This window comes from Hemitrygon akajei, chromosome 8, assembly GCF_048418815.1.
Source record: "Hemitrygon akajei chromosome 8, sHemAka1.3, whole genome shotgun sequence".
Taxonomy (NCBI): domain Eukaryota; kingdom Metazoa; phylum Chordata; class Chondrichthyes; order Myliobatiformes; family Dasyatidae; genus Hemitrygon; species Hemitrygon akajei.
The window spans coordinates 48,946,467-49,198,709 of NC_133131.1; the positions used below are offsets into that span (position 1 = coordinate 48,946,467).

General features: G+C 41.0%; 4 protein-coding genes across 8 annotated transcripts; 2 read left to right on the forward strand and 2 right to left on the reverse strand.

Moving 5' to 3' along the window:
* Window positions 1–14,696: 14,696 nt before the first annotated feature.
* mdh2 (malate dehydrogenase 2, NAD (mitochondrial)) lies at window positions 14,697–36,409 on the reverse strand. The gene is made up of 9 exons (XM_073053807.1): window positions 36,252–36,409; window positions 29,223–29,391; window positions 26,481–26,564; window positions 24,092–24,201; window positions 22,803–22,928; window positions 20,228–20,305; window positions 17,772–17,871; window positions 16,283–16,434; window positions 14,697–15,087 (listed from the first exon to the last, which is right to left on the reverse strand). The coding sequence occupies exons 1-9, from the start codon at window positions 36,321–36,323 to the stop codon at window positions 14,956–14,958; spliced, it is 1,023 nt and encodes a 340-aa protein (XP_072909908.1). The 5' UTR covers window positions 36,324–36,409; the 3' UTR covers window positions 14,697–14,955.
* A 267-nt stretch (window positions 36,410–36,676) lies between these two features.
* On the forward strand, window positions 36,677–70,680 carry styxl1 (serine/threonine/tyrosine interacting-like 1). 4 transcript variants are annotated; one of them, XM_073053808.1, is made up of 8 exons: window positions 36,677–36,827; window positions 46,883–46,944; window positions 49,701–49,800; window positions 62,643–62,776; window positions 66,053–66,198; window positions 67,545–67,639; window positions 68,935–69,044; window positions 70,203–70,680. In XM_073053808.1, exons 1-8 carry the CDS (start codon window positions 36,725–36,727, stop codon window positions 70,332–70,334), a joined length of 882 nt encoding a protein of 293 aa, XP_072909909.1. In that variant the 5' UTR covers window positions 36,677–36,724; the 3' UTR covers window positions 70,335–70,680. The 4 variants fall into 4 exon arrangements, with proteins under 4 accessions (XP_072909909.1, XP_072909912.1, XP_072909911.1 ...); XM_073053809.1 differs by lacking the exon at window positions 36,677–36,827 and adding an exon at window positions 48,127–48,204 and having other exon boundaries at window positions 46,923–46,944; XM_073053811.1 differs by lacking the exons at window positions 68,935–69,044; window positions 70,203–70,680 and adding an exon at window positions 68,560–68,753.
* A 61,485-nt stretch (window positions 70,681–132,165) lies between these two features.
* rffl (ring finger and FYVE-like domain containing E3 ubiquitin protein ligase) lies at window positions 132,166–180,551 on the reverse strand. Of its 2 annotated transcripts, XM_073053814.1 has the most exons (8): window positions 180,332–180,551; window positions 167,577–167,618; window positions 153,286–153,473; window positions 140,769–141,179; window positions 140,511–140,573; window positions 138,949–139,159; window positions 138,836–138,859; window positions 132,166–137,171 (listed from the first exon to the last, which is right to left on the reverse strand). In XM_073053814.1, exons 3-8 carry the CDS (start codon window positions 153,460–153,462, stop codon window positions 136,990–136,992), a joined length of 1,068 nt encoding a protein of 355 aa, XP_072909915.1. In that variant the 5' UTR covers window positions 153,463–153,473; window positions 167,577–167,618; window positions 180,332–180,551; the 3' UTR covers window positions 132,166–136,989. The 2 variants fall into 2 exon arrangements, with proteins under 2 accessions (XP_072909915.1, XP_072909916.1); XM_073053815.1 differs by lacking the exon at window positions 167,577–167,618.
* A 63-nt stretch (window positions 180,552–180,614) lies between these two features.
* Window positions 180,615–241,361, forward strand: rfc2 (replication factor C (activator 1) 2). Its single transcript, XM_073053812.1, has 12 exons — window positions 180,615–180,746; window positions 180,841–181,030; window positions 198,303–198,372; window positions 208,430–208,471; window positions 209,976–210,082; window positions 211,933–212,034; window positions 213,347–213,447; window positions 225,224–225,381; window positions 230,709–230,774; window positions 232,995–233,075; window positions 235,456–235,569; window positions 241,068–241,361. The coding sequence occupies exons 2-12, from the start codon at window positions 180,891–180,893 to the stop codon at window positions 241,176–241,178; spliced, it is 1,092 nt and encodes a 363-aa protein (XP_072909913.1). The 5' UTR covers window positions 180,615–180,746; window positions 180,841–180,890; the 3' UTR covers window positions 241,179–241,361.
* Window positions 241,362–252,243: the final 10,882 nt, after the last annotated feature.

The window sequence follows — 252,243 nt, forward strand, 5'->3', positions numbered from 1 at the left end:
CACTTACATTTCACAGGACATTATATTCTTTTACTCATGTTATATATCTCAAACTACTGTGTTCTTTAAATTCCTCATTATTCATAGGGTGTAAAAATCATTGCCTAGGCCTGGTTTTACTTTCATCACAAATTGTCCCTGAACTTATTCTGCAATTAAGAATCACATTGTTGAGTCTGTTATCATTTAAAAACCCAATTGAAATAAACATGTTTATTTTCTCTGGAAGTCTTCAATGGACCCATTGTATTTTAAAATGATAGTCTGGTAGTTTCACTATTCCCCTTTCTGATAATAGCTTTTTATTCGTGTAATTCATTTACTTACTTGAATTTACTTAGCCATCTTGTTGGCATTTGAACTCCAATCACTGGATCAGTGAACCAAGTCTAAAGAAATCATTTTGCAGCCTTGCTCAGAAGCAAACTAAATATTTTTGATTTGAAAACTCTTTAGCCAAACTACACAGTTTATTGATACAAAGGTCCATCTTCATAAATGAACAGGTGAACGTTACAAAAGTATGTCACAGGAACTTTATTGCTTAGTTCACTGTGTGGATGTGGATTTTGTTGGAAAAGTTGGGGTTTAAGACCAATGTCTTCGTAGCCCATTAATAGGTTGTGGTGAACCATCCAGAATGAAAAACAGGACTACTGGGAGAACTCGCCATGTCAAGCAGCACCTTGTAGGCAAAATAATGTAGATCAATGTTTCAAGTTGAGACCCTGTATTGAGTTTGAGAGGGAAGAGGAGAAATTGCAAGTGCATAGTAATTCAAGGGAGGGGTATGGGCAGTTGATGGAACCAGATGGGGAAGTGTGAGGGGAGGAGAGGGATGGAAAATGAGAGAACAGGTGGATGAGTAAGTGTGTGTGGGAGGACACCACTGATTGGCAGATAACATTGGGTACACCAAGGAGAGGTGGAGTTCAGTGATAGAGTTTTCTTGGTGTTTACCTTTCACCTCACCAGACTGTCCATCAAATCATCCCTTGCAATTACTGCCAGGTCCGCTGCAATTCCACCACAGGACATACTTCCCCCTCTCCCATACTTTCTGCTTTCTACAGTGATCACTGTTTGTGGCTTCATTCCTACCTGCCTTTCCCCTGCCATCGTAAGAGATATAACGCCTGTCCTGGAACCTCATTCCTCACCAGCAACGCAACACCTAAACAGCCTTCCAGGTGAGGCAGAGGTTCACCTGCACCTCTTCCAACTTGGTAGCTGCATTTGGTGCTCACAATGTGGCTTTCTCTACATTTGAGAAACCGAGCACAGTCTGGGTGATCCTTTTGCACAGCAGTGGCACTCTGTCCCCCACAAGCATCTTAAGCTTCTGTTACGTACCCATGACACGTGACAGTGGTGTACTTGTCACGTGACTGGTGTTGAAGCTATACTGGACTTGAGGTAATGGTCTTGTGATGGTGGAGTGACGTCATTTTCCCGCCAGTAGAGGTCATGTGACAGGTTTTTTTTACAGGGTATAAAAGGAGGACCCCTCCCTGTGAGGAGGGGCAGTTCGTGCATTTTGAACTTTTGCAATACTACTTTGAAGAACTGTTTTTGCAACATCGCTTTAAGAACTGTTTAAGCTTCATTGCTTTAAGAACTATTTAAGCTGCCGCACAGCAGCGAATTTCCGGTTACGTTAGTGATTTGTTTACTTTTGTGGGGTTTGTTTTCAGTGTTTAATAAATGTGTTATTGATTATAAAAACCCCTGCCTATCTCATATATTTATTGTTGCTTGAATCCATAACATAAATATGGGGGCTGCATCCGGATTGGATCATTTGAGTTTAAATGCTTGTTAACTTTTGAATCGGTGTTTTGGAAAAGGGGAATACGCAATTCTTTTGTTTGATTGGCTTGTGAGTGGTATTCGGCAACAATGAATATTGATGAGTTTCTGGCTTCGCCAGACGCGGAGTTGTTAGTGAAGGCGAAAAAAACTGAGGTGTCTGAGATAGCTAGTAGATTGCAACTTAAAGGTATTTTGAAGTCTACATCAAAGGCTCTAATACAGAGAAAAATCGCGTCACACTATGTAGATTCGGGTGATCTTGATGAATCGATTTTAGAGTCGTTTCCAATAAGTAATCTGGAGATGCAGTTGCAAATCAAACAGATGAAGTTGGAACAAAGTAAAGCAGAATTGGAGCGTTGTAGGTTAGAAGCTGATCAGAAAAAAAGGGATTTTGAATATGCAATGATGGAATTAAGGTCTGGGAATCAGTCTCCTGGTTCTAGAAAACCATTTGTTGCTAGTCAAGAAATTAAATTGGTCCCTCCATTTAGTGAAACAGAAGTGGAAAGATATTTCCAACATTTTGAAATGATTGCTCAGATTTCAGAGTGGCCAAAAGATAAATGGTCAGTGTTGTTACAGAGTGTAATTAAAGGCAAAGCACAACAAGTTTATACAGCTTTAACTGCTGCGCAAGCACTTGATTATGATATTGTGAAAAAGCATATTTTAAAAGCATACGAATTGGTCCCAGAAGCATATAGAGAAAGATTCAGAAGTTTGAAGAAGTCTGTGGAAAAAACTTATGTGGAATATGCCTATGATAAAGCTGTGTGTTTTGAGAGATGGGTTTCTTCTAAAAATGTAAATGAGGACTATGATACATTGAAAGAGCTGATTTTAATGGAGGAATTTAAAAGAAGCATCCCTGTTGAAGTAAGGACCTACTTAAATGAGAGGGATACTGATACATTGCAAGACTGTGTTAGATTTGCTGATGAGTATGTTTTAATCCATAAGAATAAATTTCCTCAGGGCAGAATTTTTAAGAGGAAAAATAACACGGAGACTCAAGGTAAATCAGAAGTTAATGAGAAAGGTAAGGAGGAAGGAAAACCTGTGAAGGAAAGACAGTTTGGTCTTATTTGTAACTATTGTAAGAAACCTGGCCATGTAATAGCTAACTGTTTCAGATTGAAAAAGAAAGAGAAGGAAGCAGTTCCAGATGCTTGTGTGCAACGTACTGAAGCACCTGTAAAATTATAGGGTTCGATAAACACAAATGAGGTTTTGTTAAGAGTCTGACCAAGTTAGAAAGAGATATGATCATTTTATAACTGAAGGGTTTGTATCCTTGAAAGAAGGATCTACTCTGGTGCCAATAAAAATCCTTAGGGATACTGGAGCTTCTCAATCACTGATGTTAGACGGTGTATTGAAGTTTAATGAAGAGTCTGACACTGGTGAGGTAAATTACATAAGAGGTGTTCGGAGTGATTTTATGCCTGTATATTTGCATAAAGTGAATTTAAAGTCAGGGTTAGTTACAGGATTTGTTAAAGTAGGATTACAGCATAGCTTACCTGTGAAGGATATTTCTTTATTGTTAGGTAATGACTTGGCAGGTGGACAAGCTTTTCCTGAAGTGCTTTTGACAATGGAGTCAGAGGAACCAGAGATGAATTCTAACACAGATTTTTCCTGTTTTGTGACTAGAGCTATGGCTAAAAAGATTGATGTGTGGAATGAGGTTGTTACTCATGACTGTTCAACTCAGGATTCGAGTTTTGAGGATGTGTCAGAGACTTTCTTACCTTCGTTGTTTGAACAAGATTCTTGGAGTAAGTCTGACTATGAAGATTTATCTCTGTCTCAGAAGGAGATGATAGCAGAGCAGAATAGAGACCCTGAGATTATAAAATTAAGAGAACAAGCTCTACTAGATAGTGAAATTGAGAAGGTGCCAGTAGGATATTATTTGGAAAAAGGAGTGTTGATGAGGAAGTGGATTAGTAAGGAAATACACACTAATTTGTTGGACTATGTTTTGAAATTTAAGGATAGGTTACATAAAGCTTGTAGCTTAGCCAAGGAAAATTTAAAATTGGCTCAGGAGAAAATGAAAACTTGGTATGATAAAGAAGCTAGGATGAGGATGTTTAAGGCTGGAGATAAGGTGTTGGTTCTTTTCCAGTGCAAATGAATCCTTTACAAGCTAGATTTCATGGTCCTTATGAAATTGTCTAAAATCAATGATGTGGATTATGTGATAAAAACTCCAGATCGTAGAAGGTCAACACAACTTTGCCATATAAATATGATAAAACCATATTTTGAGAAACAATCTGATACTGTGACTGTTGTGGTTAGTGAGAATGAGTTTGATTTAACTAGGAATATGATAGATGATTCATCTGAATTTCATTCTAAATCCAACATTGTTTCTGTTAGGTTACTAAATTCAACCATTCTGGAAAATATTGATGAGAAATTAGCACATTTACAGCTAGAGCAGAAACAGTAGATGAAGGAATTAATTTTTAAATATAAGGATTTGTTTCCAGATGTTCCGAGAAGGACTACTATAGATTCACATGATGTAGATGTTGGAGATGCCATACCTATCAAACAACACCCATATAGGATGAACATAGAAAAATGTGAACTTGCTGAGAAAGAAATTAAATATATGTTAGAGAATAATATTATTAGACATTCTAACTCGAATTGGAGTTCACCATGTGTTATGGTGCCAAAACCAGATGGTAGTATTAGGTTTTGTACGGACTATAGGAAGGTGAATGCTGTAACGAAAACAGATGCATATCCAATTCCTAGAGTAGATGATTGTGTAGATAAAGTTGGAAAAGCAAAGTTCCTTACAAAGATTGATTTATTGAAAGGGTATTGGTGTGTTCCATTAACGGACAGAGGTAGAGAGATTTCTGCATTTGTAACTCCATCTGGGCTATATGAATATGATGTTCTTCCATTTGGGATGAAGAATGCCCCAGGTACTTTCCAGAGGATGATTAACTCTGTGATTCAGGGATTGAAAGATACTGATGTTTATATTGATGATTTAGTGACAGGAAATGATACTTGGGAAGCACACATTATTGCGGTGGAGAAATTGTTTGAAAGGCTTTCAAAAGCTAACTTGACTATTAATTTAGCTAAGAGTGAATTTGGACATACCACTGTGACTTACCTTGGTTATGTTGTGGGTCAAGGTAAGGTAGCTCCTGTTCAGGCAAAAGTTCGGGCAATTTTAGAGATTCCCACTCCAACGGGGAAAAAAACTCTCAGAAGATTCTTGAGAATGGTAGGATATTATCAAAAATTTTGTAAGAATTTTGCTAATGTTGCACTTCTATTAACTAACCTTTTGCAGAAGCATGTGAAGTTTGTGTGGACAGTGCCTTCTCAAGAAGCATTTGAAAAATTGAAAACAATGATATGTCAACAACCTGTGCTCAAGGCACCTGATTTTGAAAAACCTTTTTCATTAGCTGTAGAAGCTAGTGATGAGGCTGCAGGAGCAGTATTAATGCAAAGGAATGAGGGTGATGAGGTTGATCATCCAGTAGCTTACTTTTCTAAGAAATTTAATAAGCATCAAAGAAACTATTCAACAATAGAGAAGGAATTGTTATCTCTTGTTTTAGCTTTAGAATATTTTGAGGTATATGTTGGTACAACTCAAAAACCACATATTGTTTATACTGATCATAATCCGTTAGTGTTTCTGAGTAAGATGAAAAACAAAAACAGAGGATTATTAAATTGGAGTTTGATGTTACAAGAGTACAATATTGTGATAACTCATATTAAAGGTAAAGATAATGTGGTTGCTGATTGTCTATCTCGATGTTGAATGTACAATGTAATTTTTTTATGGAGTGTTTTTTTTTACAATTGTACCACTCCTACTGTATTGTGAGTTGCAAGATGTTATATGATGATACTGTATTGTATATTATGTATGTTATAAAATTTATACATTTGTTTTTCTTGTAAATAATTGTTAAAATTTTTGTTCTTGTCAGACCAAAAATGTTTTTTTGGAGGGAGGTGTTACGTACCCGTGACACATGACAGTGGTGTACTTGTCACGTGACTGGTGTTGAAGCTATACTGGACTTGAGGTAATGGTCTTGTGATGGTGGAGTGACATCATTTTCCCGCCAGTAGAGGTCATGTGACAGGTTTTTTTTTGTTTTTTTTTAAAACAGGGTATAAAAGGAGGACCCCCTCCTGTGAGGAGGGGCAGTTCGTGGCTGGATTTGCCAAGTTGACTTCATGCCACTGCGTGATTTAATGTTATGACGCAGTTTAGTTGAAAGACGAAGTTTTATCTAATGCCTAAAGTTTAAAAGGTCATTGCCAGCAGTTTCTGTATAATACTGCTAGCTGAGAATCAGTGGAGAGTGAAGATCGGAGTTCGGGAGTTAAAAGATGGAGAAGAATCGATTTCAACGGGGAAACAGGTTTGACCTTGTTTGATCCTTATTCGGAAGGAATTTGTTGACTGTTCTTGTGTTAATCCCTGTAAAATAGCAGAAAGGATTGGGAACAGTTCTGTAAAGGAAAGGTCAGTGCCTTTAAGCCATTTCATTTGTCCATCCCCGTAAATTCTTCATGGGAAAAGTTCAATTTGGGAACCGAAGCAACACGACGTGAAAGAGAATTTAAATCATCTTAAATTAAAAGTCTCTCCCTTAAATGGACTGTAAGCATTTTGAACTTTTGCAATACTACTTGGAAGAACTGTTTTTGCGACATCGCTTTAAGAACTGTTTAAGCTTCATTGCTTTAAGCTGCTGCACAGCAGCGAATTTCCGGTTACGTTAGTGATTTGTTTACTTTTGGGGGGGGGTTTGTCTTTCAGTGTTTAATAAACGTGTTATTGGTTATAAAAACCCCTGCCTAACTCATATATTTATTGTTGCTTGAATCCGTAACACTTCAAATTAACTTTCCTTCCCATTCACATACAGACCTGTTTGCCCTCAACCTTCTCCATTGCAATGAAGAAGCCAAATGTAAATTGAAAGAACAATATCTCATTCTGCTTGGATAACTTACAACACAGTGGTATAAAGACTGAACTTTCCAACTTCAGGCTCAGCCAACCTCTCCTCCCACATACTCACCTGTCTGTCTAGCTTTCTTCTTTTGTTCACTTTCCCTATCCTCTCCCTTGCACTGCCCATCTTTCTTCTTCCCCCTCAGTCCTGATGCAGGGTCTCAACCCAAAATGTTGACCTACACATATTGCCACCACAGATGCTGGCTGACCTATTGAGTTCTTCCACTGTTCTGATATTTGTTCCAGAATCCAGCATCTGCAGTCTCTCTTGTCTTAAATCTTCATTGCCACCTTTGTGTTGTAGGGATTCCCAGTTTGCTGTCAGTCAGAAGTTCCAAAAGTATAAACCAACAATGAAAGAACAGCACCATATTTCTAAGACAGCTTGGTGTGTTTCTTGGAGTGGAACATGCAAGTGATAGTAGACTCAAGATCCAGCTGGCCATGTCCTCGTCAAGGTGCTGGAGTTTAGATGCTTGGGACCAACAGTTGAAGAATTCCTGAGGAAATTGTTCCAGCTATCATAGTACATAGAACATTACAGCACAGACCTTCAACCCATGTCTATGCTGAACACAATGCTAAGTGTATTTTGCCTCCACATAGAATCATAAAGTTGCATAGCATGTAAACAGATATGTTGACCCAAATCATCCATGCCAACTATGATGTCTATCTACACAAATCCCATTTTCCTGCATTTGACCCAGGTCCCTTTATTCCTTTCCTATCCATGACTCATCCAAATGCTTTTTTAAACTCTGCAATTGCACCTGTCTCTATCATGTCCTTTGAAAATTCATTTCATATACCTCTCACCCTCTGCATGACAAATTCTCTTCAAATCACATTTAAGTTTTCTCTTTCACTTTTAACCCATGATCCCTAGCTTTACATTCCCGTCCTTGTAAAAGGGCTGTGACCATCTTTCCTATCTATAACCCTCATAACTTTATAAACTTCTACAAGTTTACCCCCTCAGCCCGTCTGATCTCTCTTTGTAAATATGGCTGTCCATTCCAGGCCACATCCTGGTAAATCTCTTCTGCAGGCTTTCTAGCAATATTCCAACCTTTCTTGTGTACATGAACTGTGCACAAGCGTAGCCAAACTAGTAAAGCAGAACTGATTAATTTGCTTGAAAGCATCCAGTTAACAAACTCAACCAGTTGAAACAAAGATTCCTCCCTCTGTTTAATATAAGATCAACAGATAGCAAGGACATTGACACATTTAACTTATCAGATCTGTATTAGGTTAGCAAACCCAATTGAATCTACCTCTACTGCCTGTGTATACATTCACATGTCCTTCTACAAGCCTTCAAAATGCCACTATTGTGTCTGAGTTTGTGCTCACGTGCTGACAGAAAGATGTCTCTGATATTTGTGTGATTATTGGACTGTGCTTTATATTAGTCTCCTTCAGTTGTTTTGGTGTTTTCTTTCTTGTGGCCAATTGGCAGGTGGGTGATCTGTTAATTTTTTGTGTGTGAATGTGTTGTGGGCTTTGATGCTATCAGCGCTGTTCTTTCCTGCAAGTGAGGGGGTCACGGATTATTATTATCACTTCTTTCCTGTGGGGGAGAGGGCGGGATTTCATGTTATTGTAACTGTTTTTCCCTGCGGAAATGGGTGGGGCATTTGGTGCTATTGTAGCTGGTTTTTTTCTGTGGAGGGGGGGATTTTGGGGTTTGTGAGTTTTGTTTTTTTCTCTTTTTCATGCCAAAGGTTGGGAAAGAGTTGATGTCCTCTTTCAACAACTGCCATGTTCTTTCTGTATTTCATGGCTGGAGTTTCTGGGAGCAATTTTGAAGATGCAAGATAGATACATCCTACAGAAGTAGTTTTCTAAAGGAAGGATCAGGCAACTGTAACTGATGAGGAAAGTCAAAGCAACATAAAAGCAACTGAGCGGGCATACAATATAGCAAAAATCAGTGGGAAGATAGAGGACTGGGAAACTTAAAAACACAAGAAAACTAAGAAGAGCCACAAGGGGAGAAAAGACAAAGGTAAGCTAGCCAATAATATAAGAGGATACCAAATGTTTTTTGAAATATACCATGTAAAGAGTAAAAGAGAGGCAAGAGCAGATATCAGACCAATGGGGTCAAAGAAATGACAAACTTAAGTATTGAGTCAATATTCACTAAGCAAAATACCAACGGTATACCAGAAAATTGAAGGGGGCAGAAGTGAGTATAGTTCCTATTACTAAGGAGAAGGTGCTTGAGAGGCTGAGTTTTGAAGGTAGACAAGTCACCTAGACTTATTATTCACCAGGGTTCTAAAAGAGGGAGCTGAAGAGACTGTGGAAGCATTAGTAGTGATCTTTCAAAAAATCACTAGATTCTGAAAAGGTTCCAAAGGACTGGGAAATTGCAAATTTCACTCACTCTTTAGAAGAGAGGGAGGTAAAAGAATGGAAGCTAGTTAGCCTGACTTCAATGGTTGATAAGATGCTGGAGTCAATTATTGAAGAAGTTTCAGGGTATATAGGCGAAAGTCATGTCTTAAGGGAAAAGTCTTGCCTGAGGAATTCTTTGAGAAAATAACAAGCAGGATAGACAGAGGAATTCTAAGATAAATGGAGGGGCAGGTATTGTTGAGGAAACGGAGTCTGCAGAAGGACTAAACTTGCAGGTCAAGTCTGTGGTAAGAAGGCAAATGCAATGTTAGCATTCATTTTGAGAGGACTACAGTATAAAAGCAAGGAGATGTAATGCTGAGGCTTTATAAGGCAATGGTCTGAATGCACTTGGAATATTGTGAGCAGTTTTGGACCCTTTATCTGAGAAGGAATTGCTGAGGGTTCAGAGGTTCACGAGAATGATCCTGGGATTGAAAGGGTTCACGTATGGAAGCATTTGATGGCTCTGGGCTGTACTCACTTGGTGGTGGGGAAGAATCTCACTGAAACCTACCAAATATTGGATAGCCTAGATAGTGTGGAGAGGATGGGTTCCTATAATGACGGAGCCTAGGACCGAATGACACAGCCTCAGAAAAGGAGGACATCCCTTTAAAACAGTTAAGGATGGATTTCTTTAACCAGAGAGTGGTTAATCTGTGAAATTCTTTGCTATAGACAGTTGTGGAGGCCACATCATTGGGTATATTTAAAGAGGTCAATAGATCCTCTGTAAGAAAGGGCAGCAGTTTATGGGGAGAAGACAGGAGAATGGAGTCAAGAGGAATATAATGGAACAGACTCAATGTGCCAAATGACTCAATTCTATTCTTATTTTATGGTACAATTTCCTCTTATATTTAATCTCTCAAAGTACATTACCTCATACTTCAGATTCTGATTTAATAATCACATGTACATCCAAGTGAAATGTGTTGTTTGCATTAACAACCAACATACATAATGATGTGCTGGGGGCAGTCCATAAATATTGCCACCTTGCCTTATTAAACCACATTTGTCCTACGCTGTATTGCATTGCATCTTTTTGACAATTGCTGTGTACATCAGAGGTCTCAACACTGATCCTTTCAGAAAAGAACATCACTGGTCAAAGCTTGCAGGCAGAATTACACCTTTCTAGCACTACCTTCAATCTTCTATGTAGTCAATTCTGAATTTACAATACTAAGTTATTGTAAATCCTGTGCATCTTAATCTGAATCAGTATACCATGAGAGATCTTGCCTATATGGCACTTCCCAACATCCGCAATACTATCCTCAATAATCATCAACTCAAAAAAAAAACTTGCCCCAGTCCTCCAAGACCTTGTTTGTCACTAGTGAGGGAACAAAGATCTTCAAAGTGCCAGTAATCTTTTGCCTCATTCAATAACTTAGACATATTCTAACAGACTCAAGAGACTCAGTACTACATCATTGTTTAAATTATCCCAGCACACTAGCCTGCCCCACTAAACTCCCTGTCCTGCTCCTTGGTGAATACCTTACCTGCATCTTTTGACTCCAAGCATAAATTTCCTTATTCTTGACTGGTCCTACCCTCCCCTAGTTATCTCCTTATTTTTCATTCAACAACAAATGCTTTGGGATTTTATTTAATCCTACCTGCCAAGGTCATTTCATGGCCCTTTTAGTCCCTCTTGAATTCCTGCTTGAATTCTTTCCTGCTAATCTCTTGCTTGAAGATGAAGTTTCATGGAGGTGTAGATCAAATGGGATACTTTATACTGCTAGACTTGAGCATTTTAATTTTAATTTTTTTATTTTAAATTTTAATTTTTAAGATTTATTCACAACTGGACAACTATTATAGTAACAGGGTTAAGACAAGCAAAACAAGTATATGGCTGGCAATCCAGGTTTGAATTTAGTTGCAATGGGTTTACAAACATCTGCTGACAGAACAAAAACATGCCAATTAGTTCAGTTCATTTTTGCAAGACTTATCTTTTCCTTTCACTTGTGTTTCAGGAAGCTCTATAAAAAAAAGACGACGTCTATGACATGTGCATTAACTCCATACAATAAGAATTTGGACCTCTTAGATAAACACAGTTTTCCTGAATTCTTTGTGCATTGGTGACCATCTTATTTATGACCCCATGCTTTGCCATTACTCAAACAGAAATATTTCTTATGAACTTAGTCATTTCCCCCAAGGTGATAGGCCAATAGTGGATTCCAGTTAATTGGGACACATCAGGGTCAGTACATTTTACCCCAATTAAGCAGTTGTCCCAATTAGCTTAAGTTTCCTAGAAATAGTTAAAGGTATAAAATGATCTATTCAATATACCTAATTGATTTGTATGTTTTATCTTATTCATCATTATTATTCTCTGCTAGATTATGTATTGCATTGAACTGCTGCTGCTAAGATAACAAATTTCACGTCACATGCTGGTGATAATAAACCTGATTCTGAACTAGTTTCATTTTCACTCCCAGCCATTTCTGGCATCTCAAAGCCTGAATGCTTGAACTTAGTGAACAAATCAGTTCCAAATTGTCTTACCACTCATTTCTTACCAACGATCAGTTACAAAACAAAAATTCACTACTTTTTGAACACCAATGTATGCAACTGATGTTATTTAAAAACCATTTGCTGTAAATGTGGTGTAATGTTGAATGGCCACACAAGTACACATGACTGACACTAGTTAGAAACTGCCTGCTGTCCCAATTAAGTGGCATAGTGCCCCCAAATAAAAACATAGAATCCCGGCTATTTTCTTGATTGGTTTTTGTTCTAAGAGTTGTCTGAAATAAGCAGCTGTCCTGATTAACTGATGGTCCAATTAACCAGAATCCACTATTATATTTAGAGACATTCCTGACAGACAGTAGCAGAATTGCTGGGTTGCCGCCATACAAGCTACCATGCTGTGCAATGTTCAAGGTGACAGGCAGAAAGTCTAAAGGCAGCAACGTTTTCCACCACCCATACAGAATACTAGGTACCAGGGATCCTAGCAGATTGTTAAAACAGATTTAACATTTAAGAGGCATTTTCCCCCATTTGCTCAAATCCCTTCTAATATAACTCAGACTTGTCAAAGGTAGCCTTTCTCTTAGCAAGAAAGCTAGCTCTTATCTTGGGCTTTGTTAGCCTGCATCAGTTATGCTTCGACATTCCACTTGTGTTTGTTTATTTTTCCTGGCCTTATATTTTGTCTAATTTTTCAGAACTGTTAGCTATTGTCACCAAGCTAGCTTTCAAATTTTGAAATTGCCATCAGGCAAATGGTAATGGCACTTGCAAACTGTGGTTCTGATTCCAATTACCAATTCCCACTGTAGAAAATCTGAATAACTATTCTCAACTTCAGTTCGGTATATCATTAAATTACTCGCCCTCAGGAGGAGGATCCTGATTGTATTACAAACAATCAGGATCAAAGATTTCAAATTATCGAAGGATATCTGCCCTGGACAGTAAAGGCAAATTTGATAAATAGTTACATAAAAGATTACAGCACAAGAACCCTATGGATCTATTATTATAGGTATTTTTATCAACCAATCAAAATATAAAATGGGTTATCTTCACAGCATGCAGCTCAGAGCACCTCACCAGAGCAGGGGCTCCCAACATCTTCCATGAAAGGATTGCATTGCACATTTTTGCTGGCAAGATGACATTTGGACAAAGTAAATTGTAAGGTGGGCAATATCTGCACAATGTTAATTAGCTTAAGAGTGCAAGAATACACCAGGAATGTGTGTGAAGAAATGAGTGTTATCCATCCATTTAAAATATTTAATTGGCATCAGTAACACTGCACAGAAATAAATTCTATGGCCAACCACATCCATGCAATACTTTGACCATCCCCACTAATCCCAATTGCCCACATTGGATCTGTATCCCTCCATGCTGATGCTTACTTAAATGTTATTTTATTGGATTCCATCATCTCATCTAGCAGCAAATTCCAGACATCAACCATAATAAACAGAAATTCTCTTTAAAATATTTTCCTCACCTTAAACCGATACCGTTTTTGTATGTATGCGTGCGTGCGTGTACACACACGCCATAAAATGACAAAAATATTCTGACCACCTACTCTACCTCATTTTTATACACCCCTCTGCCTCCTTTGCTTCAGGGTAAACAAATCTCTCCCCATAACCAAACTCCCGGGCAAATTTCTGCTCAATCTTCTCTGCACACTGTCCAGTGCAATCATGCTTTCTAATGGCACACAATACACCAGGCTTAGCCTAGCCACTATTATGAAGTTGCAACAAGGCAGTCCCACATTTATAAAGCATGTGCCAACCCATTAAGGCAAACATGGCTTACGGTTTGTCCACCACCCAGTCTGTGTTGCCACTTTCAGTATGCTTATGGTCACCTCGTTAATCAACATTCCTTCACACACATTTTACTGTATATTCCTACCCCCAAAGCTTACCAAAATGCATCACCTCAGTGGTCAGGATTTAGATCCATTTGTCCACATTCTGCCTTACTTTTCAACTGATCTATATCATGCTGTAGCTCTTGACAATTTTCTTACTGAGTACCACGGTAGCGTAGTAGATAGCTCAATGCTTTACAGCATGGGGCGTTGGAGTTTGGAGTTCAATCCTGGTGTCTTCAGTAAGGAGTTTGTATGTCCTCCCTGTGGAATGTGTGGGTTTTCTCTGGGTGCCCCAGTTTCCTCCCACAGTCCAAACAAACACAAACCAGTTATTAGGAATTGGTCACTGTAAATTGTCCCAAGATTAGGCTAGGTTTAAAATTAGGGGTTGCTGAGTGTAGCTCAAAGGGCCGGAAGAACCTATTCCACACAGCATCTCTAAATAAAAGCTCTGTCATCTTCAAACTTAATGATCACATATACATATATCATAAACACGAGTCCCAGCACTGGTCCCTGTAGTATATCCCTGGTCAGACTTCCAAACAAGAACTGCTACAAGAGTGCTCAATTTGTGAGCCGACTACAATGAAGGGACATGACTGCAGGAAAAATAGACTGGCTGTTTAAGATTTAGAAGAAATTTCATCGCAGGATGTGAATTTTTGTAATTATGCCCCACAAGGCCGAATGCTAACTCAAGTATATTCAAGGCCTTGTATTCTCTTGGACTACAAGGGACATTGATCACAGATCAGATAGGGAAAGTGAATGAAAGGTCAGAGGTCAGATCAGCCAAGATATCACAAAATAGCACGACTGTTTCAAACTACACCATGGATTTAACTTTCTTGTATATCAACTTCCTCTTAAACAAGCCTTGCAGCAGGAATTGGACAGAGAACAGAGGAGACAAAGGATTTTTTTTTAAACGAGGATGCAAATAATGGGCCACTTTGCATCAACAGCAATTTAATCTAACAAATCATTTAATACAGAAAACATCAGAATGCAAGTATTGTATTCCAACTTCGTAAGTTCTCTGCAGGTGTACTTTATTTGCTTTTACTTAAAATGAAATACATGGCATTAGGTTAATCTTTAGAAGTTTAAAAACCACAATGTTTGAGAAGTGGTGTTTGTATTTTAACCATCTTAGACCAGCTGTGACGAAATAGAGGTTTAAAAATTGATAGCAAACACAGACGTAGCAGCAGCCAACACTATACAGCCACTAGTGTTGGGTGGTTTGCAACACACTGGAGCATTTCCATTCTGTACATATCAATACAGTTGTCTACTTCCTGTTCTTCACAAAGTCCTCTCCTTTCTTTATGGAAGCCTTCAGTTCACTCATAGCTTCTGCGATAAGCTTTTCTTCAAAAGCAGATAGTTTACCTAGCCCAAGATTCTTCTCTATGCCATTTTTCTAATGGGAGAAAAAGTGAAACATACCAACTTAAAACATTTTCTTACATATAATTTAGAAACAATTACTCTACACTAAAATATATAAATGAGAGCCCATAGAGAGGTCAAAGTCTATTTCGTGGTAACTGATCTCAGCTACAACAGGTTAGTCACGTTATCTTCATGAAAATGGAAAAAGGCAAGCAAGCTTCAAAGTCCACTTACTAGTTGGAAGTCTACTGGAACACCTGTGTACCCATAAAGGTGTGAGGAAACATTTAAATACTACTGATTCCTTCCCGAGGAATCACTGATCACCTAATTTCAACAAGATTGGTCTTTCTGGTATAGATCAGTGACAGCAGAACTGTACATTTGAGAATCACCAGCTTCAGCTTCGCAGAGTGCAAGATATTTGCAGGCTTAAAGTTAATCAAAAAGCAAACTTCTTCATACAGCTGTTACTTTGCTTAGTGCTCAGGATGCATCACTAGGAGTAAGAGCACTAATTGAATCTGTATCGAGAAGTAGTTAGAGCAAGTTTTTTTGAGAGTTACTGACCAAACCATTAAGCCAGCAACCTGGTGCTCATCCTAACCACTACATCGAAGTGAGCTGCTGTACTAACAAGAGCAATTGAGGGAGAAAACAGCAGGTTCTATCACACCCAACTGAAAGTGATAAGAGAACAAAAGATCTGGTTGTCTGTTAACACAAACTGGTGGCATTAGTCCCCAACAATTACCTTCACTCACTGTGCAGATTACCGTTCTGAGCCCACATCTCACTACTGAGGAGCTATCTAACACCAACCCCCACTAAGCAACCTTCTCCACACCATCACCAATGGAAGCAGTTCAACCCAGATTCTCAACCCGAGCAGATCCCTTAAAAAAACTAATTCACTTTAAACAAAAAAAAGAAAGGAAGGGTTGTGCATCAGTGTTCAGACTACAGTACCATAATGAACTCAGCTTTGCCAGGAATGCTTATATGGAATAGAGCTCCATACATGACCAAAGTTAAGTAGAATTGTCTGGCTTGCTCCACTATTGCAGATTAACATACAGAGATGGAATTTCAAACATAAAATCTAATTTTTAGAGTTGTTAAAACACCCAAGTTCTTAATATTTTGGTCATTTACAACTTATAACTGGGAGGAAAAGTTTAAAAGCTGAACAACCCACCCAGATTGAAAGTATTCAAACTCACCCCAAGTAGTAAAGGTGTAGAGAAGTATGGAGATTCAGTTTCTTCAGAGCGGACAAATGCACATTCCACTACACCTTCTTTACCATTCATAGCATCCAAGAGTGAGAAGGCAAATCTGGCACCAGCATAAGCCATAGACAGAGTGGCAGAACCTAACATCAGACAGAAAAAAAAACACATTGAACATCCACAATGCAGTTAGTTAACACAAAACAAATCCGCTTCCCAGTTAAATAAGGATCAAGATGGAAAAAAAAGGCACACAAACAATGGCAATTGTAAATCAAATTTCACAAACTTAGTAACCTCCATTGAGAGGGTGCTTCTGTCAGTAACATTACAGGTAGTGATTTAAAGGAAACATGGTTGATGTTAAGTGTCCAATTACCTGGGTTTTAGTTAATGCTGCCATTTGGCGTGCACTTCTCATTCCCAGCTACTAAAATTTCAGATCTTGATGAACTGAAGCACTCTTAATGCTGACAGATATAACATTCTCAAGCCTCACCCTTTCAGGCAACAATTCCAGTAACATATGCTCACTCGAGAACAGAAAGGCATCTCTAGAGACCTCAACCTCACAGAAAGATGCTTCCAAAAGGAGCAACTAAAGGTCTGACCAAAAAGAGAAGGATTTAAGAGAGCAAATTATGGGGGCAAGGTATTCAAGTCCTCAAAAACAAAAGGTGTATTACAGATGTGGCCATGTTTTGAATGAAGGTGAAATGAACTGTATCAAAGGAAGCTACTTACAATACAGGTGAAGGAGCATTACAGGCTGCTCAGTAATTTAGTTGGAATAGGGTTGAGGGGAGGATGGGTGGGTCAGCATAACAAGCATAGATGGAAAAACTAGAAACTCCGTTCCAATTATTATGGGGAAGTAGAGGATGAAAGCAGCAGAGACAGTTCAATAGACAAGCTTAAACTTATTGGCAAGTCTCTGGTCTCTGAGGGGTGAGGGGTGAACACAATGCCAAATATTACTTTAGATCTCCCAAGATTAGCTTAATAATTCATTATGTTTAAAATTGCCATCAATAATACTGAAAAATTAATCACTGTTGCAAACAGCCCCAAATACAATTTAAGCTTTATCTTCATTGCTCATTACATGACTGAATGGCTACAAATCTACACTTGTATGCAATCCAACCAACAGCAAAAGCAGCCTGATCAGACAAGTACAAAAAGAAAGACTCTTGGCTTCAGTCTAGCTCATCATGATCTTGCATTTTATCATCAACCTGCTATGCACTTGTTTGGTAGCTTTTACACTTTATTCTGCATTGTCTTTGTTCATGTTCTAGGTCAATGCACTGTGGAAAGATCTGATTTGTATAAAAAGTATGCAAGACAAGCCTTTCACTGTATCTTGGTACGTGACAATAATAAACTGGTATCAAAGTTTAGAACAGAAAACACGGCCCAAATTCCACCGTGGATAATAGGACAGGGATTTTTTTTTTGTACAAATGCAACAACAAACCTGCTCCAGCCTTGGCTTTGACCACCTCTGTACCAGCCTCTTGGATTCTTTCTGTCAAGGCTTGCAATTTATCCTGAGGGATTTCCACTTTAGGATTGCACTAAAACCAAAATAAAAATGAAAGTTAGCAAATGGAACCAACTGTGAATAACCTGTTAAATATACATTTAGCTGTTTTTTTAAAAAAAACAGAACCATTGTCTTCAGATGGCCAGAAATAAATTTTCTAGTTCCACAATTTAAAGAGAAAACACTCCCTTCAGGGTATAGTAGAATTACTGATAGAAGTGGCTGACACAATATTGGGAGGATGGCATCTCCCATATCTTTATATCAGCAAAGGGAAAATGAATATGGGAAAGACACTATGTAACTGGAGTGGTATGAAATGTTCTCAACATTGAGCAGCATGCAACTGCTGCAACACCTCCATCTTCACAGCAAAGCTGTTCTAGGTGTACTCACATCACAAATGCAAGTGGAAGATCTTCTAGCTTCCACTTCAAAATAATATTGGAGGTATAGTAGATTCAAAAACAGATCCCTTGGAATTTATGTCAAGCAGAAAGCACAGGCACAAAATAAGCAACTCAGTTATTGAAACAAGGCTAACCAACATAAATTTGTCAACGGATGTTCAAGGATTGAGCCGGATGAGGTGTCAGCAGAACAATGCCTGCTGCTTGCCTAGGGAGCAGCATACTGAGAAACTGGCTTGGAAGAAACAGCAGCAATGAAACAAGTACAGTCAACATTAACCTCAGGTTTTATCCATCTAGCAATTACTGACCAGTTAGTGATTAGTATGTGGAACAGCACTAAATTAAATGGAATCAGCAAACAAGTTTTCTGGGCATTAATGCTTTCATGGGTTTTGTCACAAAAGTATGGTTTCTATTAATTAAGAATATTTTCATAGTTACATCAATTTTTAATACAATGGATTTGATAGCAACATTAAATGTTTGCCTGATTTCTTAAAAATAAATGTAATTGATAAGGTTTATGTAGAACAGCTTCTCAACAGGAAGATTCTAAAGCAGACATGCACAATGCTGGAACTACAAGTGACTAAGGAATGCTACAGATAGGAAAAGAACTTAATACAGTAAATGAGTTGAACTGGAGTTCCTCAGGGAAACGTCAAAATCCTAATAATCTTTAGCTGCTTTATCAATAATAAACTTGTATCATGGGAAGGTCATGAAGCGTGAACAATTAGACTGGGGAGACCAAGCAGTTGTTCAAAATTATGTATGGCCTGGACAGGACGGATCCATTTTCGTTGGAAACCTCACCTATTAGAAGATACTGCGACAGACACTATACTGCAAATTGGAAGTTAATGCGAAGTGTTGGGAAGTAAGAGTTCTACATTTGATTGGCAAACAGAATGAAATAATTCCATCCATTAGGAAAGATTTCACCACTTTAAGTGCCAACTAGCTAATAACTGTGCAAGTATTCCATTAATCTGAAACTCTTCGGATAACATTGAGGCATGTGACAAGTTCCAAAGTAGTTTTCGGATCACAGAATTATCAGACAATAGCCAACTCCAATGAGGGCATTTAAACATCTGTTCAGATATTCAAATATATTATCAGCATTGAATTCCCACCATCAACATAGTAAATCAATAACAAGAAACTTAATGACAGACACTTAATGGTGTGCTTTCAATAATAAACTAGATTAAATAAACTACTGCAAGAAACTCAAAACTCCTCAATGCTTTCTAGCAGCTGCACAAAGCCAGGAGAATGACTGGCCAGTCCACAGCCCAGTGGTTGGGGACCACCGTTCTACACCACAGAATTGCAATTCCTATAATACTTAGAAAGGTCAACATCATGCGAGACAAAGATGCTCATTTGACTAACAATCCATCCACTTTGAACATTTACTTCTTCCATCAGCACAGCATGATTGCATGGTGTACATCTACAAAATGCCCTGCAGCCATTTGACAAGACTTCGTGAATAGCAAGTACATACAGACATTCTAGTTCTAAACCAGATTTCACAATACCCCAATTTCATCATTGGATCAGAATACTGAACTCTAAACATCTGCTCACTGAAAGCACCTTGACGACAAAGTCTGCAGCAGTTCAAGGCAGCAACACGTCACTTCATTCTCAAGGACAATCAGAAATGGGCATTTTGTTAGCCAGCCATGGTCACATCTTACAAGCAAATAGGGGAAGAAGGCCCCATTAAGAAGATATTAATCAAGTACCTCCATTCTTATGTCAAGATTCAGTTTTGACATACATAAAAGTATTTTTATCCACAATAGTTTGGCAAAGTCAACATGGGAAATTGGCTTTCAGAATTAATTTCACTGGTGATTCATGGCTTCCAAACAGTAATAAAATGAAGATTTAACATTTCTTAAATTAAGTACAAAATAGCTGAGCCATTCACTTTTTTGTCATCTCACACCTACTTACTTGAGAGATCAGAGGGATGATAGTCTTTCCAGCATGGCCACCAATCACCGGAACAGATACTCGTGCAGGGTCAAGGCCCTGCAAAACAAATAGAAGCATTTGTATTTTATCCTTAGTGAAAATGTTACTGCAATAAATCAATTATTTAACAAAACTCTAAGTAGTTCAGAAACAATTGTCCAGTAATTGCCAAGACTTCCTTCAGAAGTACATTGGCTGGATTGAGCTGTTATAATGTGCAGATAGGACCAATTTCACCCAATTATGAAACCTTCAACCAAGAAAGCATTTTTGTAATCATGGGATTACAAAATCCTGGTATTTTGTTATCTAATTTTTTAAAAAAAGGTAACAGGTAATAAAAAAAATTTTGCATTACATATTCAACAAGTTTTGCAAATCAGATCCCAATACTATTTATTATACTTAAATTTTGCTGCACAATTTTTTGGCATCTTCAATATTATATATTCAATGGATTTATTTAGCCTGCAAATGAGAGTTTATCAACATTTTACTTTAAAGGGATGATATTGTATATTGCAATTTGAAGTTAATTATTAGACATATTATAATATAGCAAAGAATAAAGAAATGCAAGGACTTGCTTGACTTCTGAACATTAAAACATGTGAAAAGCCAAAATGCAGACAGGAGTACATACTAAATATTTTATTTGGAGGAAAGGGGGAAAACAAGCAGTTGTGAGAAAGCTGCTGCCATAAATTAGTCATTTAAAAAATAATTAAACCCAAAATAATTTGAAATTCTTGATTTATGAAACATTATTTCAAAGACTGGGCAAGAGAGACAAATCTCAACAGCATTTTAAGTTTAATTAGCCTGAAAATATTTAGCAGGATTTTTGACTTCAATATACCTCATTATGCCTTTGCATCATACTGTCAGCCTGCACAGATTTCACAACCTTTCTGCATTATTATTTTCCCTTGTATTACCTCAATGCACAGCTGTAATACAACGGTTTGTATGGACAACATGCGAAACAAATTTTTTACTCTACCTTGGTACATGACAAGCACTCCTTTCAGCCAAGGCTAACTTTATGTTTATGGTACAAGGAATAGAACAGTAAAATTTGGCTGTTGATGTTCAGGACAGGGACAGGGATGTGAGGGAATTAGAGGCCAAGCCAGAATCTAAGTTTTCGCTCTGCATTCGAAGGCCAATGACATGTATGTGGGACATCCAGTTAGATGTCAGGCTGGCAGAAAAGTGTACCAGGGATCTGCCTGGTCAACAAGTTGTCAGTTGGTTCTGGAGTCGGCGTTCTGTGCAGGCATGAGGTAAGAGTTCCGATGACCCATCGTGTTTGCAAATCAGCAAGACTGGAGTTCGAGGTCCTGTCAGTTCGAGGCATCGGCATGTCCTGAGATCTATGCAGAGGATTGAACCGGAAGTCTGCAAGTCAAGACACGTTGACTGGAGTTGAGTATGCGAATCTCTGAGAGTCCATTGGGGAAGTCAAGGCCCAATGTCTGCAAGTCTGGGTCTGAGGAAAGCTGGGGGGGTGTCTGTCTGTCTGTGTAGGGGAAGAGAAGGGCTTGTTTTGCTATTGTTTTATTCCTTGTTGTTCACTGAGCATTGTTATGTTGGTGACACTTGTAGACTGCCCCCAGCACATCCATGAGCGTACTGGTTGTTAACACAAACACATTTCACTGTAGACTTTGATGTACATGTGATAAATAAACTTGATTCTTGATCTTGAAATTGCTTCGAACTTGGTGCGCACTTCCTAACAAAAGTGGTTCAGTAAATATTTCTATTGTGGATAAATAGCAATTACAGATCTAATTTAGAGGGAACTTCATTATTTAGAATACAAGTTCTTTAAATATTACATTAACAACTTGCATTATGTATAGGCCCTTTGAAGATAAAGTTATTAGCCATTTGGGGAAAGAAATATATATATTAAAGCTATTTTGAATTCCATGGAGCATATGGGGATCTTCCGATATCCAGGCAATCTTTCTTTCTTTTTCTCTTTTTTTCAGATAGGGATGTTAAGGGTGGGGGGAGGAGAGAAGGGAGGGCTGATATTATACTCTATTATTCTATTCATTCTATGTAATTATCTAAAAAATTGAATAAAAAATATATTAAAACTTGCATTGAAATTAGCTTTCCACCTGAAACTATTCCCAAACCAAATTAAAATAATTGACAGTGCTACTGCACAGAAACAGATCCTCTGGCCCATCTAACAAATGGAACAGTATATTACAAATTGAAGATTAAACAAGCAGCCAAGATTCCTCATTTTGGACAGGGAAAAACAACAGTTGATGTTTTCAGTGCTCCCCCAAGACTAGAGCAGTAATATTGACACATGGTTGGTATCAGTTCATCCCCATTAACGCATACATCCAAAACATTGTTCAACACCCAGTGAGTCATGTAGCACCGATTCACATCAAATAACAATTTAAATAGCCAAAAACAGCCACATTATCTGGTAATCATCACTTGTGAACAATAAAATCTTAGGTTTAAACATTAAATTTACATCCATCTAGCCCAAAGTAAAGATCATATTTTTGTTGTTTACCTTAAGCTCAGCAACAAAAGTGTTGGCTCTGACCACATCCAAAGTGGACACACCAAAGATTTTGTTAGGGTTGTATACTCCAAGTTTCTTGAAAATTTCTGTGGCGATTGGTATTGTGGAGTTTACCTAGAAAAATAATAGGCTGCTTAATATAGGAAGGAGAGAGAATACCAAAGCACAAAATATTCTTTAAAAATTTACAATGTTGCCCTCATTTTAATGATCTACACACTTTCTAGACTGGCATTATAGATAAAAAATTGAACTATAATTCAGTTAGAATAAAGACTGCAGTTGGTCAAATCATTTGCTTGCCTACGTCCAGTCATGCAAACAGTTTAAAGGATACTCAAGGGCTTGTCCAATAAGAGTATGATATATACCAAGTTAATTCCTTTGTAATTTGACGATTTCTCATCAAATGGCTAAATAAAACCAAGCGTATTCTTTATAATTCAAACTAAAGGGGATCTTATTTAAATTTACAAGATCCAGAGGGGGCACAACAAGGTAGATATTGAGATATTTCCATGAGACAGAGTCTTTATCCAGGGGATGGCATTTAGTACTTTTACTTGCAGAGGTAATGAATCTCAGAGCCATTTGCCTGTGGTGGATTGTGACGGCTACAACATCGAAGAGGATTTCCTAACCTAGGGTCAGAAAAATCTTGTAACCACATTGTCTCAATAAGTTAAATTACAGCATCTAATACCATCACTTCCACATAAATTTAAGCTATTTACCAAGTATCTGTTCAAGGATCAGACAAGAATTGACACCAGAATGGGTTCAATGTTTAAATTATAATTGGTTTATGGAAACTTAATATTGCAAAAACTGGCCAGGATAATGGAATGTTACTTAATTGGTTGCATTGTGATCTGAATGTGCATCTTTCCAATAAACTGTAGGATAGTTCTGTGAATAGGTCATTAAAATACTATTCCCAAATTAGCAATATTGTTTTCAGCACAAGATAAAAGCAGAACGTCCTTTCAGCAGCATTTTAGAATATTCCTCATTGAGAAGCTATCATACAATTTTCCAAGACAAATAGCCCCATGCCTGCTCCATTATTCAACTGGTTTATCTTCTACCTCAAACACCATTTTCCCACCTCGTGTCCAAGACCCTGTCAACATCTAGAAATCAAATTTAGTTTAATTGCAAACATTACTGCCTTTTAGAGTGGATAATTCTGTCTTCTACCTCCACATAGATGAAGAGAACTTTAATACTCAATTTGCTACTTTTAAAGACATTATCAGCTGAAAGAACACACTCACAGGGTTGGAGATGACACAGATCATTGCCTCTGGACAATGTCGGGCACAAGCCTCAGTTAGATCTGCAACTATTGAAGCATTTGTGGTGAAGAGATCATCTCGTGTCATACCTGCAAAAGCAATTTCAATGTTTACACTACATCAGTATGAACTGATTAAATATTGCCAAGTATTTCTCAAAGCATTTGTATTCACATTTTTAATGATAGTGTGCAATTTAATGGAATCTTTAAGCTTGAATATAGTAGAAGCATTAGTTTAAAATACTAGAAAATACGAGCACTAACCAAATTTTAACCAAGGTATCCTTCGAGAAAAGAAAGCAATACATTTCCAAAAAGCAGTTATGGGTTACCCAATCTTAAAAGTTACATGTGATACTGTTTAACTGGATTTGAAGTGACACACATCCCCTCAGAGACTCTCAAAATCTCCAGCAGAAAAATACATAGAGTGATTCACATACAATTTGCAAATTATGACAGTGAATTTGAATAAATATTTAAATATATTCCACCCCACCCCAATTAAATGTACACGAATCTAGTTAAATGAAATGCAGAAAAAAATACAGAACAGGAAAAGTGGATTTAAAATGAGTTAGCAATTCAAGTGCTTTAAAAAAGCAATGTGTTCTTTATTAATAGAAAAATGAAATATTCTTTAACAAAGAATAATAGAAATGGAATAATAACTGAAAAATCTTAAAAAAGATCAGGAAAAATTAGAAAATGAGGAATAATTAAACAAAAATGAGGAATAAGTCACTCTAACACTCATGCATATGCTGCAATTCATTGAGATCCTGGCTTATTTATCTTTGATCCACTTTTCTGCATCAACCCCATATTATCTCCAATTCTATTAATACCCAAATATCAATCTCAGTAGTAGTTTGAATTATCGACTGTTCACTTGAGTGAAGGATTTGAAAGATTTTTTCCCCTTTGGAGAACACATCCACCCTGGATGTCTAGCCACTGGCTCTAAAAACACCAGGAGGGAACACCAAAGGGAAATCAGATCTATTTTGTTTCTAGATAAATATAGTAGGCTGCCATCGATCCCAGGTTTGTGCCTCTGGTGGACTGTGTCCACTCCAGGACGCAAGCCTGGGAGGGAAGATTTGAAAAACTGGCTGTTGCTCATGCAGCAGCTTCCCCTCTCCATGTCACTGATGTAGTCCACGGGAAGGGCAAGCACCGATACAGCTTGGCACCAGTGTCACAGAGGTTGCCAAAGTGCAGTTGTAAACAACATCAAACTGCCTTAGGAACCCTGGCTCCAGATTTCTTCCTTGGGTTTTACTTCTGAAGCCTTTCCCATGGGTGGGTTTGGCCGCAAGGTAGCAGTTGTTTAAAAATCAGTTTGTTTTTTTTTTTCCACAAAATAATTTAACATTAGCACTGCTTTAAAGCAGGAGTTCCCGATTTTTGTTTTATGCCATGGACCAATATCAATTTGGATTTCTTTTTCTTCTTTGAACATGTGCAGCTTCCCCACTTGAAAGATATTAAATACGTCTACCCTAAGGTTTTTTTTTTTAAACTGGATTCCACTCAATGACCAAACAACTTTTCCTTTCTTTTATTTTTCGCAAGTGCGGCAGTTTGATAGTTCCATCAGTCATTAGGTGAAAAAATTGGCTACCTCTCTGGACTTTGTAGACGGATTCCGACCTGCAGAGTCTCCACTTCTCCAATAGACCATTATGTTTTCAAAACGGGCGGCCCCTCCTGAAGATTCCCGAGCTCGTCTTAAACCTCGCGCCATTTCCCAGAAGCGCCTACGCGCGATGATCCCAGTGACAAAGTAAGCGCTAACCCAAATGCAGTGACAGCAGTGCTCTTTTCCATGAAACAGTCTCTCAAGTTATTTAAAGTTCAGCATTTCACTGCAGATTCCAACGCTGCTCCTGGGCTGCCGCTGTGATGCTGCGGGGTCCCCCCAATGTTCCCGGCAGAAGCAGCACTCAGGCAGTGGGTTCCATCTGGTCTATCAGTCGATTCTTGCTATTACCTTTAAATTTTATTTTCTTTTGCCTCTAGGTCCCAATACTTTCTAGAAACTTTAGTTTGACTTGATAACCAATACCATTAAGAGGTCCATAGACCCCATGCTGGAACCCCTGATTTAAAGCTAATCAGTACTGGTAATTAACCTATTTGCTTCAAATTAGTTCAGTTGAAAGTGTTGCACTGGAGAAATCAAAGATGCATTAAACGATATATTAAAGCCAAACCAGTTTGTCATAGCAGTATGCTATATATGACCCATTTCATTACACCCTTACTTTTTATACATCATTTTGAAGTAAGAATCCGTGTTTAGGCTTGAAATGTCTGCCCAGACAGAGTTGAAGCTCACTAACCAAGACTGAAATACATACCAGGTTTCCTCGGCACTCCGGCAGGAATAACCACCATTTCGCATCCTTTTAAGGCAGCAGGCAACTGTTCGGCACCCAAATAACCTGGGTGAAAACAATTTTGGTCAGTACTGTATTATTTAGAAACAAATTGATAAAGACTAATTACATGTAATGTTTAATGACCATAAAGCATTCTGAGAATCTCCAGTTGTCTTACAAATATAACCAATATTGCAGTGTAGCAAACATGCCAAGCAATTTACAACAGACAAGGTTTCACGTATTAAAATGGTAGTTTCGGAACTGGCCATGTCTCAAAAGAGAATCAGCTCTTGTAAACTAGCGTATAGGAAATTTCATAGCTAATAGAGGGCAGACAGGCTTTTAATTTAGTACTTCATCTGAAATAAAGCTGCACCAAGATTCCCTGCTAAACTGGAAGTCTATGAGAAAATTTTAAACTGTTTGGAATCAAATCTTGGCTGCAGGCAGAGGTTAATTAACTCCACCCCAGGAGTTCTTCAAGGCAAGCACCTTTTTAACTATTTCAATTTTTTCTTCCATTAAATGTACCATAAATGTGAAATTGTATTACCATATACCTGCACACAATGACATAAACAGTTACGTATGTAGCTAGCATAATAAGCATTAATAACTAATAACACATTACCTGGCACTAGCTGGCATATCATCAACCAAAGGAAGTCTGATCACATATCCTTACACATTATCACCAATGCCACCACTATCACTACCATATACCAATAACCAGAAGTATTGCACTGTAAGCACTGACTGCAAGAGTTGATCAACCAGTACATTTCTCATAGTTACTCATCTTCTAACTCTACAAAGTCTTTCCACTATCAGCAAGAAAAAGAGCAAGCATGAATAGACAATTTCACCAAGCCTTTCTATCATCTACCAGATACAGTACCGTATCTTATGTAATTGCCTGAATGAGTGCAGATCTAACACCAGGATAAAGCAGCCCAACTGACCAGTACCCACCTACCACACTAAATAAACATTACATCTATCACTGGTACCCACATTAGTAATGTATAGCATTTACAAAATGGACATGCCAAGCCATTTTGATCATGGTACACAGGGAACACCACTAGCTGCATGTTCCACACTGACTTGGAACAATGTCTCCTGCAAAGTTCAAAACAAATTTATTAACAAAGCACATATATCTAATGCAACTCATTTTTTTTTGTGGGCTTGCTCAGCAAATCCAAGAACCATAATACAATCGGTGATAGACTGCATCCAACAAGGAAGACAAAAGTGTGTTTGTAGATTATGATAACACTGACAATTTTCTAGTACTGAGATGCAGTTAAAGCCATAGACAAAAAAACATACATTAGCAGGTTTCCTCTTCAGAGCTTACACAGGAATAAATTGAAGCTGGATTGGACTATTTGACCAAATAGTCAAATATATTAACTATTCAATATATTCTCGTATCTGCTCTGCCATTCAACAAGATCATGCCTATTTCTTGTGCTGATGTCACCTCCCTGCTCCGATTCCCTTAATATCCAAAAGCCTACTTTTATTCTTGAACATATACCCAGTGCCGTGACAAGCCTCCAAAGCCCTCTTAGTTGATAATTTCATTGTGCAGAGCATGATGTTTCTTCAGAAATCTGTTCAGTCCCGACTGTCAAAAATTGGTTTTAAGACAGGGTCCAGGCAATAAATATCAGCCCTGCACACAATCCAATTTTTAAAATTTACACAAATTCAGCTTTTATTCTTAGAGATTGGGCCCAGGCATCTTGACTTCTCTTCAAGACCATCTGTCAATCTGATAAATTTCCACTGCATTCTTATCCCAGGTACAGAGACTAGTCTGTATGCAGATTCAAAGTGCATCCTTACCAGGACCCTATATAAATTATGTTTTTGAAAAAATGTGAATACAATAAAATTTAAGGGACCACTTATCTTCCTAATAGTTTTCTGACATATAGTACAAAATAACTTTGTTATGTACAAGGTTACCTAGGTCCCTCTGAAGATCATCTTTCGATTTGTCACCATTTAAAAAATATTCTTCTTTTTGTCTTTCCCAGCAAAGTGAATATCTACATTAAGTTTCCATCTGCTATGTTCTCACCTTTTCACTCAGCCTTCCATCTAACCTGAAGCCTCTCTTCATCCTCAATCTCCACTGTCCCCCAGCTTTACAATGTACTACACAATTCCCTCAGCCAAATCAAAGATTACGAACAAGCACTCCAGCACTAAACTTCGCAGGACCCTAAATGAAAGCCTCCAGTCTTGAAAATGACACCTTTATTTCCAGATTTTCTGTATTTTAACCAAGTCCCAATACATGCTGGTACATATCCCCAGATTCACACACAGGTATTTTGTTTGTTCGCCTTGCATGGCACATTAAATGTTACTGAAATTCCAACATGGCAACAGGATCCTCCCACTGATGTGATTAGTTACAACCTCAAGTCCAACAGATTCAATCACCATGTGACAAACCCGGAGTCTGCCCAACACTATTTCCTTAATCCACTAAGGAAATGATCTCCTGCTATAATACCAGGCTAAGTGGTCAATATTTTCTGTCCATCTGTTCTTACATCAGACTGGAACAATGGGGTTCATTTTAAGGCAATCGGCTACAGACCAGGCATATAGAGTGCCATCTTAGACCATTTTTGTTTGGCAAGTTTTTACATACACAAATACAAATCTATACATTTAAAAAAAAGTTGTACTCACCAGTTACTTTTGCCCTGGTTTCGATGTGGCTGAGATCTGCTGCAACACCAGGTGTGTGTGCAATATCATACAGTGAGAGTTCACCTACAAGTGGACTGTTCTTCAGTAGCAGAGAGAGGGGCTGCCCAATGCCACCTGATGCACCCAACACTGCTACCTTGGCATTGCTCTGTGCAAAGGAAAAAGTGACATTGTAAAGTGTAGATTAGCCAATGTCATTAAAAGAGTGAATGAAGAACAGTAACCATTTTCTAATACAACTTATTTAATATTACTTCCTGCAATCCTTCATCTAATAAATTAATCTAATGTTATAGAATTCCTGACTTTATCAAAGTCACAACTGCATCTTACTTTGTAAATTAAAGTTTGAGTTATAACTTACTGCCCTTCCTGTCAATCACTAGAACAGCAAGATTCCATTTCTTTCACTTACTCAACTTTCATTAGTTCATAAAACTATGCCAAAATGTTATTCCAAGAATATCACAAGGCATAAGATTCAGTACATACGCTGTCCTTAAAGTGAGAATGTTGCTCAGACTCTCTACCAGTCATGCTTGCACCAAGCCATTTCCAAGGCAAACACCTTCAATCATCAGCATCTTATAATTTCAAGTATGCTGCATATGGAATTAAGACACCAGATAAGCATTTGTAAACAGAATGCAGAATGAATATAGAATGTAAAACAAAAAAAATCAAACTTTGTAAAATTAATTAACACATCATTGATGCCTCAATGTAAAAAGGAATAACAGCTACTCAAAATGTCAGAATCAGGTTTATTATCACTGGCATGTGGCATGAAATTTGTTAACTTAGCAGCAGCAGTTCAATTCATTACATAATCTAGCAGACAGAAAAAATAATTTATAAAATAAAACATGAATAAACAAGTAAATCAATTCCATATATTGACTAAATTAAAAATGTGCAAAACAGAAATACTGTATATTAAAAAAAGTGAGGTAGTGTCCAAAGCTTCAAAGTTCATTTAGGAATCAGATGGCGGAGGGGAAGAAGCTGTTCCTGAATCACTGAGTGCGTGCCTTCAGGCTTCTGTATCTCCTACCTGATGGTAACAGTAAGAAAAGGGCATGCCCTGGGTACTGGAGATCCTTAATAACAGATGCTGCCTTTCTCATACACCGCTCCCTGAAGATGCCCTGGGTACTTTGTAGGCTAGTGTCCAAGACAGAACTGACTAGATTTACAACCTTCTGCAGTTTCTTTTGGTCCTGTGCAGTAGCCCCTCCATACCAGACAGTGATGCAGCCTGTCAGAATGCTCTCCATGGTACAACCATTGAAGTTCCTGAGTGTATTTGTTGACATGCCAAATCTCTTCAAACTCTTAATAAAGTATAGCCACTATCTTGCCTTCTTTATAACTACATCAATGTTGGGACCAGGTTAGATCCTCAGATCTTGACACCCAGGAACTTGAAGCTGCTCACTCTCTCCACTTCTGATCCCTATGAGGATTGGTATGTGTTCCTTCGTCTTACCCTTCCGAAGTCCACAATCAGCTCTTTTGTCTTATTGACGTTGATTGCCAGGTTATTGCTGCAGCACCATTCCACTAGTTGGCATATCTCGCTCCTGTACACCTTCTTGTCACCACCTGAGATTCTACCAACAATGGTTGTATCGTCAGCAAATTTGTAGATGGTACTTGAGCTGTGTCTAGCCACACAGTCATGTGTATACAGGGAGTAGAGCAGTGGGCTAAACACATACCTCTGAGGTGCACCAGTCAGCGAAGAGGATATGTTACTACCAATTCGCAGACTGTGGTCTTAGTTAGGAAGTCGAGGATCCAATTGCAGAGGGAGGTACAGAAGCCCAGGTTCCGCAACCTCTCAATCAGAATTGTGGGAATGATGGTATTAAATGCTGAGCTATAGTTGATGAACAGCATCCTGACGTAGGTGTTCGTGTTGTCTAGGTGGTTTTGCTCAATACTTGAATAGTATTTAGAAATGTTTAGCTCAATGCTTGAATAATATTTAGAAAGCTACTGATGTTTCACTATATTGAGATAAAATCTAGCTCTACTCTACCTCATCCCAACCGAAATGTAGCGCTGGCAGTGTCATGGTCCGGGCCTGCTTTGCTGCCTTGCCATCATTGATGGAACAATGAATTCTAAATTGTACCAGCAAATTCTACAGGAAAATATCAGGGCATCCGTCTGTGAACTGGAGTTCAAGAGAAAGTGGGTCATGTAGCAACCCTAAACACACAAGTCAATCTACAAAAGAATGGTTAAAGCAGAAGCAATTTCATGCTTTGGAACGGCCAAGTCAAAGTCCTGACCTTAATCCTATAGAAATGTTGTGGAACGAACTGAAGCAAACAGTTCTTGCAAGGAAGCCCACCAACATCCCAGAGTTGAAGCAGTTTTATAAGTCAGAATGACCTAAACTTCCTCCAAGCCGATGTGCAGGACCGATCAACTGTTACTGGAAATGTTTGGTGGAAGTTATTGCTGTACAGTTATTGAAAGCAAAAGTTCACTTACTTTTTCCAACAAATACATGTAATATTAGATAATTTTTCTAAAGTATAATTTTGTGTTCTTCATTTAATTGGGTTCTCTTTATCTAGTTTTAGGACTTGAAGATCTGATCTCATTTAGGTCATATTTATGCAGAAATAGAGAAAATTATAATTTGTTCACAAACTTTCTAGCACCACTGTATATACAAAACAGAATTATGTACGCCAATTACAGCAATAGAAAAAGCTGATTCTGTATTGTTTCAATTGAGTTCTCGGCAAGGTAAATAATTTTCATTTAGCGACATTCCAAATTGGAATGTAATCCTGGCATTCAATATTTAGATATTTTGAAACGTGTACTCAAACACACAAGTACAGACGCCAGCAAAAATTGCAACACTAGCGATTCTACATATTGCAACTTGGCATCGTCATTAACAGTCTATTGGTTAAATACTAGGTTTTCAAGTGCTATAGTATTTCATTGTGTTCCTGGATGTGTCTGTATGACTAGTTTGTTATAAGTAAAAAGTGTTGAAACAAGTTTCAGATTAATTACATCAGCAATTCCAGTATAGCTTAATATTTATTCTTTGTTAAATATTTAGGCTACAACTCTGCTGCAAGCAAATTTAGCACTGCACCTGTTGCATCCACTCCTTATATGCCCAGAGAACAGTTTTGGAAGAACTAATCTAGATATTGACATATTGACATGCCAGAGACTAATATCTTACGGCAGTTGAGCCCAGGATTTCTCACTCACAGACTCCTATTTGCTCATTTATAGTTTATTCTCCAAGGAATTGCCACCCCCCCCCCCCCCACCCTCTCTGTAGCTTGGGAGTTTCTGTCTAATTCCCAATCCTGACCAAGTGCCTTTGGCCAAATATGTTAACTATCTTCCCATAGTGACTTGCTGAGCATTTCCAGAAATTTATTTCCCCTTTTGAGGGAACATTCAGCAACTTGACTTGCACCCCTCTTTGTTGGTGGATGCTCAGTATATTTTGCAGCAAAGGTCAGAGTATCAGTTGAATAATTAGCACAATAGCAAAGTGAGCAGAACTGGACAGAGGGGAAAAAAAGACACGATTTCAAAGATCCCATTAATGACTTAACCACTAATTACTAACAACTAATAAAGAAACAAAACAGCTTACTGGCACAAATGATAAAACTTAAGGGAGGAAAGCACAAGCAACCAAAAGCAAAACCATGAAAAGGCAAAGTGTTATGCACAAGACAACCAAGAGTGTGGAGGCCCAAGAATTATGCAAAACCACATCTGCTCCAATACAAGTGTCAAGTTGGAAAATATAACATTAGGTAAATGACCTTTCATCCAAATGGCAGTATCCAGTCAGAAAGGGCCAGTAACATTATGAAGGATCTCACCCACCCTGCTCATGGATTGTTTGTCTCACTCTCATCAGCAAGGCTATGTAGCATCCACACCAGGACCACCAGACTCAGTAAGTTACTTTCCCCAAGCAGTAAGCTTATTAACACCACCATCCGTTACTTATTATTTCCTGTCAGTCACCTTATGTACAGCCAGAATTATTTTATGGATATACAATCTATGTTTACAAGCTATCTTATGCACTTATATCTTTTTTGTGTGCTGCACTGGATATGATGTAACAATTACTTCATTTTCCCTTTACATTGTGAGCAGAAAATTACATTAAATGATCTTGAATCAACAGGCACTAATTTAATGCCATTAGAAACAGAAGCATAGAAAACCTACAGCACAATACAGGCCCTTCAGCCCACAATGCTGTGCCAAACATGTACTTTAAAAGTTACCTAAGATTACCCATAGCCCTCAATTTTTCTAAGCTCCATATACCTATCCAGGAGTCTCTTAAAAGACCTTATCGTATCTGCCTCCACCACCGTCGCTGTCAGCCCATTCCACGCACTCACTACTCTGCATAAAAAAAACCTACCCCTGCCATCTCCTATGTACCTACTTCCAAGCACCTTAAAACTATGCCCTCTTGTGTTAGCCATTTCAGGTCCTGGGAAAAAGTCTCTGACTATCAACACAATCAATGCCTCTCATCATCTTATACATCTCTATCAGGTCACCTCTCATCTACTGTCACTCCAAGGAGAAAAGACCAAGTTCACTCAACCTATTCTCATAAGGCATGCTCCCCAATCCAGGCAACATCCTTGTAAATATCCTCTGCATCCTTTCTATGGTTTCCACTTCCTTCCTGTAGTGAAGTCACCAGAACTGAGTACAGTACTCCAAGTGGGGTCTGACCAGGGTCCTATATAGCTGTAACATTACCTCTCAGCTCCTAAATTCAATTCCACAATTGATGAAAGCCAATGTACCATATGCCTTGTTAACCACATGGTCAACTAGCACAGCAGATTTGAGTGTCCTACGGACTCAGACCCCAAGATCCCTCTGACCCTCCACACTGCCTAGACTATTACCATTAATACTATATTCTGCCATCATATTTGACCTACCAAAATAAACCACCTCACACTTATCTGAGTTGAACTCCATCTGCCACTTCCCAGCCCAGTTTTGCATCCTGTCAATGTCCTGCTGTAACCTCTGACAGCCCTCCACACTATCCACAACACTTCCAACCCTTGTGTCATCAGCAAATTTACTAACCCATCCCTCCACTTCCTCATCTAGGTCATTGATTAAAAATCACGAAGATAAAGGTTCCCAGATCAGATCCCTGGGGGCACCGGCTTCCATGCTGAATATGACCTGTCTACCTGTTCTATCTTCGTCAATGTGTTTAGTCACATCCTCAAAAAATTCAATCAGGCTTGTAAGACATGACCTGATTTTGACTATTCTGAATCATATTATGCCTCTCCAAATGTTCATAAAATCCTGCCTCTCAGGATCTTTTCCATCAACTTACCAACCATTGAAGTAAGACTCACTGGTCTATAATTTCCTAGGCTATCTCTCCTCCCATTCTTGAGCAAGGCAACTGTCCAATCCTCCAGAACCTCTCCTGTCCTCATTGATGATGCAAAGTTCATTGCCAGAGGCTTAGCAACTTCCTAGAGGACTAAGCAGAGGTTATATCCTAATCCATTTCCAATAAAAAAAATCAATAGCCCAAAATATCATTGCTTTTGTCCAAGTGGATGCTGACTGAGCCGCTGAGTATCCCCAGATTTTCTGGTTTTAGTATCTCAGATTCCAAGCACCATGAATTTTTGATGTCACATGCCAAGATACATTTTGGTTAGGAGCTTACAAATCATATTAGAGGAGCAAGATTCAGAAATGATTTTCTATTCACTAATGCTTGACAAGGAGCAGCATCGTGAACAAAAATAGGAAAGTTAGTTATTGGGGGACTTTTAAAACAAAATGACAAAGTAATGGTACTTCACTTAATAAGCAGGTAATTGGTTTCAGACTACCACACATCAAGCTATGCATTAGTCTGCCGGTATCACTGCATCAATGAATCTTCAGCCATGCCTGGAGTTCATGTTAGTCCATGCAGCATTTTTTTTTTTAAAAAAAAAAGCAATTCAGTATCACTCCCACTACTGAAGGCATCAATAATGACAAGTGCTCATATCACAATACCACCAAGCAATCAAATATCCCAAAATTGTTTGAATTTCCAGCATCTGTAGATTTCTTCATGTTTGATCCCAAGATAAACATCTACTTGCATATTATTTTCATTAAACAAGCAAATATTCAAGCTTTCATTACATCTTTACAGAGACCACACAGACTGCAGGCAAAAAGCAACATAAAAATCATTACTCCAACGCAACAGATCTTGATAAATATTTTGCAATGCAATCCAATTTTTCCCTTATATGATTCCAATAAAACTGGCCCCATGAGGTCAAAACCTAAATTTCTATTTTTTTGTTCACAAACTCACATCAGACCCTAAACTTAAGATCACAAATAGCCCAATGCAATTTGTTATCCACATCAAATATTTGCCCTTCCTTCTATCAGCAATGGTGTTACTCACTGCCTACTCACACTGTAGTGAATGCTGCCATCTCCCCAGTTGCCTGCTGATCCATTTTCAAATTACTAGAGTACATGCTGATTATCATCTTTTAGGTGAAACATACAAAAAAGCGAATCGTGCTTTATCAGAAGGCGGTGGCGGCAATAAGTGAATGGCATGAAATAAAGTAATTATTTGTACATCGTACGATAATGATACATTTAGTTGAGGAACCCCAGATGCAGGAACTAGGCACACTAAGTCTCAATCAGGCAGGACATAATCTCTTAAAAAGGAACCGCCAACACAACACTGCCGAGCAAAGCACAGGGATGGAAAAGACGTGGCCCGAGACCCAGTAGCCTGCTGGCCCCCAGAAGCGACACCACCAGCAAAAACTTCACGTGAAGTCCCGGTTGCTCAGCCCCCGACCAGTGACCCCAGGCCTGGAAAGACAGCTGGCCAGGCCTTGAGCTCCATGCGGAGGGATAACTCCACCGCAGTCTTTGCCACACGGCACGCCGATTTGCCCGTACCTGAGAGGAGCCGGAGAAACTCCTGCTGAGTGCAGCGGCAGTAGCAACAGGCCTGGCGACACGGGACAACATCTCAGCTGATCTCCACGATAATGCGACTCAAACGACCTCCAGCAGCTAAAGGACTAAGTGAGGACAGCGACGCATCCTAACTTGCTCCCTCGGCGCCAATTGACCAATCCGCTTCCTCATCTCCCACTTCCGCTCTCGCTGATTGGTTAGCACCGCGCGCCATGCTGTCCAATTTATCCATGGTTTGGTTGAATTGAAGCGCATGCGCACGCGCGCTTCGCCCTCAATTGGCTGTCAACCTCGACCATCAGGGAAGGTAATGCGCATGCGCCCAGGACTCAGTTACCCCCCCCCCGGTTCTCAGCCCATTGACGACACTTCATGGATACCGTTTAACAAGAGTTGAAACCAAGGACCCGAGGAGCGCTTATCAACTTGTTGATTCCGTATTAATTCCCGTAATGGCAGGAATTATATTTTGTGATGCAACAGAGCTCTACAACATACTGAATCAAAGCACAAAGTTCTCCAGGCTGACAGATCCGATTTATCTCTATTTAGTCGGTAAGTATAATAACCAAAGTTTAAATAAGGGGATAACGAAAGAACAATAATGAGAGAAGACCCAACTTCCTCCCGATAATGACCTTAATCCATTCTCTCAGTTTCTTTTTTTATTAATTTTTTTATGTATTTCCACAAACCAACTACAAACAAAAAACCCAACAACAGAGTGAAGATTAATACAGTGCAAAATAAACATATCAATTATATAATTAATAACAATAAGGAAAAAGCACCCAGAGTAAAATCATATGAAGTTAGTATCCTCCCCTCCCTCCCACTATGAAACTCCAGGCCAACCATTACAATATGTAAAAAAAAATCGGATCATCCGACCCCACAAAACTGTAAATATGAATAAAAAATGCCTACTACCAAAACTGTAATGTAACTTCCATCAAAAAGAAACCATAAAACTTAATCTAAAGAGGAGTTATGAAAATATTCAAGAAAAGGTCCTCACACCTTTTAAAATTTTATGTCCAAATTGAGAAGTGAGTAATGAATTTTATCAAGGTCCAAACAGGACATAATATCATTAAGCCATTGAGCATGGGTGGGTAGGGCAACACTCATATCTGCAAAGTTTAATCTACCTAATAACCATTTCTTTAGATACCTTCAAATTAGACATTTCATTAACCCTTTATTATCTAATTTTCCTGAGATGCCTGAGAAAAACATTGTGGACCTGTTTCTTTGTATTAATCCATTGGGTAAAGGCTTAATGTCCTCCACACTATCCACAAAAACCCCAACCTTTGTGTCATCATCCTTCCACTTCCTTATCCAGGTCATTTATAAAAATCACAAAGAGCAGGGGGTCCCAGAACAGATCCCTGAGGCACACCACTGGTCACCGGCCTCCATGCAGAATATGACCTGCCTATAACCACTCTTTGCCTTCTGTGGGTAAGCCAGTTCTGGGTCCACAAAGCAATGTCCCCTTGGATCCCATGCCTCCTTACCTTCTCAATAAGCCTTGCATGGGGTACTTTTTCAAATGGCTAAAATCCATATACACTACATCTTGGGAACAAATCCACAACACTCCAATCCTCCGGAACCTCTCTCATCCTCATTGATAATGCAAAGATCATCGCCAGAGGCTCAGCAATCTCTCCCCTCACTTCCCACAGTAGCCTGGGGTACATCCCATCCGGTCCCGGTGACTTATCCAACTTGATGCTTTCCAAAAGCTCCTGCACATCGTCTTCCTTAATATCTACAGGCTCAAGCTTTTCAGTCCACTGTACGTCATTCCTACAATCACCAAGATCCTTTTCTGTAGTGAATACTGAAGCAAAGAACTCATTAAGAACCTCTGCTATCTCCTCCAGTTCCATACACACTTTTCCATTATCACACTTGATTGGTCCTATTCTCTCATGTCTTATCCTCTTGCTCTTCACATACTTGTAGAATACATTGGGACTTTGCTTAATCCTGTCTGTCCTTCTTATGGCCCCTTTTGGCTCTCCTAATTTCATTATTAAGGTCCTTCCTGCTAGCTTTATAATCTTCTAGATTCATATCATTACCTAGATTTTTGAACCTTTCGTAAGCTCTTCTTTTCTTCTTGACTAGATTTACAACAGCTTTTGTGCACCACGTATCTTGTACCCTACCATCCTTTCCATGTCTCATTGGAACGTACCTACTCAGAACCCCACGCAAACAACTTCTTCACATGTTCTGCCAGTATGTTGTCACCAGTACAAGCTTCTATGTGCTGGTGTGCTGGGGCAATGGCAACAACACGGGTGATGCCAACAGGCTCAATAAACTGATTACAAAGGGTGGCTCTGTTTTAGGAGTCAAACTACACACACTGGAGGCTGTGGCAGAACACAGGACCTATGGAAAATCCTGGCAATTTTGGACAATGTTTCTCTCCCTCTGCATTCCACCTTGGCTGAGCAAAGCAGCACTTTCAGTACTAGACTAAGACAACTGCACTGCTCCAAAGAGTGCTATATGAGGTTATTCTTACCCTCAGCCATTAGTCTCTATAATGAGTCAACCTAGAGCTTGGGAATTGATTACCCCCTCCTGTTAGACTGTTTGAGGTAACATTTTCTATTCCTTCTTTCTTTTCTAATAATTGTATATTTGCATATCTGTGCACTTGTAATGCTACTGTAATTTCCTGTAACGAAACCCAATTTCCCTCGGGATCAATAAAGTATGTCTGTCTGTCTGTATCTAAGTATCTATCTGTCCTCCATCAAAACCGTGAGGCAACTTTGAGTATAATAGCCAGCCACCTCATATTAAAGAATTCATGCACAGGGATCTTCAACTCCTCAGAATTCTAGTGGAAGCAAAGCAGCCTCGATGATCAGTCATTGCCTAAGAAGAACAGAAGACTATCAAAATTTATTCATCCTCATGCATTAATAGATAAAAAAAAGCAAAGATCTCCTTAATTTGCAAGATCCACTGATTATTGAATTGTTCATTATAAATATGTGGGAAGTGTACGTCTTGCTGGAAATTCCTTGGTGTCACAATTGCATTAAGGCACCACACTTCAATGATGACCTTGTGACATTACATATAACATGCATCTGGTAGTTTAGAATCTACTGAAATAAACAGATATTTCTTCCCAATACTTGTAATCTAACTGAATTATAAAATACTGTACTCTGTAATAGAAGAAGAGCCCAATATGATTGATGACTACAACAATCAGTGTCTGTTTAAGATCCAGAAATAACGCAAGGAAAGGTTTGAAAGAAAGAAAGGCATCCATCAATAGGGACCCTCAGCACTTGGGATATGCCCTCTTTTCTTTATTACCATCAAGTAGAAGGTACAAGAACCCAAAGATCCACAGTCAATGTTTTAGGAACAACTTTTTCCCCTGTCGCTTGATTACTGATTGATCCATGAACACATGAATGCTGATTCCTCTTTTACACTGTTTGTTTATTTATTTGTAACTTATAGTCATTTTTATGTCTTACACTGTACTGCTGCCCAAAAACAACAAATTTCTAGACACATGGTAGTGATTTTGATTCTGGTTTGAGAAGTACAAGTACAAGCTCCCCTTCACATGCCAAGATCTTGCATCACTCATGACTAGAGTGCAACAGTAATTGGTACCCTTCTCTGTACATCAAAGACATGGAGAATGTACAGAAGTGCTGTTGGTGCCACCAAAGTTAATTCTGCAAAAACATGCAAGCCCATTGTCAGGCATCTACTCCAGGCTGATATGCTTGGCATCGCAGCTCTGACAATACTCAACTGTCAATGGGCAGTCCTCATTATCTGCATGTTTGATAACAGGAGCAGTAGTAGTCTTTTCAGGCAAATGCTTCAAGAATGCTGAAGCCTTCTTGCAAAAATGCAGCATTTTGACAGAGCTAAGAGAATCTCTGGCTAGTGATCTCTCAAAACCAAGGAGGAACATCCAGAAAGACATGAGGCCTGTACAACGAGAGCATGCAAAGGCCATGCACAAATAACAGTGACAGTGTATGACAAAATGCTACTACTAAGGACTATCTGCCCCTACTCAAGCAGAGCCTGTGGATTCTCGACACCCAGATCAAAACCCACAAAAGCAGAATAGAGGCAAATCATTCTGAATATTGAAGGGCTGCCCAAGAAGAAGATGAAGATATAGCAACCCACACAAAATGCTGGAGGAACTCAGCAGGCTAGGCAGCAACTATGGAAAAAAGATGCTACCTGGCCTGCTGAGTTCCTCCAGCATTTTGTGTGTATTGCTTGGATTTCCAGCATCTGCAGATTTTCACTTGTTTGTGAAATGAAGATATAATTTGCTTCACTTTAGTCAAAAGAGCTGTCTAAGATGGCACCAGTGAACCACAGTGACATTCTGTTTTGAATTACTCTCACTGCAATCTGCATTTTGTAACTTCCCTTTAAGAAATGTACTTTTAAATTGACTTAATGAATTACAGATTTCATGATCTTCTGAAGGAGTTGGCAGACCTAACCCTCAAGCAAGTAGGTACAGCATCTTTAAGCAGACAATCACCATGGCTGGAAGCAAGATGGAAAAGGTGGTACTCCAAGCCAAGATGAAACACAGAGGAATGAGACCCCTACTTAGCAAATGTTCAGTCACTGGAGAACAAAATTGAGGACCTAAGGGCAAGATTGCTATATCGAAGGGAAATGAGAGATTGTTGTGTCCTGTGTTTAACTGAGACGTGGCTTACTCCCAGCATGCCAGATACAGTGATCAAACCTAAAGGCTTCTTGATTCACAGAATGCACCAATCAACTGATTCCAAAAAGACTAAAGGTGGTAGTATGTGTTTCATGATAAACTCTCAGTGGTGCATTGGTGTGGTGGTTTTGACAAATTTGTATTCTCCTGACTTTGAATGCCTAACAATCAAATGCCATCGATTCTATTTACCTAGGGAATTCTCATCCATGATCCTCATCAGAGGTTACATACCACCACCAGCTGACTATAATCAAGCATTTGAGATACTGCATAATACTGTCACCAAACAAGAAATAATCCATCCTGACACATTTCAGATCACAGTCAGAACTTCAACCAAGCTTGTTTGTAGAAATTGATGCCCAGTTACTATTAGCTTATAACCTGTAGCACCTAATACACAAAACCACTGTTATACTAAGATAAGGAATGCCTACCTTTCCATGCTTTTTATTAGGCTGTCCTTCTCCTACCTGTATGCAGAGGCTGAAGAACGAGGCTCCAGAGATTAGGACAATAAAGAGGTGGTTATGGGAGGCCGAGGAATGGCTATGGAAAAGTTTCAGTCTGGCGGACTGGGCAGTGTTCAAGGACTCGTCTTTGGATCTGAATGAATACATTATGTTTGTCACAGACTTTATAAAAACAGTCATAGATGAGTGTGTCCCCACTCAAGCATTCAGAATCTCCTCCAACCAGAAGCTCTGGATAAACTGTAGAATCTGCAATCTGCTGAAGGCGAGAACAGAGGCTTTCAAGTCTGGTGACCAAGAAAGTTACAAGAGGTCCATGTATGATCTCTGGAAAGCGATCTCAGGGAGCAAAGTGGCAGTTCCAGACTAAACTTGAATCAATGAAAGTGCTCAATGGCTGTGGCAGGGCTTGAATGTAACATCAAACAACATAAGTGACAACAGGGCTTCGCTTCCAGATGAGCTCAATGCCTTTTATGCTTGTTTTGACCATAAAAACATGGAAGAACCATCATGAACTTCCACAGTCCTTGAAGATGCTGTTATTTCAATTTCTGAGGCCAATGTGTGAGCGTCCTTCAGAAGAGTGAACTCATGAAAAGCATCTGGCCCAGACAGAGTACCTGGCCAAGTACTAAAAACCTGTGCTGATCAACTGACTGGACTGCTTATTGAGATTTTTAACCTCTCACTTCAGCAGTCTGAGGTACCCAGGAAGAATGATAATAACTTACCTCAATGACTATCGTCTACTTACATCCACTGTGAATGAAGTGTTTGTAGAGGTAGGTGATGAAATGTATCAACTCCTGCCCAAGAAGCAACTTGGATCTGCTCTAATTTACCTAATAGCACAACAGGTCCACGGCAGATCCCATCTCATCAGCTTTTCACTCGACCCTGGAACATCTGGACAGCAAAGATGCATACATCAGGATGCTGTTTATTGACTACAGCTCAGCATTCAATACTATCGTTCTCTCAAAGCTAATCAATAAGTTTCAAGAGCTTGGCCTCAAAACCCCCTTGTACAATTGGATACTTGATTCCTCACTCGCAGACCCTAGTCAGTTCAGATTGGCAACAACATCTCCACAATCTCCATCAGTACAGTTGATGAAGTGTATAGCCTCTGCTCTACTCACTTTTCACTTAAGACTGTGTCTAAGCACAGCTCCAATGCCATATTTACTGTAAGTTAGCTGACAACACCACAGTTTTTGACTGAATCAGAGGTGGTGACAAATCAGCATATAGGAAGGAGATTGAAAATCTGGCTGAGTGGTGCCACAACAACAACTTCTTGCCCAATGTCAGCAAGACCAAGGAGCTGATTATTAGCTTCAGGAGGAGGAAACCAGAGGCCCATGAGCCAGATCTCTGCAGATCAGAGGGGGAGAGGGTCAGCAGCATTAAATTCCTCAGTGTTATCATTTCAGAGAAACTGTCCTGGGTCTAGCATGTAAGTACAATTACAAAGGAAGCATGGTGGTGCCTCTACTTCCTTAGGAGTTTGTGAAGATTCGGCATAGATGTGTGGTGGAGAGTATATTGACTGGTTGCATCACAGCCTAGTATGGAAACACCATTGCCCTTGAACAAAGAATCCTACAAAAAGGCTCAGTCCATCACAGGTAAAGCCCTCCCCACCACTGAACACATCTACACAGAAAGCGTTGTCTATCAGCAAGGACCACCACTACCCAGGTCATGCTTTCTTCTCACCGCTGTCATCAGGAAGAAGGTATAGGAGAATCAGGACCCACACCACCAGGTTCAGGAACAGTTATTACCCTCAACCATCAGGCTCTTGAACCAAAGGGGATAACTTCATTCTGCATCACTTGCCCCATTACTGAAATGTTCCCACAACTTATAGTCTCACTTTCAAGGACTCTTCATTTCATGTTCTCAGTATTTATTGCTTATTTATTTATTATTATTTCTTTCTTTTTGTGTTTGCATAGTTGTTGGTTTTTGCACACTGGTTGGATATACAGTGCATTCTTTCATTGATTCTATTATTGTTATTATCCTATTATGAATTTATTGAGTATGCCCACAAGAACATGAATCTTGGGGTTGTATATAGTGACATATATGTACTTTGATAATAAATTTACTTTGAACTGAATATGTGGTGCATCCCACAGCAGGGTTTCTATGAGTGAGGGTGGTTCTGAATCTGATTTTGACTTTGTATGAGTACTGTACTTCTGTGTATCTGTGCTTATCATTTTCAAAGGCTATAGTTATAAATGGTAGGGAGAACTGAAAAAACATTTTTCCTACAGCATGTGTTGATTAGGCGGTGTGTCTGTGTGAAGACTGGTGGAGAAGGGTTATGGCGCCTCCTTGTTTGTCTGATGTCTTTTTATCTTAGTCATATCAGAGAGTCACTTTCTATTTAGCTGAACGTCTTGTGGTATTTGTGTCCATTTTGTTGGAAACTTGCTGTGTACTGATAGGATTTGAAATAGGTTTTGTATAGAGTTGTGTACCACTCTGCAATGACTGCAGGACAAATGACTCACTAAATATTGTTCATCTTGAATTCTAAGTATTATTGAAGAGGTTCTTCTGTGAATGGAAGGAACTGCTTGTTATTAAAGACAAGGTAATACAAATGTTGTCAGAAATCAATTTGGCTAAAATACTGCTATTGATGTAATACTACTATTGAACTCAGCAGGTCAGGCAGCAGATATGGAAATGAATAAACAGTCAATGTTTCATGCTGGGCCCCTTCCTCAGGACTGGAAAAGAAGGGGGAAGATGCCAAAATAAAAAAGTTGGGGTATGGAAAAAGAGGATAGTTAGAAGGTGAAAGGTGAAGCCAGGTGGTGGGAAAGGTCAAGGGCTAGAGAAGAGGGAATCTGATAGGAGAGTAGAGTGGACCATAGGAGAAAGGGAAGGAGGAGGAGACCTGAGGGAAGTGATAGGCAGATGAGGTAAGAGGTCAAAGGGGGGAGATTTTTTTTAACCAGAAAGCGAAATTGATATTCATGCCACCAGGTTGGAGGGTACCTAGACTGAATTTGTGTTCCTCCTCCACCCTGAGGGTGACCTCATTTGACACAAGAGGGGGCCATGGACCGACATGTCAGAATGGGAATTAAAATTTTGGCCACCGAGAAGTTCCACTTTAGGTGGATGGAGTGGAGATGCTCGATGAAGCAGTTCCCCAATTTATAACAGGTCTCACCAACGTAGAGGAAACTTCATTGAGAGCACTGGACACAATATATGACCCCAACAGACTTGCAGGTGAAGTGTTACCTTACCTGGAAGGACTGTTTGGGGCCCTGATTGGAGGTGAGAGAGAAAGTGAATGGGGAGGTGTAGCACTTCGGCCCCTTACGGGGATAAGTGCTGGGAGAGATGAATGAACAAGGAACAAGGGTAAGTAAATGCCAGAAAAGTAGCTCTAGAGTACATAAAAATCTTACCCCATGATGTTGATTTCCTATTTATAACTAGCATTAATTCCACAAATTTATGCAAAATGATTTTTTAATCTGGAGAACACTCTTTTCTGGCATTGTAGAGACATACTTTAAGGCAGTGCATTATTCAGCTCAGAATGATTAATCTTCAAGGAAGTTTACTGATAATATATAAGGTCAAATGTATTGCACATAATCTCCATTTTAAAACAACTGATATATAATTTTCTGCTTTTGTACTTTTTCAAAACATGAACAACCAGGAACAAAAATAGTAACTTATATTAAGGTGCTACTTCAAATTGATTAACATCATATGAAATTTGATAGTGCATTTCTAAATATTAAATATTAGATATAAGACCAGAATTAGAATCAGGTTTGGTATCACTGGCATGTTGCAAAATATGTTGTTTTGTGGCAGTAGCACAGTGCAATACATAATAAAAATAAATTGTAAATTACAATAAAAATGTATGTATATAAAATTAAATAGGTAGTGCAAAAAGAGAGCAAAATACAGTGAGGTAGTTTACAAGTTCATTTTCCATTTAGAAATCTGATGGCGGAGGGGAAGAAGCTGTTTCTAAAATGTTGAGTGTATGTCTTCAAGCTCCTGTACCACCATCTTGACCATAGCAATGAGAAGAGGGCACTTCCTGCGTGTAAAGGTCCTTAATGATGGATGCTGCCTTTTTGAGTCATCACCTTTTGAAGGTGTCCTCAGGTGAAACAGAATACAATGCAAATAAAACAGGCTTTAATCTTTAAGAAAACTAGAGCATATTTGTCATTGCATTTAGAGTCATAGAGCAATACAGCATGGATAATGGCCTACTGGGCCCAGCCAGCCCATGCTGACACCGATAACAGTGCTCACACAGATAATCACAATTTCCTGCATTCAGTCCATGTTCCTCTAAGCTCTGCCCCTTCATCTACCTATCCAAGTGCTGCTTAATGATACTGTTGTACCTGCCTTGACTACTTCCTGCGGTGGATCATCACCATGGAAAAAGTTGTCTCTCAGGTACCTTTTAAATTTTTCCCCTCTCATCCTAAGTCTATGCCCCTTCAACTATCAACTTCCACTTTAAATATACTCACTGACTTGGCCTCCACAGCCTTCTGTGGCAATGAATTCCACAAATTCACCATTCTCTGACTGAAGAAATTCCACCATCTCTGTTCTAAAGGAACATCCTTCTGAGAATGTGGAGAGGATAAGGGGTACGTGTAGAAGGGGGGACAAGGGGTAAGTGCAGCAAAGTATGCATACAGGACTGGAGGCAGAGTATGTAATTGGGGGAGTGTAGGAGGACAGAGAACAGGCAACTAAAATAGAGTGCCAGACGGATATGGCAACCACAAAGAAAGGGGAACCTTGCCACCGCAAGACAATGTGTCTGGCGAAGTATCTGAGCTATATACCTATTTCGAGTGTTTTGCTTGCGTCTGTACCTATTCCAAGTATTTCGCTTGTCTATACTTATTCCGAGTATTTCGCGTGCTTAGCTATGCAATAGCCAAGCAATCGATGAGTTTGAATCAGTAACCATATTTGCGAATGTAGTGCTCCGCTTTTGGGTATAAGTATGACCTCTTATACTATAAATGATAAATTGAGAGTTGGCTACCTTACGCCCGAAGTGCGTGTGGCTGCGAACTCTCCTCTGAATAAAATCCATTTCAGAGGTAACTTCGTGTCTCTGGTATCCTTTCCTCCACTGAGCAAGTTAACACTTGAATTCTAAATTTGTGTCCTGTGGCCCTAGACTCTGTCGCACTATTGACATCTTAAGAAGCAAATAAGAATTTCACCTTTTGTTTAATTGTCTGATGCAACATAAAGTTATCATTCTTTCCTCATTGCATTGCAAATTCATTTTCAATACAGATTTTTTAAATCTATTATTACAGATGTACGGACCAAATATCAATATGATGAAAGTCATGTGATAACAGCCAAGAGAGCAAAAAGGGTAATGTTTTGTATTTCTATTTGATAAAAGAGGAAATAAATTTATATAAAGCCTATCCTCAAGAATTCTTAATGTTTTAAAACCAATAGATAGAGTGTAATAAATGTTATGTTAACAACCATTTGACCCAAAGCAAGATCCCACCTGTTTAAATAGTTGATTGCATTGATGATATAAACAGAGACTGTAATTATGGTCTTTTCTGTGACAGAACTCTCTGTACTTAAACTGGTGCAGAGAGGACTCCTTTATCCATTTGAGTAGGCAGAGGAGCACCTAGTTTAACATCTCATACAGCAAATTCTCAGTCATTTTTGAAGTGGTAATCATGATAATGTTTTTAATGCCTGTAGTGGGTCTTTAGCAGGTAATTTTTGATTTTCTTGACCCCAGTTGAAACTTGCTCAATTTAACAAAATTTGTCATATTGTCATCAAGGTTCATATTGTATCATAGGACATAGAAATTTACAGCACATTACAGGCCTTTCAGCCCACAGTATTGTGCCGACCATGTAACCTACTCTAGAGACTCAGAATCAGAATCAGGTTTATTATCACCGGCATGTGGTATGAAATTTGTTAACTTAGCAGCAGCAGTTCAATGCAATACATAATCTAGCAGAGAGAAAAATAATAATAATAAATAAACAAGTAAATCAATTACATACGTTTGTATATTGAATAGATAAAAAATGTGCAAATACAGAAATACTGTATATTAGAAAAAAAGTGAGGTAGTGTCCAAAGCTTCAATGTCCATTTAGGAATCAGATAGCAGAGGGGAAGAAACAGTTCCTGAATCACTGAGTGTGTGTCTTCAGGCTTCTGTATCTCCTACCTGATGGTAACAGTGAGAAAAGGGCTTGCCCTGGGTGCTGGAGGCCCTTAATAATGGACGCTGCCTTTCTGAGACACCGCTCCCTATAAGATGTCCTGGGTACTTTGTAGGCTAGTGCCCAAGATGGAACTGACTAGATTTGCAACCTTCTGCAGCTTCTTTCGGTCCTGTGCAGTAGCCCCTCCATACCAGACAGTGATGCAGCCTGTCAGAATGCTCTCCACGGTACAACTATAGAAGTTTTTGAGTGTATTTGTCAACATGTCAAACCTCTTCAAACTCCTAATAAAGTATAACCACTGTTTTGCCTTCTTTCTAACTGCATCGATATATTGGGACCAGGTTAATCCTCAGAGATCTTGACACCCAGGACCTTGAAGCTGCTCACTCTCTCCACTTCTGATCCCTCTATGAGGATTGGTATGTGTTCCTTCATCTTACCCTTCCTGAAGTCCACAATCCACTCTTTCATCTTACTGACGTTGAGTGCCAGGTTGTTGCTGTGACACCATTCCACTAGTTGGCATATCTCGCTCCTGTTCACCCTCTCGTCACTACCTGAGATTCTACCAACAATGGTTGTATTGTCAGCAAATTTACAGATGGTATTTGAGCTATGCCTAGCCACACAGTCATGTGGATATAGAGATTAGAGCAGTGGGCTAAGCACACACACCCGAGGTGCGCCGTTGTTGATTGTCAGTGAGGAGGATATGTTATCACCTATCCACACAGACTGTAGTCTTCCGGTTAAGAAGTCGAGGATCCAATTGCAGAAGGAGGTACAGAGGCCTCTCTCTGTCTCGACTGCCTAGAATTTCCCTCACGCATAGCCCTCTATTTTTCTAAGCTCCATGTACCTATCTAAGAGTCTCTTAAAAGACCCTATTGTATCCGCTTCCACCACCATCACTGGCAGTGCATTCCACGCACCCACCACTCTCTGTGTGGAAAAACTTACCCCTAACATCCCCTATTTCCAAGCACCTTAAAACTATTCCCCCTCATGTAGCAATTTCAGCCTTCAGAAAGAGCCTCTGGCTATCCACACGATCAATGCCCCTCATCATCTTATACACCTTGATCAGGTCACTTCATCCTCCATTGCTCCAAAGAGAAAAGTCCGAGTTCACTCAACCTATTCTCATAAGGTATGCCCTAGAATTTATGCAACATTCTTGTAAATCTTGTATCATGTAGTAGGTTAAAGCTCCACAGTTCAGCAAAATCATAACAGTAGAAGGATGACAATATTCTATCAATGCACAGATGTCCTGTGGCTTATTCCTTCAAAGAATTAAGACTCTTGGTCTGAAGAAAAGAGGTTTTCCATTTAGTTCTCAGAGAACTTACTGAATTGTAGAGCTCAGGGGCACATATTGCCTCCTCTTGATCCTGTTTCTTTCAGCCAAATGTTCCAATAAAAGTGCTATAAATAGATTAATCATTTATTCTGGTCAGTGAATTAAAAAAACAATATAATTCTCAATAAAAAACAGAGCTAAGCTCAGAATTTTTGAACAAATCCGCCTCTGAAGTTTGCATTCTCATTTAGGAAGTCCAATGTTTGAAAATCCTATCATCTCATTGCAACAAAAATAGCTGAGTAATTTTTTGTAAAAAAAACATGATCTTGCTAGCAAGGCACTGAATCATCCTTGCATATTAGTACAAAATGAAATATATTAAACATTACCAATCAGCACAAAAAGAAACAAAAAGAGATGATTTGACAAAATTGTATCCTATATAATTCCTGTCCTCTGGTCTGAAGTAGCCTGCTGTTTATACCTTGTAGTATGCCTGTTAGTATGCAAAATTGGCCAGTACCAACACATTCAGTCTACAGAATTGATAAAGAATGTTGATTAAATTCTTTACTTTTCCAATCTTGTTCTTTATTTGTTATTTTGCAGGACATGGAAGGAAATTATTTGATGCCAGAGGATGTGGAACTTGAGTGTGTAAGGTATTGTGTTGTTTATGATGGACACACAAACTCATCGAATACAGAAGGTAAATATGTAATCAGAAATTCTAACTATAGAAATAAAATGGAGACGCACTAATAGGAGTGAGATAAATATTCATTGTGAACATTGGTGGAAAATAGAGTTATAATCTGAATAACTGTAGCCTCTCCTCTACAGACTAAATAGCTTCAGTGTAATTAACATAATGGCTGTTTGTCACATTGAGTCCAAATTCAGTTCCATTCCTCCACCGAATGCTCATAGTCTGTGAATACACGTGTATGTGTGCTCGTGTATTGAAGGTTGTTTAATGTCATTTCCTGACCACAAATGTATAGATGGCAAGATAGCACTGGCAAGACACGGAGATATTTTGCGGGAAGCAAACAAAACTACCAACTATTCTATTAATTACACTTTTACTGGACTATGATCACTGCAATCCACGGCCTGTAATTTCTCTTTGGGCGGTGTGATTTTGAACTGTCTATACGACCTGGCAGTTTTGCAGAATCCTGTAGGATTCAGTGACCTGGATGCTTGAGAATGCAGGCATAACCATGACAGTCCTTGCTGGAGTGGACTCGTGGCCAGATTGAAGCGGTGGGGATCAGCCCACTATGAAAACAAGCTGATGTTTAGCTACTTTAAGTACTGAGCCAGATTAAATAGGTCAAGTCATTGAGGCTGAGGGCGAAGGATAAATCATGGTTCAGCTCGCTACTCCAAGAATTTTTACTCATCTCAGCACTGAACTGGCTCCGTGGCTGTGGCCTGCATGCATCGGGCTCCTGGTGAGGCTGTAGCACTGAACTGGCTCCGTGGCTGTGGCCTGCATGCATCGGGCTCCTGGTGAGGCTGTAGCACTGAACTGGCTCCGTGGCTGTGGCCTGCATGCATCAGACTCCTGGTGAGGCTGTAGCACTGAACTGGCTCCGTGGCTGTGGCCTGCATGCATCAGACTCCTGGTGAGGCTGTAGCACTGAACTGGCTCCGTGGCTGTGGCCTGCATGCATCGGGCTCCTGGTGAGGCTGTAGCACTGAACTGGCTCCGTGGCTGTGGCCTGCATGCATCGGGCTCCTGGTGAGGCTGTAGCACTGAACTGGCTCCGTGGCTGTGGCCTGCATGCATCGGGCTCCTGGTGAGGCTGTAGCACTGAACTGGCTCCGTGGCTGTGGCCTGCATGCATCGGACTCCTGGTGAGGCTATAGCACTGAACTGGCTCCGTGGCTGTGGCCTGCATGCATCGGGCTCCTGGTGAGGCTGTAGCACTGAACTGGCTCCGTGGCTGTGGCCTGCATGCATCGGGCTCCTGGTGAGGCTGTAGCACTGAACTGGCTCCGTGGCTGTGGCCTGCATGCATCGGGCTCCTGGTGAGGCTGTAGCACTGAACTGGCTCCGTGGCTGTGGCCTGCATGCATCGGGCTCCTGGTGAGGCTGTAGCACTGAACTGGCTCCGTGGCTGTGGCCTGCATGCATCAGACTCCTGGTGAGGCTGTAGCACTGAACTGTCTCCGTGGCTGTGGCCTGCATGCATCGGGCTCCTGGTGAGGCTGTAGCACTGAACTGTCTCCGTGGCTGTGGCCTGCATGCATCAGACTCCTGGTGAGGCTGTAGCACTGAACTGTCTCCGTGGCTGTGGCCTGCATGCATCGGGCTCCTGGTGAGGCTGTAGCACTGAACTGGCTCCGTGGCTGTGGCCTGCATGCATCAGACTCCTGGTGAGGCTGTAGCACTGAACTGGCTCCGTGGCTGTGGCCTGCATGCATCGGGCTCCTGGTGAGGCTGTAGCACTGAACTGGCTCCGTGGCTGTGGCCTGCATGCATCGGGCTCCTGGTGAGGCTGTAGCACTGAACTGGCTCCGTGGCTGTGGCCTGCATGCATCGGGATCTTGGTGAGGCTGTAGCACTGAACTGGCTCCGTGGCTGTGGCCTGCATGCATCGGGCTCCTGGTGAGGCTGTAGCACTGAACTGGCTCCGTGGCTGTGGCCTGCATGCATCGGGCTCCTGGTGAGGCTGTAGCACTGAACTGGCTCCGTGGCTGTGGCCTGCATGCATCGGGCTCCTGGTGAGGCTGTAGCACTGAACTGGCTCCGTGGCTGTGGCCTGCATGCATCGGGCTCCTGGTGAGGCTGTAGCACTGAACTGGCTCCGTGGCTGTGGACTCATTTTTGTAACTCTGCAGTTCATGTTTTGTATTATTTGTTTACCTTTTGTTATTGTTTATGCAATTCTTTTTTCGCATATAGGGTGTTTGATGGTCTTTGTTGTGTGGGGCTTTTTTAGTGGGTTCTATTGTGTTTCTTTGTTTTGAGGTTTCTGTAAGAAGATGAAACTCAATGTTGTATATGGTATGCATACTTTGATAATGTACTTTGAATTTGAACTTTAAAATAAAGGAGAACAAAATAATTGTTACGCCAGATTCAATGCAGCACAAAAACACAAAAGATAAAGAACACAATGATAATAATAATAATAAATACAATAAATGTAAAAACATAAGTCAGCTTATATAGATAGATTGATTATATGTCCATAAAGTGATATGCATGTAAGTGACATGCATGCTTCCACTAATGAGAGCAGTTTCTCCATATTTATCCTCTATTTATCCCTCATGATCTTCTATACATCTGTTAAGTCTCCTTTCAACCTACTTCAAGGAAGGCAATCTTAGCTTCTCCACTCTATTCTTGAAGCTAAAATTCTTCATCACTGGTACTACTTTAGGATGTCCATAACCTTCCAATAGTGTGGCGAGCACAGATGTATATTCTAGCAGTGCCCTAAAGCGTTTCATTCAACCGAAAATCCCTTCTTTTGTATTCTATGTTTATATACTACACCTATGAAGCCATGGATGCTGCATACGATACTGACTGTTCTTTCAACAACTCCTGCTCCTTTTATGCGACTGTTTCTGAACACACTTTGAGGGGTGCTATTTCATCTCTTTCATGGGTTTGTGAAACAGAAATCATCTGTCAGATATTCTGAGGTTAAAATTTATAAGGATAACCAGCTTTAACTTTCGGAAGTTCTTCAATAAGATACCTCACAAAATTAAAGCACACAGTACTAGGCCAATGTACTGATGTTGACTGATGATGATAAATGCAAAAGGTGCAAATGCTTAGTAGATAAGTGGAAGGAGGAACTATTGCCTCAACTTCAAGTTAGATTGAGGGTAGTTAACAGGCAGAAAACAAAGAAGAGGGATAAACAGTTGATACTTTGGCTGGAGTTGCAATGACCATCAATAATTTGATGAAGGATTTGTGCAGTATCGTCAAAATCCCTCTCTTTTGAAGAAAGTTGTAAAATATTCATCAAGAACCTCACACATTTCTGCATCTTTTTGGTTCCTAATGGTAGCTGCTTTATCCATAGTTAGTCTTAAACATAGTGCTGTTTATGAGCTTATAAAACATAACTAGATTGTTTTTACTTTATTTGCCAGCTATTTTCTGAATCTACTAACTTTTCTTGCAATTTCACTCCCACGCATTTGATACCCTTCTGGTCAATCAAGCTTTTAGTTTCTGATATAAACTCCCCTGTTTTGTCTGATCCTTTTGTCTGTGAACCTTTTCATTCAAGGAACTCTAGGTTTGGTAATCCTATTCTTTATCTTTACTGGGAATGTGTTTAACATGAACCCCTTGAAAATCCTTCTTAAGAGCCTTCTATTGTCAGAGACTGGTTTATCTACAAGCAGCTGTTAGCAGTTTATTTTCCAAAATCACTCAATCCAGTAAAGTTTCCTTGCCTTAATTTAGAACTTTATTACTCTTTTATCTTTATTCCTTTTTCCATAATCTCCCTAAAGTATGATCACTATCACAAAAATGCACTTTCACTGATACTTCTTCCACTTGGCTTGCTTCACAGGAAAAGAAAAGTGACCGCATCAATCAGCCCATCAGTCCTGTCATTCAATATAATCATAGCTGATCTGCTCCAGACCTTAATCCTCCAATCTTTCAAAAATGTATCTAACTTTTCTTCAAAAATAAAAAATGATCTAACCTCCACAATCTTCCAAGGTAGATAATTCCAGAGATCCACCACACCCTGTGGGGAAAAAATCCTGTACATGTCAGTTTTAAATGGCTGATCTCTAATCTTATAACTCTATCCTCTTGTTAAAGACTCTCCAACTAGTAGAAATATCTCATATCTACCATGAAATGCTTCTTCAGTAGCTTACCATTTTCAATAAAATCACTCCTCATTCTTCTAAATACCAAAGAGATCCTCATTCCCTAAAACCTTCTTTCAAGATGTATCATTTCACACTTAAATGTAGTAAATTCAATTTGCACTCTTTCAAGGTCTCCGCACATACTTTAACAATCCTCCTCTTTGTATACCACACTGACATTGTGCATTTTTACATCTTGTCCATTATTCCCTTATCTAAATTGTTAAAATGTATACAAAAGGCAATAGTTTAATTGCTAGCCTTGAGGCTATAACTGTCTCTCATTCTACAGTCTTAACGTACAACTATTACAGTAATTCTCTGCTTGCTTCCTTTTGGCCATTTCCTTTAATGTTGCCAATATCTTCAGTTTTATGAACCTCCCACTTTCTCCAAACTCAACGTTTAGCCATGGGCACATGCACGTGTCCCAGTTGTGCCTTCCTTTTCATTGGCTAGGTGGAACAGTCTATGTTACAAGCCTTCCCTGGTGATGCTTCCCAACTCTTTCTGCACTGCATTGATGACTACATTGATGCACTTCTTGCACCTACGCCGAGCTTATCAGTTTCATCAATTTTGCTTCAACTTCCATGCTACCTTTTAATTCACTTGGTCCATTTCTGACAACTCTGTCCTCTTTCTTGATCTCTTTGTCTCCATCTCTGGAGTCGTGCTGTCTACCGATATCGTTTATAAACCTGATTCTGATGGTTATCTTGACTATACCTTTTCCTTCCCTGGCTCCTGTAAAAATGCCATTTCATTTTCTCAATTCCTCCATCTCCACTGCATCTGTTCCCAGGATGAAGCATCCCTTTCCGAGACATCAGAGATGTCCTCCTTCTTCAAAGAAGAGGATTTCTCTTCCTCCACCACTGATGCTGCCTTCACCCACATCTCCACCACTTCCTTGAAATTCGCAATCACCCCATCTTCCTGCCACCTTAACAGGGATAGAGTTCCTCTTGTCCTCACCTACCACCCCATGAGCCTCCACATCCAACACATCATTCTCCACAACCTCTGTCATCTTAATTAACTCTCTCCCACTGTCTGCTTTCCACAGGGATCATTCTCTCCATGATTTCATTGTCCATTTGTCCCTCCCCACTAATTACCGTCCTGGAACAAATCCCTCCAATCAGAAGAAATGCTGTACCTCCCCGTTCAGCCCTTCCCTCACCTCTATTCAGGGCCCAAAACATTCTGTCCAGGTGAGGCAACATTTCACCTGTGAATCTGTTGGGGTCATCTACTGTATCTGGTGCTCCCAATGTGGCCTCTTCTACATTGGTGAGACCCGACATAAATTGGGAAACCAGTTGTTGAGCACCTTCATTCCATCCTCAAGAAGAAGGATTTCCTGGTAACCAACCATTTTAATTCCATTCTCCATTCCCATATGTCGGTCCATGGCCTCCTCTTCTGCCCTGGTGACACTGCTCTCAGGTTGGAGGAGCAACATCTCATATTCCGTCTAGGTAGCCTTCAACCTGGTGGCATGTTCATCGATTTCTCCAACTTCCAGTAATTGGGCCCCCAAAGCCTAAGAACTTTCTATAGGGGCATAATTGAGAGTATCCTGACCGGCTGCATCACTGCCTGGTATGGGAACTGTACTTCCCTCAATTTCAGGGCTCTGCAGAGAGTGGTGCGGACAGCCCAGCGCACCTGTGGATGTGAACTTCCAACTATTCAAGACATTTATAGCAACAGGTGCGTAAAAAGGGCCTGAAGGATCACAGGGGACACAAGTCACTCCAACCACAATCTGTCCCGGCTACTACCGTCTGGGAAATGGTACCGCAACATTAAAACAAGGACCAACAGGCTCTGGGACAGTTACTTCCACCAGGCCATCAGACTGATTAATTCACGCTGACACAATTGTATTTCTAAGCTATATTGACTGTTCAGTTGTATATCTTACTGTACATACTATTTATTACAAATTGCTTTAATTTACACTTTGCACATTCAGACAGAGATGTAACGTAAAGATTTTACTCCTCACAAATGTGAAGGATGCAATTCAATTAAGCTTGCATACACCACTTGCACTGGCAGCTCATTCCACAATTTCACAATTCTCTGAGTGAAGACATTTCCCCTCATATTCCCCTTAAACTTTTCACTTCTCACCCTTAACCCATGATCTCTAGATGTAGTCCCACCCAACCTCAGTGGAAAAAGCCTGCTTGCATTTTCCCTATCTACACCTCCCATGATACTCTTCTCAATCTCCTACATTGCAAGGAATAAAGTCCTAACCTATTCAACTGCATTCAGTACTCCAAATCAGGCCTCACTAATATCTTGTACAATTTGTTCTATTGAAATAAGTCTTTAAATGTTCTTGTTTAGATTATTGCCTTCACTTCTTCATAACCTATCTAAACCTCGATTTTCCAAGTACGTGGCCTCATTATTTCTCAAAACCATTTCTGGCATTGTATGCTTCCTCGTTGGGCCATAAACATATCCATCAGGTTTCAGAAATTTCTCTCTTTCTTTGTGTTTTTTTGCTAATGCTCTCTCAATTAATATTGGGGTCATTCTGTTCCCCCAGTGTCAGCAAGCTAGTGTTCTTGCACATTTCTGAAATTACCCTGCAGAATTTCTTCAATATTTTTCCTACTGTTTGGTCACTCATATAATATTCCCAATAGTATGTTGGTATCCTTGTTTCTTAACCCTAACCAAATGAATTCTGTATTTGATCTTTTACGTGCATTCACTCTGACCAACACTGTCATACCTTACTTTGCTTTCCTTATCCTAGAATACTGTGCCCAATCCTGATTTTTGTTTTGGTAAGAAATGTTTCATTTATCACCTCCACTTCATTATCCCACAAGGCCATTTGTGCTGCAACTCACCAATATTTGCTTTTATTATGTTTTGTGTAATTTCACAAATGCATTTAACTTTTCAGTTTACTTATAGTAAATCTTAGCATGCTTCCTCCCCAAGCTGTAATATCTTCTGAAGTTCTGTCTTACAATCCTCACCTCAGATGCATCTTATTTCCTGTTAACTGATGCCTAACCCCATGCCAATGTACCTTAAATGTTTCCCGACAACAGTAATGAATAGCCATAGAAACATAGAAAACCTACAGCACAATACAGTCCCTTCAGCCCACAAAGCTGCTGAACATGTCCCTACCTTAGAACTACCTAGGCTTAACCATAGCCCTCTATTTTTCTAAGCTCCATGTAGCTATCCAGGAGTCTCTTAAAAGACCCTATTGTTTCCACCTCTACCACTGCCGCCGCCGGCCCATTCCACGCACTCACCACTCTCTGCGTAAAAAAACTTACCGCTGATATCTCCTCTGTACCTAATTTCAAGCACCTTAAACCTGTGTCCGCTTATGCTAGCCATTTCAGCCCTGGGGAAAAGCTTCTGACTATCCACACAACAAATGCCTCTCATTGTACACCTCAAATAGGTCACCTCTCACCCTCCGTCGCTCCAAGGAGAAAAGGCTGAGTTCACTCAACCTATTCTCATAAGGCATGATCCCCAATCCAGGCAACATCCTTGTAAATCTCATCTGCACCCTTTCTATGGTTTCCACATCCTTTCTATAGTGAGGTGACCAGAATTGAGTACAGTACTCAAAATGGGGTCTGACCAGGGTCCTATATAGCTGCAACATTACCTCTCGGCTCTTAAACTCAATCCCACGATTGATGAAGGCCAATGCACCGTATGCTTTCTTAACCACAGAGTCAACCTGCACAGTAGCTTTGAGTGTCCTGTGGACTTGGACCCCAAGATCCCTCTGATCCTCCACATTGCAATGAATACTACAGTCGGCCCTCCTTATCCGCGAATTCCACATGCGCGAATTCAACCAACCGCGAATCGCAAAAACCTGGAAGTGCTCTTCCAGCACTTGTTGTTCGAGCATGTACAGACTTTTTTTTCCTTGTCATTATTCCCTAAACAATGCAGTATAACAGCTATTTTACAAAGCATTTACATTGTATTAGGTATTATAAGTAATCTAGAAATGATTTAAAGTATACGGGGGGATGTGCGTGGGTTATCGTGGATCGGGATTGAAAAAAATCATAAGTTCTCTTACTCAGTAAGTCGGAACAGGTACATCCGGTATTATTTAGCGTCAGTTAGTCAAACGTTTATCTTGGTATTGTTATGAATGTACCACAGCTCTGAGGGGCCGAAGGGTGCGGGGATAGCCCCCTCCTTTGTGAGAATCACAAGATCACTATTGAGTCAATTCAGGAGACACAGGAAATGAAAGAAAGACATGCAGAATCCACAAAAGGGTTAGAATGTGTCCTGGCCTCCGAAAGGCGGACCCATTGATACCGGCTATTGTCTCTTGGAGACGGACTTGTGTATTGCATCCTGGACGATGCAATCAAAGCCCCAGGCAATGAACCAAGGAGGAGGTTGGTGGAGGGATTGCATCATCCCCAACCTGATTGACACCTGAGACCCTGTGAGTCAGGATAAAAAGAGGGTCTGGGGGAACAGCCCCTCAGACGCACCAGAAGAAACGCTAGCGATCCCGTAATAGCGAAAGCCGGTGGAAGGCCACATGCATCCGCTTCCATTTGCCCGGAATCGGTGACCTTTGCCACGGAAAAACAGTTTTTAGCTAACAACGGGGAACTCAACTCTCAACGACTCTCAAAGGATTGACATCATAAACAGAATGGGTAAGTTTTAACCCGTCTCTCTCTCTCTCCAACAATTGCCACACAGGGTCCCCAACGGCTGCAGCCTGTATGAACTGAACGAACTATATATTTCCATCGGACAATTCATTATCCCCTAGACAACGATACAGCTTATTTCTTATTGATTATTATTATACCCGCGCTTTTAGATTTAGTATTGACGACGTATATTATCTGTGTGTTTGCATTGATATTATTTTTGTGTATTTCTATCAATAAATACTGTTAAAAATAGTACCATCAGACTTGTTGGGCTCAAGTTATGCCGTGTTCGTTTAGGAAGAGAGACAACCGACACCTGATTATAGTGAAACGTGGCTTTAATGCAGAAACGTAACTGGCACAGCGAGTACACGGCATCGCTGGAGAAGGCGCGTTCTGCCCTCCCCTTACATTCTACGCTTATTTATACCCCTTTTCCCCATTCCAACCCCTCGCTACACATATTTGGTAAGGCCAAACTTTGTTGTACAAATTAGGTAATATCGGGCACTTGTGTCCCCCTTATTGGCCCGATGCCATTCACTCACGAGTTACCTGTTTCTTTTGTTTACTGAATCACGTGACACTAGCAGTTTCGGTGTAGCGGAATCCCCAGTTTCGCTTCCTCCCTCCCTTGTACTCCTGTCTCCTAATATCACGTGAGCCACTTCATGACCTGTAGTGGCAGTCTCGAATTAACCCTAACATTAACCCTAACAGACTTCAATGGACCTCTCTATCTTTGCTGGTAAGTGACCCAGTTACGGGGTACGTAACAGTATATAGTATATATTTTATCTTTCTATGCATATAAAACACTTAAGACCATATGTTTCAGCGCTGGGCTCAGGAACTTCTTCCTGAGTTCAACCCAGTGACAGACCGCTATCGAGTGCACTCTCCACCGTGCTGGGTTGATGTGAGGATCAACAATCCAAAACCCCAAAACTCAATAATTAAACCACTGCATTGCTTAGTAATGTAGTTTTCATCGGGGCAGAGCCTTTCTCACTTTATCATTAAAATTGCTCTGTTCATTGACTGATGTAGCCTAATGCTTTTCCAATGACCGATGGCGTTTCACCTCTTTCTGATCACTTTATTATTTCCACTTTATTTTCAATCACGACCGTGATTATTTTCATGAACAGAAACACTACGGATTCAGAGTTCTGCCACTGGGTCCTAATGTCCACTGCACTGAGATATGTTAAATAAGGTCTGGAGTTCCGCTGGGTCCTAAGATCCACCGTATTGAGACAGGTTGAATAAGGGACTTGAGCATCCGCGAATTTTGGTATCCGCGGGGGGGGGGTCCCGGAACCAATCCCCTGCGAATAAGGAGGGCCGACTGTATATTCTGCCATCATATTTAACCTACCAAAATGAACCACCTTACACTTATCTGGGTTGAACTCCATCTGCCACTTCTCAGCCAGTTTTGCATCCTATCAATGTCCCATTGTAACCTCTGACAGCCCTCCACACTATCCACAACACACCCAACCTTTGTGTCATCAACAAATTTACTAACCCATCCCTGCACTTCCTCATCCATGTCATTTATAAAAATCACGAAGAGTAGCAGTCCCAGAACAGATCCCTGAGGCACACCACTGGTTACTGACCTCCATACAGAATATGACCCATCTACAACCACACTTTGCTTTCTGTGGGCAAGCCAGTTCTGGATCCACAAAGCAATGTCCCCTTCGATCCCATGCCTCCTTACTTTCTCAATAGGCCTTGCATGGGGTACCTTATCAAATGCCTTGCTGAAGTCCATTTACACTACATCTACTGCTCTACCTTCATCAATGTGTTTAGTCACATCCCCAAAATTCAATCAGGCTCATAAGGCACGACCTGCCTTTGACAAAGCCATGCTGGCTATTCCTGATCATATTATGCCTCTCCAAATGTTCATAAATCTTGCCTCTCAGGATCTTCTCCATCAATTTACCAACCACTGAAGTAAGACTCACTGGCCTATAATTTCCTGAACAATCCCTATTCCCTTTCTTGAATAAGGGAACAACATCCGCAACCCTCCAGTCCTCTAGAACCTCTCCCGTCCTCATTGATGATGCAAAGATCACTGCCAGAGGCTCAGCAATCTCCTCCCTCGCCTCCCACAGTAGCCTGGGGTACATATCATCCAGTCCCAGTGACTTATCCAACTTGATGCTTTCCAAAAGCTCCAGCACATCCTCTTCTTAATATCTACATACTCAAGCTTTTCAGTCCACTGCAAGTCATCCCTACAATCGCCAAGATCCTTTTCCATAGTGAATACTCAAGCAAAGTATTCATTAAGTACCTCCGCTATTTCTTCCAGTTCCATACACACATTTCCACTGTCACACCTGATTGGTCCTATTCTCTCACGTTTTATCCTCTTGCTCTTCACGTACTTGTAGAATGCCTTGGGGTTTTCCTTAATCCTGTCCACCAATGCTTTCTCATGGCCCCTTCTGGCTCTCCTAATTTCTTTCTTAAGCTTCTTCCTGATAGCCTTATAATCTTCTAGATTCCTATCATTACCTAGTTTTTTGAACCTTTTATGAGCTCTTCTTCTTGACTAGATTTACAACGGCCTCTGTACACCACGTATCTTGTACCCTACCATCCTTTCCATGTCTCATTGGAACATACCTACTCAGAACCCCACACAAATATCCCCTGAACATTTGCCACATTTCTTCAGTACGTTTCCCTGAGAACATCTGTTTCCAATTTATGCTTCCAAGTTCCTGCCTGATAGCCTCATATTTCTCCTTATTCCAATTAAACATTTCCCTAACTTCTCTGTTCCTATCCCTATGCTATGGAATGCTATGGTAAAGGAGATAGAATTGTGATCACTATCTCCAAAATGCTCTCCCACTGAGAGACCTGACACCTGACCAGGTTCATTTCCAATACAAAATCAAGTACAGCCTCTCCTCTTGTAGGTTTATCTACATATTGATTCAAGAAGCATTCCTGAACACACCTAACAAACTCTACCCTATCTAAACCCCTCACTCTAGGGGGATGCCAATCAATATTTGGGAAATATAAATCTCCCACCACAACAACCCTGTTATTATTACTTCTTTCCAGAATCTGTCTCCCTATCTGCTCCTCAGTGTCTGTGTTACTATTGGGTGGTCTATAAAAAACACCTAGTAGAGTTATTGACCCCTTCGTATTCCTAACTTCCACCCACAGAGACTCCGTAGACAATCCCTCCATGACTTCCTCCTTTTCTGTAGCCGTGACACTATCTCTGATCAACAGTGCCATGCCCCCACCTCTTTTGCCTCCCTCCCTATCCTTTGTGAAACAGCTAAAGCCTGACACTTGAAGTAGCCATTCCTGCCCCTGCACCATCCAAGTCTCTGTAATGGTCACAACATCATAGCTGCAAGTGTTATGGGAAGAAGGCAGGATATTGGGGCTGGAAGGGAAATGGATCAGCCATAGAGCAAACTCAGTGGGCCAAATGGCTATTTCTGCTCCTATATCTTATGGTCTATGAATCTTGCATTTATTCTCTTCACCTAAGATGCTATAAATCAAGGGAGATGAGAATAGATTCAGGGAAACATATATGACTTTATAACACTTGTTAGAGCTGACAAAAGCTGACATCTGAATTTCAGACTACCAGTTTATCTTCTGTTCTTAGATTGGATTCCCCATACATTCTTCATATAAATAACAGACATCTTGAAACTGATCCAGCTCTATTTGTGGAACATAACTTCGTTCCACTGATCCTGGCTTTCAGACTGATCTCTAAGAGAGATCCTGATGCTTTTCTTTAAAGATTACCTCCCATGTTATAGAGTCCTTATCTTTGAATTTCCAACCTGTCATTCCATCCCTTGCTTAGGATTATAATAATTACTTTATATTAAAGTTTTATGATAACCCATACTCTTTGTTTAAATGTTTATGTCACTATCTTTATGTTTGTCATTTCTAGGTCCTGCAATCCAATATGCAAAGCTAGTAGAAGTTGTTAGCCAACAGCCAATCAGTATCCTGAATGGTGGATATGAATATTTTTCTGCTTGTTATCCGTTCTTTAGGACACAGAAAATATTTTACATGCCACAGGTAAGGTCAGTAGGTTGTGTGGAGTTGGAATGTTGAACAACTAGATGATTTTGAGCCATTTGGCCTTCCCGAAAATGGTAAATCCAGTTTTCAAAAGTACAGATCACATTTATGCTTTGTAATTTTTGTATAAATATATCATTTTTTAAGAGGAGCAATGGCTAATGATCACAGTGCCCTTCCGTACCCACTAATGGATATTAACTTTATTTAAGAAAAGGTATAAGGACAAGCCAGGAACTACAGGCTAATGAACTTTATATCAGAAGTGGTAAAGCTCTTGGAGAGGATTTAGAGAGACATGATCCATCTGCATTTGGAAGGGCAAGGGCTGATTAGGGATAGTCTGCATGGTTTTGTGCATGGGAATTCATGTGTCATGAATTTGACTGAGTTCGTTGAAAAGGAAACCAAGGAACCGATGATGACAGAGCAGTAGATGTTGCTTACAGGGGCCTTAGCATGTTTTTCTGACAAGGTTCCAGACTGTAGACTGATTGGGAGAATGACATCACATGGAATCCAGGTTAAACTCGCCAAGTAGACACAAAATTGGCTTGCTGGAAGGAGTCGGAGGTGGTAGTGAAAGGTTGTTCTTCAGATTAGAGGACTGTGACTAGTGGTGTGCCACAGGGATTGGTAAAGGGTACTTATTGTTTGTCAGATATATGAACAATTTAGATGAGAATGTGGATGGCATGATTAGTAAGATTACAATGACATTAAAATTGGTGGTGTGGACAGTGAAAAAGGTTGTCTGAGATTGCAATGGATCAAGAACAACTACAAAAGTGGACTAAGGAATGGAAGATGGAATTTATCTCAGGGAAGTGTGAAGTGATGCACTCTGGGAAGTTAAAGTAGAACAGGATTAATCAGCAAATGATAGAGTACTGGTGAGTATCGTAGAACAGAGACCTAGGGGTACAAGTTCATAGTTCCCTGAAAGTGGCAATTGAGGTAGACAAGGTGATAAGGAAAGGGTTTGGGTTTACCCTTACTGGACAGGGCATTGAATACAACAGTTGGGACATCGCTGTTGCAACTGTGGAAGTTGTTGGTGAGATCACACTTGGAATATTTTGTGCAGTTTGATCTTTATTCTAAAGCAAAGATGTGATTAAGTTGGAGAGGATGCAGGAAAAATTTGTATGGTTGTAGTTTTGATGGGAGGGCTTAAGTTATAAGGAGAGACTGGATAGGCTGGGGCTGTTTTTCCTGGAGCAAAGAAGGCTAAGGCATGACTTTATAGAGATTTTTAAAAATCATGAGGAATATGGATAAAGTAGAATGTGATAGTCTATTTTTCCCATGTAGGGGAGTCTAAAACTAGAGGACATGGGTTTAATGTGAGAGGGGAAAGATTTAGAGGGAACCTGAGGGGCAAGTTTTGCACACAGAGGGTGGTGAGTATACCGGAATGGAGTGAGTGCCAGAGAAAGTGGTAGAGGTGGATACAATTACAACATTTAGAAGCTATTTAGTCAAGTACATAGAAGAGGTTTAGAGGGATATGGGTCACATGCAGGCATATTGGACCAGATCAGGAAGGCTCCTTGATTGGCATGGAGAAGTTGGGCTGAAGGGCTTGTTTCTGTGCTGTATAACTCTATGAGAGTAAATCTACATGGAAATCATCATAACCACTGTTTTTGCTGAGAAATTAATCAGCCTAGATGTAATAGAGGGGTAGAAGGTGCCTTCAATATGCATGTACATACATTGAAGGTTGTAAATATTTAAAATTCTATCTAATGCATCATAAAAATTAATGTTTTATGGACTAAGTTTACAAATTATGGAAAGAATTATAAAGATAGATAAATTAACCTTTGGTAGATAAGCTGGTTTAAAAATTAATTATTAGATACATAGAAACTTGAGCTAATTGAATACATAAAGCAAGATTTGTTAGAAATGGCAAGATATGTAATGTGTTATAACATGTGGGAGCTAGTAGACTTTGGGGTCATTAGCCGTTATACCTGCAGAAAGTGTCTACATATTAAAATTTCAAACCAAAACAAAAAAAAATGCTGGAAATGCTCAGCCATGGAAAGAGAAACAAAGACCTTCTGTAAGAACCTAGTAAAAGAGAAAAGAAGTTAATTTTAAGTTACAGAGAAGGTAGGGAGGGGAATATCTCTTATGGGGTGACTCCAAATTGGGAGATAGTTTGTAGTCATCATTCTGTTTGGTGAATTAATGGGAGTGGTAAGAGACTCAGAATACAAACAAGGAAACATAGTGAAATGCAGAGCTGAAGAATATGTCCAGTTGGCCTGGCTATGCTAATAAAGAGATACAACCAAGAGTCAGCATCACAGAACTGACAATCCTGGACACAGGTAGAGAAAGTGAGATATCTTAAGTTGGAGGATTTATATCTGGAAAGCTACAACATGCCCCTCTGTGGGATGAGATGTTGCTTATGCTTACATTGGGCCTTTTTATTACCATACAGGAAGCTGTAGACAGATCAGCTAGAATGGGTGTGGGATAAATCATTAAGATGGCAAATAGCCCAGAATTGCATCAAGGACAGAATGTATGTGGTCCATAAAGTAATCACCCAATCTAAACTTAGTTTCTCCAGTTTAGAAGAGACCACGTTATGGACACAATGTAGTTCACTGGGTTGGAGAAAGTGCAGGTAAGTCAATGCTTCCACTAGTGTTGTCCCACCTGGATGGTGGGAAGGTCAGGTCCGTATCTTTTGCAGTTGCATGGGTAGGTGCAGTAATATGGAGACGAAAAAGTGGAACAGACAGTAGAAAAGGGAGCAATTCCTTTGAAATGCTGAAAGTGGAGGGGAAGGGAGGGGAGAATGGTGACGGAATCTTTTTGGAACAGGCAGAAATTGCAAAGGACGATCTGTTGAATGTGGGAACTAGTGGGGCAGAAGATTAAGGGGATCTCTGTCCTGCTTTGTCCAGGAGGAGATGGGTGTGAACTGAGGTGTGGGAGATAGATGTGATGTGGTCAAGAGCTCTGTCTGCTATTGTAGATTCCACCACACCAACCTACACATTCAACTGATTCCACCAGGTCCAACTAGTTTGTCATGTGCTGACTTGGATTTGTGGCCAGCAAGTAACAATCATGCTTCATAAAGAAGTGGTCAGTAAATTTATGACTTTATGTTCACAGACCCATGGGAGATGTCACTCTCATGCGGGAAATCCCTAATCCTAGCAAGTGCTAAGAAAAGCCAGCAGTTCTGCTATTTCCTTGCAAGATCAGTTTATTAACACATGACAGTTCTCTTGCCTACAGGAGCTGGATGCCTTTGAACCATATCCAGTTGAAATTTTGCCAGCCAAACTTTACATGAGTGACTACAAACAATCCTGTAACTCACAAATTCGGAAAGATTTGAAGATCAAGGCATATGTCAACCTCTGTCATGATAAAGAGATATTGTGAGTAATTGAAAGGTATTCTTTATTTTTTTTGAAGATGTTCACACTCTGAGGCTGACATATGGGAAGTCTATGATAACGATATGAAATGAATGAGGTTTATGTCTTGTACTGTGGATAAATTGCCACCGTGAAAAGAAACTGAGACAAGGATGCAATGATGCGGATTGAAATGTAGCAACCTTGCAGTAGTTTTGAACTCATGAACCTTCAGCTCATCCACTACTTACACATGACAGTCTACAGAAATCACTTCATCCTTGTATACCGGAGATTGAAGGTACTAGATCCTCATCAGAGAATTACCCTGTATGCGACATAACATTGAACTCCTCCAGCAGACAATGTGCTATCTAATGGAGTTTAATTTGACCATCACAAAGACAAACGTCATAGCTCAGGATGTTACTGTACCATCATTACATGGTTATCTGCTGGTTACTTTGATTTATTCCACATCTTTGAGCTGAGCTGGTAACTTATTTGTTGACTTTAAATTACTGCAGAATGATTAGGGGCAAAATAAAATCAAAAGAGAATTGATGGGAATGTGTTAGAGGGCTACCAGGAAGTAAGGAGTGAGATAATAGAATGATACCATTCAATTGTTGAAGACTGGCAAGGACCTGATGGGCTGAATAGTCTTCAGTGTTAAAGGTTGCATTTTGCTGCTGTTGCCTCATAGATCCATGGCCCCAAGATTAATACTGGCACCAGGTGCTGTTTGCATGGAGTATGACGGTTCTTCCTGTGACTAAGTGGGTTTCTCAGGTGCTTTGGTTTCTTCCCACAACTCAAGTAATTAAATGTTGAAAGAATCAAAACAGGAACTTGAACAGCCACAGGGGAAGAAGATGAAAATTGGACTGATTGGTCTGCCTTACAGGGAGCTAGTATGGGCTCAATGGGTTGAATGGCCTCCTTTAGCATTGTAATAAGTTTGTCAATATGACTAACAGAAGTCTGAATGAGAATATCAAGGAACAGATGAACACCAAGAGTACACCCTTTCTTAGCCATGATATTGATATTTACTCCCAGGACAAGAATAGATTTGATTCCACAGAACTAACAATGCACTTCTAATGATATATCTATAGATTTTTTTAATTAAAAGTATTTTGAGCTAAGTATTTTGTATAGCCTTCATAAGTATAAACATATGTTGCTTTATCCATGCATCCAATGATGTAATTAATTACAGCCATGATCCAATTAATTAGAATTGTTTTTGGAACAGAATATACTGACTTCCTGTGCACGTATATAGATAATTCTGTGTGTGTGTGTGTGTTTCACAATTCACAACAAAAAACAGCTGTTTCACTTTCTTTATCTTTCTTTAGCTTTGCAGAAGATCAAAATATTACAGTTTTACACATTTCTTCTTCCGATACAACTGATTTCTTCATCCACTTTCCATTGATTTGTAACTTTCTTGGTAAGTTTAATTAGTAGCCCTGTTAATGGTGAATTTCTTTTGCTGCTTGCTAAGGCTGTGTGTAATGCAAAAAATAGTTTGTACCCTTTAACTTAAATCCACGTTTATTCTTTTGATCAACGGTGAGCTCTGCACTCTGTGTATCATGAAAAATAATAAGTAACATTCAGGAAGATGCAATAAAAAAACAGAAAAATGCTGAAAAATTACTCATTAGGTCCTGCAGCATCTCAAGTTAGTGTTTCAATCTGTGACTTTTATCATGACCTGTATTTTTCTCTTTCTTTGTAGAGCTGCCTAACCCACCAAGTATGTACTGAAGTTCCTGTTTCCATTTTAGATTTGCACCATTTGCTTTGCATTATGGACAATCAATTTGTTTTTAGGCCAATAAGTTCCACTGAGGCAATTTATCAGTTTATGGCTTTTTGTGCCAATGTTGTGCTCTGCAGAGTGAGAGTGATTGGGGCTGGGGTATAAAATGTTACCCATTTCCTAAATCAAAAAGTAGGTAAAGTAATCATGGCTTGGGTGTAGAAAATTCAAACATTGATTAAAGTGTGGCAGCTATTCACACTTAATAATTAGTGAGGTACTAATTTAATTAAGTATTACTCCAAAGAAAGCGTGTACTCGATTTAGACCTGCCTGCCTATTAATAATCATTAATCTGAATGACATACCAATTTCAGTATATTTAAACATATTCACAAATGTGACATCACTCTTTCTCCAATGCTACTAAACCCAACCTTTACAGGCAGAGCTCAATCACAGACTTTGTTAAAGTTCAACAGAGGCTCCTGTAGAGGCATGCTTTTGGTGATGTGGACGCTCCTATTAATGTCATCAAAAGCATTGATGTAATATGCCTAATACCGGTCACTGCCTACAATGGCTGCTTTGTATTTAAAACACAGCTCTTGGGAACTATACCAACGTTAAACATCTTCCTTTCCATACTGGCCTGTACAAATCTTGTGCATCCCATTAAGCTGAAGGAAGCAGAAGCATCCAATGCATCACTTGCTCCATCTCAGCTGATACCACAAAGTACAGCATTGCATTTCACGTTTCATCTCTAGATCCCATTGGGTTTCTAGATGTTCTGCAATGTCAATAAGTGATTTCAGGATCTACAGTCCAGGTACACTCCTAATTGATAATGTGTGTTAATATTTTTTAAACTTTACAGCAATTGTTTTGATCATTTATAATTAAGAAATCTATGCTGTTATTTAACACCTGACTTTGAGGGGTTCCGGAATCACGCTCCATTACTTTCTTGCACACAGATGAACACTTGGATAAAGGTGCTGTATGCATCGTCTCCACTCTGGGTATAAGCCGATGTTGTATTACAGTGATGGCCTACCTCATTCATTCTCAGAAACTTCCTCTAAAGGTAAATGAGACAATTATGTGAAAAAATATTGTTGTGTTAGAACCAACAGCCACCCTGTGCTCAATACTGCAGAATCACAGAACAACTGTTGGGTTATCTGAATGAACATTTTTATTGCTGTCATCTGATGAGAGCAGAAAAATAAACATTTGCTGATTATCTAAAAAAGATAAAAATAGAAATAAGACATCATGTATTTCCATTCAGTTTTGATGAAGGAATATTGATCTTCCAGTAGTTATGATGTTATTTCAGATTTCTGGAATCTGCAGTTTGTTAATTTTCCATCACTATTGATGCTACTCTGTCAGACTGCATCATTGGAAATATTTTCCTTTTACTGATATTGGTCAATGTGAATATAAGATCATTATTGAACCCAACATTTCTGGCCAGCAGTGAAATGGACTGAATTAGTAATAGAATAGGAAACCAGAAACATCATATTTTCTATGCTTAAGTGTAATTCTGCTTTTTATTTTGGAAACATTCATGAGAAATATTTACTCTGTGACAATGCTCTGAGTGCTCTTTAAATGGAATCTTTTTTTTCTTTTCCACCATCCCAATGCAGGGAGTAGAAATTTCTTCTTCTTTCTATAGGTTGAGTGTGGATTTCTATTTTCTTTCTTCTTTACATTTATAATCCCAAATCTTTAAATGACTAAGATACTTAATAGGGACTTGGGACCAATGAACCTTGATAACCTATTTTGTTTAGCTTGACAACAACTAGTTCACAGTGATTACTTGCAATTGTGTCCACCTCATTTCTAGTTGAGTTCTCACAGGTCTAAGTTAACATCGGCATCAGAGCTCTTTGCAGAAGTCTGGAATCAAGCAGAGCTGATCCAGCCTGAAGAATTGGTTACCGGTATTTTAATTGGTAACTAAAGTAAGATTAGATTTCAAATAAATATTTCTAAATGATGATCAGCAAAAGGTCTGGAAAGGAGGCAGTTGCATACATTGCTGCATTCTCCACTCTTGCCCACCCCTGAATCTCAACTAAACCTTACCATGTTCGCAAAGAGGAATATTGCACCAATCACAGCTTCCTTAATTATTTAATGAGAAATAGATAGTATTTTATTTGTATCTTTTTGAAAGCAGCATTTGGAGATGATTTACGTGTACCTCAATGTTCATCCCCCTCAGGTCGTCTGGGCGCATGTACATAAATGCAAAGGAACCATTCGCCCACGTCGCGATTTTGTACATCAGCTTTCTAAGTGGGAGGAACTTGTCCTAAAGCAAAAGATCACAGATGTCTCTGACCCTTTTTACTGAACTGCTATGTAATAACTGTCAACGCAAACATTCTCCACCGTCAAAACAAGATTTGGAAATGTTTCTGTTTTTTAAGAGATTAAATGATTTGATAGCTGGAAAGATACCTATTTATAATAAAACTATAAATTATCTTCATTATTTCTAATTATAATGACATTTATATAAATAAATCAATGCATCTTGAATTATAATTTACATATTTAATGTTATAGTTTAAATAGTGCTTAATTATATTATATTTCAAATGTTATATGTTATATATTCAATGTCAGCAGAACATGGGGCTGGTGGATCTGTACAGAGTTAATCAATATGCAAGATTTAGTTCGACCTCTGCTAGATCAATGTCCTTTCATCAAAAATAGTCTAAGCTGTTAGAATGAATAAGTTATCAAAAATACAAGGTTTGTCTACTTTTTTCTGGTGCCTTTACCAGCTATACTCCAATGGATTTTTACACAAGGTTGATTTATTTACACTTCTTATTATGAAGTATGCCTCAGTCCAGGAAGTACAGGTACTCTCCATCACCTACTCACCCTCTTGATCCCTCTGTATATTTTGTCAGTATGATTCATTGAGCATGTTTGCCTTCACTGTTACAAATTTGATTCATATCCTAAAATGTGTGCATGAATTATGTACTCAGAATCGCAGTAAGGTCATATCTGCGATTCATCAAGTCCTCTCCAGGCATCGGATGGACCATACCAGATATTGATTGAATGCTTTTATGTACATTAGTTAACAAAGGCTTATTGATGGTGCTCTGAGGGATGTATCTTCAGCAGTTCCCTGTCTTGGTTGAAAGCTCATACCATTGTGTTCAGCTCAGTGTGATATCCTTGGTCTTTTCTTGCTTATGTCCTTAAATGCCTTGCATGGAGCCAATGGTGCAACTCACTAATATAGTATTTTTAGAAGAAGCACAATGATACCTTCTAAAAATCTCATGACCACCCATGGATATGATGATATAGAGTATTTATTGATTGATATTCCTCAATACTTTATATTCCTTCACCTTAATATTTACTTTATGTTGACAAAGGTTTTGCTCAACCAGCATTTAAAATAAGTTGCAAGAAATAGATTTCTGTAGGATGTTTTACCCTGAATGCACATATATGTTGTTGACTAAGGTGTGTTAGCAGCATCAAGATAAACGATTGCTTCTCAATGATCAATTCTGTACCCATTTCCACATTCACTTCCTTCTTCTGCCTCTCTGACTACAACCCATCAATGCAAATATCTTTCCTGGTTGTTGTCCAATCTGTATGGATTCCATCCCCTTATTCCCATACTGCTTCCACTGGATATTCTTGAGGCTGTTAGGAGACAGCTTTAATTCATTTGTTTGTTTTTTTTGCATTCACACATTTTATTGCACTAGGTACAATGTCTACCTGGGGTATGTTCTTTACTTTGTCACCAAACAATTGATACTAGAGCGTACAATCATCACAGCAATATTTGATTCTGCACTTCGTGCTCCCTGAAGTACAAATCCAAGTAAATATAATAAAAATTTTAAATTATAAATCATAATTAGAAAATAGAAAAGGGAAAGTAAGGTAGTGCAAGTTAGGTCCGGATCCGGGTCAGGATCTGTTCAGCAGTCTTATCACAGTTGAAAAGAAGCTGTTCCCAAATCTGGCCGTACGAATCTTCAAGCTCCTGAACCTTCTCGCGGAGGGAAGAAGTTGCCTATTTATTAGTAGCAGAAAGGATGTGTGATTAATTTGCTATCTACACTGGCATTGGATTCTTGCCAGTGAACATAAAACACTGCCAATAAATGACTTTTGTGCATCATATATCACTTGCTATATCTGCTAGCACCCAGAATGCACACACGCCTGTTCTCACTTTGTCCTGTCTTGTAATATACTGCATTCAGACTTTAGTCTGACATAGCGACCTGAAGATAAAAGTCCCCTGAACATGGAAGTACAAGTGAACAATCCATTGAAAACAGTGTCACAGGTAGACAAAGTGATGAAAAAGACATTTAGCATGCTGGTTTTCATCAGACAGGACACTTGAGTTTAGAAGAAAAGACATTATGTTGCAGTTGTACAAGACTAGTGAGGCCACACGTGTACAGTTTTGGTCACCTTGTTAAAGGGAAGATATAATTAAACTGGAAAGAGTACAGAGAAGATTTATGGGAATGTGGCCAAGAGTTATAGGAGAGGATGGCCAGGATAGGTTTTATTAGATTTGTAGAGTAATAAAGCACGGAAACAGGCTCTTCAGATGAACTGTTCTACGCAAACACAGCATCTCCATATTAGTTTCAGTTGCCCATGTTGGCCCCATAAACCTCCGTGCCCTTCCCTTCAATGTACAAGCCAAGCTTCTTAAATGTTGCAATTGTACCCTCCATTTCCTCAAGCAGGTCATTCCAAGTACTCACTGTCCTCTGTGTAGATAAGGGGTCTCAGGTCCCTCTTAAATCTCTGCGCTCTTATCTTGTATCTGGGTTCTCTAGTTTTGGATTCTCAACACTGGAGAAAGGAGCCACCTTTTTCATACCTCTTATGATTTTATAAATCCTGTAAGGTCATCTCTCATTCTCCTGTACTCCAAGGAATTAAGATTCATGGCCAATCTCTTCCTATAACTCAGCCCCTCTAATACAACCGAGTGACCAAAACTGTGCACACTGCTCCAAGTGTGGTCTCACCAGCAACTTGTATAACTGCAACATAATGTCCCAGCCCCCAAGTCCAATGCCCAGACTGAAGGCCAGGGTGTGAAGTGCCTTCTTCACCACCCTATCTACATCTGAACTGTTCAGTTGTATTCCCAGGCCCCTCTCTTCAACAAGAGCTATCAGTGTCATGCCACTCATTGTATAGGTCCTACCCTGCTTTAAATGTTGAAAATGCGTTACCTCACACTTACCTAAATGAAATCTGTCTGCCATTCCTCTGCTCATCTCCCTAACTGCTCAAGCTCACTTTGCAATTCACTGTAACCTGCTTCACTATCAAATGGATCCCCTAATTCCATGGAACATGGGAGAATGAGGAGAAATCTTATGAAAGTGTTTATTATTATGAGAGGCAGAATTCCATTAGTCATTTCCCTGGGCATAGGTTTAGGGCAAAGGGAAAGATTTAAAAGGGGCAATGCTTTCACACAGAGGTGAGTATATAGAACCAGCTGCCAGTAGAAGTTGTTGAGGCAGATATAATAGTATCATTAAGAAGCACTTCGATAGATACATAGAGGGGTGGAAATCGAGGGATTTGGCCAAATGAATGGCCAAGGGATCACAATTCTATCTCCTTTACCATAGCATTGGAGATGGATAGGAACAGACAAGTTAGGAAAGCGTTTAATTGGAGTACGGGGAAATATGAGGCTATCAGACAGGAACTTGGAAGCATAAATTCGGAACAGATGTTCTCATGGAAATGTACGGAAGAAATGTGGCAAATGTTCAGGGGATATTTGCGTGGAGTTCTGCATAGATACATTTCAATGAGATAAGGAAAGGATGGTAGGGTACTGGAACTATGGTGTACAAAGGTTGTTGTAAATCTAGTCAAGAAGAAAAGAAGAGCTTACAAAAGGTTCAAAAAACTAGGTAATGATAGAGATCTAGAAGGTTATAAGGAGCAGGAAGGAGCTTAAGAAAGAAATTAGGAGAGCCAGAAGGGGCCATGAGAAGGCCTTGGCAGACAGGATTAAGTAAAACCCCAAGGCAATCTACAAGTATGTGAAGAGCAAGAGGATAAGACCTGAGAGAATAGGACCAATCAGGTGTGACAGTGGAAATGTGTTTATGGAACTGGAGGAAATAGCGGAGGTACTTAATGAATACTTTGCTTGAGTATTCACTATGGAAAAGGATCTTGGCGATTGTAGGGATGACTTGCTGTGGACTGAAAAACTTGAGCATGTAGATATTAAGGAAGAGGATGTGCTGGAGCTTTTGGAAAGCATCAAGTTGGATAAGTCACCGGGACTGGAGAAGATATAGCCCAGGCTACTGTGGGAGACGAGGGAGGAGATTGCTGAACCTCTGGCGATGATCTTTGCATCATCAAAGGGGACGGGAAAGTTTCCAGAGGACTGGAGGGTTGCAGATTTTGTTCCATTATAAAAGAAAGGGAGTCGAGATAGCTCAGGAAATTGTAGACAAGTGAGTCTTACTTCAGTGGTTGGTAAGTTGATGGAGAAGATCCTGAGGCAGGATTTATGAACATTTGGAGAGGCATAATATGGTTAGGAATAGTCAGCAGGCTCTGTCAAAGGCTGGTAGTGCCTTACGAGCCTGACTGAAATTTTTGAGGATGTGACTAAACACATTGATGAAGGTAGAGCAGTAGATGTAGTGTATATGGATTTTAGCAAGGCATTTGACAAGGTACCCCATGCAAGGCTTAATTGAGAAAATAAGGAGGCATGGGATCCAAGGGGACATTGCTTTGTGAATCCAGAAGGCAAGGAGTGGTTGCAGATGGGTCATATTTGTCATGGAGGTCAGTGACCAGTGGTGTGTCTCAGGGATCTGTTCTGGGACCCCTTCTCTTTGTGATTTTTATAAATGACATGGATGATGAAGTGGAGGGATGGTTTAGTAAATTTGCTGATGACACTAAAGTTGGGGGTGTTGTGAATAGTGTGGAGGGCTGTCAGAGGTTACAGCAGGACCTTGACAGGATGCAAAACTGGGCTGACAAGTGGCAGATGGAGTTCAACCCAGATAAGTGTGAAGTGGTTTATTTTTGTAGGTCAAATATGATGGCACAATATAGTATTAATGGTAAGACTCAGGCAGCGTGGAGGGTCAGAGGGATCTTTGGGTCTGAGTCCATAGGACACTCAATGCTTCTGCGCAGATTGACTCTGTGGTTAAGAAAGCATACGGTGCATTGACCATCAATTGTGGGATTGAGTTTAGGAGCCGAGAGGTAATGTTGCAGCTATATAGGACCCAGGTCAGACCCTAGTTGGAATACTGTGCTCAGTTCTGGTCGCCTCACTATAGGAAAGATGTAGAAACCATAGAAATGGTGCAGAGGAGATTTACAGGGATATTGCCTGGGTTAGGGAGCATGCCTTATGAAAATAGGTTGAGTGAACACGGCCCTTTCACCTTGGAGCAACGGAGGATGAGAGGTGACCTGATAGAGGTGTATAAGATGATGAGAGGCATTGATCGTGTGGATAGTCAGAGGCTTTTCCGTAGAATGGCTAGCACAAGGGGGTACAGTTTTAAGGTGCTTGGAAGTAGGTACAGAGGAGATGTCAGGGTTCAAATTTTTACGCAGAGAGTGGTGAGTGCTTGGAATGGGGTGCCTATGACGGTGATGGAGGCGGATATGATAGGGTTTTTTTAAGAGACTCCTGGATAAGTACATGGAGCTCAGAAAAATTGAGGGCTATGGGTAACCCTAGGTAATTTCTAAAGTAAGGACGTGTTCGGCACAGCATTGTGGGCCAAAGGGCCTAGATTGTGCTGTAGGTTTTATATATTTCTATGCAGGAAATTGGGACTAAATGGGTGGTCAGCATGGACTTGTTGGGCTGAAGGGCCTAGATCAGTGTGCTATTACTTTGATTCCTTGACTCTATATGAAGTCTCCTTTAGCATTCGCACAGCATAGGAATGGCTACCAGTGGTCCAAGGAACCTGCTACTTCTGGCCTTTTTATTTGTGCTTTGTATTAATTTAGTCCTCTGAAATGAATTATTCAAATCTTTGTAACTTCAACTGTGAAGCATAGGTAGGAATTAAATCATTATTTTATTAGTATTAATTTGAGCATGATTTTTAAATACAAGTATCTCCTCTTCCTCTGCATAAATCTCTTGTAACTGAGACTTTGACACTCCATGGAAAATCCCTGTGTTGGCAGAACCCATGTGGATTTATACCAGGATCATAAACTCTGCATCAGCTGACAGTAATCTGTGTAATCAGTTTCATATGACCACCTAATTAGATCTGAGATAGGCTGCCTAATGCTCCAAATGTAATGACCGGTTAAAATTAGGAAGTTCTAACAGGAAAAGTTAATTTTCTAATAAAATTACCCTTTCACAATTTCCATTCTCTTCAAATTCCTGTTCTATACATTCCCAGTGGAAAGCTGCATGCATTCTGTTCTAAGAACAAGTTACTTCATTCAAGTTTCTATCTTTGGGTCAGACAAGGAACCTGGATCCTGTCAGGTGCTTCAGGGTGAGTGTTAACAATCCTATGTCATGTATGGAACAGGAAATCCTTCAGCCTGTTCAACCCCGTTACGAATATAAAACAATTATCCTGGAATTTCAGAATCAGGTTTAATATCACTGGCATATGTTGTGAAATAGTGAAATTTGTTGTTCTAAGGCAGCAGTACAGTGCAATACATAAAAAACTAAATTACAATAAATATATACTATTAAATTAAATAGTTAGTGCAAAAAGACAGCAAAAGAAATAATGAGTTAGTTAGTGTTCATGGACTGGTTCATTGTCCATTCTGAAATCTGATGGCAGAGCAAAAGGAGCTGCTCCTAAAACAGTGAGTGTGGGTCTTCAGACTCCTGTACCTCCTCCCTGATGGGAGCAATGAGAAGTGGGCTTGTCCTGGATGGTGGGGGTCCCTAATGATTGCTGCTGCCTTTTCGAGGCATCACTTTTTGATGTCCTCGATGCTGGGCAGGCTAGTACCCATTGTGGAGCTGGCTGAGTTTGCAACTTTCTGCAACTTTTGCTGGTCCTGTGCGGTGGCTCCTCCATTCCAGATGGTGATGCCAGTTAGAATGCTCTCTATGGTACATCTGTAGTCTCTAGTGACATACCAAATCTCCTCATACTCCTAATGAAGTATAGCCACTATTGTGCCTTCTTTGTAATCGGAGACTAGACCTTCAGAGACATTGAAAATCAGGAGCTTAAAACTGCTGTCCCTTTCCACTGCTGATCCCTCAATGAGGACTGGTGTATGTCCTTCAACTTCTCCTTCCTGAAGTCCACAATAAATTCCTTGGTCTTACTGATGTTGAGTGTACGTTGTTGTGACACCTCTCAATCAGCTGACCCATCTCACTCTTGTACACTTTGTCACCATCTGAGATTCTGCCAACAGCAGTTCATAGACGATGTGCCTAGAAAGAGTAAAGCGGTGGGATAAGCACGCATCCTTGATGTGCGCAGGTGTTTATTGTCAACGAGGAAGACATTATTTCTGAACCGCACCAACTGTGGTCACATGGTGAGGACGTCAAGGATCCAGTGGCTGAGGGAGGTACAGATGCCCAGGGTTTTGGAGCTTGTTGAATAGAACTGAGGATATGATTGTGTTGAATGCTGAGTTGTAATCAATAAACAGCTGTATGACGTAGTTATAACTGTTGTCAAGGTGATCCAAGGCTAGGTGGAGAGCCAGTGAGATTGCATCTGCTGCAGACCTATTGTGGCAATAGGCAAATTGCAGTGGGTCAAGGTTCTTACTTAGGCAGGAGTTGGTTCTGGCTATGACCAACCTCACTTCATCATGTAGATGTGAGTGCCACTGGGCAATAGTTATTGAGGCAGCACACACTGCTCTTCTTGGGTACTGGTATGATTAATGGTCTTTCGAAGCAGGTGGGAACTTGTGACTGCAGCAGTGAGAGATTGATGATATTCTTAAACACTAATGTCTATTGGTTAGCACAGGTTTTCCAGACATCAGGGGCTGACACCTTAAGAAGGGTTCACTCTCCTTTTAAAGTGTGCATAAAAGGTGTTGAGCTTATTTGGGAGGGAAGCATCACAGCCATTCATAATTCTGGGTTTTGCCTTGTAGGAAGTAATGACCAGCAATTCCTGCCAAAGCTGGCCTACATCCATTTCTGCCTCTAACTTAAATCAGAATTGTTGATTTGCTCTTAAAATGGCCTTTCTTAGTTCATACCTAGACATCTTGTATAGTTCTGAATCGCAGGTCTTGAACTTCACAGATCCAGCGCTCAGCAGACTGCAAATCTTATGGTTCATTCACGGCTTTTGGTTTGGGTATGCCCTGTATGTTCCTGAAGGCTCACCCTCATCCACACAAGTCTTGATGAAGTCAGTGACAACTGTGGCATATTCATGCAGAGTGGAAGATGAATCCCTGAATATTGTCCAGTCCACTGATTCAAAGCAGTCCTGTAGAGCTTCTCCAACTCCCCTGACCTTCATGGTCCTCATCGCTAGTGCTGTGGTTCTCAGCATCTACCTGTACGCTAGGAGTAGAAGTACAACCAGGTGATCCAACTTGCCAAAGTGCAGGCATGAGATGGCATGGTAAGCGTTCTTGGTGGTGGTGTAACAGTGGTCACTCTAATGGTTCTGCAGGTGGTATGTTGGTGGTAGTTGGTCAGAGATTTCCTCAAGCTGGCCTGGTTGAAATCTCCCACAATGATTGGGAAAGCATTAGGGTGCAGTGTGTCATGACTGCTAATCACAGGGTTCAGTTCCTCCAGTACCTGCCTGATGTTGGCTAGGGTTGGAATGTACGCTGGTACCAGGATGAAGGTGGCAAGCTCCCGCAAGAGAGAAACTGGATGACACTTGACCACTAGATGTTCCAGGTCGGGTGAGCAGGACTGAGACAGAACTAACACATATGTGCAACACTTGTATGATGGTAGGAGGTAGAGGAGAGCAATGTTTCCTCTAAGGTGTGTATGCGTACATATCATGCGCTACTAGTGCACAAAGGAATTTAAACTGCGCACTAAAGGTTGTGACCCTTCACTTCATTGGCATGTTAAGTATATTTCAGAATTGTACACAATCACATTTCCTTTTCTGGTTTCTGGTGCAGACAGTGTTGACAACAAGGAGTTTGCAATAATTTGTTCGCAGATTTTAGAACTGGCTTCTTTATACTATTGAAGAAATTATTGATCCACTATGTCAAATTTTAAAAAAGTAAAGGAGGTGAAGAGCAAAAGAGCTGCTAATTCATTTAAAGCAGAAAGGCTTAATGAAACAGTAGAAACTGCTACACCAAAAGCTCATGAGCTCAGGAAGGTGCAGCTACAAGAGATATTTAAGTACAATTCAGAAACCTGCGTGTATTGTCGCGATGCAAAAGTCACTGGAGAATTTGTAAGTGGGAAGAAGTGGAGTGATATTTGGAAACGACTTATGAAAGCATCATTTAGCAAGCAAATCACATACATTACATCTCTTATGTAATTAAGCTACAAAATCTGTGCCGTATGCAATGATCTAGATATTTTGTCAACTAACTTTGTAATTTTATATGTTTTGTTTGACCATTTCAAACAACTTTAATAACTTACGAAAAGATTGACATTATTACATGCTGTTGTATAGTACAGGAGAAAAATACCCTTTGACGTGTATTATTTTATTTCTTTTAAATAATGATCAACAAAGTGGACTCGGTGGTTTATTATCCTTCAGATAGCTTCAGGTTTATTTCCACTTAAAAATTCTGTGCACACATGCTGCTGTCACTGGGCAAAAAATTGCACAAAACAAGTAGTGAAAACTGAGAGGAAACTACTAGCTTGATGAAGGAAGCCCTGAACACCACCAGCAATGGAGAACCTTCATAGCTGCCCTAAACGCCAGTGTCATAACAGACAGTAAGTTAAATAGTGAAGGCATAGAAGGATATGGATCTAGTGTGTGGGATAACTGTAGACAGGCAAAAATGTCAGGACCTGTTTCTGTGTATGTAACTCTTGGACACTACAATAAGGCTGTTATGTAGCACCTTATTGAAAGCTATCTGGAACTCCATACACATCTCATCAACTGTAATGCTCCATCATCTCCATTAAGGCAGCACAAACACTTACGTCAGGATGTTGTTTATCGACTATAGCTCAGCATTTAAAACTATTATTCCCACAATCCTGATTGAGAAGTTGCAGAACCTGGGCCTCTGTACCTCCCTCTGTAATTGGATCCTCAACTTCCTAACTGGAAGACCACAATCTGTGCAGATTGGTGATAACATATCCTCTTTGCTGACGATCAATACTGGCACACCTCAGGGGTGTGTGCTTATCCTACTGCTCTACTCTCTATGTACACATGACTGTGTGGCTAGGCATAGCTCAAATACCATCTACAAATTTGCTGATGATACAACCATTGTTGGTAGAATCTCAGGTGGTTATGAGAGGGAGTACAGGAGTGAGATATGCCAACTAGTGGAATGGTGTCGCAGCAACAACCTGGCACTCAACGTCAGCAAGACGAAAGAGCTGATTGTGGACTTCAGGAAGGGTAAGATGAAGGAACACATACCAATCCTCATAGAGGGATCAGACGTGGAGAGAGTGAGCAGCTTCATGTTCCTGGGTGTCAAGATCTCCGAGGATCTAACTTGGTCCTGACATATTGATGTAGTTATAAAGAAGGCAAGACAGCGGCTATATTTTATTAGGAGTTTGAAGCGATTTGGCATGTCAACAAACACACTCAAAAACTTCTATAGTTGTACTGTGGAGAGCATTCTGACAGGCTGCATCACTGTCTGGTATGGAGGGGCTACTGCACAGGACCAAAAGAAGCTGCAGAAGGTTGTAAATCTAGTCAGCTCCATCTTGGGCACTAGCCTACAAAGTACCCACAACACCTTTAGGGAGCGGGGTCTCAGAAAGGCAGCGCCAATTTTTAAAGACCTCCAGCACCCAGGGCATGCCCTTTTCTCACTGTTACCATCAGGTAGAAGATACAGAAGCCTGAAGGCACACCCTCAGTGATTCAGGAACAGTTTCTTCCTCTCTGCCACCTGATTCCTAAATGGACTTTAAAGCTTTGGACACTACCTCACTTTTTTAATATACAATATTTCTGTTTTTGCACATTTTAAAATAATCTATTCAATATAAGTAATTGATTTACTTGTTTATTTATTATTATGTTTTATTTTATATATTATTTTTTCTCTCTCTCACTGCTAGATTATGTATTGCATTGAACTGCTGCTGCTAAGTTAACAAATTTCCCTTCACATGCCGGTGATAATAAACCTGATTTTGATTCATCACATCATCAACACAATTCTAGCAATTTGCCGTAAACAAATTTATTCTGACTTGCTTCATTTAATCCATTCTCCTCCAGGTGATTCTTAATCATATCCCAGATCAAAATCTCTAAGATGTTTCCTATCACTGTCATTAATATCTTAGGCTGTACTTGCAGGGCTTATCCTTATGTTCTGTTTTGAATGAGGGAATAATACTCACCACTCTCCACTCTGTTATGACTCTCATTCCAAAGAGAACTGAGACATTATGATCAATGCCTCTAAGATTTCCTCTCATACTTCCATCAGAATCTAAGATGCATCCTATCCAGTCCAGATGACTTTCCTACTTTTTCAACCAACTTGTCACACACCTCTATCTTATCAATTCTTAATGCATCCAGTATCTTAATTATCTCCTCTTTCAATATTAGACTGGATTGAAGACAGATACAGAGTACAAACAAGAGAAAATCTGCAGATACTGGAAGTCCCAGCACTTTGGGCCAAAACCCTTTGGCAGGACTGGAGAAGAAAAAGCTGAGGAGTAGATTTAAAAGGTGGGGGAAGGCGGGGAGAGAAACACAAGGTGAAAGGTGAAACCTGAAGGGAGAGGGATGAAGCTGGTAAGTGAAAGTGACAGAAGGCCATGGAAGAAAGAAAATGAGTGAGGGGCACCAGAGGGAGGTGATGGGTGGGCAAGAAGGTAAGCTGAGAGAGGAAAAAGGGGATGGGAAATGCTGAAGGAGAGGGGACATTACCGGAAGTTAGAGAAATTGATGTTCATGCCATCAGGTTGGAGGCTACCCAAACAGCATTGTTCCTCCAACCTAAGTGTGACTTCATCACGACAGTGGATAGACATATCAGAATGGGAATGGGAAGTGGAATTAAAATGGGTGGGTACTGGGAGATCCCACTTTTTCCAGTAGACAGAGCATAGGTGCTCAGTGAAGCAGTCTCCCAATCTACATCAAGTCTCACCAATATACAGGAGGCCACACCAGGAGCACCAGACACAGTACTGTTTATGACTCCAACAGACTCACAGGTGAAGTGTGCCTCTCCTGGAAGGACTGTTTAGGGCCCTAAATAGTAGTGAGGTAGGAGGTTTAGGGCAGGTGTACCCTACGAAGTTGAGGTCCTCACTGATGACAGGAAGTTCTGCCTCAGAGAGGGGAAGGTTGGAGGGGGTGGTGAAGACATGGCATAGATGAGGGCTGAGATCGGAGAGGGGAAAGGGGTTGGTTGTAACGTCTGAGGAGAATGGAGGTTTGGGGTGTTTGGAGCTGGTGGGGTGAGAGGAAGATGGAATCCCATCTCTTTCATGTCCCACCTCTTGGGTCCTTGGAGACTCCATCTTCCTCTCACCCTACTATCCCTGAATCCCTTCAGGTTTCACCTACCACCTTGTGTTTCTCTCTCCCCTTCCCCTACCTTTTAAAAGTACTCCTCAGCATTTTTTCTCCAGTCCTGCCGAAAGGTTTTGGCCCAAAACATTCACAATACTCTTTTCCATAGATGTTGCCTGACCTGCTGAGTTCCTGCAGCATTCTGTGGGTGTTGCACAGACGCAGAGTACTCAGTTAGTACCTCAACTTTCTTCTCATATGTGCAAGTTCCTGTTTTACCCCGCCTTTCCATGAAATACCGATTTTACATGTAGATGTTTATATAATATCTCTGGATTCCCATTTATGCTGCAGCTCAGTTTTTCCAGTACACTTTGCCACTGTTATCTTAATTTTCACTCCCTGTCTGAGTCTCCTCTATTCAAACTGCTTCTTCCTTAAAGGCAGTATATTTTTCTGTGATGGTGTTGCCTGTTAATGTTTGGCTCCAGTTTTGCTGGACCGGCTATATCTTTGAAATAAATCTTCTTCCAATTAATTGTTTTTGCTTCGGATTGCTTTTTATCCTTTTCTACAGTTAAACTAAATCTAATTAATTGATGATCACTATTTCCTAAAGGTTCCCTCCTCCATTCTTCCTTAGACTCTCTGCTCTCGAAAATTATCCTGGACAGATTTTAGGATTTCTTTACCCTCAACCACTGCCTCCGCAGCCAGCCAGGGTAGAGAATTCAGAAGATTCACAGCTCCCTGAGAGTAAAAAATTCCTCTTCATCTCTATCCTAATGGAGGATCAATAATTGTGAAACTTTACATCCTGGATCTAGAAAACACCACTCACAGCACCTATTCTGTTAATTCTCCTCAGGGTATTAAAAGCTTCCATTCCAATCTTCTAATGCTTATTCCACCAATTTATTGTTAGATTATCGATCATCTTATTTTCTTCCTTTGGGCTCCAGCATCAAGTCTTCCCTCACTATTGCAATAAACCAACTGCCTTGGACCTTCTTGTGATTGCTACCATCATCTCCAACTGAGGAGAAGTCACTGAGGGGGGTTTTAGCTATGATTTTTGATGCCCCATGAATTACAAATGAGCAACTACTGTATTCAGAAGTGAGTGCAGGGTCCAAGCACATGGTGTCTGGGGGATGTGTGTAAGTAATATGCGTGGTCTGCTCATTGTGCATTGGCATGGGTGAGTGGTTTCATGGCCAACCCCCATCCATATCTTCACTTGCACTGACCCACCCGAGGATCAAACACACAGTTGAATATTCTCTGGATGGGTTTCTTCCATGATGTCACATACCCCTTCCTCTGAGTGACCAGGCTACCTGGGATAGGGAAGGTTAGCAATCAACTCCAGCCTAGTTTTGGCAGCATTATTGCACCCAGGTTACAAGGTCCATCTGACTGTGAGGTCATCAGCACACACCCATCTATTAGTGATTTCAAATGTGTGTGATTAACAAAGTCACAAGGTCGTGTGCAGATTGCAAAGCGAATGGTACGGAGCTGGTGAACGTGACGATGTATGTAGGCACTCAGAGTGGTCTCAGGTACATTGCAAAGCCCACCTCCACGTCCACGAACACCAATGATGTGCACTCTACCAGTCTCTTGTCCTGTCCACTGTCTTCAGACTTTTGGTCTGTGGAGGGCCAAGTCCCCAGGGCATGCAAAATGTCTGGTATGGCACAGGAATAGGAACAAGGGATCTCAGGTGCTTTTCATCATTTAAGGAGACGCCTTCTTCTTTATTCCCCTTCTCCTTATACTTAATATTAATTTATAGCTGTGACTAATCACTCCTAACCTTTGTAAATTTACCAAGATAAGATAAGACAAAAAATTAAGGTGGTGATGAGATAATAGTTACTACTAATGTAAGGCAACACCTCTTCCATACTATACCAAGTTAGTTGAACTCTGTTCTAAGTACACTGTGCCACATTGTTCAAGATGCCGTCCTTGGATTGAGGCAACAGACGCTAAATGCTGGTGGAATGCAACAGGCCAGTCAGCATCTATAGGGAGAAGCACTGTCGACGTTTCAGGCCGAGACCTTTCGTCAGGACTAACTGAAAGGAAACTTACTATCTTTCCTTTCAGTTAGTCCTGACGAAGGGTCTCAGCCTGAAACGTCGACAGTGTTTCTTTCTACAGATGCTGCCTGGCCTGTTGCATTCCACCAGCATTTTGTGTGTGTTGCTTTAATTTCCAGCATCTGCAGATTTCCTCATCCTTGGATTGACAGAAGTTCTGTTCGATGTTTCATGGGGAACATTGACAGTCCCCTGTCACCCACTGAACAGGCAGGAGTTCCCTAAGCTATTTCACCCTAGTTGCTTCATTCAAAATTATGTCAAAGAACTTTTGAGTTTTGGCCTTACTTATGCACATTATCTTTAACCAGAACTTGTTAATTACATCCGTATGTTGAACAATGCATTATATTATAGAAGGACAGGAAAATGGAGTCAACTTTGCTGTCTCCAGCCCAAAAGCAGGCAATGTAATCATCACCATGCATGAAGCAACCTTTCTCTGTCATGTTCTTTATTTGATATTTGAGATGGTAAATAAACTCAAAATGGACATTTTGAATGCAAGATCAAACCCCAACAATAGATCAGATAGTGAGCTGAGAAGTTTAACTTAGGACGAAGAGCAGTACAGCATTGGACTGGATTCAGTTCACAGTGTTGTACTGATAAAAATTTTCTCCCTTAAAAATATTTTATATCACTATTAACTTCTTCCCCACGTCCTCCTGATACAATCCATTTTCCTCCTTTATCTAGCATTCATTCTCTTATTTTCCCATCTTCAGCCTTAAGTACCTTTTCACTCAGTTCAGGCTCCAGTTCAGCTCAAACACGAAATCTGCAGATGCTGAAATTTCAAGCAACACACACAAAATGCTGGTCCTAATGAAGGGTCTCAGCCCGAAACGTCGACTGTTCTTCTTCCTCTAGTGGCTGCCTGGTCTGCTGCGTTCCACCAGCATTTTGTGTGTGTTGCTCCAGTTCAGCTGCTTTGATTGCAATAACATTCACATATTTTAACTGCATCTCCATCTAACCCTGGACATCTCCATTACCAACAGCCTGCGTCCTTTTCCTACCACAAGAAACAGAAGCAGCTGGCCAGTCACCAGCTGCAATTATTGTCCAACATCCCAAATCCCTCTCATTGAACATTCATGAGGCTGTCATGGGCAAGTTGGGAGCAGCCTCCGAACTAGTTTTAGCACCTTGTATCTGGTACAAGGTCCATTCTGCTGTGAGCTCACCCATTAACACTCCCTTCCTGTATCCACCCTTAATGAGCAGCTGCAAAGGCAGTTGATTGGATCAGAGTGCCTTATGCATTGTGACAGACAACATGCTGTGTACTCCGTACCCTTTCTTGCCCAAAAATGTTGTGCTCAGATGTTGAGATGACCTTTTCACTTCCACCGTCACTCCAATACGCCCATAATCCGCTTGTCACTATTATATTTCCCCTGTATTCAGACTCTGGTCTGTCATGGTGACCTCAAGATCAAAGTTCCCCAGGACACAACCAGTGTCCTGGAATACCAACATGCCCCAGAAATGGCTGCACCAGCTCTAGGTTTCCCTCAAAGATCAGAGAAACATTGCTTTACCTTTTTATTCCCTGTGTCTCACTCTCTCCCCACAACACTTGGCTCCCTGGTAGTTCAAATTCCAGGTGAGACAGACATTCATGTGTACCTCTTCTAACCTTGTTATCTGAATTTGGTGCCCCCAGTGTGGCCTTCTCAACAATGCTGAGACCAAATGCACGCTAGGAAACTACTTTGCTGCCACCATTACCATCCTGATTGCCATTCCCATTCCCACACTGACCTGTCTTTCCACTACCAGGGTGAGTTACATGCAAATCAAAGGGGCAGCACCTTATATTCCACCTGGGTAGTCTACAACGAGTGTTGATTTCTCTAATTTCAGATAACTTACTCCCTCTCTCTCCTCTCGGTCTAGATGGTTCCTCCCTCACCAACCCTACCCACCAGCCAGCATTACCTTGCTTCTTCTCCATCTACTCCATCTGTCTATTACCCACACACTCCCTCCACTGAGTCCCCTCCCTCCACTGTTCCTACCTGTCACCCCACCTCCCTTACTGTAGGAGAGGAAGGTTTCATGCTTCACTTACTCTCCTATCAGATTTCTCTGCAGCCTCAATCTATCACCTCCCAGCCTCTATCACCTTTCACTCTTCCCTCCTCCACCTGCCTATCACCCCTCCTCACCTGCATCCACCTATCACTTTCCAGCTACTGTTCCACCCCTTTCCCTCACTCTTCGCACTGGCTGCCTCCCTTCTGCCTTAGAGATCTTCCAGTCCACATATAGAGTCGCTGCCTGAAAGGTCGACTGTCCATTTCGCTCCGTGGATGACCCACTGAACCCCTTCAGCAGCTTTCTTGGTCCAGATTCTAGCATCTGCAGTCTCCAGTAGTTCAACTGTCAGTCAATCTCTTCCTTGTGCATATTCAATGACCTCCCCCACAGCTCTCCAGAAAAGTGAATTCTGAAGATTCAACATCCTCACAGAAGAAATTCCTCTTCACCTCCATCTTAAAAAGGTGATTCCACATTGTATCTGTATGTTCTAGATAATCTCACTCAGGGACGTCATTTTAGAACCCACCCTCAGAATCTGAACCGTTTCTAAATGTCCACTACCACAGAGCTCAAAGGATTCCAACATACCACCCTTAGAGGCCTCCTTTTGTTCGCTCCAGCTTTGTCTTTATTCCTCTGTTATATACCAACTGCTCTGAGCTTCCTCCTCTCATGTGACTATAGTCTCCAACAAATAGTCACTCTCCCACTCATTTAAAGCTCCCGGGTAACCTGGCAGTTAGCTATACTGAGCAACTACTATCAACATCCTGGGGGGTTACCATTGACAGGAACACTGTGGCTGCCAGAGCAGGTCAAAGGCTAGGAATCCTGCGGCATGTAACTCACCTCCGGACTCCCCATCTACAAGGCGTGCAATGGAACACGCGCCACTTGCCTGGATGAGTGCAGCTCCATCAACACTCAAGAAGTTTGACATCATCCAGTACAAGGCAGCCCTTTCCACAAACATCCAGTCCCTCCACCATCGATCAACAGTTGCTGCAGTGTGTACTTTCTACAAGATGCACTGCTACACACACCAAAGTTCCTAAGGCAGCACCTCCCAGACCCACGACCACTACCATCTCGAAGGACGAGAACAGCAGATACCTGGGAACGCCACCACTTGGAAATCCCCCTCCAAGTCTCACATTCTGACTTGGAAACATATCGCTGTGTTCCTTCATTGTCGCTGGGTTAGGAATTCCCTCCCTAACAGCACTGTGGGTGTACCTACACCTCAGGGGCTGCAGCAGCCCAAGAAGGCAGCTCAACACCACCTTCCCAAGGGCAGCTAGGGATGGGCAATAAATGCTGGCTCACATCCTGTAAGTGAATAAATAAAGGGCAAGTAGATGGTACATGGGGGATGCTCCTCTGTGGGGTGATTCACCACATGCATCAATGCCACTAACACTGCTTGCTGTGAGCAGAGGTGAGTAGATTCTTTCAGGACCAAGCATCTCTTCTCAATGACCATAGACCCTACACCCAGTTCTGTGATCCCTCAAACACAGCAGCACCAAACTCAGTCTACTGACTGGTGGCAGGTGGAGATGCCTCTCTACCAAAGGAGGTGTAGGGCGCTCCTTCCCTCTGCTAGCCTGCAGGTCACCCTTGGGGAAGGTGTGGCACCAGCTTAGACCCTCGAACAGGGTCACGTGAAGCCATGGGAGCAGGTGATGGATGGTTGTACGAGCGGCTGGTGCACGTTGTAAGTCCTGGTATGCGACCACTGATGACAGGCAAATAAGCTGTGATGAGTCTTGATAAAGGTTGGGGTCACTTTTCTTGTAAAGACACTGCCCAGAAGGAAGAAATGGAAACCAGTTCTGTAGAAAGATTTGCCGAAAACAATACCTGGTGGCTCCGCCCCAGATGCTGCCACAGCTCCGGGTCTCCCTCTCCTCCATCTGCGACGGACCTCCCTGATACTTCATCCTCCGCAAGATCCACTCTTTCAGCTGCTGGTTCTTCACCTTCCTTGCATCCAGCAAGGATCCGAAGATCACCTGTCTCCAGCCTGCAGGTCATGCTGTCTCCAAATCTGGTTGTCCTGGAAGCCTCGGACTGTGATAACTGCTACCTCCTGCTTGGACCCCGATTCCATCGGACGCCCTCTGATTAAAAATCTCTCTGAATTCATTCTGGGCCCTGACAAGTCTGGACCCCTCCGTACCAGAGACACTACCGTCGGCAACATGGGTTCCAATGATCCCCAGCGAATTCAGAACCTGGGTTCCACCACTGTCAATGCTGGTTTCTCTGACCCTGGACCCCTTCAGACTGCTAATTGCTCAACTCCTAGCTCTGGCTCCAGCCTGCACCTCCAGGCCAAAACTTTAAATGCTGCTGCTGGGTTCCCAGTCTCCTCTTCCCCCACCAGCACATTGCAATCCCATGTCTCTCAGGCTCTGGAGATGCCACCTTCCCTGAAAACTGCAACCCTCCTCAGATACTATGAACCTTCTTCCCCCCTCAGATCCCAGCTTTTATCCAAGCTATCTCCTCACAATTCCCTCTGACCTTTTCCTTTCTGAGGCAGAACGTTCTGTCCTCTTTGTCCCCTGGCGCCTGCACCTCAGTGAGTTCCATGCCCACCATCATGCTGAGTTCTTCTGTCACCTCTGTCTCTGTGCCTAATTTGTCAAAGACTCTCCACTCCGCACTGATCCCTTCTCCCATTTTCAATTCTCCTCCTCCTCTTTCTGGACACCCCGCTCTGGTCTTCTGCCTGCTCTGGATAATTTTATTTTTAACTGCCAAAGAGACATCAACCATAAGAACGTAAGAACATTAAAAAGAAGGAACAGGAGTAGGCCATCTGGCCTGTCGAGCCTGCCCCTCCATTCAATAAGATCATGGCTGATCTGGTCATGGACTTATCTCCAGCTACCTGCCTTTTCCCTATAACTCTTAATTCCCCTACTATGCAAAAATCCTGGTCTTAAGTATAATTACTGAGGTGACCTCCAGTGCTTCATTGGGCAGAGAATTCCACAGATTCACCACCTTCTGGGAAATGCAGTTCCTCCTCATCTCCGTCCTAAATCTACTCCCCCGCATTTTGAGGCTATGTCCCCTAGTTCTAGTCTCACCTACCAGTGGAAACAACTTTCCTGCCTCTATCTTATCTATCCTTTTCATAATAGTATATGATTCTGTAGATCTCCTCTCATTCTTCTGAATTCCAGCAAGTATAGTCCCAGGTGACTCAACCTCTCCTCATAGTTTAACCACCTCACCTCTGGAATCAACCTGGTGAACCTCCTCTGCACTGCCCCCAAAGCCAGTATATCCTTCCTCGAGTAAGGAGACCAGAACTGCATGCAGTACTCCAGGTGCGGCCTCAGCTGTACCCTGTGCAGTTACAGCATAACCTCCCTGCTCTTAAATTCAATCCCTCTAGCAATGAAGGCCAATGTTTCATTTGCCTTCTTTGATAGCCTGCTGCACCTGCAAACCAACCTTTTGTGATTCATGCACAATCACTCCCAAGTCCTCTCCACAGCAGCATGCTGCAATCTTTTACCATTTAAATAATAATCTGATCTTCCATTTTCCCTTCCAAAGTGGGTGACCTCACATTAACCAACATTGTACTCCACTGCCAGACCTTGGCCCACTCACTTAACCTATCGATATCCCTCTGTAGACTCTCCCTATCCTCTGCACAATTTGCTTTTCCACTCAGTTTAGTATCATCAGCAAACTTAGATACATTACATTCGGTCCCCTCTTCCAGATCGTTAATGTACAGTATATTGTGAACATTTGCGGGCCCAGCACTGACTCCTATAGCGCATCACTCACCACTGATTGTCAACCAGAGTAACACCCATGTATCCCAATTCTCTGCTTTCTATTAGTTAACCAATCCTCTATCCATGCTGATACATCACCCCCAACTCTATGAATCCTTATCTTATGGATAAGTCTTTTATGCAGCACCTTGTTGAACACCTTCTGGAAATCCAAGTAAATAACATCCACCTGTTCCCCTCTATCCACTGTGCTCATTATATCCTCAAGGAACCCCAGTGAGTTTGTCAAACAGGACCTGCCTTTGCTGAATCCACGCTGCGTCTGCCTGATGGATCCATTTCTTTCCAGATGCCTTGCTATTTCTCCTTTAATAATAGCTTCAAGCATCTTCCCAACTACAGATATTAAACAAACTGGCCAGAGGACAGAGGATTTTAGTAAATTATCACCAAAGCCTCTACTATAACTTCTGCTATTTCTTTCAGTATCCTGGGATGCATTCCATCAGGACCAGGGGACTTGTCTATCTTCAGGCCCACAAGTTTGCTTAATACTACCTCTTTAGTGATAGCCATTGTATCGAGGTCCTCACTTCCCAATGCATCTATAACCTCTCTCTTTGGCATGTTAGACGTGTCCTCCAGTGTGAAGACCAACACAAAATAGTCATTCAAAGCCTCTGTCATTTCCTCATTACCCAATATCAATTCCCCCTTCTCCTCCTCCAAGGGACCTACATTCACTTTAGCCACCCTTTCCACTTTATATAATTATAAAAACTTTTCTATCCATTTTTATATTTTGTGCTAGTTTATTTTCATAATCTATCTTCCCTTTCCTGATTGCTCGCTTAGTGGTTCCTTGTTGCTTTTTAAAGTTTTCCCAGTCTTCCAGTTTCCCACTACTCTTGGCGATTTCATATGCACAAGCTTTTAGTTTGATCCCTTCTTTTATTTCCTTATTCATGGCTGGCTCTGCCCACCCTGACTGTCCTTGCTTTTGACTGGAATGTACTTTTGTTGAGCACTGTGAAAAATCTCTTTGAAAGTCTTCCACTGTTCCTCAACCGTCTCACCATATAGCCTGTGTTCGCAGTCTACACTAGCCAAATCCTCCCACATCCCATTGTAGACTCCATTGTTCAGGCATAATACACTTGTTTTAGGTTGAACTACTGCAGCCTCCATTTGTATGAGAAACTCAATCATACTGTGATCACTCTTTCCAAGAGGTCCTCAACTACAAGATCACAAATTTTACCTGTCTCATTGCACAAGACCAGATCTAAGATAACACGTTCCCTTGTTGGTTCAGTAACATGCTGTTCAAGGAAGCCATCATGGATACATTCTATGAAGTCCTCCTCAAGACTGCCTCGACCAACTTGATTCACCCAATCTATGTGCAAGTTAAAGTCCCCCATGATAACTGCCTTTCTATTCTTACATGTGATGCACCATCAATAACTCTCGGAGACGTGAGGCGAGATATCGGCTTTTATTGACTGGAAGAAAGAACAAGCAGCAAGTGACCACCACACTGCATCCTGGAGACTGAGGCCGGGGTGGTGTCTCCAATCGCCTTTATACCGGGGTCTGTGGGAGGAGCCACGGTCTGTGGGGGGAGCCACAGGAGCAGTCAGCGGGGGGGGGGGAGGGGGGGCGGCATGTCCAGACAGGTATATGTAGTTCACCACAACATGCCTCAGATATTTCTCTGTTTATTGCTTGTGCTACTGTAATGTTATTATTTGGTGGCCGATGGACAACTCCCACCAGTGATTTTTTTCTCTTTACTATTCCTAATCTCCACCCAGATGGATTCAACATTCTGCTCCTTAAATCTTCTATCATCTCTCACTATCGCCCTGATCTCATCTTTAATTAAGAGCGCTAGCCCACCTCCCTTACCTTCCTACCTATCCTTCCGTATTACCTGATATCCTTGGATGTTTAATTCCCAATCCTCTCCACCCTGCAACCACGTCTCTGTAAATCATACCCCTTTGTACCGTTTTGTGCCACAAGTTCACTGACCTTGTTTTGAATACCACAGGCATTCAAATAAAGTACCCTTACCACTCAACTTTACCAGTTCTGTCATCTCCGGTGGGATCCCACCTCCAAGCACATCTTTCCCTTCCCCCCCTCCACATGGCACTTTCCACAGGGATCGCTCCCTACGCCACTCCCTTGTCCACTCATTTCTCTCCACTGATCTCCCTCCTGGTGCTTATCCTTGCAAGCAGAACAAGTGCCGCACCTTCCCCTACACCTCCTCCCTCACTACCATTCAGGGCCCCAAACAGTCCTTCCAGGTGGGGTGACACTTCACCTGTGGGATAGATGGTGCTCCCGGTGTGGCCTCCTGTATATCAGTGAGACGCGACGTAGATTGGGAGACCGCTTCATGGAGCACCTTCACTCCTTCCATGTCAGAAAGCAGGATTTCCCAATGACCACCCATTTCGGTTCTACTTTCCGTTTCCATTCCAACATGCCAGTCCATGACCTTCTCTACTGCGATGAGGCCACAGTCAGGTTGGAGCAGCAACACCTTCTATTCCCTTTGGGTAGCCTCCAACCTGATGGCATTAACATAGATTTCTCAGGCTTCTGTTAATATCCCCCCTTCTCTCCTTCATCATTCCCCATTCCTGTTTCCCTTTCACACCGTCTCTTCTTACCTGCCCATCACCTCTCTCTGGTGCTCCTCCCCCTTCCCTTTCTTCCAAGTTATTCTGTCCTGTCCCTTATATCTAAAACCAATCAACTTCCCAGCTCTTTATCTCACCCCCTTCCCGGTTTCACCTATCACCTGCCAACTTGTACTATTTCCTTCCCTCCTCCCACCTTACTCTGACCTCTTCATCCTTCCTTTTCAGTTCGGATGAAGGGCCTCAGCCCAAAACGTCAACTGTTCACTCTTTTCCATAGATGCTGCCTGATCTGCTGAGTTCCTCCAGCATCTTGTGTGTGTTGCTTTGTTATCCATTCTGATCTTTGTAGCTGCAAATTTAACCAAGTGATTTGAAGGGAAGAGCTTTCATTAATAGCCTTTCATAACCTCAAACATCATCAACTGTGTACTTTTGAAGTTGATACTCCTGTAAGCAAATTAGTTTTAATGACGTCGTTTGATTGATAAATGTTTGCCACGGTTTTATGACAGTTGTGTTTCTCTTCTGTTGGACAATGAATTGCATCTTTTCCTGCCTGACGAGAGAACCTCAGGTTTAACATCTGAATGATGTCAGTGATAATAGCAACACTCACTCAATACTGCGTTGGAATTTGTGACCAGACCCCTGGAGTTGGCTTGAATCCATGGCCTTCTGATTTGCAACCAAGAACACCAGCACTTCAACACTGACCTCTGAAGGCACACATTTCTATAACTTCCATCCAATAAGTATTTACAAAAGATACTTGACAAAGATATTTTTTTGCTGCTAAGTTCAGAAACAGGACCTTTGGTTACTTGTTGTGATTCAAGTCTACTTTCTTAGTGAATCAAGACTAAGAAGTGATGATTCTTTGAAGGATCATGTTGCTGAAATCTATCTTGATTTTTCATTGAGGGTTGCCCTCTGCTACTTTATAAATAACAAGTTACAGTCACAGCTGCTGTCTTGTGACCCTTGATCACAGTGTGTACAACTCCCCACTCACAAGCTGCGTCACAACCTGTGATTCAGTGTAGGTCAGAGTAAATGGGGAAGTATACATCAAGTACTTCAAGGACAAAGACCAAGACATCACGACGAAAAAACAGACAACAGCTAATTAATCCCAGCGACCTTCATCAAAGGAACCCTGCTTCAAACCTGAGCCTTTGAAGAGGGAGAAGGAATAGAACAGAAAGCGGGAGGAACTCCAAAGATTGAAAAAGCTGTGCCAGAAAATGGCTGCAGGTCCTGTGGATTTGTCATGGGCTAGCACACCACTGGCACAATATCCTTCACAGTGTTAACATCAGCTCTGACTAGTGCAACTGCTTTCTACAGTTAATAAATCAAAGGGGAGACAATGGGTGATAAAGTTTATCCTTCTCAGCACTGACGCTACAATTATATTTTAGTTGTTGAACGAATGTGTAATTCTCCACAAAAGAAGATTTCTATTTATGTTACACACACAAAATGCTGGTGGAACGCAGCAGGCCAGGCAGCATCTATAGGAAGAAGTACAGTTGATGTCCAGACGAAGGGTCTCGGCCCGAAACGTCGACTTGCTTCTTCCTATAGATGCTGCCTGGTCTGCTGTGTTCCACCAGCATTTTGTGTGTGTTGCTTGAATTTCCAGCATCTGCAGATTTCCTCGTGTTTGCGTTTCTATTTATGTTGGCTGCTGCATTCTGCGAGATCTTACTGTGACAAAGGCCCGCCCTGCTCACCAGATGAAACGGCAAGCTGCCTGAAGGACGAGGGGAAAGAGCAGGGAGAGTAGACAGAAATGTCTGGTTCCCCATTCACCAACAGTTCCTCTTTCTGATCATCAGCAGCATGCAAAGTGAAAGTGTAAGAGGACTGCAGTCAAAGCCAGCTAACGAACGACATCGAAGCTCCACTGTCTCAGTGCCTCCTGCCGTGACTCTGAGTCGTTACAGTCTGGATAGTGACTCACTGGCCGGAGGCTACAGATGCTTTAAATAAGATTTTATTCCTTGGGGGCAGGAGAAGGAGGGGAGATCTTAAAGATTTTAACAAAATTATGAGGGGTACGGCGAATGTGTGCGGGCTTTTCCCCGTCAGTTGGGTGGGACTACAACTGGAGGTTGTGGATTTACGATGAAAGATGAAATGTTTGAGGAAGCTGGAGAGGAACTACTTCCCTCAGAGTGTGGTGCGAGTGTGGAACGAGCTGCCAGTGGAAGTGGTAGAGGCACAATCAATTGTAACTTTCAAGGTACCTGGATGAGAGAGCTGCGGGTCGATGGGACTAAGCTGAAAATCAGGCTGGCATGGATTAGATGGACCGAAGGGTCTTTCTGCGCTATGGTGCTCTGTGTCTCTGTGAGACTTCGCTTTTTATCTACATCACACTGCCAGACACGGATCGGTAACTTCCTGCTCCAACACACAAGTTATTTGTACCTATGGTGAATTGTTTGGGTTTTTGTACTGACCCTTACGATCACCGCCTGACAATCGGAGTTTAGGTCCCCCTGGGTTATGGTAGAAGATACCTGTGGCCCTGCAGGCGCTGGCACATCCATCCCACCAATCCCCGAATGCTCCGTTTTATGTAAGTTAGGTATAACCTGGGCTGAACCGGTAACTGTCAACCAGGTTGGAAGAGAAGGTCTGTGCGTCACCCTGGGTCTCACTGCATCTTCTGGCCCTTCTACACTGTGTTATATGTGGCTGTGTGCTGATGTGTCACACCGGTGACCCCTCCATGTGGCATCGGAAGGGGTTTTCTTGCTATTTTTATCATTGCAGGTCAGAGTGAAGACTTGCATTACACCCGCCCCGGAGACTCACATGGACTGTGGAGGACGAAACAAGCAGGAGAAAGAGCAGACATTGCCTTCCTGACAAAGGGAACCACAAAGGCCGAAGAGGCTAAATCAGAAAGGTGAATTCTATGTAGACAGGTAACAGCAGGCGGAGGAAGATGTGAGGAAGGTGATGAAACACCTCCCTGGAGAGGGAGGTCAAGTGTGATTCCTCCCCGAGGACTCAGAGGATGACGACAATTGGGGAGCATATATGGGAATTTTTTTTTTTGTTATTTGCTGATTTATCAGGATCTGACATTGCCCAGCCTTACTGTCCTTGGTGGTAATGATTCACTTTCCTGAACTCTGCAGTCCTTCCACTGAAGGTGGCACCACGGTGTCGGGAGTTTCGAAGTTTGCCTGACCGGCTGAGCATTTCCAGCATTCTGGGTCTTCATTTGACAGACAGACATACTTTATTGATCCCAAGGGAAATTGGGTTTCGTTACAGTAGCACCAACCAGGAATAGTGTAGAGATATAGCAATATAAAACCATAAATAATTAAATAATAATAAGTAAATTATGCCAAGTGGAAATAAGTCCAGGACCAGCCTATTGGCTCAGGGTGTCTGACACTCCGAGGGAGGAGTTGTAAAGTTTGATGGCCACAGGCAGGAATGACTTCCTATGACGCTCAGTGTTGCATCTCGGTGGAATGAGTCTCTGGCTGAACGTACTCCTGTGCCTAACCAGTACATTATGGAGTGGATGGGAGTCATTGTTCAAGATGGCATGCAACTTGGACAGCATCCTCTTTTCAGACACCACCGTCAGAGAGTCCAGTTCCACCCCCACAACATCACTGGCCTTACGAATGAGTTTGTTGATTCTGTTGGTGTCTGCTACCCTCAGCCTGCTGCCCCAGCACACAACAGCAAACATGATAGCACTGGCCACCACAGCCTCGTAGAACATCCTCAGCATCGTCCGGCAGATGTTAAAGGACCTCAGTCCCCTCAGGAAGTAGAGACGGCTCTGACCCTTCTTGTAGACAGCCTCAGTGTTCTTTGACCAGTCCAGTTTATTGTCAATTCGTATCCCCAGGTACGGTATTTGTAATCCTCCACCATGTCCACACTGACCCCTTGGATGGAAACAGGAGTCACCGGTGCCTTAGCCCTCCTCAGGTCCACCACCAGCTCCTTAGTCTTTTTCACATTAAGCTGCAGATGATTCTGCTCACACCATGTGACAAAGTTTCCCACTGTAGCCTTGTACTCAGCCTCATCTCCCTTGCTGATGCATCCAATTATGGCCGAGTCATCAGAAAACTTCTGAAGATGGCAAGACTCTGTGCAGTAACTGAAGTCTGAGGTGTAGATGGTGAAGAGAAAGCCTATTTCAAACCTTCAGCACCTGCAGCTTGTTTTGTTCTTTGAGAGAACTGTTTGCAACAGGGTAAATGTCACTGTCTTTCACAAGCAGGTGGTTCTGGCATGGGCTTTGTTCACTGACATTGCCAAGGATTGGAGACGGTAAGGATGGATCTCCCATCAACAGATGAGGAGATCTCACTGAAGATTATCAACCTCAAATGCAAACATTTTCACTTTCCACAGACATGTATTTCCAGCTTTTTCTGTTTTTTCAGTGAGGCCTCAGCAGTGGAGAGGATGAGCAGCTGTAAGTTCCTAGGCTCAGAGTATCAATCCTAGGCATTGTAACCTCTCCAGCTGCATTATAATCATGGAGACGGAACGCCGGCGGCTATACTCCATCAGCAGTTTGAGGAAATTCAGGTGGGCTACCAAAGATCTGATTGTGGGCTTCAGAAAGGGTAAGAGGAGGGAACACACATTTCTGCTTTAAGATGGCTTACTGGTAGTTCAAAAGTCAAGAAATACAACTAAAAACATTACTAGTATCACCTTTTCTGGAGTAAATTGTGGTAAACTACCGCAGCAAAAACAGTGAAGAGGCAAACGAAGGTGAAACAAATTCAAGGATTGAGCTATGCCGATGTGTTGCAAAATTGACGCTAGTGGAGTCGGGGTAAGTGATTCAGAGTGGAGGAGTCGAGGTAAGGGAGTTTTGATGCCCATCCAACTAACCCAGGTTGCGAGGTTGGATCGCTTTAAGCGCTGAGCTGATTTGGAGAGGTCGAGACCGGCTATGGGCTGGACAGCATCGTCTAGGCCAGGAGTGCTTTGCCACAGCAGAGCCCAGGTCCTAATGAGAGACACAATCCACTTTTTGGACAATTTAAATGCTGGCCCGGATAGACTGGAAAGGCGGGGCGGAGTCGGGACGATTTTGCTCACGCTCCTGTAATATTCACTCCTCTCTCCACGATGCTGAGGCTGTGAAACTTGCCCAGTTGCTGTGCTTAATGTCAGCAAGCTTCGTGGTGACATGCCCAGCTAATACGATTAAAGGGGAGGCGGGATGGCATTACTGGGCAGGGATACTATTACAGCTGCAGAAAGGGTGGGTAATGTAGCAGGATCCTCTTTTGAGTCAGTATGGGTGGAAGTCAGGAACAGGAAGGGAGCAGTTACTCTACTGGGGGTATTCTATAGGCCCCCTGGTAAGCAGCAGAGATACCGAGGAGCAGATTGAGAGGCAGATTTTGGAAAGGTGCAAAAATAACAGGGTTGTTATCATGGGTGACTTTAACTTCCCTAATATTGATTGGCACTTGATTAGTTCCAAGGGTTTAGATGGGGCAGAATTTGTTAAGTGTGTCCAGGATGGATTCCTGTCACAGTATGTTGACAGGCCGACTAGGGGGAATGCCATACTAGATTTAGTATTAGGTAACGAACCGGGTCAGGTCACAGATCTGTCAGTGGGTGAGCATCTGGGGGACAGTGATCACCGCTTCCTGTCCTTTAGCATTATCATGGAAAAGGATAGAATCAGAGAGGACAGGAAAATTTTTAATTGGGGAAGGGCAAATTATGAGGCTATAAGGCTAGAACTTGCGGGTGTGAATTGGGATGATGTTTTTGCAGGGAAATGTACTATGGACATGTGGTTGATGTTTAGGGACATCTTGCAGGATGTTAGGGATAAATTTGTCTCGGTGAGGAAGATAAAGAATGGTGGGGTGAAGGAACCATGGGTGACAAGTGAGGTGGAAAATCTAGTCAGGTGGAAGAAGGCAGCATACATGAGGTTTAGGAAGCAAGGATCAGATGGGTCTATTGAAGAATATAGGGTAGCAAGAAAGGAGCTTAAGAAGGGGCTGAGAAGAGCAAGAAGGGGTCATGAGAAGGCCTTGGCGAGTAGGGTAAAGGAAAACCCCAAGGCATTCTTCAATTATGTGAAGAACAAAAGGATGACAGGAGTGAAGGTAGGACCAATTAGAGATAAAAGTGGGAAGATGTGCCTGGAGGCTGTGGAAGTGAGCGAGGTCCTCAATGTCTTCAGTATTCACCAATGAGAGGGAACTTGATGATGGTGAGGACAATATGAGTGAGGTTGATGTTCTGGAGTATGTTGATATTAAGGGAGAGGAGGTGTTGGAGTTGTTAAAATACATTAGGATGGATAAGTCCCCGGGGCCTGACGGAATATTCCCCAGGCTGCTCCACGAGGTGAGGGAAGAGATTGCTGAACCTCTGGCTAGGATCTTTATGTCCTCGTTGTCCACAAGAATGGTACCAGAGGATTGGAGGGAGGCGAATGTTGTCCCCTTGTTCAAAAAAGGTAGTAGGGATAGTCTGGGTAATTATAGACCAGAGAGCCTTACGTCTGTGGTGGGAAAGCTGTTGGAAAAGATTCTTAGAGATAGGATCTATGGGCATTTAGAGAATCATGGTCTGATCAGGGACAGTCAGCATGGCTTTGTGAAGGGCAGATCGTGCCTAACAAGCCTGATAGAGTTCTTTGAGGAGGTGACCAGGCATATAGATGAGGGTAGTGCAGTGGATGTGATTACATGGATTTTAGTAAGGCATTTGACAAGGTTCCACACGGCAGGTTTATTCAGAAAGTCAGAAGGCATGGGATCCAGGGAAGTTTGGGCAGGTGGATTCAAAATTGGCTTGCCTGCAGAAGGCAGAGGGTTGTGGTGGAGGGAGTACATTCAGATTGGAGGGTTGTGACTAGTGGTGTCCCACTAGGATCTGTTCTGGGACCTCTACTTTTTGTGATTTTTATTAACGACCTGGATGTGGGGGTAGAAGGGTGGGTTGGCAAGTTTGCAGACGACACAAAGGTTGGTGGTGTTGTAGATAGTGTAGAGCATAGGTGTCAAACACAAGGCCCGCGGGCCATATCCGGCCCGGCGTACAATTATATCCGGCCCGCGAGATCATTTTAGATAGATCTATTATTTTAATTATTAATGGCCCGGCGATATGAAGCGCTGGTAACACACAAACTACAGATCCCATAATGCAGCGCAACAGCTGCCGATAGGCTACCCGGGAACATTCCCGCGTCAAGCGTCTGTTGCTGTATACAACGCTATTCTGAAGTCAAAGCTAACCCCTAACAATGGCGAAGAGAAAAGTTGATTCTGAAAAAAGAGTCTTTCAAAACCGATGAGTATATGTTTACTGACATTGCCGGTAAACCCGTGTGTCTTATTTGTGGAGCTAATGTGGCTGACATAACAACACATCTCAGCGTCTTAAACCTTCAGCTCCAGGGACGTGACCGAATGATCACTGACATGTATGATGCAGTGAAGGCATTTCAAGTGAAGCTGCTCTTATGGGAGACACAAATGCACCAGTGCAACTTGCCTCATTTTCCCTGTTGCCAAGTAATGTTGAACCAGGTCGGCGCAATGATGTTCCCAAATGCGCACTTTGCTGATAAACTGAGCGCACTTCGCACTGAGTTCGCACGGCACTTTGGTGACTTTGAAGCACAAAAAATTAATTTCGAGCTGCTTCGCAACCCATTTGCCATCAATGTGGAAACTGCACCTGTACAGATTCAGATGGAACTGATAGAGCTGCAGTGTAATGGGACACTAAAGGCAAAGTACGACACTGCAGGGCCCGTACAGTTTATTCGCTCCATTCCTGAAGCAATGCCTCAGCTCCGTCTACATGCGGCTCGAACCTTGTGCATGTTTGGTAGCACATATCTGTGTGAGAAGCTTTTCTCAGTGATGAAGATTAACAAAACATCACACAGGAGTCGTCTCACTGATGAACACCTGCAGTCCATCCTGAGAATCTCCACAACACAGAACTTTACACCAAACCTAAACGAACTTATTGCCAAGAAAAGATGCCAAGCATCCAGCTCTGACAAAACGGCATAAGAGCAAAGAAAACTGAGTGTTTTGATTTGTTGTTGTTTTAACTTTTGCTGAAAAGCACAAATTTTATTTATATTTTCAGGGTTTTTTTGCAGCATGCACATATTTCTAACTTGTATAATACTGACAGGAGATATTTTTATGGAGAGCAAAATATTTAAGTTATTTAAAGTTTTAGTTTATTTTTTCTGGAATAATATTCCTGTCTGTTTTTATTCATATTTATGTTCAAAAAATATTTAGTTTTAGTGGGTTCAATAAATGTTTATCCTGTTCGGCCCGCGACCTAAAGTGTGCTTTGAGTTTTGGCCCCATGTGCAATTGAGTTCGACACCTCTGGTGTAGAGGATTGTCGAAGATTGCAGAGAGACAATGATAGGATTCAGAAGTGGGCTGAGAAGTGGCAGATGGAGTTCAACCCAGAGAAATGTGAGGTGGTACACTTTGGAAGGACAAACTCCAAGGCAGAGTACAAAGTAAATTGCAGGATACTTGGTAGTGTGGAGGAGCAGAGGGATCTGGGGTACATGTCCACAGATCCCTGAAAGTTGTCTCACAGGCAGATAGGGTAGTTAAGAAAGCTTATGGGGTGTTAGCTTTCATAAGTGGAGGGATAGAGTTTAAGAGACGTGATGTAATGATGCAGCTCTATAAAACTCTAGTTAGGCCACACTTGGAGTATTGTGTCCAGTTCTGGTCGCCTCACTATAGGAAGGATGTGGAAGCATTGGAAAGGGTACAGAGGAGATTTACCAGGATGCTGCCTGGTTTAGAGAGTATGGATTATGATCAGAGATTAAGGGAGCTAGGGCTTTACTCTTTGGAGAGAAGGAGGATGAGAGGAGACATGATAGAGGTGTACAAGATATTAAAGTTCAAGGGAGATATTAGAGGAAGGTTTTTCACTCAGAAAGTGGTTGGTGCGTGGAATGCACTGCCTGAGTCAGTGGTGGAGGCAGACACACTAGTGAAGTTTAAGAGACTACTAGACAGGTATATGGAGGAATTTAAGGTGGGGGATTATATGGAAGGCAGGGTTTGAGGGTTGGCACAACATTGTGGGCCAAAGGGCCTGTAATGTGCTGTACTATTCTATGTTCTATGTTCTTAACTGAATACCGAGGCTTTGGGCCTACTCCTGGAGATTTGGATCTAATGACTCAATTTGATTGGGAGTGCTGTGCTGGCCTCTATTGTTTGCATGATTTGTGATTGTTTTTCTCTTTCTCTGTGCATTGGGTGCTGGTCTTTTTTTTAATTGGGTTCTTTTGGGTTTCTTGTTCTGTGGCTGCCTGTAAGCAAACAAATCTCAAGGTGCTATAATTTGTACATTCTTTGATAAGAAATGAACTTTGAATCTTTGAATCCTCATATAGGGATCAGAAGTGGAAAGAGTGAGCAATTTCAAGTTGCTGAGCGTCAATATATCTGAGGATCTGTCCTGGGCCTAATGTATCAAGTTGTTGCTACAACAAGTGTATGGGACATTGGAAAAAATGTTGAATTTCCCCATGGGGATGAATAAAGTATCTATCTATCTATCTATCTATCTATCTATCTATCTATCTATCTATCTATCTATCTATCTATCTATCTATCTATCTATCTATCTATCTATCGATGCAGTTACACAGAAAGCACACAGCAGCTATATTTCATCAGGAGTTTGAGGAGGTTTGGTCTGTCACCAAAGACACTCGCAAATTTCTACAGATGTACTGTGGAGAGCATTCTAACTGGCTGCATCACTGGCTGGTATGGTGGGGGTGGGGAGGAAGTGGTGGTGCTACTGCACAGGTTAAAAATAAACTTCAGGAAGTTGTAAACTTAATCAGCTCCATTGTGAGCACTAGTCTCTGTAGTATCCAGGACATCTTCAAGGAGCAATGCATGAACTGGCAGCATCCATCATTAAGGACCCCATCACCCAGGACGTGCCCTCTTCTCATTGCTACCATCATAAAGGAGGTACAGGAGCCTGAAGACACACATTCAATGATTCAGCAACAGCTTCCTCCCTTCTGACATCCAGTTTCTGAACGGACATTGAACCCATGAACACCACCTCACTCACTACTTCCTTTGTCTTTTTCACTGCTTATTTAATGTAACTATTTAATTCCTACTGGTTGCATCACTGCCCGGTGTGAAAACTCTCATTACAGGATCAAAAGAGGCTGCAGAGGTTCGTTTACTCAGCCAGCCTCCCCACCATTGAGGACATCTTCAAAAGGCCATGCCTCAAGAAGGTGGCATCCCTCTTTAACGAACCCCACCGTCCAGGGTGCAGGAGCCTTGAGACCCACACTCAATGTTCTAGGATCAGCTTCGTCTCTCCTGGCATCGGATTTCTGTATGTTTCATGAAAACTACTGATCAATTCCTCTTCTGCAGAGTTTGTTTATTCCTTTGCCGTGACTCGTTTTGCGTACTGCACAGCAGTGCTGCCTCAAAACAACAAATCCCACAATATATGCCAGTGATTTGGATTCTGACTCTGCTTTTATTTTAGATTTCTAGCATAAGACTTAGGAGCAGAGTTAGGCCATTCAGCCCATCGAGTCTGCTCCACAGTTCAATCATGGCTAATTTATTATCAGCACTATTCTCCAGCCTTTTCCCTGTAGCCCTTGACACACTTAATATCAACTATCACTCTCTGCTTTAAATATACCCAATGACTTGGCCTCCACAGCCATCTGTCACAAAGAATTCCACAAATTCACCACCCTCTGGCTAAAGAAATTCCTTCTCATATCTGTTCTAAAGGAATATCATTCTATTTTGTGTCTGTGTCCTCTGGTCTTAGACTCCCCCCACTATAGGAAACATCCTCTCCACATTCACTCTCTCCAGGCCTTTCAATATTCAATAGGTTTCAATGAGTTCTGCCCGCATTCTTCTAAACACTAGTGAGTACAGGCCCAGAGCCATCAAATGCTCCTCGTACATTAACCCTCTCATTCCCAGGATCATTCTCATGAACCTCCTCTGGACCCTCTCCAATGCCAGCATATCCTTTCTTAGATAAGGGGCCCAAAACTGCTCACAATACTCCAAGTATAGCTGCCTTATACAGCTTCAGTTTTACATCCTTGCTTTTATATTCGAGTCTTCACGAAATGGATGCTAACATTGCATTTGCCTTCCTCACCACAGACTCAACCTGCAAGTTACCTTTTGGTAATCCTACACTATCAGTCCTTTAAATCAGACAGAAGCTTTGAATGCAACAAAATGACTCAACTTCTCATGCAATGTTCTCCAGGAGTTGCAAACCTTTTTAAGAACATACATCCAAATTGGTGATAATCTAAAAAATTCTCACAAGTCATGGTAACTTTCAGCAGAAGTTATCATTGATTAATTAATAATAATAATTATGAGCCTTTTTATGGGAAAAGGGTGAGTCCTGTTGCTTATTTACATGTATTCATTGTTTTACTGATAATAAGAGTTTTATTTTGGTCTTGCTCATTTTTATCAAAAAGCAGTTTATGAACGATTTCATAATGTGGCTTTGCAGAGGAAGTCCTGCACTTCACTGTTTCAGAACATGGATGCATGATGCTTTATCACTATTTTTAATCATGCCAAATCTTTCTCTCCACCGCTCTTGAAAATTTCTGCTGCTTCTCCCATTATTTGAACGCTTTTGTTTCTTTGCTAGTGTATCTAACATTTCGAATAAGGTGTAAAGGGTAAATGCAATTTAAAAAATATCTCATTCATGAACTTAAACAACAGTTTTACTAATATAAATAAAATACATTTTGTTCTACCTCCTCTGTTCTGACTAACTCTCAGCAATCCCAGTCGTTTAGCCTTAAACGTGGCACCCGTCAAGGATGCCCCTTAAGTCCCTTCCTTTTTGATTTGGCTGTAGAGCCTCTGGCGAATGCATTTCGAAGCTGTCCTGAACTGATGGGGATCGGTGGGGGGGGGGGGGGGGGGGGTGTTGAGCATAAAGTTTCTCTTTATGCTGACAATTTATTACCTTTTCTTTTAAATCCGTCCACATCCTTACCCCCAATGTTTTCACTTCTTGATCAATTTAGCCAGTTTTCTGGCTATAAACTTAACCTACATAAGAGTGAACTTTTTCCAATTGATAAAGAAGCACAAGCATTAACATTTCGCAACCTCCCCTTTAAAGTAGTCGATAAGCAATTTACTTATCTTGGTATTACAGTTACAAGAAATTTTAAGGATCTTCGTGAAAATTTTGCCAATCTTTTGAACTCTACAAAACAGAGTTTGTCACAATGGTCACCTTTATCTATGTCTTTGGTAGGTCGTGTTAATGTTATTAAAATGTATATCCTCCCTAAATTTTTATATTTATTTCAATCTATTCTGATTTTTATTTCCAAAACCTTCTTTGATTCCTTAGACTCTATTATTTTATCCTATCTATGGAAGGGTAAGCGTTCTCAACTTAATAAAGCTTATCTTCAAAAATCTAAAAAAGAAGGTGGCATGGCTTTACCTAATTTTCATCTATACTATTGGGCAGCTAATATTCGCTGTCTTACCTTCTGGTCCTTTTTTCATAGCCAGTCTGACTGCCCTAAATGGGTGGCAATGGAGCTGAACTCTACTAAGGATCTATCTATCTCTGCACTTCTTGGATCTGCACTCCCTTGTAGTTTGCCTAGACTAATTGTTAACCCTCTTGTTAGACATACTCTGCGAACATGGGTCCAATTTAGAAAATTTGATGGTTTCCATGGTTTTTCCCTTTCTAGTCCTATTTTACATAATCATCTTTTTTTTTTACCTTCTATGCACGATTCAACATTTTATGATTGGTATAGAAAGGGCATTAGGTATTTTGAAGATCTTTTCATTGATCTTTCAATGAAGTCGTTTTGCATCTTTTCAACAACTCTCTGCTAAGTTTAATCTACCTAATGCCCATTTCTTTAGGTATCTCCAAATCAGACACTTCATTAATCCTTTATTATCCAACTTTCCTGAGATGCCTGAGAAAAACGCTGTGGACTTGTTTCTTTCTACTAATCCACTGGGTAAGGGCTTAATATCTTTTATTCATGATAAATTAGTGCTTTTACGATGTGCCCCCTTTGATAAAATTAGAACGGCTTAGGAGCATGACTTAAATATTTCCTTATCTGATGTGGTCTGGGACTCAATTCTCAAGTCAGTTAACTCAACCTCTCTTTGTGCTCGCCACTGTCTTTTACAGTTTAAGATTGTTCATAGGGCTCATATGTCCAAATCTAAATTGTCCTGATTTTACCCTAACATTAGTCCTGTTTGTGACAAGTGCAAAAGTGGCAGGCTTCTCTTATTCATATGTACTGGGTCTGTCCTAGTCTAGAGAAATTCTGGAGAGATGTTTTCCTAACCTTATCCCATATTCTGAATTGCCACCTAGAACCTAACCCTCTGATTGCTCTCTTTGGTTCCTTGGCTCAGACTAAAACTAAACGTCCGACTAAACGTCGAACATTATCTTTTGCTTCTCTTTTCTCGCTAGACGTTTAATTCTTCTTAGGTGGTGAGATGTTGCCCCACCCACGCATGCTCAATGGCTTAATGATATTATGTCCTTTTTAGACTTTGAAAAAATTCACTACTCTCTTCTCAATTCGGACATAAAGTTTCATAAGGTGTGGGGACCTTTTCTTGAATATTTTCATAACTTTTCCTTAGATTATGTTTTTTTCAGTCCCTTACTTTCTGCGTTTTTTTCTTGGTAGTAGGCATTATTATCTTTTGTTCTTATTTTCATGTACAGTTTTGGGGGTTTGAAAGTTCTGACTTATATTTCCTACATTTTGCTGTGGTTGGTCTGGAGTTTTTTTTCTTTGTGGGGGGGTGGGTACTAACTTTACACGACTTTAGTTTGGGTGCTTTTTTATCATTATTTTGAATCATATTATCATTGTATGTTTATCTTGCACTGTATTAATCTCTTATTTTGGTTTTGGGGTTTTTTGTTGTAGTGTTGTAGAAATGCATAAAAAATCAATAAAAAATATGTTTATTGCAAAAAAATGAATGGTGGCATTAAACTACATACAGTATATACTGTTGTGAGCACTGAATATATGATTCAAGTTCATTTATAATCACATGTATATGAAAACAAACAGCAAAATGCATTGTTTGCATTCACAACCAATACTACCTTAAGGATATGCTAGGGACAAAATAGCATGCCCACAATACTTGGCAGAACAACACAGAACACAACAAGCAACAAAACAACAACAGCCAGACAAGTCCCTTTCCTCCCTCCCACCCACACACCTATTCACATAAGCAGACAGACCTCTGTGATGGATACTCACTTCCTTATGTTTTTGCCAAGTTCATATTTCATTTGTCAAGATCAAACAGTGTAAGTTAAACTTCCAACCATACCCTTTGTTCTGCATTGGGTCATAAATGGGAGCCAAACTTCAATTCTTAAAATGTAAGATAATAAGCAGTAATCAGTTTGAAGTTTGAAAACACATATTTGTAAACAAGTTCTGTATATAGCAGATGCATTGTTTGTAGAAAGTAGGATGCTGGTCACTGAAAGTAAAAGAACTGTGTTTAAAACTACTTTGTTATCAGGAAGAATTTTCTTTTTGGTAGGGAGTGGCTCAAATAGTGGGTATTGGCAGCTAAACGCAACATGGAGAATAAACAGGGAAGAGAATTAGTCTTTGAAAATCAGTTATTTACAATATAACCTCCCTTTAGTGAGAGTACTTGTGGCTATTGGTGTTTGATAGGCCTTATGATCTTCACTTGAGTTTATGGTCAGCAAACCCTATACCATTATTACCTGCAACCTCAGGACGGGCTTCTGGGCCTCCAGTGGACCCACAGACTTGTGAGCGGCAGGCCTCCCACTTCCCGATGGACTCTCAGATGGGTGGACTCAGGGCTTTGGCCATTGTGCTTTGACTTCTGGCCTTCTAACCAACCTTCGGGTCTCAATGTTCGGTATTGACGTCAGGACTATCTGATAACAGAATACAAACTCCAGACTTGTCGACTCGCTTACCTGAGGGCACGGACCTTTATGTCTCCTGCTCGCATGGACTTCCAGTCCTGGGGGGGACTTGCTGACCCAGTGGGCCACCAACCTCGTCCTCACGGGTGCTTGTCCACAGTGCTTGCCAGCCTGACATCCATGGATGTCTTTCATTACATGTCCACGCTGCTGGCCTTCGAGCACGGACTGGAGGTCTAGACTCCAAATGTCCTTTGTGACCTGTCCAGTCACTGGCCTTCGAGCATGGAGAGGAGGTCTAGACTCCAAACGTCCTTTGTGACCTGTCCAGTCACTGTCCTTCAAGCACGGAGTGGAGGTCTAGACTCCAAATGTCCTTTGTGACCTGTCCAGACGCTGTCCTTCGAGCATGGAGAGGAGGTCTAGACTCCAAATGTCCTTTGTGACCTGTCCAGACACTGTCCTTCAAGCACGGAGTGGAGGTCTAGACTCCAAATGTCCTTTGTGACTTGTCCAGTCACTGTCCTTCGAGCACGGAGTGGAGGTCTAGACTCCAAATGTCCTTTGTGACCTGTCCAGACACTGTCCTTCGAGCATGGAGAGGAGGTCTAGACTCCAAATGTCCTTTGTGACCTGTCCAGTCACTGTCCTTCAAGCACGGAGTGGAGGTCTAGACTCTAAATGTCCTTTGTGACCTGTCCAGTCACTGTCCTTCGAGCACGGAGTGGAGGTCTAGACTCTAAATGTCCTTCGTGACCTGTCCAGTCACTGTCCTTCGAGCACGGACTGGAGGTCTAGACTCTAAATGTCCTTTGTGACCTGTCCAGTCACTGTCCTTCAAGCATGGACTGGAGGTCTAGACTCCAAATGTCCTTTGTGACCTGTCCAGTCACTGTCATTCGAGCATGGACTGGAGGTCTAGACTCCAAATGTCCTTTGTGACCCGTCCAGTCACTGTCCTTCGAGCATGGACTGGAGGTCTAGACTCCAGCTGACCTCTAACTCCCCCACATCCCTGTTCCTAACCATAACTTAGTCCCTAACTCCCCACACTGTCCCAGAAAACCATCCATTTAAACTAAAAAAGCCACAAAGCACAAACCACAATGGAGACTGTAGCTCTACGGCATCTTACTCAATGTTCATTCATAAACAACAGAAGGCAGCATATAAGCAGAGCGAAGACAATCCCTATATATATATATTGACTGTAACTCACAGGGGTTTATTATAATGTATTGCAGTGTACTGCTACCATAAAGTTAACAAACATATGCCGGTGAAATTAAACCTGATTCTGATTCTGAAAAAAAAACTAAACATGAAAATAAAAGGCAAAAAGAAGCTAGTTAAAAGCAAGGTTAAATAAGTAGGTTTTGAGCAGGATTTTAAAAGTGCCATCTGAGTCTACATTACTCACATTTTTAGGTATTGAATTCCACTGTTTAGGAGCACCGATGGAGAAACACCTTGGGGGAAAAGTCTACAGGTATCTGAAAGTGACAACACATGTGAACAGGTTAGTGAAAAGGGCATCTGGCACGTTTGCCCTTACAGGCTGAAGCATTGTGTTACAAGAGTTGGACATCATGTCAGAATGGAACATAACAGTGACTGGAGTATTGAGTACCGTGCTGCCCACCAACCCAGAGGAAGTAAGTACCAGCAATAGAAAGCAAAGAGATTTGCCAGGATGTTGCCTGGAATGGAGGGTTGTTGCTTTCATTGGTGAGGCTGGGTTTGTTCTCACTAGATCACAGGAAGCAGAGGTTTACATAATTATAAAGAGCTTAGGAAAGGGTGCCAGTTGAATAGGGAGTTAACGTCGGCATGTGGCAAAGGTAATGTCGCAGTGGTTATGGGGGATTTCAACATGCAGGTGAACTGGGAGAATCAGGTTGGTGCTGGACCACAGGATAGGGAGTTTGTAGAGTGCCTACGGGATGCATTCTTGGAACAGCTTGTACGAGAGCCGACCAGGGACAAGACTATTCTGGATTTAGTGTTATGTAATGAACAGGATTTGATAAGCGATCTTGCAGTAAGGGAGCCATTAGGAGGTAGTGATCATAATATGATAAGTTTTTATCTGCAATTTGAGAAGGATAAGGGCAGCTCGGAGGTGTCAGTGTTGCAGATGAACAGGGGAAACTATGGAGCCATGAGGGAGGAGCTGGCCAAAGTTGACTGGACGGATAGCCTAGCAGAAAAGACAGTGGAACAGCAATGGCAGGTATTCTTGGGAATAATGCACAAGGTGCAAAATCAGTTCATCCCCCAGAGAAGGAAGGATTCAAAGGGGGGAAAGGGGCCACAGTGGTTGACAAAGGAAGTCAGAGATTGCATAGCATTAAAAAAAAGGAAGTATGACAGAGCTAAGGTGAGTGGGAGGACAGATGATTGGGAAGTTTTTAAGGAACAACAGAACTTAACTAAAAAGACAATACGGGGAGAAAAAATGAGGTACGAACGCAAGCTAGCTAGGAATATAAAGGAAGATAGCAAAAGCTTTTTTAGGTATGTGAAGAGAAAGAAGATAGTTAAGAACAATGTTGGGCCCTTGAAGAATGAATTAGGTGAAATTGTTATGGGAAACAAAGAAATGGCAGAAGAATTTAATGAGTACTTTAGTACAAGCAATCTCCCAGATAGATGTATGGATGGGCCAAGGACATAGGGTAACAGAGGAAATGAAACAGATTGACATTAGGAAGGGAATGGTATTGAGAAGACTGATGGGACTGAAGGCTGACAAATCCCCAGGTCCAGATGGTCTGCATCCTAGGGTACTAAAGGAGGTGGCCCTGGAAATTGCGGATGCATTGGTAATCATTTTCCAATGTTCCTTAGATTCAGGATCAGTTCCTGAGGATTGGAGAATGGCTAATGTTATCCCACTTTTTAAGAAAGGAGGGAGGGAGAAAACAGAGAACTATCGACCTGTCAGCCTGACATCGGTGGTGGGGAAGATGCTAGAGTCCATTATTAAAGATGAAATAGTGGCATATCTAGATAGCAGTGATAGGATTGGGCCAAGCCAGCATGGATTTACCAAGGGTAAATCATGCTTGACTAATCTGTTGGAGTTTTTCGAGGATGTAACCAGGAAGTTAAACAGGGGAGATCCAGTGGATGTCGTGTACCTCGATTTTCAGAAGGCATTTGATAAGGTCCCACATAGGAGATTGGTGGGTAAAATCAAAGCTCAGGGCATCGGGGGGAAGACATTGACATGGATAGAAAACTGGTTAGCAGATAGAAAGCAAAGGGTATAGGTGAATGGGTGTTTCTCGGAATGGCAGGTGGTGACTAGTGGGGTGCCACAGGGCTCGGTATTGGGACCACAGCTGTTTACGATTTACGTCAATGATTTGGATGAAGGCATTGAAAATAACATCAGCAAATTTGCTGATGATACTAAGCTAGGTGGCAGTGTGACATGTGATGAGGATGTTAGGAGAATTCAGGGTGACTTGGATAGGCTGGGTGAGTGGGCAGATACTTGGCAGATGACGTTTAATGTGAATAAGTGTGAGGTTATCCACTTTGGGAGTAAGAACAGGAAGGCAGATTATTATCTGAACGGTGTAGAGTTAGGTAAGGGAGAAATACAAAGAGATCTAGGAGTCCTTGTTCATCAGTCACTGAAGGTGAATGAGCAAGTGCAGCAGGCAGTGAAGAAGGCTAATGGAATGTTGGCCTTTATTACAAAGGGAATTGAGTACAAGAGCAAGGAAATCCTCTTGCATTTGTACAGAGCCCTGGTGAGACCACACCTGGAGTATTGTGTACAGTTTTGGTCTCCAGGGTTAAGGAAGGACATCCTGGCTGTAGAGGAAGTGCAGCGTAGATTCACGAGGTTAATTCCTGGGATGTCTGGACTGTCTTACGCAGAGAGGTTAGAGAGACTGGGCTTGTACACGGTGGAATTAAGGAGATTGAGAGGGGATCTGATTGAAACATATAAGATCATTAAGGGATTGGACAAGATAGAGGCAGGAAATATGTTCCAGATGCTGGGAGAGTCCAGTACCAGAGGGCATGGTTTGAGAATAAGGGGTAGGTCATTTAGGACAGAGTTAAGGAAAAACTTCTTCTCCCAGAGAGTTGTGGGGGTCTGGAATGCACTGCCTCGGAAATGTAGTGGAGGCCAATTCTCTGGATGCTTTCAAGAAGGAGCTAGATAGGTATCTTATGGATAGGGGAATCAAGGGATATGGGGACAAGGCAGGAACCGGGTATTGATAGTAGATGATCAGCCATGATCTCAAAATGGCAGTGCAGGCTCAAAGGGCCGAATGGTCTACTTCTGCACCTATTGTTTATTGTTTATTGTCTATTGAAAGATAGAATGTTCCCATCAAGGCAGAGATGTCTAAAACTCGAGGACAAAGGAGATCTGAGCGATATGTTTTTCCTACAGATAGTAGTGAATATTTGGAACAAACTGCAAGAGGAGATGGTGGAAGGAGATATTTCATATCTCAAAAGACATTTGGATAGGTACATGGATAGGAAAGAAATAGAAGCCAGTCAGGACAGGGGCCCCAGCAGCTAATGACCAAGTTTCCTTTGCAGTGCAAGCAATGTCCACTTAAAGTGTCAAGTGGAAACTCAGACTGCTAAAATGAAAGCTCAGATAACTGCCTTCATCATTATGATGACAGTGTGCAAAGGTTCTTACAGGAGCTGAACAATTTTTTTTGTTTTTTGAACAATCTTTTTTTGAACAATGTACGGCAGTGAGACACCATTACAGGTGAGCTGCTGTGGTTCCTTAGAGCACAGAGCTGTCATTCTCTTTCAGGAACACAACATTCACAATACCACCCTCCCTCTACGCGTTCAGTCTGCAATGGTCTGCTCCAAAGACAAGTGGTCTAACCCACCTTTGTTCTTCTCCTTTAAAAATGAGAAACCTTCTACCATCAGTCAATAATTCCTGAGAGAGAACTTCAGAGAAAGATACATTGAAGATCATACTCAAGGAATGCACATTGACTTTTCTGTGTAAATCTCTTTTCATATAATTTGGCTTGGAATGTTTATTTTGTGGTGACTTAAGTTTTTTATTGAGACCAATTGCAATGGTTTAGGATTGTTGGTTAATGGGATCTGGGATTGCAGTTACTGGAACTGTACTCAGATGAAATCTTTGAGGACAGGCAGTAATGACTTGTCCAACTCGCTTCTGCCTGTTTACTGAAGGTGAGTGCAGTTTCACGATGGCCATATTGTTTATCGTACAGCAGAGTTAAGCAGAGTAGAATTCGTCCATTGGCTCAGTTGTAAAGCTGGATTTCAGCATTACCAATGGCCTGGTATCATGAAGTTCATATGGAGATACAGCTTTCAAATGGAATTGAATTGAATTGAATTGACTTTATTACTTACATCCTTCATATACATGAGGAGAAAAAAATTTACATTACTTTTCCGTCTAAATGCGCAATGTGCAATTTATAGTAATTTATAATAAATAGTACATACAACATGATAGTCAATATAACAGTTGTGTCAGCATGAGTTAATCGGTCTGATAGCCTGATGGAAGAAGCTGTCCTGGAGCCTGCTGGTCCTGGCTTTTATGCTGTGGTACCATTTCCCAGATGGTAGCAGCTGGAACAGTTTGTGGTTGGGGTGACTCAGGTCCCCAGTGATCCTTCAGGCCCTTTTTACACACCTGTCTCTGTAAATGTCCTGAATAGTGGGAAGTTCACATCTACAGATGCACTGGGCTGTCCACACCATTCTCTGCAGAGTCCTGCAATTGAGGGAAGTACAGCTCCCAAACCAGGCAGTGATGTAGCCAGTCAGGATGCTCTCAATTGTGCACCTGTAGAAAGTTCTTAGGGTTTGGGGGCCCATACCAAACTTCTTCAACTGTCTGAGGTGAAAAAGCGCTGTTGTGCCTTTTTCACCACACAGTTGGTATGTACAGATGATGTGAGATCCTCAGTGATGTTTATGCCGAGGAACTTAAAGCTGTTCACCCTCTCAACCCCAGATCCATTGATGTCAATAGGGGTTAGTCTGTCTCCATTCCTTCCGTAATTGACAACCAGCTCCTTTGTTTTTGCAACATTGAGGCAAAGGTTGTTTTCTTGACACCATGGTGTCAGGGTGATGACTTCTTCTCTGTAAGCTGCGTCATTATTATTTGAGATTAGGCCAATCAGTGTAGTGTCGTCAGCAAATTTAATTAGCAGATTGGAGCTGTGGGTGGCAACAGGGAGTAAAGGAGGGGGTTTAGTACACAGCTCTGAGGAGCACCTGTGTTGAGGTTCAGAGGGGCAGAGGTGAGGGAGCCCACTCTTACCACCTGCCGGCATCTCACAGGAAGTCCAGGATCCAGCTGAACAAGGCAAGGTGAAGGCTTCCATTGTGCGTATTCTGCTAATGAGAGTAGGTTCAGTGCCAGAGCCACGAAGTCAGCTGTTACTGCTGTTGCTGTTTAATTGTGACCTTTTGGTTTGTTGCTCTGGTCAAATGCAGCTATCCACTACAGTACTCAGCTGGAGTTAAGGCAGCATGACTATCGCCAGAACCCATGACTTGGCCGATGTTGAGGGTACAGAATCTCTTTTGTCACAGCTATAGGACAATGGTTATGCAGGGCCTCCATACTGGTGTGTAATCAATGCAATATAGGGAACCTGGCTGCTGTCTCCACCTGCTGGCCCTTCCTTCACTAGAGTGAATTCCGTACTGTACACCCAGCGATCTTGACTGAGATGTCACAGAAGGAATTCAAACTCTCTGAGTTCACTTCGTGGCCACCTTTGCAATGACTTCTTTGCCCCACAGATGATATGACTGAAGCAGGGTGCAAGATTTCAGTGAAGGTATTCTTACAGAACAGCAGGCATTTCATTCCTGCTCTTGGGCAAGATTAGGGAGGGTGGAACACCCCAGTCTTAGGCAGGCGAGCTCTCCCAGTGAGTATCTTCGCTGCTTACTCTTTCCTTTCAGTGCTTACCTTGCTCATTGTGCACTTTTGCTAATTCTTCTGCCTGTGTATAATCCAAGAGAATTGACACGTTAAGCATTCATGACTTGGAATAACTGCTTTATGCAAAAGTCTAGTCAAATGTTTTCTTTTGTGTTATGATATCACTGCCTATAGACCTCGGGGATCATGGGGATTGTTAAGCTCTCTTAGTATTTATCAGTTTTATTCAGTTTGGAGTAATTGAATTAACATGGTGTGTTCAATGTCATGCATTGTAGTTGTTGTTTCCGGGGGGAGGGGGGGTGTTATTGCTTTGTCTGGAAACTGGGGCTGTCTGATTGGTCCTGAATTCCGGGGTGTATTTCAGGGGGGCATTCCAACCCCTCTTTGCCCAGTCGTTGTGCATCCTTGTCTGATGAAACTCTGTATATAGCAAGTAATTTCAGTGCTTCAGCATTCTGTATAGTTTGCCCGTGTTCTTGTCAGTTTTGTTGGGTAATTTCTGTGATAATCCTTGTGTTTTGTTTGACTTGCTGAAGTCTGTGTGATTCATGGACCTGGGTTCACAAATGACCCTGACAATGATAACACGCTGTCCTTCCCCAGTCAGGCCATTGAGCTCAGGAGCTGGGGACGTGATGTTGCAGTAGTCCACATTTGGAGCACTGTACTAGGTACAGTTTTGGCTATATTAAAGGAAAGACTTGGTTAAACTGGAGAGTGTGCAGAAAAGAGTTGAGGATGGTACCAGGAATAGAGGGCCTGAGTTGTTGGGCGAGCTTGGCCAAGCTAGGTTGTTATTCTTTGGAACGTTGGAGAATGAGGGGCGACCTTAGAGAAATGTTTAAAATGATGAGCAGCATCGATAAGGCGGACAACAACAGTCCAGGGCAGGAGGGGTCCAAAACTAGGAGCATAGATTTAGGGTGAAAGGGCAAAGATTTAAAAATGGATCTAAGGGACAACTTTTTCACGCAGAGGGTGGTCATTATATGGAGTGCCGGAGGAGGTGGCTGAGGCAAGTGGAGTAGTGTCATTTAAGAAGCACTTGGATAGGTACATGGAGAGGAGGGGCTTGAAAGGAAATGGGCCTAACACAGGAAATTGGGACTAGTTAGAAGGACAATAGCATGGACTTGTTGGGCTGAAGGGCCTCTACCCATGCTGTATTGCTCTATGACTCTTAATAGCCTACTAGTTCTGTACGCTGTGGCCTATTCCGATTCACAAAAATCGTTTTTACTTTCTAATGGAACTAATTTTATTTAAGGAAATGCTTCCATGACCACTCTCATTTAACAGCATAAATGGTGATAAAGTTAAACTGGGCTGGGGAGATGCATCGGATTTTGCTGGTTAGTGAACTGTTACAGAACACTGAGAGGATGATATGCAGATTTATTTGCAAGACGTGTGTCCATATGGAGGGAGAGGGAGAGAGATAGCGAGGGAGAGGGAGAGAGAGAGAGAGGGGGAGAGAGAGAGGGAGAGAGATTGACATTTTTCTCCTCCTCTATCAGATCTGCTACTTTCCTCACTCACGCCACTTTTACTGTGCATGTTTTAGTGCTTTTATTTCAACAAAAGAAATCAAAACCAGGGGTATGGCTGCCTGGCTCAACTCCCCCCCCCCCCCAATCAAACCCCAATACTCTATATTCCAGTTCTGTCTGTTCTCCTCACCTTTGGTTTTCTGTACCCACCCTTTGCACCTTAGAGACCCTTTTACATGGACTCCAAATGTCAGGTAATCTCCACAGATCGTAGCTTCTCACCATTTTGGAAAACATACTTGGGCCTACCTTTTGCTGGTTTTAAGAATAGTTAATTCACACTCACCTGCTCCAAAGTCCATTTGCCATAGGTTGCTACCAACACCAATTTGAGCTTGTACTACAGTCTCAATAATTCCTTTCCAAACAGGCAGAAAAAATTTAGGCCTGGTACATTCCAAAGGTTATTTTTTTAAAAGTACAAAATAATAATCATTGACAAATCTCTCTTGCCCTGAGAAGTGAAAGGTTTGAGATATCCCACACCAAGATAAAGAAAAGTAAGCATTTAGAAGGCATGGATTTTGATGCTTATTTCCTTCCTTTATATAAGCAGAGGGTAGTGGTCAATTTATCTTCACCTAATCTGATCACACACAATATGACTCAATACTATTTTTTCCATATCTTCAGTAGCTTTGGCTAACAGAAGTCATTGCAGATTCAAATGATAAGAATTAATGCACGCACAGCAGAAGTGGGTTCCTAAAATTCCCTGAATATACTGTGTACCTCCAATTTTTAAGATTATTCTCTAATTCCTGGACTTCCCAACCAAGAAGCAATTTATAATAAAGAGAAGAGATCTGCAGACGTTTTGGGCTGAGACACTTCATCAGGACTGGAAAGGAAGGGGGAAGAAGCCAGAATAAGGTAGGGTGAGGGGAAGGAGTACAAGCTAGAAGGTGATAGGTGAAGCCAGGTGGATGTGGCAGGGGTGATGAAATAAGAAGCTCAGAGGGGATAGGTGGAAAAGGTAAATGGCCGGAGAAGAAGGCATCTGATAGGAGAGGAGAGTGGACTATAGGAGAAAGGGAAAGAGGAGGGGCACCAGGGTGAGGTGATAGGCAGATGAGGTGAAGAGGTTAGAGGGGAGCCAGAGTGGGGAATTCAAGAGGGGAGAGGGAGGGAGAAAAATTACTGGCTGTTAGAAAATCAATGTCATACCATCAGAATGGGGCTACCCAGATTGAATATGAGGTACACACACAAAATGCTGGAGGAACTGAGCAGGCCAGGGAGCATTGATGGAAAAAAGTACAGTCAACATTTGGGCTGAAACCTTTCGGCAGGAATATGAGGTGCTGCCCTTTGAGTCTGGCAGCTTTCACTCTTTTTTTCCGTCTTCCTCCCAATGGGCAGGGAGATGGGGTGGTAAGTGTTAGGGCAATTTTTGGGTTTAGCACATCTAGCAAATAACTTCAGCTACCAATCTTCAAATCTGAATGTAGATTGTAAATTTAATTTAAAATGCAGCTCTAAACAATAGATTTCTAAAAGCCTTCAATCACAGACCAGACAATGTTGTTTATAATCCATTTAGATGTCTGTGGTGTGGGTGCGAATTGGAAGGTGTGAAGTTTGTGTGCAGATTCAAAGAAAGCATTGTGGATGTGTTGTAAATATGGAATTGTCCTTTGACGTTTAGCACATAAGATATCAGGTAGCATTGGGCCAGCCAGACCTTTCCACCTAAAGTGTCTCAGTATGATGCCTGCTGTATCTTGCTTTGTTGTATAAAGAGGCTGCTTCAAAACTACCAGTCCCTTTCTCCGGTGACTTAATTCACACAACATTTGGTGTCAGGAGTGGGATACCTTTGTGACCCATCGTGTGGCCAGTGATCTGAGCAGTCTAGGTAGATGTGTATTTTTAAAATTAGCACGCTTGGATCTTTTCATGTTGGTGGTACACGGAAACACGAGGTATCACGAACACGGAGAGCTGAACTGGTAGATATAGAAGTAGTGTACGTGCGTGCATGTGTGTTTATGTAAGAGGCGGACCTTTATGTGTTAATTTGGTGAGACAGAGCCAACAGTTGCAAAGGGTAGTTATTGAAGGTTCGAAATGCCAGAAGGGGCGTGTAGACTCATTCCAGGAGCTTTGAGTACAACTTAATACACCAACTGCTCAATGAATTAGTCTTGTGCTTTGTGTTGTGTTTTTAATTTATCAGCAATATTTGGATAATATTGTATATCTATTGCTTAAGAATTCTTTGTTTGTTTACATAATTCATTACTGGTTATCTGTAATGAGTATGCAAACAGCCCACCATTACGCCACCACATCAGAAGTATGTGCCTCTCTAAAGTAAAACCCAAGTGGACACATATATCCTGGTTCCCCCACTTTTCTTTTGATTAGTTTCTGAATACAAAACAACAGTGGTGATGAATAAGATTTAAAATGAACCTGAGACGAAAACCTACCCGTTGATGCACAGCGAGGTGCTCAAATTAAAAAAACACAGCTTGATTTTTCCCTTCAGAAGGGGAGAAGATGGTCATGTTAAAAATAAAATCCAGCACGTATTTTTCTTTGGAAGGGGAGAAGATGGTCAAATTAAAAAAGGGCAGAAAATGGATGAAATTCACAGGTTCATAAACAGCGATACTGGGTGATAGTAATCGTAAATTTTAAAAATGCAGAAATGGCTGGCTACATTGGAAAGATTGCACAACAGGTAACCAACTGGGTGATGTATACTGAATGAATTGAGCAGTAATTTAAAGCAAATGGAATAGCCAATGCTGGTTTAGCAGAGTGCATTTGGTGGAAAGGCATACAGTTTGTTACCGGTGAAGATGACAAGGAGTATCTCCAAAATCTCAAGACAGCGTTTAAAAGATTAGTAAATTATGGACTCAAAGCAAAATGCAACTAATGTGAATTCTTTAAACCAAGCATCTCTTTAGCTGGTTCGGCACAACATTGTGGGCCGAATGGCCTGTTCCTGAGCTGTACTGTTCTAGGTTCTACTTACTCTGGTCATACCATTGACACACAAGTATTATACAAGTGTGCTGGGAAAATTCAAGCAGTGCTGGATTCTACAAGGCCAAAGGCTGTGTCACAGTTGTGGTCCTTTTTAGGATTTGTTAATCCCAGTTGCAATTTCCTGCCACACCTGGCTACTGTGCTCCATCCCTTGAACTCATATCATCTGCAGCTCAACATCAGTAAGACGAAGGAGATGGTGATGGACTTTAGGAAGACTAAGCCTGCAATGCTTCCTGTTGCTATTGGTGGTGAGGACCTACAACTACCTGGGGGTGCACTTGGATGACAGGCTTGAGTGGAGCACCAGTGCAGAGGCTGTGTATGAGAAGGGCCAGAGTCACTTCTACTTCCTGAGGAGACTGAGGACCTATAGAGTACGCAGGCCTCTCCTTCACGTTCTACTACTCTGTTGTTGCCAGTACAATCTTCTATGTGGTGGTGTGCTGGGGCAATGGCATCAACACAGGTGATGCCAAAAGGCTCAATAAACTGATTAGAAAGGCTGGCTCTGTTACAGGAGTCAAACCGGACACACTGAAGGCTGTGGTAGAACAAAGGATCCTACGGAAAATCCTGGCAACTCTGGACAATGTTTCACCTTGGCTGAATAAAGGAGCACTATGAGTGATAGATTAAGGCAACTGTGCTGCTTCAAAGAGCGCTATTATAAGGTCATTCTTACCCTCAGCCATTAGGCTCTATAATGAGTCAACCTATAGCCAGGGAAGTGATGACCCCCTCCTATTAGACTGTTTGTGATAATTTATTTTTTTATTCTTTCTTACTTCTCTTCTAATATTTGTATATTTGTATACCTGTGCACTTGTAACGCTACTGTAACAATGTAATTTCCTTTGGAATAAATTTAGTATCTACCTATCTATCTATAGCCTTTGCATCACTTTCCCTTACCATTACAGGGGAAAAAATATGCGCTGATTGTAAAAGAGACCCTGAGACTGATTTTGGGTGTAAAATATTTCAGCCAGCACTTCGAGGGGGGAGAGTTTACTCCCATCACTAATGATCAACTACCAGTGTCCATTTTCACTCCACAGAAGGTGTTTCACAAACAGCAGCAGCACGATTGCAGAGATGGGCTCTCTTGATGAATTCAATAGGATAACTAAACATGGAAATGTTGATGGATTGTTCCATTTACCCTTGAATAGGAAATAACAAAAATTTACAAAAGAGGACACTCCTCTTGACATATTCCCCTTAAGGCAAATTGAAAATTCCCTTCTTTTGGCAGGAGATCCAAAGAGTAACCAGAAAAGACCCCACACTGTCTCAGGTCTACATGGGTGGAACGTACAGCAGAAATCCCAGCTCCCCCATTTTAATCAGCACCAGGATTAACTTGTCCTTGATGGGGGTTGCCTTATTTGGGGACTGAGAGTTGACCATGTGTTGGAGGAGCTACATGCTGGTCATATAGGTGTGGTCAAAATGAAAGGTTTGGCTCAAAGCTTTGTCTGGTGGCCTGGGATAGATCAGCAGTTTGCCATACACATTTCCGGATGCCAGCACGTACAGAAGATGGCAAGAGTACTGTTTCTCCGTCCCCGGGAATGGACTGCATTGCTCTGGTAGCAGATTCATGTAGATTTTGCTGGACCATTCATGGGTACAAGTATCTTGATAGTAGTGGATGCAGCTACCAAATGTCTAGAAATATTCCCAATACCCCCCACCACAGCCTCACACACTGTTGATGTGTTGAGAAACCTGTGATGAGCGACCTTGACGAGGGTGATTAGGACCAAAGTGCTGGAGATTCCAACACAACAATCGAGACATGGTACAAAACTGGAACAAGAACTGAGCACCAAACAAGACATTGGATGATACCTCTAGTTGAGCTTATGATTGAGCACTGAACCTCCGATCAGATGCTCCTTAAACTCTGAAATCCTGGTGCCAAAACAAAGCAGCCAGTTAGCAGGACAGTCCTGGGGTCATTTTCAGGCGTGAGGGGTTTGTGGTCAATGAACGCTGTGAAATGGCAACCTTCTAGGAGAAAACGAAAATGGCAGCCAGCCAGATGGACACTCATGGTTAAACGTGCTGCACTTCCTTTTGGCGAGACAGAACTGCTGGCTGGAGAAGGTGAGCAGCTGCCATACACCTCTGACCAACTGTTCGTGCACAGCACCCACAGCGTTGCTTGAAGTGTCAGTAGTCATGGTTATGGAGTGGATGGGCCAGTAGGGTTGTGTTCGAAGGAGCTCGTTTGGTATCATCAAGTGCCCTGGTCATGTCCATTGACCAGTCAAAAACTTGATTCGGGCTATTGTCTTTAAGCACACTATGCAAAGGTCCAGCAGCTCATGGACCTTCTATCATGGTGATAGAAGTTCACTGTACCTAAAACTCCTGTAGTTTTCTCATAGAGCAGGGCGGTGGGAAATCCATAATAACGACTGTGTTTGATGGGAGGGGTTTTGCAGCTTCTGTGGAGATGTGATGGCTGGGAAAGTCAGTGGTCGACAACCCAAACTGGGATTTAGCTGGGTTAATAATCAACCCACGTTGGCCCAAGTGCTCAAAGAGTGTGTGGAGACGAGATACATGATCGGATTTGGATGAACTGGAGATAAGTATGTCATCCAGGTAAACAAAAAGAAAATCTAAGTCTTTTAATTCGGAGTCGATCAGCTGTTAGAAAGTCTGTGCTGCATTTTTCAGTCCAAATGACATGCGCAGAAACCCAGAAAGGCCACACAGGGTTATTACAGCGGTTTTGGGAATGTCCTCCAAGCACATAGGCACCTCATGGTAGCCCCTAACTAGATCAACCTTGGAAAAGTATAACCTTCTGGATAAACTTGCCAAAAAGTCTTGGATGTGTGGGAACGATTGGAAACATGGCCTCGTTAAGGCATTGGTAATTACCACATAAGCGACAACCACCATCGGTCCTATGGACCATATGGAGGGGTGAAGTCCAGGGACTATTCGCCGGGCATACAATGCCGAATCGTTCCATGTTGGCAAACTCAGCCTTCATAGTTGCCAGCTTTTCTGGGTCCAGTCTACACATCAGCATGAACTGGCAGGGCAGTTGTGGGAATGTGGGGCTCGACCCCATGTGGTGACTGAAGTGGAGAATGTGGGCTTGGTGAGATCTGAGAATTCACCCAGCAGCTGAGTGATCTAACATGCAGTGGTGCAGGCACTTGACAGTTGTTGTGGGGAACTTACCGAGAGAGCAGGGTAACGAAACAAAGTGCTTGACATCTTAACAGCCTTCAGTTCTTAAGATCGACTAACCGTCCTTGGACACACGGGAAATCTGCACGGAGCAGAGGTCTAGCCACATTAGCCAGGACAAAGTCCCATGTGCAACGTCGCTCACGGAAGCAGAGTGTCACCCATTGTGTCCTGTAAGTCTGGATCCAGCGAGGTTTCATCACTCTTTGCCTTCTCATCAATAGGTGATGCTGGCAGCACACTCACTTGAGCATCCATGTCACACAGGAAGTGTCACCCTGAAAGGGTGTCCGTAATGAACAGTAGGCACCCTGGCAGCTGGAACCTGCGGTGTTCACAGACTCTGATGTCCTGGTGCACTGGCACTGTCGAAGCTGCAGGGCAGTCGGCAGTTCATAGCGTTTGTGCCAAAGCGAGGTCGGTAAAAACAGACCCAGCATCATCTGTTCTGCATCCTTATGTCGGAGGACTTGCTGACCGGACTTATTGAAGTAGAGACAGGAGGAGGAATGATGGAGCTGCCTGGCTGAGTGTAGACTATAATTTTAGCAAGCTCCCTATAGTTCCTCATGGGTGCATTAGCAAGGGCTGTGCAAACTTGACCAGGCACTTGCTGCATTAAGAGTTCATTAAAAATAAAACAAGGATGGTGATTTCCAGGAGAGACAGCACGTGGTCCATTAACTCCAACAGCTTATGATTGTCAAGTCCAGGTAAGGAGAGCAATATTTTGCTCCCAAAACCCTGTCAGTTTCAAAGCAACTGCGTTGGCCGACATGTTCAATAACTCTGGAATCATCCTGGACCAAAAGGGTCACCAATGTAGATTTTAGCAAATAAAATGGCATGATCATTTTATATTTAATGAAACCCATAATGCATTTTATTAAACTCCAAAACCTAAACACAAAAGCACAGTAAAAATCTTTACGTAATAATGCCGTCAGATCAACCTCTTAAAGTGAAACCCCAACTCAGTGCTGGTGGGTGTGAACTATTTACATTTCTCCCAGTTATGTTACCTTACAAAATCCCTTTTGGGCTGTCTCCAATGCTACTGTGTCCCTTCACGGGTTAAAAATGACATTAAAAATGTTCAGCTGTGAGGAAAATGCAAAGGGATTTGTTGATTTAATTTGAGGCTATGCTTTAGTAAATTCTTGGGACAAATGAAAAAGTGGAATATTTTTCTGGTGAGGAACTAGTTGTCAGAGGGTTTTATGTGGTTCTGTACTTAAATCTCAATTTTACTGTGCAGCTGGACCATTCATTCAGAAACTGATTATATATATTAGCCATTGTGGCAGGTTGTTGAATAGGGGGCAAAACACTATACTCAGACTGTATCACATTAAGGACAGGTTTAGAAATGGCAAGGATCTTATCAGAACGTAAAGAGACACGTGAACCTATTCACGAGGAATAAAACAATGTGCACCCAACCAGTTAGTAGATGTTCAAGCAGTATTCATAAAACATCCAGTCCAAACTTTCATTTACACTTTGCTTCAATATAAATTGAAAATGATGTGTAAACCATTGTAAAATGTTTTTTTCATATTTCTGAAGTACTGTGGTAATTATAACAAAGCCCCAATAATAGATATTTTTTAAACTCCAGGACAAAGTTCACATTCCTGGTGCAATTTACTGTCGGTGAAATTTGATTCTCATTGTGTGTCTGAAGATGGATGTGTTGAGTTACTGATGTCCAGCAGTAGTGACTACAAACAAGATCGACATGTATTCAGTGGATCATCATATAAGTGGATTGACTTTGACATTCCAGGTAGAAATTTCATTCTGTCTGTTGTTCACGTTTTGAAGTCCGTGTGCCCTCGTCAAGTGCAGAACGTAGTGCTATTTTGTAATTGAATATGCCAGCTGGATATTTCTGATGGCCAGGCCAGTGCTTTTGATCATTATGATCAAAATCAGAATCAGGTTTATTATCGCCAGCATGTGTCGTGAAATTTGTTAACTTAGCAGCAGCAGTTCAATGCAATACATAATCTAGAAGAAAAATAATAAGTAAATAAGTAAATCAATTACAGTATACATATATTGAATAAATTAAAAGTCATGCAAAAAACAGAAATAATATATTAAAAAAGTGAGGTAGTGTCCAAGGGTTCAATGTCTATTTAGGAATCGGATGGCAGATGGGAAGAAGCTGTTCATGAATTGCTGAGTGTGTGCCTTCAGGCTTCTGTACCTTCTCCATGATGGCATCCTGATCCGAAAGTAATATCTCATTTGCAATCAACAACTTTGGGCAAAATAATTTTACAGGCAGTGATTAATTTTTACATAATTATTCTGTAAGATTGTTTAAACAACACACACAAAATGCTGGTGGAACACAGCAGGCCAGGCAGCATCTATAAGGAGAAGCACTGTCGATGTTTCGGGCCCAAAACGTCGACAGTGCTTCTCCTTATAGATGCTGCCTGGCCTGCTGTGTTCCACCAGCATTTTGTGTGTGTTGTTTGAATTTCCAGCATCTGCAGATTTCCTCGTGTTTGCTCTGTAAGATTGTTTTACAGCTTACCATTTCTTTTAATCTTCGCACAAATTGAGAAAACTCTGTCATCTTTGACTTGCAGCTTACATGTATTAATCCTGGTGGAGGTGTAAAATTGACACTTGCCATTTATAGAGCTGTGTCTCGGGTATCACAGCAGGCAGGGAAAATTTCGGCAGAGAGAACCGGGTGCCACAGTAGCGGAATGGTTAGCGCGACACTTTTACAGCTGAAGGGGTCAGAGTTTGGAGTTAAATCCAAGCATCACCTGTAGCAGTTACTGCAAAGAGATGCCGGTTAGTAGGTTAATTGGTCACTGTAAATTGTCCCGTGATTAAGCTGGGGTTAAATCAGGGCAACACGGTGCAAAGGGCCAGGAGGGCTTACTCCATGCAGTGTCTCAGTAAATAATATATTTTTGTGAGTTATCCAAAGGTTACCACAGCAATTGGAACTATTTGCACGTGCAGTACTCCTTCAAAATAATTTACAGTATTTGGAGTTTTGAAAGGCTGGAAGAACAACCTGAATTTACATATGCTAAATCTCTTAACAGCTCCAGACCCAAATGGTTGAGGTATAGAATGAGTTAAGTTGCCTGTTGAAAGGTCAGTTTAAGGTCCATCAGTAAATGGAGATGAAAGGATCTGCAGATACTGGAAATATGAGATAAAAACAAAATCCCCAAAACACTCAGCTGGCCAGGCTAGAAAGAGAAATTGTCATTGTTCCTGGTCTAGGACCCTTATCAGAATTCAAAAGGAGAGGAAAATTAGTTTGAGGAGGCAAAGATAATGGTGGAGGTGATGAATAGAACAAAGGTTGAGACTGGATGACAATTGAACGGCAGTTAACGTGAGATTAAGTGTAATGTGTATGCTGGGCAGGCCAGAGAGAAAAAGAGCAAATATGATATCTGGTAGAAGTGGAATCAGACAAAAGAGTGAGTTACCTGAAGTTGGGGAATTTGATATCAAGTCTTCAAGGCCACAACGTGTGCAAAGATGAGGTGTTGTAGCAGTGTAATGGTTCAGGAGGCTGTAGTCAGAAAGGTCGTGTGGGAGTGGGATGGTGACCTCAAGCAGAAGGCAGTGGAAGCTCAGGGCCTCCTATGCAGACTGTGCAGGCTCTCTGTGGCCTGGTTATCCAATCTACGTTCAACTGCACCATTGAATCATTGTGCAGGCTCTCTGTGGCCTGGTTATCCAATCTACGTTCAACTGCACCATTGAATCATTGTGCAGGCTCTCTGTGGCCTGGTTATCCAATCTACGTTCAACTGCACCATTGAATCATTGTGCAGGCTCTCTGTGGCCTAGTAGGATGAAGGATAATCTGTTAAATGTGGCAGATGCTGGGGTGAGTGAGAACTGAAGACCGAGGAAACTCTGTTCCTGTTATGTCCAGGAGAGGGGGTGAGAACAGAGTTGGAATTCCAAAGAGAAGATTAGAACTTAAATTCTGAACTGTTTTACCAGTGTTTTCCCTGGCAAATATGTACTTTGTTGAGTTAAATCATTAAACTAAATGCAATGGGTGAATGCTCCTAAACTAGTCACGTGTAGTCAGCTATGTCTGTATTAAGGATGAGGATGTTCATAGTGACATCTTTGAACACTTCACTCTGAGGGAGAGCAGAATGGGGAAAAGAACCTGACTTTGGAAAAAGCAGCTGAGTAAATATATTCATATTATTTTTCTTATGAAGGAAAAGGGGGTCATTTGCATCATGAAATCTGTGCTGGCTCTCAGCATTCCCATCAGTACCATTTACATATTATGGCTTGTTGTCCTGCACATCAGAATAAATAACTTCTCCACTCACCTATGGCTCTTCGCTAAGTAACACTACTGACAAATTACCATTGCTTCCTTTAAAGTCCACCCCTCCTACGAATGACCAGGTGCTGTGTCTCTCCGTGGCCGATGTGAGAAGAACCCTGTGCAGGGTCAACCCACGGAAGGCTGCTGGACCAGACAACATTCCTGGTAGAGTGCTCGAAGGATGTGCAGACCAGCTAGCAGATGTTCTCACTGACATCTTCAACATCTCCCTGAGCAGTGTCACCGTTCCAACGTGCTTCAAGGCCGCCAACTTCGTCCCCGTGCCGAAGAAGTCTTCAGTGTCCTGCCTAAATGACTACCGTCCCATTGCACTTACATCCATCATCAGGAAGTGTTTCGAGAGGCTCGTCATGAGGCATATCAAGACCCTGCCCTGCCCCCCTCGCTGGACCCCCTGCAGTTTGTGTACCGTCCCAATTGCTCAACAGATGACGCCATTGCCACCATCCTCCACCTGGCCCTAACCCACCTGGACAAAAAAGACACATACGTTCGGATGCTGTTCATAGACTTTAGTTCAGCATTCAACACAATCATCCCTCAGAAACTGATTAGAAAGCTGAGCCTACTGGGCCTGAACACCTCCCTCTGCAACTGGATCCTAGACTTCCTGACTGGGAGACTTCAGTCAGTCCGGATTGGGAGCAGCATCTCCAACACCATCACACTGAGCATGGGGGCTCCCCAGGGTTGCGTGCTCAGTCCACTGCTGTTCACTCTGCTGACCCATGACTGTGCTGCAACACACAGCTCGAACTACATCATCAAGTTCGCCGATGATACAACCGTGGTGGGTCTCATCAGCAAGAACGACAAGTCAGCTTACAGAGAGGAGGTGCAGTGGCTAACGGACTGGTGCAGAGCCAACAACCTGTCTCTTAATGTGAACAAAACAGATGGTTGTTGACTTCAGGAGGGCACGGAGCGACCACTCTCTGCTGAACATTGACGGCTCCTCTGTAGAGATCGTTAAGAGCCCCAAATTTCTTGGTGTTCACCTGACAGAGAATCTCACCTGGTCCCTCAACACCAGCTCCATAGCAAAGAAAGCCCAGCAGCGTCTCTACTTTTTGTGAAGGCTGAGGAAAGTCCATCTCCCACCCCCCATCCTCATCACGTTCTATAGAAGTTGTATTGAGAGCATCCTGAGCAGCTGCATCACTGCCTGGTTCGGAAATTGCACCATCTCGGATCGCAAGACCCTGCAGCGGATAGTGAGGTCAGCTGAGAAGATCATCGGGGTCTCTCTTCCCGCCATCACGGACATTTACAGTACACGCTGCATCTGCAAAGGAAACAGCATTATGAAGGACCCCATGCACCCCTCATACAATCTCTTCTCCCTCCTGCCGTCTGGGAAAAGGCTCCAAAGCATTCGGGCTCTCACGACCAGACTATATAACAGTTTCTTCCCCCAAGCTATCAGACTCCTCAATACCCGAAGCCTGGACTGACACCTTGCCCTACTGTCCTGTTTATTATTTATTGTAATGCTTGCACTGTTTTTGTGTACTTTATGCAGTCGTGTAGGTCTGTAGTCTAGTATAGCTTTCTCTGTGTTTTTTTTTATTACGTAGTTCAATCTAGTTTTTTGTACTGTGTCATGTAAACCATGGTCCTGAAAAATGTTGTCTCATTTTTACTATGCACTGTACCAGCAGTTATGGTCAAAATGACAATAAAAGTTGACGACTTGACAAAGCTATTTTTAAAGCACATTTTCAATATTAGGGCTGTTTTATAGAAAAATCTCACAATATCCTCCAGAGTATTTCTGAATGCAAAAGCTGTCAATCAGGTTGCTGTGGGTTCAGGCCAGATCATGACTGCCTTAGTGGGAATTGTTAAACTGGGAATTATTAACCAATATCTTTGGATTGCACATCCAGAAATATAGTTAAATTGTAGTTATATTTTCTACAAGTAAAAAAAAAAGCTGTCTTTTTAAACTAGCCCCTTTTGCTAAAAATGCATCTTAATTTAGCTCCGAGCTAAATTGTATCTACAAGAAAGATGCCGAGGACAGCAGGTACCTCACAGTTCCAATAGACACCTGGTATTTCTTCCTGTGACTAGGTGCTCTCATGCTCTGATGGTGTACAGATTGGTTGACTATTTAGCTATGACCAATTGACCCTAGATTGGGGTGGGGGTAGTTAAGGAGCATATGAGAGAGAAGTGTGTTGTTGGGTGTGACATTATGGGGATTTTCTGAGTCAGCACAGATTCGATAGGCTGATGGCCTGGAACTATTTATTAACACGTTTTTCCTTTCTGCAACAATAGTTAATATTTTGTAATCCTTTTCCTATCCATATTCCTTCTAGGTGATACACTGTATTACAGGTTTACATCTGACCTAGACACCAATGACTGGGGTTATAAATTCACCGTGACAGGAGGCCACCGTGGGCGGTTCCTGACTGGTGAGTCACAAAGGTGGGATGGATGGGAGGTGGGTGGAAATGGTGGAGTAAGTTAACTCCTCATTTGTTTTTCTTTACTTTCCTTCAGTAATTTAGTGTCTCCTGTCACACATCTCTTTTTTTTAATCTGCTGGCGTTCGCACTCCTCTGCATTTTCCTGTCTCATTCACTTTGTTAAGTGACATTTTCCTTGTGGCAGTTAAAAGTAGTTGTATGCCTTCCAAAGATCAACAGACTACACAATAGAACTACACATTTCAGCGCCTGCTCTAGAACTACACAATAGAACCACATGTTTCAACACCTGCTCTAGAATTACACAATAAACCACACTTTTCAGTACCTGCTCTAGAAATACACAACAACAGAACTATATGTTTAAGAACCTGCACTGGAACTGTATTTGGTGATACCTTGACAGTCTATTTTTCCCAAGTTAAAAGCAAGTTAATCATTTGCTTCTCTTTACCAGCTGTAATGCGCTACTTACTCCCGGTGGTTCTAACAAGACGAGAGTGTGGCCTGGATAGTGTGTAATCTTTGATGATAAATGCTGTTTTCTTATGCAGTGCTCCATATAAATATATTCAGTGTTCGGAAGGGCTTAGCCTGTGATGGACTGGGCTGTATCCACCACTTTCTGTAGCCTTTTCCATTCTTGGCTATTGGTGTTTCCATACCAGGCAACCTTCATAATATGTTAAAATTGTTGCAAACAGCAACATTGTATTTCAAACTTGGTGAGTATTTCGAGGTGGGAGGTTGACCAGTAACATAGTACAAGGTAACAGAGTTAACTTGCTTGGGCTAATGTGATGGAGGATCTGGAACTTGTGTACTTTCAGGGAAGGTGACTGCATTACTATCTGCAAGAGTAAAATGTAAATGTGGTATCTTCAAAATGGGTCTCTCTGAGATTAAATAACATGTTGCAATCCATTCATTGATGTTTTGTGATGTGTGCATATTTGAAGCCATTTCTTTAAAAAGTAGCTTTTAATAAAGTAATCCAGTTAACCTAAATCTAGTCATTTTACCTACATAGTTATAGCATGGCCAAAGATAATTACATTTCACCTGGATAGTGCTGAGAATTTTAATAAATTAATATTTAAAAAATCTGATGCTGGAAATAAAAACAGAAAATGCTGGTATCACTCAGCATTAGTGGAGAGAGAAACAGTTAATGCTTCAGATTAGAGTCCTTTCCCAAGAACTTCTAGTTGTTGTAGATGAGTATTTCTCATGACTGACCATTCTGGTCAACTAGAATGTTAATGCCATCAGTCAAGTTTGGGGAAGATATGGGTTGTGGCATGATTGTATTTAGCACTGGATTTAGTGTTGAAACCTACTTGATGTGACAGCAGAGATACTTGTGTTTTATCATTCTGGACTGCAGGAATTCTTCTCAGGTATGTGAGGAGCACAATGGGCTTTCTGTGCAGTAACTTTCTATAATTCTTTAAATATGCTCTCAAATTCTCTGCCCCAGTGGTATTAAATATTAGGAGTGATTCCTTCTTTGGCTGACCACCTCATTCATGGCATATGGATGAAGCAGCAAGTCCTGTATATGCTGCCCATCCCCATATGCTGAATAGGTGGTGAGTCATCTCCCTGAAGTGTTGCATTCCAGGTGGTGAGAGTATTCCCACGGTGTGTTAGGTTTACAAAGACAGGGGTATGGTACTGGGCAGATAAGGAACTTGAGTCAGTGCCTGTGTGAATGTAAACCAGCAAGGAATGAATGAGTGGAAAAACAGACATTTATATTGTTTGATTAAGCATTCTTTGTTTACACAGTTCAATACAGATTATATGCAAGAAGTTGGTGAACAGCATATGTCATTACACCACATCATAAGTGTGCCCCTCCTTAAAGTAAAAGCGAAGTAGACATGCATTTCTTGGTTCTGCTATTTTTCTTTTGATTATTTGCTGGTGTTACAAAACATAACACTTGGCACAATGGAATTATCTTCATTTTTCTGACTCAAAGTACTCTCCAAAACACAAAAGTAGTTTTGGGAGGTGCAGGTATAAACAGCTTAAAAAATGCAACACTGTTTGGAAGAACAAGGGCTACATTTAAGTTATTTTGCTAACCATCACAAATGTAATTGATTTAAAAGAAATGCCTATACCAACTTGCAAGTACTCAACCCATGTGAAAAGTTCATTTTTAAACTCTCATCTTACTCATTTGGGAAATCTTTTCTGGGTTATAACATTCCTATTACAATGCAAAACTGGAGATAAAACATAGACTCTCACATTTATTACATGGTACGAGTATTACTTACAGAAAACTCATTACATCAAAATTCCAAATTTATATCTCTTTATTGTTCAAAAATGTTGAATCTTGTACAACAGGCTTTAAAATTAAGGAATTTCAACAATCAAAATGACAATATTTTCTGGTGCAGATAAAGTGGTGGATAACAAAAACCCATTCAATCATAAGAATTTAATCAGCAGAACTTGCTTTCATTTCTCTCCTGAATCAGTGAAACAAATGTTTTTCTTTCAGAATAATGAAGTTTGATGATTTATCTTTTAATAAAGATAGAGATTATTTTAATTCTACTTGACTCAACTTAATGAAATAAACAATGTATCCAATGCCATTACATTCACACTTGTTTAAAAATTATGTTCATAAAAACAAAAATATTTGCTTTAAACATTTAAGTTATACATTCACTGAGATATGGATTTCCCCTGTAAATATTACCTTGATCACTGGGTTATTAAATAAAGCTACATTTTCTAACTGATTTTTTTTTAAATCACATCACCAATTAAGCTTTTGCAATAAAACAACTGAGTTATTACAAATGAAGTAGGGGAAAATTAACAAAAGCCCAGTTAAAATATTGCATTTTAATGTAGCGAGAAAAATGTTAAGAGTTTTTTCTCACCTTCTATTTAATGACTTATGTTTTATGCTGTTACATGGTTATTTTTAAAAGCACAATGTTATCCTTTGAAAGACAAATTACAACAGATCCTGAAATTTTTTAAAAGAAAGTGATCAATGTAACAAGTCTATGAAGTTTCCATGATCGGTTTAATTAAGAGCAATTACAATCCAATCTATTAATTCTGGAAGAAACTGAATTGAAAGAAAATACCAGCATGAAATACAAACAGGAAAGAAGATGGACAGTATTCTTTCAATTTCTGTTCTGTCTGATTTTACACGAGTAAAAATGCAAGCAGCAATGCAATAAATAATGCCACACAAAACAAAACCATTACAGGTAATGTCAATTTTTGTGTCAGCAAGAAGCAAATATTTCCATAGACTGCCAAATCAGAATGGCAACATCTTTGTATTGAATGTTGTGACTTCAGGAAACAGCACAGCTTTGTGGACTGCGAAGCCTGCTCCACAGTGTTGTAGAGTGACACTTAGCATGACATGAAGTCCATGTTTTGGCAAAAGCCATCAAATTGGTGAAATCACTGACATGGTCAGATCAAAAAAAGAAATTAGCTCATATTATGTTCTTCTATAAAATGGATAGGGACTGCAGAATTATTCATTGCAATATTCTTTCCCTTTTAAAGGGATATATTCGGACCTACAGAATCAAGGTGCTATTTTCCATTCCATATAAAAATAGCACAATTCTTCAGCTTCCATTCCTTAGTGTGCAAATGAAATCAATGTCCAAGGCACTTCAGGTAATATTAAAAATTCAGTGGATTTTGGGAGAAATTAAAATCAACATCCCTCCCACCCCAAAACATTCCATCTACTTCTCCCACAAAGATATGCTTTTAAAAGTAAAGAACTATCAGAATCTTTTGTCATTTCAGAGACAAAAATTGCCACACAAGCTGGAGCTGGAAGACTACATGCTTGACAGAACCATAATAATTTTTCCAGATGTGCCAATTTGCAAAAATGAAAAGGAAAAGCAAATCTAAAAGACCTTGCACTTCTTAGAAGAACGAGGATAAAAATGTTCTGAAAACCCATGCATCTGCAAATGGATCGAGTTACCTCCTAAAATATTCTGTTGCCTTTCCGTTATAATTTAAAAATTCCCATTTGTGGAGAAGCCAAAACTGAAGATAATCATCAGTAGTTTGTCAATAATAGGTGATTATTTTGACAGCACTGTTTAACAATAATACTTTGCAATCTTGTTTTTGTAAAGCTAAAAAAAGCAGAGATAATCCAAATGTAAAAAATATAATTTGACATCAAGTATAAAATTATGTAAATCTGCAATTACAGTGATTTACCCTAGTTGTAAAAGGTACAGCGATTGACAAAAGTCAATTACCACCAAGAATTAAGACTTAATTCTATCAAAATAGTTTTCACATAAATTACTTCTGCACAAATAAACTAGATATTTAAATAATCTGGGACCAATCTCATTCAAAGGTTAATGAATATCCTGTTAACATACCAAATTATCTAGATACAGTTGCATAAGAGGAGAAGCCTTGAGGAAAATTCCAGCTCCATTCCTATTATGAAGCCTTTATGAATAGTCACTTCAAATATTATACAGCACCCATCAGAACCTCAGTACATCTCTCAGCAGCATCAAGTCAATTTCAACACCATAAGAATGGGCTGGTTTCTTTGTGCTTAAAATATCTGGAGAACCATCTTCACAGTAGCAAGATACTGGATCTACCAAAAATTCATGCAATCAAATCGAATTCACTTAATAGTTAAGGCAGGAAGAGAAAGTGAGGGGTTGATATAGTGAGGAGTTAGGGATGAAAGGAAAATGTAAAGTAGGAAACTTTAAGATAAAAAAATGCCTTGCAGAACTACAGAGAAGTTCAAAAAGCATTTATGGAAAAGATGATTACATGTTGCACTTCTTCCCATGAAATTAAACCATTTTACCAAAATGTAATAAAATCAGGCCTTGTGGCACAAAATTAATTCCCTCCATTTTAGAGTAACGGAGATATTTCATTACCCGAGTGGAAAGCCTCTAGTTAGTAGAGTACTTACTGGAAACTAATACAGTATACATTTATCTTCATAAAAAATGGCTGGTATAGAGTGTCAAATTTTGAAACATTCAAAAGTGGCCTAGGCATGATATGATCCTCCAAAGATTTTGATCAATGTAAACCCCAATAACTATCATGCCTCCTCACTTATTGTTTTCAAGATACAAGTAGCACAATCTCAAATAAATGGATAGCCAGGCATCTATGATTAAAACAAAGGCTAAATTACTGAACAGATTTAAATCAATGGGATGAATTTGAAGGAATTAAACAAAGAAAATTTTGTCCTGAGAAAGGCGGAAACAGTAAACATATCCATGCAGATGGACAGAAACTACAACACATCAGAACACCCCCATGTACAGTACAAATAACAGTTGAAGAGGTTTAAGGATTGATTACATTATTTATCTATAATATTTACATGTTGCAAACCTAACCAGCAAAAAAACCAGATAAAACTACTTTAAGGCACTACCGTTGCCAAAATTTTAGGAAAAAATAAACACAAACGTTTTATCTGATGATGCAAATTTGTTTTGGGGTGTAGGCAAAAAGGAATTGAAATTTAAAGATTAAAAAAAGGGAAAAGATATTGGCTTACTTTAAATTCAGAAGATGATAGGGTATGATTGCAAACTGAAGGAAACCAGCATCTGAACCAAGCTGGCATGCATTTGAGATACCATTGCTGGTACTAGTTAATCTTTACTGATTTTACAATTTCCAGTATTTGAACTTCAGCCTTATTGACACGCTTGTAAACTTCTAGCTGCAATATTGCACTGGAGATAAATGCAAATTTAAAGATCAAACTAAATTTAAAGGACAAATTTTGTTAATTTTTTAAATTGTGTGTTTCTACTGATCTTTAAGCATACTTGGTCTACATTGTGCATAAAAATTGGAAGATTCCGATTGCACAGGACTGTATAAAATGATATGTAACCGTGCAACTGTACATGAAGTTTAACTTTAAGGTTTGAGGTATAATAAAAAAGATGGTGCATCTTATCAATCCATTAATAACATACAAGTGTGTGTAATTGCTGAGTATGGGTTTTGCCATGCGTATAGTTTTGTGCAAATTGTAACACAGACAAGTATGTTATCTTGTTACACAAGTGGCCTTAGGTTTACTCTTTAAGATCGTAGCATTATAGAGCTTAGTTTCAGCTAGAACAAATCTAACCATCTATTTGCATTATAAAAATAAACATGATAATGTGAAGTATTAATGATCTTTCTTGTTCATTTTAAATGCATTTACATCTTTGCTTTGTAATTTTCTCAATCATCGGTTTCCATTACATGGAGCCACCCTGCCTCCTCACACTAACCGTTAGTGAAATCAAATCCACTATTTCTAAATTGTCTTCAGTTGTTATGTTAGACATTGAATGCTCAATCCACAGGTTCAAAGTACCAATTTCCTCAGAAAGGACCTGCCCACATTTAATAATCGCTTCTTCTTACCCTGCCTCCAGCAGCATGTACTCATGTTCCGTCAGAATCAAATGGGATGCAAAACAATGAATGACCACAATAACTGTCCCTCTAGTTTTAGGGATTCATGATATCTGAAGAGAGCTCAGATACATAACTTCATTGAGTGGCACAAGACTTAATGTGATTACTTGGGATTTTAAGCTTTTCTTTTTAAGTACATTTCCTTAATTTATACCCTATTTTTAATAATGTGAGTTGTAGCAACTTAGTAGGGTGTTGTTAAACAAAGCCAAGGTATAAAGGCATTTCTATGTACGATCATAAGATATAGGAGCAGAATTAGGCCATTTGGCCCATCGAGTCTGCTCCGCCATTTCATCATGGCTGATCCATTTTTCCTCTCAGCCCCAATCTCCTGCCTTCTCCTCGTATCCCTTCATGCTTTGATCAATCAAAAATCTATCAACCTCTGCCTTAAATATACATAAAGACTTGGCCGCCACAGCTTCCTCTGGCAATTAATTCCACAGATTCACTTTCTGTGCAATTAAAAGGTGTTTTCAATGAATGAAGTAGCAAAGTATTAACAGTCTTACTATAGGAGAGGTAGACTGATAGGTTTAAGTCAGCAGGATGGGATCTGGGTTGTGAAAATGCACTTCTCCAATCAATTTGATATGGTTTAATAGTAGCTGTGGTTACTCAAGATCTGAAGACATGCACAGCCCGTATGACAAACTGTCGACAAATTGGGCATTCATTCATGCGCTTTCCACACTTAGTACACGTCACCATATGGCCACACTCAAGCAGCACACAGTCAATTGGAGAGTCCATGCATATTTTACAGAGGTTTTCTTCAAGAGCTGATGTCCCTGTGCCACCTAGAGAAAACAGCAATCAATGAAAACTACCTTAACTGTGCATCATTGTATAATCATGTATCAGAGAAAAAACCGGCAGTCAATATCTAAACAGCACAAGCTTCTATGGATGTTAACAAAAATGGCTTTCATTCATTGGAATTTAGAAGAAAGAGTTATTGAACTATATCTAATCCTAAGGGGTCACAAAGGTAACACACACAAAATGCTGGAGGAACTCAACCAGCCAGGGTGCGTCCATGGAAAAGAATATAGTGCCTCCAACATTTTGTGTGTGCGTTGCTTGGGTTTCCAGCATCTGCAGATTTTCTCTTGTTTGTGAATATACATTGAGGTGTTTCCATTAGTGGAAGAATCTGGAATGGTAGAAGTGGGAGGGAGCATAGTTACAGGAGCACTTGTTTAAAACTGAGACAATGAATTGCTAAGAATATCTCCTGGCAGAATTGGAATGTTCTATCTGTGTGAGTTATGGAGCCTGGATTAACAGAGGTATTTAAGGAAGAGATAGATCAGTTTTTGAAAGGTCAGAAAACTGAGGGCTATGTGGAACTGGCATAGACAATGAATTGAAGCTCAAGGAAGATTAGCCACAACTATATTGAATGGCAGGACAGGCTTGAGAGCCAAATGGCCTACTACTGCTCCAAATGTTCTGGTGCTCCTGTGCTCAAAAGCAAGCAGTTAAGGTCCAGAATAGAACTTTCAATTATAGTGGCTTAATTCAGAATGAAACTGTTATTTTAGTATGCAATTCCCATTCCTTTAATATTAACACAGAGCAAGTGTAAATAATCATACCCCACAGATGTAACTCAAGCCAAAGGTATTGTCAAATTTGGATCTTGCGTGTAAAGAAATTTCCATTTTGAGTTTTAAATTGGCTAAACTAATGAGATAAGAATTTAATTCCTTAATATTATGCACCAATCCCCAGGTGAAATTAGTTTGAATCCCAAGTGTGAAAACAGAGGGAAGAAGGGCAAGTCAAGTTATGTTTACTTACACAAAAGGTAATACAAGATGGTGGGATAGGAGAGGTGCTACATCTGCTACAATTTGTGTCCTGATCACAGCCAGCTAAATCTACAAGTATTTGCAAACTGAACTTTGCTTCAGAGCTGTTATCTGAGGTGTAGAAGTTCGGTAACTCAGCACCTCCTGGCACTAAATATGTACCTTCACTCAAATGCCAAAAATAAACAGTTAGAAATGGAGAATTTATATTGGGAGTTTTTTTCCAAAGTTGGCCAAGGGCATACATTAAACAAGTCAGGGGACCTGTTGACTTGTATCAAATCCAGAAATGTTTTTCAACAAATATTGAATAAAAATGTGGGAAATAATCAACTCTTCAGCACTAATATCTCTTACTGGCTAAATATTGTGCTCCAAGTAAAATTTCAACATAAAATAACGCTTCAGAATCTGTTGTAGTTTAAGTTCTGCTTTACATCTTCCGTAATTCTGATAGATTTACTATTTAAGTACTTCAGCAAAATTAAAGAGGATGAAGGGCCACGTGGTTAAAGTTAATTTATAATCAATGAACTGGTTGAATTAAATTATATTTTTCTGTGTTCTAAATATGAAACAATACCATGCAACATGGAACATAATAAAAATGTTTCTATTTCTTAAAGTGAAAATATGAAGAATCTTACCATCTTGAGATTTGAATTCCAAAGCTACAAAAAGAAATTTAAAAAGTATTTAACAAACAATGACATTAAGTACCAAGATGAATTATATAATTCTCTAAATTAATTTCTCCTACCCTGATTCTGAAGGTCTTTTTGGTCATTGAACAATCTTGTTACTCTCTCCATTAACTCCCATTTTTCACAACATCCTTTATAATTTACAAAGTTTCGTGCCAGTATTTCTTTTAACTGGCGCACTGAGAGAGCTTCAACATCTTCGGCACAAGTCAAGTCTGATAAAGAGGCTCTGTGTCGGCCTGGTACAATTACTTCCTCTGAATCGGACTAGAATAAAGCCAAACAAAAACTGAGCAATTAAAGATAGACAGACCTGCAATAACAGTACCTCATCTATACAATGATTCAGTACAATTTTACAGCAAATTCTCCAAACTCAATTAAACAGATATGGGGTAATGAAATTAGCAAAAAAATGAACTTTTGCCCAAGCTGCTTAAGCCTTTCCTTCATCAATGAGGGGAATGTAGATGTTGCAACCATATGAGTGTTAAACTCTCCACTTCAGTCTGATACATTCATTTATTCAACAAAGTGCTCAGGAAGAGCAACACTTGTTTATCCATAATATACTTTTTACAATTTGGTACAGAAGTTTGTAAATAACTAATCTACTGGGCCTTTAGGTGAGCAGAATCAACAGTGATTTAGGATGGCAGTCCTTTGGTCACAGGCTGGACATAATTGAGGTCAACTCAGACAACATCCTTCCAAGTAGGGAAAGCTTCTATTGTTACTGCAGGCTGATTTTTCCTGTTCTTGAAAATTGTCACCACTAGAGCATCTCAGATTTCTTTGCCATATCCTTTCTAGATGTGGCAGAGGTTATGGATTGCTAATTGAAGTTCCTTACCATCAAGTTTTGGAACTTTAGCAAGGGCTGCTTTTCCTCTCCTTCTATCACAACTACGGAAAAGGATAAACTGAATTTAAATATTCTGATATGTGACAATACTGATTGAATCATTAACATTAATCTTAAACTTATGGTCACTAACAAGCAGTTTCAGAAAAACCTCCAAGATCTTTTAACTCCTCCATACTTAGTCATGTCTACTGTAAGTGGCACTGCCCCAGAATGCCATGGTTATATCTTTTTCACAGATAATTTCACTCATGGCACAGCTACATTCTTTAATACTCAAAAATAACATTTAAAAAATCAGTCCAACTAATTTGTTAAACTTCAGAGTGCCAAAATGGCAATTGGAAATTTGCTTTTATGCTCAGTGATAGAGTCTGACACAAAAATTAAAGTAAAATGACTGGTTTGTTAGGAAAGAAAACATTACATAAAAGGTAAAAGGGAACTTAAGGAACAAGCTACAGAGCTTTTATTTATACATTTTATTTGTCTAGTGTAATTATAAAAGCATTTAACATGGAAGCCAAAATCTTTTTAAATATTTAGCTCAAGAGAATGGTTACTGTTGAAGGGATGAAATTATTTATTAGCTTGAGCAAAATTAATTAGACCACAATAAAAACAGACTAATTCTCTGTGAAAATATGGTCAATGTACATTTAATATATCACTGATCCCCATACAAAATAACTAATGTGACTGCTAATCCATTTTATCAGTGCTGGTAGAACTTGCGGTAAATATTTAACTTACCTCATTCTCTTCAGCTTGTGCCAAAGTCTCATTCTGATTGTCTGCAGTCACTTCTGCATTCGCCTATATATGCACAAACCAAATTAATACTTCATATACATTATTTATATCTCAGCAAAACAAGCATTAAAGCTCAAGATGGAAATACCAGATCACAAGATTTCACTTTTTCAATTTTTCTGCAACTAGTACAAAAATTTTTATCCTTGTTCTGCTTCAGTCAATTGACTCATAAGATGTTATCAAAAGAAAACGTACCAGGTTTGCTTCCTGAGAATGTCTTGGGTTATTTGGGTTGGCTGCTCCATATGGTGGGGGAGCATCATGTGAGGTAGAAGCCACTGTTGCTGTGTGCGTGTTTGAAATGAAGGTCTGCTGCTCAGGTATATCCATTCTATAAAGAGGAATATGTATCTGACCAGTTGGTACAGACTGAGGATTCTGTCCCATGACCAAGTCTACGAGATCTGATTTTTCTCGGCACATCTCCATTGAAATTTCATGTAGCTGTAAGTAGTCACGTAATTCTTTTACTTTCAATTTCATCAGTTCTCCCCGGTGGAAGTCGGTAGTACGAAATCGCTGGCAAATATGGCATATTTTTGGGCTATTTTCAGAGTGGATTGAACAGGACGTACAAAAATTCTTCTTACAATCCACACATACATGCTGGAAAACAGGAAGTACAGTATTATTGGCAGCGTGCAACATTTAACACAGTAACTTAATTAACGAGCAGATTCTAGATTATTGCAGTTTCTTCTGAGATAAAAAGTTCTAAAATGCATCAGATCAATGTTGCCTCAAATTTTCCCATAATCACATACTACATAGCTGACCTCCTACATGACTGCTCATAATAAAATAGATGAAACCTTGTTTTAGATCAGACTTAGGAGCAAAAATTGGCAATTTAGCCTATTGAGTCTGCTGTATCATTCCATCATGGCTGATTTATTATCCTTTTCAACCCCATTCTCAGCCTTTTCCTTGTAACATTTGATGCCCTGATAAATCAAGAACCCATCAACCTCCACCTTAAATATACCCAATGACTTGGCCTCCATAGCCGTCTGTGGCAATCAATTCCACAGATTCACCACCCTCTGGCTAAAGAAATTTTTCCTCACCTCTGTTCTAAATGAATGTGCCTCATTTCTGAGGCTATGCCCTCTGGTCTTGAACTTCCCCACTATAGGAAGCATCCTCTCCACGTTGACGCCATCCAGATCTTTCAATATTCGATAGGAGAAGAATAAGATCTCCTCCCCCTCATTTTTCTAAACTCCAGTGAGTACAGGACCAGAGCCATCAAATGTTCTTCATATGTTAACTCTTTCATTCTCGGGATCATTCTTGTGAGCCTCCTCTGTACTCTCTCCAATGCCAGCACATCCTTCTTTAAGTAGCTCAAAACTGCTGACAATACTCCGTGCGGCCTAACCAGTGCTTTAAAAAACCTCAGCATTACATCCCTGCTTTTGTACTTTAGTTATTTTGTAAGCCTGTGGGGGAAAGACTCCCATGTTTATAGTAGAATCATCATCTATCACTTCCCAATGTAAATGGCAGGTTCAGAGACAAAAAAAGTTCTAAATTCAACTATTATGACTTCCCCGGGATAAATACATTTGAATTCAATAGTGATTTAAGTTATTAAATAACTATCCAGTTTTCTAAACTGCTGTCAACTCTGGGAATATTAACCTTTTGTTAAAAAAATTCCCACACTTGGCTTCAAGCAGCTATCAACAGGAGGCACTCCAAGAGATCTGAGGCATGGTTGACCACCAAATATCGATAACTGTTTATTATAGACTTCACATTTGGGGAACGGTGCCCCAAACCTCACTAACAAATCTATAACTTTCCAATAACATTTTTCTAGAATATTAACATTCACCATCCTTTTCACATTATACAAAACACCTGCACGTACAATTTTATTGTCCTCAAACTCTTTCTCATTTACTTACAAGAGGGTGCAGCTACCAAAGGTCAACATTTAATGGCCATTCTTAGTTGCTATTTAAATGCATTATTGAGAACTGTGATATTCAGTTTACAGAGCTGTACAGCACAGAAAAGGGCCCAATGGCCACCACATCCATGATGATATTTTTGAACATCTACACTAATCACATTTGCTTGCATTAGGACCCTTGTGTTTTGCTAATTTAGGTGAGGTCCCAAAGGACTGAAGAATAGCCAAGGTTGTTCCTTTGTGTAAATTACAGGCTGGTGAGCCTCACATCCGTGGTACAGAAACTATTGGACAATATTCTTAGGGATGGAATCAACCCTCATCTGGAAAAGCATGGATCTATTAGGGCTAGTCAGCATGGGTGTGAATAGGGGAAGGCACATCTTACAAATTTTAAGTGTTTTTTTTTGAGGTTGTGAGGCAATTTAGCCAGCTCACTTTGAATCCTATGTGTCTTAACCTTCTAGATCAGCCTACCAGTTTGATCAGGACATTGTCAATGCATTAAAGTCTACTGTCTTGCCTTAATCCATCTCCATTATCACCACCTCAAACAACTCAGTTAATCAGTGTGACAGGATTTCCCCTGCACAAAACCATGCAGACTGATATTAATTAGCTCCCATTTTTCCAAATATACAAAATATTCTCCTTTCAACTTTTCTACAGTAATTTCCTTACCACTGACACAAGACTCACCGGCGTGTAATTGTCTAGCTTTTCCCTGCTGCCATCCTTAATAAAAAAAGATTAGCTATCCTCCAGACTTCTGAGGCCAATGAAGATATTTAAATCTCTGTCAGGGCCCCAACAATGTCTTCCCGTGCTTCCAATATCATTAGGTAGATATCATCCATACTTAGGGATTTATCAAACCTTATGCCAAACAAGACATAACACTTCCTCCTTCTTAATGCCCCATTTTCATGCTATCAACAAATCCCTCCCAGATCTTATTATCCTCCATGTCTTCCTCCTTGGATGAGAAATATTATTTAGGACCTGACCCAGATTCCCTGACTCCACACAGATCATCCTTTTGGACCAAAAGGGGTTCCACTTACAGAAAGACGTGGGATCTTACAGGATATCGGCTTTTAAATTTTTTTTCTAATGATGCTGAAAATAATGGCCCTGAAGATCATACATGATATGGATGATTATGGTCCCTACATTTACAAGATACCAATGAGGGCAATTTTAAAATAAAAGACTTTATGTGTAATTTTAAACACATGACCCAACAAGTATTCTGCTGCCTTTAATATTACAACTCTGAATCAGGTAGAAACCTATTTAATTAGCACACAGTAAAGCTTTCCTGAGTGAGTAGCAACAGCAAACAATTTACAGCTTTGGTTTCTCTTTCCTTGTCGAGGTACTAAGGATATCTAGTTCCTATTTGGACAGAAATCCAACATTATTTAACAAGTGCTATTGATAAAGTAAAGATGAGAAGTGAAAAAAGTATGAGAGAAGAATGAAAAAGCAACAATGGCAGAGGGAAAATGAAAATGGCAGAGTTAAGTCCTGCTTTCACAAGATTTCAATGCACTTGAAAGCAAATAAAGAATCTTGAAGCATGGTCACTGTAATAATGAAGCAAATGTGGCAGTAACTTACACAAACAATAGACAATAGGTGCAGAAGTAGACCATACGGCCCTTCGAGCCTGCACCGCCATTTTGAGATCATGGCTGATCATCTACTATCAATACCCGGTTCCTGCCTTGTCCCCATATCCCTTGATTCTCCTATCCATAAGATACCTATCTAGCTCCTTCTTGAAAGCATCCAAAGAATTGGCCTCCACTGCGTTCCGAGGCAGTGCATTCCAGACCCCCACAACTCTCTGGGAGAAGAAGATTTTCCTTAACTCTGTCCTAAATGACCTACCCCTTATTCTCAAACCATGCCCTCTGGTACTGGACTCTCCCAGCATCTGGAACATATTTCCTGCCTCTATCTTGTCCAATCCCTTAATAATCTTATATGTTTCAATCAGATCCCCTCTCAATCGCCTTAATTCCAGCGTGTACAAGCCCAGTCTCTCTAACCTCTCTGCGTAAGACAATCCAGACATCCCAGGAATTAACCTCGTGAATCTACGCTGCACTTCCTCTACAGCCAGGATGTCCTTCCTTAACCCTGGAGACCAAAACTGTACACAATACTCCAGGTGTGGTCTCACCAGGGCTCTGTACAAATGCAAGAGGATTTCCTTGCTCTTGTACTCAATTCCCTTTGTAATAAAGGCCAGCATTCCATTAGCGTTCTTCACTACCTGCTGCACTTGCTCATTCACCTTCAGTGACTGATGAACAAGGACTCCTAGATCTCTTTGTATTTCTCCCTTACCTAACTTTACACCGTTCAGATAATAATCTGCCTTCCTGTTCTTACTCCCAAAGTGGATAACCTCACACTTATTCACATTAAACATCATCTGCCAAGTATCTGCCCACTCACCCAGCCTATCCAAGTCACCCTGAATTCTCCTAACATCCTCATCACATATCACACTGCCACCCAGCTTAGTATCATCAGCAAATTTGCTGATGTTATTCTCAATGCCTTCATCTAAATCGTTGATGTAAATCGTAAACAGCTGTGGTCCCAATACCGAGCCCTGTGGCACCCCACTAGTCACCACCTGCCATTCCGGGAAACACCCCCATTCACCGCTACCCTTTGCTTTCTATCTGCCAACCAGTTTTCTATCCATATCAATGTCTTCCCCCCAATGCCATGAGCTTTGATTTTACCCACCAATCTCCTATGTGGGACCTTATCAAATGCCTTCTGAAAATCGGGGTACACGACATCCACTGGATCTCCCCCGTCTAACTTCCTGGTTACATCCTCGAAAAACTCCAACAGATTAGTCAAGCATGATTTACCCTTGGTAAATCCATGCTGGCTTGGTCCAATCCTATCACTGCTATCTAGATATGCCACTATTTCATCTTTAATAATGGACTCTAGCATCTTCCCCACCACCGATGTCAGGCTGACAGGTCGATAGTTCTCTGTTTTCTCCCTCCCTCCTTTCTTAAAAAGTGGGATAACATTAGCCATTCTCCAATCCTCAGGAACTGATCCTGAATCTAAGGAACATTGGAAAATGATTACCAATGCATCCGCAATTTCCAGGGCCACCTCCTTTAGTACCCTAGGATGCAGACCATCTGGACCTGGGGATTTGTCAGCCTTCAGTCCCATCAGTCTACTCATCACCGTTTCCTTCCTAATGTCAATCTGTTTCATTTCCTCTGTTACCCTATGTCCTTGGCCCATCCATACATCTGGGAGATTGCTTGCGTCTTCCTTAGTGAAGACAGATCTAAAGTACTTATTAAATTCTTCTGCCATTTCTCTGTTTCCCATAACAATTTCACCCAATTCATTCTTCAAGGGCCCAACATTGTTCTTAACTATCTTCTTTCTCTTCACATACCTAAAAAAGCTTTTGCTATCCTCCTTTATATTCCTGGCTAGCTTGCGTTCGTACCTCATTTTTTCTCCCCGTATTGCCTTTTTAGTTAAATTCTGTTGTTCCTTAAAAATTTCCCAATCATCTGTCCTCCCACTCACCTTAGCTCTGTCATACTTCCTTTTTTTTTTAATGCTATGCAATCTCTGACTTCCTTTGTCAACTACTGTGACTTCTTTCCCCCCTTTGAATCCAAACATTCCCATAGCAGTCAAGTGACAATATATTTAGAGACGTTGATTGAGAAATTAATATAGGCTCTACTTTGAATAGCATAAGGGAATTTTTACAATGACCTCAGTGCACAGGGGTCCATAATTTAATGTTGTATCTGAAACGCGGCACCTTCAAAGACGCAAGTGTTCTGGTAACACACTAGTAAGCCTGGATTTGAATCACAAGATATTGGTGGGCATGTGCAGGTGCAGGAATCCTTCTTTTGAGGTGAATATCTTTTGTTCTTTGGTAATGTCATATTCTCACATTGTTAAACACTGCATATAGTACATAGGAAATGAAAGAAAACTGATACCTTTTTATAAATAAAACTTTCAAACAGAATGACTCAACTGATTTAAAAGAATTTTTTAAAACTAAACTTCAGACTGGAATAACAGGTTTGATTATGATAACGTATACATATTTATCTGAAACAAAATAAGATTCATAGGTGTGTCTTACAATATTTCACTACTAATAAACATCTTCTTGAAGGTCAACGTCATCTTTAATCAAATATTATTGAGGCTTCAATCAGCCCATAAATGAGAGAACACTAACTAGTTTTCACTCAAGATTAGAAAAGCAAAACGTCTCAAGTTTTTTGACAAGTTGCTTTACTGTAACCTTGACAAGTTTTTGACAAGTAGTTTAAACATTTCAGGAGTAAAATTATAAATAAGCAGATGAATAAACTATTTTTGCTGGAAAAGATTGACACCTTGAATTTTTTATTAAAGAAACAGCAGTCAGTATTTCCCTCAAAAGATTCAAGCTCCAGTGTAAATTATTAAAATAGTTAATGATACTTCAGTAAGCTTTCCAAAGTAATATAAAAGCTAGGTTCATTCTCATGAGCTAAGTAAAAGTAATATACAACAGATTCAAAAGTATCATAGTCCTACACACAGTCTCGGGAATTAAGTTAAAGCAACAGTGGAGACATAAAGATGTCTTAAGATCCTGATGAAGTGAGGAAACTTAAATAGTTAACAATTTCTTACCAAGCACACTTACTTTTAATCCCCAGCAGTCAACTATTGATGCTGAAATCTGCACAGTAAGTACAACTTTTGCAACATACTTCAGCAAGAGTTTCAACCCATAGTTAGACATATAAAACAGGCCCTTCAGTGCATGCCAATCTTTCTGCCCATCAACACTAATTCCATCTAGATATAGTTAGATACTTCATTAATCCCAAAGGAAGTTACAGCACCACAGTAGCATTACAAGAGCAAAGATATACAATTAGAAGAGACGCAAGAATAAAAAATTAAGTTACCTCAAGTCTAACAAGAGGGCGCCATAGGTTGACTCAGCATAGTGCCTAATGGCCTAGGATAAGAATAACCTCATATAGCGCCCTTTGGAACATCGCAATTGTCTGAGTCTATTACTAAAAATGCTCCTCTGTTCAGCCAAGGTGGCATGCATGTGGTGAAAAACACTGCCCAACATTGCCAGGATTTTCTGTAGGGTCCTTTGTTCTACCACAGCCTCCAATGTGTCCAGTTTGACTCCTATACAGTAACAGAGCCAGTCTTTTTAATCAGCTTACTGAGCCTGATGGCATCACCCATATTGATACCATTGTTCTAGTACACCACCACATAGAAGATCGTACTGGCAACAAGAGACTGGTAGAACTTGTAAAGGAAAGGCCTGCATACTCTAAATGACTTCAGTCTCCTCAGGAAGTAGAGGCAACTCTGGCCCTTCTCATACACAGCCTCTGCATTGGTGCTCCACTCAAGTCTGTCATCCAGGTGCACCCCCAGGTAGTTGTAGGTCATCACAACATCCACACCATCAATAGTAACAAGGAGCATTGCAGGCTTAGTCTTCCTAAAGTCCATCACCATCTCCTTTATCTTGCTGATGTTGAGCTGCAGATGATTCAGCTTGTACCATTTGACATAGTCCTCCACCAGGGCCCCATATTCATCCTCCCGTCCTTCCTTTATAAACCCAACTATTGCTGAGTCATCAGAGAATTTCTGCAGATGACATGACTCAGTGTTGTATCTAAAATCTGAGTTATACAGGGTAAAGAGGAAGGGAGCCAATACAGTCAGTCCCCTGTGGGGCCCCAGAGCTGCTTATAGCCATGTCTGATACAGTTCTGAAGATGCACAAACTGTGGTCTGCCAGTAGGTAGTCCATTATCCAGGATACAATGGAAGTGCCGACCTGCATTGAATGCCGCTTTTCCCCCAGCAATTGGGGCTGTATTGTATTGAAGGCACTTGAGAAATCAAAAAACACATGATCCTCACAGTGCTGCCCTGCTTATCCAAATGGGAGCAGGCATCGTCAACCTCAACGTCCTCCTGGTAGGCAAATTGCAGGGTGCAATGGCTGATCTGACCAGGAGTCAGATGTGAACAGAGGACAACCTAGGGTCTCTAGGGTCCTCATAACATGTGAGGTCAGGGTCACAGGATGGTAGTCATTCAAGACTTCTGGTTGGCTCTTCTTCGTTACTGGAACCACACATGTTGTTTTACACAGAGTCAGGATCCTTTCCAGGGTGAGACTCAGATTGAAGATGTGCTGGACAATTCCACACAGCTGCTCAGCACACTCCTTCTGGATCTTGTGGTTCATACCATCTGGTCCCAATGCTTTGCCATGTCGGAGTTTACTCTTCTCATCTGCTCAGTAGTGAAGTGAGTTGGTGGAAGATCAGGGCTGGGGAGGTGAAGATCTCATTAGATTCATATCCATCTACATCTTGCCTATTTAAGTGCCTGTCGATGGCTCTTAGAGCAACCTGTGGTTGAGCCAACTAGAGAAAAGAAATACTGAATTGGATGTTGTTAAATGAACCAGATTTGACTAGGGAGCTTCAGGTAAAGTAACCTTTAGGAGGCAGTGTGATCATAACATGATAGAATTCACCCTGTAGTTTGAGAGGGAGAAACTAAAATCATACGTATTAGTATTACAGTGGAATAAAGTGAACTACGGAGGCATGAGAGAGGAGTTGCCGAAGTTGATTGAAAGTGGACACTAGCAGGGATGATGGCAGAACAGCAATGGCTGGAGTTTCTGGGAATAATTCTACTATGGCAAACAGAAGGCAACCAATGTCTATTGGCTGGCTGTCAACTAATCCCAGGCTGACATTCTCTGATTGATTGTTGCTCCTGACAACTTCTCAAATATTCTTTGTGACCTTCAAATAGTCATGATCTGTTGCACTGTTGACTTTTGGTGGTGTGGTTTGCTGAGTAATGGTTATTCCGTGTTCCAGCTTTGTTCTAGCTCCTGGCTCAGAGTCTCATCAGTGAGCGAACACAATAAATTTGGAAGGTGCAGGGTCATTTCATCTTGAAGTAGTAGTAGTATTCCAAAGGGAGGGGGTAGTATTCTAAAGACACATATGGCTGACAAGGGAAATCAAAGATAGCATAAAAGCAAAAGATACATACAAAAGTTAGTGGGAAGCTAGAGGACTGGGCAAGTTATAAAAACCAAAACAAGGTAACTAAAAAGCAATAAGGAGAGAAAAGATAAGAAAATTAAACTAGCCAATAATATAAAAGAGAATGCCAAAGTTTTTTCCCCCCAGATATCTAAAGAGTGAAAAAGAGGCAAGAATAGACATCAGATGGTTTGAAAATGACACTGGACAGGTAATATGGAACAAATAAATGGTGCACTAACAATAAGTATTTTGCATCAGTCTTCACTGCAGAAGGCAGTGTGTCAGAAATTCGAGTGTGTCAGAGCGGAAATGTGAGTATAGTTGCTTCTATAGTCAATAAGGAGAAGGTGCTTAAGAAGCTGAAACGACTGAAGGTAGGTAGGTTACCTAGACTAGATGGACTACATCGCAGGGATCTGAAAGGGGTAGCTGAAGAGATTGTGGAAGCACCAGTAGTAACCTTTCAAAAACACTAGATTCTGGAATGACTCCGGAGGATTGGAAAACTGCAAGTGTCACTCCACTCTTAGAAAGGAGGGAGAAAAAAGAAAGGGAATTCAGGCCAGTGGTTGGGAAGATGTTAGAGTCTATTAGGATAAGGTTTTGGGGTACTTATAGGCACACACTAAAATAGACCAAAGTCAGCATGGTTTCCCTAAGGAGAAATAGTGCTTCACAAATCTGAAATTCTTTGAGGAAATAACAGATAGAATAGACAACAAAGAGTTAGTGAAGGTTGTTGACTTAGATTTTCAGAAGGCATTTGACAAAGTACCACATGTGAGGCTGTGAAACAAGATAAGAGCCCATGGTATAAACAGGAAAAATATTAAGATGGGCAAAAGATTGGTAGAAGGCAATAGTGGGAATAAAGGTTACCTCCTTTGGATGGCTATCAGAGATTAATGGTGTTCTACGGGAACTGGTGTTGGGTCTGCTACTTTTCACATTATATGTTAATAATCCGAATGACAGAATTGCGGCTAGGTTTGCGTACAATACAAAGTTAGGTGGAAGGGCAGGTTGGTTTGAGCAAACGGAATGTGCAGAACAACTTGGACATTAGGAGTATGGGCAAAGAAGTGGCAGATGTATGGACTTTGGTAGAAGGAATAAAAGCACAGATTTATTTCAAAATGAGAAAATTAAGAAATTGGAGGTGCAAAGGGATTTGGGAGTCCTTGTGCAGGATTCCCTAAAAGTTAACTTGCAGCTCAAGTTGGTAAGGAAGTCAGATGCAATTTTAGCTCTCCTTTTAGAGGATGAGAATATAAAAGCAAGGATATAATGCTGAGGCTCTAAAGCATTGGTTGGACCACATTTGGAAGACTGACCAGTTTTGGGCCCCATATCTAGGAAAAGATGTGCTGGAGTTGGAGAGTGTCCAGAAGAGGTTTATGAAAATGATCTCAGGAATGAATGGGTTAACAAATAAGAGCTTGATGGCTCTGAGCCTGTACTCGCTGAAACTTAGATGAATGAGGGAGATCTTTTAAACGTACTGAATATTGAAAGGCCAGACAAAGTGGATTTGAATCCAGGACCAGAGGGCACAGCCTCAGATTAGAAAAATATCCCTTTAGAAAAGAGATGAGAAAGAATTTCTTCGGCCAGAGGGTGGTGATTCTGTGAAATTCATTGCTACAGACGGCTATGGATGCCAAGTAACTGGGTATATTTAAAGTGGATGTTAATAAGTTCAGAGCAGCATTCTTGATGGGCTGAATGGCCTAATTCTGCTCCAATGTTTTAAGTACCTCTTAAATAGAAGTAATCATATCCTATTCTGCCATTTCCTTTGGCAATGCTTCCCAGATATCACTGTACAAAAACTGTCCCTTAAGATCCCAGGTAAAATCTCCCACTACTCACATTAAATCTATGCCCTCTTGTTTTTGATACCCCTTCTATGGGAAAGAGATTCTAACTACCTATCCTTTTTATACCATTTACAGTTTTATTCACTTCTATCAGGTTACCACTCATCCTTTTCACTCCAGGGGAATAACATCTATGGATGCTGCCTGATCTACAGATTTCCTTCACCATTTTGTGCAAGTCTACCAAGCCTGCAAGACTTAGACAAAAGTAAATACAGTTTTACATATGTCACTGCCTCACTACATCCTAGATATTTTCTGGCTTTACAAGATCACCCACTCAGAAGTACAGAAGTCCATCAATAGGCAGTCATTACTGAACCATGAACATTTGCACTGGACAATAGCTTTATTCCTAAGCTTATACTGCATAGTGAACCTGCCACTAGGACATGACTTCTTGGCTATCCATCCCTTTGATAGCTCTTTGCAAGATTTTAAGACTGGATGCATCAGCACAGAGAATGGGATTGTGGGGTAGAAATTGTTTATTTCATAAGAGAGACGAAGTAAAAGGGAATGTTTATATTATTGAGATGAGGGCTCAGAAAATAGAAACTAGAGAAGATGGCAGAGAGTGCCATGTCAGATAGTACCACTGTGCGAGACTAGGCAATGTTTAACATGGAGTTGATTGAAAAGAAACAACCTGTTGTCCTTTAGAATTAAAGGTTGCTTTAACAACCATCAATACATATTCAAAATTAAAAAATGTGTGCCCATCACTGGATATCTGCATTTAGTTTTAATTAAGACACATTGATAAATTTAATAACTATATATCTGGTTCAAACTGAGCATGCTTAGAGAAAACTATGTTAGCAGAGAGGGAAAAACTGGAGAAAAAAAACAAAACATTAAAATGGCCACTATGAACAGATGGTGCTTATTGACACACCTGTGCACCATTATATGAAACAATGAAATAAAATTAAGATATTTCTTAACTTGTCTCTTCATTGCATAACATTTCTAGCAGTTTTGGTTTGAACAAGCAAGATGCCTATCATGCAAGCTGTTCTGTTCTAGATGGCATCAATTCAAAATTTCAGCAAATGAATAACAGTATAGTTTTTAGAGAATTTGGTTATATATACCTTATATAAGAACATAAGAAATAGAGTAAGGAGTAGACCATCTAGCCCACTGAGCCTGCTCCACCATTCAGGATCATGGCTGATCAAATCATGAACTCCATTCTACCTACCTGCTTTTTTCCCTCATAACCCTTAATTCTGTTGCTATGTAAAAAAACAAACTGTGCGTTAAATATATTTAATGGGGATAGCCTCTACTGCATCCTTTTCTTCTATTAGTTAACCTCCTCTTTCCATGCTAATACATTATTCCCAACACCATAATTCATTTAAGTGGCACCTTACTGATTACTTTTGCAAATCCAAGTGTACAACATCCACTTGTTCCCTCTATCCACAGTGCTCATTACATTCTCAAAGAACTTCAGTACGTTTGTCCAGCTGGACCTGCACTTCATGATTACATACTGTATCTGTCCAATGGAACCAATTTTATCCATGTGTCTTGTTATTTCTTCTTCAATGATAGCTTCAAATATTTTTGCAACTAGACATGATGCTAACTGACATATATACCTGCCTTTTGCCTTTGTCTTTTTTACATTCCAACTTGCTTCCATTCTCAAAAAATAAATGCAAAGGATAAATAGCACAAAAAATAAAATTATTTCTAACCAGCAACTTCTGCTTTAGTTCAATTGTAATTTCTATCTTACAATGTGTACGTACCTTCCGTGAGGCATTTTCAAATTGAGAGCCACAAGCTCGACATGTGTTTTCCAATCCAGGTGAAGACGACTGAGAGTTATAGCCTGCATTAGTGTATGCCTGCCTTCTAGAATTGTACTCAGGTTCATCCATTGTTTGATTATCCAAACAAAACCAGTTGCAGCAGGAAGCCCACATTGCAATGCCGTCTGTATTAATGACAGAAGAGTGATTATTTATTTACCCAGCATATTCAACCAAACATTAAAAAAAAATCAAACTCCTAATGGAGACTTGGTACGTCACCAAAGGCTCTAGCAAATTTCTAAATATACCGTGTGAACTTTCTAACTGATTGCATCACTGTCTGGTATGGGGTGACCACTGCACAGGATCAGAAAAAGCTGCAGAGGGTTGTAAACTCAGCCAGCTCCATCATGGGCACAAACCTCCTCAGCACCGAGGACACCTTCAAAAGGTGCTGCCTCAAAAAGGCAGCATTTATCATAAGGATTCCCACCACAAAGGACATGCCCTTTTCTCATTGCTACCATCAAGGTGGTGGTACAGGAGCCTGAAGACACACATACAGCATTTTAGAAACATCTTCTCCTTCGCCAGATTTCTGAATGTACAATGAACCTATGAACACTGTTTTCCCCTTTTTTGCACTACATATTGAATTAAAATGTTTTATACATTTCTTACTGTAATTTATAATGTTTTTATATATTGCACTGCAATGTGCCACAAACAAATGTCAAACATACGTCAGTGAAAATAAAGCCGATCCTGATACTGAAAATATTCATGTTAAAATGAGTGTCTTTGTTAAGGTGAGGATTTATTGTCCACCCAAAGGTGTCCTCAAGGTGGAGCTAAGCTGCCTTTTAAATCACTTCAATCCCTATGGTGAAGATACTCTACTTGGTGCTGTTATGTAGGGAGGAGTTCCAATATTTTGATTTAGTTGGTACAATTTGATGCAGGTATTCCATGCACCTGCCACCTTGTACTTCTAGATTATGAAAGTGTAGGATTTAGTGTGCTGCTAAAGAAACCATGGTATTGAGGTAAAGGACATCTTATTGTATATTTGATATTCCACCTGTAGAGCAAAAAGTGTATTTTTAGAGGGAGATAAAGAATGTCTATCATGCAGGCAGTCTTGTTCTCAATGGTAACAATCCAAGACTTGTTGGAGCTGTGCTCAAAATGGAGGGCTTTTTCTTATAAGTTGGAAAATACTAGCCAGGAGGTTAGCAACTAGCTACAAAATTAATTGTATAACCTAGCTTTCCAAGACTATTTTGGGGAGTAACTGTAAAGGATTAGGCGATTTTCAGTATGGCTATTATTAAGGGAAGGTTATTTGATTCTCACTTCTTGGAAAGGGTTCTTGCTACAATACAGCATGAATGCTGCTTTTAATTTTCTAGGCCAATCTGACCTTGCAGCTGGCCACAGACTCCTTTATTAAACAAGGAGTTCTGGATCTACTTCAATACTGCAATGACAACATTTCCACTCTGATCTTATGAGAGAGGGAAGAACGTTATTTGCAGATGCTTAATATAGAGGGTCCCTAGTGAATTCCTGCAGCTTTATGCTGGGGCTGGGATGACTGACCTCCAGCAACCACATTGTGTGCTGGGCAATACGTAGACAATTTCCTTTGACTTGGGCTTCTTGACATCAAAGCACCCTTTAAACAACACTGTGGATACCTGAAATTCCAGTATTTGGCTTATGATAGGCTGTTCAGGTGAAAGTTAAATTAAAGACTTTTCTATGGTGGATGTACAATATCCCATGCACAAATTCAGAGGAGGACAGATTCCCAGCGACTGTAGGTGGACAGATTAGACAATAGACAGTAGGTGCAGGGGTAGGCCATTCGGCCCTTCTAGCCAGCACCACCATTCACTGTGATCATGGCTGATCATACACAATCAGTACCCCGTTCCTGCCCTCTCCCCATATCCCTTGACCCTACTATCTATAAGAGCTCTATCTAACTCTCTCTTGAAAGCATCCAGAGACTTGGCCTCTACTGCCTTCTGGGGCAGAGCATTCCACATATCCACCACTCTCTGGGTGAAAAAGTTTTTCTGCATCTCTGTTCTAAATGGCCTACCCCTTATTCTTAAACTGTGGCCTCTAGTTCTGGACTCACCCATCATCGGGAACATGCTTCCTGCCTCCAGTGTGTCCAATCCCTTAATAATCTTATATGTTTCAATCAGATCCCCTCTCATCCTTCTAAATTCCAGTGTATACAAGCCTAGTCGCTCCAATCTTTCAACATATGACAGTCCCGCCATTCCGGGATTTAACCTTGTGAACCTACGCTGCACTCCCTCAATAGCAAGAATGTCCTTCCTCAAATTTGGAGACCAAAACTGCACACAATACTCTAGGTGGGGTCTCACCAGGGCCCTGTACAGCTGCAGAAGGACCTCTTTACTCCTATACTCAATTCCTCTTGTTATAAAAGCCAGCATGCCATTAGCTTTCTTCACTGCCTGCTGTACCTGCATGCTTGCTTTCATTGACTGATGTACAAGAACACCTAGATCTCGTTGTACTTCCCCTTTTCCTAACTTGACTCCATTTAGATAGTAATCTGCCTTCCTGTTCTTCTCACCAAAGTGGATAACCTCACATTTATCGACATTAAACTGCATCTGCCATACATTTGCCCACTCACCCAACCTGTCCAAGTCACCCTGCATTCTGACTGTTATCTGACTGTTATGTTGTTGAGGGATCTTGTTGTAATAGCAATGATAGCCAAATTTATACAGCAATAACTAAATTACAAAAGGACCTCACTTGGTGTAAAGTGCTTTTGGATGTCTTGAAAATATGTGAAGAGGATTATATTAAAAAAAGACGTCTGTGTTTGATGAAAACTAAAATCAAGCCTGAATATGATCTGTGCTCTTCAAACCACAGTAGAACGTTGTTGCATTGGTCATCAAGTGCTGTTTGACCACACTGTTAACGACAGTTCTCATGATGGGTTGGCAATTCACTAAACTGAAGTATTGATCTGGAAAGGCAAACCTGAATAATTTCTTATTTTGTTGAATTGTGAAAGTGTTGCTATAAAGGAACAGCTAGGCAAGCAGCATTACACATTCTGGAGTATTAGTCTTTAGTACTATGTTGAAGATGTTGTCTGGCTCCTTAACATTTGTTCTAGCCACTACACCCAGTCATTTTTTGGCAGTTAAAATCCATGCAGATCAAACATTTGGCATTTCTGATTGAAAAGGTATTCCATGGTTCTGCCTTCACTAGCAATGCTTGCAAAATCATTGGTTAAACAGGACCCTCTTAATGCTATGGCTCCAGAAACCAAAGCCAAAGTCAAATTTACTGCTGGTCTCTTTAAAGAGAGACAGTAAAATGTGATTTGAAGTCAAATGCCTCAATACATTTCCTCTGTAAACATCTTTGCTTAATTCACATTAGTCTTGCTGTTTCTGCCTCACCCATGATAGTTGTTTGTATGCAAGAAAGACACTTAGGTCAAACAAAACATGTAAACCTATGAATATTCAATCAAAAAATCAATCAAGGTGCTCACCAGATCTTAGTATAACAAAAGACTGAGAAGATATTAAATACTAAAGTTGGAACCATTTTGCATACAAAAACTAAATCCCCTTTCAGCAAACTCCACTATAAACACAAAAAGAACAGAGTCTCAGCATTCAAAGGTAGATACATAGCAATTAACCTCATGCCTTCCAAGCCATTTAGAAAACAGTTAATGTCAGAAATATGAAATAATTTTAAACATGGGATTTCAGTCTCTGAAGCTGACGTGAGAGCAGCTTTCAGGATTGGTCCGGACTACCTGGCCCAGATGGGGAATCTGGTCAAGTACTAAAGATCTGTGCCGATAACTGTTTGGAGCGTTCAGTGTGATCCTTCACCTCTCATTTCGGCAGTGAGGTACCCAACTGCTTCAAGCAGGCTTCAATTATACAGGTGCCCAAGAATGTGGTAACCTGCATCAACATCATTGTCCAGTAGTACTTACATCCACTGCGATGAAGGCCTTACAATGACGGTTGGTGATGAAAAACACCAACTCCTGCTTGTACAGGGAATTAGATCTCTGCTCCAATTTGCCTCCTGTCACAAAATGCAACATAAGGAATAGAAATACTTTTTGAGGCAGTGGATGCATGCCATGAAACAAATTCTCCACTGATAATGTTCTGATTAAAAGCAGCAACGTAATAGGATTTTTTTAAATCAAGGGAATACTATAAACACAACAATGGGAGAACTTGGTGCAATTCAAATGAAAGACTGAAATTAAGGATCACCTTACTGAAGAGACTGATGATACTCTCATAATTAGATTCAATTGCTTCTACCCCCCAAAGATCTAAGTTTTTTCCTCATGTCCATTAACTTAAGGTCCATGGTTCAACTGCCACAATGAGGCCACATTCACATTGGAGGACCACATCATATTCCATCTGGGTGGCCTCCAACCTGATGGAATGAACATCGATTTCACTAATATCCAGTAATTTACCCTTCTCTCTTTTTCCATTCTGGCTCCTCTTTTTTCCCCTTCTTTTTTCCTCACTTGCTACCACATTCCTCTGGTGTCCCTTCTCCTTTCCTTCTTCTATGGTTCATTATCCCGTCCTTTCAGATTCCATCTTCTGCAGCCTTTTACCTCTTCTACCTTTCGCTACCCAGATGTGAGGTGAGATGACGCCAGAATTGAAGTCCTGATACCCTGAGCTGTAATGGCGTTGTGCTAGCTGCTACGCTACTGTGGCTGGCTGAATAGATATTTGCCTTAATGAGTAGCTATATTTAATAAAGAGGCCACTGACTGCATTGCCAAGTCAGCGTGGCATGAAACCGAGACAGCTAGTTGCAACTGGTGGTGGTCCCATGTTCCTATTCTTCTAACCTGCAGAACTTACGAGAGTGGTGTTTTTCCTAGAAGCTCCGTCAAGTTTCCAAAGTGTAATTTTACTATGGAATACTTTATAGAGGTGAAGTAACATTGATTGAAGAAGCGAATGATTGAAGAAGTGGTGAGGTAACAATTTAGCCACCTACTTTGCCCTGGATGGTGCTGTTCAATCGATGCACCATAGAAAGCTTTGCTCAAGACCCATGACCCAACCCAGAAGAAGTGCAATGCAGATTAAGTAGAATTTGGAGTTGGAGGGACTGTCCTATGAGGGGAAGATTGAGAATTCTGGGGTCAACTTCTGGATCACCAAGGGAATGGCAGCATAGGAAACAGTCTCTCAACAAAAAAGAATGTAAACTGCCCCAAAGTTGAAATTAGACAAATATTTAGTATTGTATCAATAAAAGGGGCAAGAATAATGTCTAAGTACAAGAATAAAAGGTCCGCTCAGAAGGCTGATAAATAAAACAAGATGCAGCAAGATGAGGGGCTGAGCTTCTCCACGGCTAGCCAGGACAGAGATCACAAGGAAGAATCGGTGAACCTGACTTTGATTCTCAGAGAGATTTGTGATTTCCGACAAGATAACATCGAACAGCTGGAAGATATTAAAGGAGAAATAGCAAAAACTAATTTGAGGTTAGATGAAGCCAAAGCAAGGATTGTAGGGACTGAGAGGCTGCAAAACACAGAGGAAGTGATTGCAGAAATGTTAAAGTTACAAGAGCAGCTCCAGTGGAAGCTAACGGACCAAGGAGGAAAAATGTGAGGATCTATGGAGTTCCTGAAGGAGCTGAAGGTAAACCGGGATTGGTGATTCCCTTCGTGGAGAAGCTGCTTAGAGAGAACCTTGATATACCAGAAGCAAAAGAACTACAGCTACAAAGGGCCCACCGTGCATTATCACCACAGCCTCCAGCAGACGCCCAGCCCAGATCGATTCTAGACAGATTTCTCAGCTACAGAACGAAGGATGAAGTGCTTAATCTGGCATTGTAAAAGGAAGGCTTTATGTGGAGCAACTGTAAAATCAGCTTTGACCACAATTACGCAACGGAGATCCTTGCCATACGGAAGGAATATGTGGAAGCACGGAGGGTCCTGAAGGAAAACAACATCAGATTCCAGACCCTGTATCCAGCTCGGCTAAGAGTCTTTTACGACAAAGGGACAAAAACCTACGCTACAGTGGAGGAGGCAACGTTGGACCTGGTGGACCAGGGACTACCCATAAAAGTTATCAACCGACCGGAGTCGCTACCAGAGAGGATTCGGCGGAAGTAATGGCAGCCAGTATGACGAGGACACTCCACTCGAACCAGAGTGTCAAGCTACAAGGAAAAGCGTCTGAATATTTGCAGCAAATGTACAGAGAGTATACATTAATTAAGAGAAATGACTGAAAAGAGTAAATTGGATTTAAAGGTAAAATTAAAGCTGGTAACTGAAAATAAACTAGATGGAATGACTTGAATGATAGCAATATGGTCGAGACATAAAACGAGAGAATTCTCTGACTGTTCACGCTGCAGAGGGCTCGCTAACACAGGCTGAAGATAGAGGTTATACCTCTGAACTGAGGCAGGTCGGTGCTCAGTCTCACTGTTGGAAGTTGGGGAAAATTTTCAAATGTTCTACGTTCAAAAATGCCTAGGGTTCGGTTTTGTGTTTTGGTACACTGTTGGGAAGGGATTGCTTACTGTTCGCTTAGAAAAAGAGAGTATTTTCTACTAGAGAAAAATGCAAATTGAACCGGTAAAAATAATTTCCTATAATGTTAATGGGGTTTTGAATCCAATTAAGAGAAGTAAGATTATTTCTAAATTGAAAAGAGAGAGCACAAATAACTTTCCTTCAGGAAATGCACATGAGCCAATCCGAACATGCAAAATTAAAAAGAATGGGCTTTAAGCATGTATTTTATTCATCATATAACTTGAGCCACAAAAGAGTAGCAGCTACTTTAATATCAAGTGCTCTTAACTATGAACATATTTCAGAGACAAAAGACAAGGATGGATGATTTATAAAGATTACAGGAAAAATAGAAGGTACTGAAATAACATTGCTGAATGTTTATGCTCCACCAGGTACTGAATGGTCATTCCATAGACACATTTTTGACCTAATGGCCAGCTCTCAAGGGGTAGTAATTTGCAGAGGAGATTTTAATATTAGGTTAAACCCTGTACTAGATTCTTCAGGAACAGTTATTCAGAATAAACCTCTGACTAGGGAAGTGAAATTATTGATGGAGGAGTTGGAAATAATAGATACACCCCACTAGTAAAGACTAAACACATTACTCTTTCCCACATTCAGCTTATTCAAGGATAGACTATTTTTTTTATATTTAATATAGATAGATTCAGGATAAAAGAGTGTAACATTGCAACAATTGTTCTGTCAGACCATAGCCCAGTCTCTATGTCTCTAATTCTGGAATGGAAAATGAGGAAAACACTATGGAGGTTAATTTCACATATACTTAATAACCCAAAAGTAATGGAGAGATTAAGGGGAGAAATTAAAGAATACCTAGACCTTAATGACATGGGAGAAACATCACCAGTGATCTCATGGGATACATTGAAAGCCGTACTGAGAGGAAAAATTATTTCCATTACTACTCACATGAAAAAATTCAAAGCACAAAAATTAGCAGACCTGCAAGGAAAATTAAAGCAACTTCCAGTTGTAGATAGCAACAAAATAAATTCTAATTTAAAGCAGGAAATTAAAAAATAGCAAAGTGATATTGATGAAATTTATACATTGGAAACTCAAAGAAATTTTCTTTACCTGAGACAAAAGAATTATGAAATAGGAGGTAAATCAGCTAGATTATTAGCATATAAGTTACGTAAACATCAAGCAGACAATACAATTAATAAAGAATCCAAAAACAAAGCTTGTTGAGACTACAATAGGGAAAATTCAACAGGGTTTTGAAACATATTATCGAGAGCTGTACTCTCAACCCCGGGCCTCCAATGAGTCCCATACAGACACTTTACTGAATTCTTTGGAATTACCCAAACTCACAGATTTACAAAATGAATGCCTATTAGAACCGGTAACTGCCAAAGACCTGAACGTGGCCATCTCTAGATTAAAGGCGGGAAAGTCACCAGGCTCTGATGGGTTTACCGCAGAGTAGTACAAATTGCTGAAGTCACAGTTAGCTCCATTATTACTTAACACCTTTAATTAAATCTTACAGAGAGGAGAAATTCCACCTTCCTGGAGAGAGGCAATTATCTCAGTTATTCCTAAAGAGGGCAAAGATAAACTAGAATGCGGTAATTATCGGCCAGTCAGTGTCCTTAATTTGGACTACAAATTATTTACATCTATATTAGATCGTAGACTGGAAAAGCTTCTATCTGGCCTCATTCACTTAGACCAGACTGGATTCATCCAGCAAAGACAAACTCAGAGCAACATAAGAACTTTACACATACTAGAACAGGTTACTAAAAATGGGACAGAGACAATGGTAGTGGGATTAGACGCCGAGAAAGCTTTTGATTCAGTTAGATGGGTATTCCTATAAAAAGTGTTAGGAAGATTCGGCTTTCAAGAAAAGTTTATTGAAGTAATCCAGACTTTATATGACAGTCCTACAGCTTGAATGAAGATAAATGGGGACCTCTCTGACTCTTTTATTTTAGAGAGAGGATCTAGACAGGGATGCCCAATCTCCCCTCTCCTCTTTGCGCTATACATTGAACCTCTTGCCCAATTAATAAGACAGAGCAAAATTGTAAAAGGTATTAAGGTGGCAGAGATTGAACAGAAAGTAGCGCTATTTGCAGATGATGTCTTAGTTTATTTGAGTGAACCAGAAAAATCATTCATAGGATTGTTTACACTGTTGGATGTGTTCGGGAAAATATCAGGTTATTAAATTAATGTAAAGAAAATGCAGGTTATGTCCCTAAATTATACAGCATCCAAAAAACTGCAAAATACTTATTATCTTAAGTTGGAAGTTAAATCATTAAAATATTTAGGAATAACCCTGCCAAAAGATCTTTCAACATTGTCACAGGTAAATTATGGGCCATTAGCTTCAGAGATAAAAGCAGACATACATAGATGGAACCTTATCCCCTTTTTAAGTTTAAATTCAAGGACAAATAATAAAAATGAATATTCTCCCTCGGTTATTTTACTTTTTCTGGACTTTACCTGTGGAGGTAAACGAAAATCAATTTCAGGAATGGGACAAATAGATTTCCCCACTTTACCTGGCAAGGAAAGAAACCTAGAATCCGATTTAACACCTTACAGTTAGGAAAGGAAGGAGGAGGTATGGCACTTCCTTGCTTGAGAAATTATTTTTATACTTCGCGGATAACCCCTCTGTTATATTGGTGTAATGGGGAATACAAGGCTAGATGGAAGGAAATAGAATTTGGATTGATTGACAGTTTTCCTCTACAGGCCTCAATTGCGGACATAGGATTGATAGCCCAATTGGAAAAGATTAAAGACAGCTGGATAAATCTCACATTAAAAGTATGGCAGAAGGTGGCTAACTTAAGTGGAATTTACAACTTGTTAAAACTTCTTAGATGGTGTTCATTTATATATTTTTTGGGATTGGCCTAAATTAAGTTTATATTGGAAAGGTATTCAGAGAACATTAGTTAAAGTATTTAAGATAGATACCTCTGGACTTTGTGACTCTCTATTTGGGGCATGTATTGTTTTCGGAACAGAAGATACAAAGTTGCTGCAGGCCCTTTTAGCAGCAAGTAAGAAAACAATCACCAGAAAGTGGCTAAATCCAGTATCACCTACTTTAGAAGATTGGCATGAAATTATTTTGGAAATATTTAAAAAGAAAAGATGACTGAGAATTCAAAAAGAAAAGTTTTATCAAATTTGGAATAAATGAATTGAATTTATAACCCCAATGCGAGCAGACTCTCCAAATGGTTCATACTGCTTTCCTCATCAAAATAGTAATAGTGTTAATGTAAGCTCCCTTGGTTTGAATGTTCACTGTTTTATTTCTGGAAAATGTGTAATCAACACAAGTAAAGAAAAAGATTTGGGGAAAAAAGATAAAATGAAGTAAATAAGTACACAGGAATTGGATAAGTATGTTTATAGGTGGGAGCAAACATGAACATGTTAAGATACAAACACCTACGATGGAAGTTACATAGGATTACACACATTATTTTGGACAAGAAAGAAATGGACGAGATGAGATACATGGAAATTATTTTTTAATTTTAATACTTTTTTTAAACAACTACGGTATTATTATTATTTAGTTTAATAGTGTGGAATTACAATTGCACATAAATATCTATTTAAGTGCCTAATTATTTTTTGTTTAATATCATCTGTGTGTACTTGTGAATGTATAAATATATATAGATTTATACATATATAAAAATGGAAAAGGTTTTATATGTAAAAAAAGTTTGTGTAATACTTGTGAATACCTTATCCAAATAAAAATAAAATTATAAAAAGAGAGAATTATCAGCTTCCATTCACTAGAGCCTGAAGGAAAGATGGACATGTTCTTCAAGGGACTAGTGTAGTGCCAAGACCATTTCCCCAATCAACAAGTGTGGACCCAATGGGTATTATCTCATGAATAGCATTTAACCTTGCCATTCTCAGTGGCTTTTCTTTAAAAAGTCAGTGTTAGTAATCTTTTGATTTCTTACTCAAGAGATTAAGATCAATTGGAATAAATTTAACATTAAATATATTTAGATTAAAAAATAAAAGTTCAGGAGTTGCTGAGATAAAAGATCACTCATTAATATTCTAAACAACAGAAGATTAAAATGACACATGGCTTCTTCTTGATTTATAGACTGAAGACAAATTACCAAGTCTAGTGCATAAAGGGAAAGAACTTAAATTTACATAGGAACTCCCAAATCAGGGCATTTCAAAATCTTTCATGAGTACACAGAACACTTTTAATGTGCAATAAAGGCAAACTGTCGACGCGTACAAAATCAAATCCCACAATGACTTAAGATAAATAACCAAATCTCTCCTATTGAATTAATTTGAGAAATGTTAGGCAGGACACCAGAAGAAATTGTCAGCTGCTTTTAAAATAGTGCCAAAGAAGCCTTCACTTTCATAGAAAGGGACATACTCTCTTATCTAAAAGACAGATCCTAACAGTGCATTACCAGTTTACTGTTGCAATGAAGAGTCAACATAAATTGTGAACAAATTTTATCTCTTGAACCTACAAGCTTCTAATGAGCAATACTTTAAATATTCAGAAATGTTCTCACTGTTATAGAAATACAAATATGGGCACAGGTGTTGAATGCTTTACACAAAACATCCATTATTAAGTAGTGAAGGTAATTTCCCCCCCCCCCCCCTTTAATTCCTCACTCTGGCCTCTTACCTCTTCTCCTTACCTTCCTACCTCCTCCCCCTTCCCTTTCTCCCATGATCCACTCTTGTCTGCTATCAGATTCCTCCTCCTCCAGGCTTTCACCTTTTCCACTTAGTCACTTATCACCTCCCAGCTCCTCACTTTATCTTTCCTCCCCTACCCACCTGCTTCGCTTATCACCTCGTTCAAAATTCAAGTTAAATTTATAGTGCAGTGGAGAGCATTTTCACTGGCTGCGTCATGGTCTGGTATGGAAACACCAATGCTTTGAAAGGATAAGGCCCTCCCAAACATTGAGCACATCAACATGAATCGCTATCATAGGAAAGCAGTATCAATCATCAGAGATTTCCACCATCCAGGTCATGCTCTCTTCACTGTTGCCATTAGGTAGGTGCAAGAGCCCCAGGACTTGCACCACAAGATTCAAGAACAGTTTCTATCCCTCAGCCATCAGGTTCTTGAATAAAAAGGGATAACTACACTCACTTGCCCCATCATTGAAATGTTCCTACAACCAATGATCTCACTTTAAGGACTCCATCTCATTATTTCATATTCTTGTTATGTACTGGATTGGCACAGTTTGCTGTCTTCTGCACTCTGGTTGATCTTTCAGTGATCCTGTTTAGGTACTATTCTGAAGATTGCTGAGTATGCCACAAGAAAATGAATCCCAGTGTTGCATGTGGTGACATATCTGTACTTTGATAATGAAATTTACTTTGAACTTGGTCACCATATACAACTCTGAGATTCGTTTTCTTGCAGGCAAACTCAATAAATCTAATAACCAGAATAGAATCAATGAAAGACTGCACCAACAGGGCGGACATCCAGAGTGCAAAAGACAGCAAAGTGTCTTTTATAATAAGAAGAAATAAATGAGGAATAAATATCAAGAACATGAGATGAAGAGTACTTGAAAGTGAGTCCACAGATTGTGGGAACAATACAGTGATCAGGCAAGTGAAGTTGAGTAAAGTTATTCCCTTTGGTTCATGAGCCTAATGGTTGAGAGGTAATAACTGTTCCTGAACCTGGTGGTGTGAGTCCTGAGACTGATGGTTCACCCAGAGCTCCTGGTTCAAGATTCAAAATTCATTTATTATCAAAGAATATATAAATTCTGCAACCTTAATATTTGCTTGCTCACAGGTAGCCAAAGCAAGAAACCCCCAAAAAAAACAAATTAAATGAAAAAAAATTTAAAAATCACACGACGTATGTCAGAAAGAAAAAATGAATAAAAATCATGCAAACAATTGAAGCAAGTAACAACAGCATATCGATCAAAAATTGAGTGCTCAGATCCAAACCTTGGAGCAGCCCAGAGTGGGCCCAAAGCCTCGCTTATCAGTTCATCATAACAGGCATGGAGCATAGTAGCTGGGGGCAGTCTTCATAGCATCAGCACCATAGAGGGAGGAGTGAGCATCACAGAAAACGAGTGAAATCGGAGTGAAGACTGAATGATTTATGTAGACACACTTATCTTCCACTGTTTTTAAAACAAGTCCTTGACACTGTGGTGAATTCATTCAGATCTACAAATGAGTCCTGGAACACGGCCCAGTCCACCAACCTGAAGCAATCCCAGAGCTGCTCCTCTGCCTCCTGCTCTTTAGCCTATTGCTGTATGCAGGTAGGACAGCCAAGTGATCAGATTTCCCGAAATTTGCTCTGGGCATGGAACAGTAGGCATTCCTTCTTACTATAGTTGTCTAGTGTGTTAGTGTTTCTATTGTGTTCATAGTAATTGGACAGGGATTTCTCAAAACAAGCTTGACCAAAATCCCCAACTATGAGATAAAATGGGTTGAGGTGGACTATTTCTTGTTTGTTGATGGCATCATTCAGTATCTCAAGTGCTTGATTAATGTTGGCTATTGGTGGTATGTAAACTGCAGTCAGGTTCATGGAGGAGAACCCTCTTGGTAAACAGAACAGTCAGCATTTAATCATAAGGTGCTCAACATCGGGGTAACATGAGTACGACAAAGCTGCCATATTGGAGCACCACAGAGAGTTTACCATGAAATACACACCTCCACTTTCTGCCTTTTCTGAATCAGTAGTTTGATACATTCTATGTATCAAGAAACCTTCGGGTCTGATTGCCGAATCTAGTATACTCTCATAAACCATGTCTTGGTGAAACGCAGAACACAACAATTCCTTATCCTTTGTGATACAGCACCCTTGCCTTCTCCAGCGACTGTAAATTTGTTAAGTTGATGGGTAGAGGGGGCCTATGTCTGCGCATTTCAGTCTGTCTTGGTGCCCCCTCCACCACCTGGCCTTGCTTCCGGTGATGAATCTTTGTCCGCTTAAAAGTTTCTGCTGACCTTCAGAAGATTGTGAAATTTGCAGTTCATTGTTTGCTGTTTAAAGGGAAATTACATGCTGCAGATAGAAGTCAGAATAATTCAAAAGTATGTTTTGAAGTTTTGTACATAGCCTGCAGAACATTGTCATAGTGTGCCAGAGCCATCTTGCATTTAGCTTGTTCTCCTTAGCCTCCTCACACCTTCTTATTCTGGCATCTGCCCCCTTCTTTTTAAGTCTTGATAAATGGTCTAGGCCTAAAAGATCAATTATTTATTCATTTTCTAAAATGATGCCTGACCTGAGTTCCTCCAACATTTTATGTGTGCTGCTTTTCGACTTCCAGCATCTGCAGGATCTTGTGTATTCATTTAACCACCATAAAAAGAAACTCTAAACTTATATGAATGCCCTCAGTTACTTAGCTATATATTAGCTGCCTTCATAAGACTCAAGTTCTCTGGAATTCAAGAGATATTAGTCTGACAACTTGGTCAACAGAACACTCAAGATGTACACAGAATTATCTGCTTAATGACACTGAATGAAGGTCACAGTTGTCACATTTACCTGATTCAACAATTACATCTATTTTTGTGAGGCTCAGAGTGAACAGCACGTACTCACCTGAATTGGCAGCAGTCTTCACCTGACCTTTGGAATAGTGATCTGTAATTATACACCACAATACTACTTAATGGAAAAATAGTATTACCACCCATTTCAACTTATCTAGATATTGGCATTCTTACAACTCAGCCTTTTCCAATGAACACCGGTGGAAACTATCTAAAATTAATGGAGGTGTATTTTCAAATGAATCAATAAAGTTTTGTTTTTAAATCTACACAAGCACCACCACCTGAAAAAATGTTTAGACCAAGGATACTTATCAGTCAGCACTGAGTCAACTCTTTACTAAGATGCCTATAAAATGAATTTGAACTGCAATAAATAACAAAGCTCTTGGAGGACTGTGGAACTTCTAAATGAAGAATCCAAGGATCGGCGAAGTCTCAGAGCACAGGGAAAACAGATTATGTATTTATGCTCTGAAAAAGGATTCAGGACAGGAGTTTGCATGGCCAGTGGGATTGAAGAGGTAGTTTCAATGCATTAGAAAGGAAAATGTTTAATAGTGTTAGGGGTTGCTGAAATCTAGGAACATGCGTAACAGTTGATTGAGAATAGGGGGTAATAAAAGAAAACTTTCAAATAGTCATTGTTCCTTTCCAAGCTATCATCTTCTGACTACATTTAATGTTTCCATCCTCTGTTCCAATCAGACTGCAGCCTTTTGCTTATAGTGTAAAGTCTAAAGACTCATTTTCTACTTAGTCTTAAAATGGACAAACTATCAACAGTAGGTCAAGTAATTTTCAAAACTGGCTCATCTGGTGCAAAATTAATGAATTAACTCATCCACACAAGTTAATATTCAAATAACAAAATATTTAAATATGTAAAATACTGCTAAAAAATTAACATACTGAACAATAAAACTCAAAATAAAATTCATAGTTATTTTTCTTTAATATAATCACCAGAAAGCATATATGGGCATTTAATCATTTGGACAAACTGCAACAGGAATGTTGCTCAAGACTGATAATATTGACAGTTTCAATGTTAAGGAAATTCTTGAAAAAAAACGATAACACTGAATTTATATGTTATTGAAAAGGCACTGGCTAAAAATGAAGACCACAGGGTGCAAGGAGAAAGGAGTTTAATATTAAACAAACATAACCAAGGTCTTCACTAAACTGGCTTTGTATTAGTAATTGAAAAAACAAAGGGCCAACACAGGGAACTGTACAACATGGACTTAGTATGGGATATCTGTGGGCAAAGACACAGCTACTAAGAACAAAAGGTGGAAGTGCATTAACAGTTGGAGGAGCAGGAGATTTGAGGTGTAGTTTCAGCTAGAGGTCAGAGACTTTCACATGTAATAGAAATTTTCAACAAATAGCAAGAATTGACATAGAATCATCATATTTATCGTAACGGAATTAGTCGTCCCATATCATACATGCATTTACTACGAAAATACACCATTATAAAGTCATTCAACAAATTGTTTTTAAATTTCCATGGGCTGCAATAGCATCTTGTTGGTTAAAAGTGAGCTGATTTCAAAGATGGGGAAACAAATCGGAGCACACATTGTCTCTCAGGGGAACTTCTACCCTTCCTATTTTGCCCACAAGACTCCTTCCACCAATATTCTATCCTCCGGTTTCAATAGTATTTTTGCTATTGTACTTATTACTTTACATGTAACCTTTTGGAGATGATATGTCATTTAAAACTTTGACAAACCCCTCTATGGATGCACAGTGAAGGGTATCCTGACTCATATATTACAGCCTTTTATGGAAACACCAATGTCCAAAAATGGAAAAACCAACAAAAAGTGGCGGATACAGCCCAGTCCATCACAGGAATCACCCTCCCCACCAGTGAGCACATTGACAGGAAGCAACGCCACAAGAAAGCAGGATCCATCATCAAGGACCCCCACTATCCACACCATGCTCTCGTTTCATCTGCTGCCATCAGGAAGTATAGAAGCCTCATGTCCCATACCACCAGTTTCAGGGACAACTATTACTCTTCAATCATCAGGCTGCTGAACATAGAAACACACAAACATAGAAAACCTACAACACAATACAGGCCCTTCGGCCCACAAAGCTGTGCCGAACATGTCCTTACCTTAGAAATTACCGAGGGTCACCAATAGCCCTCTATTTTTCTGAGCTCCATGTACCTGTCCAGGAGTCTCTTAAAAGACCCTATTGTATCCGCCTCCACCACTGTCACCAGCAGTCCATTCCATGCACTCACCACTCTCTGCAGAAAAAACTTACCCAACATCTGCTCTGTACTTACTTCTAAGCACCTTAAAACTCTGTCCTCTGGTGCTAGCCGTTTAAGCCCTGGGAGAAAGCCTCTGACTAAACACATGATCAATGCCTCTCATCATCTTATACACCTCTATCAGATCACCTCTCATCCTCTGTCGCTGCTAGGAAAAAAGGCCAAGTTCACTTAATCTATTCTCATAACGCATGCTCCCCAATTCAGGCAACACCCTGGTAAATCTCCTCTGCACCCTTTCTATGGCTTCCACATCCTTCCTATAGTGAGGTGACCAGAACTGAGCACAGTACAAAGGGGTCAGTGGGGTCTGACGAGGGTCTGATATAGCTGCAACATTACTTCTCGTCTCCTAAACTCAATCCCACGATTGATTGCCAATGCACCGAATGCTTTCTTAACCACAGAGTCAATCTGCGCTGCAGCTTTGAGTGTCCTATGGACTTGGACCCCAAGATCCCTCAGATCCTCCACACTGCCAAGTCTTACCATTAATACTATATTCTGCCATCATATTTGACCAACCAAAATGAACAACCTCACACTTATCTGGGTTGAACTCCATTTGCCACTTCTCAGCCCAGTTTTGCATTCTATCAATATCCCACTGTAACCTCTGACAGCCCTCCACATTATCCACAACACAACCAACCTTTGTGTCATCAACAAATTTACTAACCCATCCCTCCACTTCTTCATCCAGTTCATTTATAAAAATCACAAAGAGCAGGATTCCCAGAACAGATCCCTGAGGCACACTACCAGTGACCGACCTCAATGCAAAATATGACCCATCTACAACCACTCTTTGCCTTCTGTGGGCAAGCCAGTTCTGGATCCACAAAGCAATATTCCCTTAGATCCCATGCCCCTTACTTTCTCAATAAGCCTTGTATGGAGTACCTTGTCAAATGCCTTGCAGAAATTCATATACACTACATCTACTGCTCTACCTTCAATGTGTTTAGTCACATCCTCAAAAAATTCCATCAGGCTCATAAGGCATGATCTGCCTTTCACAAAGCCATGCTGACTATTCCTAATCATATTATGCCTCTCCAAATGTTCATAAATCCTGCCTCTCAGGATCTTCTCCATCAACTTACCAATCATTGAAGAAAGACCAGTCTATAATTTCCTGGGTTATCTCTACTCCCTTTCTTAAATAAAGAAACAATATCGGCAACCCTCCAATCATCTGGAACTTTTTTCAACCCATTGATGATGCAAAGATCATCGCCAGAGGCTCAGCAATCTCCTCCCTCGCCTCCCACTGTAAGTCATCTCTACAATTGCCAAGATCCTTTCCTGTAGTGAATACTGAAGCAAAACACTCATTAAGTACCTCTGCTGTATCCTCCAGTTCTATATATACTTTTGCACTGTCACACTTAATTGGTCCTATTCTCTCACATCTTATCCTCTTGCTCTTTACATACTTGTAGAATGCCTTGGGGTTTTCCTTAATCCTGTCTGCCAAGGCTTTCTCATGGCCCCTTCTGGCTCTCCTAATGTCTTTCTTAAGCTCCATCCTGCTAGCCTTATAATCTTCTAGGTCTCTATCGTTACCTAGTTTCTTGAACCTTTCGTAAGCTCTTCTTGTCTTCTTTATTAGAAGTACAATAGCCTTTGTACACGGTTCCTGTACCCTACCATCCTTTCTGTCTCATTAGAACGTACCTATGCAGAACTCCACACAAATATCCCCTGAACATTTGCCACATCTCTTCTGTACATTTCCCTGAGAACATCTGTTCCCAATTTATGCTTCCAAGTTCCTGCCTTATATTCCCTCTTACTCCAACTAAACGCTTTCCTAACTTCTTTGTTCCTATCCCTTTCCATTGCTATGGTAAAGGAGATAGAATTGTGATCACTATCTCCAAAATGCTCTCCCACTGAGAGATCTGATACCTGACCAAGTTCATTTCCCAATACCAGATCAAATACAGGCATCTCCTCTTCTAGGCTTATCTACATATTGTGTCAAGAAACCTTCTTGAACACATCAGACTCCACCCCATCTAAACCCCTCACTCTAGGGACATGCCAATTGATATTTGGGAAATTAAAATCTCCCACCATAACAACCCTGTTATTATTACACCTTTCCAGAATTTGCCTCCCTATCTGCTCCTCGATGTCCTGTCACTACTGGGTGGTCTATAAAAAGCACCCAGTAGGGTTATTGACCCCTTCCTGTTCCTAACTTCCACCCTCTGTAGACAATTCTTCCGGGCATTCCTCCTTTTCTGCAGCCGTGACACTATCTCTGATCAACAGTGCCATGCCCCCACCTCTTGCCTCCCCACCTGTCCTTTCTGAAACATCTAAGGCTGGGCACTCGAAGTAACCATTCCTGCCCGAGCCATCCAAGTCACAATATCCTAGCTCCAAGTACTGATCCACGCTCTAAAATTCCTTGCAAATCTCAAACCATCAGTCCACAGATAACTTCACTCCCCACAATACTGAACTGATCACTGAACGCAATATATAGACTCAATTTCAATGACTCTACAACTCATGTTCTCACTATTATTTAATATTTGAACATTTCATCTCCTTTTGCACCTTGGCTGCTTGTCTTTGTGGGTATTTTTTCGTTAAATATATTGCATATCTTTATTCTATTGTGAATGCCTGCAAGAAAATTAATCTCAGGTGCCATGTAGGTACTTCGATAATAAATTTACTTTGAACTTTTAAGCATGAATTAAATCACTGAGCACTGTAACTATCTAACGACCTACCTCTGGGGTCATTTTGGTAGCAGTTTACATTCCACCTCAGGCCAATGTCAAGCAGGCTTTAAATGATCTAAGCAATGGGATTAACGTGCACGAATCAGCATACTCTAATACCTTCACCATCATTTTGGGATATTTTAACCAGGCCAGTCTGAAAAAAATCACTAAGCAACTACCATCAATAGACTACTTGCAATACCAGAGGAAACAACACACTGGACCATTGCTACACCACCATCAAGAATGCCTACTGTGCTATTCCACGCCCTCACTTCAGGAAGTCTGATCACCTAGCTGTACTTCTACTCCCTGAGTATAGGCAGAGACTGAAGACTGCAGCACCAGTAGTGAGGACCAAGAAGGTTTGGAAAAGGGAAGCACAGGAGCGCCTACAGGACTGCTCTGAATCAGTGGGCTGGACTGTATTCAGGGATTCATCTTCAAATCTGGATGAGTATTCTGTACTTGTTACCATCTTCATTAAAACCTGTGTGGATGAGTGTGCGCCCATAAAGACTTACTGTACATTCCCAAACCAAAAGCTGTGGATGAACCAGGAGCTATGTCATCTGCTGAAGGCTAGATCTCTGGCATTCAAGTCTGGCGACTCAGGTCCATACCAGAAAACCAGGTATGATTTGCAGAGGGCTATTTCAAGGGTGAACAAACAATTTGGAACGAGGTTGGAGGTGACATTGGATGCATGGCAACTGTGGCAGGCCCTGCAAGACATTACTTCCTGCAATGTGAAACCCAATAGCATGAATGGCAGCGATGCTTCTCTACCAGATGAACTCAACACCTTCTATGCCCACTTTGAAAGGGAGAACAAACTACAGCTGTGAAGATCCCTGCTGCATTTCATGACCCTGTGATCTGAGTCTCAGAGGCCGATGTTAGGCTGTCTTTAAAGAGAGTGAAAGCTCGCAAGGCAGAAGGTCCCAATGGAGTACCTGGTAAGGCTCTGAAAACCTATGCCAACCAACTAGCGGGAGTACTCAAGGACATTTTCAACGTCTCACTGCTATAGGTGGAAGTTCCCACTTGCTTCAAAAAGGCAACAAATATACCAGTACCTAAAAAGAATAATGTGGGGGCTGCCTTAATGACAATCACCTAGTAGCACTTACATCGACAGTGATGAAATGATTTGAGAGGCTGGTCATGATTAGATTGAACTCCTGCCTCAGAAAGGACCTGGACCCATTGCAATTTGCCTATTGCCACAATAGGTCAACGGCAGACGCAATCTCAATGGCTCTCCACATGGCTTTAGACCACCTGAACAACACAAACACCTACATCAGGATGCTGTTCATTGACTATAGCTCAGCATTTAATACCATCATTCCCACAATCCTGATTGAGAAGTTGCAGAACCTGGGCCTCTGTACCTCCCTCTGCAATTGGATCCTCGACTTCCTAACCAGAAGACCACAATCTGTGCGGATTGGTGATAACATATCCTCCTCACTGATGATCAATACTGTAGCACCTCAGGAGTAAGTGCTTATCCCACTACACTACTCTCTACATACACATGACTGTGTGGCTAGACATAGCTCAAATACCATCTATAAATTTCCTGACAATACAACCATTATTGGTTGTATCTCAGGTGGTGATGAAAGGGCATACAGGAGTGAGATATGCCAACTAGTGGAGTGGTGCTGCAGCAACAACCTGGCACTCAACATCAGTAAGATGAAAGAGCTGATTGTGGACTTCAGGAAGGGTAGGATGATGGTGGTGGACTTTAGGAGATCTAGGCCTCATATGGAGCCAGTGATCATTAATGGAGAATGTGTGGAGCAGGTTAAGACCTACAAGTATCTGGGAGTACAGTTAGACGAGAAGCTAGACTGGACTGCCAACACAGATGCCTTGTGCAGGAAGGCACAGAGTCGACTGTACTTCCTTAGAAGGTTGGCGTCATTCAATGTCTGTAGTGAGATGCTGAAGATGTTCTATAGGTCAGTTGTGGAGAGCGCCCTCTTCTTTGTGGTGGCGTGTTGGGGAGGAAGCATTAAGAAGAGGGACGCCTCACGTCTTAATAAGCTGGTAAGGAAGGCGGGCTCTGTCGTGGGCAAAGTACTAGAGAGTTTAACATCGGTAGCTGAGTGAAGGGCGCTGAGTAGGCTACGGTCAATTATGGAAAACTCTGAACATCCTCTACATAGCACCATCCAGAGACAGAGAAGCAGTTTCAGCGACAGATTACTATCGATGCAATGCTCCTCAGACAGGATGAAGAGGTCAATACTCCCCAATGCCATTAGGCTTTACAATTCTACCGCCAGGACTTAAGAACTTTTTAAAAGCTATTATTAATGCTTTTTGAGATAGTGATTTAGATGCATATCATATTTTTTACTGAGTTAAGTATTGTATGTAATTAGTTTTGCTACAACAAGTGTATGGGACATTGGAAAAAATTTGAATTTCCCCATGGGGATGAATAAAGTATCTATCTATCTATCAATCCTCAAATGGAGAGGGTGAGCAGTTTCAAGTTCCTGGGTGTTAAGACTTCTGAGGATCTAACCTGTTTCCAACGTACCGATGTAGGTATAAAGAAGACAAGACAGTGACTATATTCGGAGTTTGAAGAGATTTGGCATGTCAACAAATACTCTCAAAAACTTCTATAGTTGTACCGTGAGGAGCATTCTGACAGGCTGCATCACAGGACCGAAAGAAGCTGCAGAAAGTTGTAAATCTAGTCAGCTCCATCTTGGGTACTAGCCTACAAACTGCCCAGAACATCTTTAAGGAGCGATGTCTCAGAAAGGCAGTGTCCAATATTAAGGACCTCCAGCACCCAGGTATGCCCTTTTCTCACTGTTAAGGCACATATTCAATGATTCAGGAACAGCTTCTTCCCCTCCACCATCTGATTCCTAAATGGACATTGAATCTTTGGACACTACTTCACTTTTTTTAAAAAAATACAGTATTTCTGTTTTTGCATATTTTTAAAAATCTATTCAATATACTTATACCATATACTTATTTATTATTACTTTTTTCTCTGCTAGATTTATTGCATTCAACTGCTGCTGCTAAGTTAACAAATTTCACATCACACGTCGGAGATAATAAACCTGATTCTGACATGGGCCACCCAAAAATATCAAGCAAACATTGTTTAGTCTCCAGCTTAAATAGTAAGTCATACAAAAGAAAAAAAAATAAACAGATCTGGAATCAAATTGAGGCCATATTACTTCAAAGAGTAAAGCAAGGATAACAAGAACCCAGTCAAGATTCTTTCAGAGACAAAGAAAATAGGTTGATTGTCATCACACAAAATGCACAATTAAAGATCACAAATTAACAAGGATATTAAGGAAACAAAAATTCAGACTAATTACAGTGTACAAATTATTGCCATTAATGATAATAAAACAGATTTTAAACAGCAACTCCACATACCATCCCTTATACACAGGGTAAATTAGAAATTACCTTGCCATTCCTTTGACAAATTTGTTTTTAGTATTAGGAAGATATCTATTCTGGTTGGAAAGGCAAAATGGGAACCTGTCTTTATGCTTGCCAAGCAATATCTCATCCTGGGAGGCATAATTAAATCGATAAGACAGTAGAGTCCCTTTTAAACCTGGGGGTTCTTCGCCCTGCCTCATCCCAAGACAACAGCCCTGTTTGGCCAGTTTGGAAACCACACGGCCATTGGTTATCACTAGCAAAATCAGTTTGCCCCTTCGCTGGCCACAGCTGATCCAGACATTGTGACCCTGATTGAGGATCTTTCTCGTGGGACTGACTTTTATAATGCTATTATTGATTAGGCTAATGCTCTCTTCCTCCATTCCTATTGTTAAGTCATCCTAAGATCAGTTGCATTTACCTGGAAGGGCCTTCAGTACACCTTGACATGGTTTCCACAGGGATATGTGTGGTGGCATGGGATTTTTGTGAATGAACCCTATCCCCAAGCATTAAAGTAGCTCACTATATATATAAAAAATGTGCTATTACGGAAATCCTCGGAAGAGGTGGCTTCTGAAGCTCTTAATACTTTGATTGATCATATGTGAGGGGATGGGAAACTAACCCCGATAAAGTACGGGTCCAGCTACAACTGTTCATTTTCTGAGAATACAATGGACTAAGGACGATAGGATAATTCCAGATAAGGTCAGAAATAAAATCCAGACATAGCACCTCTATGACAAAACAAGAAGCCCAATGCTTTGCTGGCCTCTTGGGAAACAGGCGGCACCACATATCCCATTTGACTATGCCTTTTTGAGCCCTGTACGCTGTGACCAGAAAGAAATTTATTTTTATATGGGGCCCCAAGCAACAATCAGCTACTGAAGCTGCAAAGTAGGCCATCACCCCAGCATTACACATCTTGTTGTGCAGAGGGCATCTTCTTTGAACTACAAGTTTCTGTTAAAGATAATGTGACAGTTTGGAGTCTGTGGTAGAAGTATGGAGGAAGTAAAATACCTCTGGGTTTCTGGTCCTGAAAGTTTCCTGAAGCTGCCACCAGATACACTGCATTAAAGAAACAGCTTTTTGCCTGTTACTGAGCTCTAACAGAGACTAAAACACACACAGGGGATCATCTCATCCTTCTCCCAACTTGACTTTCCTATTATGAGATTGGCATTCTCTGACACACTTGCCTATAAGGTAGGGCGTGCACAACAGAGTTCAGTCGTCAACTGGAAGTAGCATAATTCTGAACACGCAAAGGCACTGGACAGAATTTGTAAAGTATGTGAACTGGTTTGACTCAGGCTATGTCACTCACACCTGAAGTTACTCCAGGCGAAGCCTCATCTGTTGTGTGGGGAATTCACTTTAATCTTGTCTTCTGCTCAGCAACAGCACTCCTTCTTCACCAATGGCTCTGGGACATGGACGAGTGGTCGTCATGTTTGAAAGGCTGCTACCATTAACCTTCTCACCCAACAAGTGCTGAAGAAGGAAGGCTCTGATTGGCCGAGTCAATATGCAGAGCCTTTAGCAGTTCATACTGCCATCATGCACAAACCGAAGCTCATATTTATACCGATTCCTGGGCTGCTGCTAACGGACTTGCTGTCCAGTTGCCCTGATGGAACTAGCAGTCCAATACCATTATGGGATGTTCTTTATGGGGAACAGAGATATGGAAAGACATTTGGAACCAATCAGTGCATGTTACTATTACAATTTACCATGTTGACACCCAATTGAAAGATGATTCACAATGTGACAATTTAACTAAATTGCAGAGAAACTCGCTTGTGATGTCTAACATGTGATGTCACATGTCTAGCATGGTGATGTCTAGCCCCCACTCTCAAATAGCGTAATTGCCACTTGCTCAGTGAGCCCATGAATTTTCTGCTCGCAGCATGTAAGGTGTTTGTACAAGTTAAACACTGTAGGCTTGTTACAAAATACTTGCTAATACTGTACTCTCTCTTGGCCTCAAGGCACTAGTGGCATGAAAACAAAAGACAAAAGTGTTCATCCTGTCTCTGCATGTCTCTTAGTGCTTATGGATTGCACCCCTGCTTGAGGGGTCTTTCACTGAGATCTTAGGACTGCACCTAGACTGAAGAATCATGATCATCTTGCCTAGAACCCAGTTGATTTCATGAGTCAAAACTTCTGGTCAAGATGGCGCCAGCGAACTATGATTCCTCAGGCAACCTCTCTCCAGACAGCAAATCTCTCCAATTATGTCACTTTTTCTACACCTTCTGCTTGTCCTTTTCTTCTTGTTTGTGTTACAGAAGCTGTTGGAGCTGGTGACATACAGATTGGAACTCCATTGAAGGATCCAGCACTCTTGTGTCTGGAGAGCTATCTCGTGGAGATCGGTGGGGGTTGTCGAAAAGGTCCGAGAATACGAGCTGGCTCATGGAAAAAACCAGAGACAGGGTACAAGGTTATGAACAAGTCCATCTTGAAGCAATAAGGAAACCTGAAAGACCAAGATAAATGCAGCGATGGTCCTTGTATGCTGACGAAAAGCTGTTTTGGATATTCTGAGATTTATGTGATCATTGGACTGTACTTTATATTGGTTTGCTTCAGCTTTTCAGTGTTTTCTTTCTCATGGCTGATTGGCAGGCGGGAGCTTTGATGCTACTGTTGCTGTTCTTTTCTGTGTCAGGGATCGTTATTGTTGCTGTTTTTTCTGCAGGGGAGGGTGGGGTATTTGATGTTATTGTTGCTGTTCTCTTTCTGCATGGGAAGGGGATGGGGGATTTTTGGGGTCTGTGAATTTTGTTTCTTTTCTTTTTCATGCCGGTTGGGGTGGGGTGGGGGGGGGGAGTGGAGTTGATGTCTTTTCTTTCATCAGCCCCCATGGTCTTTCTGTATTTCACTGCTATCTGGAGAAGACAAATATCAGAGCTGCTTTGTATATACTTGGACAATAAAATGGATTGAATCTTCGAATCAAAATTCGGAGCTCTCCCGACAACAGCGACAATCAAGTTCCCTGACAACAGCAACAAATCAAATCTCCCAACAATAGCAACAATCAAATGCAGACTACGAACCATGATCCCCGAAATCTTCGTAACTTACTACGAATTATTTTGTGTTTTCTATTTTTTGTTAATAACTTAGGCTGAAGTTATTTTGTTGTATTTATATGCTTAGCACTTCATTACCTGGACACTCAAACTGTTTGTCTCTGATCAACAGAGCAGTCCATTACACTGACAGTAGTCAAAACTGAGTGGAAGCTACTGGCATGATGAACACCACCAGAGATTGAAGACCTTTATTACTGTCTTAAATGCCAGTAGCGTAATGAGAAGTAAATAAGTCTTAAGTTAAAATTGCATCGTACTGATCTGTTAAAAGGATCAATGCAATACATTTTGAAAATAAGATGGAAGAAATTCATAACATGAAAATTTTCAAAATAATGTGATTCCTGTAGTAAATCAACCTAACTACTGAAGCATGAAGGCAACATTTTGTGCATCTTGTATTTGTTTATGTAGCAGGCCATCTCACTTGTTAGATTCCCTTGGTAATGCAATTGTATTTATAGACATTGAATTGCAAAAACAAACCACCTATTGTAACAACTGTTGGGTGGAATAAATTTAAACATCTAAAACAGGTTAATTTAACCAAGGAAAAACTCATCTATCATACACTACAAAATACTTCCCCCTTAAGTTTACTTTTTATTACGAAATACATTAATTTTAAACACAACACAACCCTTCAATAAGGTAAGGCTTACTGACAATTCAGCTGAAAAGATTAGCACCAAATAAAAGCCGACAACTTGCCAAACAGATTTAACTTCCGTCAGGGTTTAGAGTACACCTTCCAAACCAAACATGAAGACTTTTACTCTTGTTATGTTAAATACTCATAGTCAAGAAATACCCGGAAATATATCTTTAACTCAACTGGCAGCAACTATCTTCAGAGTTCCAACAATTCACTATACAAAGAGGAAACATCATCGACCACATTATTCTTTACTTAGAATAATAGCAATACTAAACTCAAATGTTATATTTACAAAATGTACAGTAGGCTGAACGCTAATTCAAGTTTTAGCAAGGAGAAGGTATTAGGGAATTAAGTTAAGGCGTGTTTTGACAGTATGGCTGGTATTTGGAAAGGAGAGAGGTATGTTTTAGGTAAACTCCAGTGCAGGTTAGCCTCTCTCTGTGGCACGTACACCATTAAAGCACACATATTAATACTAATACAGTACTAGTATAGTGTCAGCTACTTCCTTACCCACAGAGCTTTCCTGCGTTCCTCTCCCAAAACTTTTCCTTACTTCGTTTCATCGGCAGCGCCAGACTACAACGGTAAACATGCTGGGAACTAAAACAGGCGGGAGCCGACCGAGGCGAGAAGAGAGTAAAGCCAGCGGAACGACGGAAGAGGAGCGACGAGCCCGTACTCAGTGCCTCGCCAGACCTTCCGCCTGAGACTCCAACCGCCCCGCCGCCGCTCGCGCTCGCCCCCGCCGTGGACGCGCGCGCCCGGCGCCCTGGCGCTGGAGGTCTCTCCCGCACAGAGAGACGCGGGGATACTCTTGACGCTGCGCTGAGGTATCGTTGATTAAAAAAAAACTGGCGTAAACCGCGCCTCCTAAAGCAGGAGCAATCCGATGAAACAGGATTAACGTAAAATATGAGAACTCAAGGTATAAAATATAGTCATTGTTGATGTATATCTAAAGAGTCTGTTTCAGTTAAATACAACTAATCACGCGCTCTGTTACGTATTTCCCGAAACAGTGACGCCCATGCCGTGGTGACGTAACGCACGTTGCGCGGGAACTGTCGACATGGAGACGGCGAACGGTGCGGAGCCGGGAGTTGGTAATGGGCACGGGCGGGAGCCGGAGCCGGAGCCCGAGGCGAGCGGGAGCGGGAGCTCTGCGGCTCGAACTTCATCCACCGGTGGTGCTGCGTACGAGCTTCCCTGGTGAGCGATCATCCGTGCAGCATGTTGTAATGGGGTTCAGGCACCGGCCGGCTTTGGCAATGTAAACTCCCCTAACGGGGCGGGTGGTCAGGCAGCCCTTCCCGGGTGAGGAATACTCCATTTCTGGGTGATTGATAAAGGCCACTTTTGAGCCAGAGTTTTATGTACCGTTTGGAATGATCTTCCTCTAACTCGAGCCAGGAGTCAATGAGTCTTCAGGGAGACTGTGAGCGCATCAGTGAATTGTTTCCTCTGTCTACCTATGTTAATTTTATGTTATGAAAACGATTGTGTTGTTGCTGCAAAGTGTTGGTTGTCTTGTCACTTATATCTTGAGTATATATGACAAGGCCAATGAACTTGAATCTGAACACCTGGTAGTTCAGTATATACCGACTCAGTCCTGAAGAAGGGTCTCGGCCCGAAACGTCGACTATCTGTTCATATCCTTAGATGCTGCCGGCTTGCTGAGTTACTCCAGCATTTTGTGTCTGTTGCTTTGGATTTCCAGCATCTGCTTTATCTAGTTGGGTATATAGTTGTCTGTTTCTGGAGTTAGCTTCTGTTGCCAATTTGATAGTAACTGGAACTTAAGTTATGGAATGTTAGCTGGGGGAGGGTATTGACGTTGGTTTACTTATTTTTTCGATGAATTTGAATGGGTTTGAGGTGACATTGTTGGTTGAAATGTCTACTGTAAATAATCCAAATCATAGAAGCATTTGTGAGACCATGAATCATCAGTAGGCCTTGCTTTGTGCAGGTCTGACATTTTTATTGTACTATTTATTAATAAACCTTTTCAGAAATACTTGGAGAAGGCTATACTGTCTTTGTACACTATTCTACTATTCAATACGTTGACTTGGTGCATTCTGACAGACTACATCGCCAGCTGGTAAGAGATATGGGGGTGGGGGGGGGCTACTGCACAGGATCAAAGTAAGTTGGGAAAGTTGTAAAATTAGCTCCATCATGGACACCAGCCTGTATGTCATCCAAGACATTTTAAAGGAGCGGTGCCTCAGGAAAGAGGTGTCAATCATTAAGAATCCTCTTCTCATTGTCACTGTCAGGAAGAAGTTACAAAAGCTTGAAAGCATGCACTCACAGTGATTCAGGAACAGTTTTTTTCCACTCGTCCATTCGATTTCTAAAAGGACACTGAACCCATGGACACTACCTCACTATTTTTTATTTTTGTTTTTGCACTACTTATTTAATTACACACACACTCTCACACACACACACACACACACACACACACACACACACACACACACACACACACACACACACACACACACACACTTGTGTTTTTCTATATTTATCATATATTGTACTGCTGCCCCAAAGTTAAGAAATTCTACGACATATGCCGGTGATATTAAACCTGATTCTGCAGAAGTAGGCTACTGGCTTCCTCAAGCCTGGTGTGATGCTGAGATTTGATTATGAATATGGCTGAGATCTCCCATACTTCATCTCCTTTCTGTGATAGTTCATTATTACCCTCAAGGCCCTGATCTTGCCAAAGTTTATCTATGTCTTTAAAAATCTAGCCTCCACATCCCTTTGGCATTGGGAGTTCTGGGGATTCACTACTCTGTGAAAAGAAATCTCCACACACCTCAGTTTTAACTGACTGTCTTGTCTTGTAACTATGCCTCCTGGTTTGAAATTCTCCCATTAGGGACATTGTATTTTGTATATTACAATAAGATCACTCCTCATTCTTCTCAGCTTCAAGGAGTATAGATCCAACTTCTTCAGCCACTTATGATAATACACCATATTCCTGTCTGATTTCCTTCCACCCCTACAGAGTCTCAAAATTGACTTGGGTCTGCAATATTCTGAACATTTGAGAATCTAAAACTGGATAAAGAATAAACTCCAGAGTTTAATAAAGTAGTTCCAAGTTGGTTCAGTTATTGAACTATTATCCTGAAACCCTGTTTCCTAATTTGAGGCTCTCCTGCTAGAGGAAACAGCAGCTCTCAATCCATCTTGGATTTCTCACCGCTTAGCTGAATGCCTGTTTTACTCTGTCTCATTTGACTGATGTCAAGGAGTTATTTCTCCCCATAGTTAGAGAAGCATTGACAGAAATGCAGATTTCATTTCCAAGGGTGGAATTCTTTACTGTAGAGAATTTGAGACAGACATACTTTATTGATCCTGAGGGAAATTGGGTTTTGTACAGTCGCACCAACCAAGAATAGTGTAGAAATATAGCAATATAAAACCATAAATAATAATAAGTAAATAATGCCAAATGGAAATAAGTCCAGGACCAGCCTATTGGCTCAGGGTGTCTGACATTCCGAGGGAGGAATTGTAAAGTTTGATGGCCACAGGCAGGAATGACTTCTTATGATGCTCAGTGTTGCATCTTGGTGGAATGAGTCTCTGGCTGAATGTACTCCTGTGCCTAGCCAGTACATTATGGAGTGGATGGGAGTCATTGTCCAAGATGGCATGCAACTTGGACAGCATCCTCTTTTCAGACACCACTGTCAGAGAGTCCAGTTCCACCCCCACAACATCACTAGCCTTACGAATAAGTTTGTTGATTCTGTTGGCATCTGCTACCCTCAGCCTGCTGCTCCAGCACACAACAGCAAACGTGAAAGCACTGACCACCACAGAGTCGTAGAACATCCTCAGCATCGTCCGGCAGATGTTAAAGGACCTCAGTCTCCTCAGGAAATGGAGATGGCTCTGACCCTTCTTGTAGACAGCCTCAGTGTTCTTTGACCAGTCCAGTTTATTGTCAATTCGTATCCCCAGGTATTTGTAATCCTCCACCATGTCCACACTGACCCCTTGGATGGAAACAGGGGTCACCGGTGCCTTAGCCCTCCTCAAGTCCACCACCAGCTCCTTAGTCTTTTTCACATTAAGCTGCAGATGACTCTGCTCACACCATGTGACAAATTTCCCACTGTAGCCCTGTACTCAGCCTCATCTCCCTTGCTGATGCATCCAATTATGGCAGAGTCATCAGAAAACTTCTGAAGATGGCAAGACTCTGGACTATGTTGGAATAAGGAGTTCTGGGAACAGGTGGGAAAGTGGAGCTGAACAAAGTGAGATCCACCATCATCTAATTAAACATCTGCTGTGGATAAACTTGAGTTGAAAGTCCACCCACACCATTTTTTTAAATATGAAAATTATGATAAATTCTCTCTTCTCATAATCAATCTAGTCCATATATGTTGCGCCAAAACAAATTTATGTTTTCTTGGGTAAAGAGACAAAAAATATTTATTCTCCCTCCCTGACTTTTTAATTCTGGCTTCCGCCCCCTTCCTTTCCAGTCCTGATAAAGGGCCTGGGTTTGAAATGTCTGTTTATTTCCCTCCATGGATGATCCCTGAGTTGCTGAGTTCCTCCAGCATTTTTGTGTTGATCAAAAACACAATTTAATCCATTTTGCTCGGTGTAGTTTTGCCAAAACAATGTTGAATTGAAATAATGTATCTTTTTGGACTTTATTCTTCTTGCAATAAAGGCCCATGTACTATTAAAATTGGTGTGCTAGTCATATTTACAAAAAGCACTACTGGATTTTTTTGTAATAGATTTTATAAGTACAGGAGTAGGATTGAGGTTAGTAATCCCTTGTACCTTTTTGTGTAGTAAGCAGCTTCCCAAAGGTGATTCACAAGGACATTGTCAAATATTGACTTCATATCACACAAGAATGGACTTTAATGAAGTCATTTGACAGCAGGTTAATGCAAGAAATATTTTAAAGTTGTAAAGAAGGGTTCAAAAATTTAAAAAATGATAAATATGGTCAAATTAAGAGTATTATTTAAATAAACTTCCTGTGTATCAGCCAGTTTTGTGGTTTTGTATGGCAGGTGTTGTTCTCCTCACACTTCTGGTTGTTTTTTGTCAAGCCACTCCTCCAGCTCATGGCTTCTTCGATGGGCCGCGGCGACTGTCTCGGATCTTGCTGAAAGGGCACGTTTGGACCAGGTGGAGGATGCCCTGGGTTGGGACACCACAGAGACAAGCTGTGGTTTGTCGGGCGCCCCATTGGTATAATATCTTTTGGCCTGTCGACTTCAGAGTCTATTTGCAGCTGTCCAGTTTTCTCTGGAGTGAGGTGGGTTTGTCGATCAGATCTCTGGTGGGGGGGGGGGGAGGTGTGGGATGGCATGTTGGTATGCCAGTATTAGTGCCATTCTGTGTGTTTGTCATAGGAGTCGAGGTTTTTCAAGTTGTAGAAAGGTTTTCAGGATTTGAGTAGGGAAGTTGGAGGAGCTTTTTCGATGAATTTATGAACTGGAATTTTGCAGGGCATATTTTGGATATGCTTGTGGAATTTTGCTGAATCTGCTCTTCTACACTCCGGGGGTGCTGCTGCACTCATTGTTGGGATCCTTTGGCCAGGTGTGGATTTTAGAGTTCCTGAGATTATTTTCATAGAAGTATCGATGATTCTTGTGTGAAAACTTCTCTCCCAGGTGGGTGCGCAATATTCGATGACTGAGAAACATAGTGCACGGCTAGATGATCATAGGTTAGTACCCCATTCGGTTCCTGCTGACTTCCTGATCATGACTGGTGATAAGTGTAGACTGGATATAGATGTTAAATTATTAATTGGCTAATAATATTTAATTATGATTTAATGTCTATTATGATTTCGTCTGCTTTTCCCCTTAGCCCTTCATTCCCTTATTGGCCTTGAATATGCTCAATGACTTGGCTTCCACAGTTGTCTGGAATAAAGTTTACAATGATTTACAATAATCTGAATGAAGAAATTGCTCAAATCCTTATGATTAATCAAAAACTAAAACTCCAGTCCTAGATTTTTTAAAATTTGGATTCAAGCAAGGCCTTTGACAGGGTCCCATATTACAGGCTACTCTGGAAGATTATATCAAATGGGATCTAGGAAGGGGAGGGGAGGGTAGAGAGAGAATTGACTTGATGTAGAGAGTGATCATTGGAAGTTCTTTCTTGGATTGGAGGCCTGTAACTGAAGTGCCATGGGGTCAGCGCTGGAACCTTTGTCATACATTATTATGTAAAGGCTATTGATGTGAATTTGCAAAGCGTAGTTAGTAAGTTCACAGGTGATACTAAAATAGTTAGTGAAGAAGATGATCAAAAATTACAGGGGCATCTTGATCAGCTAGATAAGTGGGCCAAAGATTGGCAAATGATATGTGTGAAGTGTGGCATTTTGGGAATTCAAACCAGACTAGGACTCGCTCATTGAATGGTCAGGCCCTAGGGAGTGTTGTAGACAGGGGATCTAGAAGTATAAGAATATCGTTTGCTGTAACTGACATCATGGCCAGACAAGTTGGCAAAGAAGACATTTAGCATGCTGGCCTTGTTTAGTCAGGGCACTGAGTATAGGGAACACGTGCTTGGAGGTGGAGGATATGGGTGAGGTCCCAAGTGAGCACATTGTGGAGGATAAGGAGATTACTGTGGATCATGCTAATTTGCTTTGGCATTCAAGATAAAGGAAGTAGTATGTGGTCTCTTGGATATTATGATGGATGTCCCAGGACTTGATGGGGTGTACCCTAGGTTATTGAGAGAGCCAAGAAATGGAATTGCTGGTTCCTTGACTAGTATATACATGTTCTCTCTAGCTACAGGCAAGCAAAGCCCTGGAGGACTGGCAAGCAGATAATGTTTTTATATTATTCAAGAAGGGAAATAGAGATAATCCTGGAAACTATAGACAGTGAGTATCACATCAATGGTAGGGAAATTACTGAAGAGGATTTAGGGGAATAGGATTCATGAGCAATTGGAAAACTTGTCCTAATTAGGAACAGTCGGCACAGTTTTTTTGCAGGACAATTGTGTGTTACTAGCTTGATTTGAGTCTTTCAAGAAGGCGACGAAGATGTTTGATGAAGGTAGAGCTGCCCTGTCTCCCTTTCTCTTCACCACCTACACCTCGGACTTCAACTACTGCACAGAGTCTTGCCATCTTCAGAAGTTTTCTGATGACTCTGCCATAGTTGGATGCATCAGCAAGGGAGATGAGGCTGAGTACAGGGCTACAGTGGGAAACTTTTATCACATGGTGTGAGCAGAATCATCTGCAGCTTAATGTGAAAAAGACTGAGGAGCTGGTGGTGGACTTGAGGAGGGCTAAGGCACCAGGGACCCCTGTTTCCATCCAAGGGGTCAGTGTGGACATGGTGGAGGATTACAAATACCTGGGGATACGAATTGACAATAAACTGGACTGGTCAAAGAACACTGAGGCTGTCTACAAGAAGGGTCAGAGCCATCTCTATTTCCTGAGGAGACTGAGGTCCTTTAACATCTGCCTGAGGATGTTCTACGAGGCTGTGGTGGCCAGTGCTATCATGTTTGCTGTTGTGTGCTGGGGCAGCAGGCTGAGGGTAGCAGACACCAACAGAATCAACAAACTCATTCGTAAGGCCAGTGATGTTATGGGGGTGGAACTGGACTCTGTTGGTGGTGTCTGAAAAGAGGATGCTGTCCAAGTTGCGTGCCATCTTGGACAATGACTCCCATCCACTCCATAATATACTGGTTAGGCACAGGAGTACATTCAGCCAGAGACTCATTCCACCGAGATGCAACACTGAGCATCATAGGAAGTCATTCCTGCCTGTGGCCATCAAACTTTACAACTCCTCCCTCGGAGTGTCAGACACCCTGAGCCAATAGGCTGGTCCTGGACTTATTTCCACTTGGCATGATTAACTTATTATTTAATTATTTATGGTTTTATATTGCTATATTTCTACACTATTCTTGGTGCGGCTGTAACGAAACCCAATTTCCCTCGGGATCAATAAAGTATGTCTGTCTGTATATGGATTTTAGTAAGGCATTTGACAAGGTCCTTTATGGGAGGCTTATTCTGAAGGTTATGATGCCTGGGATCCACAATGAATTGGCTGTTTAGTTTCACAATTGGCTTGTGCATTGAAGATAGGTATTGATAGATGGGGCTTATTCTGGCTGGAGGTCAGCCAGAATGTACCACAGGTATCTGTACTGGGACCTATGCTTGTGATATAAATGACAGAATGAAAATATAGATGGGAGAGTTAGTAAGTTTGCGGGTAATACAAAGATTAGTGTTGTTTTGTATAGTGTAGAAGACTAGTGAAGGAATGCAGTGGGATATAGATCAGTTGGAGTAATGCGTGATGTAATTTAACCCAACCAATGGTGAAATATTGCACCTTGGGAGATCAAATGTAAAAGCAATATGCTGTTAACATCAAGACTCTTAATAGTGTTGATAAGCAGAGGGATCTTGGCATCCAAATTCATAACTGCCTGAAATCGCCTATATAAGTTAATAGAGTGGTAAAGCAGGCATGTGTCGTGCTTGCCTTTTCTAGTCAAGGAATTGAGTTCAAGAGTCCGGAAGTTAGTTACAGCTTTATAAAATTCTAGCTAAGCTGCATCTGGAGTATTGCATTCAATTCTAGTTGCCCCGTTTTAGGAAGGTTGTTGAGGCCATATAGACGGTGCAAAAGAGGTTTACCAGGATGCTTTCTGGATTGGAGGGCATGTGCTATAATGAGAGGTTGAACAGACTTGAGTTGTTTTCTCTGGAGTGATGGAAGCTGAGGGGAGATCTGATAGAGGTTTATAAGAGTATGAGAGATGTAGAAAGAGTATGTTGCCAGTATCTTTTTTCTAATGTTAAAATGTTTGATAAAGAACGTATGCCTTTAAGGTCAGAAGAGTTAAGTTCAAAGGAGAAACATGAATGGTGGGTGCCTGGAATATGCCTGGGTGGAAGTGGAGACAAACCGCTGTTCAAGCGGCTGTAAGGTGAGCATATGAATGTGTGGGAAATGGAAGGATGTAGGCACCCTATAGACAGAAGGGATTACTTGGGCATTTGATTACTAATTTAATTAGTGGGCAATATTGTGGGCCAGAGGACCTGTTCCTTTACTATACTATAGTACAAGATGCTGGTGAGACTGCACTTGAGGTATTGTGCTCAGTTGCCCTGTTGTAGGACAGACATCAAACTGGAAAGATTTACGCAGGTCAGTGAATCTGTAAATGTCATATATACTGAGGTACAGGGAAAACTTGTCTTGCACATTGTCCCCAGGAGGTCATTTCATTATGACAGTGTGTTGAGGTAGTACAAGGTACAGCACAGGGACAAACACTTCAGTTCACTATGTCTGTAGTGACCATGATGCCAATCTGACTAATCCCATCTGTCTGCATGTGGTCTGTATTCCTCTATTCTCTGCTTATTCATGTGTCTAAACAATTTTAATAATATATGACTAGATTAGATTTAAAGTGCTCGGTAATTGGATCCTTGATTTCCTCACTTGCAGACCCAGTCAGTGTGGATTGCCAGCAACAACTCCTCCAGTCTCCATCAACACAGGTGCACCACAAGGCTGTCATTACACCTATGACTGTGTAACTAAGCACAGCTCCAAAACCATATTTAAGTTTGCTGATGACTCCACTGTTGTTGGCCAAATCAGCAGATAGAAGGGTAATTGAAAATCTTGAGTGGTGCCAGAACAACAACCTCTTATTCAATGTCAGCAAGACCAAAGAACTGATTATTGACACATGAAACCGGATGTCCATGAGCCAGTCCTCAACTGGGAATCAGAAGTGAAGAGGGTCAGCAACTTTAAATTCCTTGGTGTTATCATTCCAGAGGACCCATAAGTGCAATTATGAATAAAACATAGCAGTGGCTCTACTTCCTTAGAAATTTGCAGAGATTAGCATGACATCTAGAATTTGAAGAACTTCTATAGATGAGGGGTGGAGAGTATATTGACTGGCTGCATCACAGCCTAGTATGGAATCACCAATGCCCTTGAATGAAAAGTCGTATAAAAAGTTGTTCATACTACCCACTTCATCATGGGAAAAGCCCTCCTCACCGTTGTGCACATCTACATGGAGGGCTTCCACAGGAGAACAGCATCCATCATCAAGGACTCCTATCAACTAGGTCAATGCTCTCTTCTCACTGCTGCCATAAGGAAGAAGCTACAGGAGCCTCAGGACTCACATCACCAGGCTCAGGAACGGTTATTATCCCTCAACAATCAGGCTTGAAACAAAGGGGATAACTTCACTTGCCTCTTTACTGAACTGTTCCCACACATTACGGCTTACTTCCAAGGACTCTTCACCTAATGTTCTCTATTTATTGCTTATTTATAATTATTATTCTTTTTGTATTTGCACAGTTTGTTGTCTTTTGCACATTAGTTGTCTGTACTATTGGTGCGGTCTTTCATTGATTCTGTTATGGCTATTGGATTTATTGAGTATGCCTTCAAGAAAACAAATCTCAGGGTTATATGTGGTGACAAATGAGATACTTTATTAATAAATTTACCTTGAACTTTGAAGTAACTTGGCTTTCAAAATGACTGTAAATACCAAGATCTGCATCTGTGTTTAAGTATTTTTAAGGTGATCTCCCTCAGAGGCGATGTATGTCAGAGTTACATGGAATAAGATATCAAAACACAGAATAGAAAGTGCTGGGAAAAATATCAGCTGATCAGGCTTTATCTGTGCAAAACAGAAGTAGTTTTGATCAAGCATTATCTTGCAAGGGCGTTCTGTCAGACGTTCTTGCACCTCCCTCTATTGTTACATGTATGGATTAAAGAAGGTAGGATTGTTCTCCAATAAGGAAGGTATAAGGCTTAGTTTTGATATTAATGTAACGTGCTGTAATGGCTTCTCTAATGTTTCACTGCTCAGGCTAATGAAATGGCTTCTCTGTAATGTTCACTGCTGAGGTAACGGTTTCTCTGTAGCAGCAATGTTTGGGTTATGGCTGGAGATAACAGGACTGTGGTATGCATGTTAGCCAATCAGGACAGGGGACACCACGCAGCATCCGCCCAAATGAGATTTCTTAAGTTTGGCCAGGCCGGTGGTTATCACCCCCTATATTAAGTCGCTAGCCGAAGTGAGAGTTACACTAATGTTATACCCTGGTTCACATTTTTACTGCCATACTGTAGGTATTTCATTTCAGCAGTTCTGTAAGAGCAGTCTGTTCTGCTTTCAACATAGTTGGGTTATTGTTGAAGATGAGGGATGCTGAGGAATGTGTGTCCTCTGAGGAAGATGGTGGAACTGGGAGATTTTGTGAGGAACACTAAAGTTTTTTTTGCTTCAGCGGAAGGTGAAGAGAGAAGATGCTGGAGAAAACCGATCGTAGGATTTGACCCGGTGGGGGACTGTGATTCAATGCAGCAAGGTGTCGGGGTTCACTGAGGATCGGTGAATATGTGTGACTTTGGAAGAGTTGAGCTCCAAGTTGGGCACATTTAACTGTTTAATTATAATGGGCCCTTTTTATTTTTTTCTCTTTCCTAACCCTTAAGTTAAGATTCATAAATAAAATTTCTTCAATTATATGCAGTGTGTTGTCTTATTTTTTGGCACTGAGCTGTAACAGGGTAGCAAATTACACAGCATCCACACAAACTGAGGTTTGGGGTGGGAGAGCCGTCTCAATCTCGCGGGTTTGGCGGGACCGGAGTGTGTCTTCCCTAGACTTGTGCAGCCAAGGAAACCAGTGGGTTTTCACTAAGAAGAAACTGGACTGTTTATGGAGAAACTTTCACTGGCAGAAATTGGATAACATAAGAGGCATTGGGAGACATGATCAGCACACAAAATATTGCAGGAACTCAGCAGGTGAGATAGCATCTAAATGAAATTAACCATTGATGTTTGGGCTGAGATCTTACTTCAGGACTGGAAAGGAAGAGGTTTATGATAAGAGATTTTGCTTGAGCATAGTGCTGTTTAACAACTTCAAGTATTAATTTATAAAAGTTATTTGGGCTACTTTCCCAGCAGTATAGTCAGTGCTACATCTGACACAGTAAAGGAGGCATTCCTGTTGTCTATTGAAAGTTGGCTTCCATTCATTTTTTGCAGTCTACGGAATAATGTTTGCCAGTCAGAAACCTTCCCCATGTTATTTGAAGATGTATGCATTAATTCAGTGGGGAGTTAAAAAATTGAGTTTTAGAGACTGGGATAATGCTGATTATTTTTGAGCATCCAAGGTTATTCTGCATTATGTACTGAATTACTATCTAGTACACCTTGTTAAAGGTTATGATATAGAACTTGCAAGGGGAAATGAATAAATATAGATTGGAATAATCCTGCTGAAGGGACTCTGTCTGAAACATGGACTCTTTTCCATAGATGCTGCCTGCCCTGTTGAGTTCCTCCAGCATTTTGTGTGTGTTGCTTGGATGTGTCTCAGTTGAGAGTAACAAACTGACTCTGGATCGGATTGACCACTTAATTCCCAGTCCAAAAATGGAATTAAATATGTCCACATCTGAATTACCAGTAAAACAAAATGTAATATTTGAAAGGTATGTAAATATTGGTGTCACTTACATTCAACCTTTGAGATAATTTATATTGCACTGGATCCAGTGCCTCTCTTTCCCTTGAGTAGATCGTCACCAGGAAATCCCAGGCTAAATATAAATTGCCAGTGCTCAATACGACGAGTTGCCAAACAAGTCTTTGCAAACATTGTGCAGGACCTCTGTATAAACATAATGTGCTTGTTTTTTTTTCTGATGAATATATTCCTTCGTCAATAGCTTTTTCTTCTCTCCTCCCTCTCTATTCCCTCATTAAAAAGTCTTCGCTCCTTTAGCATTCCATGTTTTCTGTCACCTCTAATTCGTTGTGACTTTCTTGGGTCCAAGTTTATTGCAGAATGATGCAGTGTTACAATTAGTTTTGATCTAAATCTAAGTTACAGTAAAGTCTTTCAACTCCCTAGTATTGCACTATCCTGGCTGGAATACCTGTTACTTTATTGTTGGGTCAGAATTCCCTCCTTGACAGCATTGTGGATTCACCATCAGTCAATGCAGTGATTGCAATATTTCTATCAAAAAAAGTCCAAGAGAATCTTTTTGAAGCAGCTAGAAATTGGGAATAAATATAGCAGTCTGACCTTGTAGATTTGCCTAGATTTGATAGATATATTTAAAATTCTAAGCCTACTTGGGTCTGTCTCACCTTCCATTATGTAGGTGTCCTTTGATTTCTGATTTTTTTTTGCTATAGCACAATTGATTTATAGGAGTATTTGTCCCTACATCACTAAGCTTTCTTCACTGTAACAAAAATCCTTTATGTTAAACGGCAAAGGGAAGACTTGTATCAACGTTAGCAATAAGCAACAATAGCAATTGTGCTGAAGCTACATGCTATTCAGTGGACTGATCTTCATTAAATACAGGCTGGACCATCTTGATTAAGAGCCGATTAGCCATTTTACTGCTGCTGCTAGTAAAATGGTACCTCTGGAAATACGTGGTATGTTACAAAAGGAAGATGAAGAGGAAGGAAAAGATTAGGCAGAAGATCATAATCAAAGACATAGGCCCCTTCATTTAGTGAAGGAAAAAATGAGATTTTATGGCAAGATTTTAAAGAATGTGATTGGGAGATTGATGATGTGAAAGTGCCAATATGATCAAAGGCAGCCATGGCTGATATAAACATTTCCAAAAATGTGCATTGTGCATATTACTTGTTTGTATTGTAGATACTGTGATGGCAGAACATTTTTTGAAATGTGTTGAAATGAATCATGGGGAGAGTGCCTTCACTCCTGACAAGTTTAATATGGAAGAGATAGGGCTCTTTAGAAAGTGAATGTTCTCTCTGCATCCATCTCGGGAGATGAGGAAAGTGACCCAGGCTACAACAAATCCAAAGTCCATCGTGACCTTTTCCTTGGAGATTTTGTTGAGAGTGACCCTAAAGTGAAATATCTCTTAATCTTCCACTCAGAACCTGATTGTTCTGGAAGGTTAGTTAGGAAGGTTCAATCATTAGGTATTAATATTGAAGTAGTAAAATGGATTCAACAGTGACTGGATGGGAGATGCCGGAGAGTAGTGGTGGATAACTGTTTGTCAGGTTGGAGGCTGGTGACTAGTGGTGTGCCTCAGGGATCTGTACTAGATCCAATATTGTTTGTCATATCCATTAATGATCTGGATGATGGGGTGGTAAATTGGATTAGTAAGTATGCAGATGGTACTAAAAAAGGTGGCATTGTGGATAATGAAGTAGGTTTTCAAAGCTTGCAGAGAGATTTAGGCCAGTTAGAAGAGTGGGCTGAAAGATGGCAGATGGAGTTTAATGCTGATAAGTGTGAGGTGCTACATTTTGGTAGGAATAATCCAAATAGGACATACATGGTAAATGGTAGGGCATTGAAGAATGCAGTAGAACAGAGTGATCTAGGAATAGTGGTGCATAGTTCCCTGAAGGTGGAATCTCATGTGGATAGGGTGGTGAAGAAAGCTTTTGGTATGTTGGCCTTTATAAATCAGAGCATTGAGTATAGGAGTTGGGACGTAATGTTAAAATTGTACAAGGCATTGGTAAGGCCAAATTTGGAGTATTGTGTACAGTTCTGGTCACCGAATTATAGGAAAGATGTCAACAAAATAGAGAGAGTACAGAGGAGATTTACTACAATGTTACCTGGGTTTCAGCACCTAAGTTACAGGGAAAGGTTGAACAAGTTAGGTCTTTATTCTTTGGAGCATAGAAGGTTGAGGGGGGACTTGATAGAGGTATTTAAAATAATGAGGGGGATAGATAGATTTGACGTGGATAGGCTTTTTCCATTGAGAGTAGGGGAGATTCAAACAAGAGGACATGAGTTGTGAGTTGGGGGCAAAGTTTAGGGGTAACACAAGGGGGAATTTCTTTACTCGGAGAGTGGCAGCTGTGTGGAACGTGCTTCTAGTAGAAGTGGTAGAGGCAGGTTCGGTATTGTCATTTAAAGTAAAATTGGATAGGTATATGGACAGGAAAGGAATGGAGAGTTATGGGCTGAGTGCGGGTCAGTGCGACTAGGTGAGAGTAAGCGTTTGGCACGGACTAGAAGGGCCGAGATGGCCTGTTTCCATGTGTAATTGTTATATGGTACATGATTGATCTGAAGGATGTTCTAGTGCCAGACTTCCAATGGTGCAGTGCACTAACAAAAACAGTTTGGAGAATAATGCCAAACTTCCAAGATGATATCATGTTTTTCATTCATTCATTAATATTGTGCGAGGAACACCTTAACAATGGAGCCTTGTTCATGGTTGACGTTGCCCTAACAATCTGGTTGACAACAAGGGTTGACAGCATCTTTTTCCTCCCAACACTACTTTGTTGAAAATCATGGACCAGATTCTATGAGCAGGTCAAGGCTGTAGTGAATGATGCAGCATGTCATTTTGGAGAAATGACAATAATGAGCCTACTATTCAGTGATTTGGATGAGTGCAATATCAACCGTGCCATGCAATTAAACGCTTCCCTATCTTTTCTGTTCCTACCCCTCTCCAATGCTGTGGTAAAGGAGATAGAATTATGATCACTATCTCCAAAATGCTCTCCCACTGAGAGACAGGTTCATTTCCCAATACCAGATCAAGTATGGCCTCTCCTCTTGTAGGCTTATCTACATATTGTGTCAGGAAACCTTCCTGAACACACCTGACAAACTCCACCCCATCTAAACCCCTTGCTCTAGGGAGATGCCTATCAATATTGGGGAAATTAAAACCTTCCATCATGACAACTCTGTTATTAGTGCACCATATATGTTCTCCATATACTGGTATAATTATTTGATCCCTAGAGGGATTAACGTAATCCATGGCACGGTTGATATTGCACTCAAGTTCTTGTCTGATAGCTTCTTATTTCCCCTTACTACAATTCCTAATATCATCCCTCTCCCCCTTCTGCTTGTAGATGAGGGTTATGAAGCCTTCCCTTATGGAATCTGACATGCTGCCAACTTAAAGCACAGTGCTGTTGACTTCCAGCAGCTCTGGGCCTATCCAGTCCCATAGAGCAGAGTATAACTCAGCCGGTTCTCAGTCACTCATGAGAGTTCCATTAAAAGCAATGAAACCAATGGAGTCAGTCAGCTCCTCCAGGGTCAGTGATTGTTCCAGATCAGAGCACTGTGCTTTAAGTTGGCAGCATGTCAGATTCCATAAGGGAAGGCTTCATAACCCTCATCTACAAGCAGAAGGGGGAGAGGGATGATATTAGGAATTGTAGTAAGGGGAAATAAGAAGCTATCAGACAAGAACTTGGAAGCATAAATTGGGAACCATTTCACTCTTCGCTACATTTTAGCCTACAACATCTTGTTCAACACCATTGCTCTGCACAGACATCTGTAGTGGAGTTTTTCTGCTGTATAGAACCCCTTTGCCATAGCCATCAGTAAAGACAAGAACATAAGAGGGGTGACGTTGCGGGGCAGAAGAGGAACTCAAGTGGAAAACCTCCTCTGCATGGACAATATCATCATCTTGTGCTCTGATCTGAGGTTGGTTCACAGATTGATCAGTGCTGACTAGTTTCAGTTGGCATCGGGGCCAGGGTTAACTGCATGAAGAGCAAGACCATGCTTTTCAGCAACTGTCCTGACTGGTCCAGTGTCCCCTTCGCTGTTAGACCGATGGCATCGTAGCTGAAGGTGCTGGGGATCTCGTTTGGAGGGGCTGAAGCTTGCAGCAACAATTGACCAGTGGATTGGGAAGGTAAAACAGAAATTGGTCTGTGGGGAAGATATCCCCTATCAACTTGGTCATTAAGTGTGAGCTGTTCTCAGGGCTGCTCTACTTGGCATAGATGTGGCTTGTCCCCTGTTGCTCCACCTTGGCAATCAACCAAGTCATCTTCAGTTTCATCTAGTGATCCAAGATGGAGCGTGTTAGATGCATCACAATGCACATCCCTAGACAATGGGGGCAAATAAGTACAGAATGTCACCGTCACTCTGATGACCACCATCATGGGTGGCTGCATTAAGCTGTGTGCGGAGCCTAAGAATATGGACACCAATTACCATTATGTTTTGTGGTCCTATCTGTTCCCAGGATTGTGAAGAATATGTCTGGTCTTGTTGCCATGCAATGGCCCAGTCAGCTGGACATTGCTGCACTACTTTTCATGGAAAAGTTCTTCCAGGCCAACACCTTTGACCATGTCCATCAGGCATGGTCAGTATGGAATGTCTTGTGGACAGAGCAAGAGCGGGAATTGATAGACACAGTGGATGGTTTGCTCATCAGACCGTCCTGACCATCTGGCAGAGCACCTCATCACCAGACCTTGCCAATAGTCACCAAGACCTTCACTTGCTGGCAATGAGAGGGCCCTTCAAGTAAGATCCTTCTGTGTGCCTGGTCCATCACTCCCACAGTGAGATTACTGTAATGGTGACGAGTTGGTTGCTCACTTCTTTGGGGACTGGATCTGCGAAGAGGGTGTGCAGAAAATGAAAGGGCCTGTGTCACAATTATCCCAAGCAGCTGCATGACAGAGCACTCTGATCTACGGCTGATCAAGTGTTGCTGGCAGCTCATCTACTCAGTGAAAGATGCCCTTGATCCGCCCGAAAGTTGTTGATCTGCCAGCACGTTGAGATGTCTGTAGAGGAATGCTGCTGACTGACACATTCCACACTGCAGAGTGTGCGCTGAGGGACTCACTGAAGCTAGGTGCGGCCAGTTCAAGGGCTTGGTGAGGAAGGAGCATGGTGTTGGAGAGGGACAGGCCAGGTTGGATGTGGAAGCCCCTCATTGTAGTAGTGTACCACCCCATGGGGTTACATGAGTTGCATCGGGCCTATTGGTTTTAAGGAATTTAATAGACTAGTAGCGAAGTATTGACAATGGACATAAGAATGAAAAGGCACTGAATGGTTTATTTTGTAAATAATGCATTGTGGCGACCCACTTTCTGCGCAGGCGAACCAGCTCACAAATAGTCAGCGCACGGGGGGAGACTTTGGTAATGCACCTCTGATGTCATTTCTGCCCGGAGAGGGCAGGCGCTAGGGATTAAATGCCAGCACCACGAAGTTTGAATAAACTAGTCTTGAAATAACTTACCGACTGCATGTCGTCTTTAGCTCTGTATGTAGTACATTGCTACAGCATAAACTTAGTTTATTTTGATATAATAAAAATCTTTATCCGTTTACTTGATACATCTTCAATAAGTTTCCTCAGTCTCTTTTCATTATTTCTCAAATTCCCAAATCCCTTTTTTAAAAAAAAAATCAGTGTGATTTGCTTTGTGAAGTTTGTTTTAAACATCAACTTCAAAAAATTGTCAAAAGGCAATCATATCAAGCGGTCAAACTTGGATTTTAAGGTACTATGATTTTTCTTTGTTTGAACAGGGTTGAGAAGTACAGACCTTTGAAACTGAGTGAAGTAGTGGGAAATGAAGAAACAGTCAGTCGGCTGGAGGTAATTTTTTCGCATTTTTCTGCACTGTTTAAAGCCAAATTTCTCTTGACTGGTTGGGAACTTGATGAGCGAGGAAGAAACTAGGCTACATTTGTCGGACAAGGAAATTGATTTATTATTGTCAAATGTATTGAGATACGGTGAAAAAGTTTTTACATTCTACCCATACAGTTAATTTCATTACAACAGTACTACCTTTGTACAGGGGAAAACAGTAACAGTATGCAGAATAAAGTGCTACAGTCACAGTGCAGGCATACAATAAGGTGCAAGGCCATGATCAGTTAGATCAAGAGATCAAGTGTCCATCTTATCACACAAGAGGACTATTCAGTAGACCATGCATTCAGGTTTTTTTATTTCCTGTGTGATGATGGGGAGAAGAGAGAATGTCCAGGCTGGTTGGGTGGGTCTTTGGTTATACTGGCTACTTTACTAAGGTAGTGAAAAGTGTATACAGAGTCCATGGGTGGGAGGCTAGTTTTTGTGGTGTGGAAGCTATGCTGAGAATTAGAGCAGTTTGCAACACAATTGAAAAGCAGAATCAACAACATAATAATCTCCCAGTTACTACAGGGGAGCAGGAGGTTGCAGAGTGAGTTGGAATCAGTTCCTTGTGGACTTTATGCACCAATTTTAAAAAGCGAGCACAGCCTATCTGGACTTGTCTGCAGAGCAGATTACTTGGGTTAATAGTAAATAGGGCTAATTAGCAAACACTGATTTATTTTTTTTAAAGCAGGGTTTGAGTGGAGTGGCCATTGTTGGAGCAGCCATTGTGTTAGAGTGGTCAGGCTTTGGCTCAATAGGCTATGGCAAGAACAGGTGCAGGCTAAAACTTAAGTTTCAGAAGGAGCGGGAAATGGGAGAGATGCGTTTGAGCGCAGAGTTGATGGTGGAAGAAGGGAAGCCCCTTTGTTTAAAAAAGGATTACATCTCCTTCGTCCTGGAATGAAAAGCCTCATCCTGAGAGCAGATGCGGTGGAGACGGAGGAGTTGTGAGAAGGGGATTGCATTTTTGCAAGAGACAGGGTGGGAAGAGGAATAGTCCAGGTAGCTATGAGAGACATGGCATCTCTCCAATTTCCCGCACATCTGCCCTCACCCCATCTGCCCGCCACCCCACTTGGGATAGGGTTCCTCTTGTCCTCACCTACCACCCCACCAGCTTCCAACGTATAATTCTCCGTAACTTCCACCACCTCCAACGGGATCCCACTACTAAGCACATCTTTTCCTCCCCCCCCCTTTCTGCTTTCCGCAGGGATCGCTCCCTACGCGACTCCCTTGTCCACTCGTCCCCCCCACATCCCTTCCCACCGATCTCCCTCCTGGCACTTATCCTTGTAAGCGGAACAAGTGCTACACCTGCCCTTACACTTCCTTCCTCACCACTATTCAGGGCCCCAGACAGTCCTTACAGGTGAGGCGACACTTCACCTGTGAGTTGGCTGGTGTGGTATACTGCTCCCGGTGTGGCCTTTTATATATTGGTGAGACCCAACGCAGATTGGGAGACAGTTTTGCTGAACACCTACGCTCGGTCCGCCAGAGAAAGCAGGATCTCCCAGTGGCCACACATTTTAATTCCACGTCCCATTCCCATTCTGATATGTCTATCCATGGCCTTCTCTACTGTCAAAATGAATCCAAACTCAGGTTGGAGGAACAACACCTTATATGGAGGCTGGGTAGCCTCCAACCTGATGGCATGAACATTGACTTCTCTAACTTCTGTTAATGCCCCTCCTCCCCTTCTTACCCCATCCCTGACATATTTAGTTGTTTGGTTTTTTTTCACTCTCTCTGCCCATCACTCTGCCTGTTCTCCATCTCCCTCTTGTGCTGCCCCCTCCCCCTTTCTTTCTCCTGAGGCCTCCCGTCCCATGATCCTTTCCCTTCTCCAGCTCTGTGTCACTTTCGCCAATCACCTTTCCAGCTCTTAGCTTCATCCCACCCCCTCCGGTCTTCTCCTATCATTTCACATTTCCCCCTACTCCCACTACTTTCAAATCTCTTACTATCTTTCCTTTCAGTTAGTCCTGACGAAGGGTCACGGCCCGAAATGTCGACAGTGCTTCTTCCTATAGATGCTGCCTGCCCTGCTGTGTTCCACCAGCATTTTGAGTGTGTTGTAGAAAAATATTCTGGTTCAAAGGTAGATGTGAAAGAAATACATAGGGACCGATTCAAGTGGCACTGGCAGCAGCTATTGTGGAAGAGGGCTGTTATGTTGGGGCAGGGTTTCTTTGGACTGCTGGTACCCTTTTCCTGGCAAATTATTTTACTAGGTTTATTCACAGGACCTTCAACTAATCGGGGGGGGGGGTGAACTGGATGCTTAATAAGTCAAAGAAACTGTGAATGAGTAGTGGCACAATGTAGTAAAGGGTGAATGGATATCAAAGTGTGACGGAGGGTAGAAATTCGAACCAGTGTAAGCTTTAATCTGAAAGTACATAACATTTGCAACCAGGTAGATAAGTTGAAGGCACGTGGATGAATGAAAAATGGAGGGCTATGTGGGAGGGAAGGGTTAGATTGATCTTAGAGTAGGTTAAATGGTTGGCATAGCATTGTGGGCTGAAGGGCCTGTACTGAACTGTAGTGTTCTATGTTCTAAATATAAATGAATGAATTTGATTTAATAACTATTGAAGAGATGTGATTACAAAGTGACCCATACTAGGAACTTGGTCTTTCAGTTTATTTGATATCCCAAAAATGGGCAAAAAGTGGTTGATAGTGTTTTCAAGTAAGAAAAGTGATACCGTGCTGGTGAGTAGTGAGTATAGATGCATTGTTTTGTAGTGTGGAATTGGTTTGAGTAGAAATGGGGAATAACAGAGGAAAGGTGTCACTGTTGAGATTGGCCATAGACTTGCAGTATATTGACTCGTGATAGGATGAAGCATAAGTGGGAAATGGAAGGCACAGGAAGGATATACAATTAATGTAAGTGATTTTAAACTGTACACTGATTGAACTAGCATAGCAAAGGCACTGTGAGAGGAATTTATGAAGTATTTAGGAGCTGTTTCTTGGAGTAATGTGTTGGAGAACTCACCTGGAAACAGATTATTTTATATTTTGTCATACTAAATAAAGTAGAATTAGTAAGAGATCTTGTTAGCAATGAAACTACAGAGAAATGATCATAACATGGTCGAAGTCAACATACACTTTGAGAGTGAACAAAACAGTTTAAAACGAGTGTCCTCAAATTAATTGTTGGCTAAAATGAACTGGAACAATAAGCTGACAGAGAAGTCTGTAGAAAAGTGGTGCCAGCTACTTAAAAAGCTATTCTAGGTAAAAATTTATATCAATCAAAAAGAGGGATTCATTGAGGAAAAAGTGTTTGTAGTTAATATTAAAATAAATTAAGGAAATACCAAGTAATCTGTGGCAATGAGTTCTATAGATTCACCATCCTCTGGCTAAAGGAATTCCTCCTCATCTTTGTTCTAAATGGACATTGTTCTAAGGCTGAGCTGTATGGGCCTAGATTCTCGCATTATTTGAAACTCCATGTCCTCTTTATTGAGGCCTTTCAATATTTGGTAGGTTTCAATGAGATCACCCCATATTCTTCTAAACTCCCGCGAATACATGACCAGAGCCATCAAATATTCCTGATAAGTTGACCCTTTCATATCTGGGATCATTCTTGTAATCCTGCTCTGAGGAATTGAGGATATATTAAAAAAAATCATTTTGAACCTATGTAACCTCTGGCTAAAAGAATAATTGGGACTGAACAGGAATTTTTGAACTGAAGTAAACTCTGTCTTCAGCAGTTAGAAAACAAACCGGCTTATACTGGCTCCCTTTTAATTCGCAGAGGGACATTAGGAATTTGATAAGTAATACTTTGTACCTTTGTCTGAGTAAAGGGGAGGAGGACTCACCGATAAGGACAGAAATGAACATCTGTCTGTAATTAAGTCAGGGCCTTGTAAAGGAAATAACTGATAAGGACTGGACAGTACATCCCTCTGTAATTAAACCTTGATTTAGTGGACACTCTTATCTATAACTAAGGTTTGCACCAACAGACTTGGTGGGTGTACCAGTTCAAATGACATCTTGCAACAGTGATGTATGGGTCTTAGTATAGACTTAGTATCTATAAATATACAGCTGTAACCTGACTGAATTAGGCCACTCGTCAGAGTGACATGCCTTCCCTTTAACATCTGGGTCTAAAACTCCTGCAGGAGAGTGCGCAATAAACTGTGGTGATGAGAAGAAGCTGGTCTCCCAAGTTTTATTCAGACTCAACGTTAATACCTCTGGATTCTCTCCAATGCCAGTGCATCCTTTCTTGGATATGGGGCCTGGGTCTTCATAATGGAGGACATTACAAGCATCTCCAGGATAACAAATAGGCTATCTTCAAATAGGAAAGAAGAGCTTGCAACAATCCTTAATAAGGACAAAATCTTGGAGAAATGAATAAGGTGACATGGTAGTGTTACGTACCCCGTAACTGGGTCACTTACCAGCAAAGATAGAGAGGTCCGTTGAAGTCTGACGGTACTATTTTTAACAGTATTTATTGATAAAAATACACAAAAAATAATATCAATGCAAACATACAGATAAAATACATCATCAATACTAAATCTAAAAGCGCGAGTATAATAATAATCAATAAGAAATAGCTCTATCGTTGTCTAGGGGATAATGTATTGTCCGATGGAAATATAAAAGTCACTCAAGTTCATTCAGGCTGCAGCTTTTGGTTGGAGTCAAGAGAGAGAGAGATTTTGGGAACTTGCCCTATTTGTCCTTTTTATGATGTCGATCCTTCGAAATGTCGTCGGTGTCCTTTTCCTTTTAGCTAAGCCGTCTTCCGTGGTCAGTCCCACCAATTCCAAGGCAAATGGAAAAGGACGCACGTGGGCTTTCTACCGGCTGTCGCTATTACGCTGTCACGGGTTTTCTAGCGTTTCTCCTGGTGCGTCTGAAGGGGTTGTTCCCCAGACCTTCTTTTATCCTTACTCACCGGGTCTCAGATGTCAATCAGGTTGGGATGATGCCACCCCCCCCCCCCCCCCCCCAACCAGCCCACGTTGCTCATTCCTTGAGGGCGTCGATGAATAGCACAGTGCTCAATACACAATTCCGTCTCCAAGAGACAATGGCCGTTTCCCGTGGCTTTGTATCGTTGAGGGGCCAGGACATTCCAAACCCCCTGTGGATTCTGCATCTCTCTCTCATTTCCTGGGTTTCCTGACCTGAATTAATAGCGATCTTGCGATTCTCAAAAAGGAGGGGGCTACTTTGTACCCTTCGGCCCCTCAGAGTTGGGGCACAGGCGTAACAGTAGTGTACTGGTTAGTGTAACGCTATTACAGCACCAGTGACTTTTGTTTAATACTGCTGTCTGCAAGACGTTTGTACCATCTCCCTGTGTAGATTAACCTTAGTGGGTTATTGAGCTGAAGGGCCTTTTACTGTGTTGTATCTCTAAGTAAAATATGATTTTAAAAATGGGACTGAAAGCAGACAAGTTACGAGAATTTTATGGCTGGATTCCCAAGACATTAAAGGAAGTGGGTACAAAGATAGAACTATTGGTTGAAATTTGCATTCTGAGAATATATCAGCAATTAGAATACTACAAATGTGCTTTGTTTTGAATTGTGCAAACCATAGGCTACTTAGTTTAACTTGTGTTGGGAAGGTGCTGAAGTTTATAATCAAGGAAGGTATAGCCATTAGAATAGCTTAATGTAATCAAACCACATCAATGTGATTTTGTGAAAGGAAAATCAATAGTACTAAGTGCTAGCAAGGACACACCTGGTGTACCGTGTGCAGTTTTGGCTTTTTATTTTAATAGATATACTAGCATTAGAGACCAAAAGAAACAGAATTAGTCACTTGAGCAAGTGTAAAGATATTTGAGAAGGTGAGCATATAGTTCGAAAAAGCAAACAGTATTCTGGATCAAATGACTTTAATTCTCCTTATCACTTCATCAAAACTCAAATGGGAAAAAATGATTGAAGTTTATATGTGGACATCTTGAAGGTATTTGACCAAGTAAGTTCTATATAATATTCATTAAAGTTTTTCAAAAAAATCACTGGAAATCTGTAAAAAGTTAGTCTATTGTTTAAGAAGGAAAAAAGACGACAAAGCAAAACAGCTAACTATAGGTGTGTTAGCATAATATCGTATTAGTAAGCTGCCTGGATCATTTAGAGAAGCTTAAAGTAATCAAAGCAAGTCAACATGGCTTTGTAAATTATACTTGACAATTTGCCAGAGTTCTGCAAGGTTGCAAAAGCAGAGATGGCAGCCAGAAACTTATACATGTTGTAAATTTGGAACTTTGGAAGGCAGTTGACAAGCTGTCATGTGAAATGTGGTGTATAAGATCTCATGGCATTAGAAGTGTGTTAGAGTGAATTCCAGATTGGTTATCAAATAGAAGGTAAAGAAGGAAAATATAAGGGTCTTTTTCATGCTGGAATGATGTAACCAGTAGATACTCCAAGTTTCACTTTGTGGCCCTGAATTATGACTTGTGTTGATGGCCTGGATGAGCTGTGATATTTAGAATCTGCAGCAGGATAGGGATGGGTTGAGAGATCAAATGAAACTTGGCAAGTGGAGTTTGAGCAATCCTGTACAGTCATGCACTTCAGTTAGAGGAATCTAAAGGCAGATGTAGATGAACAGAGTTATAAAGATCCAAGTGTTCTTGTGCATAAGTTGCAAAGAATTAGGCCAGAGCAGCAAATTACATATTGGCCTTTACTGCAAGAAAGTTGGACATTAGAAACTAGGAGGTGTTGTACAAGGTACCAGTAAGGCTACATGTGGAGTATTCCAAACAGTTTTATTTCCCTTATTTATGGAAGGCCATACCGGTATTGAAGGTACTCAAACACAGATTTAGTAATGTAATTCTGGAATGGTTGGCTTGTCACAAATGAGTAAACAAAATTCAGTTATGCAGTTTTTGAATTTTGGGAATAAGGGATGATTTTATTGAAACATAGGAGATCCTAAAAGGGGGCTACAAAAAGAGTGTAGATGTCATTAAAAGGAGACTCCTGAGTGAGTGAGATTGAAGATTTAGGGAGCAGTCATTTAAAATTGAGGTGCTGCGGGAAGGAGGTGGGGAGGCAGCTTCTTGCAGGGGTTGGTGAATCTTTGGAATTCTCTAGCCCAGTGGTTGGTTATATCATTTGGAAATTTAAAGACAAAGCAGATACATTTTTGAAAGATCAGAGGTCAAATGATGAGGCCAAACTCAGATTGGAGGAGCAGCACCTCGTATTGTGTCTTTCTCCAACATCCAGTAATCTCTCCCTCCTCTTTCCTCCACCTCTTTTATTCCCCATTCTGGTTACCCTTTCACGCTTTCTTCTCACCTACCCTTCTCCCTCTGGTGCCTCTCTTCATGCCCTTTTTTTCCAAGATCCACTATCCTCTTCTATCAGGTTCCTCCTCCTTCAGCCCTTTATCTGTTCCACCTATCCCCTCTCAGCCTCTTGCTTCACCCCCTTCTCTCATCCACTCCCCTTCCTTATCGCCTAGTCTCAACTATCACTTCCTGTACCTATGTTGCATTAAGTTGACGATTGGTTTGGACACCAGTGAGGTAACAAGGAAGAAAAGTTAGGGAAAAACGTTATTTTCAGATGGAGAAAATAGCAAAGATAATGAAGGACAGAGATGACAGCCATAGAGGAAGCTTCACTTTGTGCTGATCATCGCTTTATTTCTAGCAAATGTCAAACATTAACATTATGCTTAGTGACAGGAGCAGACAACCACTGTTCAATTATCGCATTTCTAGCAATAACCAGTTAAAGTTGCCGCTTTTAACATGGATTAGCAAACACTTATTTGTTACATACATCCTGTTTAATTTTAGATGATTAACTTTTTTAACAATTTAGTCTATTTCACCAGATTTGGATAATTTTGTAGCATTGGGCCTTATTGCAGTATATCTTCCTGAAAATCTGAGCATTTGAAAGGTTACTTTGATCACGATGTATAGTTAAACAATGTTGGAAAAAGTTTGATTTTTTTTTTGGTGGAAAGCAAGATATAACCTTATAACAATTATAGCACAGAAATAGGCCATCTTGGCCCTTCTAGTCTGTGCCGAACACTTACTCTCACCTAGTCCCACCTATCTGCACTCAGCCATAACCCTCCATTCCTTTCCTGTCCATATTCCTATCCAATTTTACTTTAAATGACAATATCGAACCTGCCTCTACTACTTCTACTGGAAGCTCGTTCCACACAGCTACCACTCTCTGAATAAAGAAGTTCCCCCTCATGTTACCCCTAAACTTTTGCCCCTTAACTCAAATCAATATGAACAAGCTATTCATTTTGCCTCCTTTGCGTTTGTGTGGAGCTGTTGTATGTAGAGTTGCATTATTTGTTTGGCTCTTAGTAACATACTTCTTACAGACATATAAGGTTTTTTTGGCTGTCTTCTACTTCTAATTATGTTCTGTAGCTCCATTTGGGAGGAAACCATTGTTTCAAGATGCAAGGCGGTTTAGGAACAATATTTGCATTCCCAAAGTCAGGCTAGCGTATTGCTTTTCTACATAGGTTGATTGTGCAGAGGTGTACCTAATAAAGTGTCTGCTGATGGTATGTTTGTGGTCTTCTGCGTTGTAACCCATACACTTCAAGCTTTGACATGTGCATTCAGAAATGCTCTTCTGCACACTGCTATTATAGAGCATGGTTATTTGAGTTAGTCGCCTTCCTGTCAGCTTGAACAACTCTGGCCATTCTCCTCTGACCTCTCATTAACAAGGCATTTTCATCCACAGAACTACCGCTCACTGGATTTTTTTGGTTTTATGCACCATTCTCTATAACTCTAGCTGTGCATGAAGGTCCCAGGGAATCAGCAATTTCTGAGATACACAAACCACCCTGTCTGACACCAACAATTATTCGATGGTCAAATTCACTAGGATCCCATTTCTTCCCCATTCTGATATTTGATCTGAACAACAACTGAACCTCTTGACTATGTCTGCATGCTTTTATGCATTGAGTTGCTGCCACGTCAATAATGAGCAGGTAGCTACTGAGTGTAGAGAAGCACTGGCTGGCTTTCGCACCTGAACAATACAGTGCAGAATGGTGGCAGTGCATCTGACATCTTTTGCAATTGGATGGAGCAAAGTTTCCATTATATCATGACCTGAGGGATCAGGTGTACTTTGTTCAGTTTTATGCTACCAATAGCTGATACATCTAGTGGGGCCTCATTAATTCAAATGAGGTTGCCGACCTTCAAATATTTGTTTTATAAATAGTATTTTAATATAAAGATTCATTAAAATACATCCAAATGTTTAAAACTTTGTAGATTTTTTAGTTTAATAATTGTTTTTCATTTGTCTTTGTTATTGGTTCAGGTCACAGGAATTCATCTTTATGGAATTAATACATCACTACCAAAACAGTTTGAAATACAGAATAAAAATTAACTCTTCAGGAATTTATTTAGGTAAAGATACCCAAATAATCTCAAAATCTGAAAGAAACAACAAATTTTAGATAGATAGATAGATAGATAGATACTTTATTCATCCCCATGGGGAAATTCAACATTTTTTCCAATGTCCCATACACTTGTTGTATCCCATCAATGATTGTCAAGGGTTTGTGTTACTGATAATGTGATATGGATGGTTTTGTAGGCTGTAACAAGTGAGTGTACTCTTCTGTACACAATGTAACAGGTCTTTAGTGTTTGCCTATTTTTTTTTTACTTAGTCTGCTGTGCTCCATGGAGTAACCATAGTCAGTTCAGTAAGATGTTGAACCAAGAAGTCCCATGATCGCATGCACAGGAACAGGCCACAATAATTTCTGTTGCAATGAATGCCAAGTGAGCAATGTGTTGAATTTATAGCTCATTATTGCGTGTTAATTTAACATTTCATCGTGATATATTTGAAAGCTCTGCAATATGCAGAATTGCAGAACTTGTAAATAAATACTGGTTGCAGTTAATTGAGAAATTCCATTTCATCACTTTCAACAGGTTTTTGCCAGAGAAGGAAATGTACCAAACATCATTATTGCAGTGAGTTTGAATTATCTTTCTTTTTCTTAAATGAATGTATAATAACATATTGAGCTGAATTTTGAAACAACTTAAATTGTGAGAAAGACAGATGTGACCACTGTGAAGATGTGACAAATGTGAAGAATAATTATGTTCCAATCTTCAAGAAAAGGAACTTGGTTATCTTTATAAGTTGTGATAGATTCATTATATTCATTGTGTACGTTACGTCATCTTTTCTGTCCCTGGATTTATGTATCTATTGTTCATGTCATTTGATTTTTCTACACTGATGATTGTCCATCGTTTCTTGCTCTAGTACATTTCACGTACAACAGTTTTGCTTGTTCTCATTGGTTTGACAGGAATTGCTGCTATTTTTACATTCATCTCATTCCTTTTGATTAAGAGTATGTCCGTTTTCTTTAAACATGGCACAAGTTTTCCAGCAGCCAAATTACCTGAGTTGAGGAGGGGGTTGGTAGTGACCCAGGTTGTGTTGCCTTTGTTAAAACCTTCTTTTGCCCATTCTGCACCTGTGCATGTAAATTTCTCCTGATAGTCTAAGCATTTATTTGCATGTAACTAAAGTGTTTACATAGTACTATTAATTCATAATGTTGAGGCCACTATGCTTGCGAAATCCAGTACTGACATTGATGGAAAGCCATTGTTGACTTTTCTCATATTTTGTTTCTCTAATGGGTGAAGATCTTTAACTGCCACTATTTTTAGTATATGTACAATTCCTTTAGTCATTTGGAAAAATAACTGAAATACCACTTTGCCTGTTAGGAATGAGAATTGCTCCCCTTTGTCTAGGAAATGTATGTTGAAGCTGACTTATTGGGAAAGACACAACTTTCATTATACAGCAGGAGGCATTTAGTGTACTAGTAGTAGTGTTGTTGCATTAGAAGGACAGATGTATACAGTTGCTACTAATTCAATTAATTTAGTAACAGTTTTATTCTATCTTTTAAAATGCGCAACTTGGGTTTTATTTATTCAGGATGCGTGGGTGGTGTTGGCTATTTAAACATTTATTGCTAAATTGCCCAAAACTGAGTGACTAGCCAGGCCAGATCTGGCAGTTATTAATTAATCATGTTTTTTTGGCTCTGGTGTCTCTTTTAAGCCAGACTATTTCCTCCTTGAAAGGATATTATGAATTAGAATTTTTATATTAATTTTAATACAATTACTGATATTATTTACTTATTTCAGATTCAATTAGTTTTCCTAGCAGCTATAGAAGAAATGAAACTCTTAAATGGATTATTAATCTTAGTCACTGCATACAACTAACTGGAGCATATGCTACTATATCTAAACAATCATCATATTTATCTTCCAAGTAACAATCAAATTTCTTTTTGTATTTATTAAGAGAATTTGTTGTTGCTGAATGCCAGTTCTAAGTGCCTTTCCTCAGCTTCTGTGTCCTGATTCTATTTTGAGTGAATTGCTTAATCTTTTGCTTACTTTTAGTTGTTAGTCATTTATTTCTAACTTTACCCAGGGTCCACCTGGCACTGGAAAAACAACCAGCATCTTGTGCTTGGCACGGGCACTTTTGGGTCCTGCACTAAAAGATGCTGTGCTTGAACTCAATGCTTCAAATGATCGGTAAGATTTTTAAAATTTATCTGAATATAATATCAGGCCTAAACTGCCAGTGACAGCAAGGCAGATCAAAAAGATATTTTTACCTATTCTAGTTGTGACTTCAAAGTAAAGAAATAGGTTTTAAGAGGGGAAAGGAAGCGTTTTAAAAACAAGTCTGGTACCTGTCATCAATCAGCTTAAGTGTTATTGGTAAAAGGGGGTAGAAAGAAACCTCGTATATCCATATCCATTTCGAGGCACAGCAAAGTGTTTTACAACCAACAAAATACTGTGATATGTAATTATTTTGTTATGTAGGAGATAGTGGGCAATTTGTGCACAGTTAGCCCACCAGTAGTTATTGATACTGTCCCAAGATACAAGTTCCAATACCTCGGGTATCTGAAACCCTCTCTCCTGCACCATTGCTCAAGCCACATATTCATCCGAACTATTCTGCTGTTCCTACCCTGGCTAGCACATGGCACGTGAAGTAACCTGGAGCTTACCTTAGAGGTCCTACATTTTTAATTTATCTCCTAGCTCCCTAAATTCAGCTTGGAGTGCCATGTCCCACTATTTTCCCGTATCCCACTACAACAACTGGCTATTCACCTTCCTCTTCCAAAATGCCCTGCCTGTGGGTGCTCCAAAACATCCCTGACCCTTGCACCCAGGAGGTAGCACACCAACAAGGAGCCTTACCTACAGCCACAGAAACTCCTGCCTATTCCCCCACCATGCAATTCCCCACAGCTATAGCTCTTCTACTCTTTCTCCTGCCCTCTTGTGCGGTAGAGCCACTCATGGTTCCATGATCCTTGCTACTGCTGCCTTCCCCTGTGAGCCATCCCCCCCCCCCCCCCCCCCAAACAGCATCTAAAGCTGACTAGCTGTTTTAAGACAACAAAACCATGTCATTAGAGCAGAATTAAGCCATTCAGCCAGTTGAGTACCGTAGATTCCGGATTATAAGCCGCTACTTTTTTCCCACATTTTGAACAGCTTTGAACTCTGCGGCCTTTAATCCAGAGCAGCTAATACATGGTTTTTTTTCATGCCGCCTCGTAAACATTTTGCCTCGTAACAGTAGACCAATAAAATTGATGAGTAGTTCACAGAGGTCCAATGAAATTGTACGATAAATCAAGCACACTTTCACAATTAAATTATTGTAAATCAGTCATTTGTACTCACCCTCATCAACATGGAAAACACTCGGAAGAAAAGCACATCAGACCCGAGCACATCAGACCCGAGCGAAAACGCTGCTTTTAAGTTAAAGGCGATCAATAACTTTTCCTGGTAGGCTGCAGTATATATATTTTTACCAGTCGCTAGGAGATATTGGAATGTTGTTCGTGCTGTTCAGTAAAAAAGTATATGCAACGTAATTTGTGTTACCGATACGTATGTATATTTAAAAGTAGCCGTATTACAGGCACGGTTCGAAAAAAAGCATTTGCAATATATATTTGTTTGTTACCATATGGATTTAATTAAAAGTTAAAAAATCCTCACGTGTAATATCTTTCTGTGTAAATATCTCATATTACAACGTGGGACACCTGCGGCCGAAAATCCGGTGCGGCCTAAAATCCGGTGCGGCCTGTACAAGTAAAAAATTGTTTTTATTTCTAAAATTAGAGCCAGCGGCTTTTAATCAGGTGCGCTCTGTAGTCCGGAATCTACGGTAATCTTCCATTCGATCATGGTGATTTATTTTCCTTCTCAACCGCAATTCTCCTGCCTTTGCCCTGTAACCTTTGGAGGGAGATGACCACAGGGGACTGTTGCACATTTTCAAATACTTGATAGGGCTTGCTTTAACAAAGACTTGATGTAATTATGACTTGCCTTTTTTTTTGCAGAGGTATCGATGTGGTGAGAAACAAAATTAAAATGTTTGCACAGCAGAAGGTTACGCTACCAAAAGGTCGTCACAAAATCATCATCCTGGATGAAGCAGACAGGTGAGAGGATTTGGGTATTTAAATGTAAAATGCCATGATTTAATTTGTAGCATAACCGAGGGCCAGGCACCAACTGCACCTTGACATGGAAATTGGAGATCTTCCCCTGCCACCCATCCAATTGTGCATTTTTGACAGTGTTAAAAGCATCAACCAGTTAACCAGAAAGTATTGTAAAATTCTGGCCTCAGAAAGTAACTGCAGTGCTTCTCTTTGTTCCTGACAGTTCGAAAGCCCATGTTTACATCATTGGGATGGTGTTTGTGCATCACAGTGGTGCAGTAGTTAATTCAGATTTGATCCTAACCTTCAATGTTGTTTGTGTGGCATTTGCATTTTCTCCCTGTGGTGCTGTGAGTTTCCCAAGTTCTCAGATTTCCTCTCACATCCCAAGAACACATTGGTGGGTTAATTGGCTCTTAGCGCAAGTGGGGAGTTGATGAACTTGTGAGAATAATTAAAGGAGAACAGGCCTACCCTGACAGCCAGTGTAGTGTCAAAAGGCTAAATAGCCTATTCCAATGTTGGAGGCTGATATGAGATGTAGGACAGGATCAGAGACATCAAGTAAATTGAGCAATATTATACCTGCCTTTCTTGATAATTTTTAAAATTTACTGTCAAAGGCCAATAATTTCCACAGTAGCTAAGGACATTTACGGGCTGCTGACTGCAAAAACTACCTGTTGCTGTGGCACTTAACCTCTAGCTCTGACTTGTGCCACCCTTTTGAATTGTTGGTAACAGATATCTTTCATCTGAAACATTAAACTTGAGGTCTCATATGCCCAGTTAGAGGATGTGTAAGATTCTATAGCACAAGTTAAAGAGTGCATAGGTTTCCTGAAATGCGAGCCAAAGTTCATTTCTCAAACTAAAAGAAAATGCAGATTAGCTGATTATCCCATAGGGCCAAACTATAGATATTAAAACGTGCTACAACAAAATGTTTATGGAATGCTTTTGGAGGTGTGAAAGGAGTGCCAAATGAATATAAGAATCTAAGAGCAAAGAATCTTATGTTTCTATTATGGGTAGAGGTATATACTTCCACATTTTGCCAAAAGCATAGCCTCCATTTGGAGGAGCATATCACCTTTGCAATTGCCGGCAGTAAAACCATTGTTGACAGTAAAGTAAATATGTTTTGAGTGAAGCAGGCATCAGCTTGTGTAAATGACTAGCCAGTGCTGTCACTGAGCACTGAATCTCTCTCTAGATGTACTTGCCTAGTTCATGCAGACAGGGAGGACTGAATATAGGGTGAAGAAAATAAATTCATGCTATGTTTAGTTTTCTGTCTGACTTGCAGTATGACAGATGGAGCCCAACAAGCCCTAAGGAGGACAATGGAGATTTATTCTAAAACTACACGGTTTGCACTGGCTTGCAATGCTTCAGATAAAATCATAGGTAGGTTTATGGTAATCTAATTATCTATTACTAAATATGTTTCTGGAGACATTGCTTTGACTATCATTGTATTTTTGGATACATGGCTCATTTTGTCTTGTAGTTTTAATCAGATTTAAAAGCGGTGTTATGTCTTTCCCAGTTTATATACAGTAGATTCTGATTAATTGGGCAATCAGTTAGTCAGGGCAGCCACTTATTTGAGACAATTCTTAAGGAACAAAAACTAATCAAGAAAATAGCAGGGATTTCCTTCAATTTTTTGAGACATTTTGCTGCTTAATTGGAAGTAGGAGGTTGTTGCTGAACAGTTTCTAACTAGTGTCAGTCACATGCATTCGTATGGCTGATAGACACTGTGCTTAGAGTGGACAGTTTTTAAAGGCTAGGTGTCTGTGCTGATTATGTTCATTTGCAGTCAATCACAAGAACATGGCAGTGTACACTGGATGAATTCCTCCATCGATAACTATTAGGAATTAATACACAGTTTTTATAGTACTGTAGTGGTATTGGTAATGTTCTAATTTGTTATTTCATTTAAATGCATCATTTGTTACTCATTTAAATGGTAGTTTGTCTTTTTTTACCCTTTTAACTATCTTTATGAAACCGGCTAATTGGACCCAAATGCACTGGTCACAATGTATCCCAATTAACTGGAACCCAATATTTAAATATTTTAAAATGTCCAAAAAGATGTTTATGCAGAACAGTGCTGTGAAGTGGTTTAGAAGGTAGGGGATGAAGAGCAAGTTTTATTCTGGGCTGTGGGACAGAAATCAGACTTGGTTAAGTAAAACTATCCACTGATGGACAGAGAAAAATGTCACTCACACCTGCCTTTGGAATGTCTTCTGGAAGATTGAGGATCTTCTGGAATCAGTTGCCCATCTATGAATGTTCTTTTCCATTATTCTGTACACTCAGATCCCGCTTGATGCTGAGGATGTGTTCCTTGGAGGTGGAGTGCAATGTTAATGGGCACGTGTGCCTGATTTAAAAGAAAATCAAACCTGAGATATATTATTTTATGTATACACAATCATTTGTGGAGTAACAAACAAACAAATAGGCCTAACCTGTACATCAGTGGAGCAGCAGCAGCAGAGGGAAGTGGGCACTGGTTACATCTTGGAGGAGGGACTAGGCTGTGGGACCTCTAACTTTGACTTCGTCAAATAGGCATCAAGATTTGACTGCCTTTTCTCAAGTTTCCTCTTATGAAGCAGTTCTCAGTAGCAGGAAATCATGTCCAGAGCACCTCTCTTTGCCTTATTGCTTTGCTCCCGGTCAGGGTCATTATCGATGAACTGGTCCATGATTTGTGAGATTGTGGTGATGCTAGTGCTGAGGAATTTTGTGGTGAGGTTTCATGCTAGTGTTTCCTCATCTCTGTCCATGTCCTCAGATTCGCCCAGGATACATTGCTCTAACAATTGTCAAATTGTCTTCATTATTGAGGCTCTCACCATGAGAATGCAATTTCACATCTGTGCTAATGCTTTTCCGAGACATCTTAGATGTACCACCCTCACTGGAAGTTGCAGGCCGTTTTCCAGACTTTATGGGTGAAAAAATGGAATAAATTGACGAGGGAGCAAGAATGTTCACATGTGGAGGAGCAGGGTGTGAATTAATAGGTGATTGGCTACGAATGGCTCAGAGCATATGTAAAGTGCTCATTGGCTGATTGTAATGGTGCCCCTTTTGAGAAGTTTTAAGTGTTGTTTAGAATAAATTTTTGTTTGTTTTTATATTTCAATCAAGAATTGAATAACTTCTGTAATGAATCGGTGCTATGTGGGGTAGTGTGCGGGGTCTGAGTGATTTTAACAAGGAGTTGGTAGTTTTAAGTAATTGCTTTAGATACAAGCAGGTGTTGATGGTGGTAAATTATATAACTGTAACCATTTCTACAACTGATCGTATAATTTATGCTTGGCTTATTTTTAGTCTTCCACCATTTCTTGACTTGGATACTCACCACAGCAAGGTGAATCAATTTTGCAGTTCATCACCTAAATTGGATCCTGTTTTGGATCATGTGGGTTTGGCAGACTGGCCAGAGCTTGAAGAATTATTTTTTGTCATTGTGAAAATTGAAAGACGGAGCCTTTACCATGGAACATTGAGAGGTACAGGACCGTATGGACCTTCGGTCCGTGATGTTGTGCTAACCAACATAAACCTATTCCATATTCAATTTAACCCTTCCTTTCTACACAGCCCATAAATCTCCATTTTTAATTTATTATTTAACTATCAAGTCTTTTAAATGTCCCTATTATATCAGAGTGTACCAACAAACCTGGCAGTGCATTCCTGGTACCTATCACTCTCTGTATTGGAAATGGGGGATGGGAAACTACCTTTGACACCCCCTCTCTTCCCCCCACCCTCCCCCCCCCCCCCCCCCCAACTTTCCTCCATTCACCTAAACCAATCTCCTCCGGTATTGCTTCCCTGGGGGAAGAAAGGTATTGATTGCCCACTCTATTTATGCCTTTCATAATCTTACACACATCTGTCAGGTTGCCTCTCATCCCCCATGCTCAAAAGAGGAAAGATCATAAGACATATGAACAGAATTGGATCATTCAGCCCATTGAGCCTGCTCCATCATTCAATTACGGCTGATTTATTTTCCCTCACAACCCCATTCTGTTGCCTTCTCATAACTTTTGACACCCTTACTAATGAACCTCTACTTTAACTACACCCAATGGCTTAGCTTCTACAGCTGTCTGAGGAAATAAATTTCACAGATTTGCTGTGCCCGCTGGCAATACTCTTGTTTGGTGTAACCAGAGTTTTATAGAGGTACAACATCACCTTGTAGCTCTTGAACTAGGTCCCCTGATTAATAAAGACCAGCACACCATATGTTTTCTTAACTACCCTATCAACTTGTGTCGTGACTGAGGGATCTGTGATTTGACCCCATGATCCCTGTTCTAAGAATCCTATCATTAACCTTGTACTTAGCTTTCAAATTTGATCTCCCCCCACTTTCCTGGTCTTCCATCTGCTACTGCTGCGCCCAATTTTGCATCCTGTCTCTATCCCGTTGTAACCTACAGTACAAGAACTTCCTAGCCATCCGCAACACCATGAAACTACTTGTCATCAGTAAACTTACTAACCCCATCCAAGCTATTTATAAAAATCACAAAGAGCATGAGTCCAGAACAGATCCCTGCAGACCTCCAGGCAGAATCCTGGTAGGGAAGCCAGTTCAGAATCATCCCAGCCAGGTTTCTATGGATCTCATACCTCTGGATGAGCCTACCATGGGACCCTTGTTAAATGCATTACTAAAATCCCAATACACCATATACACGTCATCAATTTCAGTAAGGCTTGAATTGAATTGACTTTATTACTTACATCCTTCGTATATATGAGGAGTAAAACTCTTTACATTCTGTCTCCTTCTAAATGTGCAATTTGTAGTAACTTGTAATAAATAATATGTACAACAGAGCAATCAATATAACATAGAAATACATTGTATCAGCATGAATTAATCAGCCTGGTAGAAGAAACTGTCCTGGAGCCTGTTGGCTTTATACTGCGGTACCGTTTCCCGGATGGTAGCAGCTGTAACAGTTTGTGGTTGGGGTGACTCGGGTCCCCAATGATCCTTTGGGGCCCTTTTTACACACCTGTCTTTGTAAGTATCCTGTATAGTGGGAAGTTCACATCTACAGATGTGCTGGGCTGTCCGCACCATTCTCTGCAGAGTCCTATGATTGAGGGAAGTACAGCTCCCATACCAGGCAGTGATGCAGCCAGTCCGGATGCTCTCAATTGTGCCTCTGTAGAAAGTTCTTGGGATTTGAGGGTCCATACCAGACTTCCTCAACCATCTGAGGTGAAAGGCTGTTGTGCCTTTTTCACGCACAGCCTGTATGTACAGACCATGTGAGTTCCTCAGTGATGTGTGTGCCGAGGATCTTAAAGCTGTTCACCCTCTCAACTCCAATCCATTGATGTCAATAGGGGTAAGCCTGTCTCCATTCCTCCTGTAATCTACAACCAGTTCCTTTGTTTTTGCGAGGTATGGGCTTATGAGGCATGAGCTGCCCCTCAAAACCAGGCTGACTATCCATAATATGATAGTGCTCCAAATGCTCATAAATCCTGTCCTTAAGAATCCTTTCCAATTGTTTGCCTACCACTGAAGTAAGACTCAATGGTCTTTAATTATCAGTACAGTCAGCCCTCCTTATCCGCGGGGGATTGGTTCCGGGATCCCCCGTGGATACCAAAAAACGCGGATGCTCAAGTCCCTTATTTAACCTGTCTCAGTGTGATGGTCTTTAGGACCCAGTGGAACCCCGGACCTTATTTAACCTGTGTCAGTGCGGTGGACCCTGCGCAGCTCTGAATCCGCAGTGTTTCGGTTCACGAAAATAATCACAATCATGATTGAAAATAAAGTGGAAGTAATAAAGCAATCAGAAAGAGGTGAAATGCCATCGACCATTGGAAAAGCAGTAGGCTACAGTCGGTCAACGATCGGAACAACTTTAATAGAGCGTGTGAAAGGCCCTGCCCCGATGAAAGCTACAATTATTTCTAAGCAATGCAGTGGTTTAATTATTGAAGTACATAAGTTTCTTAAGTGTATTATATGCGTAGAAAGGTAAAATATATACTATATAATAAGACAAACGTTTGACTAACTGATGCTAAATAGTACCGGATGTACCTGTTCCGACTTCAAATCCGACTTAAAGACGGACTCAGGAACGGAACTCGTTCATAACCCGGGGACTGTTTGTACTTTTAAATTATCTCTAGATTGCTTATAATACCTAATATAATGTAAATGCTTTGTAAATTGTTGTTATACTGTATTGTTTAGGGAATAATGACAAGAAAAAATAGTCTGTACATGCTCAAACAACAAGTGCTGGAAGAGCACTTCCGGGTTTTCCCAGTCCGCGGTTGGTTGAATCCGTGCATGCGGAACCCACGGATAAGGAGGGCCGACCGTATTGTTCATTTTGCCTTTCCTGATCAATGGACCATTTGCCATCCTCCTATCCTTGGTGCCATTCTTATGGCCAGTGAAAATGCAAAGGTCATCATCAGCACTCCAGCAATTACTTCCCTTCCAGAGTAATCTAGTGTATATCTCCTCCGCCCTTGGGACGTACTAATGTTTTACAAAAGCTCAAAAACTACCTCTTTCTTAATCTCAACATGCTTCAGAGCATAGCATTTCTATGCTGACCTCACATTCAGTATGGCCTCTTAAGTTAGCCTGTTCACATATTTTGTTAGGAGTCCTTACTAGACACACCCAATGAATTATGCCCTATCTAACCTTCTACACAAAGGCAACAAATGATATTAGGGTAGTTGGAGTCTCCCATGACAACAACTCTACTATTTTTGCACGTTTCCAAACTCTGCTTACTTGTCTGCTCCTCAGTGTCCCTGTTGTTATTGGGGACGCATTGAATACTCCCAATAGAGTGATTGCTCCCTTCCTGTTTTGACTTCCACTTGCACTGACTCAATAGACAACCCCTCCACGATGTCCTTCCTTTCTGATTAACAGTGCCTTTCTTAAAATCTCCCTCCTTATCACTTCTGAAATATTTCAACCCTGGAAAATCCAGCAGCCATTCCTGCCCTCGTGACAGCCAAATCTCTGTGACGGTTACAACATCATAATTTGTGCTCTAAGTTCATCACCCTTGTTCTCCTTTTTGCAATTTTAACCCATCCAAGTGACAGTATTTATGATCTTTTCACTCCCTATCCTTCATCACAGTCTACTGCACATTGCATCTATGCCTTTACAATAATTTCTCCATCTAACCTAACACTCCCATTCGTATCAACCTAGTTTAAACCAACCCCAACAGCTCTAGCAAATCTGTCTAAAAGGACGTTGGTCCCTCTTGAGTTCAGGTGTAACCTGTCCCTTTTTCTACAGATCATACTTTCTCCAGAAGAGATTCCAATGATCCACAAATCTGAAATCCTGCACCAACCAACTCTTTAGCCATAAATTTGTCTGCAGTATCATCCTATTCTTACCCTCAGTGATGTGTGGCACAGGCATCATCTAGAGATAACTACCCTTGAGGTCCTGTTTGTAGCTTCTTTCTTAACTCCCTGCATTCACTATTTGGGACCTCATTCCTTTTCCTAGATGTCATTGGTAGGAATTTGTCCCACAATACTAGCTGCTCACCCTCCACCTGAAGAATGCTGTGGATGTTATCCAAGACATCCTTGACCCTGACACTTGGGAGGCAACATAATATCTGGAAGTCTTGTTCTTGTCCACTGAAACTCATGTCAATTCCCTTACTCCATGAATCCCTATCACTATCACACTTGTCTTCTCCACCCATTCCCTTCTGAGCCAGAGAGCCAAACTCAGTGCTGGAGACCTGGCATCTGTGGCTTTCCCCGTATGTTGTCCCCCATCAACAGAGTCCAAAGCAGTATACTTGTTCATGAGGGGAACAGTCACAAGGGTACACTGCACTGTGTGCTTATTCCACTTCTCTGTCCTGACAACCACCCAGTATTTGCATCCTGTAGCCTAAGTGTGACTGCTTCCCTGTTGCTTTCTTGATCAGTTAGGAAAGGAGTGGAAAATGGATTTCAATAAAGATAAAACGTAAGGTGATGCATTTTGGAAAGTGAAACCAATGTATGAGTTATACTATAAATGATAGGTCACTATGGAGTGTAACAGAACAGAGGGCCTTAGGAGTACAAGTGTGTAGGTTCATTAAAGTGATATCACAGGCAGACAGGGTAATAAAAAAGGTGTTTATCACTCTGGCCTTCATCAGACAAAGCATTGAGTATAGGAGATGGGACAGTATGTTGCAGTTGTACAAATTGTTAGTGGGCTGCACTTGGAGTTGGTGTGTACACTTTTGGTCATCCTGCTTAAACTGGGATGAGTGCAGAAAAAATTACAAGGATGGTGCCAGGACTAGAGAATCTGAAAGCTGTGGGGTAATGTTTTCCATGGTGGTGAGCATATGGATTGAGCTACCACAGGAAGTAGGTGAGGCAGGTACAATAGTATTATTTAGGCAGCACTTGGATAGGTAGATGAAGGGGTGGAGCTTACAGGAATACAGGCTGAACAGAGGAAACTGTGACTAGTTGTTGTCAGTGTCAGCATGGACTGGTTGAGCCAGAAGACCATTATCCATGCTGTATTGTTCTATGACTCTACATGCAATAACAGATGTGCTTTAGGTTTCTTCAGATTTCCACATGTATTGCTTGCATTGTATTCTAGAAACATAGAAAACCTACAGCACAATACAGGCCCTTCGGCCCACAAAGTTGTGCAAAACATGTCCCTACCTTAAAAATTACTAGGCTTACCCATAGCCCTCTATTTTTCTAAGCTCCATGTACCTATCCAAAACACTCCTAAAAGACCCTACCGTATCCGCCTCCACCACCGTTGCCAGCAGCCCATTCCATGCACTCACCACTCTCTGAGTGGAAAAACTTACCCCTGACATCTCCACTGTACCTACTTCCCAGCACCTTAAACCTGTGTCCTCTTGTGGCAACCATTTCACCCTGGGAAAAAGCCTCTGACTATCTACACGGTCAATGCCTTTCATCATTTTATGCACCTCTATCAGGTCACCTCTCATCCTTCGTCGCTCCAAAGAGAAAAGGCCAAGTTCACTCAACCTATTCTCATAAGGCTTGCTCCCCAGTCCAGGCAACATCCTTGTAAATCTCCTCTGCACTCTTTCTATGGCTTCCACATCCTTCCTGTAGTGAGGTGACCAGAACTGAGCACAGTACTCCAAGTGGGGTTTGACCAGGGTCCTATATAGCTGTAACGTTACCTCTTGGCTCCTAATTTCAATTCCATGATTGATGAAGGCCAATATGCCGCCTTAACCACAGCGTCAACCTGCACAGCAGCTTTGAGCGTCCTGTGGACTCGGACCCCAAGATCCCTCTGATCCTCCACACTGCCAAGAGTCTTACCATTAATACTAGGTTCTGCCATCATATTTGACCTACCAAAATGAACCACTTCACACTTATCTGGGTTGAACTCCATCTGCCACTTCTCAGTCCAGTTTTGCATTCTATTACTGTCCCGCTGTAACCTCTGACAGCCCTCCACACTATACACAACACCCCCAATCTATGTGTCATCAGCAAACTTACTAACCTATCCCTCCACTTCCTCATCCAGGTCATTTATAAAAATCACGAAGAGTAAGGGTCCCAGAACAGATCCCTGAGGCACACCACTGGTCACTGATCTCCATGCAGAATATGACCCGTCTACAACCACTCTTTGCCTTCTGTGGGCAAGCCAGTTCTGGATCCACAAAGCATTGTCCCCTTGGATCCCATGCCTCCTTACCTTCTCAATAAGCCTTGAATGGGATACCTTATCAGATGCCTTGCTGAAATCCATATACACTACATCTACTGTCTTCCTTCATCAATGTGTTTAGTTGCATCCTCAAAAAACTCAAATCAGGCTCATAAGACAGGAACTGCCCTTGACAAAGCCATGCTGAATATTCCTAATCATATTATGCCTCTCCAAATGTTCATAAATCTTGCCTCTCAGGATCTTCTCCATCAACTTAACAATCACTGAGGTAAGACTCATTGGTCTGTAGTTTCCTGGGCTATCTCTATTCCCTTTCTTGAATAAAGGAACAACATCCGCAACCCTCCAATCCTCTGGAACCTCTCCTGTCCCCATTGGAGATGCAAAGATCATTGCCAGAGGCTCAGCAATCTCTTCCCTTGCCTCCCACAGTAGCCTGGGGTACATCTCATCCGGTCCCAGTGACTTATCCAACGATGCTTTTCAAAAGCTCCAGCACATCCTCTTTCTTAATATCTACATGCTCAAGCTTTTCAGTCTGCTGCAAGTCATCACTACAATCACGAAGATCCTTTTCCATTGTGAATACTGAAGTAAAATATTCATTAAGTACCCTGCTATTTCGTTCAGTTCCATACACACTTTCCCACTGTCACACTGGATAGGTCCTATACTTTCACGTGCTATCCTCTTGCTCTTCACATACTTGTAGAATGCCTTGGGGTTTTCCATAATTCTGCCTGCCAAGGCCTTCTCATGACCCCTTCTGGCTCTCCTAATTTCCTAAGGAGCTTAAGCTCCTTCCTAGTAGCCTTAAAATCTTCTAGATCTCTAACATTATCTAGCTCTCTGAACCTTTTGTAAGCTTTTCCGACTAGATTTATTACAGCCTTTGTACACCACAGTTCCTGTACCCTACCATAACTTCCCTGTCTCATTGAAACGTACCTGTGCAGAACTCCACACAAATATCCCCTGAACATTTGCCACATTTCTTCTATACTTTTCCCTAAGAACATCTGTTTCCAATTTAAGCTTCCAATTTCCTGCCTGATAGCCTCATAATTCCCTTTAATCCAGTTAAACACTTTTCTAACTTGTCTGTTCCTACCTCTCTCCAATGCTATTGTAAAGGAGATAGAATTATGATCGCTATCTCCAAAATCCTCTCCGACTGAGAGATCTGACACCTGAAAAGGTTCATTTCCCAATACCAAATCAAGTAGAGCCTCTCCTCTTGTAGGCGTATCTACATGTTTGTGTCAAGAAACCTTCCTGAACAAACCTAACAAACCACCCCATCTAAACCCATTGCTCTTGGGAGATGCCAATCGATATTTAGGAAATTAAAATCTCCCATCCCGGCAACTCTGTTATTATTACACCTTTCCAGGATTCTGTTTCCCTATCTGCTCCTCAATATCCCTGTTACTATTGGGCGGCCTATGAAAAAAACACCCAGTAAAGTTATTGACCCCTTCCTATTTCTAACCTCTACCCATAGAGACTCCATAGACTATTTCTCCATGGCGTCCACCTTTTTTGCAGCCATGACACTATCTCTGATCAACAATGCCACGCTTCCACCTCTTTTGCCTCCCTCCCTATCCTTTCTCAAACATCTAGAACCTGGCACTTGAAATAACCATTCCTGCCCCTAAGCCATCCAAGTCTCAGTAATGGCCACCACATCATAACTCCACGCTCTAACTACTGATCCACGCTCCAAGCTCATCCGCTTTGTTCACAATACTCCTTGAGTTAAAATAGACACATCTCAAACCTTCGGTCTGAGTGTGTCCCTTCTCTATCACCTGCCTATCCTCCCTCTCGCACTGTCTACAAGCTTTCTCTATTTGTGAGCCAACCTCCTCTTCCCCAGTCTCTTCAGTTCGGTTCCCACACCCCATCAATACTTGTTTAACTCTCCCCACCAGGAAATTGGTCCCCCTGGGATTCAAGTGCAACCCATCCTTCTTGTACAGGTCACACCTGCCCCAGAAAAGGTTCCAATGATCCAGAAATCTGAATCCCTGCCCCCTGTTCCAATCCCTCAGCCACACATTTAACCTTCACCTCATTCTATTCCTGTACTCACTTTTGCTACCTTTGTGGTCCTGCTTCTCAACTTCCTTCCTAACTCCCTGTAGTCTTTTTTCAGGACCTCTTCCCTTTTCCTACCTATGTTATTGGTACCTATATGTGCCATGACCTCTGGTTGTTCTCCGTCCCACTGCAGGATATCTTGGACACGATCTGAAACATCCTGGACTCTGGCACCTGGGAGGCAAACTACCATCCGAGTTTCTTTCCTGCGTCCACAGAATCGCCTGTCTGACCCCCTAACTATAGAGTCCCCTATCACTAACACCTTACTCTTCTTTTCCCTACCCTTCTCAGCCTCAGAGCCAGACTCTGTGTCGGAGGCATGGCCATTGTCACTTTCCCAGGTAGGCTGTCCCCCACCCCCCCCAACAGTACTCAAACAGGAGTACTTATTGTCAAGGGGTACAGCCACGGGGGTACTCTCTAGTACCTGACTCTTCCCCTTCCCCCTCCTTGACTGTGACCCACTTGTCTGTCTTCCATGGCCGCGGTGTGACCACCTGCCTATAACTCCTTTCTGTCACCTCCTCGCTCTCCCTGACCAGGTGAAGGTCATCGAGCTGCATCTCCAGTTCCTTAACTCAGTCCCTTAGGAGTTGCAGCTCGACAGACCGGGTGCAGATATGGCCATCTGGGAGGCTGGGAGACTTCAGGACCTCCCACATCTGACACCGAGCACAGAAAACTGGTCTCACACGCATAGTACTTCCTTTCCACAATTAACACATTTAAACCCACGTCGCCTTGTCCCATTACTGCCTAAGCCCCTTGAGCCAACGCCTTATCATTCTGCTACCTCACACTCCGCTGGCCCGCTGGATATGGCAGTCTTCTTTTTAAACTTTTCCCACTCTACTGGCTGACGTTATGCACCTGCGCAGTTTTGCCTCTTCTTTTACCCCAAGTAGTAAAACCGCCTTCACTCCAGAAATCCTTAGCCATTTACCCACAGGCTTCTTGCTCTGAATTCTGGTTCATTGTGATTGCCAACTTATGAAATACTATTATTAAACTAAGAATACCGGTGTGATTGCTAACAGTACTGATTGAGGAGATGAGCCACATAAAGGTTTAATCACCATACAGTATGTTCATTGTTACAGTGCAAAAGATTCATAGTTATGACCATTTATGTAATATCCCTGCCCAATGCAGCAAATACTAGAATAAATTCAAGGCTAGTATGTTAGGAAGATATGCCCTTGTTCGGAGTGAATTTACTGCAGCAGATTGTAATTCTGTCTGTTGAAATTGATGAATTGTGCACCCTTGATCTTTTTCTTTTGATGTATTTAACAGAGCCTATCCAGTCTCGTTGTGCTGTCCTACGTTATACAAAGCTTACTGATGCTCAGGTCCTTGCAAGACTGATGCAGGTGGTTGAGAAGGAGAATGTCCAATATACAGACGACGGATTAGAAGCCATCATTTTCACAGCACAAGGAGACATGAGACAGGTAAAATTGTTGTTGGGCCTGACACTAGAATGAGGGTAGTTTGTTAAATGTTGGATAGTGATATCAACTAGTATAGTAGGTGTGGTGCTTTACTAAAGTTAAAAAGTAATAACTGTCATTGTGCATTTACAGTTGCAAGAAAATATTGGTGAACCTTTTGCAAATACCTGGTTTTATGCATTAAATACTCATAAAATGTGATCTGATCTTCATCTAAGTCACAATAATAGACAAGCACAATCTGCCTAAACTAACAAAACAAAAATTGTATTTCTTGTCAACAATGAGTACAGCATTAAAACAATCCCAGCCTAGATTCAAAAGTATGTCAAGCTCTGGGGTAACGTCTTCTACAATGCTGAAGGAGGTGAAAAAGAACCCAAGGGTAACAGCAAAAGATCTGCAGAAATCTGTAGAACTTGCTGAAATCTCTGCTTATGCGTCCACTATAAGAAAAACACTGAACAAAAATGGTGTTTGTGGAAGGACACCATGGTGGAAACCACTGCTCCCCAAAAAAAAAACACGTTGCTGCATGTGTCAAGTTTCCAAAAGACCACCTAGATGGTTCCACAATGCTTCTGGGACAATGTTCTGTAGACAGATGAGCCAAAAGTTGAACTTTTGGCAGAAAGGCACACCACTATGTTTGGTGGGAAAAGGGCACTGCGCATCAATGCCAAAACCTCATCGCAATGGTGAAGCATGGTGGAAGGAGCAGTTGGACAGCAACCTGGACAGCTTGCAATTGTTGAGAGATCAATAAATCAAAATTGTATCAAGCTATTTTACAGGAGAATGTCAGGGTAGTATTCTGTCACCTGAAGCTTGAAGTAATTGCTTTAGATATAAGCAGGTGTTGATAGGGTGGTAAATTATACGTGTAACCACTTCTAGAACTGATTGTATAATTTATTTATGCTTGGCTTATTTTTAGTCATCATTTCTTGACTTGGATTCTCAAGACAATGATCTGAAACACAAGTGTAAAACAACAACAGAATGGTTTAAAAAGAAAATTCCTGTTTTGGAATGGCCAAGTCAGAATCCAGACTTTAACCCAATTGAGATGCTGTGGCCTAACTTGAAAATGCAAGGTATCCCAGAAATATTGATGAACTGAAACAGTTTTATATGGAGGAATGATCTAAAATTCCTCCTCACTGATGTGCAAGTCTGATAACCAGTTACAGGAATCATTTGGTGGAGGTAATTGCTGCTAAAGGAGGTTCTACCAGTTATTAAGTTCAAGGGTTCACATGTTTTTCCAGCGTGGACCATGAATAATTAAATAATGTTCAAAAAAGACATGAAAAGTACAATAGTTTGCGAGTTATTAGCTTAGGCAGATTGTGTTTATCTGTTACTGTGACTATTATCATGGTTAAGATGGTGCCAGTGTGCAACGCTGCTTTGATTGTCATCTTCCATATAGCTTACAAAAATATCTTTTACTTCTATGTCTGTTTTTCATCTTGAACCTGATTCTGGGATTGTTAGAACCTGTGATTTACAGTTTAAAGATCATTTGAGTGATCCAGCACTTTGCTGTGTCCAAGAAGGCTCCAAGAAGTGAAGAACGCATACTCGAACTGCCTCGATGTGAAGAAACTTTGAGACGGGACAAGCGATGTTTGATTCCATTTTGCCGATTAAAGCATCGAAGAAGATTAAGACATCAATGCAAATGCGGAAAGCGAGCAGAAATTTCAGTACCGACTGCCTTTTTTGATCATTGCCAGGGAAGGATTCTCTGAGCAGTCTATCACTGTGTAGCTTGCTGTGGCAAGAGGATAGGCTTCTCTGCCTTGTGTGGTGTCCCTCTCTTTGATAAACATTAGTGATATCATAGGATGGTATCATGGTTCTGCGCTTGTTGGTTTATGTACTGTGGACTCTTTCAGACATGGTTTTTCAAAGGTACATTTGATGTCAGAGAAATGTATATAATATACATCCTGAAATGCTTTTTCTTTGCAACCATCCATGAAAACAGAGGAGTGCTCCCAAAGAATGAATGACAGTTAAATGTTAGAACCCCAAAGTGCCCCCCCAGCTCTCCTCCCTCTTGCGCGTAAGTGGCAGCAAGCAACAATCTCTCCCCCCTCCCCCACTGGCAAAAAAAAAAGCATTGGCACCCACCACCGAGCACTCAAGTGTGAGCAAGGCAACAGCAAAGTGAGCAAAGACAAACTGGCAATACTCCAAAGACTACATTGTTCACCTGGCATTCAACATACCACAGACTCACTCTCTCCCTAAGAAGGGAAAAAGAGGTGTCTTCATTTCACAGCGAGAAGAGCGACATAACAAACAACTTGCTGGTTTACGATGTTAAAAGTCTGTGTCGTTGCTTTTTCGGAGCTCTGTGCCCAAAGATCTCGGGTCTCTGGGTACGTAGCCTTAGATCTCCCATCTCCCACCACACACGGATCTGCTTGGACACCGACCTCCGATTTCTCCCCCCACCTCGTCTCCAGAGCCATGAAAACTTGGTCCTCCAAAGGCGGGCGGAACTCTTAGGCCGAGCCCTTGGTGTGCTGAACAACAGCCAGCTATGAAACCCCAAGAACAGGTCCCATTCCCGCAAAGATCCATAGTCAGCGTGTAACTCCAAGTCAGGGTCTTCAAAAGAACCCTGGAAGAGAGAAATAGAGATATTAAAGATGGAAGTAGAGCTCTTTCTGAAGATGCAAGCCGTTAGGGGCCATTAACCCTCCTAAGCTCTGCTTCCTGTGTTATATTATGTTTTCTTTATATCGCCTGTTCCTTTTCCGTTTTATCGTGTGAAGGGAGGGTGTTTGCAGGTTGATGTTCTTAGTTTTTTGTGTGGGAGAGGGGTTTTTTGGGGGTCGATTTTCCTGTTCCATTTTGTGTTGGGTTAGGTTGATGATCAGGATGCCATACTTTTTTGTGCGGGAAGGCTGGGTTTTTTCTCTCTGAACGACCTTTCATGCTCTTTCTTTGTTTCATGGCTATCTGGAGAAGACAAGTTTCAGAGTTGTAAATGGATACATGCTTTGATAATAAATGAACCTTTGAACATTTGATTTAGATGACGATCGGACCACATTTTATGAGTGGTTAGTGCAGAAAAGCAGATAATTGCAAAGGGTTCACAAACTTTTTCTTGCAACTGTACCTTTCAATGTAATAAAATACCCCAATTTGCTTCATAGGAGCATTAACAAACAGAATTTGATATGAAGCCACTGAGGAGATTAGGACGGTTGACAAATTTTGATCTGGGCGGTGTATTTTTGAAGTATTTGACAAGGACAAAAGTTGGGGCAGAATTTAATTCAAATTGTACAGTACCTATGAAATGCATTAACCTCCAGAAGTTTCCAACAATGAATCATGGTGGATTTAATTTGGCTTTTTTTATACTGATTAGCGGAAAAAGATTCTGTTGTGTCAAACTGAAATCAGATCTCTACAAAGTGATCTAAATTACAAATATAAAAAACAAAATCATTGATTGCATAAGTTTTCACCCCGTTCAAGTCAGTATTTAGTAGCTGCACCTTTGGCAGTAATTACAGTCTTTGAGTCTGTGTGGATAGGTTGTCAGGTTTGGACATCTGAACACTGCAATTTTTCCCCATTCTTCTTTACAAAACTGCTCGAGCTCTGTCAGATTGCGTGGGGATTGTGAGTGAACAGCCCTTTCCAAGTCCAGCCTCACATTCTCAATTGGATTGGGGTCTGGACTCTGACTTGGCCACTTCAGGACATTAATTTTGTTTTAAAGCCAAAGCTACGAAAGAATGGCTTAATGCTTAAGGCCACTGTCTTGCTGGGAAACAGATCTTCTCCCAAGTCACAGTTCTCTTGCGGACTGCATCAGGTTTTCCTCCCTGTATTTTGTTGCATTCGTTTTACCCTCTACCTTCACAGGCCTTCCAGGGCCTGCTGCAGTGAAGCATCCCCACAGCATGATGCAGCCACCGGCATGCTTCACGGTAGGGATGGTGTGTTTTTGATTACATAGCATTTAGTCTGATGCCCAAAAAGCTTAATTTTGGTTTCATCAGACTATAGAACCTTCTTCCAGCTGACTTCAGTCTCCCACATATCTTCTGGCAAACTCAAGCAGACATTTCATGTGAGTTTTTTTTCAACAGTGGCGTTCTCTTTGCCACTCTCCCATGAAGCTGCAGCTGGTGAAGCACCAGGGCAACAGTTGTATGCGCAGTCTCTCCCATCTCAGCCACTGAAGTTTGTAACTCCACCAAAGTTGTCATAGGTCTCTTGGTGACCTCCTCACTCCCCCTCTTGTATGGTCGCTCAGGTTTTTGAGGACAGCCTGCTTTAGGCAGATTTACATTGTGCTGTATTCTTTCCATTTCTTGATGATTGACTTAACTGTACTCCAAGAGATATCCAGTGACTTGGAAATTTTCTTGTATCCATCTCCTGACTTGTGCTTTTTAATAACCTTTTTGCAGAGATGTCTTCTTGGTGTAGTTTTTACCAGGGCACTGACTCGCCAGCAGTTGGACCTTGCAGTTACAGGTTATTTTTTTACTACAACCAATTGAAACATCTTGACTGCATATAAGTGATCTCTATTTAACTAATTATGTGACTTATAAAACCATTGGCTGCACCAGTGATAATTTGGTGTGTTATATTAAAGGGGGTGAATCCTTGTGCAAACAATTATTTTATATCTGTAATTAATTTAAATCACTTTGTAGACATCTGTTTTCACTTTGACATGAAAATCTTTTTCTGTTGATCCTTGTCAAAAAAAAACAAATTAATCCACTGTGTTACAATATAATATGAAAGCTTCCAAAGGGGTGAGTACTTTTTATAGGAACTGTACATCAAAGAAGTTACTTTTTGACAAGCATGGTGTAAGCACTCAGTAGCTGTCTGCTTAGAATTAGTCTCTGCTTTTAGCTGGTGACACCTCGTCAGAACTGGGAATTTCAGGCACTATGTTCTATTGGTTTTATTTGGCTTGCTTTATTTTCATTAAGGAATGAAGAGATTCATTCTCAGATTCTGATGCAATGTGATTAGCCTTTTATTGCATTTCAGTTCTGTGCTTTCAACCTTTGTGATGGGATGCTGCTGTTTATCCATGTAATGTTCGTATTTGCAACTTGAAATGGTTAATAATAAACGGATTTGAACCAATATTCTAGAATTTTGTCTGTCTAGATTTCCTTCGCATTAAAAGTAGAGTAAGATTTGAATGTTTCCAAGCTCTTTTTGAACACAAATTCTGATGTATATATTCTGAATTATGCATATTTTAGTTATTGTTTTTCAACTTTTGGCATGTAGATTAACTTATTTTCAAATCTTACCAGGCTCTGAACAACTTGCAATCAACACATTCAGGATTTGATTTTGTGAACAGTGACAATGTTTTCAAGGTAAGTGCATTGTTGTGGAAGGAAAACATTGAATTTGTGGAGCATTTTTCACATTCTCTGAACTTGCATTTGAATGTATGCATATGAACAAATTAGGTGTCTCCTCTGCCATTTCATAAAATTGTGGCATATTTGTCTCTCCCCACAGTGACCCATTATTACCACATTGTTTCCAATTTGTCAAATAATTTTCAGTCCATGCCAATGTATTACACGTAATTCTACGTGCTTTAATAATACCTACCAACCTGTAATGTGGGACCTCATCAAAAACCTCCTGAATATCAGACATATCACATTCAGAGGTCTGTCCCACAAGATGAAATCTTTTCCACACTCAATGTTTAAAACTCTTAAGGAGCTTACATATTTTGATCGTTTTCTCGCTAACCTCTGAATACTAAACATTAGTGGATGCAAGCCTAGCCTGCCCAATTTTACCACACAAGATATTAGAACATTAGAATGTTTTTGACAAGAACAGGCTATTCAGCCCAACAAAGCTTACTTTTTATTATGGTGTGTTGGGGGGGGATTGAGTTCAAGAGCCACAAGATAACTTTGCAGGTCTATAAAACTCTGGTTAGACTACACTTGCAGTACAGGTGTCCCCCGTTTTTTGAACATTCACTTTACGACAGCTCGCTGTTACAAAAGACCTACATTAGTACCTGTTTTCGCTAACCAAAGAGGATTTTCGCTTTTACGAGAAAAAGGCACCCACTTTATACGTGTGTTTACCGCGAGAAAGACTACCATGACCATGAAGCCTTGTGTGGGCAGTTGTCCGTGCATGCGTGTACGTGCCGATTTTTTTATTTTCTCCAAATTGATTTTGGCTCACTGTCTTCCCGACTTTGATAAGTGAAACTACACCGTACATACAATATTTCTACTTTATATAGAGTGTATACTTATTATATCATTCCTGCTTTTACTATATGTTAGTGTTATTTTAGGTTTTATGTGTTATTTGGTATGATTTGGTAGGTTATTTTTTTGGGTCTGAGAACGCTCAAAAATTTTTCCCATATAAATTACTGGTAATTGCTTCCTCGCTTTACGACATTTCTGTTACAAACGGTTTCATAGGAACACTCTACCTTCGGATAGTGGGGGAAACCTGTACTGTGTTCAGTTCTGGTCACTTCATGATCGGAAGGTTGTGGAAGCTTTAGAGAGTGCAGAGAAGATTTACCAGGATACTGCTGGATTAAAGAACATATAATATGAGAGGTTGAGCGAGCTGGGGATTTTCTATTTTGAATGAAGAGGATTTGAAGTGCCTTGATAGAAATGTGACTTGATAGATGATAAGAGGCATAGAGTAGACACCGAACACCCTTTTTCCTGGGGTGGAAATATATAATATGAGAGAGCATAGTTTTAAGGTGATAGGAGGAAAGTATTGGGGATGTCAGAGGTAGGATTGTTCACACAGTAGTGAGTGCCAGGGGTGATGGTAAAGGCAAATACATTAGGGAGATATTAAGAGACTCTTTAATAAGCACATAAATGTGAAAGAGAAATGGAGGTCTATGTGAGAGGGAAGCTGTAGATTGATTTTACATTCCCAATACCTCACTGGTGTTTAGGGCAGCAATGAAAGTCTTCCATCTCTGTTGGTCCTTGGCCACCTTAGTCTCCTGCATTTCCTCCACCCGTCAGGGGTCCAGTAAAGTGCTATCTTGATGGAGTTAGATTGATCTTGGAGTAGGTTAAAAGGTTGGCACAACATTTAGGGCTGAAGGGCCTAATTTATGCTGTACTATTCTATATTAATCCAAAAGGGCTAGATTTTCATCCATTAGTATTGTACAATGTAGAGCCAAGGTAATACTCTTTCTAGAAATAGTTGGCTCTAAAGGACTGTTTAATAACTTGACATAAAGCTAGGTTGCAATATAAATATATTTTCACCTTTATTTTAAGTAACACTTTAAAAAAAATAGATTTATTATGTTGTATCTAGTGCTATCAGGGAATGTTGAAAACCACTACAATGTTTACACACAATTGTCAGCCATATGCAGACCAATTGACTTGCATAATTTGCAAAGCTATTGATTGAGTTTTTGGTTTTACTTATTATTGAAATCAAGTAAAATTCAAACAATGACCTTGGTAAATCCCTAGGTTGAAGAGTTAATAGCTATTTTACAAAAACAAGATGTTATACTTTTTTTGTTCTCTCTTCAACTACACTGCTTTTTTTAATAGGTGTGTGATGAACCTCATCCTCTCCTGGTGAAAGAGATGATTCAGCACTGTGTTAATGCAAATATTGATGAGGCATACAAGGTTGGTTGTTCAGAGGGTCATTTGCCAAATTTAATCATCTTTCGGTCTGGCTCAATATAAGCTTTTCTGTTTTCCCTAAGCATTTATAGGACACTACATCATGAAGATGTGTAAAGATAAATAAGGAATTAATGTGTCATGTGTAAATGTTTCATTTCTACATTTATTTGTATCATTGCCAAATTCCCTCCTAGTCCCATGTTATTCTGCTTATTCAAGTTACAGTGGATTCTGGTTAATTGGGACACATCAGGACCTGTATGTTTTGGTCCAATTAAGAGGCTGTCCAAATTACACTGTTTCATGGAAATAGTTAAAAACGTATTTAAAAAAAAAGACAAACTGAATAACAAATTGTGTATTTAGATTAAATACAGAACAAAGTGGAACACAATCAATACTACTATAAAGCTGTACTAGTTCTTGATACTATTGATGGAGGAATTCATCGACATTGCTCTCTTTTGTTACATTTACATTTTCATTCATTTCATTGTTTCATTTTCACTCCTGGCTATTTCTGGCATCTCCAAGCCTGAATGCCTGAAACTACAGAGCAAAACAGTTGTGAATTGTTTTGCTGCTTATTCTCGCCGACAATCTAACAAAAATCACTGCTTTTTGGAGACAAATATATCCATCTGGTGATATTTAAAAGCTGTTCACTTGAAGTACAGTGTAGTGTTTAATGGCCATGAAAGTGCATGCGGCTGACGTTTGTTAAAAACTATTCCAGTCCCAATTAAGTGGGTTAGTGTCTAAAATGAACAAAAGCAATTCTGCCTATTTTCTCAATTAGTTTTTGTTATTTAAGAATTGTCCCAAATAAGCGGCTGCCCCAATTAACCAATGGTCTAATTAACTAGAATCTAATGTATTTCTGATAGACTGAACAAAAAAAAAATCTTCACAAGGAACAGCTATCTCTTACTCCCTTCCTTACATGCATAAAATACCATGACGACCTTAGATAATTTCCTTTGAAGCATTGTGATAACTAACTCACCCTCCTTAATTTCTCTGCTATTTACTGCCATTGTTTAATCCATATGAGACTCGTTTCTTTCCTTTTTAAATCACTGTTTTCTCTGTACTACCCTCTCTAATCTGTTACTTGTTTAAAAGTTTCCACAATACTGTCACTTCACCTCTTCTATATTATTCCCTCATTTGCACATTAGCTAGCTAGCATTTTATTTTGTTTCTTAGTTAGCTGCCCATGAAATTGAAGTTTTATCCCCTGTGATTCTTGGCATTTAACAATGGAGTGTAAGACACGTGGGATCAATTTTGGTTGTATGTTAATTTAAACTTAAATTAGAACTTCTTTCTGTTGTTACGTATTCAGGCAACAATAAATATATATGAGTTAGGCAAGGGTTTTTATAACAAATAACACGTTTATTAAACACTGAAAACCAACCCCCCAAAAAGTAAACAAACTCTAGCTTAAACCGGAATTCAGCTGCTGTGCGGCAGACTCACAGTTCTTAATAGCGTTGCAATTCAAACAGTTCTTAAAGCGGTATTGAAAAAAAACAGTTCTTTAAAGCGGTATGCCGAAAGTTCAAAAGCTCACAGTCCTTTTAAAAGGAGAGACTTTTTAAAGCGATTTAAATTCTCTTCCACGTCGTTGTCCTTTGATTCCCTCGGCGTTGAACTTTCCCACGAAGAATTTTATGAAATATAATGGCTTAAAGGTACTGACCTTTCTTCCACACTATTCTCAATCTCCCGCTATTCCAGCGGAGATTAACACGAGAACAGTCAACAAAATCCTTCCGAATGAGGATCAAATAAGGTCGAAGCCAATCCACCTCGAAAATCGATTCTTCTCGATCTTTATCTTCCAAATTCTTATCTTCACTCACAACCAGCAAAGAAACTACTGGCAATGACCTTTTAAACTTTAGACATTATATAAAACTTCATTTTTAACTAAACTGCGTCATCACATTAAATCACGCAGTGACATGAAGTCATCTTGGCAAATCCCGCCACGAACTGCCCCACCTGACAGGGTGGGTCTTCCTTTTATACCCTGCAAAAAAAAAACTGTCACATGACCTCTACTGGCGGGAAAATGACGTCACTCCACCATCACAAGACCATTACCTCAAGTCCAGTATAACTTCAACCCCAGTCACGTGACAAGGGTACCACTGTCACGTGTCACGGGTACGTAACACTGTTTCTAAGTCTTATTTGTTTTCCTGTGGTGGGATGGCTGTGTAAATATGCTATACTGTATCTGCTCTGTGTTATGCTGTGCTGCTTTGTAAAATAAGAATAAATAATAATAAAAATATCAATAATAAAACAACAATGGAGTGTGTCATCAGCCTTTCCTCATAATTCCTTTTTACATTGTTTATTATAGGTTGTGGCTCATCTCTGGAAATTGGGCTATTCACCTGAGGATATCATTGGTAACATCTTCAGAGTCTGTAAAACTTTCCAAATGCAGGAGTACCTGAAACTGGAATTTATAAAGGTAAGAGGTGTTGAAGTATTTGCAATTGAAGTTTCTTTAAGTACAAACTTGAGCAAATCACTCTAACGGTGATCTTTAATTACTCAAGTGTAGTTTTCCCCTGGGTTCAGGATTTGACTGCACACCAAGACTTGAACACACAGCAATATGTTGTCGAATGTGTTGGGCACTGTGTTGGATTAGTGGCAGTGATATTGCCAGACTATTTATCCAGAGGTCTAGATTAGGAATCCAAGGTTCTCAGTTCAAATCCCATCATGGTAGTTGTGGAATTAATATGCCAAACTCCTGAATTCACCAGTTTGCTTCAGGAAAGTTAATTAACCACCTTTACCCAGTCTGTTCTTCATGTACCCTCCAAAATGGCCAGTAATCTGCTCAGCAACACACAATGCTGGAGGAACTCAGGAGGCCAGGCAGCATCTATGGAAAAGAGTACAGTTGACGTTTTGGGCTGAGACTCTGGCAGGACTGGAGGAAAGGCAAACTGAGGAGTAGACTTAAAAGGTGGAGGGAGGGGGGAGAGAGAACCACAAGGTTATAGGTGAAAACTGAAGGGGGAGGGGTGAAGTAAAGAGCTGGGAAGTTGATTGGTGAAGGAGATACGGGGCTGGAGAAGGAGGTGGACAGAAGGCTATGGAAGAAGAAAAAGAGGGGGAGGGAGCACCAGAGGGAGGCGATGGACAGGCAAAGAGATGAGCTGAGAAAGGGAAAAGGGGATGAGAAATGGTGGGGGATATAGGGCAGGCATTACCAGAAGTAGTCAGGTTGGAGGCTACCCAGATGGAATATAAGGTGGTGTTCTTCCAACCTAAGTGTCCTCATCCCTCTCTCAGCTTACCTCCTTGCCTGCCTATCGCCTTCCTCTGGAGCTCCTCCCCTCTTTTCTTTCTTCCTTGACCTTTTGTTCTGCTCTATCAGATTCCTCCATTCTCCAGCCCTGTATCTCTTTCACCAATCAACTTCCCAGCTCTTTACTTTATCCCTCCCCCTCCCGGTTTCACCTGTCATCTTGTGATTCTCTCTTCCCTCCTCCCACCTTTTAAATCTACTCCTCAGTTTGCTTTCCCTCCAGACCTGCCAAGGGGTCTCGGCCCGAAACATCAACTGTACTTTTTTCCATAGATGCTGCCTGGCCTGCTGAGTTCCTCCAGCATTTTGTGTGTTTTGCTTGGATTTCCAGCATCTGCAAATTTTCTCTTGTTTGTGACAGAAATCTGCTCAGTTTAAGGTTGGGAATGGTTCAGGAAGAACGAGAAATCTCCACACAGACGCCATCCCTAGTCCGGATTGAACTCAGTTCTCTGGCACTGTACTAACTGCCGATTTGCCAAATTTTTAATATTAGGTATTTGTAACAGCTGTGATCCTTCACATGTCTGAGTGAACCTAAAGTTCAGCAAAAATGTTAGAAGTTATTTCACCCAGCAATATTCATAAAAACCTTTGCTAGTTCCCTTTAATTGACGCAGTCATTCTGTATACTTGTTCTTGGCCTTGACTTCTTTATACTATTTGTTTTATTAACTTCTGTATTCTTTTTTCCTTCTGCCCAATTTGCATTGATTCTCCTTTAAATTTTATTTTTAAAACACTTAATTTTATCTATGAATTCTCAGTATTTAGCATAATATATCTGAACCATGATTTAATCTTTCCTGACTTCAACATTTTCTGATTAATTGCCAATTTCTTTATCACAATATCCTGAACAATCATTCTTCTCATATTCATAAAATTAATCTGATTTTAGCATGCACTTAGTTTGATTAAAATCACTTTTACCCTGTGCATTTTGCTTGCTTGCATATCTCGCCTTTGTGCCCAGAATTACTCCGTTTTTTTGTTCAGTAACCTTCTGCTGACGGTATGTTTCTGCTTGTAGTCTGAGCATCAGCTGCATTAAACTGAGTTGTTCTCTTGATGAAGTAATGGTCAGTTTTCTTTCGAGATTTGATCAACAGCCTTCCACGTGCTAGCACAACTGATTACCACAATGAAACTTCGGGGTTTTCCATTTCAAAAAAAAACTTGCTGAGGAATGGTGCTGACCTTTTAAGATCATTAAAAGTGATCGTTTTTTGCTAACTAAAGCCATTTTATGTAACAGCTAGCGTATCCACATTCAATTGGTGGAATCAAAAACTTTTAGAAACATAGAAGAACTACAGCACAATACAGACCCTTTGGCCCACAAAGCTGTGCCAAACATATCCTTACCTTAGAACTACCTAGGCTTTACCCATAGCCCTCTGTTTATCTAAGTTCAATGCACCTATCCAGGAGTCTCTTAAAAGACACTATTGTTTCCGCCTCCACCGCCGCCGCCAGTAGCCTATTGCATGCACTCACCACTCTCTGCGAGGGGGAGAAAACAACTTACCCGACATCTCCTCTGTACCTACTTCCAAGCACCTTAAAGTTAGGCATCTCGTGCTAGGCATTTCAGCCTTTGGTAAAAGCCTCTGACTATCCACACAATCAATGCCTCTCATTATCTTGTACACCTCTATCAGGTCACCTCTCATCCTCCATCGCTCCAAGGAGAAAAGGCTGAGTTCACTCAAACTATTCTCATAAGGTGTGCTCCCCTATCCAGGCAACATCCTTGTAAATCTCCTCTGCACCCTTTCCATGGTTTCCACATCCTTCCTGTAGTGAGGAGACCAGAACTGAGCCCAAGTGGGGTCTGACCAGGGTCCTATATAGCTGCAACATTACCTCTTAGCTCTTAAACTCTGTCCCACGATTGATGAAGGCCAATGCACCGTATGCCTTCCTAACCACAGAGTCAACCTGTGTAGCAGCTTTCATATAAACTTTTTGGGATGCTTGTTTGTATGTAAGTCAACTTGTTAATAAATTGAATATCAAGAAGTAAATTTGTATACTGAAATAAACTACGCTAATTTAACGAGCTTTCTGAGTGAGATGGGTCTAGTTTTGTGGTAGGCCTGATTTTTTTTTTTTAGCATTTTTGTAATTGTTTTATACATTATCAAAGGTTCAATTTAATGTCAGGGAAATGTATACAATATACATCCTGAAATGCCTTTTCTTCACGAAACATCCACAAAAACAGAGATGCCCCAAAGAATGAACGACAGCTAAACATGAGAACCCCAAAGCTCCCCCCCGCACATAAGCCGCGGTGAGCAACAATCCCCCCTCTCCCCCCCCAGCCCCCACCGGCAAAACAAAAAGCACATTATGATTCCTTAGTTGTGTGTGATTATAATAAGATTGAAATTCTAGCATGCTTTCTGATCTTAGACAACATTTCCTGGTTAAATCATTGGAAATTTAGGCTGTTGTAGTTGTAGGAAGATGGTTCTTTCATCTGTGAGCCAATCTTATTAGAACCATAAGGAACAATAAGGCAAGTTGAGGCTAGGGTTTACTTGTTTGGAAGTGACATTGAGCAGATCATGAAGCAAACCCTCAAACTCAATGCTGTACCACAAGTTTGGTCCTGTGGGAAGCAAGTAGAAATCAGGGGAGAAGATTGAGCAATGATGCTATTATAACATGATCTTTGCTCAAAGAGACCTATGTTTAGACTCTTCTGGAAAAACAAGTTGAATGTTTTCTCCCTAATGAGATGAGACATGATTGCTCAGGGCTACATCTGGTTTGAATCGAAATATAAGCTAGTCAGTATTTAGTACAGATTTACAGAAAAGGCAACTCAAGTGGAATGTAAGAGAAGTGTGGTCCTTTTATTATTGGGCTTAATTTTGTAGTCAGATTTTTATTTTTTGCATCTTGCCATTTCTTCAAAAGCACTTGTAGTGTTTTCAGGTGTTACAAGTGCTTTGAGATGGTCTGAGATTTTAAAATACTGTATAATTTGAAGACTCGAGACTGCAGTTGCTGGGATTTGGAGTTAAAACTAACTGTTGGGGAGTTTGGCAGGTCAGGCAGCAGATGTGGTGGGAGATGGACAGTTGACATTTTGAGTCACGACCCTGTATCAGTTCTGAGAATGTCGAAGCCAGTATAAAGAAGTGAGGCTGGACCTGGTTAAATGATAGGTAGAGGAAGGTGAGGAGGGGTGGAAGGGCAGATGGAGCCGAGTGGGGAGGGAGGGGAGGAGATCGTGACAGAGGTGAAGGGCTGCAGATGGAAGATGAAGAGTGGGACCAGATAAGGGAGGGAAGGTGGGCAGCTGGGAACAGTGCGGGGTGGATTTAAAACACCAAATAGTTAGAATATGTAGTATAATGGGCAAGTAGATGGGAAAGAAACTGGGTAACAGTGGACTGGGGTGGGGGGAGTAGGTTTGAGAAGGTGGGTGGTGTGCAAGGATCTGAGTTGATCAGTGAGAGAGAGATAGGGACAGAGGGAGAGCAATTACCTGAAACTGATGTATTCAGTGTTCATGCCATCAGTTTGCAGACCACCCACCCAAGTGGAATGTGAGATGCTGTTCCCCTCATTTGCATTTGGCCTCACCCAGGCAGTGAAAGAGGCTGAAGACCAATGATGTTAATGAGGAGGCAAATTGACATGGCTAGCAACCTGGAGCTCCAGATGTCCATTGTGAACAGAGTGTAGATGTTTTGTAAAGCTTGGTCTCACTGATGTAACGGATGCCACATCAAGAGCACCGTATGCAGTGGATGAGGTTGGAGAAAATGAATGTGAATCTCTGCCTCCCTTGGAAGGGCTGTATGGATGGTGGTGAGGAAGGAGGTGTAGGGGCATGTGTTGCATCTCCTACAATTGCAGGAAAAGTCGTGAGGACAGAGAGGGATGGTGGGGAGAGATGAATGAACCAGACTGGTTCGAATGAAAAGCTGTAGTGGGTCATATTGCATCTGGTAGAAATGGCAAAGAATAATGTGTAACATACAGAGGCTGGTGGGGTGAAAGGTGAGGAACAAGGGATTTCTATCTCTGTTCTGTTTGGGAGAGTTGGAATAGGAGCAAATGCGGATAAAAGGAAGGCATTTTAGATATTCTGGAATTGAGAGCCTCAATTTGAGAGCAGATGTGGCAAAGGTGACATTACGCAAGATAGGGTGGGAAAAAGCATGGTCTAAGTGGCAGTGGGAGTTAGTGGATTTATAGTAAATATCCGTGGAGAGGCCACCTCCTGAGATGGAGACAAGAAAATCTGGAGAGTGGAGGGAGGTGTCAGAAATACTCTGAGTGAACTTGAGGGTGTGGGATGGTGGGGGGTGGGAAGATGGTAGTAAATTTGATATAGTTGACCAGTTCCACGTGGGTTGAACTGTCTTCTTTATAGCTCATATTATGACTGACTTAAGAATTCTTTGGCATATCTTTCATCTTTTAATGACAAACCCTTTCATTTCCTTAGTAGATAATAGTGCATAGTAGAAAAATGCTGTTGGGGTTTGCTACAAAAAATTATAAAAGCCTAATTAAGGAAATATTTGGAATCAAAATGACAAGAGGTTGCCCTTTATGACTAAAATTCAACTAACCAGCATTTATTTTTTTAAAAAAAACTAATTTTCTTCTTCCTGCAGGAGATTGGGTATACCCACATGAGGATTGCAGAAGGAGTGAATTCCTTGTTGCAGATGGCTGGATTACTTGCTCGACTTTGTCAGAAGACTGCAGCTCCACCTGCAAGCTGATCCATGAGTAATAAACTTCAGGCTGTGATGTTTATAGAAGCTTGTAAATTAATTGAGTGCACAGACTGACATTAGATACGTGCGAGCACTCTTCCTGTATTCTTGGATTCTATGTTTGCAGCTTTATTTGGAACTTTAAAAAAAATTCATGTAATAAATGTAACAATCTTGATATTTACCAAATCAGTATAGTTGAGTTGATGATGGACAAATATTTTTGTTTTCCAATTTCATACCACAGTATTGCCTAGTGATCATTTTAGCAACATTTTTGAAGATCTGTACCTGAGGCATTGCTAGATAGATACTTTATTGATCCCAAACGAAGTTACAGTAGAATTACAAGTGCACAGACATACAAATATTAGAAGAGAAGTAAGAAAGAATAAAATATAATTTACCTCAAATAGTCTAACAGCAGGGAGTCATCACTTCCCTGGCTATAGGTTGACTCATTATAAAGTCTAATGACCGAGGATAAGAATAACCTCATAGTGCTCTTTGGAGCAGCACAGTTGTCTTTGTCCATTTACTAAAAGTGCTCCTCTGTTCAGCCAAGGCAGCTTGCAGGAGGTGAGCAACATTATCGAGAATTGCCAGGATTTTCCTTGGGGTCCTTTGTTCCGCAGCAGCCTCCGGTGTGTCCAGTTTGACTCCTGTAACAGAGCCAGCCTTTCTAATCAGTTTATTGAGCCTGTTGGCATCACCTGTGTTGATACCATTGCCCCAGCACAGCACCACATAGAAGATTGTACTGGCAACAACAGACTGGTGAAGGTGAGGCCTGTATAGTCGACTCGGGCCCTCCTTGTACGCAGCCTCTGTGTTGGTGCTCCACTCAAGTCTGTCATCCAGGTGCACCTCAAGGTACTTGTAGGTCCTCTCCGCATCCACCACCTGGCCATCAGTAGTAACAGGGAGTAGTGCAAGCTTAATCTTCCTAAGTTCCACCATCTCCTTTGTCTTACTGGTGTTGAACTGCAAATGATTCAGCTTACAGCATTTGACACAGTCCTCCACCAGGGCCTTGTCTTCATCCTCCTGTCCTCCCTTTATACACACAACTATTGCTGAGTCATCAAAGAATTTCTGCAGATGGCATGATTCAGTGTAATATCTCAAGTCTGAGATACAGGGTAAATAAGAAGGAAGCCAATACACTCAGCCCCATGTCTGACACACAGCTGTGAAGCCACACGAACTGTGGTCTGCCAGTCAGGTAGTCTGTTATCCAGGATACAATGGAAGTGCCAACCTACATTAAATGTTCCCCCAGTAATGAAGGCTGTATGGTATTGAAGGCACTTGAGAAATCAATAAACGTGATCCTCACAGTGCTGTCCTCCTTATCTAAATGGGAGTAGCTTTGTTCAGCAGGTAGATGACAGCATCATCGACTCCAATGTGCTCCTGCTAGGCAAACTGCCAGGAGTCAGATGCACCAGGACCAGCCTCTCTAGGGTCTTCATGATGTGTGAGGTCAGGCTCACTGGACGGTAGTCATTCAATTCTCTAGGTTGGCCCTTCTTGGGTACTGGGACCACATGTGATGTTTTCCACACAGTCGAGACCCTTTCCAGGGTGAGACTCAGATTGAAAATGGGCTGGAGAACTCCACGCTGCTGCTCAGCACACTCCTTCAGGACCTTGGGGTTCACCCCATCCAGTCCCAGTGTTTTGTTGTATCTAAATTTCCTCAGAGCCCTTCCCACCTGCTCAGTGGTGAAGGTGAGTCCATGATGACTGGGGGTGCGTTGGTTGAAAATGGGGGCTGGGGAGGTGAAGATCAGGACATTAGTTGGTATATGGAGGTGTAGATGATAGATGCAGGGTAAGGAAGGGATGTAGACCGTGGTAGCCTATGTTGTTCATCTACATGTTGAACTGGTGGAAGGGGAGGCATTGGTGCTGGGGGTCGGGGGATGTGAACAGGAGGGCATTTGTCAAACCTACTGAAGTATTGGTTTAACTCATCAGCCCATTCACGGCTGTATCCCAAGCCTCTACATATAGACTGATTGAAGCCAGTGATCCTCTTCATGTCTCTCCACACCTCCTGTGTGCTACACTGCCCAAGCTTGTTCCCCAGCTCTCTCCTGTATTCCTCTTTAGCCACCTTGATCTTCTCCTTTAGCTGTAGTTTGCAATATGGAACATTTTAACTGCAGTCTTGCATTTGATAGGACCTACATTTGTGGGTTAAGGCACAGAGTGTGTTAGTTTTAAAGATCATGTGAACCTTAGTAGTCATGCTGCAGTTTGTAGATGTGCTCAGGTTAGCACGAGTTCCAAGTCATCATCAGCTCGTTCACCAAAGCATACAATAGGATGGGCTTGCTGGTCAATCTGTAAGACAATTGAGCAATATCAATCTGCCCCTGCTGTGCCAGACTGCCCTCTGATGCCAAAGGTTCATGATAAGATCCTAGAAAGCAATCACCACCCCATATTCCAAGGGACACTTCCCAGTAAAAGCAGATATTGATGATGAGATTCCCCACTGCCTTCAACGTGCCTGCACAGGTGTGGATTAATGAGAGAGAATATCTTAAAGTCAAATCTCAAAGCTGGAAGAAACCCAAGGATGACCAGACAACAATGATCCTTGCCCTCCTCTAAATGCTTTTCAGAATCAAGTTTATAATCGGAGACATACACAGTTGCAAGAAAAAGTTTGTGGACCCTTTGTATTTACCTGGTTTTCTGCATTAATTACTCATAAAATGTAGTCTGATCTTCGTCTAAGTCACAATAATAGACAAACGCAATCTGCCTAAACTAATAACATACAAACAATTGTACTTTTCATGTCTTTATTGAACACATTGTTTAATCATTCTCAATCCAGGCTGGAAAAAGTATATGAACCCCTGTATTTAATAACTAGTGGAACCTTTTTAGCGGCAATAACCTCCACCAAACGTTTCCTGCAGCGACTGATCATACTTGCATAATGGCGAGGAGGAATTTTAGATTAACCTTCTATCCAAAACTGTTCCAGTTCATCAATATTTCTAGGATACCTTGCATGAACAGCCCTCTTCAGGTCATGACACAGCATCTCAATTGGGTTAAGGTCTGGACTCTGACTAGGCCATTCCAAATCAGATATCTTTTTAAACCAAACAACACACACAAAATGCTGGTGGAACTCAGCAGGCCAGGCAGCATCTACAAGAAGTACTGTCAACGTTTCGGGCTGATTCCCTTCGTCAGGACTAACTGAATGGAAAGATAGTAAGAGATTTGAAAGTAGTGGGGGGAGGGGGAAATGCAAAATGATAGGAGAAGACCGGAGAGGGTGGGATGAAGCTAAGAGTTGGAAAGGTGATTGGCGAAAGTGATACAGAGCTGGAGAAGGGAAAGGATCATGGGATGGGAGGCCTCTGGAGAAAGAAGGGGGGGAGCACCAGAGGGAGATGGAGAACAGGCAGAGTGATGGACAGAGAGAGAGAAAAAAACAAACAACTAAATATGTCAGGGATGGGGTAAGAAGGGGAGGAGGGGCATTAACGGAAGTTAGAGAAGTCAGTGTTCATGCCATCAGGTTGGAGGCTACCCAGCCTGTATATAAGGTGTTGTTCCTCCAACCTGAGTGTGGCTTCATCTTGACAGTAGAGGAGGCCATGGATAGACATATCAGAATGGGAATGGGACGTGGAATTAAAACAAAGAGGCTTCCCTTCTTCCACCATCAACTCTGCTCTCAAATGCATCTCTCCCTTCCCGCACATCTGCCCTCGCCCCATCCACCCACCACCCAACTCGGGATAGGGTTCCCCTTGTCCTCACCTACCAGCCTCCAGGTCCAAAGTATAATTCTCCGTAACTTTCGCCATCTCCAACGGGATCCCACTACCAAGCACATCTTTCCCTCCCCCCCCCCCCCCCCCCCCCCCCCTTCTGCTCTCCGCAGGGATTGCTCCCTACGCGGCTCCCTAGTCCACTCATCCCCCGCATCCCTTCCCACCGATCTCCCTCCTGGCACTTATCCTTGTAAGCGGAACAAGTGCTACACCTGCCCTTACACTTCCTCCCTCACCACCATTCAGGGCCCCAGACAGTCCTTCCAGGTGAGGCGACACTTCACCTGTGAGTTGGCTGGTGTGGTATACTGCGTCCGGTGCTCCCAGTGTGGCCTTTTATATATTGGCGAGACCCGACGCAGATTGGGAGACAGTTTTGCTGAACACCTACACTCGGTCTGCCAGACAAAGCAGGATCTCCCAGTGGCCACACATTTTAATTCCACGTCCCATTCCCATTCTGATATGTCTATACATGGCCTCCTCTACTGTCAAAATGAATCCAAACTCAGGTTGGAGGAACAACACCTTATATACCGGCTGGGTAGCCTCTAAACTGATGGCATGAACATTGACTTCTCTAACTTCTGTTAATGCCCCTCCTCCCCTTCTTATGCCATCCCTTACATATTTAGTTGTTGCCTGTTCTCCATCTCCCTCTGGTGCCTCCCCCTTCCCCATTCTTTCTCCCGAGGCCTCCCGTCCCATGATCCTTTCCCTTTTCCAGCTCTGTATCACTTTCGCCAATCACCTTTCCAGCTCTTAGCTTCATCCCACCCCCTCCGGTCTTCTATCATTTTGCATTTCCCCCTCCCCCCACTACTTTCAAATCTCTTACTATCTTTCCTTTCAGTTAGTCCTGACGAAGGGTCTCGGCCCGAAATGTTGGCAGTGCTTCTCCTTATAGATGCTGCCTGGCCTGCTGTGTTCCACCAGCATTTTGTGTGTGTTGTTTGAATTTCCAGCATCTGCAAATTTCCTCGTGTTTGATCGTTTTAAACCATATAGATTTACTCCTGTGTTTCATATCATTGTCTTGTTGCATCATCCAACTTCTATTAAGCTTCAGGTAATGGAGCACTACCCTGGCATTCTCCTGTAAGATGTCTTGATACAATTTTGAATTCAGTGTCCCCTCAACGGTTGCAAGCTGTCCAGGCCCTGAGGCAGCAAAGCAGCCTCAAACCATGATGCTCATTCCACCATTCCTCACAGTTGGGATGACATTTTGGTGCTGGTGTGCAATGCCTTTTTATCTCCAAACATAGCAGTGTGCATTTCTGCTAGAAAGTTCAACTTTTGTCTCATCTGTCCACAGAACATTGTCCCAGAAGCATTGTGGAACATCCAGGTGGTCTTTTGGAAACTTGAGATTTACAACAATGTGTTTTAGAGAGCAGTGGTTTCCTTCGCAGTGCCCTATGAATACCATTCTGGAATTCTTGTTTAGTGTTTTTCTTATAGTGGACTCTTGAACAGAGACTTTAGCAAGTTCTAGAGATTTCTGCAGGCCTTTTGCACCGTCTTCAACTTTGCACATTGTGCTCTTGGTGTGGTCTTTGCAGGACTATAGGGACAGTAGCAACAGCATTGAATTTCCTCCATCTGTAAACAATGTCTCTTACTGAGGACTGATGATCACTCGGGTCTTTTTTGTAGAAATGTTTTTGTAGCCTCTTTCAGCTTTATGCATCTTAAGGCTACATCCACACTAGACCGGATAATTTTGAAAACGCTGGTTTCACATAAAAACGATAGGCGTCCACACTATGTGTTTTTAAAAATATCTCCGTCCACATTGAAACGGAGATTTCAGCAAATCTCCTACTGTGCATGCGCAGAACACATCTACTGAAAACAAGTGACATGTTTGGTGTCGAATCTTGCTGTGAAAGTGCGCGTTTGTATAGTTACAGACTAGAAAAACTTAAAACAATGGACAGCTGTTGGCTCTCATGCAGGAGGACTTAGAAGTAAAAAGAAAACAAATACTGGAGCGTATGGAGGCAACCGACTGGGAGTTCACGGGCAGTATAAACTGGCTGACGACGAACATTGAAAATCTGACTAACTCTGTTGCTTTAATAAAGCACCTTGTTAAATGTGTAAAACATGTCTGCATCAGTGTTATCTTATATTTCCATACAATGTTGCATTAGGCTGTTACACATCTATTGTCAGAGAAGTACTTGCATAAATAGGTAAACCACCTTCATACGAGCAAGGATGGAAAACAGGGCCAAGTGAGTACACTATACTTATTTATTCAGTAAGTTATGGGTCAAAGTATTTAGTCAGTACATTTCTAACTCTTCTGGCTTCAGTCACATTGCTGTCTGTTCTGAAATTGTTAGGTTGCGTTCAGGAAAACAGTGAAATGGCGTGCTGCCGTCTGACAGCGTTTTCAGATTTCTCCGGTTACCCTATCCACACTGATCTGCCCAAGCGGCGTTTTCAAAAATACACACCTTGGACAGCGTTTCTGAAAAGCTCCGGTTTCGGGGGACGAAAACGCCGTTTTAGTGTGGACGGAGGGTAAAAATGAAGAGAAAAAGCTTCGGTTATGGATTTATCCGGCATAGTGTGGATGTAGCCTAAGTTGCTCTGAAAGTTGTTTTAATTGAGGCATGGTGCACTTAAACAGATCTCTTTTGAGAAGACACACAAAATGCCCTCCCCCTCCCACTTTCAAATCTTTTATTATCTTTTTCAGTTAGTCCTGACGTAGGGTCTCAGCCCGAAACGTCGACTGTACTTCTTCCTATAGCTGCTGACTGACCTGCTGCATTCCACCAGCATTTTGTGTGTGTTGCTTGAATTTCCAGCATCTGCAGATTTCTTTGTGTTTGCGTTTCTTGAGAAGAGCAGGCTCTGATCTCAAAACTCATCTCATGGATTGGAACAAATGACTCCAAATAGCTTTTGTAGAAGATATTATCCTGGAGGCTCAAATACTTTTTTGAACTAGGCTGTAATTTTTTAAGTGGTATACTCAGTATTGACTGTGAGAAGCAAAATTGTTTGTGTGTTCTTAGTTTAGGCAGATTGTGTTAGATTGTCTATTATTGTGACTTAGATGAAGATCAGACCACATATTATGAGTGAGTAATGTAGAAAACAAAGCAATTGCAAATGATTCACAAACTTTTTCTTGCAACCGTACATGAAAGTTGTTTGTCGCAGAAGTACAGCAGAGACGTAAAAATCCATAATTTGCAAAAAAATAAATATTGCAAAAAGGAATAATAATGTAGTGTTCGTGGACAGTTCCAGGTTGGCCGAGTCTATAATCCTCTGCAGCTTCTTGTGATCCTATGCATTAGAACCTCCCTATCAGGCAGTGATGCATCTGGTCAGAATAGTCTCCTCCATACATTTATAGGAATTTGCCAGAGTCTTTGGGACACTGCAACCCTCAAACTCCTAATGCACTAGCACACCTCTGTCATGATTGTATGAATACATTGTGTCCAGGAATAGATTCTCTGAGATACTGATGCTCAGGAACTTGAAGCTGCTCTCCCTTTCCACTGTTGATCCCCCTTTGAGGACTGGTGTGTCTTCTTCCACCTCCCCCTTCCTGAAGTCCACAGTCAGTTCTTCAGTCTTGCTGATGTTGAGTGAGAGGTTGTTGCTGCGATATCGCTCAACCAGCTGATCTATCTCACACCCGTTAGCCTCCTCATCTGAGATTCTACCAGTAACAGTGGAGTCATAAGTAAATTTATAAATGATGTTTTTTAGCTGAGCTATAGTCATGAGTGTAGAGAAGATAGTGCAGTGAGGTGTGCCTGTGTTGATTGTCAATAAGGAGGAGATGATATAACCAATCTGCCCTGAATGTGGTCTCCTAATGAAGAAGCTGAGGATCCGGTTGCCGGGGGTGGGGTGGTTAGTATCAGAGGCCCAAGTTGTGAAACTTAGTTAATAGTACTAAAGGAATAATGGCATTGGAGCTGACACTTCAATTAGGTACAGTAGTCACATCACTGGAGGGGTGTACCAAGTTCACTTTAAAAATAAGTGAACTTAATGTGAGTATGTTTTCCCAGGCCAATATCCCTAGCATTGAGGATCTCCATATATTTGGTGGCTATGTCATATGAACACTGTTGGTTTCTGCCAAACCCAAGACTCCTTAATAGACATTCTACTCTGAACTCCATCATGAGAAGGGGTATCATTTGGTCAGAAAAAAAGAATCAAGGCTCAAAGTGTGAATTAAGTATCTCTACTGACACCTGGCAGTTTTTGGTCTATGACTTCTCAGAATGAAGAAGCATTCAGGATGTAGAGCACATTAAGAGCCCATACATTATAAATGGTGGAAGGTGTATGTAAACCCCACTTGCGTCATCAGGCACCTCTTGCACCATCCGTGGAAGTAGCTGCAGTTCTCAAATGGCATTCTTAGAACCCACAAGCATGGAATGAAAGCCAATCATCCTCTATCAACTTGGTGGAGTAGCATTAGCACAATACTGTACAGCACCAGTGATCTCCAATCAGGATTGGATTCTGACCATTGAGTTTGTATGTTCTCCCTGTGACTCTCTGTGTTTTCTTCTGGATGCTCCAGTTCCCTCCCACATTCCGAAGATATGCAGGTTAGTTGTGGGCATGCTATGTTGCCATTAGAAGCATGACGGTATTTTTGGGCTGTACCCACCACGTATTCCGACTGTGTTGATTGTGATGCAAAAAATATGTTTCAATGAAGCTAATTTAAAAAAAACATTTTGAAGGACTGCCCAGAAGGAGGAGCTCTAAATTTGCATGTAATTATTTCTCATTGACGAAATAGAGAAGACCACAATGTGTAGATTTGAAAGAGTAGAATTGTTCTTAAATTTTCCAGGTTATGTACTGCTACTTTTAATAGGGCATCCTGGCTTACTTCATGAATGAGTTTCTAATCTGTTAGAGCAGAATTCATTCTTTCTCTTGGCTCACATCTGCTTCTTAGCATAGTCATAATATACTGATTCCTTGGCTAATGAGATTCATTGCAGATAATTTGCCTGTGATTATTTCTTTCCCAATCTAACTATTCATAAAATAAATTCATGCCAATTTGGGGGAATTGGCAATGAACTAGTAAATAAGTCACTTGGGAGATTCTCGCATACATGCTTTTGTTTTCTTCTAAGGTCCTGATTTCAATCACAGCTTGTAAAATGCCCATGTGTAATTCAATGCCCCAGGAGATCAGTAAATTCTTGACAAATACGCATGCTAGACTGCATTTCATTACAGTCATGACCGTTCTCTGTGGAAACAAATGTGCTGATATTTTTTTAACCAGTAAATATGTTAAAGATGTTGACATTTTTTGTTACTGCCATAATATTAATAATTCACATGCTCAGAGGATTTACAGTTGTCTCTTTTAATGTGTTTGTTGGCATGAGCAGTTACACGATTCTGAAGAAAAATGATCCGGGATGATAGTGGAAAAACTTGGTCATAACTGAGTACAGACACATGCACACAATGACAATTGTGAAGAAAGTTGATGTTGGAAATATAAACATACTTGTTTTCCAGGATAAGAGCAGAACGTTTTTGGATATACAGATTCTTGCAGATGGCATATTCTTTCTTTGGATTGCTGATTACATGGAAAACCTGGAAGACTCGTTTGGGGATTTAACTGCAACCGTGCCATCGTACTTTTCAGCCACTGAAACATGTTTCCCATCTTTTAAATCTTCGTTTGGCTGCTCTCTTAAACCCAACTGTAGCCTGTATCATCGCATGATAGTGAAGGCTTGGTACTTAGAATTACTTGTGTGAAAAATGCATTCTGCAATGGACCAAAGTAATGAAAATTTGCTTGAATAAGGCCTAAGTTAGTATGATACATTTTAATTTATTACTTTAGTTATTTGGCAATTTTATGGGAATAGATTTATATTTAACAATTCCATTTCTATGTTTTTGGAGTGACGTGGTTCAGCTTCAATATTTAGTAACTGTCAGCATGACTGAATTCATAATATGACAGCTAGAGCAATGGTCAAGTTCTTCCATTTTAGGAAACTGGACGGAATGCAAGCCAGGTTTTTTTTTTCTATTTATCTTCATTTAATTTCAATTTAACCTCATTCAAAATTAGTTCTAGATGGTTTTGTATGTACCCACCAAAGTTATTTTATTCATTAAAACAAATAGCAGGATCAGCAGTCAGAAGAGAATCTGACAGAGTTGAGATTCAATATACAAAGCCGAGCCATTTATCTGATGTTTTGCATAGGTGGTTCTGTATTGTGGAAGTGTATAACCATTGTGTGAAGGGATTTTGTCTGGCTGAGTAATGTATTAGTTTAAGCAAAATGGAAAATGACTACAGCAACAAAATATAAATTATTTTAATACATAACCCAGGTAATGTGTCTCTAAAATAATATTGTTTCCTCTTTGCAATATATTTCAAGATGATCTCGTTTGCTCTATTGTAGAGCATTACTGCTTAGAAAAGATAGTAACTTGGTTTCTTGTTTATTATGAAATCTTTCCTTTTAAGCTTAAAAAAGTGAGTTTTGTAAATCAGTTATTAGAAATAAACTGGTGTAGATGTAGTTTATTTGTGTGTGTGTTAGGAGCGTCACTGGATTTGGCTAAGTTAGTTTGATTCAGTATTCAGTCAGTTTGGTGCATTATGAGTTGAGGATTTGGTGCCCCTTTACTATTCTCCAGCCCTACACTTGCAAAGACTCAGCAACGTGCATCGCTCTGATACAGCACACAGGTTATACATCTTTTGCAGCTACACCAAGAATTTTGGGCCTGAATCTGTGGATGTTTACCAAGGATAGGTAGGAATGTGGGATTGATGGTCCAATCAGAACGATCTCAATCTTACGGAATAGTGGAGAATGTCAAGGCCAAGTGACCTACTCCTGCTGCTAATTCACATAACCTTTCTTCAGTGTCTGATAGTATGTGTGCATTATTTGAATGTTACATTTACTACAACAGTTTGATCAAAATAACTTTCTCAAAGTAAAAGCTCTGTTTATTTTATTTTGTTGAATCCAACCCCCTGTTTTTGTGTGCCATACATTACACATAAAAGATCTGTTTCGAGGTCACAGCACTTTACCCAAGCTGGCTACTTAAGTAAAAATGAAACAAAAAACTGGGATTACTGGAAATAGGAAATAAAGACAGAAAATGCTGGAAATGTTCAGCAGGACAGATAGCATCCGTGGAAAGAGGAACAGTATTAAGACTTCAGGAGTGATACCTGTGAAAGA

Bases quoted from the DNA above. Each gene is read 5' to 3' on its own strand.
- mdh2 (XM_073053807.1), bottom strand. From the start codon at position 36,323: ATGTTGTCCCGTGTCGCCAGGCCTGTTGCTACTGCCGCTGCACTCAGC. The intron at 29,392-36,251 runs GTACGGGCAAAT...TCCTTTGCACAG, and splicing joins GTTTCTCCGGCTCCTCTCAG to AGCAATGCCAAGGTAGCAGT. The intron at 15,088-16,282 runs GTGAGTTTGAAT...TTCTCCCATTAG, and splicing joins CTACACCTTTACTACTTGGG to AAAAATGGCATAGAGAAGAA.
- styxl1 (XM_073053808.1), top strand. From the start codon at position 36,725: ATGGCAGGAATTATATTTTGTGATGCAACAGAGCTCTACAACATACTG. The intron at 36,828-46,882 runs GTAAGTATAATA...CTATTATTACAG, and splicing joins GATTTATCTCTATTTAGTCG to ATGTACGGACCAAATATCAA. The intron at 67,640-68,934 runs GTAAGTTTAATT...TCTTGCACACAG, and splicing joins ATTGATTTGTAACTTTCTTG to ATGAACACTTGGATAAAGGT.
- rffl (XM_073053815.1), bottom strand. From the start codon at position 153,462: ATGTGGGCTTCCTGCTGCAACTGGTTTTGTTTGGATAATCAAACAATG. The intron at 140,574-140,768 runs GTACGTTTTCTT...GTGCATATATAG, and splicing joins ATTCTCAGGAAGCAAACCTG to GCGAATGCAGAAGTGACTGC. The intron at 139,160-140,510 runs GTAAGTTAAATA...GCTTTATTCTAG, and splicing joins CACAAGCTGAAGAGAATGAG to TCCGATTCAGAGGAAGTAAT.
- rfc2 (XM_073053812.1), top strand. From the start codon at position 180,891: ATGGAGACGGCGAACGGTGCGGAGCCGGGAGTTGGTAATGGGCACGGG. The intron at 225,382-230,708 runs GTAAAATTGTTG...AAATCTTACCAG, and splicing joins CACAAGGAGACATGAGACAG to GCTCTGAACAACTTGCAATC. The intron at 235,570-241,067 runs GTAAGAGGTGTT...TTCTTCCTGCAG, and splicing joins TGAAACTGGAATTTATAAAG to GAGATTGGGTATACCCACAT.